This window comes from Bufo gargarizans, chromosome 4 (genome assembly GCF_014858855.1).
Source record: "Bufo gargarizans isolate SCDJY-AF-19 chromosome 4, ASM1485885v1, whole genome shotgun sequence".
NCBI classification, from domain to species: Eukaryota; Metazoa; Chordata; class Amphibia; order Anura; family Bufonidae; genus Bufo; species Bufo gargarizans.
The window spans coordinates 461,853,292-462,141,649 of record NC_058083.1 but is presented as its reverse complement, the minus strand read 5'-3'; the positions used below and the strand labels follow the sequence as shown (position 1 = coordinate 462,141,649).

The 288,358-nt window shown below is 44.3% G+C and overlaps 1 protein-coding gene across 2 annotated transcripts; it reads left to right on the top strand.

The window, feature by feature from the left end:
• The first annotated feature begins 81,969 nt into the window (after window positions 1-81,969).
• PAK5 (p21 (RAC1) activated kinase 5) lies at window positions 81,970-276,441 on the top strand. 2 transcript variants are annotated; one of them, XM_044289884.1, is made up of 10 exons: window positions 81,970-82,082; window positions 155,283-155,506; window positions 163,332-163,367; window positions 219,868-220,650; window positions 264,149-264,640; window positions 266,255-266,388; window positions 269,202-269,328; window positions 269,471-269,596; window positions 272,964-273,098; window positions 274,984-276,441. In XM_044289884.1, exons 1-10 carry the CDS (start codon window positions 82,070-82,072, stop codon window positions 275,137-275,139), a joined length of 2,226 nt encoding a protein of 741 aa, XP_044145819.1. In that variant the 5' UTR covers window positions 81,970-82,069; the 3' UTR covers window positions 275,140-276,441. The 2 variants fall into 2 exon arrangements, with proteins under 2 accessions (XP_044145819.1, XP_044145818.1); XM_044289883.1 differs by lacking the exon at window positions 81,970-82,082 and adding an exon at window positions 141,961-142,141.
• The last annotated feature ends 11,917 nt before the right edge of the window (window positions 276,442-288,358 follow it).

Below are 288,358 nucleotides of genomic sequence, written 5' to 3'. Positions count from 1 at the left end.
TCACAGACCGGTTCTTCGGACCCCCGGCGGTGCCTCGTAGGAGAGCATTAAGTGGCGCTGCTACTCTAGCAAAGTCCTTAATAAACCGTCGATAGTAGCCGGCTACTCCCAGGAACGCCCTCACTTCTCGCAGGGTAGTCGGTGTCGGCCAGTCTTGAACAGCCGCTATCTTGTCCCTTGACGGCCTCACCCCTTCTCCTGATACACAATGACCCAAGTAATCAATTTCAGATTGAAACAACCGACATTTACTGGGTTTCAGTTTGAGCCCATGTTCCCGCAATCGTTGAAATACTTGTCCCAACTGGCGGAGATGGTCCTCAAAGGTTGCAGAGTACACTATAATGTCATCCAAGTAGATGAGAGTGAATTCAAAGTTGAAGTCACCAAGACATTTCTCCATCAATCGTTGAAACGTTCCAGGTGCATTTGTCAATCCAAAGGGCATCCGGTTAAATTCGTATAGTCCCATGGGCAAGATAAAGGCTGTCTTTTCCTTATCTTTCTCGGCCATTGGCACCTGCCAATACCCACTAGCCAGGTCTAGTGAGGAGAAGTAGCGGGCTCTTCCTAGTGCTGAAAGGGACTCCTCAATCCGAGGTAAGGGGTAGGAATCTCGTACGGTGCAGGTATTCAACTTTCGATAGTCTACGCAAAACCGAATGGACCCATCTTTCTTCCTTACTAGTACCACTGGAGCTGCCCAGGGACTTTGGCTTTCTTGAATGATCCCATTCTGCAGCATCTGGGTCAACAGTTCTTTCACCTCCTGATACATCTGTGGAGGAATTTGTCGGTAGCGCTCTCTGATTGGAGGGGTGTCTCCTGTGGGAATCTCATGGTAGATCCCTGTCGTACATCCAAAATCTTCAGCATGACGTGCAAAGGTTGTGCGGTTTTCCCATAACAGTTCATCTACCTTCCGGATCTGTTCCAGAGAACACAAAGAAGTCTCTATCTTCATCTGTTCTCGAATTGCACCGCCATTCCATTTAGGGGTGGGGTTCTCGCCTTCCCCCATAGACACGGTTACGGCCCATTCACCTCGTTCAGCCGGCCTCAACTGCATCGGGGTCGCTTTCCTCACTTCCTCCGGAGTCACATAGAGGTTAGCCAGCAGCCTTCCTGGGGGTAGGTCTACACTCTGATCCTGAGTGTTCACACATCGGAGGGGTACTCTCCCATTGCGGACTACTGCCAAGGAACGGGCTACTAGCGGATCAACACTTCTTCCGGCTGTCAGCAGTGGTTCTATCAACACAGCTATGCCCTCTAGTTTCCTACAGGTGCCTACAGGCATGGACACTATCATCTCCCGTCTGGGTGGCAACGTAACTTTTGTATGCAGAGGGACCGAAATTCGAGCAAGAGGACACTGTGCATCTGAACTTTTCTGTAAGCCACATGTTCGGACCAGCCGCTGGAAGGCCGTTTGAGTAGGCCGATGGCTAGTGGTTTCTCTCCAATAACCGTGACCTTTCTTTTCAAAGAGAATCTGATCCAATTCTTTTAACACATTCATCCCCAAGATGACAGGGACCTTTACTTCATGTGACTCCTGTACTACCACAATGCCTTTCTTGCCTAGATCTTGGCCACATAATCTGACATTCATCCAGGCCACTCCCACCACCGGTACTGGTAACTGATTAGCTGCGACCACTCGTATGAATGTATGGGGATCATATTTCACATGTCGCTGAAAATACCGTTCGTAACAGTCTCTACTCAGGGTCGTTACTTGGGAACCCGTGTCAATCATCCCGGTAACCGGAATACCTTCCAATTCCATCTGTATGATGGGACTTGCAGCGATCAGATCCTCTTCAGGGCATTCTCCTCTCATAATCTCCTTCTCAGTTTCCCCTACTGCCCGCCCTACTGCAGCAGGGGATTTCAGTTTAACGGCGGTCTCTCATAAGCTTGTCGCTGCTCTGGACATCTAGCAGCAATGTGGCCCACGCGTCCACAATCCCAGCAGCGTATTTCCCGTCGCTCTGGCCATCGGTTTGGGCCCCTTCGGTAAGCCCCATCGTTCTCTCCTGAGAGTTGTACTACATTATTGGGACCCCTTCGGTAGGTCCTATCCTCATCCCTCCAGTAGGGTTGTGGGTGATTCTGACCTTCTTGGTGTGAACGGCCCACCCCTTCATCTCTAGTTTTCTGGAGGCCTGCAATTCTCATAGAATTCTCATTACAATTGGTTTGTAGGTGTTCCATTTGCTCTTGCAATTTCTGCATTACTGTAAGTATCTCTTTAACTGTCCCTTTTTCCACTGTTTCTGGGCCAGAGCTAGCCCCCTGCGACAATGTAACTCCAACTGCGGTCTGAGGCTTCTGAACCATACTATTGGCACGTGAGATGGCCTCCACCTGTACGTCATGAAATTTAGCATCAGTCTCCCGTCGTATAAAGTCCTGCATAGCAACAGTCAAACTGCCATCACGGATCCCCAGGACAAACTGGTCACGGAGTGTCCGATCAGGGTTACAGAAGGCTGGTGAGCCCCCTCTTTCCTTCCCTTGAATATCTCGGAGCAGTTCTTGTAGGGCATTTGCATACTGAGGGAGACTTTCATTCTCCTTTTGTACCCTCTGAAAGAACCGTGCCTGCAGGGACCCCAGCAATGCGGTTTCTCCATAAATAGTTTCTAGAATCTGGACAACTTGCTCAAATGTCTGTCTTTGTTCAAATGGCCGCAATATCACTGTAGTCTTAGCATCTCCTTGTAACGTCAATATGGCTAGCTCTACTAGTACTTCTGGTGCGGTCTGGTACATGCGCTGTACCATTCGTATCTGCTCTGCCCACACACTCACAGACATATTATTGCCATCAAACTTTGCTAACTGACTCATTACAGCCCCTGCTGGCATTCTTCCTCCAGCACCATCCCTCCTAACGGGTGCGTCGCCGTCCATTCTGGTAAGCGGATCCTGCCGACTACGCCAATTTGTGAACCGAGAGCAAGGCAGGTGGTTTGATTCCGCAACCAGAAAAGAGTGCGTACGCAGAAGTCAAGATTAAGAAAATTGCATTTACTATCAATTAATAAAAGCAGGTTAATAATAAAACAGTATGAACAATTCAAATCAAATACTACAACAATCTCCACCTTTGCTGTGTCCGTGTTCGCGGTGCGGACACTAAGGAATAGCAGTCCCAGGAACTATCCCTAGCTGACCCTAACTTTCAAGCGGGTGCGCACCCCCCTTATCCCAGTGGTCCAAGTGGACCTCTTACAGTTTGTGGCAGTGCACGGTGGGGCCCGATGTCGTCCTTTTCCTTTATAACCAGCGCAGGATCCGCAACAAAGAAGTCCTCCTCAGCAGGCCGGAAACCAGATGGATATAATCCAGAATTTTACAGTGACTGTCCGGTACCTCGACAGCACTGTGAGTCTCTTTACTGTTTGGGGCAATCCACTCAGTCCAATGTCGGCTCCACAGGTTAGCTGCTGCACACAGTCCTTTTAGCTTGGCTTCACTAAATGCACGGTCTCTTTATACTCCGTCCGTCTCTAGACTGAAGTTCACACAGCTTGGCTGCACAGGAACGTCCTTTAGTATCTCCACACACGTCTTACAAAGCACAGAACTTGCTTTCTATCTAGCCAAGATGGCAGCCGTTATAGTTTTAGTCCCTCTTCCTCATTCTTCCTGCTCACACTGAGGCAGGCTGACATCATAAGGGGCGTGTCACTTCAACACTTAACTGCTGTTTTAAAGAGCCACTACCACATTAATACACTTTCTCTATGGCAAACTTCAATGCAAATTGGTCCTATGCTGCCATCTACTGACCAAACGAATACTGCAGGCATTTACATTTATCTGTATTACTAGAATAGCATTATACATTAAATTTTAACACAGTTTACCAGGATAACGAAACTTAGACACATTACATGACTGTTTCTTACACCGGTGTGGCATATCAAGATACCGATTAGACAGCATGAATATTGCATAGGTGTGCCTTAGACTGCCCACAATAAAAGGCCACTGTGAAATATGCAGTTTGATCACACAGCACAATGCCACAGATGTCGCAACGTTTGAGGGAGCGTGCAATTGGCATGCTGACTGCTGGAATGTCTACCAGAGCTGTTGTCCGTGCAGTGAATGTTCATTTCTCTACCATAAGCCGTCTCCAAAGGAGTTTCAGAGAATTTGGCAATACATCCAACCTGCCTCACAACCGCAGACCACGTGTAACCACACCAGCCCAGGACCTCCACATCCAGCATGTTCACCTCCATGATCGTCTGAGACCAGCCACCCGGACAGCTGCAGCAACAATCGGTTTGCATAACCAAAGAATTTCTGCACAAACTGTCAGAAACCGTCTCAGGAAAGCTCATCTGCATGCTCCTCGTTCTCAATGGGGTCTGGACCTGACTGCCATTCGTCGTCGTAACTGACTTGAGTGGGCAAATGCTCACATTCGATGGCATCTGGCACGTTGGAGAGGCGTTCTGTTCACGGATGACTCCCGGTTTTCACTGTTCGGGGCAGATGGCAGACAGCGTGTGTGGCGTCGTCTGGGTGAGCGGTTTGCTGATGTCAACCTTGTGGATCGAGTAGCCCATGGTGGCGGTGGGGTTATGGTATGGGCAGGCGTATGTTATGGACAACGAACACAGGTGAATTTTATTGATGGCATTTTGAATGCACAGAGATACCGTGACGAGATCCTGAGGCCCATTGTTGTGCAATTCATCCACGACCATCACCTCATGTTGCAGCATGATAATGCACGGCCCCATATTGCAAGGATCTGTACACAATTCCTGGAAGCTGAAAACATCCCATTTCTTGCATGGCCAGCATACTCACCGGACATATCGCCCATTAAGCATGGTTGGGATGCTCTGGATCGGCGTATACGTCAGCGTGTTCGAATTCCTGCCAATATTCTGCAACTTCGCACAGCTATTGAAGAGGAGTGGACCAACATTCCACAGGCCACAATCCACAACCCACAACCTGATCAACTCTATGCGACGGAGATGTGTTGCACTGCATGAGGCAAATGGTGGCCACAGCAGATACTGACTGTTTTTTATTTTTTTTTAGTTACTGGCCAATCAGCTCTATAGTGTAGTGGTTAAGATTCTTGGCTGTAATGTATAAGGTTGTGAGTTTGAATCCCACCTGAAACTTTTCAGAAATAGAGGCTAAATTAGATTTAAATACACTGGCTCAAGCACACACGATATTCGGCCGAGCATAGCGATGCTTGAGCCGAACTGGTGTCCAACACTACTAGTCAGTCATTCCATCAGCAATCGATTGCCAAGAGACAACAGTATGCATGCACTCATCCAGAAGCTGAATGTGCTACTGGCTAAGTTGCTGGTACTGATGTCCCTCCCTTTCCAAGTGGTGGACTCTAGTTTAGCCTCTATTTCTGAAAAGCCAGGATTTGATTTCTTAATGAAGGACGAGGAGCAGCTCCTCCCCTGTGTGACTCTGTTTGCCCAAGCAAACTGGGTGCAGAATAGCATGACACTGCCTTGCCCTGAACTGATGGCTTGTGTCCCAAGCCATCATTTATTTGCCAAAAAGGCAGTACCAGCCCTATACACATATGTGTGTCGGTGTCTGCCATAGTACACAGCAGCGCTGACGTGTGGAGCTGTAACTACAGTCAAGGACAATATATGTCCTTTACAGCCCACTGGCTAAATGTGGTTTCTGCCCAGCCAAACCAGCAACTTGGCCAGGTGACGCCGCTTTTGCCTCCACGTTCTCACGCCGTTGGTCCTGCGACAATGTCCGCCTCTGCCTCCTCATCCTCCACCTTGTCCTCAGCCTCCACTGCAGGGACAATTCACAGTGCCCCACCAGCATACCACATGTGCAGGGCACGGCAGTGTCATGCTATTCTGCACCTAGTTTGCTTGGGCAAACAGAGTCACACAGGGGAGGAGCTGCTCCTCTTCCTTCATTTAGAAATCAAATCCTGGCTTTCTCAGCGACAACTCAAAATCGGAACCATGGTGACTGACAACGGGAAGAACATGGTGTCGGCGCTGAGTCAAGGAGGGCTGAGCCATGCACACTGCATGGTGCACGTGTTCAATCTGGTTGCCAAGTGTTTCCTAAAGTCTTCCACCGATCTGCAAGACATCCTAAAAATGGCCAGGAATCTTTGCATGCACTTCAGCCACTCGTATACCACCAAGCACACCCTCCTTGAGCAACAGCGGCAGAACGGCGTCCCCCTACATAGGCTGATATGCAACGCTTCCACCCGTTGGAATTCCACCCTCCATATGTTGGACCGACTGTCGAAACAGAGAAAGGGTAAAAATGATTTCTTGATGATACAGGCGGACAGAGGTACTCACCTGTGTAACTTCGATGTTAGCCAGTGGCAGCTTATGCGTGACATCTGCCGTTTGAGGAGGCTACTTCATTTGTCAGTAGCCAGGACCAGTGGCGTACCTACCATATAGGCAGACCACGCAGATTCTATGGGGCCCGTGAGGAAGAGGGGTCCGCTGTGGAAGAGAGGCCCCACACCCTAACTGCTCCTGTCTATCTTTCTAAAGCTAAAATACCTTTGATGATGTCATCACAGGTCCTGTAAGGGAACTGCACAGTGTAAAGTGTGATTCCCAGGTTAGAACAGTGCATCTGCCAGGACCTGTGATGACATCATCTTGAACATCACAGGTTCTCCAGGATCTAGCAAAGGAACTGCACCAAAAATGGTGTAGTTCCTAGGTTTGAAAGGTACATCTGCCAGGACCTGTGATGACATCATCTCAGGTCCTTCAAAAACTAACAGCAAGTATTAGAAGTTCACAATCAGTTCTGCATTGATCCATACAGACTGGAATGGAGTGGTAAGAGGAGGTCCTCCACTTCTCATCATTTACCCCTCCTCCATGCCCTGTTTTTACTCATTGCTCACTCATATGCATAATACTTCAGACAGTTACAGTGACCACTACCTCGAGTACCTCACACACAGTGACCATAATGTATAACTGACCACATATTTCTATGAACACTGCATCTACAGTATTATACCTTGTATGTCTCACATTAATACACTGTTCTGCATATATATATATATATATATATATACACACACACCACATATGTTACACAGTATTATAGATGCAATATGTACAGATATATAGTATATCCAGCAGTGTACTTATATGTGAGGAACGAGGTATAATAGATGCAGTGTGTACAGATATATAGTATATACAGCAGTCGCTAATGAGCAGCTTTTTTTCACCCGCATAGTGAAGAAACTACTCACCAGCAGCTAGACATAGAGCTGAACCAGCAGGCGGTGGCATACTTGGAGTGCACCCTGCCAGCCGTAATTGAAGATCCGCTGGACTACTGGGCAGCCAAACTGGATTTGTGGCAGCAACTGCCTGAGTTTGCCCTGCAAAAGCTGTCCTGCCCAGCCAATAGTGTGGCATCAGAGCTGGTGTTTAGTGTGTCGGGGGTCATAGTTACCCCAAGGAGAACTTGCCTGTCCACCCAAAATGTGGAGAGACTGACCTTTGTCAAAATGAATAAGGCGTGGATCAGCCAGGATATTCACCCACCAATGCCTGATGCATCAGATTAGATCACCCATGCTGCCTTACCCAAACCTTGACAAAAGAGACTGGTTTCTTCTGGCTACCTGCCTCAGCTACTATTCTGATGATGCCACCGCCTGATGCCATACATCTGATGCCAAGTGCTCCTTCTTAAACCCACCATCGTCAGCGGGTACTGTTATTGCCACCCACCTCCCCACTCTGTTACCGGGTCACTCTGTAGTCTCCTCATGCTGCTGCTGCCATCTCGACAATATGTCACCTTGCTACTCTGTGGCCTTCTCATGCTGCTGCTGCCACCTGCCCACTCCCTGTCATTGTGCCACTCTGTGGCCTCCTCATGCTGCTCCTACCTCAACACTATGTCACTGTGCCACTCTGTGGCCTCCTCATGCTGCTGCTACCTCAACACTATGTCACTGGGCCACACTGTGGCCTCCTCACGCTGCTGCTGCCACCTCCATACTCTGTCATTGTGCCCACTGTGCCCTCCTGATGCTGCTGCTGCCACCTCATCACTATGTTACTGGTCCACTCTGTGGTCTCCTTATGCTGCTTCCACCACACCTCTATGTTATTGGGACACTCTCTGGACTTCTCAAGCTGTTCTCCAACCCTCCCCACTCCATGACTGGGCCACTTTCTTGCCTTTTTGGCCTGGATGATATCACCATTTATTTGACCCTTCTTCTGATCTGTCAGAAGCCATCATGGGGGAGACCATAAGGTTTTGAAGTTCTGGGGCATTTGCAGAAAAACTTTAGAGGCAAGAAAAGGCGACCTGGATGTTATTCTTCTACAAGAAGAAACCAGGTGGATTTATCGCCTTGACAGTCTAAACCCAAAGGGACTTAATGAAGGGTTCGCCTTCACTGCTTTTTTTATAAATTGGGAGGTATTTTTTGGAATTGATCAGTTATTCAAATATTTCATCCACCCACTATTGCAGTGGTTGGAGTGTCAGTAGTATCCATATTCCATACACAGACACAGTGTCAGAATGGTCTTTGGATCCTCTTTACCGGATTAAATAACTTGTATCAAAACAAGTACATGGAAATCCCAATAATGATGTGGATGACCATGGTATTATATGTATTATCACTCCATACATGTAGAATTTTTCTACTGTCAAAACAAGGAATCACACCTGGTTCATGATTGGTAAGATGCATTTACGGTTCAACCATTAATAACTGCTGCCATGCTATTTGATGAACATAAACACACGCTTGTGAGCGTATGCATAGGTAATACGGTGGTCTTCTTTGCCCCGTTTTATAATGCAGCAGTATTCCAAGAGATAAATCTTTCTTGATTAATAGGGTGTCATCAATGTTAACTATCAGCATGGCTTCATGTGAATATCTAGCAGCCATAATGACATCCATTATTTCCCACAATGACAGTCAACCATCTCCCCTTCCCTGGCGTGAGACTAAACCTGGTTCCTAGGTTTCTTCGGTGGTATCTGTCCTGTTCAGAGTCGGTGCGCAGCCACCCATTGCGCAGCGCATGCGCAATGAGTTGCCCTGCCGGAGGGCCGATGTCGGAGTGTCGGCGCATGTGCACTGAGGGCAGATGACACCGCGATGACGTCAATCGGGAGGTGACAGAGAGGGCTGGCACAGAGTGATGATGTCAGCCTCCCCTGTCACGGCAATTGGTTGGTGGCAGGTTCCGCCCTTGTTACTGATAGGGCGGAGGCACTTATCAATCACTGAAACACTATGTATACTTCCGGTATCGTATTCTATTCATCGCTGCCTGTTAACCCTGAGGAAGCCAGAGATACTGGCGAAACATGTCGGGGGGCAGATTTAGGTTTTAATTAGCAGCCATGTTTCCCACTGTTAGAGAGAAATAGCAGCCCGTATGATATATTGTGACCTGTCTGGCACCACCAGCAGGCTACACATTTAGGAGGACAGCAGTGTCACCAGTCCCGCAATGCACCACCGGTACTTGCCTGGCACTACAAGCAGGCTGTACCTTTAGGAGGTCAGCAGTGTGGCCAGCCCTGAACGTATTGATGTGAACTGTCTGGCGCCACCAGCAGGCTGCACATTCAGGTGGTCAACAGTGTTGCCATCGTCTGTATCTAATTGCCAGTTGCTAAATAGCATTCCCAGTTGTGTAGAGGGTTGATGCCACAAATCACCTTTTACAAATATAGGACAACAACCTGTAAATCTGTTTTCTGCTGATTATCAGCTTGAGTAGGCACTAGTATTCACAGACGTGGCAATTTCCCCTGGTAGTCATAAACAGGGGTTGAGCCGGTTCATTGGTACCTGGCTGGTACCATTAGTAGCCCACACACTCCAGTCTGCCGCACATATGGCAAGTGCATGTTGTGTTGGTAGACTGTAGGCTGTGAAATACAGTCATGTGAAAAAATTAGGACACCCTTTGAAAGCATGTGGTTTTTTGTAACATTTTTAATAAAAGGTTATTTCATCTCCGTTTCAACAATACAGAGAGATTAAAGTAATCCGACTAAACAAAGAAAACTGAAGAAAAGTCTTTTCAAGATCTTCTGTAAATGTCATTCTACAAAAATGCCTATTCTAACTGAGGAAAAAGATAGGACACCCTTGCCCCTAATAGCGAGTGTTACCTCCTTTGGCTGAAATAACTGCAGTGAGACGGTTCTTGTAGCCATCTACCAGTCTTCGACATCGGTCTGAGGAAATTTTACCCCACTCCTCAATGCAGAACTTTTTCAGCTGTGAGATGTTTGAGGGGTTTCTTGCACGTACAGCCCTTTTCAAGTCACCCCACAGCATCTCAATGGGATTCAAATCTGGACTTTGACTTGGCCATTCCAGGACTCTCCATTTCTTCTTTTTCAGCCAATCTTTGGTTGATTTACTAGTATGTTTTGGGTCATTGTCATGTTGCATGGTCCAGTTCCGCTTCAGCTTTAATTTTCTAACTGATGGTCTCACATGTTCTTCAAGCACCTTCTGATACACAGTAGAATTCATCGTGGATTCTATGATGGTGAGCTGACCAGGTCCTGCTGCAGCAAAGCAGCCCCAAACCATGACACTTCCACCTCCATGCTTCACAGTTGGTATGAGGTTCTTTTCTTGGAATGCTGTGTTTGGTTTACGCCAAACATGTCCTCTGCTGTTGTGTCCAAATAATTCAATTTTGGACTCATCTGTCCAAAGAACATTATTCCAGAAGTCCTGGTCTTTGTCAACTTTATCTCTGGCAAATGTCAGTCTGGCCTCGATGTTTCTCTTGGAAAGCAAAGGTTTCCTCCTTGCACACCTCCCATGCAAGTTAAACTTGTACAGTCTCTTTCTGATTGTAGAGGCATGTACTTCTACATCAACAGTAGCCAGAGCCTGCTGTAGTTCTCGAGATGACACTTTAGGGTTTTTGGAGACCTCTTTTAGCATCTTGCGGTCTGCTCTTGGGGTGAACTTGCTGGGGCGACCAGTCCTGGGCATGTTGGCAGTTGTTTTGAAAGCCCTCCACTTGTAGACTATCTTCCGGACAGTGGAATGGCTGATTTCAAAATCTTTTGAGATCTTTTTAAATCCCTTCCCAGACTCATAGGCTGCTACAATCTTTTTTCTGAAGTCCTCTGACAGCTCTTTTGCTCTCACCATGGTGCTCACTCTCACTTCAACAGTCAGGAGCACACCAAACTAAATGTCTGAGGTTTAAATAGGGCAAGCCTCATTCAACATGCAGAGTAACGATCTACTAATTATGTGCACCTGGTGTGATATACCTGTGTGAGATCTGAGCCAATTTAAGAGGGAATACATGTGAGGGTGTCCTATCTTTTTCCTCAGTTAGAATAGGCATTTTTGTAGAATGACATTTACAGAAGATCTTGAAAAGACTTTTCTTCAGTTTTCTTTGTTTAGTTGGATTACTTTAATCTCTCTGTATTGTTGAAACGGAGATGAAATAACCTTTTATTAAAAATGTTACAAAAAACCACATGCTTTCAAAGGGTGTCCTCATTTTTTCACATGACTGTAGCTTCTCAATCCATATAGTGGGATGAAGGTATTAGTCTCCCACTATTGATATTGGATAATAAAATCTATAATTCCAGCTGAAAATTTGTTGGAACAATACTTGCGGGACGTGGTGGCACAACTTGCTGTTCTCACGTTTTTGGAGTGAGCGATCAAGCACATCGCCTCCAACCGGTTATATCCACCATCTCTCACAGTGGGTCGTAGACTGTGTTTTTAATACCATAGAAGGTTATTCTGTTTGTTTGTCTGTGTCCCATCACATGTGAATCACACCCACCAGTGACACTTTTTAATGAATAATATAATAAAAGTGAAGTATTAGTGTGCACTTGGGCCAAGATGGGTTTCTATTGCCCTTATAGGCATTTGTAAATACAAGGAAGGAAAAATGAGACGCATAATGGATCCTGTCTGTGTAGCAGCTGTAAGGCCTGTATGGTCCCATCAGAATTGGCTTATGATTTGGTAGCCAAAAGCAGGAGTGGGTACAAAACACAGAAGACATGCAAATATTCCATTCATCTCTGTTTTGGATCCACTCCTGTTTTTTTGGGCCTTAACAATACTCATGGATTATTGAGCAAATGCTGACCGAGTAAAGGCGGATGCTCAACAGACAGGATCCGTTTTTGGAGGTTATTATTCTGATGGATCAGAGGAAGGACAAAATAATCAGTGACGTCAACACAAACTTACTGCTGACACCCTCTCCACTCTGTCGGGGGGGGCTCTACTTGTATAAACGTTTAATAGAACAGGTTCTGTAAACATCTACCAGCTGACGACGGTGTAAAATGAGTGCGCTTCTTCTTGGTGCTAACATCGACCTGTAAGACTGAGTTCATACTTGAGTTATTTGGTCAGTTTTGGCCCCGTAACTGCCGAAATAAGTGAAGTGTGCAGTGATTCTAAGAGCGACGCCTGTCATCTGCATGTCATACGGACTCACCGTATATTTTCACTACCACAGCAGACTCCCTATGCGTGTTACTGCAAGGCACAGTATTCTACACCATTATACAGGCTCTCGGCAGACAGGAAATAGCTGTTTTTTTACGTGATTCGCCACAAATAAATTTGAATTGTGTCGGAAAAAATTTGACGAACATGCCGAATAGAATTTTTGAAAAAACTCACTCATCTCTAATTATGTTGCATGACACATGTCTCCATGTAGTCCAACTTAAGGCCTCATGCACACGACCGTATGTATTTTGCGCTCCGCAAAAAACAGATCCCAGAAAATACGGATGACATCCGTGTGCATTCCGTAATTTGCAAAAAATAAATAAAAAAATGGACACGGAAAGAAAATACGTTCATGTGCATGAGGCCTAAGGGCTCATACACACAAGCATGCTTGCTCAGTGCCTTTGCTGCGGACTGCAAATTGCGGTCTGCAGTGCACAGTCACCGGCCGTGTGCGCTCTGCTTGCGGATGCAAGATTGACTTGATGCAGATTGACTTGAATGGGTCCACAACATACAGCCAAAGAATTGTAGTGCTTCCGTGGGCTTCCGAGTTCTGATCCATGTTTCTGCACTGCAAAAAGATAGGTGAAGCCCTATCTTCGATCGTATCTGGCGGATGCGGACCCATTCAAGTCAACAGGTCCACATCCATGATACCGAGAGCACACAGCAGGTGCCCGTATATTGCAAACCGGCCATTTACAATCCACTGAGCGCTTATGCTCGTGTGCATGAGCCTTAAATTTGTCACAAAAGGTACTCCACCAAGAAAACAGTGTTTTGTAAGTGTTTTTTTGGTCCACAAATTACGGATACCGGCCGAGTTCATGTCACTTTTTTTTACTCCTGCGTAAATTTTCATTTTTTTTGCGGGGCCACAGAACGGACTTACGGATGCGAACAGTACACGGGTGCAGTTCATCTAAATGAATGGGTCTGCATCTGATCCGCATCCAAAACTACAGCCGGGTGCATAAGCCTCAAAACATCGCATTCAAAACCTTTCATATATTTTGCCTTCTGTCTTTCTAGGATTAGTAAATCTTCCATAATGTGTGCAACCTCAGTCTCTAGCAGCTCAATTACTAAATGGAATGTCCCACAATGTACAATACAATGCGCTTTGTTCAACTTTACTGCCATTGCGGTGTTCTCTGCTGCCATGAAGGTGTACTGTATTATTTTCCTTAATCTCCTTCCAGTCTCAAATATCAAGTTGTAAAACCTGTTTTGCGAGACACAACAATGTGACACAAATTTTCAGTGGTGTGCATGTGTTTGTGTGTATGTACAGGTGAAACTCAAAAAATTAGAATATCGTGCAAAGTTCATTTATTTCAGTAATGCAACTTAAAAGGTGAAACTAAGATATGAGACTCATTACATGTAAAGCGAGATATTTCATGCCTTTATTTGTTATATTTTAGATGATTATGGGTTACAGCTTATGAAACCCCAAAGTCTCAATTTTGAGGTAATTAGCTGACTACAGTGTGACACTTTGAGCCTAGAATATTGAACCTTTTCACTAAATTCTAATTTTAAGCTCCAATAATGCAATTCTTTTTAATTTGCATTACTGAAAGTAAATGGACTTTTGCACGATATTCAAATTTTTCGAGTTTCACCTGTATGCCTTCATACATGCTGCATCCATAACATCACAATAGAGTGCTGGGCAGCTGCCCTCTTTTGCAAAAAAAAATTCACAGCAGTGCATAGGTGTGTGTATTTAAAAACTGCAATATTCTGATGACATCATAATAAAGTGTGTGTTTTGATGGACTGCCCTCCATGATGTCACAATATTATATATGTGTATTTATAGGTTTCTCTCTATTGTAATGATGTCACAATACTTTATATATGTATTTATAGGCTGTTCTGTATTGTGGTGATGTCACAATATTATGTATGTGTATTTATAGTAAGCTGTCTGTTGTGATGATGTCACAACAGTATGTGTGTATTTATAGGCTGTTCTGTATTGTGGTGATGTCACAATATTATGTATGTGTATTTATAGTAAGCTGTCTGTTGTGATGATGTCACAACAGTATGTGTGTATTTATAGGCTGTTCTGTATTGTGGTGATGTCACAATATTATGTATGTGTATTTATAGTAAGCTGTCTGTTGTGATGATGTCACAACAGTATGTGTGTATTTATAGGCTGCTCTCTATTGTGATGATGTCACAACATTATAAGTGTATTTATATGCTGCTCTCTATTGTGGTGATGTCACAACATCATATGTGTATTTATAGACTGCTCTCTATTGTGATGATGTCACAACATCATATGTGTATTTATAGGCTGTTCTCTATTATAATGATGTCACAGTACTATGAGGTCATTTACTTCGAGTTGTGTTTCACATGCTAGTCATAATAAAAATCTTGCTGGATAAAGAGCCGACCAATTTATTAATAGGCATAGACATGTTTGGTATCACTGTGTCTGTAACAAATGGCTCTATAAAAATATCACATGATTTACCCCATCAGGTGAACGCTGTAAAGAAAATGAATGAAAATTATGCCAGTTTTTTTGTCAACTTACCTCCCAAACAAATAATCATCAAAATGTCTTATGTACCCCAAAATGGGAACAATAAAAAGTACAGTCTGTCCTCCAAAAACAAGCCCTCAGACATCTACGTTGGCATAAAAAATATAAATGGTGCAAATGTTAGTAGATGGTGATGCAAAATATAACAGATTTTTAATGAAAAGTGATTTTATTATGCAAAGTATTAAAACATGAAAAAAAACTATAGAAATGTGGTATTTCCATAATTGTATCAACCACCAGAATTAAGTTATCATATCATATATACCACATGGGCAACCTCATATAAAATAAAATCACTGACAGAATTTATGTTTGCCCACGTCATTTCCCCAAAAATGAGATAAAAAGTGATCAGAAAGCCAAATCTAAATGGTGTCGAGAAAAACTACAGCTTATCCCGCAAAAAAAAAAAAGAGCCCGCAGTCAACAAACAAATTGCAAAGTTATGGCTCTTAAAAGCCATTTCAGAAAAATCCAGATGCAGCTCCTTCCCTTCTGAGCCCTGGTGTATCCCCAAACAAACAGTTTACACCCACAAATGGGGTGTTTCTGTATTCAGAAGAAAGTGGGTAAGAAATTGTGGGCTGGTATTCTCCTGTTGCCCATTGTGAAAAAGAAAGTTTGGGCCTAAAGCACCATTTACTTGTAAAAGAATAAAAAATTTCATTTTCACAGCCAAGTGTTATAAATTCTATGAAACGCCTGTTGGGTCAAAGTGCTCTCTACTAGTGTTGAGCAAATCGATCCAAATTTCAGGATAAATTTGATTTAATGCGAAGCCGAAGATCCTCATCCTTTGTGGTAGCAAATCGATTTAACCTAAAATAATATATTTAAAAAAATCATACTTACCTGATACATTTGCTCACGACTGGCCGGCCGCTGCCATCTTGCTGGAAGATCTCACACGAAATCCCGTGTTGGGTGACGTATGACATCATCACAGGTGTGCCTTAGGCTGCCCACAATAAAAGTCCACTCTGAAATGTCCACATCTTTTCCTTACTGGGGAAGGGGGCGGGGGGGCAGAAAACAAGTCCGTATCTGGTGTGGCGACTATTTGCCTCACGCAGTGGAACACATCTCCGTCGTATGGAGTTGATCAGGATGTTAATTGTGGCCTTTAGCTGTGCAAAGTTGCAGAATTTTGGCAGGAATTGGAACACACTGTCGTATACGCCGATCCAGAGCATCCCAAACATGCTCAATGGGGGACATGTCTGGTGAGTATTCTGGGCATGCAAGAACTGGGATGTCTCAGCTCCCAGGAATTGTGTACAGATCCTTGCAATATGGGTTCGTGCATTATCATGCTGCAACATTAGATGATGGTCGTGGATGAATGGCACAACAATGGGCCTCAGGATCTCGTCACGGCATCTCTGTGTATTCAAAATGCCATCAATAAAATTCACCTGTGTTCGTTGTCCATAACATACGCCTGCCCATACCATAACCCTACCGCCACCATGGGCCATTCAATCCACAAGGTTGACGTCAGCAAACCGCTCACCCAGACGACGCCACACACGCTGTCTGCCATCTGCCACGAACAGTGAAAACCGGGAGTCATCCGTGAACAGAACGCCTCTCCAACGTGCCAGATGCCATCGAATGTGAGCATTTGCCCACTCAAGTCAGTTACAACGACGAATGGTAGTCAGGTCCAGACCCCAATGAGAACGACGTGCATGCAGATGAGCTTTCCTGAGACGGTTTCTGACAGTTTGTGCAGAAATTCTTTGGTTATGCAAACCGATTGTTGCTGCAGCTGTCCGGGTGGCTGGTCTCAGACGATCATGGAGGTGAACATGCTGGATGTGGAGGTCCTGAGCTGGTGTGGTTACACGTGGTCTGCGGTTGTGAGGCCGGTTGGATGTACTGCCAAATTCTATGAAACGCTTTTGGAGACGGCTTATGGTAGAGAAATTAACGATTATTGCACCGGCAACAGCTCTGGTAGACATAACTGCAGTCAGCCTGCCAATTGCACGCTCCCTCAAACGTTGCAACATCTGTGGCATTGTGCTGTGTGATCAAACTGCACATTTCAGAGTGGTCTTTTATTGTGGGCAGTCTAAGGCACACCTGTGCAATATTCATGCTGTCTAATCAACACCTTGATATGCCACACCTGTGAAGTGGGCTGGATTATCTCGGCAAAGGAGAAGTGCTCACTAACACAGATTTAGACAGATTTGTAAAAAATATTTTAGAGTAATGGGTCTTTTGTGTATGTAGAAAATGTTTCAGATCTTTGAGTTCAGCTCATGCAAAATGAGAGCAAAACCGAAAGTGTTGCGTTTATATTTTTGATAAGTATAGTAAGCTTCTCAAATTGACTTCAGAACGGAATTGATCCTTAAAAGTTGATTTTGGAAATTTTCTTTAAAATGGCAAAAAAATGCTTCTAATTTGGTAAACCTTCTAACATCCTAATTAATTAACCCTTTTTTGCATTTTCGTTGTTCACTCTCCGCCTTCCCAGAGTCATAACTTTTTTATTTTTCCATTCACATAGCTTTATGAGAGCTTATTTTTTGTGGGACAAGTTGTACTTTCTAATGGCACCATTTACGGTTGCATACAATTTACTGGGTAGCGGTAACATTGACCTGCTATCGTACCTTCATTGTCCAGGTCAGTACGATTACAACGATACTACACTTGTATAGTTTTTGTTGTGTTTTAATACAAAAAAACAATTAAAAACCTTGAAAAAAATATTCTGACCCTTAACTTTTACACGTACAGAACTGTGGGGGGGGCTAATGTTTTGTGGGGAGATCTGTACTTTTCAGTGATACCATTTTAAAGTGTAAGCTAAACTAAGAAAATAAATACCATGACTGAGCCGCACCTCCAAAAATAAGACATAATTTATTGAGACATATTGATTAAAAACATGGAAACATGGTACAAACCCCACTGATGGGTCAAATAATGTGCAATAATGCATCCAAAGTCACCATGAGATAAACAATTCTAAAGCAGGAAAACAAAGAAATATCTGCAATTCCTGAGTAATATACTTATCACACAACCCAGTGGTAACACATGGAAAATCAGCAGCCCTTCAGTGAGGAGAGCAAAGAAGCCCTCACGCATATCGCTAGTGCAAAGACTAGCTTCCTCAGAGGTCCATGTAAATCCAAAATACTATTTCAGAGTTCTTATAGTTGTAATAATTACTCTATAATTATATAGGGCTGTAGTCAAACCTATCAGATAATCGTGAGGAGAGAACCAGGGAAAGGGTGTCACCTGGATTCTCCCCGGTGCATGGTCTGAGCGCTGATGCAGACGCCGGTGCGAGCCGGCGTGTTGATGAAGCAAGTGTGCATGCGCAAAATGGCGCCCAAATGGAAATCGACGCCGCGATGCGTTCCACAAACCGGAAACACATCCCGGCCCGAAGTCACGTCCGGACGTCAGGCCGCGCTAATCCATCCAATGAAACGCAGAAAACAAAGAGCGGAATGGGACGCAATAGAGCACAAAAAGCAAGGGTTAAATCAAACACCAAAAGTATCTATCAGAAAGCAGGCCAGTTACACAAGCCAAATTAGTATCTTAACATAATTTAGTGTTATGAGTAAGTTTCAAAAAGGGTGACTACATGATTATATGTACAATATAATTTAGGGTGAACAACATATAAAAGTAATGGGCCATAATAGACCTACAATCAAAGCAATGATTCATACATATATATATAATAGACAAAACATGATCAATAGTGACTATATGATTATACATAATATAATTTTGAATAAACAACTTATATAGGCCATGGGCCATAATAGACCTACAATCGGACGAGTGATTTATACACATATTTGTAATAGACAAGACATAATCAGGGAAGAAGATATATAAAAGGGAGTGAACATGAAATGCTTTTAGACAAAACAAGTTATAATTAAGTACAAAAATAAATACATGAATAAATAAGTCATACTCCAAGTTACGTTACTTCCTATTGGCTCAATTTATACAATTATACACCCTGACCATGCCCTGCACACCCTGCGCCTGTGTCCTTGAGTTCTGATTGTTAAGTAATTATTATGATTTGATGAATAAATAAATAAATAAATAAATGAATAGATAAACACATATCCTTAAACTCAAAGCTTCAGCGAGCCATGGGACGGAGGACCATGCACCAGGGAGAAGGGGACCAAGCACGCAGGCGCAGAAATTGGAAGGGAGCAAATGCGCACACATGTATACACTGGGTCCACATTTTGTAAACAATTAATTGATTGGGGAGGAGGGACAAAACATAACATATACATTCTCCAACATCATAATACTGTATAAGCAATATTACATATGGTTCCATAAAGTGTACAAAATACAAAAAGTATATAAAAACAATACACTACATACAAAAAAATGTCCCAATGGGGAGGGCGACCAAAGGGTTGTACATACTCCAGTTATCAAGGGTAATTAAAGTGCTAAGTGCCATATTATGTGCCATACTATATATAAACAGTGAACAAAAATAGTATTAAGAAGGAACAGGAGGAGGATATCCGCAGCCTTTTTGAACCTAAAAAGTGAGCAAACAAATAAAAGTGAAGAGAAACAAAATAAATAATACATAGACCTGTTCAAACTAGACAAAGCCTATGGGAACTAGACAAACGCAGGGGAAAGTAAGTTCCTCATTTAAGCCCCCTGGGAACCAAGGTTGAAAATCCACCTTGATTCAGAGCAGAGCAACCTTTTGGAGATATGTGTACCCCTAATGTTGCCCCGGACAATGTCCAGCCCTGCCACCCGTAAATCGTCGTACCTACCATCATGGTAATCCAAGAAATGGGTTGCCACTGATGTTAAGAGTTTCTCCCCCTTACTTCTATCCCGTGCTGCCAATCGGATGTTCGATGTGTGCTGTTGTACTCTCTTCCTGAGTTCCTGCATGGTCTGGCCCACATAAATCCTATTACAGGGGCAAAGAAGGGCATAGACTACATTCCTGGAACGGCAATTAACATAATGTTTCAGATCCACCCTACAGTTCTCACCATAGGAGAGACTGTCAGAATTCAGCATGAATTGGCAAATATTACAATACCACAGGGATAAGTACCTTTCAATGTGCCACCCCTACCTGTAGTAACCCCCGGGCGTTGGAAGTGGCTACGTACTAGGGTGTCTTTGAGATTTGGTGCCCTCCGTGCTACAATCCTAGGTTTATCATCAACGTGCAAGGCTAGTTTACCATCTGACCAAAGTAGGAACCAATGGGTATTCAAAATTCTGTAGAGATCAGACCACTGGTTATTTTACCTGGTGATCACACATATTTTATTGTCCCTTGACTTGGTCCTGGGTACAAATAGATCCTCACGTTTGGATTCTTTAGCCCTTTCAAACGCCCGGGATATAACCTTTTTGGGATAGCCCCTCTCATTCAGTCTTGATGATAAATCTTGTGAAACCTCCCTAAAATCGCTCAATTCGGTGCAATTACGTCGCAGACGTAGGAACTGACCCCTGGGTATGCCCTTCTTTTAGTGTGTCGGGTGGAAACTCGCAAAATGAAGTAGGTTGTTGGTTGCAGTACTTTTACGGAACAAAGATGTCACAATCCTGGAATCCTTCAATCTTATTCGGAGATCCAGAAAGTCAACTTCGGATTCAGAAATTTGGTGTGTTAGGAATATATTCAACGGGTTCTCATTGAGGTGGCCAATGAAGTCCTCACACTCATGTCTTGATCCCTGCCAGAAAAAGACGATGTCGTCAATAAAACGATACCAAACCACCACCTGGTTTCTGAACTGATCCAATGGGTACACATGTGTGGCCTCCCACCAACCTAGGAATAGGTTGGCGTAGGAGGGCGCACACCGTGCACCCATGGCAGTACCAGAGATTTTCCAGTAGAAATTCTGGTCAAAAAAAAAATAGTTATGCATAAGCACAAATTCCAGTAAACTCACCAGGAAAGTGTGGTGGGCTGGGTCGCCAGTGGTGGAACCGGACAGAAAGAACTTGACAGCGGCAATCCCGTCGCTATGGGCAATGTTAGACTACAGTGACTCGACATCACATGTGACCATCAAGGTGCCAGGATGACATCCCCTAGTTCCTGTATTAGGTGCATGGAATCCCGGATATATGATTTGAGGCCCAAAACGAAAGACTGTAAGAAAAAATCCAAATAGGTACATGCTTGTTCGCATATGCCCCCAATACCTGCCACAATTGGGCGGCCAGGTGGATTCTCTAGATGTTTATGCACCTTAGGCAACATATGGAGTTCCCGCTTGGTGATGATCCTCATATCGAAAGCCTGTCACGACCATGGGCATGGTCGTGACTCCTGTAACTGCATGCAGTTGTCTGCGGTCTGGTCTGGTTGTCAATCACAGGTGAGGGCTGAAGTATGTTGCCTCACCTGTGGTTGCCGCTGGCAACATTATTTATGTGACAGCATAGCATCCTGAGCTGATGCTAGGCAGCTTGCTGTAATGTGCATGCGGTTGCACCTGGCAACCTGTCTTTGTTAGGTGTGCCTTTTGTCTGTCTGGTGTGCACAGGGTTTATTGTGTGTGTATTCCCCTTTTAGTTGCTTGTCTTCCCTTGTTTGGTATTGGAAGAGTTAATTCCCTTCCTAGTGTGTGAGCACTGGGTGTGTCTGTCTGGGTGTGGCTACATGGGCTATTTAGCCTCAGTTGAGACCTGATGTCTGAGGGGTACTCCAGGCATGTTGCTGGAGTCATCCTCCTGGTCTTTTACCATCTGCCAGTGAGGGCCACCCTTGTGGTCATTAATGTTATTCATGATGTTTAGTTTATGTGGTTTTCCTTTTCATGTTTAATGCACCTATGGATCTGGGTTCCTGTGTGTTTGTGTGTGTGTGCTGTGTCCATTTATGTTTGGGTGTGGACACTAGCTTGTTGAGCATGGGATCCAGTCAGTGTGTCTGTGGCAGGTAGGTGTGGAAGTGCTTTTCATCCTCCTGCCATATCCATAGGCTGTTCATGTTTATATCCCCTTGCAGCTTGGTCAGTTTAGACTCCTGTTTCTCCGCGTCTAGGAGGAACAGGTTGTCTACCCAGCTCCTAGCTCAGGGATCTGCGGAGGGTCAGTAGAGGTCCAAGGTTCCTGAGTAGGAGCCCTATCAAGGTCGGCTCATACAGCTAGGAGTCAGGGTCAGATTAGGGATGCGATAGGAGGTGACCTGCTCCCTAATTCTGTCGTCCTGGCCGAGCAGCCACTAACATCTTCTGGCATCGCACAGCTGAGGGTTTCCCCCATCCTCAGCCGTGACAAAGCCTTCTTAAAAGTTGGTCCAATTTTTTCTTAAACATTGTGGTGGGATCTGATGGAATAGGGGTGTTATGAGTAAGTTTCAAAAAGGGTGACTACATGATTATATGTACAATATAATTTAGGGTAAACAACATATATAAGTAATGGGCCATAATAGACCTACAATCAAAGCAATTCAAATATACATAATATAATTTTGAATAAACAACTTATATAGGCCATGGGCCATAATAGACCTACAATCGGACGAGTGATTTATACACATATTTGTAATAGACAAGACATAATCAGGGAAGAAGATATATAAAAGGGAGTGAACCTGAAATGCTTTTAGACGACACAAGTTATAATTAAGTACAAAAATAAATACATGAATAAATAAGTCATACTCTAAGTTACGTTACTTCCTATTGGCTCAATTTATACAATTATACACCCTGACCATGCCCTGCACACCCTGCGCCTGTGTCCTTGAGTTCTGATTGTTAAGTAATTATTATGATTTGATAAATAAATAAATAAATGAATAGATAAACACATACCCTTAAACTCAAAGCTTCAGCGAGCCATGGGACGGAGGACCATGCACCAGGGAGAAAGGAACAAGCACGCAGGCGCAGAAATAGGAAGGGGGCAAATGCGCACACATGTATACACTGGGTCCACATTTTGTAACCAATTAATTGATTGGGGAGGAGGGACAAGACATAGCATATAAATTCTCCAACATGTATGTGCTCTATTGCGTCCCATTGCGCTCTTTGTTTTCTGTGTTCCATTGGATGGATTAGCGTGGCCTGACGTCCGGACGTGACGTCGGGGCCGGGATGTGTTTCCGGTTTGTGGAACGCATTGCGGCGTTGATTTCCGTTTGGGCGCCATTTTGCGCATGCGCACTTGCTTCATCAGCACTCCGGCTCACACCGGCGTCTGCATCAGCGCTCAGACCATGCACCGGGGAGAATCCAGGTGACACCCTCTGACACCTTTCCTTGGTTCCCTCCCCACGATTATCTGATAGGTTTGACCACAGCCCTATATAATTATAGAGTAATTATTACAACTATAAGAACTCTGAAATGGTATTTTGGATTTACATGGACCTCTCAGGAAGCTAGTCTTTGCACTAGCGATACGCGTGAGGGCTTCTTTGCTCTCCTCACTGAAGGGCTGCTGATTTTCCATGTGTTACCACTGGGTTGTGTGATAAGTATATTACTCAGGAATTGCAGATATTTCTTTGTTTTCCTGCTTTAGAATTGTTTATCTCATGGTGACTTTGGATGCATTTTTGCACATTATTTGACCCATCAGTGGGGTTTGTACCATGTTTCCATGTTTTTAATCAATATGTCTCAATAAATTATGTCTTATTTTTGGAGTTGTAGCTCAGTCATGGTATTTCTTTTCTTAGTTTAGCTTATGCTTGTTTTTTTATACCAGGCCTGTACTCCCCCCTGAAACGATAGGTGTGCCCCCCGCTGCTTAGTATTGTACCATTTTAAAGTGTGTGACTTTTTTTTATCACTTTTTATTTAAAAAAAATTGGGGGAGAGGAAGTGACAATAAATGGCAAATTGCACATTTATATTTTTGTTTGTTATGCCATTCGCCGTATGGCGGCGATGCCCATGTTTACTTTTTTTATTCGTTAAGTATTTTGATTTTGGGGAAAGCGGGTTATTTGAACTTTTATATTTTTTTAGTTTAAAAAACTTTTATTTATTTATTTTTACTTTTTTTTAAGTCACTCTGGGTGACAGTGATGCAGTGGCTGAGTTTAGGGTGGCCCCAACGATACGCTGGGTCCTCTGGACACTGTCAAGGTTTCACCACGTGTTGCTGCTCTCCGGAAAGGGATGGTAAGGCGTGGTGAACCCCAATTGGAATTAAGTCCAGAGAGTCAGGGTCTGCAGTTAACCAGTGTGCTTCTTTACAGGAGGAATTCAGTTGCAAAACAATACAGGCGAGGCATTGGACTGCCTTCTTCAGTCTCCTCCCTGGCAGAAGAAGGGTTTGATGCTGAAGAAAGGACTGAGCTAGCTGTCCCTCTCTTTCAGAAGGCTGGTACCCTGGTCAAAGGCTGTAGGCCCACTGTCTGTAGCTCAGTAGTCTGGGTGGCTCCTTGGTCACAGGGCTGGTGACCAATGGTCTGTGGCTCAGTGTCCCCATCTCAGTGTCTTCTTCTGGTAACTCATCCAGATTGGCATAAGTATCCCCTTCTAAGCACTGATCTCTTACTGCAGAACATTTGGGCTCTGACTGTTCTTCTTATATACAATTTCTAGCTGAACTAGAACCTTCTAGTGAGAGAGTTGGAGTGGAGAAACTCAGCCCAAACAGATACATTGTTTCAACTCCCATTTGCCATAGACTTACATTAGAGCTTCAATAATACTCAATGGCAATTTTTTCCAGACATAAACAAGTTTTCAGACATAACACATAACTAAAGTCAGTGTGTGTGGTTTTGGTGGTAAACAAGTCTGGCTTTTTCCATCCAAAACATGCTCTTCTTTAAACCCTATAGTATCTGTGGAAAATTGCCAGCTTCTCATTCAAAGTCCCAAAAGTCTCTCAGTATTCATTAACCCTTACCACTGTGCCTCAAAAATACTGTGCAAATGGCCCATTGTCTTCATTGATGGCTATAAACACATCATTAAACATGTAATTTTCAATATAATAATACAGTGCTGCCACCTAGTGGCCTGTATTGGTATATTGCATTAATAGCTGCCGAAGCCTGCTTGAGGCTTTGGGCTATTAGTATAGTGTAACAGGTTCACCAATCTCAGCCTGGAGGATGCTGTGGTCACATTTAACCATGGTATTAGAGGGGTGAAATGTATGCGATCAGCCTTATAGCTGATCGCATACATGTGTCATGGGTCTCTGTTGTTTGAAACAGCAGAAACCCGGCAGCTATGGTTCCGCTGCATGCGCAAGCGGGCGCCATGTTTAAAGACGTGACTTCCTCCGTACATCTACGCCGGAGGTTGCAAAGCGGTTAATAACTATTATATGAGGTATCACTGTGTCTTTAAAGCAGAGAGATTCAAATTTAGAATTTTTCAAAATTTTCAGGAAATTTGGGATTTTTTTAAATAAATAAAGTTAAATACATATTGACTCAAATTCACCATTAACATGACGAACGATGTGTCACGAAAAAACTGTCTCAAAATGGCTTGAATAAGTAAAAGCATTCCAAAGTTAGTACCATATAATGTGATGTCAGATTAGCAAAATTAGGCTTGGTCAGGAAGGGGGGTAAATGGCCTGTTCTCGAAGTGGTCATAAATATCTTGTATACAGTACATATTCCTAATTGTGTACAGAACATATGTATTGTACCAATCTGAAATAAACTTGTGATAAAACATTCCAAAACAGCATTTTGATAATAAATTGATATTTCTGATTTAGACTTGTGATTTTATCTCCTGCTGTGTTTGCGTCTACACTGACAGTATTGTCTAGTTGTAGTATAAAGTGTGTGTTCCACATTACTGCTCGCCTGGGGACATCTGCTGGGTCTGCCGAGTGCTGCAGCATTTCATGAACCACTGGAACAGCAGTAATGTAATGTCACGCCATTTATGTTCTATTCCAATTTTCTCCAGCTCCAGATCTCTAAGGCCTGGGCCACACTGACTTTTTGTAGCGCGACTGATTGATTTTAACTATTGAATGACAGCTGCAGTCCACAAGATTGTATTCAACTGAATGCATTCGTTTGGACTGCAGCTATGTTTCAATAGTTAAAATCAATCAGTCGCGCTACAAAAAGTTGCAGTGTTGCTTTATTCCCCAGTACATCAGGATTTCCTTAGTAATGAACAGGTGATATAACTACGGTATGTTCACATGAGGCAGAATTTGTTTTTTGCGGCACATATGCACATATTTACATAATTCCCATTGCCTTATGTATGACATATTTACATCAGGACCTGGTGAAGAGCTTGTAGCTACTCCTTTAAAGCATATGGCCAATGAAACCATTCTAAAGTAAATGTGTGGAACACTGGGGATAGAACATGAGGATAAGATGTGCCATCTGTAAAGGATGTTCTCCAGAGACGGAACCAGAGAGGAACCTGCCATGTTGTACATGCAGACTGACTTGTGGGCAGCAGGTTATAGCACAGGAGGAGCTTAGCAGACGGATATATACCGGTAGTTTTTCATTGGAATGACTAACCAATCCCAGTGGTCAGACCCCTGCCGATCATATCATATTATATTCTAGTCCTAAACAGTGTTGATCACGAATATTCGAATTTTAATCGCGAATATCGTAATTTCGAGAATTTGCAAATATTTAGAATATCGCAAAATATATTTGTAATCGCGAATATTCATTTTTTTCTTAAATAACAGTGTATGTGAATTTTTATGCGATTTTTATGCAAATTTTTTTATGCGAATTTTCGCAATCAAGAAAATAATGCCTGGAGATCACGAATTCGCGAATATTCGCCGAAATATTCGCGAAATATCGCAAATTCGAATATTGCCCCTGCCGCTCATCACTAGTCCTAAACAAGTTAGTTGGTATATGGCTTGCTTATTCAAAGGGGTTTTCTGGGATCAGTATGGTTTTTAACAGATATGCTCATGTACTGTACCGTAGCTGTTTACCTTGTAGTTGTACTTCCTTCCCCATTTATTTTTATTTTATTTTCATTTTTGGACTCTCCTGACCCGTTTTCACCATGTAAACATATCACTCTGGTTTGTTTCCATCCTGTATATAGCACTTCCTGTTTCTTTTTTTTTTTTTTTTTTTATTCTTTATTTCTGTTTCGCAAAAGAAACAAAATCATGGCATGCTGAATCACATACATCAGAAAATAGTAGTCGGGCCTATGCCGACTGACATCCTTAAGCATAATCCAACAATGCACAAACAATTACAGCACATAAGTCAGTGTTTGATATGCAACCTATGGTGACACTAAAGCACCGTGACACATCTGATACAGTAAGTACCATATAAAATAAAAAAAAAGGAGAAACAAAGGGCCAAAGAAGACATGGCCTCAGCATAAAAATAAAGAAAAATTCAATGAACAACAACATGAGTGGGGGGGGGGGGAGACACAGGACAGGGACACAAGGGAGGCATTAAGGGACAAAGGGTTAAGGTAGCAGGGGGGGATAAAAGAAGTGTCCATACGAGACTCTCAAGCCAGCAAATTCCGATACTCCGAGGAGTCCTGAAAGGTGAACCAAGGGGACCACATAGCAACAAAAGCTCTGTTACCACTGTGCAAAGATGCTGTGAGTTCCTCCATTCTCCGTATCTCTTCAACCCTCTGAATCCACATTCCCATGGAGGGAGGAGAAGCAGACTTCCACCTCGCAAGGATACAAGATCTAGCTGCTATAACCAGGTGACGTAGACAGGATCGCCGAAACAGGATCAACGGCAAATCCGAGAGAAAGAGCAAGAAAAACTCTGGTGTGTTAGGAATTGAAAAGGGAAAAATGGAGGCCAGGGTCTCATGAACCGAGTCCCAGAAAGGTTTGATTTTGTCACATTGCCAGAAGATATGTAGGAGGGAGCCTTGTTGGGAGTCACATCGCCAGCATACAGGAGATGCCGACGGGAACATCCTCTGGAGACGGGTTGGGACATAATACCATCTCGACTGCACTTTGTAACTGGCCTCCTGATATCTACTGGCAATGGAAGATTTATGGGCAAATCGGAAAATCCTAAGCCACTGGTCGGAGGAGATATCCCTCTTCAAGTCCTGGGCCCATTTGGCTGAGTAAGAGGGGAGATAGTCCGAACCCGGCGTTACCAATGCCTTGTATAATTCTGAAAGAGAGTGCCAATAAAGGCCGGAGCCAATACACGTCTTTTCAAAAGGAGTGAGTGCCCTGTCAGACCCCTGAGAGGAAGGGATCGAGGAAAGGAAGTGATGAAGCTGTCTCGATCTCCAGGGACCTAGAGGGCAGGGATCCGTCAGTCCTAATAGTTCCGAGTAAGTAATCCACCTACCAGATGTTCTAAAGAATGGCGCCCGACACTTACCACTCGATCTCCACTGAGCAAACGGACCCCCTGAGCTACCTGCCGGGTAGTCCGGATGTCCCAAGACAGGGAACATTGGGGAGGGCGTGGGGGAGATTGTAGAGATCTGTTGGTACTTACGGAATTGAGCCAGGGTAGGGCCTATGAGAGGATGAGAGGAGAAGCACTTCCTGTTTCTGTGTCCAACCAAACCCATGATGGACTTCTCCTTTCTGTCACAGCCCCAGCCCCGCCCGTATCAACAACTAGCTAGTTTATAGCTCCTCCCACCCAGCTACTATTGGCACTATTTTGGTACAAATGACTTTTTGATCACTTTTTATTTTATTTTATTTTTTTCATTTTCTGGGAAGTGAGGTGTGTAAAAATTCAAATTCTGTCTGTGTTTTTTTTTTTTTTTATGGATTCACCATGTGGTATATTTGATATAACTTTATAACTGCGGTTTATATAGTTCTTTCATGTTTTACCACTTTTGTATCATAAAATACCATTTTTTTTATTAAAATTTTTTTGCATCGCGATATCTAAGACCTATAAGTTTTTTATTTTTCCATCAATGTAGATCTGTGAGGGTACATATAACTTTTGATTGATTTGATTATTGTTTTTTATACCATTATTTTGGGGAGATCAGGTGACAAAAACAGCACATTTTCTAAATCTTTTTTTTATGGTGTTCACTTTGTGGGATAAGTAATTAAATTCTTTTATATATCTGGTATTTAAGAACGCGGAAATACCAATTATATGTAGTATTTTTTATTTTGTTTTCTTAATTTTTTAACTATTTTTTTATAAATTAGTGCAAAAAACTATTTGTTTATTATAATTTTTTTAAACTTTTTATTAGATTTTTTTTATGAAGTCCCACTTGGTATTGGAATATCTAGTGGGCCTGCACAATACACTACAGTAGTCATGTATTGCAGTGTATTGTATTGTCAGTTTTACACTGAAAATTAGCCTGACCAGACCCTGCTCTGCAGGGCCTGGCAGGCTTGGATACATGGCAAACCTGAAGGTCTATGTAAGGCCTCCGCCTACCATGACACCAATCGGGACATTGCCATACATGCAACATTCGATATGGACCAGCACCAATCTCAGCCATTGATGCAGAGTATCAGCAGTTCCTGAGCCATCACTATTCTATGATGTCCAGACTGAGGGAAGGTGGCATGGCACACAGAAAGGGCAGCAGGAAGCACAAAGGGTACAGCAGGAGGCACAGAGAAGGCCACACTTAAAGGCTCTGATCTTCACTGACTGTGAAGATCAGAGCCTGTAACAGGTTTTTTCCACAGAACTACCGTATACTCAGATTGGCTAGTCTGTACAGACTAGCCAATCAGAGCAATCACTGACAAGGGACCACTCTGATTGGTTTCTTGTAGGCATCTCCAGAGTCTTTGCTGTCCTGGTCCACATTGGACCAGAGTAATGCAGTCAATGTTGTATATCTAGACTAGAGATAAGGAATATTAGTCTAAATTAACCGGATTCATTACGAATTTCACATAAATTATTTTGCCAAATCAAGAAAAATAGTGACCAGCTTCATTGAACAGTGAAAATTGGCTGGCAAAATGACAAAAAGGAATGAGATGGTTATTGAATGCATTGTATTAGTGCAAGATAGTGTTCGGTAGTATAACCATGTTAATCAACGTATTGTATTACTGGAAGATACCCTGTAGTTACAGTAAAAGCATTTTACTACCAAAAACGGTATTACTTTACCTACAGTACAGACCAAAAGTTTGGACACACCTTCTCATTCAAAGAGTTTTCTTTGTTTTCATGACTATGAAAATTGTAGATTTACACTGAAGGCATCAAACTATGAATTAACACATGTGGAATTATATACATAACAAAAAAGGGTGAAACAACGGAAAATATGTCATAGTCTAGGTTCCTCAAAGTAGCCACCTTTTGCTTTGATTACTGCTTTGCGGACTCTTGGCATTCTCTTGTTGAGCTTCAAGAGGTAGTCACCTGAAATGGTTTTCACTTCACAGGTGTGCCCTGTCAGGTTTAATAAGTGGGATTTCTTGCCTTATAAATGGGGTTGGGACCATCAGTTGCCTTGTGGAGAAGTCAGGTGGATACACAGCTGATACACAGTCCTACTGAATAGACTGTTAGAATTTGTATTATGGCAAGAAAAAAGCAGCTAAGTAAAGAAAAACGAGTGGCCATCATTACTTTAAGAAATGAAGATCAGTCAGTCTGAAAAATTGGGAAAACTTTGAAAGTGTCCCCAAGTGCAGTAACAAAAACCATCATACGCTACAAAGAAACTGGCTCACATGCGGACCGCTCCAGGAAAGGAAGACCAAGAGTCACCTCTGCTGCGGAGGATAAGTTCATCCGAGTCACCAGCCTCAGAAATCGCAGGTTAACAGCAGCTCAGATTAGAGACCAGGTCAATGCCACACAGAGTTCTAGCAGCAGACACATCTCTAGAACAACTGTTAAGAGGAGACTGTGTGAATCAGGCCTTCATGGTAGAATATCAGGCAACAAGCAGAAGAGAATTGTTTGGGCTAAAGAACACAAGGAATGGACATTAGACGAGATCTTTGGTTCCAACCACCATGTCTTTGAGCGACGCAGAAAAGGTGAACGGATGGACTCCATGCATGGTTCCCACCGTGAAGCATGGAGGAGAAGGTGTGATGGTATGGGGGTGCTTTGCTGGTGACACTGTTGGGGATTTATTCAAAATTGAAGGCATACTGAACCAGCATGGCTACCACAGCATCTTGCAGCGGCATGCTATTCCATCCGGTTTGCGTTTAGTTGGACCATCATTTATTTTTCAACAGGACAATGACCCCAAACACACCTCCAGGCTGTGTAAGGGCTATTTGACCATGAAGGAGAGTGATGGGGTGCTGCGCCAGATGACCTGGCCTCCACAGTCACCGGACCTGAACCCAATCGAGATGGTTTGGGGTGAGCTGGACCGCAGAGTGAAGGCAAAAGGGCCAACAAGTGCTAAGCATCTCTGGGAACTCCTTCAAGACTGTTGGAAGACCATTTCAGGTGACTACCTCTTGAAGCTCATCAAGAGAATGCCAAGAGTGTGCAAAGCAGTAATCAAAGCAAAAGGTGGCTACTTTGAAGAACCTAGAATATGACATATTTTCAGTTGTTTCACACTTTTTTGTTATGTATATAATTCCACATGTGTTAATTCATAGTTTTGATGCCTTCAGTGTGACTCTACAATTTTCATAGTCATGAAAATAAAGAAAACTCTTTGAATGAGAAGGTGTGTCCAAACTTTTGGTCAGTACTGTATGTGTCAGCACAGTAGGCAGAAACACACAGACAATAAGCCCAAACTGGAACCCAGCCCGCTTTACCTCCTTCTTGCAATGCTAGCAAAAAGCAGCAAGTCCGCAACTGGTCGACATTCCCTTTGCTAAATGCCATACAGACACACACACACAGATTCTTAACATAAGAAGGCTGAGAAGTCACTCAGCCTGCATCATAATCCTGCACACATAAACCATATACCACAAAATTTCCCCCAGCGTGCATGCGCAGACATACTGTGGACGCACTCGCCTTACCAGAGGGCGTGGCAAAGCAGCGTGTCATTGGGGCAAGGCCGAGCATCGTGTTTCACACTGCGCAGCCACGCTACAGCCCCAGGCCACAGCACTGGAGCCTGGACAGGTAAGTTGGTGACTAGTGATGGATGAACATCGGCCGGGACAGTGCGCGAACGCGATCAAATGTTTGCGAACCGCAAGTTCGCGGCGGGCCCAGTTCACTTTAAAGGCAGGCGAACCTGGAATACCTTCAGGTCATATTTGCAGCCACCAAATACTTACTAGGAGTGCACAAATAGTCCCACAACATGGACAGTGACATAACTGATGTATTATTCGAATTTTTATTCAATGCGATCTTTATTCATTATTTTTTGAGGAATATCGGCAATGTAATTTTTGCCTATGCGCATGCGCAAAATATGCGCGGCCTACTACAGCAACTGGGTTTCCACCAGGCCGAAGTTGGATGCGATCAGAAAAGATGGTTGACAACAATTTTCGCAACATTGAGGAAGAATTTCTGATCACTGTAAGTAATTTGACATTAAAGCAGTGTATTTGATTACATTTCACAGGCATATTATAACAATCGCTGTATATGCAGATCGAGTGTTTAAAAAAAGCGTCATTGTGAAAATCCCTAATGATGCAATTAATTTTTTCGTGGTCACACAACTTTGCATTTTATAAAGGTCTCATGAGATATTAGTGATTGGTGCACTAAGTATTTTTGTGAGAACTTGCCACTCCAAAACAGGCCCCAAAAATTGGCCAATAGGGATTTACCTGACAGCACACAACTTTGTAGAATTCTGTGGCTGGAGGTACATTAGGCGGTCACAGAATAAAAATGTAACTGTCGGCCAGTACAGACCCCAAAAATTAGCCAATAGGCGTTCACCTGACAGCAAAGAACTTAGGATTCTGTGGCTGGAGGTACATTAGGCTGTCACAGGATAAATATGTAACTGTCGGCCAGTACTGGCCTAAAAAATTAGGCATTTAACGAACATAAAAGGCCTTTTATGCCGCTGTATTTACCTAAGACAGGGACCATGCTTTGTTCTGGGTGGTGGCGGATATTTGTGGGCTGTCATGAGGAATTTCAATCAAACATGGTTGACTCGTCACATGTGTTGAATTCCTCCGAGATCCATGTCTCATTCATTTTTAGAAATGTGCGGTAGTCCACACTGTTGTGAGCTAGGCGAGTGCGCTTATCAGTCATGATCCCCCCCTGCTGCGCTGAATGTTCTTTCGGACAGGACACTTAATGAGGGGCAAGCCAACGGTTCCATCGCAAATTGTGCCAGCTCTGGCCACAGGTCAAGTCTGCACACCCAGTAGTCCAGGGGTTCATCGCTTCTCAGAGAGTCCACATCGGCCATTAACCCGATGTAGTCAGACACCTATTGGTCTAGGCGTTCCCTGAGGTTGGATCCGGAGGACGGCTGTCGATGGGTTGGCTGCAAGAACGATCTCATATCCGAAGTGTGGAAATTCCTCCGCCAGCGCCCGCAAAAGCAGAATGCAGCATTTCTCGAAGCAAGGCTTGGAAGTGCTGCATTCTGACAGCCCTCTGTGATGGTGGTAACATTTCTGCCATTTTGTGTTTGTACCGGGGGTCTAAGTAAGTTGCCACCCAAACACTGGAGCATGAAGGCCCCCATTTTCACTAAACTGGAAGCAGTGGAGTGGCCTGGCTCCTGCTCATCATCCAGGATAATGTTGTCCTCGTTCTCCTCCCCCCATCCACGGACAACACCAGGGAACCGAGAAACGCTTAAAGCATGCTCTTCTTGCTCCTCCTCCGCACCTCCTGGCACCATCCTCCTCTAACTCCTCTTCAGACTCCTGTTGTTGACTTGTCTCAGATGGAGTACCCCCCCCTGGGAATTCATCCAGTATTGCGACTTCATCTTTCTGCTCCTGGACGGCTTGATCAATGACACGACGCAATGCACGCTCCAGAAAGAAGGTGTAAGGATGTCACTGATGGCGCCCTGGCTGCGACTGATGAGTTTGGTGATCTCATCAAATGGCCGCAGAAGTCTGCATGCGTCGCACATGAGCAGCCACTGGCGCGGTGAAAAAAAACAAGCTCCCCAGACCTGTCCTGCTGCAGAGTTCTTACAGGTAGTCATTAACTGCACGTTTCTGCTGGAGCAGCCTATCAAGCATATACAAGGTGGAGTTCCATCGCGTCGGGCAGTCACAAATCAGACGTCTGACGGGCAGGTGGTGTCGCCGCTGAATGTCAGCAAGGCAAGCCATAGCCGTGTAAGATCTTCTAAAATGGCCAGAGATTTTCCTGGCCTGCCGCAAGATGTCCTGGACCCCGGGGTATTTGGCAACGAATCGCTGCACGACTAAGTTCAGGATGTGTGCCATGCACGGCATGTGTGTCATTTTGCCCTGTTTGCTCAGCAGATTGGCACAGTTGTCGCACACCACTTTACTGTCAAATTGAGCGGGGTAAGCCACTGATCTGCCTGTGACCACAAAGCTGAAAGGAGTGCAGGGCTGGTGGGGCTCTTGGCTTCCAGGCACAACAGGCGCAGCACAGCATGGCAACGTCTCACCTGGCACGTCAAATAGGTTCTGGGGATCTTGGGGGGGCGCAGCGGAAGAGACAGTAGCAGCAGAAAAGGAGGAGTCAGCCGAGGAGGAGAGGGAGGATGGAGTAGGAGAAGAAGAGGCAGGCCTGCATGCAATCCGTGGCGGTAACACCAAATCTACACGGGTGCCACGGGTTGCATGCTTGACGGCCGTCAGAAGGTTCACCCAGTGGGCAGTAAAAGTGATGTACCTTCCCTACCTATGTTTGCTAGACCACGTATCTGCGGTCAGATGTATCTTGGCACCGACACTGTGTGCCAGAGATACATTCACTTGCAGCTGAACGTGGCCATATAGCTCTGGGATGCCCTTCTGTGAGAAATATTTCCTTCCATTGCGGTGTTCAAATGGCCACAAATTTTCTAAAGGCCTCCGAGTCCACCAGTTTATATGGCAGTAGTTGGCGGGCTAGCAGTTCTAACAAGCCAGCGGTCAGCCGTTGCACAAGAGTGTTATCCGGCATCATCATCTTTTTTCACTCTAACATTTGGGGTAAGGAAGCCTGCCTTTTGTCCAAATGAACGCGACGACGGCACGGTGGAAGGTGGAGTGGAGGATAAATGGGAGGAGAGAGGAGGAGAAGAGGCAGGACAGTGAGTGTCGGGAGTGTGACTTTGTGGGTTTTGACGGTGTTGCTCCCACTGGGCTCGGTGATGGGAGGCCAGGTGCCTTCTTAAGGCTGTTGTCCCTAGATGAGTGTTGGGCTTACCGCGACTTATGCGTTGACAGCAAAGGCTGCAGATGGCAACACTATTGTCAGCAGTGGATACATTTAAAAAAAGCCCACACTACGGAGCCATGTGCCATCGTCCTGGGAGCGCCAGATGTGACCGTGCATGGTGGATGTTTCGTTCCAGATGCATTATCAGTCTGCTTTTTGCCTCCTGTGCACTGTGAGTTCTTCTGCTGCTCCGTCTCTCCCTTTGAACTCCCCTCCTCTTCCTCTCTTGTGGGCACCCACGTGAAGTCCATCGACACGTCATCATCAGATTCGTCACTTTCACCACCACTGACATTAGAGATCTCTGAGTAGGCAGCAACAGTGGGGACCACCTTCCTTGGGCTGATCTGGGTACTGTCGTCAGACTGCTGGGTGGCGACCGTTGATACCTCCTCTTCCTGATCCAATGCCAAGAATGGCTGCGCATCGGTAAGGTCTTGGAATGTATGGGAAAATAATTCCTTTGACTTGAGCGGAGGGGATATGGTGGTGGTGATGGTGTCTTTGGGGGTGGACACAACAGAGAGTGAAGATGGTGCAGATAGAGAGGATGAGGAGGGTGCAGAAGCGGAAGGCTGAGTGAGCCACTCAACCAAGTCTGCTGCGTCCTTTGACGTAATCGCACGCACCTTCTGCAACTTCCCACTTAGGCTCCGGCCTGGTGCACCTGTCCGACCCCTACCACCCCTGCGGAATGACCTGCCTCTTCCTCTGTCTGTCATTTTCAAAATTACCCTGTGACAAAAGTCCCTATAGAAGAGCAGTATTTGTGGAAGAAGGTATAGCACAGCCCTGCCTCAATCATTATTTTTTTTTGGGGGGGGAGGGGGGCAACTGGTAAATCACACCAGTAGAAATTATTGGTTCCAATAGTGTTTGTCACAACGCAGCAAAACCGCTGAGAAATGCTGCACTACCTAAATGCACTATATAGAACGTTTATTATTGGTATATAAAATCCCTGCTTCAATCAGGTTTTTGGGGGGCAACTGGTAAATCACACCAGTAGAAATTATTTGTTCAAATAGCGTGTGGCTGCAGTATCACAGCAGAACAGCACACAACTGCTGCACAATACAATTGCACTATAATATACATTCGTAACCTCAGACCACAGTATATAATCTTTGTGTATAGTGTGTTATCTAGTGTGCCCTTAAGGCGATTAAATATATAATTTAATCTTGTGCTGTCTTGTATGTTGATCACGAATCCCTACGTCCGTGTTTCGGCCTAATTTTAAGCTACTGCGGTTGGTTTCTCAGTCTATATAATCCTGTTAGCGGACCAGGCTTTTATCAAACGAGAAGCTGGTGGCAGATTTCCCAGGCTGAGGATGCGCTGTTTCACTGGGTGACCAAGCTCCCTCAGCTTGTTGCCTCTCTGTGCCCGTGTGGACAGGAGTCAGTGTAAACTGTACTAAGCTGACCTTACATGCTCCTCTGGGAGGGCGTAACGTCACATCTTGGTAACCAGTGACTATACCGCGGCTCGTGAGCTCGACGTAGTTGACGTCAGGCGGGCACAAGGGGTGGTATCCCTCACAGTCCCCTGTGTCACGGTGCGGTTCACTGTGACAGTTGTGCTGATGTGTAGGCTGGCTACATGCTCTCTCGTGTACTGGCTGCAAGATGACACCTGTGTATACTGGTTGCTTGGGGCTGCGTACTGGCTGAGGTGTTGTGTGTGAACTGTTGCCTGTGTTTGTCTCCCCCCGACCATATCTCTGAGGTTCCTGTCACTGGTGCCGTGCAGGCTGGCTGCATGCACTTTGTGTACTGGCTGTGGGTGTTCCCACGTATGCTGTTTCTGTGATGTGTACTGGCTGCAGCCTTGTGTGTGAACAGTGTCTGAGTTTGGATGCATTTGTGTTTGTATCACAGTGTGGTTCTGTCACTGGTTGTTGTGTAGACAGGCTGCCTGTAACCTCTTACTGGCTACAGTTATCCTGTGTATACTGGTTGTCGTTTGGGGAGTGCTGGCTGTAAGTAAAAACATATTCTTTTCTCCAAATTTTTTCTTTCACGCTCAAGGGTAAATGAAACCCTAATGGAGAAATTTGACACGCCAGAACTTCTTTAACAGATGTCTCTTTTATACCTGAGTTAAATTCAAGCTCAGGAATTACTGCCATTTCAGGGTTAATATTGGACATTTTAGGTACATTAGTGAACGGTTGAATGGTTGAATTAGCAGCAGTCAGACTATTAAGGGTATTAACTTGACTGACATCTGCTAATCCAGACCAAACATTTTTTGGTGATTCATCCTTTTTAGATAGGTAAAGTAAAAATTCATCAAACAACTGAATCTTCAATTTAGAAGAATCAATGTCAAGTGAATTAATCTCTTGATTAATAGTGCCCTGCGGTTTGCAGTCACTTAAAAAGTTATAATTCAGCTCACCAGAAGCAGATGATGTAGGAGGATGATCAACTGTTGAAGCAGGTGATGGCTCCTGAGTGACAGTTGAATGCTGTTGAAAATGACGCCGTTGAATTTTCCTGCTGGCTCGGCTTGAAGATAAGTTGGTTTTCTTGGTCTTAGAAGGAGGCGCATATTGTGAAGGGGAATATGCCCTCTTGTCTCTCCGCTGACGTTTTTTAATCGGCGAGCGGGTCTCAGGTTTTTCGCGCATGCGCAAAAAATTATCGCAGGGAGGATCGATCAGTTCGGCGCTCGCGCCAGGTACTGCGCAGCAGACGGGATTAGAAGATAAAAGAAGCTCTTCTTGCTGGTCCGGTCCTTGCTGTAAGCACTTCCTCAGCCATTCTTCTCCCCCTTGGCTTTCTGCTCTGAAAATAAGTTGTTTCAACAGATCTTCCATGACACAGATGAACGCAGGTCTGTCTCTTGAAAAATACTTACGTGAATGAGCCAAAATCGTTATTTTCTGTTCTTTTATAGGTTCTCAAACTGGCAGTTAAAGTGATCTCCAATCAAATTTGAAGATATCAGCGCAAGCACCCACAGCATCTGGGTTAACCCATTCTTCACATAGGTAAGTAAATAATATAATCAACATATTAACTGTAATGTTAGGTGCCATGTCATCATGGCTCACCACACTGAAATTATCAGTATGGTTCGCTCCATACTGGCTACAGTTATCCTGTGTATACTGGTTGTCGTTTGGGGAGTGCTGGCTGCAGCATTCTGTGACTGGTGTGAACTGACACTTGTGATTGTGTGTTCTGTGCTTCTGGTACTCCTGGTTCTGGTGGGGTTAACATTCCTTGGCCTGGGTATGGCTTATCAGGTGCCCTGTTATGCAGCTATTTCTACCTGTAAGCTGTGGGACTTGTGGTCAGTCTGTCTTTTGCCTTGCTGGGTGTAGCCTCTTGCTGCTGACCCAGGGGGTTTTGCCGTCTGCCCTTCTTTGTGGTGTCGCCTGGTAAAGCATTGGTGTTGTTGATGTTATATCCTTGTCTGATCTTCTGCACCAGTTCTGTGTCTGTATACTGCAATACCTTGCCTGGCAGTGTAACTGCTTCTGATCTTGTCTGTTCCATGTCTAGCCTGGGGGTGTCTAACTGCTTCTGTACCTGTCCTGTGTATGTCCTGCCTGGGATCTCCGGAGGGAGGACACCTAGTCTGTATGCAGCTCTGCCTGTGACCGCCATGCTTCTGTTACGCATGGGATCCAGGCATCTGCTTGTGTGCTGGTTTCCGTTTGTCTTGTCTGTTCCATGTCCTGAGTTTCTTTGGGTTTCAGTACTTCTGTTTTTGTTCTGTTCCGCTGGTGCTTGTGTAACATCCCAGAGTTATGTGACCAAACTCTTTTTCCCTGCTACCATATGTTAAGTGTAATTATATTGTCATGATTGTTATTTTATGTATTTTCAAGGCCTGTTTTATGTATATGCTGTAATTTCCATGTGCACCAGCAGGTGGCAGCAGTATGTAGCAGGACCAGAGACAGTTTAGTATTGCTAGACTGGAATAGTTCATTCCAGTTTTAGCTTCCCCCTCTGTGAGCAGAAGTGGGCCGGTCCCATGTCCTGTCTCATGGGGAGGAGAAGGAAGTTTAGTGAGTGTACCAGCCACCCCTGCCTGGGGTAGGCTGTGTTGGTAGGAGCTCCCAGAGACAGGGATCCCAAGACAGGATCGTACCTCGGCTGAGGCCAAAGATCACTCTTCCCGGTTCCTTCAGCCTCGACTGTGGACAAGCAAGAAGCACCTCCAGAACTATAGATCTCCAGGAAGAACCATTCCCTGCGAGCAGTCCTGTGAGTAACATATCCAGCTAAATTTCTCCTCAGCTAGTCAGGCCCATACCAAGCAGAAGATAGACAGAGCAGAAGACAGATACTTGCCAGATTCTCCAGGCATATGATCAGAAGCAGAAGAGAGATTGATCCCTGCCACATTGCCAATACCTGCTGGGACCCAAGATTATTGCTGTCACTTGCATGGATTTATGCTGCCATCCAGTAAAGACAAGTTGGATTATATCACCAGACTGGATCTCATTCCTTACTACCAAAGTTCCTCAATTACTCCTACTAACAACACTGATTTTATTGCAAGTGAGCCAGGATCCAGGAGTCCAGCCGTACCCAGGTAGGAGACACCATTGACATTACACAGAGACACTATCCCCACTCTGGCATTCCTCACCTGGTACGTGAGTTATAACATCTTAAAGGGCCCTGCGCCAGTGCCCTGCGCACATTGCAATTGGCCTCACGAACAACTCATAGACTTATATAAATCTATCCTGACCCACTGCATATTTGGCCACCGTACCAGTGTCCTGCTCATTGCACTTGCACCATTGGGTTTTGTGCAGATAGGGGCCAAGTTTACCAGGACCACCCTTGAAGTGCCACCAGTGAGCCCTTGGCCCAGTGCATCCCCACCACCAGGGGCTCTCTGAAGAACGGGGCTCACTGGCTCTTTGCCCTCTGTGGTTTCCTCTGGTCTACTAGTGCACTTGGTTTAGTGGTAGTACTACCACTATTGCCTAACCTTACTGTCATGTTCATTTATTACATGTGTAATAAAATACTCTTTTGGTCCCCGGTCTGTATCCACCCATGTCCTGTTTACAAGACGTCCCAGAGGTCTGCCTCGTCCTCCGGAACGTGACACCCTGGCACTCTTGCTTGCTTAGGTACTGACAGTTAGCATGAAGCAATCTGATGATTACTGGATACCCATGCTTTTAGACCCTAACTTTCAAAGCAAAATGCTGGAACGTTTTTCCTGTTGCCAAAAGGGAGGCCAAATTGTTTATTACCAGGATAAACTGTGTAAACAGCTTGCTGCATCTTTTGACAAGCTGACGCCTGCGCCCTGCATGTCTGACCAGGAGACCCATCTCCAACACGTCCTCCCCCCCCCCAGTCACCAACCTCCCATCGTCTCCACTACCACAAGCAGCAGAAGCAGCCAGTTCAGTATCAGACGTGAGCAGTCCGTGGTATCCCGGCCTGGCATCCTGCTGATAGCAGGAGCACACGGCATCATTGGTTGCTATTACGCCGTGTGCTTCATGCCAGCGCTGAACTACAGTAATACACTCGTATAGATCATACAAGTGTATTACTGTAGTGCAGCGGCAGCATGAAGCGCACGGCCTCATAGCAACCAATAACTCCGTGGGCTCCTGCTGTTGGCAGGATGCCAGGCCGGGATACCACGGACCGCTCACGTCCGCTTTCCACGGCCGTGTGCATTCAGCCTCAGAGAGTAGTTATTTTTCATGTGCCATGCCATGCTGACGCAAATCAGCAAATGGAGATGTATTGCCTGAACAACTAGGTTCAGTCCTACCTGGACTGTGGCATTTCCTCAATGTATACCATGTTCCGTGAAACCATGGACTTCTGGGCAGGCAGATTGGAACAATGACCAGAGCTGATCCACTTTGCTTTCTCTGTACTGTCTTGTCCAGCCTTCAGTGTCATCTTAGAAAGGGTTTACCGAGCAGAAGATTACATCACAAGAAAATGGAGAAAGTTGTCTTCTGCTAGCATACAAAACATTACTTTCATTAAAATGAATGGCGTACGGTCCCATTCACTATAAATGGAACCCGGCCACGATCCGGCAAACACCACTGCGTGATTTTTGTCTGGCTGATTCCTTCTATTCTACGCTGGAACAGCCTGCTGGAAGGCTGTAACAGCATTGTGAAACTCGCCTTAGCCAAGTCCTGGATAGAATAGGTCTTCACACAGGTCCTACTACTCACGTGGCTGCAGCTTTTGCAAATGGCCTATTAATCTTAACCACAAACACTACAGATCTTCTGAAGCTTATTTCCATTTTCAAACACTTTTGGAACCTCTCAGACTTGAAGATAAACTATAAGAAAACTGAGTCCTTAAAGGACATCAATCAGCAGATCTGTACCCATGACACTGGCTGACCTGTTACACGTGCGCTTGGCAGCTGAAGGCATCTGTGTTGGTCCCATGTTCATATGTGCCCGCACTGCTGAGAAAAATTATGTTTTAATATATGCAAATAAGCCTCTAGGAGCAACGGGGTGTTGCCATAGAGACATATAAAAAGTTTTGATCAGTGGGGGTCTGAGTACTGAGACCCCCACCATTCACTAGGATGGGGACTATCCTCGCTGCTGACTTCTATTGAGCCCATCTCGTGACGGATCTGTCTTTCTCCACATCCGAGGACGCACTTAAAATCGCTGCTTGCTGCACTGTCATGGGAATGCAATGAAATAGAACGGAATGCATTCTGGAGCGTTCCGTTCTGTTCAGTTCAGTTTTGTCCCCATTGACAATGAATGGGGAAAAAACAGAAGCGTTGTCCTCTGCTATTGAGATCCTATGACGGATCTCAATAGCGGAAAGGGAAAGCGCAGATGTGAAAGTAGCCTAAGTAATATCACTAGGGACGAGCGAATTTGCATAAAACTTTTCAATACTGTACAGAGCAGGAGTTCCGTACAGTATTAGAATGTATTGGTACCACTTGAAACAGAACCCGAGTTTGGGAAATGTTTTTTTACAGTATAAATCAATTTTCGAAGTTATTACCTGAAATCCCGCAAGACTTCCCAAAGTAATAATTTCGGCTCACTGGAGCCAATACATTCTAATACTGTATGGAGCGATCGCTCTGTACAGTATTGAAACAAACCTGTAAAACAAAACATGCAATGCAGCAGCTCTCTGCAAACCGAATAAAGTACAAAAATGCATAATAATTGCTAGTGCTATACTTATAAATTAGAGAAGCTTAGCAAATACATTTCGTACAAAATTATTTGAGCCCGTCTGCCGCACGCCAAGGCGATCTCTGTAAGACGGGTCCTAACACTAAATTCTACCCATTATGTGCCATGACGGCTACCATACAATTCAGGGAGTGTAGGTTCCACATGCATGCTGGGCCTGGTTTAATTTCTGTCATCTTTGGTGCCAAAATCGCCTCCATTATATCCAATGGTACCAACATGCATGCCGGGCCCACTCCACACCACTCCTGGTGCCAAATGGCCACCAAAGAATGCAAGGAGAGTCCACACACTATCTCTCTCCTGGTGCCAGATGGCTTCCAGTTAATGAGGGGGAGCAGGCCAAGCTATACACTCACACTAATTAAAATCAGCCTATGGGGCAGACGAGCTGGTCAGGATTTTTGTACAAAATGATTTGCCAAGCATCTCTAATTTATAAGTATAGCACTAGCAATCATTATGCATTTTTGTACTTTATTTGGTTTGCAGAGAGCTGCTGCATTGCATGTTTTGTTTTACAGTGTTGTTCTCAGCCATAGCAACGTGCTCCTGCGCATCGGGATGTGCTGACTGACCCCCTTTTTCTTTGCAGTTAGTATTGAAGCAAAGTTTTATGCGAATCGACTTCGGATGCTTCATCTGAAGTCGATTCGCTCATCCCTAAATATCACTGCATTACCTGTTATGTTAAGAAATTTGTTCACACTGTGGGTTGCATATCGGATCCGTCCCGTTTCCGTTATGCAGGCCATAGACTTCTATTATGGCGGAATAAATAACGGACTGCCTCTAAAGGCATTCCGTTATGCATTCTGTCATAGAATTGCGTTATGGTCTGTGGTAACGGAATCCATAACGCAATTCTGCTTTTACCACCAAAGCGTGAACAAATTTAAAAATATTTCTAAATATCTCTACCTGCCTGCTTAATTGTATTAGGCTGAGTTCATGTCCTTGGTTTTAGTTTTTTTTGTGTACAGTACATGCTAAATGCATCCCTAGGCCCTAATGCATCCAGGGTATACCCAAATTGTGTCTTTTAGGCCTCTTTCACAATACCGTATGTCTATTTCAGTGTTTTGCGGTCTGTTTTTCACGGATCCGTTTCGTTTTTTGGTTACCGTTTTTACGTATGGCGTATACAGTAATTACATAGAACAAATTGGGATGGGCATAACATTTTAAATAGATGGTTCCGCAAAAAACAGAACGGATACGGAAGACATACGGATGCATTTCCGGATGCATTCAGGTTTTTTTCTGACCCATTGGCTTTAATGGAGCCACGGAACGGGATTTGGGGCCAAATATAGGACATGTTCTATCTTTGCACGGAACGGAGATATGGAATGCATACGGAGTACATTCCATTATTTTTGCGGACCCATTGAAATGAATGGTTCCATATAGGGACCGTATACGGAACGCAAAAAACGGCCCGCAAAACGGAAAAAAAAAACAGTAGTGTAAAAGAGGCCTTAGGCATAATGTGGGCTGTTAGGCTACTTTCACACTAGCGTTCGATCGGATCCGTTCTGAACGGATCCGATCATAATAATGCAGACGGAGGCTCCGTTCAGAACGGATCCGTCTGCATTATATTGGCATATAAAAGCTAAGTGTGAAAATAGCCTCGTACGGATCCGTCCAGACTTTCAATGTAAAGTCAATGGGGGACGGATCCGCTTGAAGATTGAGCCATATTGTGGCATCTTCAAACGGATCCGTCCCCATTGACTTACATTGTAAGTCTGGACGGATCCGCACGCCTCCGCACGGCCAGGCGGACAGCTGAACGCTGCAAGCAGCGTTCAGCTGTCCGCCTGTCCGTGCGGAGGCGAGCGGAGCGGAGGCTGAACGCCGCCAGACTGATGCAGTCTGAGCGGATCCGCATCCATTCAGACTGCATCAGGGCTGGACGGAAGCGTTCGGGTCCGCTCGTGAGCCCCTTCGAACGGAGCTCACGAGCGGACAGCCGAACGCTAGTGTGAAAGTAGCCTTACCCTGGTATAACTTGCTTTTTATGTAAAGGAAAATATAGTCTACCGTCCGTCCTTAGCTTTACTATTAAGAGGAGTACAATAAAAATGTATTTTTCAAACAATGGGATTCAATGGCCTGGATAGTGTCCTGTGTCTCCCAGACCCCACTGACTATGATGGGATCTGTCCGCTCCAGGCCAGACAAAAATAACTGCAAGCAGTGTTTTTTGCCTGGCCGAATCCTGGCATTTATAGTCAATGAGGTCTGGGGGGCACACAGAGCCAGAGAAAAAGCCTGCCGGATAGCTTTGACGCAAGTGTGAAGTTAGCCTTAGGCCTCATGCACACGAGCGTTGAGTGCATCCGTGTCCGTTGTGCAGTTTTCCGTGATTTTCTGCGGACCCATTGACTTTCAATTGGTCCGTTGAAAACTCGGAAAGTGCACCGTTGTTCATCGACTTCCGTGATCCGTGTTTCCTGTCCGTCCAAAAAATATGACCTGTCCGATTTTTTTGATGGACAACGGTTCACGGACCCATTCAAGTCAATGGGTCCGTGAAAAAACATGGATGCACACAAGATTGACATCCGCGTCCGTGATCCGTGGCCGTAGGCTACTACCATCCGAAGATCCGTCTGCATAAAAACTTTTTCAGAGCTGAGTTTTCACTTCGTGAAAACTCAGTTCCGACAGTATATTCTAACACAGAGGTGTTCCCATAGTGATGGGGACGCTTCAAGTTAGAATATACTACGAACTGTGTACATGACTGCCCCCTGCTGCCTGGCAGCACCCGACCTCTTACAGGGGGCTGTGATCCGCAAAATTAACCCCTCAGGTGCCGCACCTGAGGGGTTAATTGTGCGTATCATAGCCCCCTGTAAGAGATCAGGGGCTGCCAGGCAGCAGGGGGCAGACCCCCCTCCCTCCCCAGTTTTAATTTCATTGGTGGCCAGTGCCGCCCTCCCCGACCCCCCTCTATTGTATTATTTCATTGGTGGCCAGTGTGCGGCCCCCCCTCCCTCCCTCTATTGTATTAATTTAATTGGTGGCCAGTGTGTGGCCTCTCCCCCCCCCCCGATCATTGGTGGCAGCAGAAAGTTCTGATCGGAGTCCCAGTTTAATCACTAGGGCTCCGATCGGTAACCATGGCAACCAGGATGCTACTGCAGTCCTGGTTGCCATGGTTACTTGGCAATATTAGAAGCATCATACTTACCTGCTGCGCTGTCTGTGACCGGCCGGGCGCTCCTCCTACTGGTAAGTGACAGATCATTAAGCAATGCGCCGCACAGACCTGTCACTTACCAGTAGGAGGAGGGCCTGGCCGGTCATCAGACGCAATACTATGGCTCCTCCGATCATTCGCATACAGAATATGGATGGATCCGTAGTGGAGGACCCTGGTGGAATTTTGAACAGATTCAGAGAATTTTATAGTGAACTATATTCCTCAAGAACCCAGTATACCCTGTCTGCACTTCGTGCGTATTTAGGTGAAGTGACTCATCCTCAATTATCCCCCTTGGATAGGGGGCTTCTTGATGAAGAGATCATGCTGGAGGAGGTGGTAGATGCGATTAAGGGTTTGAATCTGGGAAAGTCCCCGGGTCCGGACGGCATCCCTCTGGAGGTATACTCAAAATATGAGGATATTTTAGGGCCTCAACTGCGCAAAATGTATGCTGCCTCTCTGGAGAAGGGCTATCTACCAGATTCCCTATATGACGCTTCTATTGCAGTTCTCCTAAAACCGGATAAAAACCCCTTAGACTGTGGATCGTATCGTCCAATATCACTATTGAACCTAGATTACAAAATACTGACTAAAATCCTTGCGAATTGGTTAAATAAAGTGATTGCCTCAATAGTTCACGAGGACCAATCCAACTTCATACCTGGTCATTCTAACTCTAGCAATATCAGGAGAGCCCAGGTGGTGGCGCAGGTGGGATATACGGACGACAAACAGTGGGCCTTAGCATCCTTAGATACGGCCAAGGCATTGGGGGTTCCTGTTGCACACCCTAGAATGTTTTGGCTTTGACCCCGTTTTTATCAAATGGATTAAAGGGCTCTATCACCGTCCTACCGCTAATATTATGATTAATGGATCCTTGTCCCCCACATTTCCTTTACACGAGGTACCCGGCAGGGATGCCCCCTATCCCCATTGCTATTTGCGGTGGCAATTGAACATTTAGCTATTAGAATACGCCAAGATACCATCTTCAAGGGGGTGTCAGTGGGAGGTTGGGAGGACAGACTAGGGTTGTATGCCGACGATCTCATTCTATTCATGGACGATGTAGACTCGTCCTTACCACGGGTGATTCAGTTGATCGATCAATTTGGTGGTTTCTCCGGCCTACGCATTAACTGGTCCAAATCAGCCCTTATGCCCTTATGTAGGGATGAGCGAACTCGAACTGTATAGTTCGGGTTCGTACCGAATTTTGGGGTGTCCGTGACACGGACCCGAACCCGGACATTTTCGTAAAAGTCCGGGTTCGGGTTCGGTGTTCGTCGCTTTCTTCGCGCTTTTGTGACGCTTTCTTGGCGCTTTTTGAAAGGCTGCAAAGCAGCCAATCAACAAGCGTCATACTACTTGCCCCAAGAGGCCATCACAGCCATGCCTACTATTGGCATGGCTGTGATTGGCCAGAGCACCATGTGACCCAGCCTCTATTTAAGCTGGAGTCACATAGCGCCGCCCGTCACTCTGCTCTGATTAGCGTAGGGAGAGGTTGCGGCTGCGACAGTAGGGCGAGATTAGGCAGATTAACTCCTCCAAAGGACTTGATTAACTGATCGATCTGCAGCTGTGGATCATTGAGCTGCTGATCCTCAATTGCTCACTGTTTTTAGGCTGCACAGACCGTTTGTCAGTCTCATTTTTCTGGGGTGATCGGCGGCCATTTTGTGTCTTGTGGTGCGCCAGCACAAGCTGCGACCAAGTGCATTTAACCCTCAATGGTGTGGTTGTTTTTTGGCTAAAGCCTACATCAGGGTGAAGCTGTCACACCAAGTGCATTTAACCAGCAATAGTCTGTTCATTTTTTGGCCATATACAAAATCAGGGGCAAGCTGCGCCTGTCACCAAGTGCATTTAACCCTCAATGGTGTGGTTGTTTTTTGGCTAAAGCCTACATCAGGGTGAAGCTGTCACACCAAGTGCATTTAACCAGCAATAGTCTGTTCATTTTTTGGCCATATACAAAATCAGGGGCAAGCTGCGCCTGTCACCAAGTGCATTTAACCCTCAATGGTGTGGTTGTTTTTTGGCTAAAGCCTACATCAGGGTGAAGCTGTCACACCAAGTGCATTTAACCAGCAATAGTCTGTTCATTTTTTGGCCATATACAAAATCAGGGGCAAGCTGCGCCTGTCACCAAGTGCATTTAACCCTCAATGGTGTGGTTGTTTTTTGGCTAAAGCCTACATCAGGGTGAAGCTGTCACACCAAGTGCATTTAACCAGCAATAGTCTGTTCATTTTTTGGCCATATCCCAGTCTAATTCTGTCACTAAATCCATACCGGTCACCCAGCACCTAAATACTAGGCCTCAAATTTATATCCAGCTAAATCTGTCCCTAGTGCTGTAGCTGGGCGAGTTATTTAGTGTCCGTTCAAGCACATTTCTTGTTCTGGGTTGAAATACAATTCCCAATTTAGCAATTTCATAATTTAGTGGTTCCTGCTATATCAGAGCTATTTGAAATCTATCCCAAAAAGGGTATATAATATTGAAGGTGCACATTGGGTCATTCAGAATAACTTCACACACACCCGCTACTGTGTATTTCCAAGTCTAATTCTGTCACTAAACCCATACCTGTCACCCAGCGCCTAAATACTAGGCCTCAAATTTAAATCCCTCTAAATCTCTCGTTACCCACCGCTGTACTGTTGTTGCTGGGCAAGATATTTAGTGTCCGTCAAAGCACATTTTTTGTTCTGGGTTGAAGTACAATTCCCAATTTAGCAATTTCATAATTTAGTGGTTTCTGCTATATCAGAGCTATTTGAAATCTATCCCTAAAAGGGTATATAATATTGAAGGTGCACATAGGGTCATTCAGAATAACTTCACACACACGCTTCTGTGCATTTCCAAGTCTAATTCTGTCACTAAATCCATACCGGTGACCCAGCGCCTAAATACTAGGCCTCAAATTTAAATCCCTCTAAATCTCTCGTTACCCACCGCTGTACTGTTGTTGCTGGGCAAGATATTTAGTGTCCGTCAAAGCACATTTTTTGTTCTGGGTTGAAGTACAATTCCCAATTTAGCAATTTCATAATTTAGTGGTTCCTGCTATATCAGAGCTATTTGAAATCTATCCCAAAAAGGGTATATAATATTGAAGGTGCACATTGGGTCATTCAGAATAACTTCACACACACCCGCTACTGTGTATTTCCAAGTCTAATTCTGTCACTAAACCCATACCTGTCACCCAGCGCCTAAATACTAGGCCTCAAATTTAAATCCCTCTAAATCTCTCGTTACCGCTGTACTGTTGTAGCTGGGAAAGTTATTTAGTGCCCGTCAAAGCACATTTTTTGTTCTGGGTTGAAGTACAATTCCCAATTTAGCAATTTCATAATTTAGTGGTTCCTGCTATATCAGAGCTATTTGAAATCTATCCCAAAAAGGGTATATAATATTCAAGGTGCACATTGGGTCATTCAGAATAACTTCACACACACGCTTCTGTGCATTTCCAAGTCTAATTCTGTCACTAAATCCATACCGGTCACCCAGCGCCTAAATACTAGGCCTCAAATTTATATCCCGCTGAATTTGAATACAATACATTGGGCCAAATAATATATTTGTTGTTGTGGTGAACCATAACAATGAGAAAAACATCTAGTAAGGGACGCGGACGTGGACATGGTCGTGGTGGTGTTAGTGGACCCTCTGGTGCTGGGAGAGGACGTGGCCGTTCTGCCACATCCACACGTCCTAGTGTACCAACTACCTCAGGTCCCAGTAGCCGCCAGAATTTACAGCGATATATGGTGGGGCCCAATGCCGTTCTAAGGATGGTAAGGCCTGAGCAGGTACAGGCATTAGTCAATTGGGTGGCCGACAGTGGATCCAGCACGTTCACATTATCTCCCACCCAGTCTTCTGCAGAAAGCGCACAGATGGCGCCTGAAAACCAACCCCATCAGTCTGTCACATCACCCCCATGCATACCAGGGAAACTGTCTCAGCCTCAAGTTATGCAGCAGTCTCTTATGCTGTTTGAAGACTCCGCTGGCAGGGTTTCCCAAGGGCATCCACCTAGCCCTTCCCCAGCGGTGAAAGACATAGAATGCACTGACGCACAACCACTTATGTTTCCTGATGATGAGGACATGGGAATACCACCTCAGCATGTCTCTGATGATGACGAAACACAGGTGCCAACTGCTGCGTCTTTCTGCAGTGTGCAGACTGAACAGGAGGTCAGGGATCAAGACTGGGTGGAAGACGATGCAGGGGACGATGAGGTCCTAGACCCCACATGGAATGAAGGTCGTGCCACTGACTTTCACAGTTCGGAGGAAGAGGCAGTGGTGAGACCGAGCCAACAGCGTAGCAAAAGAGGGAGCAGTGGGCAAAAGCAGAACACCCGCCGCCAAGAGACTCCGCCTGCTACTGACCGCCGCCATCTGGGACCGAGCACCCCAAAGGCAGCTTCAAGGAGTTCCCTGGCATGGCACTTCTTCAAACAATGTGCTGACGACAAGACCCGAGTGGTTTGCACGCTGTGCCATCAGAGCCTGAAGCGAGGCATTAACGTTCTGAACCTGAGCACAACCTGCATGACCAGGCACCTGCATGCAAAGCATGAACTGCAGTGGAGTAAACACCTTAAAACCAAGGAAGTCACTCAGGCTCCCCCTGCTACCTCTTCTGCTGCTGCCGCCTCGGCCTATTCTGCTGCTGCCGCCTCGGCCTCTTCCTCCGCCTCTGGAGGAACGTTGGCACCTGCCGCCCAGCAAACAGGGGATGTACCACCAACACCACCACCACCACCTCCGTCACCAAGCGTCTCAACCATGTCACACGCCAGCGTTCAGCTCTCCATCTCACAAACATTTGATAGAAAGCGTAAATTCCCACCTAGCCACCCTCGATCCCTGGCCCTGAATGCCAGCATTTCTAAACTACTGGCCTATGAAATGCTGTCATTTAGGCTGGTGGACACAGACAGCTTCAAACAGCTCATGTCGCTTGCTGTCCCACAGTATGTTGTTCCCAGCCGGCACTACTTCTCCAAGAGAGCCGTGCCTTCCCTGCACAACCAAGTATCCGATAAAATCAAGTGTGCACTGCGCAACGCCATCTGTAGCAAGGTCCACCTAACCACAGATACGTGGACCAGTAAGCACGGCCAGGGACGCTATATCTCCCTAACTGCACACTGGGTAAATGTAGTGGCAGCTGGGCCCCAGGCGGAGAGCTGTTTGGCGCACGTCCTGCCGCCGCCAAGGATCGCAGGGCAACATTCTTTGCCTCCTGTTGCCACCTCCTCCTTCTCGGCTTCCTCCTCCTCTTCTTCCACCTGCTCATCCAGTCAGCCACACACCTTCACCACCAACTTCAGCACAGCCCGGGGTAAACGTCAGCAGGCCATTCTGAAACTCATATGTTTGGGGGACAGGCCCCACACCGCACAGGAGTTGTGGCGGGGTATTGAACAACAGACCGACGAGTGGTTGCTGCCGGTGAGCCTCAAGCCCGGCCTGGTGGTGTGTGATAATGGGCGAAATCTCGTTGCAGCTCTGGGACTAGCCAATTTGACGCACATCCCTTGCTTGGCGCATGTGCTGAATTTGGTGGTGCAGAAGTTCATTCACAACTACCCCGACATGTCAGAGCTGCTGCATAAAGTGCGGGCCGTCTGTTCGCGCTTCCGGCGTTCACATCCTGCCGCTGCTCGCCTGTCTGCGCTACAGCGTAACTTCGGCCTTCCCGCTCACCGCCTCATATGCGACGTGCCCACCAGGTGGAACTCCACCTTGCACATGCTGGACAGACTGTGCGAGCAGCAGCAGGCCATAGTGGAGTTTCAGCTGCAGCACGCACGGGTCAGTCGCACTACAGAACAGCACCACTTCACCACCAATGACTGGGCCTCCATGCGAGACCTGTGTGCCCTGTTGCGCTGTTTCGAGTACTCCACCAACATGGCCAGTGGCGATGACACCGTTATCAGCGTTACAATACCACTTCTATGTCTCCTTGAGAAAACACTTAGGGCGATGATGGAACAGGAGGTGGCCCAGGAGGAGGAGGAGGAGGATGAGGAAGAGGGGTCATTTTTAGCACTTTCAGGCCAGTCTCTTCGAAGTGACTCAGAGGGAGGTTTTTTGCAACAGCAGAGGCCAGGTACAAATGTGGCCAGCCAGGGCCCACTACTGGAGGACGAGGATGAGGAGGAGGTGGAGGAGGATGAGGATGAAGCATGGTCACAGCGGGGTGGCACCCAACGCAGCTCGGGTCCATCACTGGTGCGTGGCTGGGGGGAAAGGCAGGACGATGACGATACGCCTCCCACAGAGGACAGCTTGTCCTTACCCCTGGGCAGCCTGGCACACATGAGCGACTACATGCTGCAGTGCCTGCGCAACGACAGCAGAGTTGCCCACATTTTAACCTGTGCGGACTACTGGGTTGCCACCCTGCTGGATCCACGCTACAAAGACAATGTGCCCACCTTACTTCCTGCACTGGAGCGTGATAGGAAGATGCGCGAGTACAAGCGCACGTTGGTAGACGCGCTACTGAGAGCATTCCCAAATGTCACAGGGGAACAAGTGGAAGCCCAAGGCCAAGGCAGAGGAGGAGCAAGAGGTCGCCAAGGCAGCTGTGTCACGGCCAGCTCCTCTGAGGGCAGGGTTAGCATGGCAGAGATGTGGAAAACTTTTGTCAACACGCCACAGCTAACTGCACCACCACCTGATACGCAACGTGTTAGCAGGAGGCAACATTTCACTAACATGGTGGAACAGTACGTGTGCACACCCCTCCACGTACTGACTGATGGTTCGGCCCCATTCAACTTCTGGGTCTCTAAATTGTCCACGTGGCCAGAGCTAGCCTTTTATGCCTTGGAGGTGCTGGCCTGCCCGGCAGCCAGCGTTTTGTCTGAACGTGTATTCAGCACGGCAGGGGGCGTCATTACAGACAAACGCAGCCGCCTGTCTACAGCCAATGTGGACAAGCTGACGTTCATAAAAATGAACCAGGCATGGATCCCACAGGACCTGTCCGTCCCTTGTCCAGATTAGACATTAACTACCTCCCCATAACCATATATTATTGGACTCCAGGGCACTTCCTCATTCAATCCTATTTTTATTTTCATTTTACCATTATATTGCGATGCTACCCAAAGTTGAATGAACCTCTCCTCTGCCTGTGTGCTAGGCCTAAATATATGCCAATGGACTGTTGCAGTGGTGGCTGACATGAAGCCTGATTCTCTGCTATGACATGCAGACTAATTCTCTGCTGACATGAAGCCAGATTGTCTGTTACGGGACCTCTCTCCTCTGCCTGGGTGCTGGGCCTAAATTTATGACAATGGACTGTTGCAGTGGTGGCTGACGTGAAGCCTGATTCTCTGCTATGACATGCAGACTGATTCTCTGCTGACATGAAGCCAGATCGTCTGTTACGGGACCTCTCTGCTCTGCCTGTGTGCTAGGCCTAAATATATGCCAATGGACTGTTGCAGTGGTGGGTGACGTGAAGCCTCATTCTCTGCTATGACATGCAGACTGATTCTCTGCTGACATGAAGCCAGATTGTCTGTTACGGGACCTCTCTGCTCTGCCTGTGTGCTAGGCCTAAATATATGCCAATGGACTGTTGCAGTGGTGGGTGACGTGAAGCCTCATTCTCTGCTATGACATGCAGACTGATTCTCTGCTGTCATGAAGCCAGATTGTCTGTTACGGGACCTCTCTGCTCTGCCTGTGTGCTAGGCCTAAATATATGCCAATGGACTGTTGCAGTGGTGGGTGACGTGAAGCCTCATTCTCTGCTATGACATGCAGACTAATTCTCTGCTGACATGAAGACAGATTCTCTGTTACGGGACCTCTCTCCTCTGCCTGTGTGTGTGCTGGGCCTAAATATATGCCAATGGACTGTTGCAGTGGTGGCTGACGTGAAGCCTCATTCTCTGCTATGACATGCAGACTGATTCTCTGCTGACATGAAGCCAGATTCTCTGTTACGGGACCTCTCTCCTCTGCCTGTGTGCTAGGCCTAAATATATGCCAATGGACTGTTGCAGTGGTGGCTGACGTGAAGCCTCATTCTCTGCTATGACATGCAGACTAATTCTCTGCTGACATGAAGACAGATTCTCTGTTACGGGACCTCTCTCCTCTGCCTGGGTGCCGGGGCCTAAATATCTGAGAATGGACTGTTCCAGTGGTGGGTGACGGGAAGCCAGATTCTCTGCTATGGAACCTCTCTCCAATTGATTTTGGTTAATTTTTATTTATTTAATTTTTATTTTAATTAATTTCCCTATCCACATTTGTTTGCAGGGGATTTACCTACATGTTGCTGCCTTTTGCAGCCCTCTAGCCCTTTCCTGGGCTGTTTTACAGCCGTTTTAGTGCCGAAAAGTTCGGGTCCCCATTGACTTCAATGGGGTTCGGGTTCGGGACGAAGTTCGGATCGGGTTCGGATCCCGAACCCGAACATTTCCGGGATGTTCGGCCGAACTTCTCGAACCCGAACATCCAGGTGTTCGCTCAACTCTACCCTTATGGTCCCCGGACTGGTCCCCAGTATATCACAATCTTATGGTGGTGGAACATTTCAAATATCTGGGTGTCATTGTTACTAAGGACCCAACGAGGTCACACCAGCTTAATATTGCCCCTATTGAGACTTACGCTTTAGACAAATTCAAGTCATGGATTACACTCCCTTTATCAGTTATGGGCAGGCTGAATCTTGTCAAGATGGTTCTCCTGCCCAAAGCACTGTACCTACTAGGACACGCATGCACCCCAGTTCCGAGGCGCTTCTTTGTACGTCTGCACTCAGCCATAGCGAGATTTGTCTGGGGTAAAGAAAGGAGGAAGTTGGCTCTTGATAATCTGCAGATTATGCGCAGGCCCCCATACCGAATTCTGAATTTTACTTGAGATATCATCTGGGTCTCTCAACTTTGTGGCCGGTTCTAGAAAATTTACAGTCAATAAAGGGCCGACTATTACCCATACACAGGTTAGCTCATCAGGTCTGGAGAGCTGCCAAGCTCCACCAATACCAAGATCTTCCTGATGACATCATATTGTGGAACAACCCTATGTTCCCACACCTGCGGCACTGTGAAGGCAGGGCTGTTTGGGAAAATTACGGCATTTTCACTTTAAGGGATCTGTACGAGAAGGGTGTCCTTTATTCATTCTCTCAGCTTCAGGAGAAATTTGGGGTGCTGCGGTCCCATTTTTACAGGTACCTACAGCTCAGACATGCTCTCCAAGCTCAATTTCAGGGGGACATAAAAACCATTTCCAAATACCCACTGATAGGCATACTCATAACACAGGGGCCAAAGGGGATTATCTCGACCTTGTACACGCATATTCTAGACCTAACAATATGCTCTAAACCCCTGCTGGTGGAGACTAGGTGGAAAAAGAGGGTGCCACAGCTTAGTGATGAGGAATGGGCTGAGGCTTTGTGTGCACCATCGACTGTATTGCCTTCTCTCAATAATAGGCTTACTCAATTATTCATTCTCCACAGGAGTTATCTAACACCTACCAGGTTGCACAAAATGGGAAGGCTAGACCACACGAGATGCCACAGATGCGCTCAAGATAATGTGGATTTCTGGCATCTTATCTGGGACTGCCGGTATGTGAAACTCTTTTGGAAAAAAGTAGTGGATATATTATCTACTCTGATCACAGAGGTGATTCCCTGTTGCCCTAAGATTTGCCTTTTAGGGATAGTGGATAGTGACACCCGATCCCTGTATGTTTGTACCTTCTTAAGAGAGTCCCTATTCCTGGCAAGGAAAGCTATAGCTTTGCAGTGGATGGCGGACAGACCGCCGACAATAGGCCAGTGGAAGGCGCTGGTGAACCAAATTTTGCCCTACGAAAAAGTGATGTACGGTAATAGGAAGTGCCCTCAGAAATTTGAAAAAATATGGGGCTCTTGGTGCTCTTCACCAGTCACTGCAATGCCATCCCACATGCACTCAGTGCAAACTACATAGTAATGCATGCTTCAGTATGTCACGATGTATGCCCGGGTGGGGGGGGGGGGTAGAAAAGAAAATGCACTTTACCAGGAGATGACATGTTTTATTTTTGCTGCTTTTACTGTCCTCAAGATAGAACTGTTATTACATTCCGACTGTATTGTACAAATTCATGGCGGTGTATGTATGATAATATGTATGATTCACGACTTGTAAGTCAGGACGGATCCGTTTGGCTCCGCACGGCCAGGCGGACACCAAAACGACTTTTTCTTTCATGTCCGTGGATCCTCCAAAAATCAAGGAAGACCCACGGAAGAAAAAACGGACCACGGAACTACGGAACCCGTTTTTGCGGACCGCAAAAAAAACCGTCCGTGTGGAAGAGGCCTTAGGGAGAAAAATTGTGATTTTTCTCTCTGAAGTAGCCACCACAATACAATATATACATCAAATAAGTAAACAAACCCATCTGAGCTAAAATAGTGCTATACGGTGATGTGAACAAAGTGTCCCTGATAGACAACAGTAGTAAATGAAAGGGCGCATGATGAATTTCTAATCAGAGTCTTCATTGGGCTGATTCGTCTTCTCAATACTTGTTTATTCCATATGTCATGGTTACAGATGGAAAATACATTTTTTTTTTCCAATTAACTGAAGACCTAAAATAGCATCTTCCTGACCTCGGGATGTTCCCAGAGCACCATGACAGTTGCTTTACGACTTCACTTCTAGCTGTGGTCATATTCATCTGTCTAGTGGAGCAGAAAATGAGACTAGACGGCTCTTGACAAATACTACCCTGAGGTCCATGTATTACTGGCCCAATAACTCAGGGGGGTTGGTGTCATTCTGGATGGCCTATACAAATCACTGACCTATTAGTGGTATCTTGTAGAAAGGTAGCTAGAACCTTGAACCTTGTCCCAAGCAAAATACTTGAAGAATGAATAACTATAAATCCTACATACGTTATATGGACTCCTGACCATCACAGCTACGCTCCTTAGAAATCCTATTCAAAGGTCATGGGTGTTAATGTGAAGTTGGGCCCCCCTCTTGTGGCTGTAACTGCCTCCAGTCTTCTGGAAAGGTTTTTGAGGCAGTTGAGGGGTCAGACATTGATTTCGGGGGATAAGACTGGCTCTGAATCGATGTTCCAATTCATCCCAAAGTTGTCTGATGGAGCACAGATCATGGCCCCGTGTAGCCACTTGATCTTGATCATACCATACTGGAACGGGTAAGGATCTGCCCAAACTATTTCCTCAAAGTTGAATACTCTGGGCACTGTGCTATTTCTAAAACCAATTTTTATCCCTCGCTCTTATAAAAAATACTGTTTGACCTTTAGGCTAAATGCACATGATCGTGATTGCGTGCGGATTCGCGTGCGGAAAATCTGCACTGTAGGTCATGCACATTGTATTCTATGAGAATTTGAACTTCTCATGCACACGATGCAGATTTTTACTGTGCGGATTTTAAAATCTGCATCATGTCTATTTTATTTTTCCTGCCCGGATTTTCTCCATTCACTTTAATAGGGGCAGTAAATTCCGCATACGCAAAATCCTGCACCAATTGATGCGGATCGACCGCACAGATTTTCCCTGTGAACACCTGCGGATTTCAGTGCGGATCGTCCGCACATAAATCCTGAACGTGTGCGTTTACCCTTATGTAGCCACCAGAGGTGCTTTACTTTGTGACTTGCAATGATGCGTTGTGCTTGCTTTGCAGCCTAGAGACATGCGGTACAGTACATATCTTAGATTGATGGATGGATATATACACTATCTCGCAAAAGTGAGTACACCCATCACATTTTTATAAATATTTTATTCTATCTTATACAATGTAAAGTAGTCAGTGTGCAGCTTGTATAACCGTGTAAATTCGGTGTGCCCTCAAAGTGTCAGATCTTCAGTGTTGTCCCATGAAAAGATATAATAAAATATTTTCAAAAATGGGAGGGGTGAACTCACTGTGATACTGTATGTATGTACAATATGAATCAGTATGCACGGTATAAGTACGTGTGTATCACTATTGATTAGAACATATCAATATGGAATAGTACTATATGCATTTATCACTAGTGTTGAGCGTGAATATTCAAATCGTGAATTTTAATCGCGAATATCGTCACTTCGAGAATTTGTGAATATTTAGAATATAGCGCTATATACCGTATTTTTCGCCCTATAAGACGCACAGGTTTTTGAGGAGGAAAATAAGAAAAAAAAATTTTTGAACCAATAGGTGTGCTTTTGGTGGGTTTTGAACTAATTGTGGTCTGTGGATGGCGCACTGTTATGGGGGATCTGTGGGTGGTGAACTGTTATGGGGGATCTGTGGGTGGTGAACTGTTATGGGGGATCTGTGGGTGGTGAACTGTTATGGGGGATCTGTGGGTGGTGAACTGTTATGGGGGATCTGTGGGTGGTGACCTGTTATGGGGGATCTGTGGGTGGTGAACTGTTATGGGGGATCTGTGGGTGGTGACACTTATGGGGGGATCTGTGGGTGACACTTATGGGGGGATCTGTGGGTGACACTTATGGGGGGATCTGTGGGTGACACTTATGGGGGGATCTGTGGGTGACACTTATGGGGGGATCTGTGGGTGACACTTATGGGAGATCTGTGGGTGACACTTATGGGAGATCTGTGGGTGACACTTATGGGGGACCTGTGGGTGACACTTATGGGGGATCTGTGGGTGACACTTATGGGGGATCTGTGGGTGACACTTATGGGGGATCTGTGGGTGACACTTAAGGGGGATCTGTGGGTGGCTCTTATTGGGGGTCTCTGGATGGCACTGTTATGGGGATCTGTGTATGACACTGTTATGGGGGGGATCTGTGGATGACACATATATAGCATCTTATGCTATGTGTCATCCACAGATCCCCTCCATAAGTGTCCCTGTAGTGAATGACCCTCAATACAAGGGCTGGGGGCCGGCATCTGCATTTATAATGACAGCGGGGCCCGTGCAGTGACTGTATTCTACTACACGGGCCCAGCTCACTGTATAATCGTATCTGTATTCTCTAATAGTTAATTGTGTATATACTGGTAATCGCATAATCAGCGCTACTTACAACTACAGGCGCTCGGTAGGTAGCAGAGAGGAGGGAGGAGGCAGGCCGGGAGGACGGGCGGGCGGCGCGTCACTCACTACGTCACGCACCTTTATGAATGAAGCAGGCGGCGTGGGCGCATGACGTATGACTCCCGGCCTGCCTCCTCCCTCCTCTCTGCTACCTACTGAGCGCTTGTAGTTGTAAGTAGCGCTGATTATGCGATTACCGGTATATACACAATTAACTATTACAGAATACAGATACGATTATACAGTGAAGGGGGCCCGCATAGTAGAATACAGTCACTGCACGGGCCCCGCTGTCATTATAAATGCAGATGTCGGCCCCTAGCCCCGCCTCCCTCACAGCTGATACAACCGCCGCGCGGCATCGCGGCGGGTGTATCATTGAAAATACGGCAAAATCAGCAGCATTCGCCCCATAAGACGCACTGCTATTTTTCCCCCACTATTGGGGGGGAAAAAGTGCGTCTTATAGGGCCAAAAATACGGTATTCATAAATTCGAATATTTGTACACATGACCCCTCCCTGCTTCTAGCTTGTGGGCCAATGAGAAGGCTGCAAGAGCTTAGCGACTTCCCTAGCAACCAATAGGAAAGTTGCCTACCCCTTACTATTTAAGAACCTCCCCAGCAGCCATTTTGTGCTGTTTCATGCAGTTGTGAGAGAGAGAGGAGTGTGATCTTTGTGCTGTGCTGAATTCCTGTAACATCTGATACCTCATATATATAATCCAGATAGTGTTAGGCTACTTTCACACTTGCGGCAGTGTGATCCGGCGGGCAGTTCCGTCGTCGGAACTGCCCGCCGGATCCGTCGATTTGGATGTGACTGAATACATTTGAGAGATGGATCACAAATGCATTGCAAGAACTCATCCGTCTCTCTGCTTGTCATGCGGACAGACGGATCCGTCTTGTAATTTTTTTCACATTTTTACCGGTCTGCACATACGCAGGCCGGAAAGGACGGATCCGGCATTCCGGTATTTTGAATGCTATGCCGGAAGGCAGTTTTTTTTCGCCGGAGATAAAACCGTAGCATACTGTGGTTTTATCTTTTGCCTGATCAGTCAAACGACTGAACTGAAGACATCCTGATGCATCCTGAACGGATTACTCTTCATTCAGAATGCATAGGGATAAAACTGATCAGTTCTTTTCCGGAATAGAGCCCCTAGGATGGAACTCTATGCCGGAAAAGAAAAACGCTAGTGTGAAAGTACCCTAAGGGTACTTTCACACTTGCGGCAGGAAGGATCCGACAGGCTGTTCACCCTGTCGGATCCATCCTTCCGCTATTTCGCCGTGCCTGCCGGATCGCCGCTCCGTCCCCATTGACTATAATGGGGACGGGGGCAGCGTTCCGGCGCAGTACGGCAGTGCACGGCGAAAGGCCGCCGGACTAAAAGTCCTGCATGTCCGACTTTTTAGTCCGGCGGCCTCTGACCGCGAACTGCTGTACTGCGCCGGAACGCTGCCCCCGTCCCCATTATAGTCAATGGGGACGGAGCGGCGGTCCGGCGGCACGGCGAAATAGCCGCAGGACAGATCCGACATGGTGAACAGCCTGTTGGATCCGTCCTGCCGCAAGTGTGAAAGTACCCTTAGTGTTTTATGTCTTTCATGTAGGTATTGATTAGTCAGCGTCTTTTGTCTTTGAAAGAAAAAAATGTATTTTTCTGTGTTTTAGGGTTTTGTGTGGGTAGTGATTAGTGCCATCGTCTTTTGTCTATGAAAAAAAAAACATTTTTTGCCGCATTGTCCCTAACCCAATAAAGTTTGCCCAAATTCCCTCATTATTTTCCTTATATATTTTTTTGGTATAAAAAAACTGATCATGAGTGCACGTGGGCGTGCCGGCAGCTGTGGTCGTGGTAGGGGAGTTGGCCGGCACGGGGTCACTCCTCTACCCACAGAGGGGCAGGTGCAGGTGCGTCCGCCTCATCCGTGATTTTTTTTGGGCGTGGCATTTCAACTCAAGACACCGAGGCAGTGGTGTCATTCGTGACACAAGCTAGTGCCACAGAGTCCTCGAAGCAGCAGTAGCTCTCCGCCTCTTGCAGGACCAGCCCCCAAGAATCGACCCTGATGCTGTTTGACATCCACAGTGAGAGGGACATCTTGGGGGTGGTAATGCAGGAGAGTGAGCTAGAGCTTGGTCCGGATGCTCAAGACCTTTTGGAAGGGATGGAGGAGGAGGGAGTACCGCCTGTCAATACCCCAGTGACATCCCTTCCAACTGGTGTGGGTGATTTCAGCCACAGAACCCCCGCACCTAGTCAGACCCAGGCGTCAGCGAGCAGGCCCAACCCAGATGGCGTGTCCCCAGCCGCCATTTCTTTTCTAGGAATGGCGTCCCTGCCCTACACCAGCACATTGTGCAGAATGTATCCCTGTCGCTGGATTATGCTGTCAGCAACAGGGTGCATCTGACAATGGATGCCTGGACCAGCAGACATGGGCAGGGATGATACATCAGTTTTACAGCGCATTGGGTGTCCCTCCGAGGCGCCGAATGGAAATCATCAGATGTGGCGGCATCTCAGTTTGTGGTGCCGCCCCGGGGTGTCCGGGCTACAATTGCTTCTCTCCCTCAAGCCACTGTCTCCACCACTGCTGAGCCCCCCAGCAAGTGTCCCCGTAGCTACGCAAGTGTGGGCGCACGTCCGCTGCCAGGCCATGCTCCAGTTTGTGAGCTTAGGGGAAAGGAGTCACACTGGACCTGATGTTCTGGCCATCCTCCAGGCTCAGGTCCAAAAGTGTCTGACACCCCGAAGGCTCCAGGCAGGTATGGTTGTCTGTGACAACGGCAGCCTCCTTGCCGCCCTTAACGCTGGCAACACATGTGCCCTGCATGGCACATGTCCTCAACCTTGTGGTACAGAAGTTCCTATGCACATACCCAAGGTTGAGAGACATTGTGCAACCTGTACATAGGATTGCCAGCCACTACCGGCACTCCCCAACTGCCACCTGTCCAAACTGCAGCAGGACAACAGCCTGCCACCTCACAGGTTGATTGTGGACAGCGTGACGCGGTGGAACTCAACCCTCCACATGCTGGAGAGGTTGTGGGAGCAGCGACGGGCGGTGAAAAAATACCTGCTGGACCAAGGCACTTACGGGCCATCACATCCACTCCCCTACATCACCAATGTGGAGAGGGGGCAGATACACCAGGTCTGGCACGTGTTGGCCCTATTCGAGCAGGCAACCAAGATGGTCAGCACTGAGCATTTCGGCCTTAATGACTTGCTCCCCATAGTGTTCCTGCTGGAAAGGACACTAGATCGACTGCTCGATGCTGCGGAGATTGCCTTGGTGGAGCAAGAAGAGGCAACAATGCTCCACCAAGACCAAGAGGAGGAGGAAGAATTTGTTGAGGAGTTTGTCGACGTCCAGAAGTCTGGGCCTGGTCAGGAGGGAGAGCCAGTGCTGGGGGCACCGTTAGTCCAGGGGTGGGGTAGCAGCAGCAGCAGCAGCAGCAGGAGGACCAAGATGTCATGGTCCCGGGCAGCCAAGAAGGGTCCCGGGCTGTCCTCTTCCCCATGGCTGCCCACATGCTGCGATGCCTCAGGAGGGACCCCTGGATCAAGAAAATGAAGCAGGTGGCTGGCCCAAGCAGCTCCAGCCGAGTAGGTGATCTTATGGGTGAGATGAGGTTGTTCTACCAGTCTGCGCAATCCAGTAGCAGCAGCAGTCACAACCCGCGGCTGGCCCGCATGGTGGCAGACTACATGGGTTCCATCGGTGCTTCCGACAGAATGAGCACAGATCCCATGGAGTACTGGGTTGCCAGGCTGGACACCTTCACCTAGCACCCCCCCCCCCCCTCCAGCGTACTGTCTAAGCGGACATTCAGCACGGCAGGTGGGGTGGTCACCGACAAGCGGACCCATCTGTATACTGACTACATGGCAGCGACTTCTAGGCCCCCACCGTCGGTTCTGGGCACTGAAGGGTCCCTTGTCAATCCCTTTCCTTGGCTCTCCCTCCCAATTTTCGTTGTTTTTTAACTTCTGTATATATTTCTGGATGAATTTATTTATATATTTATTTATTTATGCATACATTTTTTATATATTTATTTATAACTTTATATATTTATGTATTGATGAATTTATTTATGTATTTATTTATTTATGGATGCATTTTTTATATATTTATTTATTGATGACTTAATTTATATATTTCTCTATTGTTGAATTTCTTTACGTATTTTTTGGGCAAACAATTTTTTTTTTCTGTACATGTAATGGATACAGAATTATTTTGCTGTGTGCACATATTTACCCTCCTGGCGGGGGCTGGTGACAACCTCCTCCTCTTCTTCCTCATCAGGAGCTGAAGGAGAACGGGGGATGCGGCTGCTGAGAGGGACCAGCCTCTTCGGCCTCCACAATTTCGCCCACATCAGATGGTGGTGGGGCATCTGCATGCTGGGAGGGGAAGATCAAGCTCTCCCTCCTCCTCCTCCTCTTCCAATGCCGAGACCACAACCACCATCCTATCCTCTGTAGAAGGCCTGCGCCGTACAGAGGGAACTGGAACCCCCGTAATCACACAATGTTCAGAATTTAGACAAACAACTCAGAACTCATAACAAATCCAAATTTACCCCTTAACGACTGGGCCATTTTTCATCTTTCTGCCCAGGCCATTTTTAGCAAATCTGACATGTCACTTTATGTGGAAGCAACTTTAAAACGCTTTTACTTATCCAGGCCATTATGAGATTGTTTTCTCGTCACATATTGTATTTCATGACAGTGGCAAAATTCAGTCACAAAATTTAATTTATATTAAAAAAATAAAAATGAATTTACCAAAAACCTGATCACTTGGTATTACGCCTTTTGTGAAGTGAAGTGACAAAAAATGACTTTTTATTCTCTTTTTTTCACGGTGTTCATCTAAGGGGTTAGATCAAGTGATATTTTATACAGCTAGTTATTAAGGATGTGGCGATACCTAATATGTATACTATTTTTTTGTTATTTTATTATTATACTATAATAGCATTTTTGAACCAAAATAAATCATGTTTTAGTGCCTCCGTATTCTGAGAGCCATATTTGTTTGATTTTTTTGGGCGATTGTCTTAGGTAGGGGCAAAATTTTTGTGGGGTGAGGTGACGGTTACATTGGTACTATTTTGGGGGTCTTACGCCGTTTTGATCGCTTCGTGTTGCACTTTTAGTGATGTAATGTGAGAAAGAAATTGTTTATTTAGCACAGTTTTTATATATTTTTTTTTAAAGGGTCATTTGATATTTTTATAGAGCCGGTCGATACAGACGCGGCGATACATAATATGTAAAAACCTATATTTTTTTACTTTATTTTTTTTTTCCAGTTTATTTTTTTTTTCCAGTTTATTTTTTGTCCCCCTCTGGGACTTCAACTTTTGGAGGTTTGATCCCCTTTAAAATGCATTACAATACTTCTGGGCTACCTTCCCTGCCATTGGGTCCCCGTCACAGCAGTGCGGGGACCCGATGGACACCCCGCACATGTCTGAAGCTTGCCGTGCAGAGGTTAATGCGCCGGCATCGGTGATTTCACCGATGCCGGCGCATAAAGTAGGGGTCTGGCTATCAGTGACTGCCAGACCCCTGCCCCAAATTGGCCGGGCGCAGCTCCGTCACCCGCCCGATCACCATGCAGTACATTTATGTCACTGGGCTTTAAGTCACGTCCAGATCTGACGTACATGTACATCATTGGGTGTTAAGGAGGGGGATGTATTTAATGTAATGATGGACGGGGCCTTTTACTGGAATACAGAATGATTGCAGTTTATGTACATACACGCACACATATATTTCTGTGTGTGTAAAACGCACAAAATCAGCCGGTTAAATCATACATCTGTACCTTGCTGTGTGTATAAATATATATATATATTTATATATACTCATGGCGAGGTAGAGATGTATGATGTAACCGGCTGATTTGCTACATGTCACACCAGTTAATAAGTAATCATTTGTAAAGGGATGAAATACTTATTTTCATAACTGTATATATACATTACAGTGTAGGCGAGAGATACAAAAGTAATGTAAGCATTGTACCTGGGAATATTCTGTCTCTGATACGCATCGAATTCCTCCTCTTCAAATCCAACCATTTTTTTAATAAGGCCATCCTAGGGTGATTGCCCTTAAACTTCCTCTTGAGCTCAGAACGGATCTCCCTCACAATGGCCTGCTTCTCAGCGTCGACCCGGGTCCGGTCATAGCCCCGCTCCAACATGCGCTGCAAGATAAAGAAGCAAGCATATAATCCCAATTTTAATACAAGTATTGTAAATAATGTCGTCTTCGAATGGAGAATATTAGATTTAATGTTACCGTTATAAGATCGGATTGTCTTGCGATTATATGTGTGTGGGGTCTGAGCAATCGGATATTGGCCAGCTGAACAGAGATGTTCCTGTCTTGTGAAGTGATGGTACGGTATGGGGTGTAAAGCTGGTTCGCCTTCCCGTGGTGCACCCTGGGTAACTCTAAATAAACCAGCAAATACTGGCGGTAAGACAAAAAAAGCTTCTACTGAGTCCTGACCAACAGGACAAAAACTCTAATCTATAGACTGTGTTTGTGGGGGGGGGGGGGTGGTATATAGTGTGCGGCAGGAAAATGGATGTGCAATGTGCATGTGAGAGATATTTCTATGCTGTCCATATGTACATTCTACAGACATAGTGCTGTGATGTTACAACAATACTTAGTGCACCAATCAGTAATATCTACTTAGGCCTGATAAAAAGTGAAGTTATATGTATCGCAAAAAAAACATTCGGATCATAAGTGGCGATTTTCGCAATTGTGGATATTTTATAACACTCTATCTGCATATACAGCGACTGGTCTGACATGCATGTGAAATGTAATCAAATACACTGGTGTAATGTCAAATTACTTACAGTGATCAGGAGTTCTTCCTCACTGTCTCGAAAATTGCTTTCGATCATCTTTTCCAATCGCCTCAAACATTGGGTAGTTCGAAAACAGTTGCTAGGCCATGCCCCTTTTTGCGCATGCGCATTAAGCAACTTTTGCATTGCGATTTTCCAAATTGAAAGAAAAATGGGGAATGAAGATAGCGAATTTGCGAATATATGACGAATATTCACCCATATATTCGCGAAATCGAATATTTATCATATTGTATCAGTATTTAACCCCTTCCTGACATGGCAATTTCCAGTTATTGTATTTGACTCCCTATCTTCTCATAGCCTAATTTATTCGTTTTTTATTTCACACAGCCATAAGAGGGTTTGTTTTTTGCCGGACAAGTTGTGCTTTCTAATGTCATAATTTAAAATTACATACAATGTAGTGGGAAGCTGGAAAAAATTCAAAACATTGAAACTGGGGGGAAAAAATGCTATTCTACCACACTTTTATGTTTTTATAGTGTTTGGATGTTGTAAAACTGACCTTTTACCTTCATTTTCCGGGTCAGTACTATTACAATGATGGCACATTAGTTTTAATGCAAAAAAACTTTTTGGGAAACATTTTTTTCTTTTCATTGCCATATTCTGACCACCATAACTTCCTTTATAGTTAAGTCTACAGAGCTGTGTGGGGACTCATTTTATTGCGGGATGATCTGTAGCTTTTATTGATACCATTTTAGAGTGTATGACTTTTTCATCACCTTTGGGCAGGTGAAGAAATGAAAAAAGGTGAATTAGATTTTTTTTTTCCATTAAGCTGTTCGCCATATGGGATAAATCATTTTATATTTTAATAGTACAGGCATTTTCGGATGCAGAGATGCCTATGAAATTTATTTTAATTATTATTTCATTTTAAGAAAGGGGATCATTAGAATTTTTATATTTCTTTTTATATTTTAAAAAAAGATTTACATTTTTTTTAGGTCCCCAAGGGGACCCTAACATGCAATAATTTCTATTCATTAATGGAACTTTATCCATTACAGAGTAAAAATATCAGTATGTTCAAATGCAGTGCTGCAGGCCTGCATTGGAATATACTTGTAAAAGCCTGGAAGCCTTTTACAGGCTTAGACCTATTACTAAGGAACACCTTCCCTGAATCAGTGAGGGGAAGGCATTCCTTCCAGTATATTGCACGCCGCTGCAGTTTTTTTTTTTTTTTGTAACTCTCAGATGCTGCATCAGACTGCATCTGATGGGTTAAATGTCTGCGATTGGCGATAATGCCAATCACAGACATTAACCCCAGATGTCTACTGTGTGAAAAAGCAGACACCTGGTGACTATAGAGCTCTCTCTGCTCCAGAGCGGGTGCCATCTTTAAAAAAGGTCTGACATCCACCGTACATGTATAACAGATGTTGGGAAATGGTTAAAGGGATTTTCCAGGCTCCCGATACTGATGACCTATCCTCAGGATATCCGATTGGTGTAGGTATGACACCCCACCTCCCCAACGACCAGCTATTACCTGCTGCCTCCGGCACTAGAACTAGCACTCTGAATGGAACAGGAAGGACAGCTATAGTGGCCGTGTCCGGTTACTGCAGCTCAGGTCACATTCACTTCAGTAGTACACTCTGACAAAAAAAATGTAGCACACCTAGATAGAAATGTTGGATTGCTGCAAAATTTGGCATGCAGTTATGTCTCAGGCAGATATGGAAATGATTACAGGTGTGGTAGAGAGGATAATTTGATCCACCAAAAATCATGAGCAGTTCACAAAGTTTCGTTGTCCACCATCCAGACACAGATGGCGTCTTCATTAGGAGCCTTTGTCTTTGCGAGGACCATTTCCAGGAGCTTAGCAGAAGGAATTTAATGTCATGAGGCTCATTTTGTGTCCTCCTATTGACAACAGTCACCGTCAGCTTTGCTTGCAGTTATGTTGTGAAGGAGAACCCTGGACTGCTAAGACCAGGGACAGTAGAAATTATTCCAGGTTCTGTTTGGGATCCAATGACAGTTGGGTTTGAGTATGGAGGCTGCGTTGTAAAAGCTTTAATCTTGCCCTTGCTGTTGAGCGACACACTGCCCCAACTGTTGGTGGAATGATCGGGGAAGTCATCAGATACGACAGTCAGTCTACTAGGGACATTAACAACTCGGCTGTCACGTTCGGGTGTGGGAGGGAAACACCACACCGAACATAGGAGGGAAAGGGGTGAGGGAATAAGGCCTGGAAACTAGGTAAAGAAGATGGACGCCTCCTAGTAAAACCCTAATCCAAGTCCTGACTAACTACCAGTGTGAACAGACCCCAGAGGTAGGTGAGTTCTAACACAGGAATACCTAATGTCCTAACTCACCCTATAGGACCCTGGAACTAATGTCAGGACTTTGATTGTATAGCTGTATGTGAACTATACCCTATACCAAGTACCTCTAATATTGATACGTAAAACAATGTGAAACCTTGATGAGCAAACAAAAAATTTGCTGTGTTACAGAGAATATCGCAGCGTATGAACTGTTACTAATTCTAGTAGGTTGAGTGAGCTCCGCAACCCACACTATATGAGGGACCGTGACTGAATGTAAATTATTGGATTTATTTTTATGGCTATGTTTTAATGAGTGTATTCTATATATATATATATATATATATATATATATATATATATATGTATATATATATATATATATACAGTACAGACCAAAAGTTTGGACACACCTTCTCATTCAAAGAGTTTTCTTTATTTTCATGACTATGAAAATTGTAGATTCACACTGAAGGCATCAAAACTATGAAGTAACACATGTGGAGTTATATACATAACAAAAACGTGTGAAACAACAGAAAATATGTCATATTCTAGGTTCTTCAAAGTAGCCACCTTTTGCTTTGATTACTGCTTTGCACACTCTTGGCATTCTCTTGATAAGCTTCAAGAGGTAGTCACCTGAAATGGTCTTCCAACAGTCTTGAAGGAGTTCCCAGAGATGCTTAGCACTTGTTGGCCCTTTTGCCTTCACTCTGCGGTCCAGCTCAGCCCAAACCATCTCGATTGGGTTCAGGTCCGGTGACTGTGGAGGCCAGGTCATCTGGCGCAGCACCCCATCACTCTCCTTCATGGTCAAATAGCCCTTACACAGCCTGGAGGTGTGTTTGAGGTCATTGTCCTGTTGAAAAATAAATGATGGTCCAACTAAACGCAAACCGGATGGAATAGCATGCCGCTGCAAGATGCTGTGTTAGCCATGCTGGTTCAGTATGTCTTCAATTTTGAATAAATCCCCAACAGTGTCACCAGCAAAGCACCCCCACACCATCACACCTCCTCCTCCATGCTTAACGGTGGGAACCAGGCATGTAGAGTCCATCCGTTCACCTTTTCTGCATCGCACAAAGACACGGTGGTTGGAACCAAAGATCTCAAATTTGGACTCATCAGACCAAAGCACAGATTTCCACTGGTCTAATGTCCATTCCTTGTGTTCTTTAGCCCAAACAAGTCTCTTCTGCTTGTCCTTAGCAGTGGTCTCCTAGCAGATATTCTACCATGAAGGCCTGATTCACACAGTCTCCTCTTAACAGTTGTTCTAGAGATGTGTCTGCTGCTAGAACTCTGTGTGGCATTGACCTGGTCTCTAATCTGAGCTGCTGTTAACCTGCGATTTCTGAGGCTGGTGACTCGGATGAACTTATCCTCCGCAGCAGAGGTGACTCTTGGTCTTCCTTTCCTGGGGTGGTCCGCATGTGAGCCAGTTTCTTTGTAGCACTTGATGGTTTTTGTGACTGCACTTGGGGACACTTTCAAAGTTTTCCCAATTTTTCGGACTGACTGACCTTCATTTCTTAAAGTAATGATGGCCACTCGTTTTTCTTTACTTAGCTGCTTTTTTCTTGCCATAATACAAATTCTAACAGTCTATTCAGTAGGACTATCAGCTGTGTATCCACCTGACTTCTCCACAACGCAACTGATGGTCCCAACCCCATTTATAAGGCAAGAAATCCTACTTATTAAACCTGACAGGGCACACCTGTGAAGTGAAAACCATTTCAGGTGACTACCTGTTGAAGCTCACCTTTATGCTCCTTAGTTTGGGATCAAGCCAGTCAGATGTTTATCTATAACTTCCAGCTATCTGCAAGATCATCCGTGACAGACAACCTGTTTCTCCAAAAGGAAGGACGAACAGGAGTCGCCTTAATACAAATGACAGGGAAATGCACCACACAAAATAACCCAAACAAAATACAAAAGGGAAAGAGAACACTTAACGTGGCTCTGGCAGCACCAGGAACTCAGCCAAGACCCACACACCAGCTATCCACAACTCAAACTGAAGCTATAAACTGCACAGCATAGTAGGATAAACAAAAAAAAATAGAGAAGGTTTAATGACCCAAATAGCCACACCTGGGGAAAGAAGGTGTAGCAAGCACCAGAAACAACACAGACGTCATTTGATCCAAACAGAAAACATGTCAGATCAAACCACGTATAGCCATTCTCACCGATCTCCTGCCACCTCTCGTGGCAACGTCCGTGACATGAGCGATATGTGCAGGACATACTGCAGAAAACCATATTGCCTCTCATGGCAGGGCTTCCAACTGGCATTTTTCGGCAGGATAATGCTCGCCAACAGACAGCACGGGTTTCCAGGGAATGTCTCCGCCAGATTTTTTAGCCTGCCCAGTTGCCAGATTTATTGCCAATCTACCATTTATAGGACCAGCTGGGACACCAGCTTTGGAGTGTGCAGGATCTACAGGCCCTGCTGTAACATCTATGGCAAATGTGCCACAGGATCCCATCCAGAACCTGTATGCCTCCATGCCCAACCGTATCTCATCTTGTATCCAGGCTAGAGGTGGCAGCAGGGTCCTAGGGCCTCCATTCAATTCTACAGTTTTCCCCAATAAACTTCTCCTTTCTCTCTAATATTGTAATGACTTAGATATATCATCCTTACACTCACACCTAGAAAGTTTTATTCAATTCCAACAACCCTTTTTTGGTGCATCTTTTTTTTTGTGAATGAGTGTATACAGCATCTACTGTAGGCGTTACTGACACAACTGTCTTTTTCTTCAGTGTACTATTTGTTCTTAAACACTTGGCTAGGGAAATTAAAAATTTTATTTCTTCTAATAAAATGTTGATTTAGCCCCAAAATCTTCATTTTCACAAAGCACCCCACAATTTGTTCCCCATTTTCTCCTGAATATGGACACACCCCATATGTGGTTGTAAACTGCTGTATAGGTACACTTCAAGGCTCAAAAGGGAAGAAGAGCAAGGACTTTACTGGAATAGTTTTTGGGCACTACATCACATTTGCAGAACCCCTGATGTTCCAGTACAGTCAAAATCCCCAATAAATGACCACATTTTAGAAACTACTCAAGTTCTTTATCAAGGGTTGGAATAAGTATTTTGACACCACAGCTATTTTTCATAAACTAATGAAAAGGGGTCAGAGCTAAACCCAGACATACCCCCATTTTCACCCAGGCAGCCCCCCGATTTCATGCTCCGATGCTCTTCTTTGCGCTGCACGATTCAGAATTTTATGTGCGGGGTTAATTGCCGGGGGTCGGCGGATCGCATGCCCCGCTATTGAGGCCGGGTGCCAGGTTTGTGATACCGCCACCGGCACCCGCTGCCTACACTTGAATTTATGTGTTAATTACATTCATTGGTGGCCCAGTGTCCAATTAGAATTATTGGTGGCAGTTGCCACAGGGTCCCCTCCCCTCCTCTTCATTGGTGGTTCAGTGGCAGCTTCCGATCGGAGCCCCAGCAGTGTAATCGGCTACCATGGCAGCCAGGAGGCTACTAAAGCCCTGGCTGCCATGGTAAGCTGTGTGCTGCTGGGTGCACAGAGCACAAGGCAGCAGGGAGAGTGCAAAGTCCTATTCACCCTAATAGATCTCTATTAGGGTGAATAAGACAAGGGTTCTAGCCTTTAAGGGGGCTAATAGTTAGTAAATAAAAGTAAAAAAAAAGTTTAAAAAAACCCACCAAAATGCGAAAAGTTTCAATAGCCCCCTTTCACAATTTTACATATAAAATTTATAAACAATTTACAATATTATATAACAATATAATATGTAACAATATTAAAATCTAAAGTGCGAACTATTAAAATATTAAAAAATATTTCCTATGTGGTGACCGCCGTAACAGAAAAAAAAATCAATACCGCGCGATTCGCTATTTTTAGTCACCTTGTCCCCCCAAAAAATAGGATAGGTCTGTTCTATTATGGGCCTCACGGTCCATAAAATGCGGAATGCATGCAGGTTTTTTTTTTTTTTTGCCGTGGTATCGAGTATCACAATACTTTTTTATTGTATTGATATTGAATCAAAGTTTTGGTATCGTGACAACCCTAATCAGTACAGCGAAAACCCCCAAAAATTACCTCATTTTAGAAACTACCCTCAAGTTATTTATCAAGGGGTGGAGTAAGTATTTTGACACGACAGATATTTTAAAGAAATTAATCAAAAATCGGACGGTGCAAATGAAAATTGCAAGTTGTTTTCCACAGATATGACTTTTCCGTGCACTCGGCATGTGCCATCTTAGGCTACTTTCACACTGGCGCTTTGGCTTTCCGTTTCCGTTTGTGAGATCCGTTTCAGGGCTCTCAAAAGTTGTCCAAAACGGATCAGTTTTGCCCTAATGCATTCTGAATGGAAAAGAATCCGCTCCCAATGCATCAGTTCAGTCCAGTTCAGTCTCCATTCCGCTTTTGAGCAGCCTCTGTGATACTAGTACAGTTATTTTCTGAGAACCATACATTTTTTTTTTCTTTCGAATGAGCTGTGTGAAGGCTTATATTTAGAGGGATGAGTTGCCAATATCATTGGTTCTATTTTGGGATACATATCACTTTTTAACACCTTAGTGACCGGGCTCATTTTCACCTTAAGGACCAGGCTATTTTTTGCAAATCTGACCAGTGTCACTTTTTGTGGTGATAACTTTAAAACGCTTTGACTTATCCAGGCCATTCTGAGATTGGCTTTTCATCACATATTGTACTTCATGACACTGGTAAAATGGAGTTTAAAAAAAAACATTTTTTACCAAAAATTTTCAATTTCTCTACTTCTATAATACATAGTAATACTTGGTTATTACTTTACATTCCCCATATGTCTACTTCATGGTTGGATCATTTTGGGAATGATATTTTTTTTTTTTGAGGTGTTACAAGGCTTAGCAGTTTAGAAGCAAATCTTAAAATTTTTCAGAAATTTTCCAAAAAACACTTTTTAAGGACCAGTTCAGGTCTGAAGTCACTTTGTGAGGCTTACATAATAGAAACCACCCAAAACTACACCCCTCAATGTATTCAAAACTGATTTTACAAACTTTGTTAACCCTTTAGGTGTTCCACAAAAATTTATGGAAAATAGTGATACAATTTAAAAATTAAAAATTTTAATTAAAATTTTTTGGCAGATTTTCCATTTTGATATTTTTTTTCCAGTTACAAAGCAAGGGTTAACAGCCAAACAAAACTCAATATTTATGGCCCTGATTCTGTAGTTTACAGAAACACCCAATATGTGGTCGTATGGGCACACGGCAGGGCACAGAAGGAAAGGAATGCCATACGGTGTTTGGAAGGCAGATTTTGCTGGACTGTTTTTTTGACACCATGTCCCATTTGAAGCCCCCCTGATGCACCCCTAGAGTAGAAACTCCAAAAAAGTGACCCCATTTTAGAAACTATGGGACAGGGTGGCAGTTTTGTTGGTACTAGTTCAGGGTACATATGATTTTTGCTTGCTCTATATTACACTTTTTGTGAGGCAAGGTAACAAGAAATAGCGGTTTTGGCAGCGTTTTTTTTTGTTATTTACAACATGGTTACATCATGTGGTATATTTTATAGAGCAGGTTGTCACTGACGCGGCGATACCCAATATGTATACTATGTTTTTATTTATGTAAGTTTTACACAATGATTTTATTTTTGAAACAAAAAAAATCATGTTTTAGTGTCTCCATAGTCTGAGAGCCATAGTTTTTTCAGTTTTTGGATGATTATCTTGGGCAGTATGATTTTTGCGGGATGAGATGACTGTTTGATTGGCACTATTTTGGGGTGCGTATGACTTTTTGATTGCTTGCTATTACACTTTTTGTGATGTAAGGTTTCAAAAAATTGCTTTTTTTACACCGTTTTTATTTTTATTTTTTACGGTATTCACCTGATGGATTAGGTCATGTGATATTTTTATAGAGCATGTTATTATGGACGCGGCGATACCTAATATGTATACTTTTTTTATTAATGTAAGTTTTACACAATAATATCATTTTTGAACCAAAAAAAAAATCATGTTTTAGTGTCTCCATAGTCTGAGAGCCATAGTTTTTTCAGCTTTTGGGCGATTATCTTAGGTAGGAGCTAGTTTTTTTCGTGATGAGTTGATGGTTTGATTGGCACTACTTTGAGGTGCATATGACTTTTTGATCGCTTGCTATTACACTTTTTGGGATGTAAGGTGACAAAAGGCTTTTTTTACACAGTTTTTTATTTTTTTACGGTGTTCACCTGAGGGGTTAGGTCATAGGATATTTTTATAGAGCAGGTTATTACGGATGCGGTGATACCTAATATGCATACTTTTTTTTAATCTACTTAAGTTCTACACAAAAACAGCTTTTTTAAAACAAAAAAATTATGTTTTAGCGCCTCCGTATTCAGAGCCATCGTTTTTTTATTTTTGGGGCTATTGTCTTAGGTAGGTGCTAATTTTTTGCGGGTGGAAGTGATGGCTAGATTGGTACTATTTTGGTGGGCGTACGCCTTTTTAATCGCTTGCTGTTGTAATTTTTGTGATGTAAGGTGACAAAAAATGGTTAGGTCATGTGATCTGTTTATAGAGCCGGTCGATACGGACGCGGCGATACCTAATATGTCGACTTTATTTGGGGGCAATGATGTTTTTATTTTATTTATTTTTATTAATTTTTTGAGGGGAAAACTTTTTTTTTTTCAACTTTTTTTTCACTTTATTTTTTGTCCCACTTAGGGACTTCAACTTTTGGGGGTCTAATCCCCTTTACAATGCATTCCAAATCTTCTGTATGCATTGTAAAAACTGAATGCATTGGCTGTATGAGTAATACAGTGTGTATTACTCATACAGCTTCCTGCCTGTGAGATCCAGAGGGCTGGATCTCACAGGCTCGTCACCAGAAGGTAGCGCCGATGCCTAAGGAAGGCATCGCGCTGCCTTCGATGCCATCGGGTCCTCATTACAGCCGCATGGGGACCCGATGGCACCTCCGACTGCCCGCCACAAATCCTGTAAAGGCCGCAAACCGCAGGTCTGAATTGACCTGCGGTTTGCGGCGATCGCCGACACGGGGGGGTCACGGGACCCCCCGCGCATTGACCCAAGGTGTCTGCTCAATGATTTGATCACCTGTACACCCTGTGTCCTTAAGAGGTTAAAGGGTTTCTGTCACCAGAATTAACCCTATTAAACTAGCTGACATTAGCGATATGCTAATGTCAGCTGAACCTGACTATCCTATTCCTAGTTTTATCTATACCACCGTTACTCTAGAAATATAACTTTTATAATATGCTAATTAGCCTGTAGGAGCAGGGGGGGCGTTGCGCAGGTGCAGTGAGTGAAGGGCGCTCGCCGGCTGCCTCACTGCGCCTGCGCTGAATACTGAGCGACACGAGATTTCCCCAGCACACAGGGCCGGCAGTTGGAGGTGAATGCTGCCTGGCCCTGTCAATCTAGTGTAGCAGGGTATGGCCAGAGGTGGGAGAACGGAGCCTCTAGGAGCAGGGGCAACGCCCCCCTGCTCCTAGAGGCTAATTTGCATATTATAAAAGTTATGTGACACAGTTTATTAGGGTTAATTCTAGTGACAGAAACCCTTTAATCACTTTTTATTTTGCCTTTTGGGAAGCAGAATAAAGAAAGAATAAACAATTGCGCCATTGTGTTTTTGTTTTTACTGCGGTGTGAGAAAAATGAAACGTATTCTTTATTTTGCTGGTCAGAATTTAATATAGTTTTTTTTAAGTATTATCACTTTAAAAAAAAAAATCTGGTTTTTATACCATTTTCTCAAAGCCATATATTTATTTTCCATGGTCTTGTGTGAGGGTTCCTTTTTTGCGGATGAGTTGACGTTTTTATTGGTACCATTTTAGGGAGCATATGACTTTTTGATCACTTGATAGTATGTTTTATGTAGGCAAGATGACAAAAAAATGCTGTTCTGGCACAGTTTTTATTATTTTTTTTTAATGGCATTCACCTAATGGGGTAGATAATAAGATATTTTTACAGAGCAGGTCGTTCTGACACAGTGCCTGACGAAGCGCAAGACCTCATCTGGGTTCTACTGCACCATACGCTCCAGTCCGAAGAGTAACTTTTTATATTTTGTATGAATAAAGAATCGTCTTATCTACACTGGTGAGTGCCGCCTATTCTATTACCCTTCATCTCATCATCGTTCTGACACAGTGATACCAAATGTCTATTTTTTTTTATTGTTTTCATTTTTTTTTCATAGTAAATGGTTTGAATGGGGAAAGTTTTTTTTTTACTTTAAACTTTTATAAAACACTTTTTTTTACTTTATATTTTTGACTCACTGGGCGACTTCAGCTTCTGATGGTCTGATCGCTGGTACAAAGAATTACAATACATACTGTGTTGTAATGCACTGTGAGATCCAAACTGTGGCAGGGCAATCGCTTAGAGGCAGCGGTCAGCACTGACCGTTGCATCAAAGGGGTTAAATGGCCGACATTGGACTTATCTCCAATGCCGGAGGTTACCAGCAACCAGCCCCTTCCCTAATCGAGCTAACACAGGGGTTAATGCTGATGACCTATCGTCAGGATATATGGCCTAGCCCTAGAAGCAGCTCAGTCCCTTTCAACGGTCCTGAGCTGCAATACCAAGCACAGCTGCTACTGAAGGGGTGCTTGGTAAACTGCGAGCACTGCAGCCTCTTCAAACAGCTTATCCATGGGAGTCCCGGTTAGCGATCCCCTACCGATCTGATTTTATAGACCTATCCTAAGGATAAGTTGATATTAAACATCTGGAAAACCCCTTTAATGGGAAGTACGCAAGATAAATGCTGAGCATTGGATGCTTAAAGACCCTCTCTTCATGCAGCTGATTGGCGGGAGTGCCGGGTGTCGGACCTCCGTCGATCTGATATTGATGACCTATAGGTCATCAATATTAAAAGCCAGGAAAACCCTGTTAAAGCGAACCTTTCACCTGCATTTCACTTAATAAACTACCAATAGTACCTTATAGATCATCCTCATTGTGTTATCATACAGTCTTGTCCCGCTTTTCTGCCATGTATATGCATGAAAAAATCGCCTTATAAAGTACTCTTCTCTAGCTCCCCAAGTCACGATAGAAGTCAAGGGGGTAGCCCTTCCCTCACTCCAGGCTGTAACTCCCCTGCCCTAACCCTGCCTTTATGCAGTCTAATTGACACCCGGCTCAGTCGCCGGGACCGCGCTTGTACAGGCGGCGCATGCGCCGTCGGCCTCAGTAGCAGCGCGATCCCGTCTATCGCGCGGACTCAAGCGCGATCCTGTAACTGAATTACAGGATCGCGCTTGAGTCCGCGCGATAGACGGGATCGCGCTGCTACTGAGGCCGACGGCGCATGCGCCGCCTGTACAAGCGCGGTCCCGGCAACTGAGCCGGCTGTCAATTAGACTGCATAGAGGCGGGGTTAGGGCAGGGGAGTTACAGCCTGGAGTGAGGGAAGGGCTACCCCCTTGACTTCTATCGTGACTTGTGGAGCTGGAGAAGAGTACTTTATAACGCGATTTTTTCATGCATATACAGTACAGACCAAAAGTTTGGACACACCTTCTCATTCAAAGAGTTTTCTTTATTTTCATGACTATGAAAATTGTAGATTCACACCGAAGGCATCAAAACTATGAATTAACACATGTGGAATTATATACATAACAAAAAAGTGTGAAACAACTGAAAATATATCATATTCTAGGTTCTTCAAAGTAGCCACATTTTGCTTTGATTACTGCTTTGCACACTCTTGGCATTCTCTTGATGAGCTTCAAGAGGTAGTCACCTGAAATGGTTTTCACTTCACAGGTGTGCCCTGTCAGGTTTAATAAGTGGGATTTCTTGCCTTATAAATGGGGTTGGGACCATCAGTTGCGTTGTGGAGAAGTCAGGTGGATACACAGCTGATAGTCCTACTGAATAGACTGTTAGAATTTGTATTATGGCAAGAAAAAAGCAGCTAAGTAAAGAAAAACGAGTGGCCATCATTACTTTAAGAAATGAAGGTCAGTCAGTCCGAAAAATTGGGAAAACTTTGAAAGTGTCCCCAAGTGCAGTCACAAAAACCATCAAGCGCTACAAAGAAACTGGCTCACATGCGGACTACCCCAGGAAAGGAAGACCAAGAGTCACCTCTGCTGCGGAGGATAAGTTCATCCGAGTCACCAGCCTCAGAAATCGCAGGTTAACAGCAGCTCAGATTAGCCACCAGGTCAATGCCACACAGAGTTCTAGCAGCAGACACATCTCTAGAACAACTGTTAAGAGGAGACTGTGTGGATCAGGCCTTCATGGTAGAATATCTGCTAGGAAACCACTGCTAAGGACAGGCAACAAGCAGAAGAGACTTGTTTGGGCTAAAGAACACAAGGAATGGACATTAGACCAGTGGAAATCTGTGCTTTGGTCTGATGAGTCTAAATTTGAGATCTTTGGTTCCAACCACTGTGTCTTTGTGCGACGCAGAAAAGGTGAACGGATGGACTCTACATGCCTGATTCCCACTGTGAAGCATGGAGGAGGAGGTGTGAGGATGCTTTGCTGGCGACACTGTTGGGGATTTATTCAAAATTGAAGGCATACTGAACCAGCATGGCTACCACAGCATCTTGCAGCAGCATGCTATTCCATCCGGTTTGCGTTTAGTTGGACCATCATTTATTTTTCAACAAGACAATGACCCCAAACACACCTGCAGGCTGTGTAAGGGCTATTTGACCATGAAGGAGAGTGATGGGGTGCTGCGCCAGATGACCTGGCCTCCACAGTCACCGGACCTGAACCCAATCGAGATGGTTTGGGGTGAGCTGGACCGCAGAGTGAAGGCAAAAGGGCCAACAAGTGCTAAGCATCATTGGGAACTCCTTCAAGACTGTTGGAAGACCATTTCAGGTGACTACCTCTTGAAGCTCATCAAGAGAATGCCAAGAGTGTGCAAAGCAGTAATCAAAGCAAAAGGTGGCTACTTTGAAGAACCTAGAATATGACATTTTCAGTTGTTTCACACTTTTTTGTTATGTATATAATTCCACATGTGTTAATTCATAGTTTTGATGCCTTCAGTGTGAATCTACAATTTTCATAGTCATGAAAATAAAGAAAACTCTTTGAATGAGAAGGTGTGTCCAAACTTTTGGTCTGTACTGTATATGGCAGAAAAGCTGGTCAAGACTGTATGATAACACAATGAGGATGATCTATAAGGTACTTTTGATAGTTTATTAAGTGAAATGCAGGTGAAAGGTTCGCTTTAACTTATGGTTGCCACAAGAAGCTGAAAACCTACTGAGGTGGACATAGTGCCAAACAATTTTGACGGTATTACCAGAGAATTAGCTACCGTATTTTTTGCCCTATAAGACCCACCGGCCCATAAGACGCACCTAGGTTTTAGAGGAGAACAATAAGAAAAAAGTAATATGTCAAAAAAAGGCTGGGCACTCGCTATATCTGGAGTAAATGGTACTTTATTAATAAGACCATAAAATCTTAAGACAATAAATATATATGTGTGAGGACAAGTCTGGCCAGACTAAAAAGTGATAAATAGTAAAAATAAATATACAATATGATTGTGAAGTTAAATTATGTAGGTCCTCCAGTGGAACCCAATCTCTGAAGATAAATGTTAATACTTTATAATTCTCGATCTAATATTCACATATGCTTATGGTTTTTTGGATCCTCCTGCTTAACATAAAGACCACCGTTATCAGCCCCTATATGTCAGCTTTCCAATCACAGCACAGGTAGAAGGAACGCCCACTAGAGAAGCTGATGTCTCCTCCCCATTGCTCCGATAATAATTAGCATATGGAGCAGGAGACAGTAATGGGGCACTGCGGGCGATCGGAGCGGCGCCCAGGAATAATAGTAAGTGCTGGGACATCGCTGGGCACCGCTCTGTGTAGTCTGCTACTTAAAGTCTGGACCCAGGAAAAGTCCTATCATTGGTGGCGCAGTGCGCCCTCCCCTCTGCGCTCTCATTGGTGGCAGCAGCGGCACAGGGGGAGGGAGAGACTACGTCCTTCTCCCCTGTGCTGCTGATGTTCTGTGATGCTAGACTGCGCAGCACCGCAGTCTAGTATCGAAAAAATGAAAATCCCGGTATCGTATCGATACTGGGACAAAAGTATCGATTGGGTATCGAAATTTTGATACCCGCAACAACCCTAATTCAGCCATCAGCCCCATATATCAGCCCCTATATGTCAGCCATCAGCCCCCAGTGCAAAAAAAAAAAAAAAAAACGTACCTGTCCTGCTCCTGGGTGATCCTCTTCATCCTACTGTCGGCTGTGTATCGCGGCGCACAGTGTGAGGTCACAGAGCGCCCTCACGCCGTGTACAGCCCTGCACAGCCAATAGCTGAGGACCAGAAAGCAGTGAGTACAGAGCCTTTACCGCTTCCTGGTCCTCCGATACCTAATGAAGCGCTTCATTAGTATTCGCCCCATAAGATGCAGGGGCATTTTTCCCCCACTTTGGAAGGGGGGGAGTACGTCTTATGGGGCAAAAAATACAGTAAATCCAGCAGACGGTGGCGGTTCAGCTGCATATGGCAGATGTAGCCTGTAAACCCAGCCTGAATGTTAAAAGGGTTCTCCCATGAAGACCATTTAAAGGGCATCTGTCACCTAGAGGCTCTGCTCTCTCTGCAGCTGCTGCCCCCTGTGCACTTTGATTGACAGGGCCAGACATGATGAGGTTTTCACTGCCTGGCCCTGTCAAGTGCAGGAGAGCGGAGCCTCTAGGTGCAATGACAACGCCCCCGTTGCTCCTTGAGGCTCATTTACATATATTAAAACATCATTTTTCTCACCAATGGGGGCACATATGAACATGGGACCAACACAGATGCTTTCAGCTGCCAAGTGCACATGTAACAGGTCAACTAGTGTCATAGGTACAAATCTGCTGACAGATGCTCTTTAATTGAGAGGTCCCTCCTCTGGAACCCACTCCTATCTAAAGAAGGAGGCCCCATCACCTACTGTAGGAGCAGCTCTCTCAATTTACTGCTATGTCTTCCAAAAATAGTACAGATGTGCGCAGTGATTGATGAGAGCTGCACATACCTGGCCTTCTCTACATTCAGAGGCACCTGACCTGGGACATGGCGATGGTGTTAATAACTTTATAACTTACACTGTCAAGTCCAGAGGGGGGTACACCCAGGCAGGAGGGCAGAGGGTGGTACACCCAGGCAGGAGGGCAGAGGGTGGTACACCCAGGCAGGAGGGCAGAGGGGGGTACACCCAGGCAGGAGGGCAGAGGGTGGTACACCCAGGCAGGAGGGCAGAGGGGGGTACACCCAGGCAGGAGGGTGCACTAGACCAGGTTCAGAGAGAGTGTAAGATCTGAGCGGGCAGGGCACTGGTGACGTCACCACGTCAAGTTCAAGTGGAAGACTGACGGAGGGCGGAGCCTCCACAGCTTCTTTTGAGTGGCCCTGTCCCCTGGCTGGTCCTCCTCCTTGCTCACATAAGAAGCTGCAGCACTTCATGGTCAGGCCTGCTGTCTGCACAGCTTGCCTACAGAGCTGCTGCCAGGCTCTGGGTGTATGCAGGGGCCGCCGGCAGCACTGACTGGACCCGGTGCTGAGGGTATCAGTCGCCCAGCAGCGCCGCCCCCCGGTTCTGCCCAGCCGCGTTCTGGAGGTCGGGGGCGCGCCTCCTCTCCGCCGTGCTCTCTCCCTCTTTCCCCCGTTGTGGGATGGCCGTGGGTCGGGAGCGAGCAGCCTGGGCCGGCACATGCCCGGACCCCGGGGATCAGCGGGAAGATGGCGCTGAGAGCCGAGTGAGCAGGAGGGATGCCACGGATTTCATGACGGCAGCGGGTAGGTGTCAGCATCAGCACCAGGCAGGAGCGGAGCATCCCCCCGCCCGCCGCCGCCGCCGCCGCCGCTTCCCTTTTGTTCTCCTCATCCCTGTGCCCTGGTAATGGCCGGCGGTGCCCCCTCCGGATCTGCCCGGCTTTGTTGCATCCTTGGCACGGAGCTCGTCTGCCCGCAGTGCCATCTTGTCATCACACCGTGCCAGATAGGACTTTCTGCTAGGAGTCCATACTTTCCCCCACTGACTAGTCCTGACCTATGTGACCTCTGCCAGTGCCACCTGCAGTCACCTTGTGCCCCTCACCCATGGCAGTGCCCGGGATCTGGGCTGTTCTCCTGGGCACACTTCCTCCAGGCCTGGGGTGGTGCATGTCTATGTATCATGTGGCCTCTCAGGCGTCTATGGAGGTCAGAAGCTGCTCTTACTGGTCACCTCCTTGCTGATGGTTTCTGTCTATATTGTCATCTGTCACTTTGAGGTTCTCCGTGTCATATAGAAACTTTATATCGTCTCCTCTATGGATATTGTGTCGTGATCCCACAGGCAGATCCTGAGCGTGTGAACACAGCCCTAGGACAGGTACCCTAGCGCCATGGAGCCACTTACACCAATGGGGTGTCCCAGAATGACAACTTGTCTCTTAGCCACAGGGTAGTTAAGTGTCTGTGAGGGGTCACCAATTGCATCCCGTGTCCCCCATTTCATTGGAGCGACAGTCGAGCATGCACACTGCTGCTCCTTTACCAGTCCGTAAGCCTGGCTGCTGGGACCCCCGCTAATCACAAGAACAGGGGCACCATGTCCCCTGTTTGAATGGAGCTATGGTCCAGCATCGACCTCTTGGTGGGGGTCTGAATTCTGGGACTGGGACTGATCATAAGAAAGTGGGTTCTGTGTCTCCAGTATAAATGGAGCGGCTGTAGCGCATGCTCAGTGCTGCTCCATTCAAAGGCTATGAGGCTGCCTGATTAATGGGGGTCTGAGTGCAGGACCCCCCACTGGCCACAAAAATGCAGCCCCTCTTTTCCCAATTTAAATGGATCGCTGTCCAGCATGCGCGCTGCTTCTCCATTCAAAGTCTATGAAACTGCCTGACTGGTGGGGGTCCGACTGCTGGGATCCCCATTGATCACGAGAATGCGGACCTTGTGTCGCCAGTGTGAACAGAGACAAGAGAGCATGCCCGCTGCCGCTATAGGACTGCCGAAACATGGTTGCATACAGTGCTTGACTATCCCCGCAGTCCCATAGAATTTAATGCAGCAGCAATGTGCAGGCTCAATTGCCACTCCATTCGTATGTTGTTGTAATCAGTGGGGGTCCTAGCGGTTAGACCCCCGCGAGAACCCCCCACCTCCTCTGCCATCAGACACTTACACCTATCCGGTGATCATTAAAGGCTTCTGGGAGTTTTACACTGAGCTATCCTCTGGACAGGTCATCAGTATTTGATTGTGGGGCGTCCAACCTCCGGGACCCTCGCCCATCAGCTGTTTGAGAAGGCGGCGGCGCTTGAGGCCTTCTCCGTGCTTACCAACCATTTGGAGTTACTTTGTTAAACTCTCCAAACTGCTTTGTCAACTTTCTTTAAAGGGCATCGGTCAGCGGGGTCAGCCCTATTCCACCAATCATACCGCCTGGTAGGGTTGATCCTGCTAATTAAAGCAATACCTGTCTTGTGAAAATCGGTTGTGGCATTCCTGAGGACAAATTTAGGCCAGTGAGTGCTCTGTTGCACTGAGGGGCGTGGCCATCACTGGGAAGCTGAGGCGCACAGGGGGATCAGGCCCCGCCCCTCACTGCTCCGAGACCTTCACTTGCTACCAGCGTAAAAGGCTTTTTTTCTCGGGAACGCTGCAACTGATTTTCACAAGACGGGTATCATTTTGTTCAGTAGGATCAACCCTACTAGGCAATATGCCTGGTTTAATAAGATTGATCCTGCCCTTTAGGCCTCATGCACACGACCGTTGTGTGCATCCGTGGCCGTTGTGCCATTTTCAGTTTTTTTTTTCGCGGACCCAAGATTGGCGTCCGTGATCCGTGGCCGTAGGTTACTTTCATACAGACGGATCCGAAGATCCGTCTGCATAAAAGCTTTTTCAGAGCTGAGTTTTCACTTCGTGAAAACTCAGATCCGACAGTATATTCTAACATAGAGGCGTTCCCATGGTGATGGGGACGCTTCAAGTTAAAATATACCATTGGATTGGAGAAAACTCCGATCCGATGGTATAAAAGGGACTCCTGACTTTACATTAAAAGTCAATGGGGGACGGATCCGTTTGCAATTGCACCATATTGTGTCAACGTCAAAGGGATCCGTCCCCATTGACTTGCATTGTAATTCAGGACGGATCCGTTTGGCTCTGCACGGCCAGGCGGACACCAAAACGACTTTTTTTTCATGTCCGTGGATCCTCCAAAAATCAAGGAAGACCCACGGACGAAAAAACGATCACGGACCTACGGACCCCGTTTTTGCGGACCGTGAAAAAATACAGTCGTGTGCATGAGGCCTTAAAGGAAGGTTTCAAAGCCGGTTGTGGAGTTTAACAAAGTGACTCCAAATGGAAATACTCTGTCTTCTGGTGGACAGACCATGAAGACTTGTCACTTGTCACCTCTACTATTGTTTAGTCGCTGTATATTTGCAGTTTCTGTATTGACTCAGTACCACCTTATGCTTTACGTCTTTTACGCTCTGTTTTTTTCTTTTTGTTTTTGTGCTTGTATCACGTGACCTGTCTTGATCTATTCCATCACCTGTTGACTTTGCACGGACCGACTTGCGGGTCCCGTGTACTGTAAAGTGCCGCCCTTGCACGCTTGTTTTTCATGAGAAGTGGAAGCAGATGCAGCAATTTAATTTCCCTGCTACTTTGTAACAGTTTCCAGGCTGTCCTGCGGTACAGCAGAGCCGAGCAGGCGCTCCATATGGCCCCCCTACACTGTTTGCAGCGCTCCCACATGCTCATATGGATTGTAGGCATCTCTCTAGGCTGCCTGGAAGCTCCCCAGTTGCTTGTTTTGTTGCCTCCCGTTTTTTTGTTTTTTGACAGCGCGGTTGACTTGTTTCCGTGGTGATGGGAAGCAACTATTAAGTTGAACAGATGGCGTCAGATTATCAGGGTCAGACTCCACAAATCCCGGTTTTTGTGATAGTCATTGTTATCTGACAATAGCCGGCCTTGATAGCAGATAAAAAACCTATCCGTCCGGCGAGATGGGAAGATGAGGGTGATTGTTCTTCGATGACAAGCACTACTGGTATGTACCATATTCCTCCCTTCACTTTGCCTCTTGTAGATCACTGAATGCTTGTACTTTAGGACATGGAAATAGTACGGGTGCCATTGATCGGCCATGTGTGCTGCACCCTGAATGTAGCCGCTATATGGTACCAGGACGATGGAAAGTGCAGAAAGTACAATAGAATTTAGGAAGGAGTTGAGGGCTCGTGCACGCTGTGCGCACTACATATACACACGGCATCGGATAACTTATTTTCTGTTGGATTTGTCTGGAATCTTCTGTATCGTGTTGTATATAATCGGAGACCTATGGGGCGATAGTAGAGGACTCGTGGAAGCCCTCGCACACAATTGGGCTGTGATATGGCTGTGTGCATGAGCCCCTACCCTCCCCAGGAGCCAGGGCTTTTGCGCTTTGTATGGCAGCAATATGAAATATTCATCCGTAAAAAAAAAAAAATTGGGTTAGATCAGGATCACATCAGATGTATCGGAGTTCAGGGATATTGTATGTCTAGTTCTGAAATGGTTAATAGCTTTTAGGATATTGCCGCATACTTGGGGAGTCACAGCCCCTTTTTGGATCCCCCTCTGTGACCTGGCAGGAGATGCCTGTATAAAGCTGCACATCAAAAACCACTGAATTATTGATAAAAAGTGGTAACGATAATTGGAACAATTAGTATTATTGTATTAACCCCTTATCGACCGACCACATCATTGCCGGCTGTAGGGGATTCCTATACACTGCTGTGCAGTCATAGTAGTGAAGTGTAGGGGAAGTATTATAGTACGTACCTGCCATTCATCCCCCCCCCTGTGACACTATTCACCCTAGCAGAGCAATAGGAAGAAGGCGTCCTAAGGCCGTAGTTTCTGTCCGCATTTTCTGCAGATCGGATGCAGACCTATTAATTTCAATGGGGCCACAAGATCAGGACAGCACGCAGTGTGTTATCTGCATCCGCGCGTCTGTTCCACGACCCCGCAAAAAAGAGAGAACATGTCCTATTCTTGTCCATTTTGCGGACAAGGATAGGACATTTTTATAGAATGAATGGTGGCATGCACTCGACAGGGAAGTGTTTTGCGAACATGCAATTTGGAGACCGCAAAAAAACGGAAACGGCCACGTGCAGTAGCCCTTAGGCTAGTTTTACACCGTTTTGAGTTCTCTAGATCAGGCATAGATAGTGCCACATACCCTCCAGCCCCATTGACTATAATGGGAACCGGTGGCGATCCGGCCACTCCCTGGTTAAATACTGGGAATTGCTGCATGCAACGTTTTTAGTCCGGTCGGAACAGCCTGCCGGATTGCTGCCCTCCAAATGTGTGAAAGTAGCCGTACTGAGACACGCATGCAGAATTAAGACCTCTTGCACAGGACTGTATTTTGCATCTATAACCGATCCACATTTTTGGCCGATAGAACGCCATTCATTTCTATGGGTCTGCAATAAAAACGGACAGCAGACAGATGTCATCCACGTGCTGTCCACATCTGTATGTCCGTTCCGCAAATTATAGAACATGTCCTGTTCTTGCTAGTAACAATAAGCATTTCCATGGCAAATCCGCAGCAGGATCTACATCAAGATCTTCATGTGGAGTTTGATGCAAATTTTGCCACGGATCCGTGCGAAACTCCCAGAAATATGCAAAATATTTCTTGTGTGAACATAACCTTGGGTATATGCACACGGCAGCATAGTTTATTTTGATTTTCGTCAGTTACTTGCCGCTTTTGTCACGGATTTGTGACCTGCTACGTATTTCAAAATCCGCACCGCAGGTAAATTTCTATGTGGACAATTTCTGCACCGTGTACATGAGATTTAGCAAATCTCATCTACTTAACTAGAACTATATTAGGCTACATGCACATGACCGTTGTTTGTTTTGCGGTCCACAAATCGCAGATCTGCAAAACGCGGATGGCGTCCATGAAGACGGACATGTTATATTTTTTTTGCAGGGCCACGGAAGTGAAGTGAATGGGTCCGCATCCGAGCTGCCAAAACTGCGGCTGGGATGCGGACCAAAACAACGGCCGTGTGCATGAGGCCTTACACTGAAGGTTTTCCGCATGAGAATCTGTGTGCACGCCCCCAAAAAGTATACTTCCACCTTCCTAGACAACCTTCTTATGTCGCCTTACTTTTGTATGACCGGGTGCTAGCTATGACTTTTGGAAGGTTTTACCCTCATTCAGGGCGAGTTCACATCACTGTTTAGCTTTCCATTCTTCTGATCCGTCAGAAGAACAGGGAAAAAAAAAAAACATCCCTAAGGGTCCATTCATACGTCCGTTGTTTCTTTCCTGATCTGTTCCGTTTTTTGCGGATCAGATCTGGACCAGTTCTGTACTCATTCATTTTCAATAGGTCCTGAAAAAAATCGGACAGCACAATGTCCGATTTAAATTTTTTTTTTTCAGGGCCTATTGAAAATGAATGGGTACAGAACTGGTCCAGATCTGATCCGCAAAAAACGGAACAGATCAGGAAAGAAACAACGGACGTGTGAATGGACCCTTATTTTGAGTATCAGTTTTTGTCAGGAGAAAAAGTTCATCAAGAATAAAAATATTGAGGCTTGGCCACTACTGCAAAATAGATGTCCTTTATATAAAAATTCAAATAACCCCTCCTTCCCCAAAATGAAAATAAAAAAAACATAAAAAATACACCTGGGCATCACCACGTGCGAAAACGTCCGTTCTATTAAAATATAAAAATATTGTTCCCATATGTGAAACGGAAAAAAATGGCGATTCACCTTTTTTTGGTCGCTTCTCCTCATACAAAAGAATAAATAAATAAAAAGTGATCAAAATAGTATCATTAAAAAGTACAGACCGCCCTGCCAAAAAAAAAAAAAGAGCCCTCACAAAGCTCCATACACATGACTACCAAAAAGTTATAGGGGTCACAACATGGCGATGGGGAAAAATAAAATAAAATGGGTTTTATCATTTATTTATTTATTTATTTATTTTTTCTCTAGAAAAACGCAAGAAAAACTATACATATGTGGTACTGCTGTAATAGTTCTGACCTGGAGAATCAAAGTAACTGGGCAGTTTTTACCGTATAGGGAACGCCGTAAAAACAAAACCCATAACACTGTTGTGGAATAGAATTTTTATTTATTTTTTCACCCCATTTGGAATTTTTCTTTCCAGCTCCCCACTATATCGTATGCAATATTAAATGCGAACAGAAAAAAAAAAAGTTATGGATCCGAAAAGGCAGGGAATGAAAAACATAATTCGCTAAACAGGCAGTATCCAAGTAGCCTCTATAGGCCAGTTTCACATGAGTGCATTCAGTCCAGGCTTACGCTGGGTTCAGACCTGAGTGTTCGGGGTGTCGCGCTCTGTATGCGCGATTGTACCGGCGTTTGCAATCGCGCATACAGAGACAAGCGAACGCCCATTGTCGCGCGTTCCCGGAAGTCTATGTACGGGAACGAGCGACAAGACGCCCCCAAAGAAGCTCATGTACTTCTTGGGGCGTCGGGCGTTTTACAGCGCGATCGTACGCGCTGTAAAACTCTCAGGTGAGAACCATTCCCATAGGGAAGCATTGGTTCTTGCCTGTTGAGCGTTTTACAGCGCGTAGGAATGCGCTGTAAAACGCTCAGGTCTGAACCTAGCCTTAGTGTGGGAGCTTTATTTCCCAAACTGAACATTGCTCCTGTGAAGTGTATGGTGCTTCATGATGCTGTATGATTGCATTTTACTCATTTTGGGCTAAGATCATTTTTTTTCAATTGTTTATAAAAAATATTGAGCCCCTCTGTCACAAAGGGTTAACTGTTTTTCTAGCTGTGTGAATGTACTTTCAGTTTGTGACGTCATCTAATAACCCTCATCTCTAAATGACTAAAAGGCCATAAACACTTATTTAAGTCACTTTCTTATCAGTAAGCTAAGGATTGAGCTATAGTGAGTGTTTATAGTGTCAGCTACAAACATCTAGTAAGATAATGAAAGGGTTGTCCACCTTCAGGGGCCTTTCAGCCTGAGCCCACAAGTGGCCAGACCTGTGGAGGGAAACATACTTACTGTCTCCGCAGGGTTCCTAGTCCTTTGGTTCCTCACTACCATGCTCTGGTCCCGCATATCAACATCAATTTTGACCAGAGGCTACATGTGCTGCTGCAGGCAATAACTGGCTGCAGTGGCGACGACTCCCCCATGTGTCATGTGACCCACTGGCCAGTAATCTGCTGCAGCTGTACACGTGACCCTCTTCAAACCAGATGTTGACCATCAAGACCAGAGTGTGGCAGTGGGAACCTAAAGGAGCCGAAATGCTGCGGCGGGGAGCAGATAAGTATGCTTCCCTCCACAGGTCCTGCGACTTAGGTCTCATGCACACGACCGTTTTTTTTTTTTTTTTGCGGTCCGCAAAAACTGGATCCGTGTCCATTTTTTCTTCCGTGGGTCTTCCTTGATTTTTGGAGGAACCACGGACATGAAGGAAAAAGTCGTTTTGGTGTCCGCCTGGCCGTGCGGAGCCAAACGGATCCGTCCTGACTTACAATGCAAGTCAATGGGGATGGATCCGTTTGACATTGAAACAATATGGTGCAATTGCAAACCGATCCGTCCCCTATTGACTTTCAATGTAAAGTCAGGAGTCCCTATTAATATACCATAGGATCGGAGTTTTCTCCAATCCGATTATATATTTTAACTTGAAGCGTCCCCATCACCATGGGAATGCCTCTGTTAGAATATACCATCGGATTTGAGTTAGATCGTCAAAACTCAGATCCGACAGTATATTCTAACACAGAGGCGTTCCCATAGTGATGGGGATGCTTCAAGTTAGAATATACTAAGAACTGTGTACATGACTGCCCCCTGCTGCCTGGCAGCATCCGATCTCTTACAGGGGGCCGTGATGAGCACAATTAACCCCTCAGGTGCCGCACCTGAGGGGTTAATTGTACGTATCATAGCCCCCTGTAAGAGATCATTGTGGCCCCCTGTATTTAACTTATTGGCGGCCAGTGCGGCCCCCCTCCCTCCCTCCCCTGTATTTAACTCATTGGTGGCCAGTGTGGCCCCCCTCCCTCCCTCCCCTGTATTTAACTCATTGGTGGCCAGTGTGGCCCCCCCCCCCTAATTAAAATCCCCCCCCCACCCCCCCATCATTGGTGGCAGCGGAGAGTTCCAATCGGAGTCCCAGTTTAATCGCTGGGGCTCCGATTGGTTACCATGGAAACCAGGACGCTACTGCAGTCCTGGCTTCCATGGTTACTTAGCAATTTTAGAAGCATTATATTTACCTGCGCTGTCTGTGACCGGCCGGGCGCTCCTCCTACTGGTAAGTGACAGGTCTGTGCGGCGCATTGCCTATAGCACAGACCTGTCACTGGGGTGGGGTGGGGGGATTTTAATTGGGGGGAGGGGGGAGGCCGCACTGGCCACCAATGAGTGAAATACAGGGGAGGGAGGGGGGCCGCACTGGCCACCAATGAGTTAAATACAGGGGAGGGGGGGCCGCACTGGCCACCAATGAGTTAAATACAGGGGAGGGGGGGCCGCACTGGCCACCAATGAGTTAAATACAGGGGAGGGGGGCCGCACTGGCCACCAATGAATGTAATACAGGGGAGGGAGGGGGTCTTCCGGCACCTGAGGGGTTAATTGTGCGGATCACAGCCCCCTGTAAGAGATCGGATGCTGCCAGGCAGCAGGGGGCAGTCATGTCCACAGTTCGTAGTATATTCTAACTTTAAGCGTCCCCATCACCATGGGAACGCCTCTGTGTTAGAATATACTGTCGGATCTGAGTTTTTACAAAGTGAAAACTCAGCTCTGAAAAACCTTTTATGCAGATCTTTGGATCCGTCTGTATGAAAGTAGCCTACGGCCACGGATCACAGACACGGATGTCAATCTTGTGTGCATCCGTGTTTTTTTTTTACTTGAATGGGTCCGTGAACCGTTGTCCGTCAAAAAAATAGGACAGGTCATATTTTTTTGACGGACAGGAAACACGGATCACGGACGCGGATGAACAACGGTGCATCTTCCGAGTTTTCAACGGACCCATTGAAAGTCAATGGGTCCGCAGAAAATCACGGAAAACGGCACAATGGACACGGATGCACACAACGGTTGTGTGCATGAGGCCTTAGGGGGAAGTCTGGTCGAAAGGTACCTGAAAGTGGATAACACCTTTAAGGAAGTGGGTTAATAAAATGGCTTTATTTTACCAGTGTGGATGTCACATATTTTTTTTAAATACTTTTGTTATGTATGCATTGACTCAATCCACCCTGTGGGTTGTTGAAGCAAATACTGATGAGAGAAGGAGGTGAGACTTACCACCCACCTACCACAGGAATATCCCAGGAACAAATGTTCTTATGACTCATGTGCAGGACAACTAATCTTAGTGGGAAAACATGTGTGAAATAATTAAAGGGAATATATCTTTGAACGCAGTGAAATGAAGCTTTGGTTATAACTATCATCATCTGCAATGTCACTGAGACAAATCAGAAGATGACATCAGTGGGGTCCATGAGCTTGGATTTCCATGACTGCCACTATGAAGGGGCTCACCGGACTATCACTACAGACTTCAGCAGCTTGGAGATCTCCCTATCTCATAAACTTTTTGGGTAGAAATGTCAGTCATTTTGCTGCACAACTCAGACTTGTCCTAAATCGTCTGGTTTAACACTAGGAAATTCTGGACTTCCATTAATGCAGCAGAGCAGAGAGCAGCTACTGTACATAGTGTCTTCTTGAAGAACATGGCCTATCCATGAATTAATGATAGCTCCAATTGATTTCTATGGGCACCATGTAAGGTGTCATTTCTCTTGTGGTGGTGCTGAAGAACACTTGTTAAAGGGTTTCTGTCACCTGAGAAACGGGTATTAAGCTGGCTGACATGTGCTCACTTTTATAATATGCTAATTAGCCTCTAGGAGCGGGGGGCCCTGTCAGCATTATGCAGTATTTCCTCCGTCCAAAACGCCATTCAGTGACTGAACTGAAGACATCCTGATGCATCCTGAACGGATTTCTCTCCTTTCAGAATGCATGGGGATAAAACTGATCAGTTCTTTTCCGGTATAGAGCCCCTAGGCCGGAACTCTGTGCCGGAAAAGAAAAACTCTAGTGTGAAAGTAGCCTTACATAAGTTTTTTATTAAAACGGATACTTATTACCTTGTTGCCTCCTGGGAATATCTAAAGCCTGTTCTTCCTAGTTGACCCTGAAGCCTGCTAAAATACTCTCCCTGTGCACCGAGGTAGTAAATCCTGTGCAAATGTTATTAACAGACGAAATTAAGAGGCCAAGATTTCTTCAAAATCTCAAATTCATTAATCCAAAACTCTGGACATGTCTATGGATGGGAGTGATGGGGTGTTTCACCACTTCAACCCCGCTAGCTGAAACCCCCTTAATGACCAGAGCACTTTTTACACTTCTGCACTACACTACTTTCACCGTTTATTGCTCGGTCATGCAACTTACCACCCAAATGAATTTTACCTCCTTTTCTTCTCACTAATAGAGCTTTCATTTGGTGGTATTTTATTGCTGCTGACATTTTTACTTTTTTTGTTATTAATCGAAATTTAACAATTTTTTTGCAAAAAAATGACATTTTTCAGTTGTAAAATTTTGCAAAAAACAACAACATCCATATATAAATTTTTCACTAAATTTATTGTTCTACATGTCTTTGATAAAAAAAAAATGTTTGGGCAAAAAGAAAAAAATGGTTTGGGTAAAAGTTATAGCGTTTACAAACTATGGTACAAAAATGTGAATTTCCGCTTTTTGAAGCAGCTCTGACTTTCTGAGCACCTGTCATGATTCCTGAGGTTCTACAATGCCCAAACAGTAGAAAAACCCCACAAATGACCCCATTTCGGAAAGTAGACACCCTAAGGTATTCGCTGATGGGCATAGTGAGTTCATAGAACTTTTTATTTTTTGTCACAAGTTAGCGTAAAATGATTTATTTTTTTTTTTTTTTTTTTTCTTACAAAGTCTCATATTCCACTAACTTGTGACAAAAAATAAAAACTTCCATGAACTCACTATGCCCATCACAAAATACCTTGGGGTGTCTTCTTTCCAAAATGGGGTCACTTGTGGCGTAGTTATACTGCCCTGGCAATTTAGGGGCCCAGATGTGTGAGAAGAAGTTTGCAATCAAAATCTGTAAAAAATGACCGGTGAAATCCGAAAGGTGCACTTTGGAATGTGGGTCCATTTGCCCACCTAGGCTGCAAAAAAGTGTCACACATCTGGTATCGCCGTACTCAGGAGAAGTTGGGGAATGTGTTTTGGGGTGTCATTTTACATATACCCATGCTGGGTGAGAGAAATATCTTGGCAAAAGACAACTTTTCAATTTTTTTATAAATTGGCATTTGACCAAGATATTTCTCACCCAGCATGGGTATATGTAAAATGACACCCCAAAACACATTCCCCAACTTCTCCTGAGTACAGCGATACCAGATGTGTGACACTTTTTTGCCGCCTAGGTGGGCAAAGGGGCACACATTCCAAAGAGCACCTTTAGGATTTCACAGGTCATTTTTTTACACATTTTGATTTCAAACTACTTACCACACATTAGGGCCCCTAAATTGCCAGGGCAGTATAACTACCCCACAAGTGACCCCATTTTGGAAAGAAGACACCCCAAGGTATTCCGTGAGGGGCATGGCAAGTTCCTAGAATTTTTTATTTTTTGTCACAAGTTAGTGGAATATGAGACTTTGTAAGAAAGCGGAAAATGATGATTTTTTTTTTTCTTACAAAGTCTCATATTCCACTAACTTGTGACAAAAAATAAAAAATTCTAGGAACTCGCCATGCCCCTCACGGAATACTTTGGGGTGTCTTCTTTCCAAAATGGGGTCACTTGTGGGGTAGTTATACTGCCCTGGCATTCTAGGGGCCCTAATGTGTGGTAAGTAGTTTGAAATCAAAATGTGTAAAAAAATGACCTGTGAAATCCTAAAGGTGCTCTTTGGAATGTGTGCCCCTTTGCCCACCTAGGCGGCAAAAAAGTGTCACACATCTGGTATCGCTGTACTCAGGAGAAGTTGGGGAATGTGTTTTGGGGTGTCATTTTACATATACCCATGCTGGGTGAGAGAAATATCTTGGCAAAAGACAACTTTTCCAATTTATTTATACAAAGTTGGCATTTGACCAAGATATTATCTCACCCAGCATGGCTATATGTAAAATGACACCCCAAAACACATTCCCCAACTTCTCCTGAGTACGGCGATACCAGATGTGTGACACTTTTTTGCAGCCTAGATGCGCAAAGCAACCCAAATTCCTTTTAGGAGGGCATTTTTAGACATTTGGATCCCAGACTTCTTCTCACGCTTTAGGGCCCCTAAAAAGCCAGGGCAGTATAAATACCCCACATGTGACCCCATTTTGGAAAGAAGACACCCCAAGGTATTCAATGAGGGGCATGGCGAGTTCATAGAAATTATTTTTTTTTTGGCACAAGTTAGCGGAAATTGATTTTATTTTTTTTGTATTTTCTCACAAAGTCTCCCTTTCCGCTAACTTGGGACAAAAATTTCAATCTTTCATGGACTCAATATGCCCCTCACGGAATACCTTGGGGTGTCTTCTTTCCGAAATGGGGTCACATGTGGGGTATTTATACTGCCCTGGCATTTTAGGGGCCCTAAAGCGTCAGAAGAAGTCTGGAATATAAATGTCTAAAAAATTTTACGCATTTGGATTCCGTGAGGGGTATGGGGAGTTCATGTGAGATTTTATTTTTTGACACAAGTTAGTGGAATATGAGACTTAGTAAGAAAAAACAAAAACAAAAAAAAAAACAATTTCCGCTAACTTGGGCCAAAAAAAATGTCTGAATGGAGCCTTACAGGGGGTGATCAATGACAGGGGGGTGATCAGGGAGTCCTATATGGGGTGATCACCCCCCTGTCACTGATCACCCCTCTGTCATTGATCACCCCTCTGAAAGGCTCCATTCAGACGTCCGTATGATTTTTACGGATCCACGGATACATGGATCGGATCTGCAAAACGCATACGGACGTCTGAATGGAGCCTTACAGGGGGGTGATCAATGACAGGGGGGTGATCAATGACAGGGGGGTGATCAATGACAGGGGGGTGATCAGGGAGTTTATATGCGTGATCACCCCCCTGTCATTGATCACCCCCCTGTAAGGCTCCATTCAGACGTCCGTATGTGTTTTGCGGATCCGATCCATGTATCCGTGGAGCCGTAAAAATCATACGGACATCTGAATGGAGCCTTACAGGGGGGAGATCAATGACAGGGGGGTGATCAATGACAGGGGGTGATCAGGGAGTCTATATGGGGTGATCAGGGGTTCATAAGGGGTTAATAAGTGACAGGGGGGGGGTGTAGTGTAGTGTTTTGTGGTACTTTACACAGCTACCTGTGTCCTCTGGTGGTCGATCCAAACAAAAGGGACCACCAGAGGACCAGGTAGCAGGTATATTAGACGCTGTTATCAAAACAGCGTCTAATATACCTGTTAGGGGTTAAAAAAAAATCACATCTCCAGCCTGCCAGCGAGCGATCGCCGCTGGCAGGCTGGAGATCCACTCGCTTACCTTCAGTTCCTGTGAACGCGCGCGCCTGTGTGCGCGCGTTCACAGGAAATCACGGCTCTCGCGAGATGACGCATATATGCGTGACTCTGCGCAGAGCTGCCGCCTCCGGACCGCAGATCTGCGTTAGGCGGTCCGGAGGCGGTTAAATAACCAACTGCGCCTTCACTGACCAGACCACTTCTAGACAGGCTGCGCCCGTGTTGGGATCTAGTTTATAATAACTCAATATCAGACTGGATAGAGGGGTTATCCCATGAAAAATGTGATCTGTGGCTAAATCCAGTGTTAATTATAAGAATTTTTTGTATTTCCCACTTTTTTTTTTATAAAAAAAAAAAAAACCAAAAAAAACACCAGATATTCCCAGAATAGGAAAGTTATGTTAACGTGGTGATGTTTCTATTTCACAGCCTTCCTGTGTCCACCCCAGTAAATGTGCTGCAGTGGACAAGCATGCTCAGTCTTGCTTCTCTCTCTGCCCCTGGGGTACAGTATGTGGAGGGATTCCTGCTTCTAGAGCTGCAGTATCTTCACAGTTTCTTTGAGCAGGTCTGATGACGTGACTCCTATCCCCTGATCTCACAGCAACGTGGAGAATCCTCTTTCTTGCCATATCATGTGGTACTAATTTTATTTTAAACTTCACGTGTGTTAATTACCCTGACTGGCTTATTGTGGGTTTACTAGATGGGAGGTTATCCCCCAGGAAGATGCGACTGCAAAACGGCGTTGGGGCTGTGGGAGTCAATATGGTCTTTATTTATTTAATTATGCTTATTCTATGTACTTTGTATCCTGAGTTATATTATAACCCTTTTGGATTATGTGAGATGTTTCCTTAGTGCTGCATTAAAGATGTATATTGTGACAGCTACTTCCACATGTTCTCCCACATTTCTATAGGTATGGGTTTAGTTTATATTTGTTTGTAATTTTAATCATGTAATAGTATACAGTTGCAAGAAAAAGTATGTGAACCCTTTGGAATGATATGGATTTCTGCACAAATTGGTCATAAAATGTGATCTGATCTTCATCTAAGTCACAACAATAGATCACAGTCTGCTTAAACTAATAACACACAAATAATTAAATGTTACCATGGTTTTTATTGAACACACCATGTAAACATTCACAGTGCAGGTGGAAAAAGTATATGAACCCTTGGATTTAATAACTGGTTGAACCTCCTTTTGCAGCAATAACTTCAACCAAACGTTTCCTGTAGTTGCAGATCAGACGTGCACAATGGTCAGGAGTAATTCTTGACTATTCCTCTTTACAGAACTGTTTCAGTTCAGCAATATTCTTGGGATGTCTGGTGTGAATCACTTTCTTGAGGTCATACCACAGCATCTCAATCGGGTTGAAGTCAGGACTCTGACTGGGCCACTCCAGAAGGCGCATTTTCTTCTGTTTAAGCCATTCTGTTCTTGATTTACTTCTATGCTTTGGGTCGTTGTCCTGTTGCAACACCCATCTTCTGTTGAGCTTTAGCTGGTGGACAGATGGCCTTAAGTTCTCCTGCAAAATGTATTGATAAACTTGGGAATTCATTTTTCCTTCGATGATAGCAATCCGTCCAGGCTCTGAAGCAGCCCCAAACCGTGATGCCCACACCACCATACTTCACAGTTGGGATGAGGTTTTGATGTTGTTGTGCTGTGCCTCTTTTCTCCACACATAGTGTTGTGTGTTTCTTCCAAACAACTCGACTTTGGTTTCATCTGTCCACAGAATATTTTGCCAGTACCGCTGTGGAACATCCAGGTGCTCTTGTGGAAACTGTAAACGTGCAGCAATGTTTTTTTTTGGACAGCAGTGGCTTCCTCTGGTATCCTCCCATGAAATCCATTCCTGTTTAGTGTTTTCGTAGATCCACTAACAGGAATGTTAGCATATGCCAGAGACTTTTGTAAGTCTTTAGCTGATACTCTAGGATTCTTCACCTCATTGAGCAGTCTGCGCTGTGCTCTTGCAGTCATCTTTACAGGACGGCCACTCCTAGGGAGAGTAGCAGCAGTGCTGAACTTTCTCCATTTATAGACAATTTGTCTTACCGTGGACTGATGAACAGCAAGGCTTTTGGAGATACTTTTATAACCCTTTCCAGCTTTATGCAAGTCAACAATTCTTAATCGTAGATCTTCTGAGAGCTCGTTTGTGCGAGGCATCATTCACATCAGGCAATGCTTCTTGTGAAAAGCAAACCCAGAACTGGTGTGTGTTTTTTGCAGGGCAGCTGTAACCAACACCTCCAATCTCATCTCATTGATTGGACTCCAGTTGGCTGACACCTCACTCCAATTAGCTCTTGGAGATGTCATTAGTCTAGGGGTTCACATACTTTATCCACCTGCACTGTGAATGTTTACATGGTGTGTTCAATAAAAACATGTTTAACATTTAATTCTTTGTGTGTTATTAGTTTAAGCAGACTGTGATTGTCTATTGTGACTTAGATGAAGATCAGATCATATTTTATGACCAATTTGTGCAGAAATCCATATCATTCCAAAGGGTTCACATACTTTTTCTTGCAACTGTATATGATTGTATGTTTTAGAACTTTGTGCTGTGTTATTTAAGCATATTGACAACACCCTGTTATGTTGCTGCTGGTTGGAAGCCCTTATTATATAGGTGTAGTAGTAGCCACCATTTATTATGCATAATTCTTTGTGACATACCCCCATTTTCACCCAGCAGGCCCTCTGATATTAGCATCGGAGCAGCTCTCCCTTGCCCTGTGCTGGATCGCGCAGGGCAAGGGCTTCTTTGTTTGTTTTTACACTGCTAGGTGGAGGCTTCCGCCCAGCAGTGTGTTCAGTGACGTCACCGGCTCTGATGGGCGGGCTTTAGCGCTGTCCTAGCCGTTTTACAGGGATCACTGCTGGGAAGAAGCCTCCGCCTAGCAGTCCCTATGGAGAGCCCGGTACATCACCGGATCTCCTAAAAAAGCCTTTGCCCTGCGCGATTCAGTGCAGGGCAAAAGGAGAACATCGGAGAATGCTCATATTAGGAGGCTGCCTGGGCAGCTCTGAACCCAGACAACCTCTTTAATTTGTGAATTCTGTGTAAATGATTATTATTTTATCTTTGTCTGTCTTTGGAACAATATATGCTATAAGAGTGTTTGTGTAATTAGTATATACAGCGTATTACAGAATATAGGCATTGTTGCCTGTCAGATAAATAGCTGATTTGCCTTACAAATGTAAAACTGAATATTGTTTAGCTGCTTACATTGAATACATTTCATATGTCTATATTCCAGCAAAAGACATAAACTGCTTATTTACCTGTTTCATTGACTGTACTGTACATACCCAAAGGTTTCCAGTCAATCCACGTACCATGGGACAGGGTGGGTGTTAATGGCTGTGCATTAGCCTTTGCTTGAGACTTCTTCCCTTATGGTATGTGATACTGGGATGGTCCAGCATGACATCAGAGAGATCTGGGTCCATCCTTAGTATTGGCCAGGATTTATTGATGACATCAGATCACACCAGGAAGTCTATATGAGAAATTCATTTTTGGATGTTTCTTATAGCCTTATACTTCAGTATTTGATTGGAACCGTTAGCCGGTATATTTGTGTGTGAAACACCAATTTTGTTATCAGTGTTTTGTATGTTTGTCTTTTTAATCTGCGGTGTACCCCATTGTTGATTTATATTTCAGTATACTCGCTGTCTGATTGTCAGGTTAGCTATTTATGTTACTTATTCTCACGTGTATGCATATTACAGTGCCTTTTGACAGTTAGCATGTGGGGCACATGCGCTGGCTTTACTGGGTGCATGCGCTTTGTCTTCTTCCCTGACAGCCAATTTGCAGTGTGTACTCGCAGGGTCTTGGTAGCAGTACACCTGCAGCGTCTAGTCTAGCATCATATCCAGGATTGATGCAGCACGTGTCATTGAGCTGGTGTAAGGAAGGCGGTATGTACGGCTCCCCAGTTATAAAAGAAGTTGGAGGAAGGAGTACTCTGCCTGCACCTGAATCTTGGCCCTTGGTCATAGTGAATGGCTCAATCATGAGGTGTGGTTACCATTTTCCATTGTTTTTAAGTCGTGGTAAAGAAGCATATTCTGCAATAAACTTTGGTTGTAAAGTATGGCAACCAATACTTGGTGCAATGTTAGACAAATATGTCTGCACCAGATGTATCATCCAGCCTGAGCCACTGTGATGAATGTGGTGCAGGTCTAGACTGCCTGTCTGCAGGATCAGCAAATCTGGCCAATTGGTTCAAAATTATAGATCACTTGATCTTATCATTATTTTTCGACAATGGGCACAACATTGTGGGGTTAAAGCTAAGGATTAAGAAGGAAATAGATTGTTGCAAAACTTCAGCCTCAGCCTACCTTCATTGTCCATGATGGAGGAATGAAGATGGCCTCATGTTCTTTGTGAAGGCTTTAACATGACTAATATGGCTACTTTGAAGTTCACATGATAACCACAGTACTATAAGTTCCCCAGCTCTACTACATTGAACATATATCACTATAGGACCCTATGGTTGATTTGGCCATGTGTGAGACAATGACAGATATCACACAGGTTAGAGGCAAGGACAGGGTTGGATAGTGCGGTCCAAACCCCTATTTCACCACAGGTGAGACCAGCTGAAGGTACTCTGGTTGGCATAAAGCACCTCCCAGGGTGTCAGTAAAGGGGGAGTGTGTTACCCGTGGACAGAGGCCTGGAGGCTCTGACAGTGTGGTCTCAGCTGGGCAAGGCTGAGGGACCACGAGGCTGGGAGATAGCCTGGAGTTGGGGGACGGAGCAACGATTGGCAGGGTTGCAGGGCCATAGTCAGGCGGACTACTGAGCCCCAATCCCCCACAAGAGACACTGGTTTTCACTTCACCCCTGTGAAGTGAAAACCATTTCAGGTGACTACCTCTTGAAGCTCATCAAGAGAATGCCAAGAGTGTGCAAAGCAGTAATCAAAGCAAAAGGTGGCTACTTTGAAGAACCTAGATTAGAATATGACATTTTCAGTTGTTTCACACTTTTTTGTTATGTATATAATTCCACATGTGTTAATTCATAGTTTTGATGTCTTCAGTGTGAATCTACAATTTTCATAGTCGTGTGTGTGTGTGTATATATATATATATATATATATATATATATATATATATATAATTTATTTTATTTTTTTTGCCTAAAACTTGCTTAGCTCAGTTATATATCAGATTTTCAGTGCTATATTTTTTTTTCATAACTCTGACAACCCCTTTAAGGCATTCCAGTGTTATCACTGGTATATGAATAGGTTCTGAGTTTCTACAGGACAGGTTTATTGTAGACAAAAAATACACAGAACTTACAATGTCTTGGGTTTCCTGTGCCAATCTTCATAAAAAGTGCACTTGAGTAAGATGCGTCAAATATTTTTTAAGAGACAAAAGCCTTTTAATAAATTTGGTGCACCTTCAGCAATGGGGTGATGTAGAATTGAGCTATAACTTACACCAATTTCTGTTGTATGTTGTAGTAAATCTGTCTGGACCTGGAAGTCCACGCTCCCTACCGCTAATCCCCTTCCAATTTTTTTAAAAAGTGGAGAGGGCAAAGTAAAATAGTTTGAAGGGGTTTTCCCATCTCAGGCAATGGGGGCATATTGGTAGGATACCCCCCCCCCCCTTTGTCTAGTAGGTGCGGGTCCCAGAGACAATGGGTCATTGCCTGAGATGGGAATAACCTAGCAGCCCAACATCACTCCTGCTACAGTGCTTGCACCTTGTAATGTAGGGACCCACGTGAAGGAGGTCGCTGTGACATTGGTATGTGGGTTATGTATGCTAAGAAGCTCGTTCATTTTTACAGATTTTGCTTAAAGGGAACCTGTCATCCACTTTATGCTACCCATACTAACTGCAGCATAAAGTAGAGACAGGTGAGTTGATTTCAGCGGTCTGTTATTTAGAAGTTAAAAGTAAGTGGTTGCCGGGGGCGTGGCCAGCTGCCGGCATGTGAGCACGCTTTTGTGAGTAGCGCCGCTTACCCTCGTTAATCCTTCACCATCCTGACAAACTGCCGACTCCTGGCACAGAGTGGACGGTGTGTAGGAGGTGGAGGAGACCCCGCACACCGACTATGGGACCCAGCAAAGCGCAAACGGCTGCGGAAAAGCTTAAAGAGTTCGCCAGGTCAGAGGCCCAAAGTGGAGCCGCGCCCGCAACCCCTACACGAGCGGCTGTTACCCATGGGCAGGCTGCCCAACAGGCAGATGCAGAGGAAGGTGCTGAGCAGGAGTTCACCCTCAAGGCAGCGTATCGGCAGCTACTCGTGGCAATATCATCATGCCAAACCTCACTCACCGGGAAGCTGGAGGAGGTAAGAGTGGATGTGGGCCTGCTCCGCCATGACATGCAGCAACTTAGAGACCGGGTCAAAAATACGGAAGACCGCGTGTCTGCGCTGGAGGACCTGACCAGACCCATGGCAGGGAAGATGCAAGACCTGGAGCGATCCGTAGGTCAGTGGCAACAGAAATGTGGTGACCTGGAGAATAGATCGCGCCGCAACAACGTGATGATCTTGGGCCTACCAGAGAAAGCTGAAGGCAGAGATCCTGCGGCCTTCTTAGAGGCCTGGTTTAAAGAGCAGTTCCCTGAGGCACCCTTTTCTCCTGCCTATACCGTGGAGAGAGCACACCGGGTCCCAGCCAGATACCCCCCACCAGGGGCTCCTCCTAGACCCCTTTTGGCGCGTCTGCTGAATTGGAGAGACCGGGATCTTAGCCTCAGCCAGGCCAGAAGCAAGCAAGACATCAGGCATGAAAATGCAAAGGTCTCCCTTTTTCCGGATTTCTCTGCAGACCTCCAGAAGAGGAGAGCCACATTTGTTGCAGTTAAACGTCGCCTTCGGGATTTAAATCTTCAATACTCGATGGCTTACCCGGCTCGCCTTAGAGTCGTAGACGGCGATAAAACAGTGTTTTTCAGTGATCCCCGTGATGCGGAGGACTGGGCCTCAAGAAAATCTGCGTGTCCCGGACCACGCTGAACTTTTCGCTGTCTGTTCACAGCAAGTATTAAAAGTAAGTGGTTGCCAAGAACAAACATCACAATCATTGCAGACTGGGCCTGGAAAAGAGTCACGGACACCTGAGAAGAGTCCTGGTTATTCATGAATTCCTGCTCTCCTGCCCACCTGCTGATGACTGACAGGCTTCTACCTAGCTTTCTCCCTTTCTCTCTAGGAGAGAACTGCCAATCATCAGCAGATGGTCGGGGAGAGCAGGAGATTATGAATAACCAGGACTCTTCTCAGGTAGATTTGACTCTTTTCAAGCCCTGGGCTGCAATGATTATGATGCTGGTTCTCAGCAACTACTTACATTTAGGTCATGAGTGACACACCGCTGACATCAGTGCCCTCAGTGAGGTCAGCATAAAGTTGATGACAGGTTCCCTTTAAAGAGTCACTGAGCTGTCATTGTGACATATCAAAGGATTTGATTGGTGGGGGTCCAAGTGCTAAGAACAAGGAGAGAGAAGCACTTGCACAGTACGCTCTGTTTTCTTGTGTATTGCAGGGTTTTATACCTGAGTATTAGCCTACATTTACATGACCGTATTTTCGGTCCCCTTTTTTTGCAGATCGCACGCAGACCCATTCATATGGGACCACAAAAAATGCAGACAGCACACAGATGTCATCCCTGTAGTGTCCGCATCCACGTGACCGTAAATTACAGAACATGTCCTATTCTTGTCAGTTTTGTGGACAAAAATAGTCTTTTTTTTTTTTCAGTAGAGCCTGCGGAAAGTGCGGGATGCACACAGGCCACATCATTATTTTGCGGATCCATGCTTTGCGGCCCACAAAACGTATCTGGTTGTGTGAATGTCTCCTTACACTGACACAAAGCCTGCCCATGATTCTGGAGAGCAATGGGACCAGGTCAGCTTTGAGGGATCATTGAGGGCAAGTAAGGATTCTTTTATTTTTAACCCCGTGTGACCTGTATGTAAACCTAAGGCCTCATACACACGACTGTTTTTCGGGTCCGCATCCGAGCCGCAGTTTTTGCGGCTCTGATGCGGACCCATTTACTTCAATGGGGCTGCAAAAGATGTGGACAGCACTCCATGTGGAGGAGCAATTCCTCCGCATGCGGTCCGCAGACAACGGCCATCCCCAGCAAAAAATGCGTACAATGGAGGATGCCGGGGCAGACCGCATGCACGACAAGAACATCTTACACAAAACGATACATTGTGCAGATGAAAAAATATACATACACAATTCACAGCAAAAAATGCATCACAATGATACGCAACTGACAAAACTAGCTAATTCCTCAGGCCGATGTTAAAAGCTGAGAACTTTGCCAATATCTTCCAGTCAGGAACATACCGGAGCCCCTCATGCACCACGTCACGGTGTCTCAGCATTGCATTTCTGTTCCGCAAATTGCACGCGGGCGGCTTCCGTTTTTTGCGGATCTGCGGTTTACGGACTGCAATAAACGGAACGGTCGCGTGCATGTAGCCTAAATCTAATACTGCTGGGCAACCCGTTTAATGTGTTAAAACACATTCTATGTTATATGGTAATTGTAATCTACGATTATTTGTACAGTAAAAAAATACGGTTAAATGCTTGGAAACCTTAGACTGAGCAGTTTTGCAGGACTTTACTGTTATTTTGGATCTTACCCAGCGCTCCTTTGTTCCATTTCCAACCTTTTCCAACAATGGATGGTGACCGCGGTACCAGTCCAATTAGGGGAAACATACCGACCTTTGTGGAGTTGACTTTAAAATCCCAACAAAAGCAACATTTCATTTCACCTTGGTTCCTTTGTCAAGGGGTGCTGTGACTATTGATGTCCGCTATTGGTGAAAATTGTTAAATTGTTGGCAAAAAAGATTTACAGAACTCTTTTGTGTCACATCAGCGTCATAGCTTAAAGGCTTTCATTGTGATAGCGTCCTTATAGCAGACAATATAAATATGTTAAAGCAAAGTTCAAAGCTCATGGTGTGTATAGGTGCTGTGTATTCTATCCGAACGCATGCTGCTGTTTGACGAGAAATCCTACCGTCCCAAACAGACGCTTTTGCTTCTCAACCAAAAAGCAGCAGCTTACTTTCGTTTCCCGCGTCATATCCAATGGGTCCTGCTCAGACTGCTTCTCCATTTTGGCACAGTATATACAGTACAGTCCAAAAGTTTGGACACACCTTCTCATTCAAAGAGTTTTCTTTATTTTCATGACTATGAAAATTGTAGATTCACACTGAAGGCATCAAAACTTTGAATTAACACATGTGGAATTATATACATAACAAAAAAAGTGTGAAAATCTGATTATATAACTGAGCTAAGCAAGTTTTAGGCAAAAAAAATAATAATTATATACACACACAGTACAGACCAAAAGTTTGGACACACCTTCTCATTTTAAGAGTTTTTTCTTTATTTTCATGACTATGAAAATTGTAGATTCACACTGAAGACATCAAAACTATGAATTAACACATGTGGAATTATATACATAACAAAAAAGTGTGAAACAGAAAATATGTCATATTCTAGGTTCTTCAAAGTAGCCACCTTTTTGCTTTGATTACTGCTTTGCACACTCTTGGCATTCTCTTGATTGAGCTTCAAGAGGTAGTCACCTGAAATGGTTTTCACTTCACAGGTGTGCCCTGTCAGGTTTAATAAGTGGGATTTCTTGCCTTATAAATGGGGTTGGGGCCATCAGTTGCGTTCTGGAGAAGTCAGGTGGATACACAGCTGATAGTCCTACTGAATAGACTGTTAGAATTTGTATTATGGCAAGAAAAAAGCAGCTAAGTAAAGAAAAACGAGTGGCCATCATTATAAGAAATGAAGGTCAGTCAGTCCAAAAAATTGGGAAAACTTTGAAAGTGTCCCCAAGTGCAGTCACAAAAACCATCAAGCGCTACAAAGAAACTGGCTCCCATGCGGACCGCCCCAGGAAAGGAAGACCAAGAGTCACCTCTGCTGCGGAGGATAAGTTCATCCGAGTCACCAGCCTCAGAAATCGCAGGTTAACAGCAGCTCCGATTAGAGACCAGGTCAATGCCACACAGAGTTCTAGCAGCAGACACATCTCCATAACAACTGTTAAGAGGAGACTGTGTGAATCAGGCCTTCATGGTAGAATATCTGCTAGGAAACCACTGCTAAGGACAGGCAACAAGCAGAAGAGACTTGTTTGGGCTAAAGAACACAAGGAATGGATATTAGACCAGTGGAAATCTATGCTTTGGTCTGATGAGTCCAAATTTGAGATCTTTGGTTCCAACCACCTTGTCTTTGTGCAATGCAGAAAAGGTGAACGGATGGACTCTACATGCCTGGTTCCCACCGTGAAGCATGGAGGAGGAGGTGTGATGGTGTGGGGGTGCTTTGCTGGTGACACTGTTGGGGATTTATTCAAAATTGAAGGCATACTGAACCAGCATGGCTACCACAGCATCTTGCAGCGGCATGCTATTCCATCCGGTTTGCGTTTAGTTGGACCATAATTTATTTTTCAACAGGACAATGACCCCAAACACACCTCCAGGCTGTGTAAGGGCTATTTGACCATGAAGGAGAGTGATGGGGTGCTGCGCCAGATGACCTGGCCTCCACAGTCACCGGACCTGAACCCAATCGAGATGCTTTGGGGTGAGCTGGACCGCAGAGTGAAGGCAAAAGGGCCAACAAGTGCTAAGCATCTGTGGGAACTCCTTCAAGACTGTTGGAAGACCATTTCAGGTGACTACCTCTTGAAGCTCATCAAGAGAATGCCAAGAGTGTGCAAAGCAGTAATCAAAGCAAAAGGTGGCTACTTTGAAGAACCTAGAATATGACATATTTTCAGTTTCACACTTTTTTGTTATGTATATAATTCCACATGTGTTAATTCATAGTTTTGATGCCTTCAGTGTGAATCTACAATTTTCATAGTCATGAAAATAAAGAAAACTCTTTGAATGAGAAGGTGTGTCCAAACTTTTGGTCTGTACTGTGTGTGTGTGTGTGTGTATGTATGTGTATGTGTGTATATATATATATATATATATATATATATATTCAGAATACTCTAATTGCTTTGTCTGTCCCACAGGGGTTGTCTTATAATACACATTTATCACCTAGCCACAGGATGGCTGGGGATGGGGGGGGGGGGGGGGGGCACACCGACGATCACTAGTCACTAGAATAGCGATTCTGACTTTTAGTAGAGCCGTGGACAATGTGCCCTGCCTCCCCAATTTTAAGTTTTTTTTTTTCTTTTTTTAAATCATTATCAATATATAACATAAGAGAAACAATATTCAAAATGTACATCACTTGTTTTCAATATCAGAAATAAATCTCTACCCTACCCAGCCACCCACTAGTTCCCGGAAGTGAAAAAGAAATGGAAAGAAAGACATTTCTATTGGATGGCGTAACCTCAAATCCAGCCAAGGTTTCCAAGTATTAATAAATATCAGTTCCTTATCTTTTAATCTATATACATATTTTTTTTCTCGGCAAATACAGTACATGGCTCCAACCCTTTCATCTAAACTAAACCATCAAAAAAGGTATTGTACTAGATAACAAAATTTGGCTCTAGGTTTCCTAGCTACGAAAAGATCACAATATACTGATGGCTGATATACTCATATACTGATATACTCATGGCTTCACTCCAGAATTCTGGGTTCAAAAAGTCATAAAATAGGGCTTTCGCGACTTTTTGCATTTTTACACCACTTACTCCAATTTTGAAATATGGTTGGGACAGTGGATGTGGCTGTAAAGGTATGTATATTAGTTTCACTCCAGATTCCCCAAGTCTCGCGCATGCGCTGTGCTCTGTAGTTATGAGCTATCCCATCTCCTGCTGCCGCTGTTAGCCGGGTTTCATCGGCACAATGCGCATGCGCGGGACTTGGGGAATCGCGGCCGCACTGCAGGCTGTCACTCTCAGGCAAAAGGGGACGGTTAGGGGGCGTGGTTACCTTGACTTGAAGCAAAGAGGCCGCTGCCCCCTTGACACAAGCTGGCCGGCACTATAGCGCTGATGGAGAATAAAACAGCGTTTTGTGAACTTGCGCAGCATCGGACAACAGGATGAAACATATGATTATTAACAGCCTGCGGGCTACTATGAGGTAATGCTGGCGGGTGTAGATGTATTTTTAAGGGGACAGGTTCCCTTTAAGTATGTCTCTCCAATATCTACAAAGTTTGGGAAATCGCCATATGAGGAGATATAAGTCTGCATTGGGTCTTCCACATTTAGGATATTGGTCTGTATCCCTTCTCCCTATCTTAAAGGGCATCTGTCAGCAGATTTGTACCTATGACACTGGCTGACCTGTTACATGTGCACTTGGCAGCTGAAGACATCTGTGTTGGTCCCATGTTCATATGTTCCCGTATTACTGAGAAAAATGAAGTAAAATGAGCCTCTAGGGGCGTTGCCTTTACACCTAGAGGCTCTGCTCTCTCTGCAAATGCCACGCCCTCTGCACTTTGACTAACAGGGCCAGGTGTGATGATGTTTTCACTGTCTGGCCCTTTCAATCAAAGTGCAGAGGGTGCAGCAGTTGCAGAGAGAGCAGAGTACATTAGGGTACATTAGGTTATATATTGAAATCAAGTGGTCTTCAGATAGTTCCCCTACATCCTTAATGGATTGCCTTTGTGACTTGAAATGAGGAGGCCCCATTTCATGGTTAAAGTGTACAACAATCATATTTTTTAGTTTGCTGGTTTATTAGAGCTAGGCATGTATACTTGAGTTAGTCTGTCAATGATTGTCAAAAGATCTGTAATTACCTTATAATAACAGTTTTCATTAATGTCCCCTGTCCCTTTCCACTGCTCCCTCAAGACCATTGCAAGGGCTTGTCTGTCTCCCAACTTAATGTAAACAGAAGACAGAGGGGAGGTCCTCCACACTGCATTCCTGCATTAGGAGTGAGGAGGTGTGTCTCTCAGTAATCCAACCTGATTGGCTGGCAGTAAGCTGCTGGCTACAGCAAGTGTGTATGGGAAGTGAGGGAAAGCAGTTTTGGCCTCAGAGAACTGGCAGAGAAGCCATCTTGAGAAGGTCCTTTTATTGTAAACGTTTAAACAGTAGTGATGAGTTGCCATATTCGATTTTGCGATATTTCGCGAATATTCGATAGAATATTCGCCGAAATCGAATATTTGTCATTATTCTATTTATCGCGAATAATATGCGATTTCATTATTCGCGTATTGCAATTTTAACTGTATAAGGCAACTTTCCAATTGGTTGGCTATGGCTATGACTAATGTGTATTTTATGAATATTCGCTATATTACTTAGTTTTTTATAATATTCATAATATAAAAAAAAAAGTTATAGCAAATATTCGTAAAATACACATATAGACTGCAATTTAGCTAATATAGTGCTATAATCTTTTTTTTATAGTCAAATTTTTTTTCTCTTCTGAACTTCAGATTTGGAAAAAATTGACTGTTAAAAAAAATATTATAGCACTATATTAGCTAAATTGCAGTCTATATGTGTATTTTACGAATTATTGCTATAACTTCGTTTTTTAGAATATGACAAATTTTCTAAAAAAACTAAGTTATAGCAATATAGCGAATATATTCGTTATTTAGAATATTCGTTTTTTTTTTTGTTTTTTTTTCTTCAAGGTGTACTGTTATTCCACTTTGGCATACTCCTCCCCGACAAGCGTCCCCGTCACCATGGGAACGACTGTGGGTTAGAATATATCATCGAATCTGAGTTTTCACGATCTCAGGGAGAACTCCGATCCGATGGTATTTTCTAACCCACAGGCGTTCCCATGGTGACGGATACGCTCGTCGGGGAGGAGTATGCGAACAACTGTACAGATTGGGGAAAAAAAGGCGAATATTCTAAATAAGGAATATGTTCCCTTTATTGCTATATATTCGTCATTTTTTTTCCATATGAAAACATGATTCCTTCCTGCTTAAGTTGCTTGTGGGCCAATGACTCATTGACGCACAAGAAAGAAGCAGTGAGGAATCATGTTTTCATATGTTAAAAAATGACAAATATTCGATATAGCCAATATATAGCACTATATTCTAAATATTTGCGATAGTCACGATTAATATTCGCTATTCAAATATTCGCTCTCAACACTATTAAACAGCCATAACTAAGAAAAACTCAAGGAGAACAGTGGTATGTGAAGAAACTAAAGATTGCTTTATGCATAATGCTGCTGCAGCAGTAACATATGCTAAAATTGATATTTTTTGATGAAAACATGACAGTTACACTTTAAGTAAAGCTCTATGTAGTTTTTAAATTATACCCAATTTATATGTAGGATCCATCAAAGGTGTACAGCCCAAAAAGCTAAAACCTGTACTCTGTTGTGTGCGTCACTACCATAGACTTTCAATGCAGCAACACTGAATGCTTGACCACCTAAATTATTATATATATGATTAAATTATAAAGATAGGCTTTAACTTGAGTGTTGATTACTCATTTATGATCACATTAAAATGCAAGTATTGGAAGCCCTATTTTAAAGGGAACCTGTCGCCTCAAAAATGCATATATAAATCGGCCAGCATTACCTCATAGTAGCCCCCAGTCTGTTTAATAATCATATGTTTGATCCTTTAGTCTGTTGCTCCATAGGTTAAAAAAACTGTTTTAAGCTCCATCAGCGCTATCTTGCTATTCAGCTTGAAGTCAAGGGGGCAGCGGCTTCCTTGCTTCAAGTTAAGGTAAGCACGCCCCCTAACCGTCCCCTCTCTTGTTAGATTGACAGCCTGCAGTGTGGCCAGGATCGCATAAGACTCGAGCATGTGCGGTGCGCTCCTTGGTAAGGTGCGTTCCTGTCTCCGGCTGCCGCTGTTAGCCGGGTTCCAGTGGCACACTGCGCATGTGCAAGACTTATGCGATCCCGGCCGCACTGCAGGTTGTCAATCTAACGAGAGGGGACGGTTAGGGGGTGTGCTTACCTTGACTTCAAGCTGAACGGCAAGATAACGCTGATGGCGCTTAAAACCTCTTTTTTTTAACCTATGGAGCATCAGACTAAAGGATCAAACATATGATTATTAACAGACTGGGGGCTACTACGAGGTAATGCTGGCCGTTTTATATGCGTTTTTTGAGGTGATAGGTTCCCTTTAACCTTGGGTAATCTGGAGCATTGATCATAAAATATGAAAAATTCATGGTTTTATAGTCATGTATCAGAATAGTTTGAACCACACTCCTAATTATAGAAAGTTTGTCATAAATAAAAGCCCAAAAAGTCACAAATTCCAATGTGTGCCTTTGTGAAACCAGAATTCTAAAGTGCAGGCCCTGATAAATCACCGTCCCCAAGGGTTCCAGAAAAGGTTCTCAATTTAAGGTAACATTTCCCACATGAGTATCTTCTAGTGTAGGTCTATGATATTGAACTGTTTTCATTGCTTTATTTTTTGCCAAACCCAAGACTGAGTTCATCCTAAATGGAAGGAATGTATAAAGGCTCTGTCACCTCGCTGCGGGAGACGGGATTGAGATGGGTCCATAGACTTTCTATTTCTATTGAGTCCGTCTCCTGCAGCTAGGAGAGTGAAGTATGTGAATGCTTCTCTCCCCTCATTCTAGTCTCCGCACTCAGATCCTCAAGGTTCAAAACTTTTGATATGTTGTTGTTACAAATCAAAAGTTTTTTCAAAGTTCATTGACACTTTGATGGGGTTTTCCAGGGAGATACATTTAAAGAAGGGATTAAAATAAAAAAGCATTTCCTCCACCAATCCAAAAAAATATGTCTGTTTGCATCCCGCACTTGGTGGACAAGAGTAGGACATGTTCTTTATGACATCCGTGTGCTGTCTGCATATTTTTGCAGCACAACAGAAATGGATAGGTCCATGCGGACCAAAAATACAGTTGTGTACATGAGGCATAAGAAGTGGCTGGTGAATTCCTAATCTCTACATAAAAAACCTGGCAGATCCACTGTTAGAAACATTAACTTCTTTTTTCGCTTGGCAAAATCTCTTGATCCAGAGTGGTGTTGGCGTAGCACATTACTGCTCTCCCCATTTCAGTGATCAACAGCTATTTTTCATGAGTGGGTTTTATTTTCATGAGTCTTCATGGTCTCTGCATTGCATCTTGTTTGCACACTCATCTTTTATGCTGGCCTCTTATGTAGGAGTGTTGCATGTTCTTCATGCGAGCCTTCCTTCTGATGCCTTGTAAACAGGACTGACATTCAGCTCAGTGAGAACTCTGATGAGTAATAACCAAACATCTGAATCACGGTTCTTGACTTACCTGGTGTATTCCTTGTATGCATTCAATTGGTGGGTGATTAACTAACCCCCTATCATAAATCATCGCCTGTTGGCTGCCCTACTTGATATACAGGTTCATTCATTGGTAAAGTGCCAGTGTAACAGTGGAGGGTTCCAGTAGGATGGCTATATGATATCACAAATCAATGAACTAAAATCTCTAATTCAGTCCCCTCATTACCTAAATGAACTTGGAGAAGATATCTAAGGAAAAGTCAAAGAGCCTTCCTATCAGCTTCTCATAACCATGCACAAAATTAGGGGAAACATTCAGTAAGGCTTGTGGTTCATACGTAACTTAATTGAAGTGAATTTCACCAAATTTAATACATTTATAAATTTGGCTGAAAGTCCTAAAAATAAATCCACGACTTTTATGAGCAGACATAGATTTGCACTAAAACGTGTGCCATATTCTGGCTTTAGTAATAACAATTCTATCTAAAAGTTTTGGGCATGACCCTCCAGTAAGACAGACACTTTTTCAACTTTTGGTGAGCCTGACCCAAAAAGTAAAATATATATATATATATTTTTCTATATTTACCAACTTTTTGTGCAAACTGCAACACTTTGGGCTACATATAGGGGCACATTTATTAAGTCTGGCGTTTTAGACGGCAGTCTTAATAAAGCCCCATAGCTGGCGGTGGATCCGTCAGAGTAATGAAGAGGCACTGGCCTCTCCATAACTTCGAAGCATCCATCGCCAGTACTAAAGTAAGACTGCTTCCAAGCTGTCTTAGAGTTAGACCTTTTTCTACTCCTAAAACAGGCCTAGAAAATGGTGAATGAGACGGGCCTGCTTGTCCGCCCTTTCCCGCCCACGCCACTCCTACAATTTTAGACCTGGCGTGATCAGAGCGAAGTTGCAGATCAACTGATCAATAAATGTGAACCTTCCTCATTTTAGTGTTGCTGCTTGACACTACCATACTACTAACTACTCGGCACAGGAGGTCTTGGTGCACCATCCCATATTCATGACTCTAGTACTGTGATGGCTAACCTCTGGCACTTTAACTGTGGTAAAACTATGACTCCCAAGATGCACACTTTCTTGGCTGTTCTCAGAACTCCATAGAAATGAATTGAGCATGCTGGGGGTCGTAGTTTCACCACAGCTGGAGTAACGAAGGTTAGCCATCATTTCTCTAGTATGTTCACCATCTCTGAGACCAAATGGGGCCCGCATAAGTTGCCGTTATGTTCTGTACCACCTTGTATCTTTCTAGTTTGTCAGTGCCTAGAAGTGCTCTACAAAACCCCGATTTCATTTAGGTTTCTCTGGGTTAAACAAATGACTGCAAACAGTGGCCACAGTCACAGTATAAGGCTACATGCACACGAGTGTTGTTTGTTTCCATGTCCGTTCCATTTTTTATTTTTGCTGATAGGATGCGGACCATTCATTTCAATGGGTCCGCAAAATATGCGGACAGCAATCAGTGTGCTGTCCGCATCAGTATGTCTGTTCGTACCCCTGCAAAAAAAATAGAACATGTCTTATTCTTGTCCGTTTTAGGTATTGTTACAATGGATCCGCCAAAAAAAACAAAACGGATGGCATAAGGATGTTGTAACGAGCCCCTGCTCGCTCTATTCTGCTCTCACGGCACTCCCTGATGTGACCACAATATCTGCTGGTTCCGCCGTTGATGATCCGGTCTGAAACGACCGCTCGTGTCGTTTTAATTCTCACAGAACTAACACCAGTCAGGCTGTATGTGAGTTCAAACTGACAAATTCTTTATTGAATGCATCACATATATTTATATTGACAGTTGGAACACCTCTTTCAATTGGTAAATTGTAAAAACCCCTCTGATTGGCTATGCAAATGAGGTAAGCAGGGATTAGTGCAAGAGCTTGGCTGGGAGGCAGATGGGTGTGGCCATTGTCACAGAGAGATTCAAACATGACATTTCTTTAAAGCCCAGACTAAAGTCAAACATTCTTTTTCCACGGCAGCATATCCAACTTCACAAGTAACAACTTGCGGCCACCAGGTGCTCCTTCCCGTCATCGCCAACTTGACTTAGTACGGCTCCCAGTCCGAACATGGAGGAGTCTGTATGTACAACAAAGCGTTTGTTAGGATCGGGTGCCGCCAGTATGGGAGCTTGTGTTAGGGTCGTTTTCAACTCTTGAAATGCTGTTTCGCACTCCGGGGACCACAGGACCTGTCTAGGGAGATTCTTTTTGGTCAGGTCCGTCAGTGGTTTGGCTATGTCACTATAGTGGGGTTCAAACTTTCTGTAGTACCCGGCTGTCCCTAAAAATGCAAGTACCTGGGCCTTGGTTCTAGGAACCGGACAGTTTAGGATGGCCTTGATTTTTGCAGGCTCCGGCCTCTGCTTCCCACATCCCACTCTGTCCCAAATATTGTACCTCAGACATCCCGATATTACACTTGTCTGGCTTCAGGGTCAGGCTTGCAACTCTGATTCTGTCTAGCACTATGCCCAGGTGTCTGAGATGCTCCTCCCATGTCTGGCTATAGATTGCGATGTCATCAAGATATGCGCATGCAAAATCCTGCAAACCACCGAGGAGTTGATCTATCATTCGTTGGAAGGTAGCCGGAGCATTTTTCATCCCGAATGGCATTACCCGGAACTGGTAAAGGCCAAACTGGGTGATGAAGGCTGACTTTGGAATAGCGTCCACCTCCAGGGGAATCTGCCAGTAGCTCTTACACAGGTCAATAGTCGTCAGATAATTTCCCTGAGCTATTTTGTCCAACAATTCGTCCACTCGGGGCATGGGGTAGGCGTCTGTCACAGTACAGTCATTCAGTCGCCTATAGTCCACACAAAATCGGGTCGTGCCATCCCGTTTTGGGACTAATACTACAGGGGAAGCCCAGGGGCTTGCTGATGGTTCGATCACCCCTAACTCAAGCATCCCCCTAATGTCTGCTCTCATCCCTTCTTGCACAGCTCCGGGAATCCTATAGGCTGATTGTCTCAGGGGCTTCTGCCCGAGGGTCTCCACCTTATGCACTGCCAAGTGAGTGTATCCAGGGAGTGTTGAGAACATCTCTTTCCGGTCCTGGAGTAATTCCCTCACCTGTTCTTGTTCCTGGGGTCCTAACCCATCTCCTAACTGAACATCTTACACCCCCCCAGAACGGTTACTGATTGCAGGAAGCTCCAGCATCGGCAGGTATTCAGAGTCCCCGGTGGCAGGAGCGCATATGGCGGCTACTGCCTCAGCCCTCTCGTGATAGGCCTTCATCATATTGATGTGGAATGTCCTCTTAATTCTTGTCTGCACAGCTGGTGACCATGTAGGTGGTGTCACACAGCTGTTTTACCACCTGATAGGGGCCCTGCCAGGAGGCCTATAATTTATTTTTGCTTCAAGGGTTTTAGTAGTAGGACCTTCTGTCCGACACAAACTGCGATTCCGAGCAGATCGATCATACCAAACTTTCTGCTAACTCTGGGCTGATTGCATATTCTCATGGGACTAGCTTGGTAAGTTCCCGCAGTCGATCCCTGAGTTCCAAGACGTAACTAAGGATGGGGAGGCCTTCCGGATCCTCTCCCCCTTCCCACTGGGCCCTCACTAAGTCTAAGGGTCCCCTAACCCTTCGCCCATACAACAGCTCAAATGGTTAAAACCCTGTGGACTCTTGAGGTACTTCCCTGTAGGCGAACAGTAGGTGGGGAAGATATTTCTCCCAATCCTTCCTACTCTCTACGAAGGCCCGAAGTAGCTCTTTTAGGGTCCCGTTAAATCTCTCGCACAGCCCATTTGTTTGGGGGTGGTAGGGTGCGCTCTGGAGGGTTTTAATTCCACAGAGGCGCCAGAGCTGCTGGGTCAGCTCGGCGGTGAACTGATTTCCTTGATCAGACAATATCTCCTGGGGAAATCCTACCCTAGTAAACACCCGCAGTAAGGCATCAGCTACCGTGTCAGACTGGAGATTGGATAGGGGAATAGCTTCTGGGTAGCGGGTGGCGTAATCCACCACTGTAAGAATATACTTCTTCCCAGTGGCACTTGGCGGGCCAGTGGGCCAATAATGTCTACTGCTATCCGGCTAAAGGGTTCCCTAATTATCGGCATGGGGTGCAGAGAGGCTTTTGGATGATCCCCCGCCTTTCCTACTCTCTGGCAAGTCTCACAGGTCCGGCAGTATTCTCGCACCTCTGCATGTAACCTAGACCAAAAGAAAGCATGAGACAACCGACTCCGGGTCTTGGCTATCCCTAAATGTCCGGCCAAGGGGATATCATGAGCCAGCCTCAATAGCTCCTGTCTGTACTTTTGGGGTACGACTAGCTGTGGGGGCCCTTGCGCTTCCCGTTGCATACCCCTTCAGTGTAACGATAAAGAAGCCCCCCTCCCACTCTATTCTGTCTTCCCCTAACCCCCCTAGATCCTTGCCTGCCCTGTCCCAATAGCACGCTAAAGTAGGGTCTCTCCGGGTTTCTTGCCTAACGTCGAAAAGAGATTCCCAGGACAAGGGGTTGTCAAGTCAAGGTAACGTGACAGGATTTGGTCTTACCTGGGTCCCCATAGGAGTGGAGTTGCCTTGTAGGTGGTTTTGTTGTCGGGTGGTCACGGACATGGCGGTCTCTGGTGCGAATTAAGAAGTCAAATGCCCCAAGTTGTTCCCCAAAAGTACTTCCGCGGGTAACTCACGGAGTATCCCTACTCGCACTTGTCGCTTCCCTGAGCCCCAATCCAGATGAACTCTGACAGTGGATAAACCCAGCACCTTGCCCCCTGCTACCCTGACTGCTACATTCTGGCCGGTTCGGACTGACTGAGGAACCATGTGAGGCTGAATAAGGGTAATCGTAGCTCCGGAATCACAAAGTCCCTGGGCCGGCTGCCCATTAACCCATACCGCCGATGGTGCTGCCGATTATCTTCAGCTGCAGCCTGGACGGGATCAGTCTCTAACAGCTCACCAAACTCTTCCTGAACATCTAGAGGGTTGGCCTCGTTCTGGAGGCAATAAGTCGCCGACCTGGATAACTGGGCAATCTCTTGGTACCTCGGGAATCGGTTGCAGATGACCCGTCTGATTACATGTATAGCACTTAGGCCCGGTAGAAGGTTTTGATCGGGCTAAGGGTCTGGAGGCAGCCCACTGAGATACTGGTGTTGTGCTCAAGGTCGGTACACTGGGCCGCGGTAGTGGATAGCGCTGGCCTCCAATGGATCTCCGAGAGTCCAGATATTCATCGGCCAAAGTCGCTGCTTGCTGTACCGTCTGTGGACGCTTATCTCGCACCTAATCCTGTACTATCGGAGGGGTGTGGTCAAAGAACTGCTCTAAGAGAACTAGCTGGGTGATGTCCTCTGTGGTATGAGCATGGCTTCCCTGGAACCAGCACTTGAGGTTCCGCCGCAGACGATGTGCCCACTCAACGTAGGTTAGGTTGCCTTGTTTCCGGGATTCTCTAAACCTAATCCGGCTGGCTTCAGGGGTAATGGCAAATCGGGCTAGCAGGGCTTCTTTTACCCGGTTATAATCCATGGCGTCCTCATCCTCCATGGCCTGATACGCATCCGCAGCTTTGCCAGTTAAGTTACTCGCCAGTAAGGCGACCCGATCTTGGGACGGCACTTTATGTATCTGGCACAGTCTCTCAAAGTCCTAGAGGAACTCTTCTATCTCCTCCTCTCCTTCCTTAAATAATTTGAATGCGCGAAAGGGCAACTTACGGACAGGTGCTGTCTCTGATTGCCGTATTTCCGCCATTTTCCACTCATGTTGTCGCTCCATTTCGCTCTCTTGTCGCTCTAGTTCTCTCTCTTGCCGCTCATCCTGCAGCTGGATGTCTCTGATGGCCTTCTGTATGGCGGTCTCAGATGGGTTGGCACCATATAATGCCAACCGCTCTCTAACTCGTTGCTGAAACAAGTCTTCCATGGACCGAGGTCCAGCATCACCATCCCTCTGATCTATCTCGGCTAACTCACTGAACAAGGTTGCCTTGTTCTTTGTCCCAGCGATCCCTCCTCGGCTCTCAAGTAAATCTTTCAGCGTGTCTCTCCTGCAGGCTGCATAGCTGGTCATTCCTAGTTGTGATTTGGAGTGTCCCAGTAACTAGAGAGCCAATCCCACCGCTGCCACCAATGTAACGAGCCCCTGCTCGCTCTATTCTGCTCTCACGGCACTCCCTGATGTGACCACAATATCTGCTGGTTCCGCCGTTGATGATCTGGTCTCAAACGACATCTCGTGTAGTTTTAATTCTCACAGAACTAACACCAGTCAGGCTGTATGTGAGTTCAAACTGAAAAGTTCTTTATTGAATGCATCACATATATTTTTATTGACAGTTGGAACACCTCTTTCAATTGGTAAATTGTAAAACCCCCTCTGATTGGCTATGCAAATGAGGTAAGCAGGGATTAGTCCAAGAGCTTGGCTGGGAGGCAGATGGGTGTGGCCATTGTCACAGAGATTCAAACCATGACAGATGTCATCCGTTTTTTCTTTTTGCGGACCGCTCCCACCACAATGCATGACTGTAGGCAAGACACACTTGTCTTTGTACTCCTCACCTGGTGACCGCCACACACACTTGACACCATCTTAACCAAATAACTTTATCTTGGTCTCATCCATGTCCTTAGTCTGGTTTCCTTCAGGAAACTGCGGGCTTTCTTGTGCATCATCTTTAGAAGAGGCTTCCTTCTGACGGCCATGCAGACTAATATGATGCAGTGTGCGGCGTATGGTGTGAGCACTGACAGGCTGACCCCCCCCCCCCCCCCCCCCCACTTAAACCTCTGCAGCAATGCTGGCAGCACTCATACATCTATTTTGAAAAGACAACCTCTGGATATGACACTGAGCCTGTGCACTCAACTTCTTTAGTTGACCATGGCGAGGCCTGCTCTAAGGGTACTTTCAGACTAGCGTTTTTCTTTTCCGGTATAGAGCCCCTGTGACGGAACTCTATGCCAGAAAAGAACTGATGATGCCGGATGACACCGGAAAGACGGATCCAGCATTTCAATACTTTTTTTTTTTTTTGACTGATCAAGCATTTTTGAGACTAATCATGATCCTGATCAGTCTTACTAATGCCATCAGTTGGCATATGTTTTGCCGGATCTCTCTGCCACAAGTGTGAAAGTAGCCTAGGTGGAACCTGTCTTGTTAAAGCGCTGTATATTCTTGTCCACCATAGTACAGCTCAGTTTCAGTGACCAGTGTGAGAGCGATGACACCAAATTTAACACACTTGCTCCCCATTCACACCTGAGACCTTGTAACACTAACTAGTCACATGACACCGGGAGGGAAAATGGCTAATTGCGCACAATTTGGCCATTTCCACTTGGGTGTACTCACTTTTGTTGCCAGTGGTTTAGACATTAAGGGCTGTGTGTTAAGTTACTTTGAGGGCACACCAAATATACACCATTATACAAGCTGTACACTGACTACTTTACATTGTATCAGATCTTCAGTGTTGTCCCATGAAAAGATAGAATAAAATATTTACAAAATGTGAGGGGTGTACTCACTTTTGTGAGATATTGTATATTCATATACATATAGAAAACAGAATCTGGTAACCCTCTTACCTGCATAAATTTGACTACATTTTGACATCATTGAACTCGGTTCACGTTGTGCATGCTGTTTTTTTGCCACAAGCAAGAGTTAAACCTCAAGAGCTGTATGGTGGAAAGATTTATGCTTTTCACAATCTTTTCCTAGGTTTTACTAAAAGAATACTAAACAAAGATATAGAAGCGAGCACTCAAATCTATGGCACACACTCAGATTTTATTGATTAAAAAAAAAAATTGGCTTTGGATACTCCTATTCTGGATTACGATAACCGGAGTTTATGCAGGACCCGAGGGATGCCTATAAAAGAGGAGGTTATAGTTGCAGGAGCTACCACTGAAGAAGGGATTGGAATATCCCGAAACGCGTCTGGGTAACAGACACTCTGCAACTACTTCCATTACAAGGACTTTTAGCATGGCCATGCTTCAAAAGATCGACGAATAACTGCTTTAAAAGATCAACGAACAACTGCTTCTTTGTGCCAATTTTACTGTCCGGGATATCCGAGCAAACGCAGGTACGAGACGTAAGTCCCGCTCGAACTATCACGAGATCTGAGCGATACCGTCGCAGCTTGGAAGCCGCAGAGATAGAGCGGCGTGCACAGCAGTTTTGTTCAGCGTCTGTAAGAAATTTCGCCTTACCATAGGAGACTAGATCCCGGACGGCTCCTTCTAGGCAGAGGTAAGACTATAACCGAGTCAACCTCCGTACTACGGGACTGCATTTATTAACAATCAAGCTCTTTTTGTTGTGGTGTATAATTACCATAGACTCGGACGTATTCATTCCCTACAGGAATCAACTCAGCAGATTGCGCTATTACGCGCTGGATTTCAATTACTGTTTACTACAGTCACTCCTTTTTTCCTCACTATTTTTTCATCAATTTATAATTCATGATTAATTCAGCACTTGACAATTAATTTATATGAATTTATTGTAATTTATTTATTTGTATATTTATCACCCTGTGTTATCACCTGTGTCATCACACACCATTGGAATCCCCATATCTTGCTGTATTAGTTTTATATGGTCGACCATAACTATTTGAACTATTTTATTTATTTTATGTCATTTAAATTAGTGATTTTTTTTTTTTTTTTTTTTATCAATAAAATCTGAGTGTGTGCCATAGATTTGAGTGCTCGCTTCTATATCTTTGTTTAGTATTCTCTTACTTGAGGTGTGGCGTCCTCAATTTTAGTTTGAAGCACCATACCGTCCATTGCCAGCAGTGAGCCACTTCATTTAATTAATCATTTTACTAAAAGAAGCTGCATGTCAAAACTGCATCAAAATCCTACATGTGAATGAGGCCTTCATGTTTGGAAACCCCGCTCCTTCCATTATCTGATGTCTTGCTTCTTTGCACATCATGACCATGCTTGTCACACATGTAGACCGTTCCTTACAGGTAATCGGACAAATGAACTTCGGCCATTGATTGTCATCACTGGATATGTAGTATACAGTGAGGTGTTGTTCATAGCGATAAAATGTTACCTGACCACAGCGGCCATTGTTGATATTCTTAGGGCGGACTCCACCATAATCATTGTGGTCAGCTAATGTGTTGTCGGTACAGTATATTGACACTGCTTTTCTTTTTTTTTCTCAGCCATACACTTCAATGTTATGAAGTGAAATCTCCATAACATTTTTGTATCACATATTATGAACCTACATGAAAATACACAATGGCTCTGATTTGTCATGCCTTCACTCCAGAACTCTGGCTTTAAAGGGAGTCTGTCAGCAGATTTACCCCTTTTTAACAGTTGCCATACCGCTGTAGCCGCAACACAGATGATTAACACAGTACCTTTATATGCTTTGGTGGACTTTTAAATATGCCAAAAACGAACTTTGATGAGGGCTCGCAAGTGCCCAGGGCGGAGTCCACCGGGTTGGAGCCCAGGCAGCTCTGCCTCTTATCCCCGCCCAGCCTCCTCCTCTGCCCGCCTATCTGTTTTCTCTCCCCCCTCAGCGAGATCCCGCGCCGACGCGATAACTTCCTTGGCCGGGGCATGCGCACTGCGATGCCCATTGCTGACACGGCATCGCAGTAGCTTATGCGCATGCCCCGACCAAGGAAGTCATCGCGTCGGCGCGGGATCTCGCTAAGGGGGAGAAAAAACAGATAGGCGAGCAGAGGAGGAGGCTGGGCGGGGATAAGAGCCGAAGAGGCAGAGCTGCCTGGGCTCCAACCCGGTGGACTCCGCCCTGGGCACTTGCGAGCCCTCATCAAAGTTCGTTTTTGGCATATTTAAAAGTCCACCAAAGCATATAAAGGTACTGTGTTAATCATCTGTGTTGCGGCTACAGCGGTATGGCAACTGTTAAAAAGGGGTAAATCTGCTGACAGACTCCCTTTAAGAAGTTACAAAATAAGGCTTTTGCGACTTTTTACCACTTTTTGGAGTTTTGCTCCACTCACTACAGTTTTGAAATGTGGGTGGAGAAGTAGGTGTGGTGAGCTATGTTAATGAGTTTCACTCATTTATCATTGAGACTTTTTTAAAACGTTGCAAAAAAAAAAGTCCCAGTCACTCCAGTAGGAGGGTGGAGCAGGAGAACAACAAAAGTGTTAGGTTTTAAGGGATCATGAGCGTGTGTGCCCCGTGCCCGTGATGTGACTTGAATGGATACGGAGATGCAAGATACAGAGTGGAGGCACGGATTGGAAGTACTACGAAGCGCTTCCATGGCATTTTGGTGTGTGCCCCCGCACTACAAGAAAATAGAACATGTTCAATATTTTTGCAGTGCGGAATGTATCTTGCGACTTACGGACCCATCCAAAACCAGTAAACCAACAATAGATCCTCTTCCACTTGTGTTGACTGCTGCAGAAGGACAATATTTTGTATGTAATTTTCAATGGCATATTACTGCTGAAATGAGAAAGAAAAACAGCCAAACAATCTATAGACTGAGATTAAAAAATATATACCCCTTTCTGATAGAAGTGCCCCTTTAATGTACAGTATGCCATATATCCATGGAAAACTTCATTAAGAGGGGTTTCACACATAGTGGGGCAGATTTACTAATGAAAAGGGACCAGAATACTGGCTCCAATTAAGGCCCCTTTCACACAAGCGAGTTTTCCGCGAGGGTGCAATGCGTGACGTGAATGCATAGCACCCACACTGCATCCTGACCCATTCATTTCAATAGGTCTGTGTACATAAGCTTTTTTTTCGCATCAGTTCTGCGTTGCGTTAAATGCAGCATGTTCTATAATCTGCGTTCTCAGTCCTCTTTCACACGGCCGTGTGCTGGCCGGGTCCGTGCTGCAGACTGGAAATTGCAGTCTGCAATGCACGGGCACCCGCATGCGAAATGCACACGACTGGTGACCTGTGTATTGCGGAACCGCCGTATGCGGCCCGCAAATCGGCCACGGGAGCACTACGGCTGTGTGAAAGAGGCCTAAGTGTCTTAGTCAGTTTTTACTCTGAGCTTGACAAGTGGGAAAGGGGCATGGCTTAAAGGGGTTGTCTCACTTCAGTAAGTGGCATTTATCATGTAGAGAAAGTTAATACAAGGCACTTACTAATGTATTGTGATTGTCCATATTGCCTCCTTTGCTGGCTGGATTCATTTTTCCATCACATTATACACTTCTCTTTTCCATGGTTACAAATCGCCTTGCAATCCATCGGGGTGGCTGTGCTCCTTCCCAAGTTTTAGGCATTTGAGGGTCATTTCAACTTCATTGACAGATATCCCCCTTCCCGACACATGACATACTATTACGTCATAGAAGCCAGTGCGTTCCCGCATCTTGACGTAATAGTACGTCATGGTTAACTCTGCATCGCGCAGTGACCGCATTAAGAAGGCTGCACTAATCGGCAGCCAGCCATCTTAGCTGAGGGCAACAAGGAGTTTTTCCACCCCCCCTGCAGCCCCGGCCCATCGCAGCGCTTGCAATGTATAGTGCTGCAGGGGGGATTGGTTAGAGGTGGGAGGGGCTGATGACATCAGCCCATGTGACCTCCTAGGTCAGGGACTGGGACACCAGACACAGGTGTCCCTTCCCAACGCTGCGATTGCAATGTCAGTGCTATACTACTATTAGCCAATCTGTGGTGCTGCTGGGACGGAGGTGATTGGGGCTGATTACATCAGCCCATGTCCCCTCCGAGGTCAGGGGGGGACATCAGACACAACGCTCCAGCCAATGGCAGCGCTATGCGCTAAAAGAACAGTTGGTTCCTCTCTGCAGGCAGCCATTCTAGCTTGGTGACTGCTTGCAGAGAGGACTTGTTCCCCACTGTGCTGCTGGATGTCGACTGGGACTTGTGGTACCACCACCAATCAGTGCTTTTCACTTTCAGAAGAACAACATCTGGAACAACTGTAGTGATCTTTGGCTCATCTGCAGCAGTTTCAGATCCCCATATTCCCGGTGGACCCAGTCTGTCAATTTTTGTTAGTACTAAGTTAGATTTTTGAACCCAGGTTTAGTGCTTTTTTTTTTGTAAAAAAAAAGAAATCCGTTGAGATATATAAAATAAAAAGACTACACACCCGTTAAAATGTCAGGTTTCTGTGATGTAAAAAAATGAGACAAAGATAAATCATTTCAGGACTTTTTCCACCTTTTTAATGTGACCTATAAACTGTACAACTCAATTGAAAAACAAACTGAAATATCTTAGGTGGAGGGAAGAACAAAAAAAATAATAATAATGTGGTTGCATAAGTGTGCACACCCTCTTATAACTGGGGATGTAGCTGTGTTCAGAATTAAGCAATCACATTCAAAATCATGTTAAATAGGAGTCAGCATACACCTGCCATTATTTAAAGTGCCTCTGATTAACCCCAAATAAAGTTCAGCTGCTCTAGTTGGTCTTTCCTGAAATTTTCTTAGTCGCATCCCACAGCAAGAGCCATGGTCCACAGAGAGCTTCTAAAGCATCAGAGGGATCTCATTGTTAAAATGTATCAGTCCAGAGAAGGGTACAAAAGAATTTCCAAGGCATTAGATGTTCCATGGAACACAGTGAAGACAGTCATCATAATGTGGAGAAAATATGGCACAACAGTGACATTACCAAGAACTGGATGCCCCTCCAAAATTTATGAAGAGACGAGAAGAAAACTGGTCTGGGAGGCTACCAAGAGGCCTACAGCAACATTAAAGGAGCTGCAGGGATATCTGCCAAGTACTGGCTATGTGGTATATGTGACAACACTCTCGAAAGGTTGAACTTTTTGGCCATAATTCCAAAAGATATGTTTGGCGCAAAAACAACACTGCACATCACCAAAAGAACACCATACCCACAGTGAAGCATGGTGGTGGCAGCATCATGCTTTGGGGCTGTTTTTCTTCAGCTGGAACTGGGGCCTTAGTTAACCCCTTATGGACCGGGCTTATTTTCACCTTAAGGACCAGGCCATTTTTTGCAAATCTGACCAGTGTCACTTTATGTGTGAATAACTTTACAACGCTTTTACTTTATCCATTCTGAGAATGTTTTTTCATCACATATTGTACTTCATGACACTGGTAAAATAGAGTTAAAAAAAAATCATTTTTATTTATAAAAAAAAATACCCAATTTACCAAAAATTTTGAAAAATTAGCCAATTTCCAAACTTCTATAATACATAGTAATACCTCCAAGAATAGTTATTATTTACATTCCCCATATGTCTACTTCATGTTTGGATCGTTTTGGGGATGTTACAAGGATAGAAGTTTAGAAGCAAATCTTGAAATTTTTCTGGAATTTTCCAAAACCCACTTTATAAGGACCAGTTCAGTTCTGAAGTCACTTTGTGAGGCTTACATAATAGAAACCACCCAAAAATGACCCCATTTTGGAAACAACGCCCTTCAAGGTATTCAAAACTGATTTTACAAACTTTGTTAACCCTTTAGGTGTTCCACAAGAGTTATTGGCAAATGGAGATGACATGTCAGAATGTAAATTTTTGGGCAAATTTTCCATTTTAATAATTCTTTTTTTCCCGTAACAAAGCAAGGGTTAACAGCCAAACAAAACTCAATATTTATTGCCCTGATTCTGTAGTTTGCAGAAACACCCCATATGTGGTCGTAAACTACTGTACGGGCACACGGTAGGGCGTAGAGGGAAAGGAGCACCGTGTGGTTTTTTTGAAGGCAGATTTTGCTGGACTGGTTTATTTACACCATGTCCCATTTGAAGCCTCCCTGATGAACCCCTAGAGTAGAAACTCCATAAAAGTGACCCCATTTTGGAAACTACGGGATAAGGTGGCAGTTTTTTGGGGACTATTTTTAGGGTACATATGATTTTTGGTTGCTCTATATTACATTTTTGTGAGGCAAGGTTACCAAAAATAGAAATTCAGAAATTTCATCTGCATTTGCCATAAACTGTTGAGGAACACCTAAAGGGTTAATAAAGTTAGTAAAATCAGTTTTGAATACCTTGAGGGGTGTAGTTTCTTAGATGGGGTCACTTTTTTATAGAGTTTCTATTCTAGGGGTGCATCAGGGGTTCTTCAAATGGGACATGGTGCCAAAAAAAAAGGCCATCAAAATCTGCCTTCCAGAAACCATATGGCGTTCCATTCCTTCTGTGCCGTGCCGTTTGGTCATACAGCAGTTGACGACCACATATGGGGTGTTTCTGTAAACTGCAGAATCCGGTAATAAATACAGGTATTTTCCTCACAGCATGTGCTGCTGAGCTGATTTACAGCCAGGTGAGGTCAAATACCGGACCAAACTTCAAGTGCCGGTCCGGGTTTTGGCAGCACCTGGCTGTCCTTGAATAGGCAGGTCTCTGTGTTGGGATCTGGCAGCCTTGTGTCTGGATGAAGGCTTGCTACCTGGTTGGCGCTCCTATGATCAAGGACTCTTTGAGGCAGAATTGCCGCATGGTGTGAATTACCATTACCACCACAAGGTAACTTTTTGCTTGATTATGACAGCTTTTTTTGTCACTTGCCTAAAGTGTAAATAAAACACTGAACGGTTTGATCCAAAGAACTTGTTGTTGCCTCTATACTGCGTCTGCTAATCCTGTCTACCAGAGCGAAACCCCACAATTTATTTATATATATATATTTGTGATCGGGGCTATGTGTAAAAGAACCTACCTCCTCAATTATTCTTAACAGATGCTAACGGTTTGAGTTGTGCCATAACCGTTTCCGTCGAGATTTCACCTGAAAGAGGGCATACCCTGTGGGAGAGTAATGAGAAAGGGCGGGCAGGGAGGGAACGCTGCTGCCGTCCGTGCCCCTGTATGTGAGGTGAGCAGCTGATATAGGGGCAGGGCGCCCCTCCCACAAATTCAGGCCAATAAATCGGCCTTGATACTGGTGATCGGGGCTATGTGTAAAAGAACCTACCTCCTCAATTATTCATAACCGATGCTAACGGTTTGAGTTGTGCCATAACCGTTTCCGTCGAGAGTACACCTGAAAGATGCCAAAAACCCAGCATGAAGTTCAAAACATATTTATTGACACTTTACAACGCCAAAGACTGGAAGGCACATGAAATTTCCCCTACCGGGTTAGGAACATACCGATTAAAACAAGACGAGCGCCACCGGCCCAACTTACGAATAATGCGGGCCGGCTGCAAACATAGTGCCGGAGGCTGTATCTCTTTGAGCTGCACGCACGCAAACAGAAGCGTGCAGCGTTCTCTCTACCAGTGTACATAGTGCATGTTATCAGAGATTAAATAAAACTGCACTGATGCCACTGCAACTCTGCTCCTGAGGACATGTTACTATTTATATAGTAACATAGAAACGCGTCGAGCAGACGCATTAATAGGCAGAGACGGTCCTTTTGCAAGCTAGTGATGGGATAACAGAGATAAAGAGTAGCAGGGTTGTAAGTAGAGCTCAAATATAAAGCTCTCACCCGCAACGTATCTATCCCATCCACTATTGCTCTATACTCACTACTTGTGATACATTGTTGCAGCCTACTGACTAAGCTGCTACTAATGTTATAGCTGGTGCCTTTGATAAACCATAAATAATTCCAGCACACTTAGTGAGCAATTGTTAGTGCATCTGGATAATTATCAGGAGACGCATACAAAGCAGACGATACTGATAATTCCAGTTTTGCACGTTTTGAAAACGTGGATTGAGTGGCTATACCCATACAATTGTGGAGTGAGCCACCTGTCCAGGTTTAGCCTGACGAATTCATTATGTGGCAGATTCGCCACGATTTTTAAAATATTATTAATAAAATTGCTTTTAAGCGTATATTCAGGCAGTTAAACATACACCTGAAAGATGCCAAAAACCCAGCATGAAGTTCAAAACATATTTATTGACACATTACAACGCCAAAGACTGGAAGGCACATGAAATTTCCCCTACCGGGTTAGGAACATACCGATTAAAACAAGACGAGCGCCACCGGCCCAACTTACGAATAATGCGGGCCGGGACTCGATTCTTGGAAGCAGCTGACGCTGCACCTAGCCTAAAAGAATGTCCGGAAACAGTGAGAGGGTCTAAACCTAAATTGACCGCCAAAATACGCACATGGGAGATGAACTGGGAGGTGGACAACGCTGCCCCGAAGGGTAACAGAGGAGTGTTGGTACCGAGGTCGGACAATGCCCCTGACAATTCCTGTAAAACCTGAACTGGACACCATTTTTGCATCGTGCGGAAGAATTAAATCTGAGTAGGGGGACTTGATTGGGATGTCTTAGTCACGGGTAACGACAGGACAAAGCCCTCTGAGCTGGGGATCAACTGCCGACGGGCTAGGAACGGGCTACTAGGTGATGAAGAGGTGAACTCTCCTGGCCTCATGAAGCCGTAAAATGCCAAATAGATGGCAGCTTTGACTACCAAGCTTTGTCGCACCCCGAAAGGACTCAAATCCAACAAGTCGGACATGTCTCTAAACACCGGGCCGGAAATGGGCTGTCTACGGGAGTTTAAACCTGGAGTACTTTTCTGTAAACCTTTCAACGTGGCCTTGACCACATTACTGGAAAATAAAGATATTCTCTCTGGATGGGAGAGTGACAAATGGTGTTGGACCCCTGACAGGTAGGTTCTGACTGCCCATTTAACAGGTGCATGTGCACATGACAGTACCCGATAAAAGACAGTATGTGGTCAATTCGATTGTATCCGGTGTTGTACGCTCTGGTGGTATTGGTCGAGACAGACCTGGAAAACAGCCCATGGGCAGCGGCTAAGTATTTACTTAGTTGAGAATTAGCGAGGCAAGATGAGGAGACAGAGTTCTTGACGTATCGGCTTCAGGGCAGACCTGGGAAAACAGAGAGTAATTATGCTTAGCTAGGGAGTCAACTGCTACCATCTGCGCATCATGTATAATGGAGCCACAGAACAGGAAGTTATGCACTAGCGACAACTGCACCAGACGCCTCAAAATAGACATGGCCAGTTGAGACCTGGATTTGCCACTGCTCAGGACACTGACGGTGGAGGAACTATCGGAGGTGACTATCACGGTACGGCCTGCCCAATGGCTACCCCAGGCACAAGCTGCTGCCACCATGGGATAAAAGTCCCTCGCCTCCGTGGGTTGAAAAACTCCTGTGGCCTCGAACATCTCCACTGGCCATGTCCCGTTCAGCCAATGGGGGGCCAAAAAATGCAGCGAAACCAGTGTTGAACGTGCCGCTGGAAAATATAATAGGGGAGTTCTCTGAGACTGCTGGAACGAGCATAGACACGCCGTTCCAGTGATTCAAAAAGTGGTCCCACATACCTAGATCTGCTTGCGCCTGACTATCCAGGAACACTGGACTTTCCTGACAGGGGGCTTCTGAAAGGAGTGGTAACAACCTAGCCACAAAGGACCTACCTTGAAGAATGACGCGCATCACAAAATTAAGCATGCCTAATAATGATTGTAGCTCCACCTTCGTGGTGACCCTACCAACTGTTAATGTGTGAATGACTTCCTGGACCCTGACCAATTTGTCTACTGGTAACCTGGCGGACATACTCCCGGTGTCCAAAACAATGCCCAGGAAGGTAATGGTGGTAGCAGGACCATCCACCTTTTTGGGGGAAACAGCGATCCCTAACTGCGCGAAACACGCTAAGAGACTTTGGAGATCACCCCGCGAGCCCTGTGGAGACTCGATCAGCAGAAAGTCGTCCAAGTAATGTATGACGTGTTCGCAAGCGAACTTGTTCTCGAGGATCCAATGCAACGCTTTTGCCAGCTGATTGAAAATCCAAGGGCTGCTACGGGATCCAAAAGTCAATTTCGTTGCAAAATAATAAGACGTATTCCACTTTATCCAATTCCATCACCAAAGCTCTGGCCTCATCGGAATTAATTTAAAGGCGTCCGAAATGTCCGCTTTGGACAGAACCACCCCGGGAGCTGTTGCTAGAATAAGCGCAATTGCCTAATCGATAGAGGCGTATACCATGCTGACCTCCTCAGCTGGTATAAGTGAATTCAGACTAGGTGCATGTGTACCGTGAGGTGCAGACAGATCGAATATCAGTCTCTCTTTTTTACTAAATTTACCCGTGACCACCCCTATAGGACTGACCGTCCACCGTTCGAATGGGGATGTTGAAAAAGGCCTGATAATGTAACCCTTGTCTAACTCCAGCTGTAACAGTCTATCTATGGACCCAGGGTTATGCAATGCGGACTGCAAGTTTCTACACTCATAGGTGTCATCCGGCAAAGCCACGAGGCCTGTGTGGAAACCATCAGTAAAACCAGATGCAAGAAAATCGCAAAAACAAGCATCCTCGTACCCCTGCAAGTAAAATTGCAGGAGATCCACATTCACGACGCTCATGCAATGTTTATCCGTCTTTAATGAGCAAGCAACCGGGTGAGCCCGGAAACAGTTGACACAAATGTGCAACAGACGGCATTGACTATAATTGCAAGCAGAAAAATTATAGTTGTTGCAGATTTGTGACCTGCCCAGGTATTTGATAGGACGGACGAGTTTGTCTACAGTTGAATTCTGCTGGATAACAACCGATGGACCTGGGACGGGAGCAGAAGGATTGGACCTCGGGGTATTTGCAGCATTGTGACACCATTCGCCTGTGTGGTAGATAGACTGGCATGAGGAACATGCGGGGGCTTTCAGCCCTGCGAAGTGTCTACAGAAAATCTCTGTATCAATATTCGCCCAGTTGGTAGTAAACTGAAACTGGCTGAGCGCCGCTGCTGCTTTTGCGGAAAATGAGCAATGATAATCATAAAACCCAAACCCACCGTATTTATACCCCAGCTCCGTGACCCTAAACAAGTACAGGTCCAATTCTTCCCTCCTATCAGGTCGTACTGAACAAATTATATCTCGGTACAGACTGAAAGCAAGTACAAATTCTGGTATTGTCAATTTTCTACTCAGCCTGAGATTTGCGACCTTTCAGTACGACAGAGACATCCCCACAAGCGATGACCCTATTGTCCGATAGGTCACGAGTGGCACTTAACAGGGAGGCTAGGTTCACGTCTCTCCCATCGAGGATGTCTTTTTTTTATATTGGCCGGGATGAAATGGGCTGGAGTGACATTGGGCACTGTAGCAAAGTTACCTGAAGTACTAGCAACTGGTGCAGCTGCGACCGGTAACTGTGTGGCTGGTTGACTCCACTGACTCCAACCTAGACTGTACATTAGACACAGAAGATGTCAGACTATTGAACAGTAGCCATGGAGACCACTTGCTGACCAGGTTCTGCACGGGTGGACACCAGTAACCGATACAACTCAGCCTTCTGGGCAGCGGCCGGGAAGGAATGCCTCTTTGTTAATTCGGACCTAAGTCTGGGCACAGTCCAATTGCGTAGCGAAGGAATACTCCCGAATTCCGTTACCCTGGAACCAAAATCTTCACTAGAAGCATCCACGACATCAGACGTGAGACATGACCAGACTGTTGAGACAAGCAAAATTGACGGAACGTCACCATGACAGACTAACGACCTGCTGACTAACACCCGTGAAACTACGCCACCACTGTCACTGCAGAAACCGTCATGCAAGAAAGGAGCAAGCGACCCTGGTGACAACCTGACAGCTGAGGGATAACAAATGGAGATAAGGTGTTTGCAGGAGGGCAGAGAAACGTGTAAAGTCTTGGAGAAGAGGACCTTACCAGAAGAACGGGACACAATGCCAGTATAAGACGGACTCTGTAACAACCGCGGAATGGACCACACAGAGTAATCCGATTTTTTGAAAATGACAACTGATGCTGCCTGAGTCTGTGTGACTCTTACGCTGAGTAACTAGTACCAAGTGTCTGAGATTTAAAAAAGACCTGCCCACAGTGCAGATAACCTTAGGCGCGGACGCAACAAGCCACCCATAAGTAACCTACATAGCTATCGGACATACCGAGCATCACCGTGGGGTGCATCCGATGTCCACGGAATAGCTAAGAAAAGGGCCCACGCAAAATGGCGGATACCTGTGTCCACAAGATACTGCTAAACTGTAACAAGTGCGTCTAACAACGCCCATGTAATCCATGACAACGGAATAAAATGATGTTAAGCAATGTGATGTATCTGATGTGCACATTTATTCACATATCATGGTGCTGAGAGTGTTCTCCACCACATCTACCTAACTTAAACAACTGTATGGCATTATAACCCTACCTAGCTAATAGCACGGCGGCCCGTGCTAGACTTTGCCCCCCAGATAAAAGTAAGCCAGCTTACCCCCTATATGCCTCCCCCAACAGCAAAGAATTAGAGCCTTATGCGAAAAAGAAACATGCGAACGAAGTCGCGCTGACTCCTGCTACCTGCGTGCAAGTCACGCGGGAGCGGAGTGTGCTGCCAGACTGCCGTTCCGGTGTGGGGATGTCCCTTTCATACCTTAAAGGGACCGACCCCACCGACCGGACTATAGTAGCGATGCTGCGGTGAGAGGCAGCCGTGACTTACCCGCCGCACGAGGAGGACAGGACGCAGACCTGCAGAGGTGAGGAGGAACAGCTAATCGGAAGTGACAAACTGCTCTTCCTTAGACGCTGATACTGCCGGCTGGACACAGGAACGCTGCTGCCGTCCGTGCCCCTGTATGTGAGGTGAGCAGCTGATATAGGGGCAGGGCGCCCCTCCCACAAATTCAGGCCAATAAAACGGCCTTGATACATATATATTATTTTTTTATTTTTTTTTCAGAGAAAAAAAATAATAAAATATATATATACATATAAAGTACAGACCAAAAGTTTGGACACACCTTCTCATTCAAAGAGTTTTCTTTATTTCATGACTATGAAAATTGTAGATTCACACTGAAGGCATCAAAACTATGAATTAACACATGTGGAATTATATACATAACAAAAAAGTGTGAAACAACTGAAAATATGTCATATTCTAGGTTCTTCAAAGTAGCCACCTTTTGCTTTGATTACTGCTTTGCACACTCTTGGCATTCCCTTGATGAGCTTCAAGAGGTAGTCACCTGAAATGGTCTTCCAACAGTCTTGAAGGAGTTCCCAGAGATGCTTAGCACTTGTTGGCCCTTTTGCCTTCACTCTGCGGTCCAGCTCACCCCAAACCATCTCGATTGGGTTCAGGTCCGGTGACTGTGGAGGCCAGGTCATGGTCAAATAGCCCTTACACAGCCTGGAGGTGTGTTTGGGGTCATTGTCCTGTTGAAAAATAAATGATGGTCCAACTAAATGCAAACCGGATGGAATAGCATGTCGCTGCAAGATGCTGTGGTAGCCATGCTGGTTCAGTATGCCTTCAATTTTGAATAAATGTAGTAGTAGTAGTAGGCTGTAGTTTCTAAAATGGGGTGATTTATGGGTGTTTCTTATATGTAAGCCCAAGAAAGTGACTTCATAACTGAACTGGTCCTGAAAAAATTGGGTTTTGGAAATGTTCTTTAAAAATTAAGATTTGCTTCTAAACTTCTAAGCCGTCTAACGTCCCAAAAAAATAAAATGTCATTTTCAAAATGATCCAAACATGAAGTAGACATATGAGGAATGTAAAGTAATAATTATTTTTGGAAGTATTACTATCTATTATAAAAGTAGAGAAATTAAAATTTGCGAATTTTTCAACATTTTTGGTAAATTTGGTATTTTTTTTTTATAAATAAAAATGAAATTTTTTGACTCATTTTTACCACTGTCGTGAAGTACAATATGTGACAAGAAAAAAATCTCAGAATGGCCTGTATAAGTAAAAGCGTTTTAAAGTTACCACATAAAATGACACGTCCGATTTGCAAAAAATGGCCTGGGCAGGAAGGTGAAAACTGGCCCGGGGTAGAAGGGTTTAAGCTGCTGTAAGGCCTTTGGGGTAAGTTTGGTCAGGTTGGCTGTAGAATGGAAAGCATCAGTGAGTGCGCGGAGTTAAGGCTGGCGATGCCTGTATAGAGCTTGGTAGAAGTTAGTGAAGGTATCATATATACGGTTAGGGTTACTCGTGACCTGACCTTCTTGAGTTTGAATCCTAAGGATTTGATTGATGCGTTGCTGAGATTTGAGCCTTCTAGCCAGAAGCTTGTCAGATTTGTTGGCCCACTTATAGTATTTCACATTGGTCCAGCGTAGGGTTTTCTCTGTCCTATGAGATAGGATAGTGTCTAATTGCAATTTAGTGGCTTTAATGGCTTGATGTAGGTACAAGGATAGGTGTTGTTGTTAAGCATTAACTAGCCTGACTAATTTAGATTCTAGGGAAGTCTGAGCCTGGTCCCTGTCTTTCTTCCTCTTTGACACTATTGCTATTAATTTGCCTCTGATGAAAGCTTTATGGGAAACCCATACCCATTGAGGGGAGGTGTCTGTGGTGGTATTTTCACTGAGGAAGTGAGGCAGATCAGTGGCAATCTGGGTCTGGACTGTAGGATGAGTGAGTAAGGCCTCATTTAGGCGCCAGGAGGAAGGAACTGACCTTTTGGGTGTAATGTCAAAAACAGGAAAAACAATATCATGGTTGGACCATGCTGAGACAATGTCTGCTATACAAAAGAAGTGGGAGTGCATTAGCTGAGGATAGAATCATATCAATGCGGGTGTTAGAGTGGTGCGCAGAGGAGTAGAATGTATAACCCCTGGCTGGTCCATTATGCTCTCTCCAGGTATCTGCTAATGAGAGTTGATGCATAGTGTCATTGATCTGTTTTTGTTCACAAGTGTGCTGTGAACCTGACGTGTGGGACCTGTCAAGGGTAGTTTTTAGTACAAAGTTGAAGTCTCAACACCAGATTAGGTAATGGTATTCTAAGGGTTCAATTGCTTCAGCTAAGGTCTTGAAAAAGTGAATGGGGTGTTCATTAAGGGCATAAGAGTTTACAATGCAGATGGATGTATCCTGAAGGGTGCCTACTAGAATCAAATACCTGCCCTCTGGGTTCGTAATGGTCAGCTGTACCTGAAAAGGGAAATTATTCCTGAAGAGAGTAACCACTCCCCTTGTTTTGGATGTGTGGGAAGCATTAAAGAAAGTGCAATATTGGGGACGGACATATGTGGGGGAAGAGTTGGTGGAAAAATGTGACTTCTGCAGACATACAATGTCGGGGGAGTGTTTAAGTCTATAAATGCTTTTTTTGCATTTAGGGGGGTGAGTTAAGACCCCTGACATTATGTGAAATTATACGACACATAGATAAAAGTTGGGTTTGCGCAGGAAGAGATCAGTCACAGGCTGGTCACGGGCCTCTGGGTAATGGAGTTTCAGTACAATGTCCCTAGGAGAATCCGGATTCTTTGGGGTGCCCAGAGCCCTGTGAATCCTATCAATTCGGAACAGGGAGTCGTCTTGTTGAAGCAGCAGGGCCTTGAAGAGATCTATGGCTGTTTGGTGTAATGAGGTATGGTCTTTGGGGATTCCCCGAATGTGGAGGTTCGCTCTCCTGGAGCCATTCTCGAAGTCCTCAATCTTTAGCTCCAAAGCCTCTAATTGTACTACCTAGGTATCAGTGTCTCATCTATCAACTGCTTTGGCGTCCAGCATACTTTTGGCCCTTGCCTCCACATCTGCGACCCGTTGGCCCAGGTCAGCCACCGCCTGGGCTAGCTCGTCTCAGAACAGTTGTCTGATGTTCTGGTAGAGATCCCTCAGTGGAGAACTAGTAGGCGAGGAAGGAGCTGGTGGTGGGGAGCATGGCACTCCATGATTAGAGTCCTTGTTGTTAGCAGGAGTAGGCGGGTCCGCCATTTTGGAGGCCACTTGCGAGGCAAGGGTAGCCGGAATGGATTGAGATAAAGGCTGGGAAGCCAGCGTGGCGCCCGATTTCTTGGACTTAGTCATAGTCCCAGGTGGATACGTGTTCTGGTCAGTGCTTGGGGAGCTGCAAAGCAGCGCTAAATCATCCCTTTAGCAGTGGCGGGCACTGAGCTCACACAGCGCACATCCGCCCCCATGAACTGCGCGCATGCGCCCCCCATGTTTGCGACTTTTTCAATCATTTCAGTTGACAAATTTGAAGTGAAACTATTAACATAGCTAACCGCACACCTACCTTTGCGCTCACTTTTGAAAACTGGAGCGAGAAAATGGCTTTGAACAGTCGAACGTTGTGTGTTTGTGACTTTTTTTAAACTCAACAAAAAAACAAAAAGTTACAAGTGCCTCTTTTTACGCTGCCCTTGTCACTTTTCCAAAAGGAGGCGTGTTAAGGGCAGGGGTGGCCAACAACCAAGACAAAGTCATCTTCATTTACACAATTTTTCTGGTACAAATGAAGCCAGAAATCGTTGGCAGCTCTGGGCTGTTATAGATGTCTGTTTAGGCTCACAGAATCTCACCAGAAATTAGACACATTCTCCAGTGACTTCGGGAATATCAAGATTGGTGCAGAAAGCACCAGTTTTGATAATTCTGCCCCATAGTTTCCATCTTTACCAGAACGTCCAGGATGCTCCCATAAAAAGGGGAGATTTACCAGACTCCTGGAAGAGGTGGCACATCTCTCACAGCTCATAGAAGGCAATTGTCTATGAGCTCTAACTGTGTGTGGTGCTGGGATGCTGCTCTGAAGGGGCGTGACATATCACAAAAAAAGGCTTGATGCATCATGAAAAACGATTGAGAAAGGGTGGGGCATAGGAAAGAAGGTAAATCGAAGTGGTTTCGCACTCTTCGATCTCCTGCTTTCCAACTACTAAAAGTTAGCAAATATAAGAAACTAGATCTATGACAAAACGTATGGAGGGCAAAAAATGGACAGATGGACCTTTCATGGACATCTTCTCTGAGGAACATTGACCATTTTTCTTTCAAGGACCTCCAATGGACACAGATATGGAAATAGGTTTTCTTGGCATAAGCAGTATTGATATCATTCTGTGCAGCCCCCAACCATCTGGTGACAGACATGTATGTCTATGTCTTGTGGCTGTTCTCATACATTTTTCATGTATTTTCCCATTAGATGGGAATCCTGGAGATGTAACCAGACATTTTATATTATATACTGTATGTACAATACGCCATAAATACAGTATTTCAGTTGGTAATGCCCCTTTAATTTTCGGCTCTTGGGATCCCTTCAGTCTGAAAATGTAGCCCCCAAACAGAAAAGGTTGTGCACCCCTGGTCTAAGGTAACATAGAATTGTAAAGCAGGTCTTTCTCCCTAACTGGACCCTACTAGCGATCTAGGGTGTCTGTGTTGTTCCTCATGGCGTGCAACATTTTGGCCCCTCCCTTTGACCACATTTAATAAGAAAAAAAAATAGTCACATCTTAAACTGCGTTGCCGACTGTTGGTACCTTTCTGGACAGTTTGTAAATAGGTGACTTTTTTAAAGTGTCCAGAAAAAAAATATTTGATTTTTTTTATTTTTTATTTTTTTATTTTTTTTCAATTTTTATCTTCAGGAACTTCACAGGTTATTGTGCTTGTAACTTTCATAATTTCTCATTTACAGTAATTGCTGCTCATCAGTATCTGACCTATAGACATTTATTACTGATCATCCTTATGTCTGTGAAGGTTCTAATTTATCCAGGTCATGGTATATCTGTAAAGAATAAATCAAGGCAACTGGACTTACTGTAGATTTCTTGAAAACGTTTCACTCGTTCTTCCAACGAGCTTTCTTAATTCTGAATTCAGAAAGCTCGTTGGAAGAACGAGTGAAACATTTCCAAGAAATCTACAGTAAGTCCAGTTGCCTTGATTTATTCTTTACAGATTGATCATCCTTATGATTTATTTTGGTTTTCCCAAAAAATATTGTCTGTCCATGATTTTTAGCTAATCAGTCTAAAAAAAATTCAGGCTAGCAACTCTAGTCTAAAATGTAAAATAGATGTTTAAGAGGACCTTTCACAGGTTTGTTTGTTTTTAACTGAGTACCTTTACATGGAGAGTACCCTCTGCTGATGCTGCCGAACTTTTTCTCTTTTAGATAGACCCCTCGTCTGCCCTGCTGTGATCCCCCAAAGTATTTGCTCCCAATATGTTAATGCCGAACATTTGGTACAGAGAGGAGGAGACGGCCTCGTTTCTCAGTGGACATTTCCTTCTCCCTGGCTGTGGCGCGGTCCAATTACAGCAGACCACGTCACTGCCATTGAAAAAAAAAACTGCTCACCTTCTCCGATTGGACCACGTCAGGCAGAAGGAGACACCCACTGAGAAATGCGGCCATCATCTTCCCTTTACCAATGCTCGGCATTAACATATTGGGCACCAAAACTTTGGGGGATCACAGACGAGGGGTCTTTCAAAAAAAGAAAAATAATGGCAGCATCAGTGGAGGGTATGTAAAGGTATTCAGTAAAAAAATAAATAAAAAATAACTGTGGAAGGTCCTCTTTAAATGCAGTGTCTATGAATAGTCCTATGGAGCTTTGGGGCCTGATCGTCCCATGAAATTGGGGGAAAATGCTGAGGAGAGAGTTTAGATTGTCACCTGAACTACTTTTAAGGAACATTTGTATTCTGGAAACAATTTAGCTGGAATTAGGCGAAATTATGTTATTTTGTTTGTACTTGTAAACAGCAACCCAGTTTATTCTGTTATTTATGGGATCTGTAAATGTATGCAGTTACTTTATATTTTATGTGAACTGCCTCCAGACCAGAGGAACTCTTTAACTGTGTCATGTGTCAACGATACCCTCCCAGTGCTTGCAGTTCCTAATATTACCCCCTGCCTGATGAATCTAGGCCAAAGCCACTCAAGTATTTTATAAAATCCAACTTGACACAAGCATTAAAACATCATATGATGTCTATGGGACTTTTTTCATAGAAACTATGAAATGAAGAACCTGACACTTTGAAAGTACTTGAGCTGTTTTGTATGAATTGGTATACTCCAGAAATCATAGTCATAGGCTTCTTATATTGTCATGTGCATCGTCTAAACAGCACAACCAAGAGTTAAGGTGATTCAAAAATTTAGAACTAATGCAGTCAGCAAAACATTTGCATAGAAGGAACATAGGGTCCTATTAGATAGGCCAATACCAGGCCAAAAATGAGTGATGATATACAAGTTGATGGGTACTCATTTAGAGGGCCTTTTGCACAAGAAGATGCAAAGTGAAAGAGGGATGAATGATCATTCTTACGATCTTTCACCCCTGTCCCTTTGCATGTTGTTGTTAGGACAACCCCCGTTTACATGGGGCCATGTACTGCCGACAAAAAAAAAAAAAACATTGCGCGGGTTCATACCATGTCTTTATATTGCAGTGTAATAACAAGTTTTACTTGGACACCTGATTGTACAGCTTGATGCCGTGCTGATTTTGGGATGTATGGAACATCCTGCTGTGGCCAGCAATGGGCTTCCATCGGTTCTTCATCAGCCTTCCATGTAGTAAATCTCATAACGTTACAGTGGTAAACAGGACACACCAAGGGACAACATCACCAGAGCACAGGAAGTGCAGAATTTAGAATTTTAAGTTCAGGTACCCTGTTAATGCATTATAACAGCCCCTTTTACAGAAATCTTTGTAGTCTCCCTTGCTGAATGTTTCTAGCTCAGAAATATTTCCTGGTCATCCTCCATGCATAGCTTGGTTAAAACCTAGCAACAGACCTTCAATAGCATTGGGAGTGTGAAGGACTTTCCAAAGTAAATTATTTGTTATATACAACCTTTTTTCAGTTTCTTCAATGACAATGGAATATTGGTTTATTGAATTTGATGGTATTTGGTAGAATACATTCTCCTCTGAATCTGCTGCCACACAACCCCACAACATAACAGTATCACTATGTTTCTTTCAGTCATAACTTTGGTGGCCATAGCCAAAGCCATGGCTGAATCTTTGGTTTCATTGGTCTGCTTCTGATTTAATCTAAGGGTTGTGTAGCATAATCAAGATGTTGACTAAAAAGCAGATGTGCTATTCCCAACTCCTGACTATTCCGACAGTAAAGAAGTAGACTATTTATTTTTGACAACACATACATATGACTGGTAGACAGCTTCATGACCCACTCTGATGTTACATATACAGTGAGAAGATAACCTTACCAGTCTTTACACCTCACTGTGTCAACTGGGGCATGCTAACCCCATACTGCTAGATCGAGCCTGTCTGCCATCCCTCAATCCCCAGGCAAACTCCACTCGCTGCTGACCTTCATGGCTTTGTTTCCCTTCTAGCAAGGTTACCCAACCGTACAGCTTGTGGCTTGCTCACTTTAACCGACCAAACCAATATAACCTTCTTAGAGTGCATAGTTGTTATCTGCCTTACAAGACAAAACATTTTTCCCACTGATTTTTGACACTAACTCTTTCCTTGTTCCACAAGATCTAGAGTCCCAGTATTTCCCCTGAGTTCCCATTATATCTCCCTAAGCTCCAGCTCCTCTACCTAGCCACCAAATCGCTACTTGCTACTTTTTCTAATGGGGGCACACCTGTCTGCAGGTGTGCCCTGCCACGACATACCTTTTCCAGACTTTAGAACTACGTGGCATTCCTAATGGCTCATCACTTGGATCCCCCCAAGTTTGTTTGCTCTTGTTGTGAACAGATTGCAGATATTCTTTTTTTCTGGTGACTTTTTGTATGCACTTCATGTTTATAACAATACTATACAGTCAGGGGTGGTTTGTTAACTTAAAGTGGCCCTAAAAAAACTAAAAGTGGCCCCATGTTGTAGGCAGGTCCAAATTGAAAGAAGGCAGGGCCAATATAAGTAGGCACAAAATACCACCCCAGCAGAGCCAAGTTCCTCAGTGCAACACAATAGACTGTCCCAGCAATCTAAAAAAACACGGGGTAGCACAAAATAACTCCTCAGAAGCTGCCCCTCTGTGGTGGCCAGTGGCAGCTGCCACATTCTCTTCTCCTACTGCAGGATGGCAATACAGTTGAATTTGGGAATCAAGGAGCACCTATGGTACCAGGTACATAACTACCTGAAACACCTAGTAACTCTGAGAGCAACTTACTTATCTGGCTGGCAGCCATGTGGAGGGCTCAGGCTGTCCTCCTGATCATCGGCCCACCAGGAGTTTTCCCTGTAGAGTCACTATAGCCAATCCGTACCTGTATACAGTGGACCCCAAATGTTCCTGAAGTTCTTTGCATACCTGACCAATCTATGCTTGGTGACGTTTTTCGTGGTTTTCCAAGTACTGTCTTCAACTGTTTCTCTAAACCTGGAAAATCCAAGCAGGAAGAGTTTAGGCATCTTTTGTTCTGCTTTGTGTAAGTCAATTATCTTTATTTTTAGATCCTCATCATCTGCTTAGAAGAGCTTACAGTTGAGGAAAGGTTCTGAATTTGTCTATAAATGAAGGTATATGAAGATATAAAAGCAATGTATAGGAGTAATTGTAGCTCAGTAATAATGTTTTGAGATGGCATTGCTTATAGAAGAATGACCATATCATGTATGGTGTGAAAGGAGTCTGTTCATAAAAGCATGTTTCACATACCAGACGTGCCAATGGATATTCAAGAATTTCTAGTTGTTTGATTAGGACTCCTATCATTTCCAGACAGTCCTGGATGTCAGGATTGGGTTGGACACTAACAAAACTTTGTCCTAAAGCAGCTGACGGTGGCTGGAATGTAACAATGATCCCGCTACCACTTCCAGTAATGCAGTGGACAGGGCCGCTTGAATCATTGTGCTGCCGTGTGCAGTTTTACTGGAATCTCTGCAAGCAGTGAGCTGACTGCTCAGTTTAACCCACGGAGTGACCATCAGTAAGCTCATTCCTCTTTGAGTAATCTCATAGTGCTCCAGAAATACTCTCAATCAAAAATTACTTGCTTAGACAACCAGTGAAGGAAGGCACAGGATGATTTACCTGAGTGGTAAGTTTAAGTCCTTTATTTCATTAACTTTCCTTTTCAAAAATTAGGTTCTGACTAACTTAGTTGTAGATTTTGTGTTGCAATGTGTGGTATGGCCGCTGCCGATGATGTCATCAGGTATCATCTTTTACTATAGACCTAGTCATGGAAGCCAGTAGACAGGGGCAATTTATTAAAAGTAGCAAAATAGGGTTTTCGTGACTTGTCTTGACTTGCTCAAATTTTTTTTCAACTTTTTGCATGTTTACACCACTTGCTCCAGTTTTGTAAAGTAGGTGGAAAAGTGGTTGTGGTTTTCTATGTTAATGAGTTTCACACCAGATGTATGACTGAGACTTTTTTTTACCAAAAATCCCAAAGCCACTCTAGTAGGGGGATGGTGCAGAAAACAGGAGTAAGGTTTATAGACAAGAGTGTTGGATTTAAAGATGAGACGAATTTAACAAACAACGTGCCCTGTTTAATAACTTTGGCACAAACTGCACCAATGCAGACTCAAGGAAAACTGACTTAAAATATTCTCCTCATGATGAATTCCCCCCCATTGTGTAGAAAAAAAACAGTACACACATGAATTTAGATGACTTGGTATAACCATCAGGGAATACTGTGCTGTTTTTAACTGCATTTCCAAGATTCTTTCACATCGGGCTACATTACACCAATTTGCTCTTAAATTCTCAGGAACTAAGAATTTTACATTGTTTTTATGTTTGTCTATGTTAGCTATAATTGAAAAAATGTATACCTGTGGTTTAGAAATGATATAAATGTCAGTACCGTAACAGTGCTTAGATTCAGAGGTGTACGCAGGATCTCATAAAACCCCATAACAAACGTTAGTATGGGCCCCCCTGCCCAACTCTGTTTCCCAGTACGCGTGCGACGGTCACTCCTGCCACAGATTTCTGACTAGTTTACTTTTTTTTTATTTTTTATTAAGTGTCTCATCCATGCGTTACAGAGTAACCTATTAATCTGAATGACCGGTGTAAAATGCTACATTTGTAGCTAGACATGAGTCAGTAGATTGAAACCTATAAATTTTATCATGTGGATCCAGAGGAAGGCAAAACTCACTGTGAGTCAGAAGCCAATTCCAACTCCAAATATAGCAATGAGACTAAATATTTCAATATGATCCCAACCACAGTGGGTCTTTAGAACAATTTGAGATGGTTTGCTCTTCAGTAATTGCAGAAATTAGACTTATTGTTTGGAACAAGTGATGCCACAGATTTCTCTTAATTACAGATTAGTCCATTAGAACAAGACATTTTTTAAACATAAATTCCGTACAATAAATTAGACAGTAGAAATAATAGATCAGCAGAGGAAAGAAATTGGCCTCCTCTCTGAGGGGCTCTGAAAATGAACTCTTGGAGAGTCTGAATTCTGTTTTCCCTAAGGTTTTCCTCAACCCCAGGAATTTTAGTCACAACTGTGAAGGAGGCTTGGGTTGCTGCGTCCTTTGTCTTTACACAATTTCAAGTATCTTGTGGTTAGACTGTCACTAAACAGAGCAGAGAGCTGTCAGTCTTACCAGTATTATGTGCATGCAGTGGGACGGCAGAACAGGAAGTCTGTAAGGCACGACTTCAGCCAATAGCTGCAGAGCAGGAAGTGATGTCAGAGAAGACAGCGTCGTTTTGGTAACTTCTGTACAGCCAAACAACATATTGCCATTTGAGACCAACTCCTATCTCAAGAAAAGGGACTTGCAGTGAATGGAGAGCACGCTGCACATCCCACGTTGTCCTCTCCATTCACTGTTATGAGACTTGAATGAGTAAGTGTGGCCACACCCCCATTCCCAAAAAAGCTGAGCCAGCACTCATAAATTTTCGGACGTCCAATAGAGGTGAATGGAGGGTGGCTACACATATGTGGCATGCTCTCCATTCACTTCAGGGCACCATTCTTGAGATAGGAGCAGGTTCAAGAGGTAGGATCTGCACTTACCGGGCATATATGGCATATCTTATCGCTAAGCCATACATGTCCAGATGCGAATACCTCTTTAATGATCCCTAATCTATAGGGCATAATGGAGACATTAGAGGGGTTGTGTGAGATAATGAAAAATCTACGGCTGAAGACAGTAATTGGTTTCGGTGGTCACATGCCATATCCAGCACATCACCGATGCTGTGATGTGCACTGTGACATACAGCTACGTGGAAGGTCACCGCTGCAGGCAATCTCTGTCTTTAGCTGTAGACCACTGCCAACACTGATAGGTTACACCATTTTAGGGTTTGTCTGAGATATATAGCTAATGAACATCTTCAAATGTCAGCTCTTTGGGCCCTCAAGTGAAAATGTTAACCTGTGTCTATGAAAAGGTGTTTAGGAGGTCACTAAATACTGAGACGCAGATTTACAACGGTACATCAGAATATGTGTAAGGAGTGCCCATGTGCGTTTCCTAAAAGTGGGCCTATAAAATATACATGATGGATATACAATATTGGCCAGAAAATAAATATTTTATGGAGCGAGTAAAGAAAAGCTCAAAGTAGAAATTCTGCAGTGGTGGATTTTTTATGACGAGGAACATCACTGCATTGAATGAAATAAATGATTCATTATATTTTACCTCCTTTGGGGAAGGAATATAGTTGCTCACTATGATTGCACTCTGCTGGTTGGACCTTAGTAAATCGTAAGAGTGACTATATTGTCTATTATGTGTTTTGCTTCTTTCTTTCGATGATTTTAGTATTATGAGGCAAATATGCGCCCAGCCTTTGGCCTTCACAGAATATATTCATATTTTACAGACACTGCTTTTTATATACCGTAGTATTAGTTTAATGCTGGTCTTCCACAGTCAGGTTTTTTGATGCACTTTTTGAAGCTAAAGCCAGGAGTGGATTCAAAAAAGGAAAAGACTCAGTTTCTTACCAGCATTAACCACTTGAGGACCCTGCCATTTTTTACCTTAAGGACCAGGCCATTTTTAGCAAATCTGTCATTTGTGTCACTTTATGTGGTAATAACTTTATGTGGTAAAATGCTTATCCAGGCCATTCTGAGATTTTTTTAATCGTCACATATTGTACTTCATGACAGTGGTAAAATTGAGTCAAAATATTTCATTTTTATTTATAAAAAAAAACTAATTTGCAAAAAAAAATGTAAAAATTAGCAAATTTCCAAATTTCAATTTCTCTACTTTTATAATAGATAGTAATAACTCCAAAAATAGTTATTACTTTACATTCCCCATATGTCTACTTTATGTTTGGATCATTTTGAAAATTACATTTTATTTTTTTGGGACGTTAGAAGGCTTAGAAGTTTAGAAGCAAATTTAAAATTTTTAAGAAAAATTCCAAAACCCAATTTTTTAAGGACCAGTTCAGCGATGAAGTCACTTTGTGGGGCTTACATATTAGAAACCACCCATAAATCACCCCATTTTAGAAACCACACCCCTCAGGCTATTCAAAACTGATTTTACAAACTTTGTTAACCCTTTAGGTGCCCCACGAGAATTAAAGGAAAATTGGAATTAAATTTCAAAATTTCTAGTTTTTTTTGCAGCACATAAAGGGTTAACAGCCAAAAAAACTCTAAATCTATTACCCTGAATCTGGAGTTTACAGAAAGACCCCATATGTGCTCAAAAACTGATGTATGGGCGCACAGCAGGCTTCAAAGTGGAAGGAGCACCATATGGCTTTTGAAGAGCGGATTTAGCTGGAATGGTAATTGGGAGCTATGTCGCATATGAAGACACCCTGAGGTGGCCCTACAGTGGAAACCCCCAAAAGTGACCCCATTTTGGAAACTACACCGCTCAAGGAATCTTTCAAGGTGTGTAGTGAGCACTTTGACCTCAAAGGTCTTTCCTAGAATTAGGAAACACTTGGCAGTGAAAATGAAAAATTGCATTTTTTTCACAAAAAGTTGCTTTACACCCACATTTTTCACTTTCCCAAAGGGTAACAGGACAAAATGCACCCCAAATTTTGTTCCCCATTTCCCCCTGAATACGCCAACACCCCATATGTGTTCAAAAATGATGTATGGACGCACAGCGTGTCTCTAGAGTCAAACAGCAAAATATGGACTTTGCTGACCTGAAAAGGCAGACATTGATTTTAGGTGCGATGTTGCATTTAAAACATTCCTGAGGTCCCCAGAAATTAAAACCCCCAAGAAGTGACCCTATTATGGAAAGAGCACCCCCGTACGAACATTTTAAGTGGTAGATAGGGTACTTTTGACCTAACAGGTGTTTCACAGATGTGAATATGTAGTGGTGGGTGAAAAGTAGATCTGTTAGCAATGCGGACTAACGAGATATAAGGTGGTAAAACGGTACATTATGGATGAAATTAAATTAATACTCCATGGATGAGTGGTAGGTTTTAAAACATGTCCGGCATGCACAGGCCAGGTTTTTCAAGGCAGGTTTCGCAGTGGTAAATGGTGTCTTTCCTTATCCCCCTTTTGTAACACACCCTGCATCTTTTTTGAGTCCTTCCCTTCGTTGCTGTCTGGGTGACTTGACCTGGAAAATGTTGCCCTGGTACAAGATGGGCATCATGACTTCCAGAAGTACTTGGACCCTCCCCGGCCTGGCTTCGAAAAAGTAGGGCCTTGATAACCATTTCTTAGAACTGAAGGAAAGTTCCTGTGTGGCCTGCAGATTGACATAGCACGTACGCATTGGTACGCATTGCACATTGCCATCTGTACAATGTGTACGGCTAGCTTTTTGTACCACACTTTCATTTTTAGTGTGGCATTGTATGGCTTCAGAAGTTGATCTGAAATATCCACCCCACACATGTGCCTGTTGTAGTCCAGGATACAAACTGGTTTGGGGGTAGTGGTTGTGTTACCTTGTACAGGAGCAGGGGATCTGGTGTTAGTGTGAATGGTGGTCCGTACAAGGACGTCCCTCTTGTCCTTGTACTTAACCACCAGCATGTTTTCATGGAGGAGAACCCTACTTTCACCCATTCTCAGTGGTTGCCCTACGAGGGATCTAGGGAGGCCTCTCTGATTTTTGCGCACTGTGCCGCAAGCCACAGTACCTCATTGGTCCTTAAGTCACGTCCAGATGTGACGTACATGTACGGCAAGGGTCCTTAAGGAGTTAAAGGGGTTGTGCAGTGGGTAAATATTGATGAGCTGTCCTCAGTAGTTGTAATTACGCTGCGCCACTGCTGCACAGGAGCCGCTGCACAGGTAACTTTAAAGCTGAAGCAGCACAAGCACTGCCACCTCTTCAAATAGCTGAATAGTGGAGGTGCCGGGAGTCAGTCCCCTTCCACACAGATATTGATGACCTATCCTGAGAGTAGGTTATCAGTATTTACCCACTGCACAGTCCCTTTAAAGAGTTAGTAAATACTAGATTGCCATGAGTGCCGTAGACTTTGAATAGAGCATCACTTCATCCTGTCTTCAGTCTTGCATCTACGGGGAATAGTGGACCACGTTCTGCTGCTTGTTGGGGTTCCCAGTGGTTGGACCCCTACCAGTTTAGCAGTTATCACCTGCGCAGTAGATAGATGATAAATGATTTCGACTGTTAGGGCAAAGACCCCAATGCCAGATGAGCAGTGGATTCCCAATTAAAAGTTATGAGTACTCCTAGAGAAAAACCAACACGGGCATAGAGCTGTGTATCAAGTGTTTCTAAACTTTATTGAAGAAAGCAGAGATTAATATAGCGATTTTCTGGATCATTTCCAACTGAAGACGTAGTTAAACATTTACATCATTAACTCATTAAAACTACAATCTGAGATGAGCGTCTCTTGACTATATGCCCCGAGCGTCTCCCTAATTCTAAGTGTGGGTGTTAATCACGTACCAGTCTTTCTAGCAATTATAGAAATTCCTTTAGACCAGGTGGTAGGGGCTCGGAGTGACCTTGAGGTTATAGTATCCTTAGCTAATAAGGTCACAGTTCATAACATAAAATGGCAGTATGAAGTACAACATGGAGGCTGAAGACACAATATGAAGTCTCAACCCTCACAACGACCCCTCTAAAATAAAGGGCACAGCCAACCTGGGTAAAGGCATATGACCTGCTTATGTGGCGCATTTGCCCTATGACAGTAACATAGTATTAAAACGAAATTACACTTTAGCATTTCAGTGACCCAGTTAATGTCAGTAAGTAGTTGAACTTTAAGCAAAGACTTAAGTATCTATGTTCATTATATCCATGTCCATTTTATTATGTGCCCTTTTCCTCCACGCTCATCACCATTACCCCTCCTTTGCATTCTTTCCACATCAGTTCCTCTCTGCTTCCTTTACCCATGTACCGCTCACATGTATTATTCACCTTCCTGAATCAACTTAACCCATCATATCCCAAGGTGCAAGCACTCTTAGGCCCCTTTCAGACAAGCAAGTTTTCCTCGGGGGTGCATTGCTTTATGCGAACGCATTGCGCCCGCACTGAATCCAGACCCATTTATTTTAATAGGTCTGTGTACATGAGCGTTGTTTTTCACGCATCACTTGTGCGTTGCGTGAAAATCGCAGCATGTTCTATATTCTGCATTTTCACGCAACACTGGCCCCATAGAAGTGAATGGGGCTGCATGAAAAACGCATCGCATCCGCAAGCAAGTGTGGATGCGATGCGTTTTTCACTGATAGTTGCTAAGAAATGTTTGTAAACATTCCGTTTTCTATCACTCGCGTGAAAAACACATCAATGCGCATTTTACCCGCACGATAAAAAATGAACAACTGAACGCAATTGCAAACAAAACTGACTGAACTTGCTTGCGAAATGGTGCGAGTTTTCCTGAACGCACCCTGAATGCCTCCGGACCTAATCTGTATTGTTCGTGTGCAAGAGGCCTTACACATCACTGAATCACTTGCTGTTTCTAGCCATTGTTTTGCTTTTATCTTCAGGGGATATTTCTCCTAACGGTGGTCCATCTACTTGTGCTAATTGTAACTCCTTCCCCATCTCACATGAATGGATCCGATAACTGGGAGCATTTCACCCCCCCTAACACATATTCCAAATAAAGACAATCTTTAGAGCCAACTTCCTGTTGATGAGTATTTCCCGGCAGCCCGGTCACGATACCGAATCATCCTGTTGCTGTACCGATTTCATTCACTCCTGCGTTTGGAGTGTGAATCCGGGAACCCGCAGAAACCATATATGGATACCTGAACATGCATAGTATTGTGCCCTATCACGCAACCTTCGAAGGTGAGCAGCCCATCATCTTTCACATTGTCCTATAATGAAAGGTGTTACACTAGGAGCACTGTGTTTCTTTTATCTACTCTCACATAGAAACTCAGCAAACCTCATTATAATTTCGTGTACGTCCTCTCTTCCTTCTGTTAACTGTGCACTCTGGAATCCATGGCCAGTGTGTAATAAACTCCCCTAAATTTTCTGACTTCTTTCTTACTAATTCTCTTAACCTGTTGGCTCTCACAGAAACTTGGATTCAGTAATCTGACACAGCTTTCCCTGCTGCTCTATCTTATGGTGGCTTACATTTTACTCATACCCCCAGACCTGAGAACAGACATGGTGGTAGAGTCGGCATACTTCTTTCCCCACAATGCACTTTCCAGGTCATTCCACCAGTACCATCACTTGCATACCCATGTTTTGAGGTCCACACCCTCAGATTCTTCTATCTACTCTCTCTGAGGGTGGCGGTTGTTTATCGCCCCCTTGGCTCACCCACCTATTTCCTGGATCACTTTACTGCCTGACTTCCACATTTCCTGTCCTCAGAATTACCAGCTCTCATTTTGGGCGACTTTAACATCCCCATAGACAACCCAGTCTCCCCATCTGCCTCCCATGTTCTATCTCTAACCTCCTCTCTTGGCCTTTCACAACTTTCTAAGGCCTCATGCACACGACCGTTGTTTCATTCCATGTCCGTTGTTCAGTTTTTCTTGATTTTCTGCGGACCCATTGACTTTCAATGGGTCCGTTGAAAACTCGGCTAATGCACCGTTTGTCATCCGCGTCCGTGATCCGTGGTTTCAGTCCTTAAAAAAAATATAACCTGTCCTATTTTTTTTCACGGAAAACGGTTTGGGGACCCATTCAAGTAAATGGGTCAGTGAAAAAACGCGGAGGCACACAAGATTGTCATCCGCGTCCGTTTTTTTCCTATCATTTGCATGGCAAACTTGACTTAGATTTTTTTTCACTTTCCTTCATGTCTGGAGATCCTCCAAAAATAAAGGAAGACACACAGAAACAAAAATGGATCACGGAACAACGGAACCCCTTTTTGCGGACCGCAAAAAAATACTGTCGTGTGCATGAGGCCTAACTCTCAAGACAGTAATACAGTTGACCTTGTCTTCTTCCAGCTCTGCTCGGTTTCTGGTTTTACTAACTCTCCAGCTCTCTGACCACAAACTTCCCTCTTTCACTATTGCAAATTCTTACCCATGACATCACATTACTTCCCCTCCTCTACCTTTTGCAGGGTTCAGTTCTAGGCCCTCTCCTCTTCTCTCTCTACACAGCCCCTATTGGACAGACTATCAGTAGATTTGATTTTCAGTACCATCTATATGCTGATGACCAGGGGCGTAGCTATAGGCTCATGGGCCCTGCTGCAAGAGTTCAATTTGGGCCCCCCCTACCCCACAGCAGAAGTATATGCCAATCATCCACCAGCAAGGCAGCTGGCACTGGGATCTCCATGTTATTGGCCAGTTGATACATCAGGGACCCCCTGGCATGGGGCCTGGGCATAGCTAAGTGCAAACTGGGTGATCCATAGGCAGGGCCGGGTGGCTGCCCTCATCCACCAGCCCGTCCCTAGGAAATCTCTCATCAGATGTGAGAGCAGCAGCGATCGATCAGCCAGGATTAATGTGTACAGTGGGAGGCCCCCCCTTAGGCAAGTGACAAACTGCCCCCCCCCCCCTCATTCTTAGGTAAGTGACAAACTCATCTCTGCTACATCTACAATGAGCAACTACAACAAATGTAATGCCAAACTGCAGTTCCTCTATGTGATGCCTTGGATAGCTTCCACTGGACTCACAGGGTGTGTGGGTCCAGTGGAAGCTATCCAAGGCATCACAAGGAACTGCAGTTTGGCATTACATTTGTTGTAGTTGCGCATTGTAGATGTAGCAGAGATGAGTTTGTCACTTGCCTAAGATTGAGGGGGGGGGGGCAGTTTGTCACTTGCCCAAGACTGAGGGGGGGCAGTTTGTCACTTGCCTAAGGGGGGCCTCCCAGGCTGTGCACATTAATCCTGGCTGATCGATCGCTGCTTGCTGCAGTCACATGATGCATGATGAGAATACTGAGATTTCCTAAAGGGTGTATTGACTGGTCTGGTCTGGGCTTATTATCACGATCTCACCGGCGCTCCCACCAGGCGGGTCAGAGCCCGGATTCACTCAGGACAGACACAGAGTCGCAGTCACTCACTCACTGGACCGACCGGACCAGGACCCCGGTCGATCGGACGCTCACCTCAGTAAGTCAGTCAGGTCAGTCAGTGTGTCTCACAGTCGCAGTCACACTCGCAGGATAGCAGAGCAGTGGCGTAGCGTGGGTTGCCTGCACCCGGGGCAAGCCAAAAATGGTGCCCCCGCCTACCCCGGGCATGCCCCTTTTAAAGAGGACCTTTCATTCGTATACAAACTAAAAACTAACTCTATCTGTGGGCAGAGCGGCGCCCAGGGGTCCCCCTGCACTTACTAGTATGCCTGGGCGCCGCTCCGTTCGCCCGGTATAGGCTCCGGTGTCTCAGCTCCGTCTGTTGTACTGGACTGATTTTTGTAGGAGGCGTGTCCCTTGCTGCAGTGCTGGCCAATCGCAGCACACAGCTCATAGACTGGCTATGGGCTGTGCGCTGCGATTGGCCAGTGCTGCAGCAAGGGACACGCCTCCTACAAAAATCAGTCCAGTACAACAGACGGAGCTGAGACACCGGAGCCTATTCCGGGCGAACGGAGCGGCGCCCAGGCATACTAGTAAGTGCAGGGGGACCCCTGGGCGCCGCTCTGCCCACAGATAGAGTTAGTTTTTAGTTTGTATACGAGTAAAAGGTCCTCTTTAACAAATACTGTAGTAGATCACTAGCAGTCCTATGTAACACAGTGATAACTCTCTGAGTACAGATAATGTTGTAGATGGGTGTGAGGCCCCAGAATTCAGAACACACACAGTGTGACCTCAAGTCTGGGGCCGGGCTGAGGCAGTGTGGGTCAAATTCTATATACCCCTTACCCTACCGAGAAACAGATATGTGCATGGATAATATTATTACAGGAGAATGCCGCACCATACCTGTTACATCCAGTGACGTCTCCTGTGATGTAGACTTTTCTCAACGTCTTCATCCAGAGATAAGACCGCCATGACACCTTCTTTCAGCCGCTTCTCGTCTCTGCAGAGTTTCACAGAATTTTTTTTAGGTTCCTCACTTTACTATAAACCTCTCCTTCCTGGTGTCTCAACAACTCATCCTGCTGCCCCCCAATATTGTGCTAGAGCCAGACAGATAGTCCCCCATTCCCCATAATATTATTCCCCCTGTATATTATAATGGCCCCCACTTTATTATTAATATAATGGCCCCCTCTTTATTATTAATATAATGGCCCCCTCTTCGTTATTAATGTAATGGCCCCCTCTTTGTTATTAATGTAATGGCCGCCACTTTATTATTAATATAATGGGCCCCTCTTTATTATTAATATAATGGCCCCCTCTTTGTTATTAATGTAATGGCCCCCTCTTTGTTATTAATGTAATGGCCGCCACTTTATTATTAATATAATGGGCCCCTCTTTATTATTAATATAATGGCCCGCTCTTTATTTCTAATGTAATGACCCCCACTTTATTATTAATGTAATGACCCCCTCTTTATTATTAATGTAATGACCCCCACTTTATTATTAATATAATGGCCCCCTCTTTATTATTAATATAATGGCCCCTCTTTAATAACAAAGAGGGGGCCATTATATTAATAACGAAGAGGGGGCCATTATATTAATAATAAAGAGGGGGCCATTATATTAATAATAAAGAGGGGGCCATTATATTAATAACAAAGAGGGGGCTATTATATTAATAATAATAATGTATTGGCCCCCTCTTTATTATTAATGTAATGGCCCCCTCTTTATTAATACTATAATGTCCCCCTCATTGTTAATATAATGTCCCCCTCATTGTTGATATAATGTCCCCCTCATTGTTAATATAATGTCCCCCTCTTTATTATTAATATAATGGTCGTCTCTCCACTCTTATTAATACTTTGATGTCCTCTGAGTACTGTCAGTGGTCCTCCTCTCGTGCCCCCAGTGCCTCTGCAATAAGGGTAGAACGTAGGGTGGGTACATAAAAAAAAAAAATATTAATACTTACCGCTCTCTCCTTCACAGCTTGTGGCATCCTGGTACAGGCGGTCACCAATGCCTCGCTCACTGTGCCTTCCCGCGCCGCGTCATCGCGTCATCTCGCGAGATCCGACGCAGGAGGTCACAGTGAGGTACGTGAAGCTGCTCCCCCGGCCCCTCCTCACTTCGCCTGCCCAGCTGCCCTGCACAGTGCGCGTCACGCAGGGCCTCTCCTCTCGGCCTCCGCTCCGCCCCCTGTAAATGTTATTTTAGTTTTTCAGCTGCGGCTGCGTTCTCCTGGCTTGAGGGGGCCCTGTGGGCCCCCCTGACTCAGGGGCCCGGTCGCAATTGCGACCGCTGCGACCCCTATAGCTACGCCACTGCTGATGACACCTAACTATACACTTCATCCTGTGATAGAACCCCTGCTGTACTACAGAACCCAGTGTCTGTCCGCTGTCTCTAACATAATGTCCTCTCTCTATCTGAAAATTAATCTTTCAAAAAATTAATTTCTTGTGTTTTCACCATCTAATAACCTACCTAAACCTGATATCACCATCTCAGTGTGTGGCACTAATATATTGCCTAGGCGGCATGACTGCTATTTCAGTATAATGTGTTACACTGGTCTTTCCTTCACCCCCTGGATTCAATCCCTTGCTCGTTCATGCCACCTGCACCTCAAAAACATTTCTAGATTCCACCCCTTTCTTACTGTGGAAACAACAAAAACTATGGTTTGTTTCCTTCATCCATTCTCATCTTGACTATTGAAAATCTTTACTAATCGGTCTTCCCCCCCACTAAACTTTCCCCTCTCCAATGTATCCTTAAAGGCGTTGCTAGGATATGCCTCACATGTCAGATAGGCGCGTGTCCTATCTCTTGGACCTGCCCCTTTCTCTAGAACAGTGCGGCCAAAGCTCGGGAGAGCGCACCATGCATGCACTGTCACTTTCCTTTCATTTCTATGTGTGCGATGCTAATAGCCAAGCAGCGTGCTCGTCTATTTTCGTAAGTCCCATAGAAATGAATGGAGAGCCCTCCATGCAAGAACAGCCACCACTCATTTTACTTCTATGGAACTGCTGGAAATAGCTGAGCCAGTGTTCGGCTATTTTCAGTGCTCCCATAGAAATGAATGGAGGTCAGCCATGCCTGCCTGGTGCACTCTCGTTCTCTTTTGGAGCTTTGTTCCAGAGATAGGTGCAGGTCAAAAAGGTTGGATCTCCACCTACTGTATCTGACATTGGTGGCATATCTTAGTGTCACGCCACCAATATTCCAGGCAACCCCTTTAATTTAACAGTCAGGCTCATCCATCTGTCTAACCACTACTCTGATGCCTCCGCCCTGTGCCAGTCTTTGTACTGGCTGCCAATACAGTATTCGATTTAATTTAAACTGCTCATTCTCGTTCACAAAGCTCTCCACAGTGCTGCACCCCCTACATCTCCTCCCTCCTTTCTGTCTACCACCCTACCCATGCATATAATTTGCAACTAACATCCACCATAAAACAAACCCCTCACTTGTGTCTTCAAGACTTCTCTTGAGCTGCACTAGTTCTCTGGAATTCCCTACATGCCCTGACAGACTACAGCTATCAGCCTATAGCAGGGCATGGTGGGAGTTTTAGTTTTACAACAGCTGGAGGGCCACAAGTTGAACATCATTTATATACTAACTTGCTGTCGCTTGTGTCTCAATGAACAGTTTGATTCACTTGATAAGATTAGGTATGGTACCCTCACTAAGAATATGTCACCTTTCTCTTTAGGTTTAACTGGGTTGCCCAAAATGTTTGGGAAGAAAAAGAAAAAAATTGAGATATCGGGGCCGTCAAACTTTGAACACAGGGTTCACACTGGATTCGATCACAAAGAGCAAAAGTTTATCGGCCTTCCTCAACAATGGCAAAGTTTGCTGGCAGACACAGCCAATCGGCCCAAGCCTATGGTGGATCCGTCTTGTATTACACCTATACAGCTGGCACCCATGAAGGTAAGATATTTTTCTGCTATATTGTATTTGGCTGGTATAAATGTCCAAAAATTTTAAGAAAAAAAAAGCAATCGCTGTGTTAAACGCCAATTTAAAAAAAAGGGGTTATCCCATGAAAACTGTTCTACATTTTTCAAACCAGCACTTGGATCTGAATACTTTTGTAATTGCATGTAAATAGAAATTTAGTATAGTCACTGAGGTATTCAATAAAATGTGTCTATAAAGCGCCACCTGTTGTTTGGTTTTTACCTTATTTCTCTGTCCACCTTGCTGAGGTGGATAAACATACTCAGTTCCATTCTCAAACTGCCACAAGCCATATCTTCTGTTACCATCTGTGACAGTTAAAGGTAGAAAGCTGCAGTAGAAAGTTCATTTCCCTGAGAAAGGGCATGCTCCCTGAGCGGCCATCCTGAAATAAAGCTAGCAGAGCAATTGGACCAATGAATAGAGAAGATGTCTGGATCCATGTGAGGTGCAGGGTGGGCTTCAGCTTTGTTAGAAAGAGATTGTCATGTACTATATTGTGTCATGTTTTACATTACTCATGGGATAACCCCTTTAAAGGAACGCTATTAGATCATATGTAATGTGGTGGTCATTTTCAAATATTTCACTATAGGAATTCATTCTTGGCCATTGGCCATATCTCTGTTGCTAAGTGTTGATGCATGTCCGCTTGTCGTGTCCATCCCTAATAATCTGCTGCCGGTTCATCCGACCAACTGTGGTGCCTTCATTTCAAGCCGTGGTTTGTGCCAGTGTTTGATGAGACATTTTATTCTTCATATTTATGAAATAGGAGAGATTCTCTAAGGATGATCCAGACAGAACTTGTAGCATTTTCAGGGTTTTCTTCTTAATACGGTACATTGATAAAAAAAAGTACGGTAGTCTCGGTAAAGATATCGGCATGTATTCCCAGTATTTGCTGTAAGTGTCTTTTATAACATCTGCTTCACAAGGATCAAAGTGCAATAGTAGTGTAAATGAGTATGTCTTCTACAGATCATTGCCCCAACTAGGGGTATTCTCCAGAACCTACAGTAGCATATGTCTTCTCCTTCCTAGAAAGTGTACTATGGGTGAATGAAGATTGACCACTGTATATAGGCTTAAAGGGTTTTATGATATACTGTTAGCCATGGAGTATTGCCAGAAAATAAGTCTCCCTTCACCGCTGACTCTCTTCAATGTGTAACAATACACCCCTTCCCTCCAAGCTGAGTCTTCTCATTCAGACAACCAGTACCCTGCTCTTTACTGATAAGGGGTAAGAACCCCAAAACAGCTGTCTACAGATGGTTCTCTGCTTTGGCTGATGTGAGTTAAATTTCATGAGATTAGAAAAAGAAACAACACCACTCTTGCTAATAGGTCATGTCTGGTATTGCAGCTCAGTCGGTGTATTTTTTTCTATTCCCTTATAGCTGCTTTAAAATGGGTTTTAGAGAATTTGACATTAAAGAGTTTTTACAGGATTTAAATATTGACAAACTTTTTTAAAAGGCTATGTACACCTTTTGGGGCATTTTTTAATTATTGCATTGCACTTATTTTGAACTAAAAATAATTTTTTCTCTTGGTCTTTATTAAAAATTCTTTCCCTTTCTCTGGACAGTCTTGAGATACTCTAGTAGCAGGCTCTGTATTTTGGTGTCTCCTGTCAGGCAGCTCAGCTGACAGCTCCTTATCTCTGATCTCTGACCCCCTAAACTCTCATTATAGCCCAATTCTTATCTCGCTGATAAGAATGTGGTTTAAATAAGTGTTTAAGATTTTTAGATGACCAGCACAAAGTAAAAGTGAACCTACCAACGGCTGGACAAACAGTTAACACTTTGTGACAGAACGGCTGATTATTTGTAATAAAGACCAATAGAAAAAAAAAGATTTTTAGGCTAAAGTGCGTAAAATGAAATCATAAAAAAATTCCCCCAAAGCTGTCGCATCTGGATATTTATAGCATATTGTCCGATAGGCACCTCTGGGACCTTTTCCTATCTCAAGAACGGGGCTTCACCATGAATGGAAAGCACACTTCACCTCTCCATTCACTCATATGCAGATAGTACAGCAGGCATGCAACTTAGTGCGGAAAGGATGTTGTGCACATGGGACGTACACTGCAATGGGACTTATTGTTTGGCTGTTTTTGGAAGTCCAAAAAGTGAATGGAGAAAGCTGCCAATGTGCAACATGCTTTTCTTTTATAGGAGAGGGTCCTAGAGGTGGAAATTATGACATATATCCTATCGATATGCCATACATTTTCAGTTTTAGACAACCCTTTTGAGTCAGATCAGTGGGTTCTGACTTCTGGCCTTTCTCCTGATCAGCTATGCAGCGTATTGGAACTAGCATAGCTCTAAACACTGTGTAGTTTGCTCAATATAATGTAAGCCGTACCCCTATTGATATTGATAACCTATTCTAAGGATAGGTGGTGAATATTATGTCATAGGTTCCCTAATTCTGCAGAGATTAGACCTCAGTGATCACACATTGATGGTCAGTAGTAAAGGTGGGCTGTCAGAATAAAAAATAAAAAAATATAAGCCCCCTGTGTTTTGGTCAGCACTACTGATAATGAGCGTATGGACTTTTAACTGGTATGTATGAGGTAGCGAAAGAGTCATTTTTTTTATGAGAATGTGTCATCAGGAAATTAACTATTGTTTAGATCATATTTTTATGTTAAACATAGTTAAAACATTTTTGGTGAAGTTATTTTTAATTTTCCATGTCAATATCTATATATAAAAAAAAAAACTAAATCCTTTCACACTGGCCACTAAGCCTAATTATAGTAAAAACTTATTGGCGTGTATAGATCACTTTACTTCAGTTATCTGCTTATCATTACAGGCAGATTGAGAATGACTGACAGATATCACCTCTGTATAGATAACACAGGATCTACTATTTACAATAGGTGATATCACAGCTTATCTGCTCCCTCTTGAACTCTGCACAGGTCACAGAGCATGCCCAGAAAACTCTCCCATAGAAGTCATTGAGGTCCCCTCCTGACCATTGTGTCTATGGCCCATGATGGCTGCTGTAAAGCATATCTCTAACACTGTTAACAAGAGCTTGGGCCAGATGGCCACCCCATAATCACGTTCAGGAAATAGAATTTTAAAAATCTACAATCAGAAAATAAAAGCAAATTAGAAAAAAGGATATATCTGGTTTTAACTGCCAGCAAAAAAATAAAAAATCAGACTTTTTGCTACCAAAAATTAAATTCCTAACATATGTGATGCTGAAGGGAAGATAATTATGAAGCTTTATTTTTATTTAATTTTACCTTTCTGATGTCTGTATTCAGCCCTTGGCAACCCGATTTTCTCTGTGCCTCTATTTCAGCATCTTCCTAAGATAGGCTACTTCCTGCTGCATTTCCTTTGGTGATCTTTGCCCTGTCATTGAGGTCATCCTGACTTCCCCTCACTTCCCATAACCCCTTGCGCTCCTCACATGAACTAGCAGGACCAATCAGAATGCAGATAACCTCCCCCACTACCCCAGAGCAGTGTGTATCCTCTCACATACAGCTAACCAGAGACAAGCCCTGCAATTACATGAAATCAGTAAGCATTTGTTTTAGACTCTTAAGTCACATTAAAAGGTTTTTTAGGAACCATTTTGGGGCATATATAGTGTATTAAATAACTTATTATTTTTAGGGGGAAAGATAAAAAAACTGCATTATTTTGTGGATTTTTTTTCTTACGGCATTCACTGTGTGGTAAAAGTAACGTAATTTTATTATGTGGGTCACTACACTGATGATAATGTCACATTTGTATATATTTTTTTTACTATCTTTCTTTCCTCCTGTCAGCTCTGCAGCTGCTCCCTCATTCTCCTCCACACTAACAGGGAGGGGGGTGGGGTGCTTTAGCTGCTCATATCTCTGGTTTGGTACCAGATAGAAATATGGGCTGAAATCTGACATTCCAATCTTTCAGACAATACCAGAATGACAGCAATATGTTCAGTATAGGGGAAGATATCACTGATAGAAATCGGAATGCAGTGAATGAATCTGAAAGTGAAGGTAAAAGCAGGCTTTACCCGCGATTATTTGCGATTATTCCTGACTCAATTTCTAACAGTGATTTCTCCTCTGTTGGCCTTTAGCTGTCAAACAAGACCAGTTGCATGTTTCTAAATGATACCATTCAGGAGATATCACCATCTAAAGCAGCCCTCCCCCCTCCACTTTCTGTCCGAGCCCAGGCACTCAGGGCTGTGCTACTCCTCCCAGTGCTCTCCCCGTCTCTTGTTTATAATACAGAGGAGACAGCTGCACATGACAATGCTGTTGTCACGACCTCTGTTGTGTTCGCTTTGATACGGTTGCCGTAAATGCTGTTGCCAGCGGCAACTTGTGTTTGGTGCAGCTTTTAGGTGCCTGCCCCTTTTATCCTGCTTCCCTTCCCTGTCTGGTGCCGGAGGGGTTAATTATCTGCATGGTGTGGATTTAGGTGTGTATTGGGTGTGGCCTCTTGGCTCTTTATATTTTGTGTTGTGAGCGTGAGGTCAGTTGCCCTCCAGCCTTTGTGTTAGCTAGAGTGTTGCTCCTTTCCTGGATATACCATATGTCCAGTGGGAGGGCCTCCTAGATAGACATCGATGTCACCTTGATGTCTTCCCTTTGTCCTTTACCCACCCTCACTTGTTGTATTGTTTGATCTGGTTGGTGTTTTGGGTGTGTGTTTATGTCTAGTTCGGTGTTCCATGTCTGGTTTGTTTGGTGTTGAATTCCAGCATGGTTGCTAGACATTTCCACTGTCGTCCCTCCGGAAGGGGGTTTCTGGGTTCCCCGGAGGGGGAATCACAAGTCAGTGAACAGCTCTGCCTGGGGCCGCCATGCTTCCTGTCTGCATGGGCGTCCAGTTGTTGTTGTGGCCGTGGCAGGTAAGTGCATGTTATTTTTGGGCTCTTACCTGCCGATCCAGTGGCTGTTCACTGGCTGTCCCTTTCCTTGTAGCTAGGTCAGTGGAGACTCCTGTTCATCCGCTTCTGGGATGAACAGGTCATCTCCTGCTCCTAACCTCATTGCAGGGATCTTCAGGGCAACTCAGGGTCCGAGGTTCCTGTGTATGAGTCCACCTACCATCTGGGTCTGCTCATACGGTTAGGAGTCAGGGCCAGGCATTAGGAGGTGACCTGCTTACTTTTCCTGGTGTCCCCACCGTATAGCGTAGGAGAACTGGTGTCCAGGCCTAGCTGCTTCCCTGTTCTCTTACGCTATGCAGTGGGGAGTGGGGGAAAACTCCCCACCGTATAGCGTAGGAGAACAGGAAAGCAGCTAGGCCTGGACACCAGGAAAATGGAGCAGGTCACCTCCTAATGCGCCCTAATCCTGGCCCTTACTCCTAACCGTATGAGCAGACCCAGATGGTAGGTGGGTTCATACACAGGAACCTCGGACCCTGAGTCGCCCTGAAGATCCCTGCAATGAGGTTAGGAACAGGGGATGAACAGGAGTCTCCACTGACCTAGCTACAAGGAAAGGGACAGCCAGTGAAAAGCCATTGGATCGGCAGGTAAGAGCCCAGAAACAACATGCACTTACCTGCCGCGGCCACAACAACAACCGGACGCCCATGCAGACAGGAAGCATGGCGGCCCCAGGCAGAGCTGTTCACTGACTTGTGATTCCCCCTCCGTGGAACCCAGAAACCCCCTTCTGGAGGGACGACAGTGAAAATGTCTAGCAACCATGCTGGAATTCAACACCAAACAAACCAGACATGGAACACCGAACTAGACATAAACACACACCCAAAACACCAACGACCAAACAATACAACAAGTGAGGATGGGAAAAGGACAGAGGGAACAGAGGGGAGAAAGCAAGGTGACATCGATGTCTAGCTAGGAGGCCCTCCAACTAGACAGATAGTATATCCAGGAAAGGAGCAACACTCCAGCTAACACAAAGGCTGGAGGGCAACTGACCTCAAGCTCACAACACAAAATATAAAGAGCCAAGAGGCCACACCCAATACACACCTAAATCCACACCATGCAGATAATTAACCCCTCCGTCACCGGACAGGGAAGGGAAGCAGGAAAAAAAGGGGCAGGCATCTAAATGCTGCAACAAACACACGTTGCCACTGGCAACAGCATGCATGTGAACAGTGTCACGAAGAACACAACAGAGGCCATGATATACACGTTGCCGCAGGCAACAGTATGCACGGCCACCGTGTCACGGCGAACAAGACAGAGGCCGTGACAGCTGTGAGAAGAGGCTGCAGAATAGGAAAGTAGCACACATTTCTGGGTCTTATTATAAGGGGAAACTGAGAAAGATTAAATTATAAAGCACAAAAGCACCTATACAGCAGGGTGTACTATAGCATTAGGGTATAAACAATTAAACCGCAGTTACACTTTAAAGGCTATGATCACCTTTGGAGGCATTTTTTATTATTGCATTTTACTTATTTTGGGCTAAAATATTCAGCCTTTCTGTTACAAACAGTTAAGTGTTTGTCTAGCTGTGTGAATTGTACTTTCACTGTGTGCTGTTCATCTAATAACCCTTATCTCTTAATTACTAAAGTCATAACACTTATTTAAGCCACAAACTTATCAATAAGGGCGGGTTCTCAACAGCGCCAGGAATTCTGTTATAGTGTTCCAGTGTTTAGGAGGTCAGCGATCAGAGATAAGGATCTATCAGCTGAGCGGCCTGAAGGACCACAGTGAAAACAGACAGCGTGCTACTAGAGAATCTCAAGGCTGTACAGAGAAAAGGGTTCAACATTTTTATTAAATACCAACTGAAAAAAAGATTTTAGCTCAAAATGAGTATAATGCAATAATAATAATAATAAAAAAAAGATATTGCCCCCAAGGGTGTACACGTCCTTTAAAAGCTTTTCTTACCAGATATTATTAAATTAATTGGCTAGGATTAGAAAATCGACTCTGGTTCCCCATGGGCAGTACGACTTTTGTCCATGGGCTGTCTGGTATTGCAGCTCTGTCCCATTCATGTAAATGACACTGAGTTGCAATACCAGACACAGCCCATGGCCCAAAGTGGCACTGTTTTTGGGGGGAGGGAAGAGAAATGTTTTTATAATCCTAGTCATTCCTTGTACAACCCCAAACACTGCACTAGAATTTAATGATTAAAACCCTAATAGCTCTTCTTCTGTGTTTATCTTCGTGAATGACCAATAATGTGGTAAAAAACAAACGTTAGTAGCTTCTGGTTTACTTTATTCAGCCAGTGAAGTGCTAAGTAAGGTAACTACACTGCCGAGGTGACTGACTGACCACTGCTGACAAGCATGGACCTCCTAAGAGAGAATAGCTAGTCCTCCAGCAGTTCTTCTCCCGAGGTGTCTTCTCATCCTTGTTTGAATGCATGCATGCGTATCCTTCTGTATTTAGTGGCATACAGGTTCTTGCTCGTGATTTTTCAAAAAAAATTTGACATGAACTTTTTAATGGTAATTCCCACCTCATGGGTTTCTGTCCCCCATCCCCAACAGTGCTTAGTGAATCTCTCCAAATTTTCTGTTGTCATGTTTCCAATTAGGCATCTTCCTCTCATGCGCTGACGTCATATTATCAGACGTGGGTTACGCACAACACATTAGATTCCTAAAAAATCCTTATGAACCGCTTCCTCTTTCGATTAGTGTTTCACTTTTTCAGTTTGTGTTTTTGTAAATCCTATAACACGAGGCATCATATGAAATATTATGAAAACATATCTACAGTATATACACATTTTCTGTTTGTAGTCCATGCTGATGTGTGTGTATAATCTTTTCACCTTCAGAGCCCCATAAAACTGGAACGGGAAGCGTCAACCAAGGTAGGCAATATATCCATGTCATATGAAGCCTAATGTGTAATATTAAAGGCAAAGTATCATTTTTCCCAAAGTGTATATGTGTTTTATGATTATCTTATAGGGGTTGTCCGGGATTGTTTTATTGGGCCCACCCTCAGAATAGGCTGTCAATATGAGATTGGCGGGGGTCTGACAACCCGATCAGTTGTTTAGTTGTTGCTCCAGCTCTGTAATGACCTAGCTCTATCCATTGCATTGTTGCGCTGCTCCCATTCCTTGTCCTGAGGCTAGGCCATCTATATGAAAATTCTGGACAACCCCTTTAAGCCTCTGTGAAAAGTCAGAAGTTTAGACTAACTCCACCCTGTGGAATGTCTGTAAATTTGGTGCCATAATTCACTAATATCAATTAACAGGAGCAGAGGTTTAATTACAATTCACAGGTTCTCATGACAAAAGTTATGTAAATTACGGTAGTTCTTATCCAGCAGGAAGAAAGCTGCTTCTTTAGTAGAGGTAGCTACCCTTTAAAAGGTTTTTCTGAGATTTTTTAACTGATGACCCATACCCTGGATTGGTGGTGGATCTTGCAGTAGTGCCACTGCCTTCTCGCTGCTTTCCTTAGGCCATGTGACGTCACATTCATCGGTCGCATGGCCTAGCAGCAGCTGAACCCGATAGTAGTGAATGGGGCTGAGATGAGATACCAAGCACAACTGCTATACAATGTACGGCGCTGTGCATGGCGAGCTGAGAAAAGGCCATGGCGCCACTACTAGCGCTGGTGCCTCCTCAGACAGCTGATATGTGGGGGTCCCGGGTGTTGGACCCCACCGATCAGATTCTGATGTCCTATCCAAAAGATAAGCCATCAGTTAAAAAAAATACTGGAGAGGAGACCCTTTTTAAGTGAATATTTAACCTCTCAACGGGCCTTGCAACATGGCTTTGATTTAACCCAAATCAGGATCTTTCTCAAAATGAAAAGACACAGATGCAACGAGCACCTCCCCTCAGGTCCCTCTGTATCGCATCCCAGGTTTAGTAGGAATGCCGAGTGGTGTACCGCGGCCTAAATGTCTCTTTAAGTGTGTCACGGTGCTCCTACCTGTATATCGCTGGACCCCAGGCTTTGGCTCCGAAGCAATAAAAAGGGGGAATAATTGAGAGATTTGAAAGAATAACTTGAGTCCAGACCTTGAGATGAAGTTCAATGGGAGCTTTACTTGAATAAACGTTTCTCCAAACAGTTTTCATGCTTTGTTCTTGGTTCCAGCAGGCTTTAGCATTAAACTGGCAGGCAAACTCAACTCTGCTTTCTCTCTTTATCTCTGGTGTACTGAGAAGTAACTTTGATTCCTTCTTTATGCTGCACTCCACTCTTTAGTCTGACTTAGTTTCAGCCAAGGAATAGGTTAGTGTCCTGTCAGCTCCAACATGGAATCTAAAACGGAACAAACTAGAACTGCCACCCCTCCTTCTGGTAGCAAGCAGGACTCGCCCACTTCTGCCAAAGGGGGGAGAACGGGATGGCGAGTTCCATTCTGTCTATGTATAGCTCTACCAGAAACTCTGCCATCTGCTGGTAAACAAGGCATACTGCATGTAATAAACAGTTACATAACAAGATTATCAATGCACAATATAGAGACAACCTGGATCCAGATACATAAGATGACATTGTGTTAGCCCATTAAAGACAGTAGCAAGGTGCAGGGTGTTACACTAGGGTGTTACACAGACAGCTGTTTTGGCTTCTTGGCCCACGTCAGTGTGGTGCAGGGTACTGGTTGACTAGGTGAGTGGCCTTTGATGTGGGTCTAGGAGGGTACTGTTTTTTTCTTCTCTTGGAGACCGCACGTTGGTGTAGGGAGTCTTATAGGCCTAGCAAAGCTCCCTGGGAAATGGGGTAAGGGTGGGTTCACATCACGTTCTTGCCTTCCTTTTAACGTATACGTTGGGAAAAAAGATACAAAAGCGTAGCACACCATGCTTTTGTATTCTGCAGAGTCCAGTAAAAAAAAACGTATATGTTAATGTATACGTTTTTTTTTTTTTACAATAGGACTCTTTGGTGACTGATGCCACAGTATGGTATCTGTCTGAGGTAGCCATGAACGTATACATTTTTGTATGCGTTAAATGGATGGCAAAAACATTATGTGAACCCAGCCAAAGTAAACTAGTTCTTGCTCTGTGGGAAGAAGCTGTTCCCACAGAGATTATAGGGTAGACACTTTAGTGTCACCTATTCGCGGTGGCTACCCTATAATCTTGGACCTTTTAATAGGCCTTGCAAAATGACCGGGAATATAATGTAAGCCACACAAGGGTCTTTTTCACTTAAAAGGGGTATCCCATGGTTAATGTGAAAAAATGAAAATCAGCTAAGGGGACGTGTATCAGCTCTCCCTATCACAGCTCAGAAGGCAGCTGAAGGATGAAACTGAGCATGTGCGGCCTTCTCAGTAAGCAGGTCAAAGAAATAAAAAAAAAGACAAACAGCAGATTGTGCGATACGGATACAGTTTATTAAATAACTTAAAGTCTATCCTACATTTTTAATTATATGCAATTACAAACGTATTCAGATCCAGGTGCTCGTTTCAAACCGTAGAGTATTTTTTATTGGACAACCCGTTTAAGGAAAACTCATTCATCTGTAGACAGCTGTTTCAGGGTCTTTTTCCCTCTTCAATGCAGAGCAGGGTATCGGTCAGCTAGTTAAAAGGCCTTTACATTGCACTGATGAGAAGCAAGAAACTTGAAACAGCTCCCTGCGGATGTGTGCCATTTCCTTATAGGAGAGATTCTGGTGTGGCTTATATCCCAAGTGCTGTTGCAACGCCTCTTAAAAAGGTCAAACATTGACCTGTAGGGTAGCTACCTCCAATAGGTGACACATTAATGTTACAAAATTAAAAAGCCAAAGGCTATCTTATTCCTGTTTAATGGCCTGGTTAAAACGTAACCTTTAATATTCGTTTTACTATATTCTTTAAGACAAACTGCACATTTGGGGGACGTAGACTTTGTCAAGGGGTGGGAACACCTATTGATGGAGTGCTCACTTAGATTGTTGAATTACTTGTCGGAATATGAAAAAAAAATTTTTTTTTAAAACCAGATGAGCAACTAGAGAAGGAAATAAAAGAGATAAAGGAATTCAGTCAACATCCAGAGAATCTAGACCAACTACAAAACAAAATAAAGGAATGAAAACATTGTAAATATATAAGGGATTGTTTAGACTTTGAAAGCGATCGTGTCTATATCTGGAAAAATAGAAATAACATCAGAAATAACTTTCAGAAATACACAGATATCTCAGACTCTGAAACCTCAGGGACAGAGTTCAATACAAAGCATATCGGGAACGCAAAGTGAAAGGGTGGGCACAAAAAGAAAAATCAAGAAAAGGAGTTATCAAGCCCCAAAGAGACCAGCACAACACAGGAGGGAAATCTCACAAATATGTCCTCAACCCCAGGGCTCCAAATCGCGACTTAGAATTTACAAATGGCGACAAGACTTATTAGTCTTGTCGCCATTTGCGACTAGACCCGCCACGGCAGCTCTGAGGTTGAATACAGCGGCGGGGCACAGGAGATGATAGTTCTCTGCCCCGTCGCCGATGTTCTTCTCAGCAGCGCAGTGGAGTAGTCTCTCCCTCCCCCTGTGCTGCCGCCGCCAATAAGAAGAGAGACAGTAGGAGGAGGGGAGGGGCTGTGGCCACTGCACCACCAATGAAGATAACTGACCTGTTAGTACAAATACAGGAGGCGGGTGCCGGAATCAAATAGCCGGCACCTGACCTACAGTTGCAAGAAAAAGTATGTGAACCCTTTGGAATGATATGGATTTCTGCACAATTTGGTCATAAAATGTGATCTGATCTTCATTTAAGTCACAACAATAGACAATCACAGTCTGCTTAAACTAATAACACACAAAGAATTAAATGTTACCATATTTTTATTTAACACACCATGTAAACATTCACAGTGCAGGTGGAAAAAGTATGTGAACCCTTGGATTTAATAACTGGTTGAACCTCCTTTGGCAGCAATAACTTCAACCAAATGTTTCCTGTAGTTGCAGATCAGACGTGCACAACGGTCAGGAGTAATTCTTGACTATTCCTCTTTACAGAACGGTTTCAGTTCAGCAATATTCTTGGGATGTCTGGTGTGAATCACTTTCTTGAGGTCATACCACAGCATCTCAATCGGGTTGAAGTCAGGACTCTGACTGGGCCACTCCAGAAGGCGTATTTTCTTCTGTTTAAGCCATTCTGTTGTTGATTTTCTTCTATGCTTTGGGTCGTTGTTCTGTTGCAACACCTTAAGTTCTCCTGCAAAATGTCTTGATAAACTTGGAAATTCATTTTTCCTTCGATTATAGCAATCCGTCCAGGCCCTGACGCAGCAAAGCAGCCCCAAACCATGATGCCCCCACCACCATACTTCACAGTTGGGATGAGGTTTTGATGTTGGTGTGCTGTGCCTCTTTTTCTCCACACATAGTGTTGTGTGTTTCTTCCAAACAACTCAACTTTGGTTTCACCTGTCCACAGAATATTTTGCCAGTACTGCTGTGGAATATCCAGGTGCTCTTGTGCAAACTGTAAACGTGCAGCAATGTTTTTTTTGGACAGCAGTGGCTTACTCTGTGGTATCCTCCCATGAAATCCATTCTTGTTTAGTGTTTTACGTATTGTAGATTCTTTTGTAAGTCTTTAGCTGACACTCTAGGATTCTTCTTCACCTCATTGAGCAGTCTGCGCTGTGCTCTTGCAGTCATCTTTACAGGACGGCCACTCCTAGGGAGAGTAGCAGCAGTGCTGAACTTTCTCCATTTATAGACAATTTGTCTTACCGTGGACTGATGAACAGCAAGGCTTTTGGAGATACTTTTATAATCCTTTCCAGCTTTATGCAAGTCAACAATTCTTAATCGTAGGTCTTCTGAGAGCTGTTTTGTGCGAAGCATCATTCACATCAGGCAATGCTTCTTGTGAAAAGCAAACCCAGAACTGGTGTGTGTTTTTTATAGGGCAGGGCAGCTGTAACCAACACCTCCAATCTCATCTCATTGATTGGACTCCAGTTGGCTGACACCTCACTCCAATTAGCTCTTAGAGATGTCATTAGTCTAGGGGTTCACATACCTTTTCCACCTGCACTGTGAATGTTTACATGGTGTGTTCAATAAAAACATGGTAAGATTTAATTCTTTGTGTGTAATTAGTTTTACGCAGACTGTGGTTGTCTATTGTTGTGACTTAGATGAAGATCAGATCACATTTTATGACCAATTTGTGCAGAAATCCATATCATTCCAAAGGGTTCACATACCTTTTTCTTGCAACTATACCTGCTACATTCTCTATTGGGTCAGGTATATAGACAACATGATCATCCTATGGGAGGGTGATCAATCTTCCTTTCACAATTTTGTTCAGGTTTTAAACAACATCGGAATGAAATATACTTTTGAAATACAAGAAAAGGAGATCTTTTTCCTGGATTTGAAAATAACTAAATCCGAAGATGGATACCTAAGTACAGACATATATAGAAAACCTACCTCCTCTGATCACCTGCAAGACCCGGGGGGTAATCTATATTGGCAAGACGACACAAGAGTTGAGACGACGTATCTCTGGATATCTAAGTGCAATTGAGACGGAAAAGGACACATCCTTCTCAAGACATATGAAGTATGTCCATGATAAAAACTCAAGTTTACTAAGATTCTGGGGGATTGAAAAAATTTAATTGGGACCTAGAGGGGGAAATTTTGGACAAAAAATTATTACAATGTTAAGCCTGGTGGATCTATAGGCTCAATATCATGAGCCCCACGGGCCTGAATGAAGGTTTCTCCTTCTCATTATTTATTTGATTAATGGGAATTGTAAATTGAAAATAAAAATTGCTATAAAAAGAATATGATGACTTTTAGCCCCATAATCCTAATCAACTGTAGCGAGCCTCCTTTTTTCCCCTCTTTTCCGTTAAATATCAATGATACATAATATATATCTTGAAAAGAACACAATTAATAGTCAACCTTTTTCATGATTTTATATATATATAAAAATAGAAAAAAGAGAAGCAGCACACAAAGAGAAAACGTGTGGGTGCAAAAAAATCCTCCTAGGGGACCTGCGACCAAGGTCCCAGGTATGGATAATGTAGCAAAAAGAAGGCAGCACTCCAGATGATTGTGAAAAAGTGGACGGTTTATTCACTCATCAGCGACGTTTCAGCTCTTACATTGGAGCCTTTTCCCAGCTGGAAAAAGGCTCCAATGTGAGAGCTGAAACGTCGCTGATGAGTGAATAAACCGTCCACTTTTTCACAATCATCTGGAGTGCTGCCTTCTTTTTGCTACATTATTTATATATATATATATATATATATATATATATATATTAGGGCTGCACGATATGGGAATTTTGTGCGATTGCGATTAGGGCCCTAAAAATTGCGATAACGATATGCGATGCGATATTTTAAAGGAATTGTGCTAGAGGTCTATTTGCTTGGATTTTCCCATATGAGCCGCTGACGCGGCTGGGTATGACATAGTTATGGGGGATCTGTGGATGACGCTGTGTTGTGGGGGATCTGTGGAGGGAGCTGTGTTGTGGGGGATCAGTGGAGGCCGCTGTTATATGGGGGATCTGTGGAGGACGCTGTTATATGAGGGATCAGTGGAGGACGCTGTTATATGGGGGATCTGTGGAGGACGCTGTTATATGAGGGATCAGTGGAGGACGCTGTTATATGGGGGATCAGTGGAGGACGCTGTTATATGGGGGATCAGTGGAGGACGCTGTTATATGGGGGATCAGTGGAGGACGCTGTTATATGGGGGATCAGTGGAGGACGCTGTTATATGGGGGATCTGTGGAGGGCGCTGTTATGGGGGACCTGTGGAGGGCTCTGTTATGGGGGACCTGTGGAGGGCTCTGTTATGGGGGACCTGTGGAGGGCTCTGTTATGGGGGACCTGTGGAGGGCTCTGTTATGGGGGACCTGTGGAGGGCTCTGTTATGGGGGACCTGTGGAGGGCGCTGTTATGGGGGACCTGTGGAGGGCGCTGTTATGGGGGACCTGTGGAGGGCGCTGTTATGGGGGACCTGTGGAGGGCGCTGTTATGGGGGACCTGTGGAGGGCGCTGTTATGGGGGACCTGTGGAGGGCGCTGTTATGGGGGACCTGTGGAGGGCGCTGTTATGGGGGACCTGTGGAGGGCGCTGTTATGGGGGACCTGTGGAGGGCGCTGTTATGGGGGACCTGTGGAGGGCGCTGTTATGGGGGACCTGTGGAGGACGCTGTTATGGGGGACCTGTGGAGGACGCTGTTATGGGGGACCTGTGGAGGACACTTATGGGGGACCTGTGGAGGACACTTATGGGGGACCTGTGGAGGACACTTATGGGGGACCTGTGGAGGACACTTATGGGGGACCTGTGGAGGACACTTATGGGGGACCTGTGGAGGACACTTATGGGGGACCTGTGGATGGCACTGTTATAGGGGATGTGTGGAGGACACATAGGGCCATGAGGGGGGCCAGCTTAAGACATATAGCATCTTATGCTGGTCCCCCTCATGTGTCCTAAACTGGGCACATAACTGCCCTTTGTGTGTAAAGTGTTTTACTAGTGTGTGTGTGTGTGTGTGTGTGTGTACTTAGTAACGCTCCTGCTTCCTGAAGTGGGAGGAGCGTTACTAAGTGACGTCAGTCACGCGTCGGCCGGCCACCTCGCTTCCGCTTGCTGCTGAGCATTGCATTCAGAGTGAGTACAGAGGCCGGACCTGTTAGGGGAGAGATTGTTTCACCCCCACACACACACACACACTAGTAAAACACTTTACACGAGCTGGCCGGCCGGCGCCTGACGTCACTTAGTAACGCTCCTGCTTCCTGAAGTGGGAGGAGCGTTACTAAGTGACGTCAGTCACGCGCCGGCCGCCACCTCGCTGCCGCTCGCTGCAGAGCATTGCATTCAGAGTGAGTACAGAGGTCGGACCTGTTAGGAGAGAGATTGTTTCACCCACACACACTAGTAAAACACTTTACACGCAAAAGGCAGTTATGTGCCCAGGGCCCCTTAAATAATCGCGGCATTTTCCGGTCGGCCAAATCGCCATATCGCATTTGCCGATTATCGCGATTCGATTACTTTTTCGATTTATCGTGCAGCCCTAATATATATATATATATATATATATATATATATATATATATAAAAACAATAAAGGTACATAGAGTTAAAAAATCTAATAAATACAAATAAATAATAGTTTTTCCAGATATTAATTTCTTGGATAATAATATACTCTAAATATACAGTGTAATAATGCTTCTTATTATACAAAATAAAAAAAAACTAATACATATTTGTCTTTTGATTGACTATATGTCTAGTTTAAGTCTAGGAGATTTGTCATTTTCAGTCCTAGACATGCGCATTTGCTCCCTGGGAAACGATCTAAAATGAGACTAAGTTTCCAGTCATGCACTTTTCTGGGACTAGCATGAGATCGAGGAGAAGCTCCAATGCAGGCGCACAAGAGCTGTGCCCTGACCCGTGTTCCTCCAACCACCGCCTAGGATCAGCTGGAATTGCATATTATGGGTAAGCCGTCCTGTCCGTTACACGAACAGGGGGAGATTATTTGATAGGGACGAGGGAATGAAACGCCCCACTCCCCCCTCCCCCCCCCCCCCCCCCCCATTTTAAATCACTGACCCCAATTACACTTGTGTCGATAGTAGCTCCATATCCCCTGAGTATACTGCAAAACAGCTGGGCTGTACCTTTCAAATAATATAGTTCTTCTAGTTGGAGTGGTTAGCGATTGCACTGCAGGCACTCCGATCTTATGAATAAGGCAGTGAGAGATATGTAGGAATAGGAGCCTCAGCTTTAGTTAGGTACATTTAGAAAGAGCCTTGACAAGGAAGCAGGCAATGTGGCCGCACAGATATGAATATGTAAAGGCTCTTTCTCCTGCACAAGTGGTTTAATGATACTGTGTATATGGGAGATTGGCAATACATTAACAAGCTAATCCCCAATAAATTTTAGGCAACAAGAGATATTCTATTGGGGTGTATGAGGAAAATACCCCTATAGATTGTTCCTACAAAACCTGCAGATATAAACTAAGAAATAATATAGGATTCCAAAAACAAACAAAAAAATGTATCATATGAAACTGGAAGACTATAGATTTTTGGTCAACATATATTAAAAGAGTTGATATGCTACAGATTTAAAATCTGCACCCCATGTTATGTGTGAATTTTCTCTCTCCTTCACTTTGCTGGTACTGTAAATAGTGTGGATTTTCCACTTGCAAATTCACTGCGAGAAGATCCACAGTATTTACACCACATGCGCCAGCTGTACCCTAAACTGGAGCAAACAGATCAGCCCCATATTGGTGGCAACAAGCAGTCATGATTTTTATGTATGTCATGTATGCGATAACGCCGATCATGGACTGTTAACCCCTCAGATGCCGTGGTCGCAATTCACCAGAGCAGTCTCTTCCCGGTAGTGCTGCACTCCCAGGGACCAAATGACTCCTCGTGCCGAGATGGAGGGAGTCGTACAGTTGTTTTGACAGCCTCAGGCCTTCTGAAGACTCTGAGGCTTGATTGTGAAGTTCCTGTCCCGAGTTCGGGAAATGTTTTTTTACAGTATCAATTAATTTATTAAGTTATTACCCGAAGTCTTGCAAGACTTTGCGCAGCAATAACTTCGGCTCATCGTAGCCAATACATTCTAATACTGTACGGAGCTCCTGCTCCGTACAGTATTGGAATTACGTTTTATGCAAATCGACTTCATATGTTTTATCCGAAGTCGATTCACTCATCCCTAATTGTGATGCAAAGAAAAAAAAAATTCTCAAAAGTTTTTTTTGTGTGTTTAAAAAGAGAAACAATAAAAATGTGGTATCGCTGTAATTGTACTGAACCATAGAATTAACATGTCAGTTTTATCACATAGGGAATAGTGTTGATCGAGCATGCTCGGCCGAACACCAGTTCGGCTCGAGCATCGCTATGCTTGGCACATTGCGGTGTTTGGCCCAATACCGCTTGTGCTCGAGTCTCCTCCCCACACGTTTGTTGGCTGCTACGCAGCCAATAAACATGCAGGTAAGTACTGCCCTCACTGTAATGCCATAGCCATGTTGGTTACTGGCATTACAGTGATTGGCTGTCCGGAACACATCATCGGGTGCTATAAAGCACCTGATGAAACGTTCGGCTCAGTCTTACTCAGGAAAAGCTGTGCTGTAGAAGGGACAGATAGTGTAGGGAATTGAATATAATTTTTTTGTTAGGCAGGGTTGGTGTTAGAGACCCAAAAGTCCTTTTAAGTCAAGTAAAAAAAAAAGTCCTTTACCTGCGCTATATCTCCTGTATAACGTTTGCAATCCTAAATATCTGTGACACTCAGTTTAATTTATTTGCTTATACACTTACAAAACCTGTGCTACTGTACGCGTGACATACTTGCAAGCATATATACCATTTAATATGCAGAAGGCGAGCAGTAAGGGACGGGGAAGTGGCACTAATGCTGATGGTGCACGCAGAGGCCGTTGCCCTCGGCGCGGTGAAACTGTACCTGCTGCCAGAGCACAAGAAACACACTAATCCACGATACCTAGCTTCATGTCTAAGTTTGCAGGGCGGCGCAGGACACCACTCTCAAAGTCAGACCAGGTGGTCGTTTGGATTGCAGCAGATAATGCTTCCAGTCGCTTAAGCACCACCCTATCTGCCACAAAGTCCAGTCTCAGTAGCCATGAGTCTGGTCAACAGAATCCTCACCCTGATCCAACTTCCTCCCACCATGGAGAGTCTTGCCAAACAAGTGATCCCACACTCGGATATTCCTCTTTTCATCGCCATTCCTTGATTTGGGCTCCTCGACCAAGCCCGCTTGAAGAGGGACATGTGGAGATTGTGTGCACTGATGCCCAAACTCTTGAGCATCCACAGTTACAAGAAGAAGACGGTGGGGAATGGTAATTAGTGTTTCACGAGGTGGATGATGATGATGATGATGAGACACAGTTGCCAAAAAGGCAATGGCAATTAGTGTCTCAAGAGGTTGATGAATAGGATGAGACACAGTTGTCCATAAGTGAGGTGGTTGTTAGGTCAACAAGTCAGGAGGATGACCAGAGTGAGGAAGTGGAAGAGGAGGCGGTGGACGATAAAATCACTGACCCAACCTGGGAAGGTGGTAAGCCGAGCGAGGACAGCAGTACAGAGGGGTAGGGATCTGCAGCACCGCAACAGGCTGGAAGAGGCAGTGGGGTGGCAAAAGGGAGAAGGCGGGCCACACCAAAAGGACCCGCAACTGTTCCCCTGAGCACCCCCTTGCGGCGATCTCCCTTGCCAAGGGGTAGGTAAAAGAATTGTCATTTGCAACCTGTGCCGTACCAAAATGAGCAGGGGCGTGAACACTAGCAACCTCACCACCACCAGCATGATCCGCCACATGGCATCAAAGCACCCTAATAGGTGGGCCAAACGCCTGGGTCCACAATCAGTGTCTGCGGGTCACACCACTGCCTCCTCTTCCCCTGTGTTACGTGCTGGCCAATCCCCTGTCCAAGACGCAGGCCCTGCACCTAGACCTTCGAAAGCACCATCAGCTAGCACATCCACTTCTGTGTCCCAGCGCAGAGTACAGATGTCCATAGGCCTTTGAACGAAAGGGAAAATACCCAGCCCCCACCCACAGGCCATAGCACTAAATGCGCACCTTTCCATATTGCTGGCCCTGGAAATGTTGCCATTTAGGCTTGTGGACACTGAGGCTTTCCGCAGGCCCATGTCGGTGGCTGTCCCTTGTTACTCAGTCCCCAGCCGCCACTATTTTTCCTGGTGTGCCATCCCCGCCTTACACCAGCATGTGTCCCGTGACATCACCTGTGCCCTGGCAAATGAAGTTATTGGGAAGGTCCACTTAACGACTGACACATGGACAAGTGCTTTTGGCCAGGGACACTACATTTCCCTCACAGCACACTGGGTGAACGTTGTGGAGGCCGGGAGCGAGTCATACCCTGGGATGGCACAGTTGCTACCGACACCAAGGATTGCGGGCCCTAATTCTATCAGGATTTCTGCCACCACCTACATTAGTGGCGGCAACCCCCCCTTCTCCTCCTCCACTTCTACCTCTGAATTCTCATCTCACAGCACCAGTCAGCCATCAGTCAGTAGCTGGTTGTGTCTGATGATGGCCGTAACTTGGTGGCGTCTTCGGAGTTCGGCAAGCTGACACACATACCATGCCTAGCCCATGTGTTCAACTTAGTGGTTCAGCGGTTTCTCAAAACCTACCCCAATTTGCCTAAAATACTGTTGTAGGTGCGCCGTGTATGTGCCCATTTCCGAAAATCATTTACAGCTGCCGCCGGGCCTGGCAACGCTGGCAATTGCCAGCTCACCGACTGTTGTGCGACTTGAGCACGCGCTGGAACTCCACGTTCCACATGTTGGCCAGGCTTTTGTGAGCAGCAGAGGGCAGTAGTGGAATACCAGCTGCAACATGGTCGTCGCCTTTCCAGTTAGCTTCCGCTCTTCACAAGCGACGAGTGGGCATGAGTGTCTGACCTCTGTGAGGTTTTATGCAACTTTGAGGAATCAACACAGATGGTGAGTGGCAATAACGCTATTATCAGCATAACCTTTGCACTTCTGTGTTTCCTAAAATGCTTGCTGCTCACAATGAAGGCAGACGTATTGCATGTAGAAGAGGTGGAAATGGGGGAAAGCAGTACACACGGTGATAGCCAGACCACCCTCCGTTCGTCTTCTCAGCGCAAATTGGATGATGATGAGGAGTAGGAGCAGGAGACGGTTGCCTTCGCTACAGAGGGTAGTAACCACAGCAGGTTTATTCCATCTGTTCAGCGTGGATGGGCCGAAGAGGAGGAAGAGGATGAGGAGATTGAGATTCATCCTCCTGATGAGGACAGCGAAGTCTTGCCTGTTGGTATTCTGGCACACATGGCTGACTTCATGTTAGGCTGCCTTTCCTATCCAAAATGCGTATACGTTATACGCATTTTGGATAATACCGATTTCTGGTTGTTCACCCTTCTCGACCCCCGCTACAAAGAGAACTTCTCATCTCTAATTCCTCTGGTGGAGAGGATGAGTAAAAAACGGTGCAATACCAGAAGATCCTTGTTGAAAAATTGCTCCAAAAATTTCAATCTGACAAAGCTGGCGGCAGAGTCCGTAGTTCCTTGACCAACCAAGGAGAGAGACAAGGGGAACACACAGCGGTTCCAACAGAGGCATGGCAACACTCTCCAAAGCCTGGGACAGTTTAATGACACCCCGCCAGTACCCTCACCCTGATGCGCGGCCTACTGTCAAAAGGAGGAAATTTTTTTAGAAGATGGTGAAGGAGTACATAGCAGACCGTGTCAGCGTCCTCAATGATCCCTCAGTGCCTTACAACTACTGGCAGCAGGCATTCGCCCATAATGTTTTAGATGGTCAGATCAGCAGCAGGCACTCGCCCCTAATGTTTTAGATGGTCAGCTGAGCAGCAGACCCTCACCCCTAATGTTTTAGATGGTAGGATAAGCAGCAGGCCCTCGCCCCTATTGTTGTAGAGGGTCACCAGCAGGCCATCAATTATAATTTTTCAAAGGTGTGTATGATGCCCTTCTTTATGTGTAATAAAGGGTGTATTGGAGTGCCGGTTCCTTGTAATTTTTGGCAGCCTTTCACTTAGTGCATAGGCTTTATGAGTGTAGGAGTCCCACTACATGAACAATTGTACCACAATGTGAATGAGGCCCTCCTTTATGTGATATACAGGTTGTATCGGAGTGCCTCTTGCTTGTAATTTTTGGCAGCACTTACACTTTATATACAAGTAAATATACAGGAAAGAATGTTTCCTAACAATTTTTCCTCTAAAATCGATTTTATCTTCGTTTTGGTGCATATTATTGTCAGTCTGTAAAAGTGGAGTACTACACGGACAATATCGTTCCCAGCAGCGACCTGGGAGTCCAAGATGCATCCAGACATCCTCCCCATGCTGTTCCTGACTTCAGTGGTGTTTCCATCAATTTCTGCCCTTTTCATGTGAACCAGACACTCTCCCCTCTTCAGAGCAGGGGCTGCCTGGTTTAATGCCCAGGTTCTCCCATTGACTTCCATTGTGCTTGGTTGCTCGGTAGAGCACTCGAGCATCCCGAGGTGTTCTACTTGAGCACCCGAGCACTTTGGTGCTCGATCAACACTAATAGGGAATGCCTTAAACAGGAAACCCTTAAAAAAATAAGTTTCAGCTTCCTACTACATTGTATGTAATATTAAATCGTTCTATTAGAAAATTCAACTTGTCCTGCAAAAAACAACCCTTTCTGTGTGAATGGAAAAATTTAAAAAGTATGGCTTCGTTAAGGCGGGGAGTAAAAAATAAAATTAAATAAAATGAAAAATAAAATAATTTGCTCAGTCAAGAAGTGGTTAATAAATGAAAACCTCATTTTAATAGTGATTTACTGTAGTATCTTGTTTTACTGTTTATAATTTGCCATTTGCAGATTAGTCGATTTTATTTTAATAGCGTGTTTCAGGTTTCTGCTTTAGGACTCTCAGCGTTCAGTGCAGGACGTCTACTGGATAAATGTCAGTCCTCTGTCTACAGTCAGCTCATATTCTGGAGTTCACTGTTGGAACCTTTGGGCCCTTCAATAACTGGCTATAGCTGGTGTAGTGATCCTTTTCCCTCTGTAAACATCCATACAGGGTCATGTACGTCTCTGCAGCCAATGGCTGGCTTCAGCAGTGACATGTCCCTAAGCAGTATTTGACTTTGCAGTGATGTGCTGCTTAGGGGCATGTCACTGTTGAGGCCAGTCATTGGCTGCAGCGGTGCACATGACCCTGTCTTAAAGTTTACAGGCCAGGCACCAGAATATCACGGAACAGAGTCAGGGAGGGCGGAATGGAGCAATAGGGAGTAGGTTAGGGTGACCATATTTTGATTTTAAAAAGAATAGGACACAGTGCACCCTGGCCTCCGAATCGCCTTCCCCCAGTTATCAATTTAGAGTCACTTTACTTTCTAATAAAGTAACTTACAGATGACGTCTCCAAGGATTTGAGTTGTTCACTTTCCTCTTCTTCTATATTTTTGCTCCAGACCTTAATGCGCAGACGTCTGGTCACGAGTGTACTATCCTCTGCTATCACTCATCGCTTCTGCAGTCAATCCCCACCCTCTATTGCAAAGAACTCCCTATACAGCTGCCCCTTTAACATGACCATCCTGTAGCGTTCACCAATACTGTGCCCACTACTGTCCCAAAAATACTGTACTGCCAAAATAAAAGTGCCAAAGGGCACAGCTACATAACTAGAAAATGATGGGACCCAATGCAGATTTTAGGCATCAAACCCTAGACCAGACCCCAAAATTAATACAGACCCCAGCCCCACATTAATGTGGCTCCCTATAACCCCATCCCTTAAATCAGATCAGACCCCAAATTCATAGCCCCTATAACATAACCTCCCCTCCTTCAATCAGACCTCAGGGCAGACCCCAAAGTAATGTCCCCTAGAACCCCCCTCCATCAATCAGACCTCAGATCAGACTCCAAAGTAATGGCCTCCTATAACACCCCCCATCAATCAGACCCTAAAATAATGGCCCCCTATAACACCCCCTTCCATCAATCAGACCTCAGATTAAACCCCAAAGTAATAGCCCCTATACCAGGGAGCAGTGAGTAATAACAGCCTTAGCAGCACTACACTCACCGCTCCCCGGCCTCATGTACAAATTCAATAACAGTAAAAAACACACATGCATATTAAAATAAAGTTTAAGTACCCACCCCCGGACTTCAGATCTGACTAAGCCCCCTCCCTCTAAAACCATTTAGATGCTACTGTTGACCACAGATTATTATTTTTTTACAGCTTCTATGCATACTATGTGTGGTATACTATAAGTCTCCATGGTAACAGACAACAATCAGACTCTGATCCTGCAGTCACATTCCCTCTTATCTGTCCTCTATTTCTGACTAACCGAAGAGATGAATGGGAGAAAGTATTAGACTGCATGCAGCACTACTCAAGATCTGTTTGCTGTCTGTTGCCGTGGGAACATTGAGGGGGTAATTTATTAGGACAGGGTTTTAGAGGGCGGTTTTAATTAGCCCCTGCGCTCTACGCCTCTACATAACTTCGGCGTATCCAGCGTCAGTCTAAATGTAAGACAGCTTCCTAGCTGTCTCACATTTAGAACATTTTCTGCACCTAAAACAGGCGTAGAAAATGATGAATGAGACAGGCCTACCGACCCTTCCACGCCCACTTTTTTAGACCTGGCGTGAGCGGGGGGAAAGTCACAGATTGCGACGCAAATAACCTTTGTGCTGCAATCTGTGCCAGAAATACGCCTAATATAGGCGTTTTTATGATCCTAAAATGCGCATGAGTGACCCCCCCCCCCCCCCCTTCTGTTCACTGTCTATGGGACTGCTGCACGCTTTACTTGGCTGTCTCCATCAGTCGCATAGAAAGTGAATAGTGCGGTGGTAACACATTCGTACTACTATTCCATTCACATAGTAGTCGGGGCTCGGGGATCCCCATTCTGCTGATCAGTGTGGGTCTAAGTGGTCAGACCCCCAGCAATCATACAATTATCACCTATCCTGAATAAGTAATCAGTGTATGGTAAAAGCCCTTTAACCCCTTAAGGACCGGGCTCATTTTCACCTTAAGGACCGGGCCATTTTTTGCAAATCTGACCAGTGTCACTTTAAGTGCTCATAACTTTCAAACGCTTTGACTTACCCAGGCCGTTCTGAGATTGTTTTTTCGTCACATATTGTACTTCATGACACTGCTAAAATTGGGTCAAAAAAGTTATTTTTTTTGCATAAAAAAATACATTTTTTACCAAAAATTTTGAAAAATTAGCAAATTTCAAAGTTTCAGTTTCTCTACTTCTGTAATACATAGTAATACCCCCAAAAATTGTGATGACTTTACATTCCCCATATGTCTACTTCATGTTTGTAGCATTTTGGGAATGATATTTTATTTTTTGGGGATGTTACAAGGCTTAGAAGTTTAGAAGCAAATTTTGAAATTTTTGAGAAATCTTCAAAATCCCACTTTTTATGGACCAGTTCAGGTTTGAAGTCATATTGTGAGGCTTAGATAATAGAAACCTCCCAAAAATGACCCCATTCTAGAAACTACACCCCTCAAGGTATTCAAAACTGTTTTTTCAAACTTTATTAACCCTTTAGGTGTTCCACAAGAGTTAATGGCAGATGGAGAAACAATTTTGAAATTTCTATTTTTTGGAAAATTTTCCAATATAATAAATTTTTTCCAGGAGTAAAATAAGGGTTAACTGCCAAACAACACTCAAAATGGGTTGCCCTGATTCTGTAGTTTGCAAAAACACCCCATATGTGGTCGTAAACTACTGTTTGGCCGAACGGTAGCACATAGAAGGAGGGGAACACCATATGGGTTTTGGAAGGCAGATTTTGCAGGACTGGTTTTGTTTATACCATGTCCCATTTGAAGCCCCCTGTTGCACCCCTAGAATAGAAATTTCAAAAAAGTGACTCCATCTAAGAAAGTACACCCCTCAAGGTATTCAAAACTGGGTTTACAAACTTTGTTAACCCTTTAGGTGTTCCACAAGAGTTAATGGCAGATGGAGAAACAATTATGAAATTTCAATTTTTTGGAAAATTTTCCAATATAATCAATTTTTTCTAGGAGTAAAACAAGGGTTAACTGCCAAACAACACTCAAAATGGGTTGCCCTGATTCTGTCGTTTGCAAAAACACCCCATATGTGGTCGTAAACTACTGTTTGGCCGAACGGTAGCACATAGAAGGAGGGGAACACCATATGGGTTTTGGAAGGCAGATTTTGCAGGACTGGTTTTGTTTATACCATGTCCCATTTGAAGCCCCCTGTTGCACCCCTAGAATAGAAATTTCAAAAAAGTGACTCCATCTAAGAAAGTACACCCCTCAAGGTATTCAAAACTGGGTTTACAAACTTTGTTAACCCTTTAGGTGTTCCACAAGAGTTAATGGCAGATGGAGAAACAATTATGAAATTTCAATTTTTTGGAAAATTTTCCAATATAATCAATTTTTTCTAGGAGTAAAACAAGGGTTAACTGCCAAACAACACTCAAAATGGGTTGCCCTGATTCTGTCGTTTGCAAAAACACCCCATATGTGGTCGTAAACTACTGTTTGGCCGAACGGTAGCACATAGAAGGAGGGGAACACCATATGGGTTTTGGAAGGCAGATTTTGCAGGACTGGTTTTGTTTATACCATGTCCCATTTGAAGCCCCCTGTTGCACCCCTAGAATAGAAATTTCAAAAAAGTGACTCCATCTAAGAAAGTACACCCCTCAAGGTATTCAAAACTGGGTTTACAAACTTTGTTAACCCTTTAGGTGTTCCACAAGAGTTAATGGCAGATGGAGAAACAATTATGAAATTTCAATTTTTTGGAAAATTTTCCAATATAATCAATTTTTTCTAGGAGTAAAACAAGGGTTAACTGCCAAACAACACTCAAAATGGGTTGCCCTGATTCTGTAGTTTGCAGAAACACCCCATATGTGGTGGTAAACTACTATTTGGCTAAACGGCAGGACATAGAAGAAGGGGAACGCCATATGGTTTTTGGAAGGCAGATTTTGCTGGACTGGTTTATTTACACCATGTACCCTTTCAAGCCCCCTGATGCACCCCTAGAGTAGAAACTCCATAAAAGTGACCCCATCTAGGAAACTACGGGATAAGGTGGTTGTTGTTTTGGGACTATTTTTGGGGTAAATTTGATATTTGGTTGCTCTATATTACTCTTTTTTGAGGCAATGTAACAAAAAAATTAAAATCTAAAATTGTTTCTACATTCGCTATTTAGTTTTGTGGAACACCTAAAGGGTTAACATAGTTTGTAAAGTAACTTTTGAATACCTTGAGGGGTGTAGTTTCTTAGATGGGGTCACTTTTTTGGAGTTTCTAGTCTGGGCTACATCAGGGGGGGCTTCTAATGGGACATGGTGTCAAAAAAAAAACTGTCCATCAAAATCTGCCTTCCAGAAACCGTATGGCGTTCCCTTCGTTCTATGCCCTGCCGTGCGGCTATATAGCCATTTACGACCACATATGGGGTGTTTCTGCAAACGACAGAATCGGGGCAATAAATATTTAGTTTTGTTTGGCTGTTAACCCTTGCTTTATTACCGGCAAAATGGATTTAAATTTAAATTTTGCCCAAAAATAGGTGTTTTGGCACCGTTTTTATTTTATATTTTTAACACCGTTCATCCGAGGCGTTTGGTCAAAAGTTATTTTTATAGCGACGACTTTTACGCACGCGACGATGCCCAATATGTATGGCTCTCAGACTTTGGAGACACTAAGCAGGCATCCTAAAACTGCGGCCCTCCAGATGTTGTAAAACTACAATTCCCACCATGCCCTGCTGATGGCTGTAGGTTGTCTGGGCATGCTGGGAGTTATAGTTTTACAACATCTGGAGGGCCGCAGTTTGAGGATGCCTGCACTAAAACTAATATTTTTGGGGGAAAGAAAAATAGTTTTCGTGTCTCCAAAGTCTGAGAGCCATAGTGTTTTATGTTCTCTAGTGAACTGTTGGGGATTATAAAAATTTAGTACTCCATGGAAGTGTGATACTCCCTGAAGCAATCGATAACGCAGAGGCCCGGATGATCGGGGCACGTGTCGCACTGAGTGGTGGTGTCCTTCCGTATCCCCCTCCTGCGACACACTCTGCACTTTTTTTGGGTTCGTCCCTTCTTTCCAGTATGGGGGACCACACCTGGAAAGTGTTGGCCAGGGACGATCCGGGCGCCTCCAGTTCCCGAGGTACTCCGGCCTGCTCTTTCCCGGTCCGAAAAGATCAGGTCCTTGAGGACTGCCTCATAGAATTGGAGGAATGTCCCTGTGCTGCCAGCGCTTCGGGATAGTACAAAAGAGTTGTACATGGCAACCTGCACCAAGTAGACCGCAACTTTTTTGTACCATGCCCGGGTTTTGCGCATGGCGTTATATGGCGTGAGGACTTGATCCGAGAGATCAACTCCTCCCATATACCGATTGTAGTCGACGATACAATCGGGCTTGAGGACCGTTGCCGCGGTACCTCGCACAGGGACTGGGGTGGTGCCGTTACCGTGGATTGTGGACAGCATAAGGACATCCCTCTTGTCCTTATACCTGACCAGCAACAGGTTTCCACTGGTAAGTGCACGGGTCTCACCCCTGGGGATAGGTACCTGGAGGGGGTAGGCAGGGAGGCCGCGCTGATTTTTCCGCACGGTCCCACAAGCGAACGTAGATCTGGCGGCAAGGGACCTGAACAAGGGAATGCTGGTATAAAAGTTATCCACGTACAAGTGGTAACCATTATCCAGCAGTGGGTACATAAGGTCCCACACGAGTTTCCCGCTAACACCCAGAGTGGGGGGACATTCTGGGGGTTGAATACGGGAATCTCGCCCCTCGTACACACAAAATTTGTAAGTGTACCCTGAGGTACTCTCACAAATTTTGTATAGCTTCACGCCATACCTCGCTCGCTTTGTGGGAATATATTGGCGGAAACTGAGTCTCCCCTTGAACGCAATGAGCGACTCATCAACCGCGACCTCCCTTCCAGGTACGTAGGCCTGCTGAAATGTGGCCCCAAAGTGATCGATGACAGGCCGTATCTTATACAGCCGGTCATAGGCAGGATCACCTCGGGGTGGACATGCTGCATTATCGGAATAATGCAGACATTTCCGGATGGCCTCAAACCGGGAGCGTGTCATGACCATACTGTACAGTGGGGTCTGGTACAGGACGTCCCCACTCCAGTATTGCCTGACACTGGGTTTTTGGACTAGACCCATATGCAGCACGAGGCCCCAAAATGTCCTCATTTCGGCTGCACTGACCGGCGTCCAGCCACCGGGTCTAGCCAAAACTGAGCCTGGGTTTTGAGCGACGAACTGTTGGGCGTACAGATTCGTCTGCTCCACCATCAAATTCACCAGTGGGTTACTGAAAAAAAAACTAAAATAGTCAATTTCAGTAAACCCCACTGTGGGAATCTGGATTCCAGGATTGCCAGCGAAATCCGGAATCTCAGGCTCAAAGTCCACTGGGGGACACCAGCTAAGTTCATCGGCAGGGGTCTCCGGTGAACTTATTTGGTGGGCCGGGAAACCAGTACGAACCCCAGGGCGGCTCGTACTAGGGTGGGCCACAGGATCCCTAGCATGTGCGGCCCCTGGCTCCGCCTGGCGGCGTCTCCGCCGCCTTGGTGGCTCATCGTCATCCGATGATGATGAGGAGGATGCTGATGATAAGAGGAATGTGGGGTCATCCTCATCCTCACTGGGGCTCTCGGAGTCGGAGGCAATCTGGGCATATGCCTCCTCGGCCGAGAACACCCGGCGGGCCATGGGTGTGTGTGCGTGTAGGTGTGCGTGTGTGTAAAACTTTATTATATGTGCGTGTGTGTGGGGGCAACGGGTGTTCGCGTACTAAAAAAAGGAAAAAAGTGTTAGGAAAAAAAAAAAGTTGCTGATTAGCGGTACAACGCTGATCAGCGGTGGGGCAGGCGATGCGCTAACAGTGGACGGACGCTAAAAAGTGCCGACCAGTCAGCGAACGCAGAAAAAAAAGTGGTGGTGAGGGGGCTAGTGGTGGTGGGGGGGGGGGGGGGTTGGGGATAGTGGTGGGGGGATGGGTGGAGGGGGTGGGGGGGCTGGTGGTGGTGGGGGGCTGGTAGGGGGGGGCAAGTGGCAGGGGGGGGTCTGGGGTCTGATAGATGGATCAAAAAAAGTTTTTTTTTTTTTCCTAACTAACTTTTCCCTTCTTTCCCTGCCTAACGATGCCTCTCCCTCACTGACCCTAACCTACCTGGGTGGCGATGGGTGCAGGAGGGTGATGGATGGCGATTAGGGGGACACAGGAGCTGGTGCTGGACGATGCTGCCGGGTGCTCGTGCAGAACAGGAAGAGGAGTGGAGAGAGGAGCGCAGGAAGTTTGAATCTCGCGCCTCTCTCCCCTGCACCAATCAGCACCCTGGACAGCAGTGTTCAGCACCAGGGCCAGCACCGCCTCCTCAAATCCTCGGACTGCGATTGGTGGTGTATAATTACGCCACCGATCGCAGTCTTTTTCCGGTTCATTGGGTCACCGGACACCCGAATGGACCGGAAACGCAGAAAACCGCAGGTCTGAATTGACCTGCGGTTTTCTGCGATCGCCGATACGGGGGGGTCAAATGACCCCCCCCTGCGTTGTTACGGGATGCCGGCTGAATGATTTCAGCCGAAATCCCGTTCCGATTAAAGAGGAGATTCTGAGGATGTGGGGCGGTGCTGGGCTCCTTCTTGCTGGACTCATCTCACGTACAGGACACATCTCAGGTTAATTGGTATATGGATCAAATCAGTTTTTTTACACAATAAAAGCACACAGAGCTATGGGGATTGGGTATTGAAGATGTGCTAGCGGCCATCTAGGAACCCATGTCCTCAGCTCTATACATCAAATCCCGGTGACGGGTTCACTTTAATACCTTTCCACCCCGCATTGTAATGGCAGTTTGCTTCCAAGCCCGCCATGTAAGGATATCAGATTTACTTTACTTGACTTAATACACTGCAAGACAGAAGTATTGCAGTGTATTACATAGGCAACTTGAAGGTTTAAAGGGGTTGTCTGAGAAAAAAAAAATCTCAGACAAGCCCTACAATTGTTTAAAATAAATAAAAAAAAAGATATATATACTCGCCTCCTTTTTCTAGCTCCATTCTATGCAGCGCTGGTCCAGTCTTGCTGCTTCTGCTTGTTTACAAGCAAAAACAGTGAAGTGCCAGTATACGGCATGTGACCACTGCAGCCAGTCACTGTGCTCATATTACTACCACTGAGGACATTGATTGGCTGCAGTGGTGATGTTCTGTATACCTGCATGTCACAGTGTACATCACAGTGTCGGTGACATGCACAGTGATGTAGAGGTGTACACCACAGGACTTCTGCAGCCAATCACTGTCCTCAACAGCAGCAGTTAAGTGTCATATACTGGCACGTCACTACAACAGGACTGGACGAGCACTGCAGAGAACTGCGCTGTAGAAAGGGGGAGTATACCATGATTGTTTGTTTTAAACAGTTGTTGGGATTTTTCAATAATTTTAATTGCCCTTTAATCTTCCTTCTACAATTTAGCAAAAAATAAAAAGGAGGAAAAAAAGTAAAATCGACCTTTAAAGTAAAAAACAAGCAAATTTATAAAAACTATACATAACTGATATTACCACATCCATAACGACCAATTAAATGAGCACATTATTTGTCCCGTATGGTAAACAGTGTAAAAACTAATGTCAAAATTCCCCCCAAAAAGCACAAAAACGTGATTGAAAAGTCATATCAACCTTAAATGGTACCAATAAAAACTTCAACTCTCAAAATAATCCCTCACACAGCGAGATAAGGTGGAAGTTTACCCTTCCTCTTACGCCACTTGGTCTAGTCACAGTCTGCAAATCTACAAAAAGATGGCGTGGCAAGAGCGAAGTGAGAGGGTTGCAAGGGCAGGGCAATCGGCCCCGTTTAATTCATCATTATTGACGCTAGAAACTGGTGTACATAGTGAACGATATCTAAAGCCGCTCCAAGCTGCTGTGGATTTCAGAGAAGTCACGTAATTTATGTTAAGGTCTGCACTTTGTCATAAATTACATGCCTCCTCTAACAGCACAGGCCCTCTCAGCAGATCTGTACCTAGGACACTTGCTGACCTGTTCCATGTGTGCTTGGCAGCTAAAGGCATCTGTGTTGGTCCCATGTTCATATGTGCCTGCACTGCTGAGAAAAATAAAGTCTTAATATATGCAAATGAGGCGTGATCACTTTACACTGCCTGGCCCTGTCAATCAAACTGGACAGGGCACTGCAGTCGTAGAGAGAGCAGAGCCTCTAGGTGTAATGGCGACGCCTCTGTTGCTCCTAGAGACTCATTTGAATGTATTAAGACTTTATTTTTCTCAGCAGTGCGGGCACATATGAACATGGGACCAACACAGATGCCTTCAGCTGCCAAGCGCACATGTAACAGGTCAACCAGTGTCATAGGTACAAATCTGCTGACAGATGTCCTCTAATACACACCAGCCTTGATAAGTCAGGGCCTAAGGCCTTATGTTATGAGATTCTTCTTAAGAGATTCTGAGTTCATCCAGGACCCTCATTCATTAGTCGGTGGGCATCTGTATTATTCGGGTTAAAGTTTGCAAATGAGCTCTCCTCCAGAAGGAAGAAAACTGTTGCTCTAGTGCCACCTATATTCTAATTTCTCTCTTAGTCAATGTCTAGCTCCTTACAGAGCTTTAAAATATGATTTGTGTCTTCAGCCAGGTGGACCGCCATCTGTAGACAGTACTGTTGCATAGTTTTTGCTTCTCTTCAGGATTCTGCTTGGCGTTTTGGTGGCTTTTTAGGTGAATAAAGCACAATTTCAGTCTTTCAGTAAATTCCTGGACTTTTGGTTAAAAGGGTTGTCTGTGATGAGGACATGTCACCCTCAGGAAAGGCTGTGAATATCAGGCCTCTGGGGGCTCGTATGAGTACCTTCAAACAGTTGGCAGATGGGTTTGACTGATACAGAGTAGCTACCTATAGATACTATGGAGCTATATTGTAATGGAGTACATGATAATTCATTACACAATGGAATCTGTTTAAAATACTATATGTAAGGTCTCATTCAAGTGTCTGTAATGTGACCAGTGGTCCCTGCTCAAACCCAAATTAATATAAAGACTATGTAAGCAGAGGCGCTCAGTCTATAGGTGCATTAACAAGAAGCAACAGTACCATATTACTCACATATTACTCCATATATCACATATAACACCATATTACTCACATTACTCGAGAAGGGGGAACCGGGATAAGCTGAAGACACCGGCTCCCCACACCTCTCACAGCAAGTTAACTTGTCTGATAGAGATGCCCTTGGCCGTCCGATGTGTGATGGCCTTCCCGGGTTCTCATATATTTGTAAGTACCTGTCTATAGTTGTTTTATGCCGTTACTCCTGAAGAAGGGGAGCTATATGTATCCCAAAACACGTTGAGTTTGGAGTCCATCCATCGGACGGCAGATGGTATCTCCATCAGACAAGCTCATTTGGTGTGAGAGGTATGGGGAGCAGTCGTCTTGAGCTCATCATGTTCTCCCCTTTCTAGTACTGTCAGTAATATGGTGGATTATACAGTTGCTTCCTGTTAATGTGCCTATAGACTGAGCGCCTCTGCTTACATGGTCTTTGTATTGGTATTAAAATGGTTCCAGGCTCTCGGTGGGACCGGTATTTTTTTTTTTTTTTAGGGTGCAGCTGTCTTGTCGGTGGTTCTTGATTGGTCATTTCCCACTTGGATCAGTCTTCTTACTGAGGTTCAAAGCTTAAGATACAACAGTGCCTGTGGTCACTTGGCGGCCTCCTGTCATCTTTCTTTCTGCCTCTATCTATATGGTCATTGACCTTTCCACTCCACTGGCGCACCATTGCGGTGTTTACACCCATTAATACCTCTTTATTTGTTTTATTTTTTCTACACACTTCTTAGATCCAAATTAGACACCACCATAGGGATCTCTGAGGCTGGTATGGGCCTTATAGATATGGGGGACTGCCTATTTTGGGTCTAAAAAAATTGTACCTTGATGATCAGCAAGATAGAGTTTCCTTCTCTGCTCCAGGGTTCACTTGTGGTCTTTGGGCAAGTGGGTATGTACTGCCATCTAGAGGACGCTTCATGCCTTAGCTTGGAGAATCTGAACATTTCTCTATACGAGATAAACTTTCTACTGTAATCCAAAAATGATAGAGTATATTCACTCCAACTTTTATCGCGGCCTCCACATTTAGAGGTGAGCATGATACACTTTTAATCTGACATCAAGCAGGCTTAGAGAAGACATGGCAGTTAAAGGAGTTGTCAGGGAAAGGTAGGAGGGGAACTGTAATAACCAAAATGGAACATGAGCCGCTTTAAATTAGCAATATGAGATGCAGGATTTACTAGAGGTGGATTAGATTGGATTTAAAATGGATGAATAAATTATAGTGGACCTACATCAAAACCACACATTGTCTATTCCCCCGGCTCAGTGTGTTGTACCTTACTTCTGAGCATTTCAAGTAAAAGGTATTAGAGGAGCAGGATTATGCTGGGACTGGCAGTGTGCAGAATTTTTTAATTTTGTGACTCCTCTCTCCAGCTTTAACACCTTTATGACTGCGAATATGTCCTTTTACGGTGGTCCTCAAAGGCATCTATCAGCAGATTTGTACCTATGACACTGGCTGACCTGTTACATGTGCGCTGAAGACATCTGTGTTGATCCCATGTTCCTATGTGCCTGCATTGCTGAGAAAAATGATGTTTTATTATATGAAAATTAGCCTTTAGGGGAAACAGGGGCGTTACCATTGCACCTGGAGGCTCTGCTCTTTCTGCAACTGCCGCGCCCTCTCCACTTTGATTGGCAGCGCCAGGCAGTGTGAACATGATCATGCCTGGACGTGACCCCCTCCTAAAGGCAATCAAAGTGCAGAGGATGCGGAAGTTGCAGAGAGAGCAGAGTCTCTCGGGGTGCTGATCAGCTGGTTGAAGAGAAGGTGCATGCCGTGACAGCGTAGCCTTACCTTCAGTGTTTGCCTGCTCACCGACATTGCAGCAGTGAGAAGGTGTAATGGACGGCTCTGTAGCATGCACTTGTATAGGAAGGAGCCATCCCATTGAAGTGAATGGGACGGATTGTAATTGCACCTGCTCACCGCTGTGATGGCGAGCCGGCAAACAATTATGGGAAGGCTGCGCTGGCATGGCGCGTGGCCTTCTCTTCAACCAGCTGATCTGATATTGATGACCTATCCTGAGTATAGGACATCAATAAAAAATATCTCGGAAAACCCCTTTTAAAGGGAATCTGTCACCCCAATTTTGGGCCATTATCTACAGTGATACAAGAGTAGTACTACAGATAATGAGCACAGGTCACTAGTTTTTATTTTCTTACTCTATCCACAGGATAATGGGATAAGTGTTTGATCAGCGGTAGGAATAAGTGTTTGATCAGCGGTGGGAATAAGTGTTTGATCAGCGGTGGTCGGACTGCTGGTGCCCCTGCTGATTCCTAGAACAGGAGCCCCGCTCCCTATTTGAATGTAGAGGAAGATACACACCGATGTCCGCCCCTCCATTCAACCCTATGAGACTGCTAAAGATAGCCACCGCTCCATTCCAACAAGGGGACACAAGCCCCCGTTCTCGTGATCAGCGGATGCCCCGGCAGCCAGAACCTTGCCTGTGGATAGGGGATAAGTTGTCTTTATCGTACAACTCCTTTAAGACATATGAGATCCACATGTGACCGCTCTAGGCAGAAACATGACCAAGCCCTACACAAATTCAATAGTATGAACATCTGAGGATGCCCCCAAGATGGGTGCCACTGTATGCTCAAGTTGTTAGGATTTTTGCAGTTGTCGCAATTTCACAGCACAGTGTGAATATTGCCAAAATATATGAAGACTCCATTCTACCTGAATGGGAGAAATTTATTAAAAGTGGCGCAAAGGAAAACTGACTTTGTATGGAATAGTGCAGACTTCACTATCCAAGCTCTGACACACACCAGCTCTGCAAAGGATAAAAGGACATTCTTTTGGCCTCTGCTGGGAGCCTTCAGTACGTTTTCTCAGCTCAAACGGCAAACCCAGTGTGAATTCAGCCTTAGCGTCAGTCAGGCATCTCCAGTATTCTTACATACAGAGTTTAGGGTTCTCCTGATCCTCTCCATCCTTGTAAGTGCTCACTATACAAGGAATGGCTTGAAATTATACTGTATAGAACTAAAAATATGATTTTAACAGCAGTGTGTAAATGGCAATATTATATGCAATAGGAGGGCTGTAGTTTTCTAAAAACAAACCAAAAAAAAAAACACTTTTTAAAAGATTTTTTTATTTCACCTGCAAATTCATTTTCCAACACAAGATGGCAGCAGAAAGTCTTGAAGAGAATGCATTTGCCATCTGTCTAACCCTCATTTCTGACATTGCTACCTTTAACAGCATGAACATGGCTGTCAGTGGGTTAATCTCTCCTTTACCTGTGGTTTACATAGAGCTGCAGGTAACTGTGCTGGATTATATTTCTATTAGTTGTCAGCGTGATGACATTTTGTTAAATGGCAAACTGATGCGGCGACATCTGTAGCCGGATACAAATACCACGAATGAGCAGTGGCTCATGTCTGACCAAGGACTACATCTGCCTAATGTGTACCTTCTCCCCATGTTTGTGTGGGATTCCTTCTGCCTAGTATTCTGAAACCAAGCTCATGGGATAATTGGCTTCCTCTGAAATTGGCCCTAATGTGTTTTTAACCCCTTCCTGGTTTTGATCACTTATGATTTTATTTTTTTTGGGAGGGAGGGGGGGGTGAAGCTGTACTGGATAAATACTTTTATATTTTAATAGTACAGCCATTTGGTACACAGTGATCCTAATGATATTTTTTATTGTTTATTTTTATTATGGGGAAAGGAGTTTGATTAAAATTTTTATCAAAATTTGTAATATTTTTAAAACTATTATCATGAGATCATCTAATTGCTTCTCCCTTAGGGCTCATGCACACGACGTATGTATTTTGCGGTCCGCAAAAAAAACGGATCTGCAAAAAACACCGATGAGGTCCTAGTGCATTATTTTGCGGAACAGAACAGCTGGCCCCTAATAGAACAGTACTATCCTTGTCCGTAATTCGGACAATAATAGGACATGTTCTATATTTTTGCGGAACGGGAAAGTGAATGCACACGGGGTAATTTCAGTTTTTTTTGCGGACACATTGAAATGAATACGATCATTGGTTCTGCATACGATCTGCAAAAAAACGGAACTGCCACGGAAAGAAAATATACGTTCGTGTGCATGAGGCCTTAGACTGCAGTGATTAAACACTATGGGAGAATCTATTGCAAATGGATCCTTGATCCCAGCGTGGGGGGGGGGGGGGGAGGCATTGTATCGCTGAGAGCTCAGCGATCCTGGGAAAAGACTGCTCAGAGGGGTTAAAAGCCCATCAATAACAGACTGTGCCTCCAGGTGTCTGCTGTGTAAAACAGCTCCTGTGCGGGCGCCATCTTTGAAGACCCACCATCTGCTGTGGATGTGGGGATGGGGTTAAAATAGGGGAAAATGGATTGTGAGCCTCATTGGTGACCATGTCTGTACAGCGCTGCTGAATGAGTTGGACCTATAGAAGCAACATATATTGAATTGCAAGAATTACTAATATCATTTAAAGTTTCAGGACTTTCAGTATTTTAAGGGGTATTGCGGTTGTCACAAGTTATGCCCTATCTGCAATATAGGGCATTATAAAATATATTTATTAGGTCAGGTTCCTACTGCTGGGACTCCCACGATCACAAAATAGGACCCCCTGTCCCTCGGAGCCCCCCTGAAATGAACGTAATAGTGGGTTGGGCATACACAGCAACCTGCTCGCCATCAGCTTTGCAGCAATAAGCAGGTGTAATTACAGCTCCTCCGTCCCCTTCACTTGAATGGGACCAAGTGTAACTACAATTGCTCAGTACCATTCATGTTATGGAGGAGCTGTAAATACGCACAAGCGCTGCGCTCTCTTCAAACGACTGATCAGTTCAGCTAAACTTATAAGCCTTCTTGCATCCTGTAAAAAATAAAAGGACATTTAAAGAAACTATGCCAAAATAAAGTGAACCTCACTTATTAAAGAGGACCTTTCACCGCTCCTGACATGCCTGATTTAATAGCCTCATGCATTCCCCACGTAATAATTCTGGAGCCTCTATTCCTATGGCTCTATGTTGTGACGTTCCTCTATTATTTATACTAGAAGGTGTGGATGAATTGCTATTAGCCTTCAGTAAGGGTACAGCGGGGAGGTAACCAGTCTCCCATTGTAAGCCTGTGCAGGGACGCCGCTCTTCTCCCCCCAACTGCTTAAAGGGAACCGGTCACCGGTTTTTAACCATAAGAATCATCGGCATCCGGATTGTTATGGTGCAGAATCCCAACCAACCAGACAGAGTTTAAACAATGATGGATTTATTAAATGACGGCAGTACAGTCCAGACCAAAAATCATTTGCAGGTAATGAATCCTTTGCGAACCTCCTCTCGAGCATGCACGCGGACGTTTAAGCGGCCCAGCGTGGATACGCGATCACGTCGGCACGAACGCCGGAACCACGTCCGCCCACAAAGGAGTCGGAACCGAAGATTCCGCAGGCACATGCATGACCTGTCCCGCTACTCCAATAGGGTCCCCCCGAAGGCCGAGCCCCACGAGAATTCCTGGGGGCCCCAGTGGACCGCGAAACAGGAGAGTGTCCTACACTGAGATAGTTCTCCCCCACCCTAATCATCCTAGGGTTTGTTTTTTTGTTTGTTTTTTAAACACCTCCAAGTTCCATGTAAACCTCCATGTAAATTAAATGCTTACCTCATCACTTCCCATTCCTAACCCCACCTCCCATTATAAGCGTGACAGAATCTAAGGATCCTACGGTCCTCACGAACTCACGTCCCAAATCCTGCACATGTGCAGAACCAGTCACCTGACTCACTGTTGAAAAAAAATAATCTAGAATATTCGCGATTACGAAGATATAGCACTATATTCTAAATCTTCGCAAATTCTCGAAGTGCCGATATTCGTGATAAAAATTGGCGATTAGATTATTCGCGATTAACACCACTACTGATCATGTAATGTATACTGCGCAGCTGCGAGACTTGGAAGAGAAAGGGTGGAGATGAGCAATGTAGAGGGTGTGTCTTATCCGTTTGTGGGCGTGGCTGCACTCCAAGAGTCGGAGAACGTTGGACTCATCACTGAAGCATGGAGGAGACAGGGCTCATTTAGGCTGAGTTCACACGGGCGAGATTTCCGCGCGGGTGCAATGCGGGAGGTGAACGCATTGCACCCGCACTGAATCCTGACCCATTCATTTCTATGGGGCTGTTCACATGAGCGTTGTTTTTCACGCATCAGTTCTGCGTTGCGTGAAAATCGCAGCATGTTCTATATTCTGCGTTTTTCACGCAGCCCTGGCCACATAGAAGTGATTGGGGCTGCGTGAAAAACGCATTGCATCCGCAAGCAAGTGCGGGTGCGATGCGTTTTCACTGATGGTTGCTAAGAGATGTTGTTTGTAAACCTTCAGTTTTTTATCACGCGAGTGAAAAACGCATCAAAACGCATTGCACTCGCGTGGAAAAAACTGAACAACCGAACGCAACTGCAGACAAAACTGACTGAACTTGCTTGCAAAATAGTGCGAGTTTCACTGAACGCACCCTGAACGCATCCGGAGCCAATCCGTCACGCCCGTATGAACTCAGCCTTAAGGTTTATTTACATATATTGGCGGGAACATTTAGGCCTCTTTCACACGGGCGTCATGTTTTTTGCCCGGATAAGAGGCGGGTGCGTTGCGGGAAAATGCGCGATTTTTCTGCGCGAGTGCAAAACATTGTCATGCGTTTTGCACTCGCGTGAGAAAAATCGCGCATGTTTGGTACCCAGACCCGAACTTCTTCACAGAAGTTCGGGCTTGGGATTGATGTTCTGAAGATTGTATTATTTTCCCTTATAACATGGTTATAAGGGAAAATAATAGCATTCTGACTACAGAATGCTTTGTATAATAGTGCTGGAAGGGTTAAAAATAATAAAAAAGTTAACTCACCTTCTCCTCTTGTTCGCGCAGATGCCACTCTGTTCTTTAGCTGTGGACTGAATGACCTGAGGTGACGTCAGATCACATGCTCCAATCACATGGTCCATCACCATGGTGATGGAGCATGTGATCTGACGTCATCAAAGGTCCTTTAGCCCACAGATAAAGAACAGACCGGCATCTGCGCTAACAAGAGGAGAAGGTGAGTTAACTTTTTTATTATTTTTAACCCCTCCAGCACTATTATACAAAGCATTCTGTATTCAGAATGCTATTATTTTCCCTTATAACCATGTTATAAGGGAAAATAATACAGTGAATAGACTGTCACCTAGAACCCATGCGTGAAAATCGCACCGCATCCGCACTTGCTTGCGGATGCATGCGATTTTTACGCAACCCCATTCATTTCTATAGGGCCTGCGTTACGTGAAAAACGCACAAAGAGGAGCATGCTGCGATTTTCACGCAACGCATAAGTGATGCGTGAAAATCACCGCTCATGTGAACAGCCCCATAGAAATGAATGGGTCAGGATTCAGTGCGGGTGCAATGCGTTCACCGCACGCATCGCACCCGCACGGAAAACTCGCCCGTGTGAAAGGGGCCTTATTTTAGGTTTTTCTCTGAACTTATAGTTCGTTCAGAATTGATTTTAATATCATTGTTAATGTATTAAAAAGTATTTATAGAAAAGTGAGTGGCTTAGAAAGTGATGACGGGTTTCCTTTAACAGCCCTTACTGCAGACTGCTAGCAATTTATTCATAACTTCTAGTAGGAATAATAAAGGAATGACACAACATAGAGCCATAGGAAAAGATTCTCCGGAATTGTTAGTACGTGATGAATGCATGAAGCTATTAAAACAGGCTTGTCAGGAGTGGTCAAAGGTCCTATTTAACTAATTTATGTAGTACGGCTTTTTTTTTTTTTCTTAAAAGCAGAAAAAGTAAATTTTGAAAATGATACATGTTTCCACATTTTCAGTAAATTTCAAATTTTTTAAATAGAAATCCAAAATATGTGATCCAAAATGTAATACTAACATGAAATACAGTGTGTCATGAAAAACCTTCTTAGGCCTCTTTCACACTGGCGTGTGCGGCCCGTTGCCGTATTGAGGACCGTATTTGCGGATCCGCAATACATGGGTGGCGTTTCGTGGGCATCCTGCGTCACGGATCCGGACCCATTCACTTGAATGGGTCAGCAAATCCGGAGATGCGGAATGGTGCGGAACGGAACCCTACGGAAGCACTACGGAGTGCTTCCGTGGGGTTTCGTCCCGTACTTCCATTCCGCAAAAAGATAGAACATGTCCTATCTTTTTGCGCAACGGCCGGATCGTGGACCCATTCAAGTGAATGGGTCCGCGATCCGCTGCAGCTGCCCCACGGACTGTGCTCTTGTGAAAAGAGGCCTTAGAATTGCTTGGATAAGCATTCCAAAGTAATGGTGCTGCGTCCTGAAGGTCCAAACTAAGCTGCTTCCTTTAGATGTTCATGCCTACAGCTTCTATTGAATTCACTAATAAGTCCATAAGCTCCCTCTAGTGGCATCTGCCACAATTTTTATAATGTAAAGGGGTTACATGATTAATGTAAAAAATGCCCTAATTTATTTTCAGACATCATATAGTACACGACAAACTCTTTCTAACAAAGCTAGAACCAGCCCTTTACCTCACATGGATCCAGAGATCTCCCCATTCATTGCTCTGCTAGATTTATTTTAAGCTAGCAGCTCAGGGGACATGTCCTTTAACAGTCACAACTTTTAACAGATATGGCTGGTGGCAGTTGAAGGATGGAACTGAGCATGTGCATCCACCTCAGAGAGGTGGACAGAGAGAAGGACGCACAAACAGCAGGTGGCGCTAATGCAGATAGATTTTGTTCAATATTTCAGTGACTATAAAAAAAATCTAATCACATGCAATTACAAAAATATTCAGATCCAGGTGCTGGTTTAAAAATGTAGAATTGATTTTTTTTCGTGGGACAACCCCTTTTGAAGGGATTGTATATTGGAGAAAAAGGGTATTCTTGTGTCTCAGAAACAGCACCTGAGCTGCAGTATCAGACATAGCCCAAGGCCTCTTTCACATGAACGTGACGGATTAGGTCCTGATGCGTTCAGGGTGCATTCAGTGAACTCTCACCATTTTGCAAGCAAGTTCAGTCAGTCTCTTAGCACCCATCAGTGAAAAATGCATCCGACCACACCTGCTTCCGGATGCAATGCATTTTTCACTGAACCCCTATTCACTTCTATGGGGCCAGGGCTGTGTGAAAAACGCAGAATATAGAACATGCTGCGTTTTTCACGCAACGCAGAACTGATGCATCAAAAAAAACGCTCATGTACACAGACCCATTGAAATGAATGGGTCAGGATTCAGTGCGGGTGCTATGTGATCACGTGACGCATTGCACCCACGAGGAAAACTTGCTCGCGTGAAAGGGGCCTAAGGCCTCTTTCAGACAGGCGTTGCGGGAAAATGTGCGGGTGCGTTGCGGGAACACCCACGATTTTTCCGCGCGAGTGCAAAACATTGTAATGCGTTTTGCACTCGTGTGAGAAAAATCGCGCATGTTTGGTACCCAAACCTGAACTTCTTCACAAAAGTTCGGGCTTGGGATCGGTGTTCTGTAGATTGTATTATTTTCCCTTATAACATGGTTATAAGGGAAAATAATAGCATTCTGAATACAGAATGCATAGTATAATAGTGCTGGAGGGGTTAAAAATAAAATAAAATAACTCCCCTTAGTCCACTTGATCGCGTAGCCCGGCATCTCTTCTTTCTCCTTTGCTGAACAGGACCTGTGGTGAGCATTCATTGCAGGAACAGGACCTGTGGTGACGTCACTCTGGTCATCACATGATCCATCACCATGGTAAGAGATCATGTGATGACCGGAGTGACGTCACCACAGGTCCTGTTCAGTAAAGGAGACAGACGAGATGCCGGGCAGCGCGATCAAGTGGACTAAGGTGAGTTAAAACATTTTTTATTTTTTACCCGTCCAGCGCTATTGTACTATGCATTCTATATTCAGAATGCTATTATTTTCCCTTATAACCATGTTATAAGGGAAAATAATAATGATTCGGGTCTCCATCCCGATCGTCTCCTAGCAACCGTGGGTGAAAATCGCACCGCATCCGCACTTGCTTGCGGATGCTTGCGATTTTCGCATCCGCGCGGAATACTCGCGCATGTGAAAGGGGCCTAAGAGTGACAGTGTTTCCAGAAAAAAAAAGAACCTTTTTCTTAATTCATGCAACCTCCTTAGCTCTTTGGCTGTCTAGATGATTTGTTATGCAATAAATCAGAACACAATTCTGGACCTATAAACTGCATAATGGTCAACAGTGGACTTTACTATAAAAGGATTGTCTACTTTCCTTATCGCTGTATGTCAATTTGCAGGGCAGTGGTGTAGCTATAGGTGGGGGTTGAGGTAGCGTTAACCTTATAATTGGAGGACCCTTTTAAAGAAATTTCAATGGGGCCCAGGATCTTAAAGGGAACCTGTCAGCACCAAAATGGACCATAAACTGCCAGCAGTACATTAAGGGCTCGTTCACATGAACCTTTTTTGCGTTCTGTATATAGGCCGTTTTTTGCATTCTGTATACGGCCTGTATACAGAACTATTCATTTCAATGGTTCTGCCAAAAAATGAATGTTCTTCGTATGCATTCCGTATTTCCGTTTTTCCGTTCCGTTCAGAGATAGAACATGTCCTATTATTGCCCGCAAATCACGTTCCGTGGCTCAATACAAGTCAATGGGTCAGAACACATACGGAATGTACTCCGTATGTCTTCCGTATCCGTTACGTTTTGCGGAACCATCTATTGAAAATGTTATGCCCAGCCCAATTTTTTCTATGTAATTACTGTATACTGTATATGCCATACGGAAAAATGGAACCGGAAACACTACTGGGGAAAAAAAAAATGGAAAAATGGATCCAGGAAAAGCGGCCCGCAAAACACTGAAAAAGACATACGGTCGTGTGAACGAGCCCTAAAGCTGTTGACATCAGGTTTCTAATGATGTTCTTGTGTAGGATGTCCGAGGAGCATGATCACTATAAAACATATTCCCCTGCAGGCCATATGCAAATGAGCTTCTTGAAGCTTACCGTGCCCACTTCCCACTACTTCACATTTGATTGATGGCCTTTTGGAGCCATTTGATCCTGAGATTTTGCGCATGCGCCGTATGCTCTCATTTCAGGTGCTCCTGATCCTGTGACTGACGCTGATGCAGGGTAATGTTCTCTGAAGAACTTGCACACGTAAGTCTGCGCCTGCGCATTGATCCCTGCTGTAGTGTACTTGGCTTCAGCTTCAGGCGTCGGAAACGAGAAAATACAGAGCATGCGTGAAATGGAATTGTGCCTGAAAGAATCCAAAAGGCCACCATTCAAATGTGAAGGACTTCAGGAACCTCATTTGCATACGACCTGCAGGAGAATAACAGTTTTTCCATTTCGTCCACCGACGGCTCTACTATGAGATTGACCCTTGACCTCTGTAGGGGCAGGAACACAGAGTTTAAAAGGCCACCACCCACTCTCACCCTCAGTGTTTCCTGTCCCTACGGGGCAACTCACAAAGAGTCCTCCTGATGGAGGTGAAGAACTGTTTGTTGTTTTAAAAGTACCTGAGGATTTGTGTCCTCTTCCTCTGCCCTCCTGCGGTCGAGTCCAAAGCTGGGCAGAGGATACACGTGGAGCTGATCTTGTTCCTGTCTGCAGGAGCCTGTATCTCTCCCACAGCGTCGGTCCCCCTTCCCTGCATTGAGGAAGCTGACCGCACGTAGCAGAGCACGCTGCACGCCGACTCCTGGATGAAGCCTCAGCGTTACACTCTGCTCTGGGTCGGCAGGAGGCGGACGGGGCGGAGCTTGGACCAGGGCTCATCGCGATGATCTTAGACGCTGCGCTGACTATTAGAAGCAGCAGATTTGAATAGGAGTGGCAGTACAACCGGTCTTCCTTTTGGAGCAGACACACTACAGATGTCTGTCCCTGAAGCCCCTGACGCCTCTGCAGTCCAGATTGAATCTGAAGCCCCCTCGGCTACTCCAACCGTGAGTTCCCCTGTGGGGAGAGAGAAAATGATGTATCATTTTTTTTCTTGTTTAATTAGCATGTCTATTGATACCTGACTGCTCCTCTCTTATAGGGAGTTAAAGAGCCCAGAACAAGAACTAAAGTTCATAGATGTGCGACTTGTAGCAAGAGACTTCCTGAGAATCATAAAAAGAAACTCTGCCAAGTTTGCATAAATGATCTTATAAAAGAGGAGCAACCATCCATTTTGTCAGAGGTCAAATCACTAATTCAGAATGAAATTAAGTCTTCCCTGGCCTCTCTCAGATCAATCCCTCCTACACCTTCGGCGAAAAAAACTAGAATGTCAATCCCATCCTCCTCTGCTTCAGAGCATATGGACGAGGAGGCCTCCAGACAGAATGTTGATATCGACGCTCTGTCAGAGGGTGAAATTATGGAAGATAGTAAAAAATAATTTTTTTCTTCCGAAGACATGGAGGAGCTATTGGGCGCTGTCAGAGCAACCATGGGGATTGAGGAGGTGAAAAAACCAAGATCTGTCCTGGATGAGATGTTTGGGGGACTCAGAGCCAAAAAACTAAAAGTATTTCCAATGAATGAGAACCTAAAAGATATGATACTGGATGAATGGACGGACCCCGAGAGAAGACTGGGGGTATCCAGAGAATTCAGAAATAGGCTATTATTCGATCCGGCGGATGTCAAACTATTTAATGAAACCCCTGAAATTGACATCCAGGTAGCCAAAGTAGTTAAGAAGACCTCCCTCCCATTTGAGGACTCGTCACAACTACAGGACCCAATGGAAAGGAAGGCCGACTCTCTCCTAAAAAAAATCCTGGGAGGCATCTATGTTTGATGTTAAAACCAACATAGCTGCGACGTCGGTTGCTAGGTCTATGTGTTTCTGGCTTAATGAGTTGGAAGAACATATCAAAAACAAAACCCCTAGAGAGGACATATTAAACTCTATCCCACTCCTCAGATCTGCCACGGCCTTTTTGGCGGAGTCGGTGAGGTTCGCCGCTAAGGATGCGGCCCCCACCAATTCAGCTAGAAGGGCATTGTGGATGAAAGCCTGGGGAGGGGATAGAGCATCAAAAGCCAAGCTATGTTCTATAGCTTTTTCTGGGGAATACGTCTTTGAACCAGTATTAGACTCCATCCTGGAAAAGGCTGCCGATAAAAAGAAGGGGTTTCCGGAAGAAATTGAAAAGAAGCCCTTTCGGTCCTTCAATTCCCAGACTAGACCCTATAGGGGCAAAAGGAAGACGGGTAGGTGGAGTTACCAGAAGGGGGGGGGAAAGGCAGAGGGTTCCTTCTTAACCCCCAAAATAAACAGTCAGATAAAAAATGACGCCAGAGTGGGGGGAAGACTGAGGAATTTTCTGTCCCGGTGGGAATCCGTCACCAAATTTCCATGGGCCTTAGACCTCATACGAGATGGCTACCGGATAGAATTCTCCTCAGCCCCTCTAAGAAAGTTTAGAATAACTTCACACAGCCCAAAAACTCTAGAAAAAATCTGGCAGGGGGTCCTGCAGCTTATAGATTCAGGAGTGGTAACAGAAGTCCCCAGTATGGAAAGAGGAAGGGGTTACTATTCCAGTTTATTTCTGGTGCAGAAACCAGACGGTACCTTCCGTACTATTATAAATTTAAAGGGACTAAACAAAGCTGTCACATACAGAAAGTTCAGGATGGAATCCATAACATCCATCATTCCCTTGATCAAGGCCGGAGACTTCATGACGTCCATAGACTTAAAGGACGCTTACTATCACATCTCCATAAACAAGACATCTCAAAAATACCTCAGATTCGCCCTAGTGGACAGTTTGGGAGAAATAAAACACTTCCAGTTCACCGTGTTACCCTTTGGAATCTCATCTGTCCCAAGGGTATTCACAAAGCTCGTAGTGGAAATGATATCCCCCCTGAGAGCAGAGGGAATAAAAATATTCCCATACTTGGATGATTTTCTGGTCCTAGGACCCTCGGAGCTGGAAACAACCAGCCTTACCAAAAATCTGATACGCAGATTTTCAGACCTAGGTTGGGTAATAAACCTAAAAAGATCAGGCATAATCCCTTCAACCAGAATTATGTTTCTAGGAATGATCCTGGACTCAGTTTCCCAGGTTACATCCCTCCCTCAGGAGAAAATAACATCCTTTGTGGACAAAACAAAAAAGTTCCAGAGTCAGTCTGAGTGCTCCATACGCAGCACCATGAGCCTCTTGGGTATGATGACTTCCTGTATAACGGCAGAATCTTGGTTTTAGACTCATACCAGGGTTGTCCAGTCGTGGATCCTGAGAAATTGGCAGTGCTCTCTAGAAAAAAGAATCCCCATTGCAAACCATGTAAAATCAGATTTAAACTGGTGGACGAAAAACAGAAACTTGCTAAGAGGGGTACCCTGGGTAAAAAATCCAGAGATACAAATATATACAGATGCAAGCGGCACAGGATGGGGAGCAAAGATAGGCTTGCTAAGCTACCAGGGCATTTGGTCGGGCATCATGATAAAAAGATCATCAAACCAGAGAACTGAGGGCGATCTGGGAGGTGCTGAAGGCGTCACAAGACAAGGTCTCCAGAAAACACCTGAAAATCTTTTCAGAAAATGTAACAGCGGTTGCATATCTGAGACATCAAGGAGGCACAAGATCAACAAGCTTAAAAGAACTGGCGGAAAAAATATTCTTCTGGGCAGAAAGGAATGTTCTCTCCATTACAGCTATCCATTTAAAGGTTACAGAAAATATACAGGTGGACTTCCTCAGCAGGATGACCATAGATCCGGGAGAATGGGCCCTAAACTCAGATGTATTCCATCAGATCACCAGGAGATGGGGGATCCCCCAGATAGACCTGTTTGCGTCAAGGAAAAATGCAAAAGTCCATCCTTTCTGCTCCCTAAACCCAAGGGACAACCCTTGGACAACGGATGCATTCTGGACTTGGGATCTAGCCTATGCCTTTCCCCCTTAGCCGCTAATACCCAGAGTGCTGCAAAAAATAAGGTCGGACCCAGTAACAGTAATACTGGTTGTCCCATACTGGACAAAAAGAAATTGGTTACCAGTACTAAAAGAACTAGCTCTGGAAGAACCCCGGAGAATCCCCCCACAGGAGAATATTATTTCTCAGGGCCCAATTCTTCACCAGAATCCAGGTCTGTTCAAATTATCAGCTTGGATCCTGAACGCGAGGTCCTAAAAAGCAGGGGGCTATCTGAGAAGGTTATAAATACCCTTAAATCTAGCAGGAAAGAAGTCACCTCTGCGATATATCTTAAAATATGGAAGAAATACTGTAGCTGGCTAGGCCAGAGCCCTCCGGTAAACTCTTCTCCAAATATAGAGAAAGTACTGGATTTTCTCCAACGAGGTTTAGATCTGGGCCTCAGACCAAGTACACTTAAAGTACAGGTCTCGGCCTTGGGGGCTTGCTATGATACGGACCTAGCCAGTCATAGGTGGATAAGGAGGTTTAGAAGAGCCGCCTCCAGGTTAAGGCCATCCCTAACCCCTAGGACGCCTCAATTGGACTTGAACATGGTCCTGAGAAGTCTTACAAGATCACCATTTTCTCCTATTCAGGATATCTCTCTCAAACACATCATTAAAAGCGGCCTTCCTAGTGGCCATAACTTTAGCCAGACGACTGGGCGAAATCCAGGCACTGTCCTGCCGGGAACCATACCTCACTATCTTTCCAGACAGAATAGTTTTACGTCTGGATCCGGGTTTCCTGCCGAAGGTTGTGTCGGACTTCCATAGAGATCAGGAAATTGTCCTTCCATCTTTTCCCAAAGATTGTCCATCAGTTCCAGCTCCTGGATGTTCGGGATACTATCATACAGTACCTAGATTCAACAAAGGAATTTAGGAAGGATGATAATCTTCTTGTTCAATACGCAAGTCCAAACAAGGGAAAAAAGGCATCCAAAGCCACCATTGGAAGATGGATCAGATCTACCATTATTTGTTGCTATCAGAAGTTGGGTCTAAACAGCCCCACAAATATAAAAGCCCACTCTACAAGAGCTATGGCTTCTTCGTGGGCAGAAAAAGGGGGTGTCTCCTTAGACAAAATTTGTAGAGCGGCCACCTGGTCGCGTATAAATGCTTTTATCAAACATTACCGCATTAATGTTTCCGTTTCTGTGGACTTGGCCTTCAGTCAGAAGGTTCTGCAAGCAGTTGCCCACCCTATTTAGTAATCTGGTAGCTCTCATAGTAGAGCCGTCATGGTGGACGAAATGGAAGAACCGTAATTAGACTTAGCGGTAATTCTGTTTCCTTGAGTCCACCATGACGGCCCAGATATTCCCCCCCTGAGATTTAAGGAGGGGTTGAGTATGAAATGAATCAATACAAAAAAAAAAATATATATATATATATATATATATATATATATAAACTCTGTGTTCCTGCCCCTACAGAGGTCAAGGGTCAATCTCATAGTAGAGCCGTCATGGTGGACTCAAGGAAACCGAATTACCGGTGTGTCTAATTACGTTTTTTTTACAACAATTATGCGCCTCGGACATCTTACACAAAATCATCATTAGAATCAGCTTTAGGCCTCTTGCACACGACCGTATGGCTTTTTCAGTGTTTTGTGGTCTGTTTTTCACAGATCAGTTGTTCAGTTTTTTTGTTCCCGTTGTGTTTTTGCGGACCGCACATCGCCGGCACTATAATAGAAAATGCCTAATCTTGTCTGCAATTGCGGACAAGAATAGGACATGTTCTATTTTTTTGCGGAAACTGAAGCACGAATGCGGAAGTGCGTATCCGCAAATGCGGATGCGGACAGCACATTCCGGCCCCATTGAAAATGAATGAGTCTGCACCCGTTCCGCAAAATTGCAGAACGGATGCAGACCCATTTTGCGGACGTGTGAATGGACCCGTGTGACTAATGCCTATCCTTGTCCGCAAACTAGAAAAAAATAGGACATGCACTATTTTTTTTTTTGCGGGGCAACAGAATGGACATACTGATGCGGACAGCTCTGGGATTGTTGCGGACCCATTGAAATTAATGGGTCCGCATCCTACCCGCAAATAAAAATGAACGGACACTGAAACAAACAACATTCGTGTGCATGTAGCCTAACATTATGCATCAGTTTGTATGGTTATGTACCAATATTACACTTTGTATAACTTTACGCCTAATCCTCTAATCATTGTACTTGGCAGGGACTTTACGGGTCATTTATATTTCTTTAGTTGTAGCTTTGTACGGTTGTCAGAGATCCTCGTTCTCAGGAGACATGCAGTTTTTTTTATCTCCCACCATGATATGCAACCCTGTAGCTTTCATACATTTTTTTATGGTGAACTATGGCGCCTGCTTGTCTCTCGGGGACATCAGTCTTCCCATTCTTATCTTCTTCGCTGGATACTTATCTCCGGAGACCAAAGCCTCACAAATGGATTATCTTAATAAAACATTACCTGTTGTGATATTTAAATGAGAAAATTACCAACCCAACATAAAATACTACAATATTAGCTGTAAGACCTGTAAAGAGAAACTTACTTACCTGTTTCCCGACACTGGCTCCCCTCTCCTTCTCTTCCAGGCCTGGGCTGCACCACTGGGTTCCCTCACTGAAAACATTTGGTTTGACATCACCGCAGACAATCACTGGCTGTGGTGGAGACTGGATCCCCTTGCATCATGTGAAAATTCGTCATGACATAAGGCCAGTGATTGGCTGCAGGCGATATCAAACCAGATGTCTACAATCAAGGGAGGCCAGCGGAGCATTGCATTCTGGGAGGAGAAAGAAAGGGGAAAGTGCCAGGAAGCAGGTAAGTAACCTTCCCTTCCCTACAGGTCTGGTCAAGTTAGCTAACCTCCCCCCCCCCCCCTCCCCGATTCTTGCACAATCCCTTTAAGGCTAGTTTCACACTAATGGTAAAGAGGAACAGGCCAGGGAAAGAAGCCTAGTTAAGAATAAGGGGCTCCCTCTTTTGTAGCACCCACAGTGCAGTTGGGGGTGCCAATAGTTTGCCTTTGCAGTGGGCCTAGCAAAGGAACCAAAGCCCATGCCTCCCAAGTGTCCCTTTTTTTGACCCATAGGACTGACAGAATAATTCATTGCATTGCATAAGCAATGCTATGTATTATAGAATTGTTCAAAATATTGCCTATTAAAATCCCCATGTGGGACTACTAAATTGAAATAAAAAGTGACCAAAAACTGTTTATGTATCCCAAAATGATACAAATGAAAAGTAGAAGTTGTCCCACATTAATCAAGCCCAAACACAGCTCCGTAGAAAGAAAATGTAAAAAGTTGTGGGTTTTGGGATGCGGCGATGCAAAACATTTTCTTTTTTCTTTTCTTTTTTTTTTAACATAAAAACTCAATGACAATATTGCAGTTTTTTACTATCCCTCCAGAAAGAGTTAATACAAGTTAATCAGTAAGTTATGTGAACCCCAAAATGGTGCCATTAAAAACTACAACTTGTCCCACAAAAAACATGCCCTCACACAGCTATATCAACGGAAAAATAAAAAAGTCATTGGAATGCGATAATGAAAAAATATATATAATAATAATAGTCACTAAGGCCCAAAACAGACTGGTCATTAAGGGGTTAAATGTACCTCTTTTGTGACCTGGTAAGCATGAATTAGACTTACTAAACTGTTATCTGCGTCCTACCTGTTTATTAGACCTTAACGTGTATTTTTTCATTATTTGGTGCAATTTGGATCTTCAAGTGTCTATATTCAGATGATTTGTGAGCTAATATTTAAAGGGGGTATTCCAACACAAGAAAAATGCTGTCCTAGGGGCTGCATATGTTGTAAAAATATAACAGAACTTATACACATATTACTGATTCCCTGCCATTGCAGTTCTTACTGTGCTAGGTCTCCGCTGCACCCAACTCCCTGCTACTGTCTCAACACAACAGGGAATGGCTGTGAATGCTGCGTAGCCAATCACTGGCTGCAGATATGACCCGCCTCAGCCAGTGATTGGATCTTTCACACAATGAGCTGTATAAAAAGTTGGGTGGTATGTGAGTCTGTTATGTTAACATGTAGAATTTAAAAAAGTTTAATAAAGTTTATAAAAAAATAAATGAAATATCCACATTTTTGATTTCCTAAGTTGGAAACTCTCCCGGGCACAGCATTGTGGGCTGGGATTCTGTATCATTAGATACAGCCCCAGGTCCAGGGGTAGAGGCGATATACAAAAGGGCGCAGAGAGTCACACAGAATGCAGTGGGGTGCTGTAACAAAGGAGGTGGGTTGTTATGTACAGGGTGCGTGCCCATGCCTGGAATGTTTCTCCCGCAAAATGTTGGCAAGTGTGAGGATAGATGATAAGTATCTGACCAGAGGTCGTCCATCTATATATAGCGTATGGCTCACTGTAAAAAAAAAACTGCCTAGGATACCCCAAAATCAATGCAAACTGCAGCAGAATATTAAGGAACCCCATGTGTGAATGTGCCCTTTAAAAGAGTTTTGTAAACCAATCACTTTGGTTTGTTTACATTCTGTATGTAGCACTTCCTGTTGCTGTCTCCAGCCAAATCCATGATGCACTTCTCCTTTCTCTGCCACAGCTCCAGCACTGACCCTAACAACAGCTAGTTTATAGCTCCTCCCACCAAGTTACATAGACACTCCCCTATCACTGCCCCTAACACCCAGCTAGTTTATAGCTCCTCCCACCAAGGTATATAGACACTGCCCTATGACTGCCCCTGTTGCTGCTCTGACACGCCCATGGACATAACATCACAGGAAGTAAGATAGAGCAGCATGGACACGGTCATGTGACCACAGCCCAGAACGGGAGATAGGAGTAATAATAGTAAAAGAAATACATTACAACATTACAGAGACCTTCAGAAATGATTATTTTAAAGGATGGTTATCCAACCCGGAAAACACCTTTCCACTGTAATATGTGTTGTAAATGACTCATATTATTATCATATAGAATAATTGTCATGTCAGGTTAGATGGACAAATTAAGGTTACTCCACCAGAAGAGAGATTTCTGATGTGAAAATGAGGGTGACTAAATCACTGGAGCTTTTTATCTGTGTCCTCCCACTAATGTGAATCACAGCATTAAAAGGCAGGATTAGTGGATATGCACATTAACTGACTGTTGAGATTTCATCTATCCCTCAGTGAGAGCCGAGATCTGTGCTGCACATAGATAAAATACATTATTAATAGAGGGATCTGACTCAGCCCATACTGCTGTGTTACTCAGTGTGTGGGATTGTATGAATAATTTTCCTGCATTAAAATGTTCATGTTTTTCCCCAAAAAAAAAAAAAAAAAAGATTTGTAGTGTTTCATGCTCTGCAGAAACCAGAGCTGAAGCTTATTTGGATGTGTTGCAGGGGTTTTCTGCTTTTAATAAATGCAGTACTTTGGACTAAGTGAAATTTCTACTCCCAGATGATGAGGTATGGTGGCTGGCAATGCCGCAGTTAATGGTACCTCTGATATGCTATTTTGCTGATGACTCTCTCTTGAACTCCTGGCTAACAGCTGTGTGCTGGCACTGGTGGCTATGGGTGTCCACTATGTAGTGCAGGGTTTGAGTTGGTCTGGCCTGGATGTAATCTATTTGGTGGGTGTCTTATCAGTAGTCCCTCATCTGCAGCAGGGACTGTAAAGCTGTGGTTGTTGGTCACTCTGCTGACTATAAACTCTGTAACTTTTCAGGTGTCTGTATCTTTGGTATTCTTACAGTGGACTAGGAAGCTGGAACAGCTCACTTTTAATAAGATTGGAGAAATGGGATGGTTAGTCCCATTCCTAATGCCAACCACATTCCTGTCTAACCATCTGCTGGTGTCCAGTGCATTGGTAAAACGTTACATAAAAAACATTTACATGAAAAATTACATAAAAACAAAACAAGTCTGTAGTACGGTACAAAGTGTGAATCCATATATCGCCTCTACCCCTGGACCTGGGGCTGTATCTAATGATACAGAATCCCAGCCCACAATGCTGTGCCCGGGAGAGTTTCCAACTTAGGAAATCAAAAATGTGGATATTTCATTTATTTTTTTATAAACTTTATTAAACTTTTTTAAATTCTACATGTTAACATAACAGACTCACATACCACCCTAACCTCATCTACTAGACTTTTGTTCCCCAATCTGAAATCTCTATTTGTTTCCAAAGAGGCAGCTGTATGGACATGTTTGTGGAAGCCCAGCCTACCCTCCCCAGGAGTTTATACATCCTTTTGACAAAAAAAAGGGGAATCGGACAATGGCATAGAGGAAATGTTGGTTCACAGAATCTTTTTTTATGGGCAAATATAGAAATAGGCCTCATTTGTGAGCATGTGCAAGCTCAGGCTCCATTAATTCCTACATCCTGAAGTTGTACTTTTTACCTAGTTCAGTAGGGGCCATACAGAATTTAAGGGGGTTGCAACTGCATTTTTGGTTCCTATTTTGGAGTCCGCAAAATGCCTTCTCAATTGTACTCACTTTGCCACATTTGTGCACATCATATATTTTTACAGGAGGTAGTAAAACGCATTCGACCATCCTGTGAACCTCCCCTCCTCTTTATGAGGATTACACTGATAATTATCCATTTATTTTGCGTATATAGCACCAGCATATTCCACAGTGTGGTCCCTATTGGGGCTCACATTCTATAGTACTTTCCCTATCCCAAAACCCTCGGGTCCATTTCATAGGAAGCCAGTTAATCTACTGGTATTTTTCAGGGTTGTGGCAAGAAACCTGCACAAACACAGGGAGAACATACAAACTCGATGTAGATGCCTTCTATTTTGGTCACCTCTTCCATGGCTAGAGCGTTTCTGACAAGGAACTAAGCTCGATGTGGTAGGAGTATCATTGGGGAGGGATTTAAAAAAGGTTTCCAGTCTCATTTTTTTTTAAATTTAAAATATGTAAAAGTCAGTATTTTCCCTCCACAAACCTCCCTTATACCATCTCTGCCTGTTTGCTTACATGCAGAACTTCCTGGCTCTGCAGCTTCCTGTCCAGCTACCCACCAAACCCATGATTCCTAGCTCAGTCCTCTCAGCCAGTGCAAGAGGACATCTCCAACTCCTCCCTGGCAGGGCCATCTTGAAACACCCAAACACCCTAGCATGGCTGCTCAGGCTCTGGATCACTGATAGCTCTTCTCCTTCTGCTCTGTCAGACAGTGAAGGTTGCAGCACATGACTTCATCTCCCAGCTGGTAATAAAGTTTCCCCTTGATAGGGACACAAATCAATGCACTCCATTTACTGTATATTTTGTAATACAGGTGCAGCACATCATAAAAATCACACCCTTGGTTGGTAGAAGAGCTCGGGCATACACAGTACAATGGACTCGATGGGGCTGATATAATAAGACTGGCGTTACAACCGTCAGTCTTAGTACAAAGTCCATTTTATCAAGAGGCACAGGCAAATTTGGCACATTTCCAGGCAGTCCATGCACCAGATTTTCAAATCTACACCTATGAGCTGGCCTAGGTTTTAACTATCATTTAAGCCAGTTTCTGGGGTAGATGATAGTAAATCTGTTGGGCCGCGGGAGGCCACACCTCTCCTTCTAAGTTATTCTCACTTTTCTCACTACTTTTCAAAAGTGGCAAGAGAAGTGAAAAGTTACAAATTGTGCCCGAAATGTGGTGTGTGCCATAAGTTCCAACTTTTTTTATGCCAGAGTAATAGCATAAATGCCCTCACTGAGCTCTTTGAAGATCCCTCACAGAAACGGCAGCAGAAACCTCCCATTCAAACAACAGAGCCGAACAACATAAGAGCGGGACGTCACTGCTGAGATCTCTCGCTCTGAGTTTCTCTTCCCATGCCACCTCCCGCATAGGAATATCCTGTGCTAAACAGTGCATGTGTGACAGCTCACTGAGACCCAAGCCCTACACATGGGCGTCCGCACAAGTTTTTCCAGGGGGGAACATAATTTTATTGACATCCATGCTCTGCTTGTCTCTGAGAATGTAATGAAGGGGAGGGGCATATTCATTATCACAAAGTATAATAACGCATGAGCTGTGCAGCGGCGGATCCAGAGCCTGATCTCGGGAGGGGCACTTCCAGATTATTTTCTGTCCACCGCCACAAAACAATGGTGCTTATAGAACAGACTACACAGTGTAGCGGTATACTGTATATTGTGTGGCACAGTGTATGCTATATGTGTATAACATAAACATATTTCACATGAAAACTTACAATTACTTGGCTTGTCCCTTGGGGATCTCGGACACCACTTCAACACTTGGCTGGGGGGCTCGGCGGAGCTGATGTTGTGTTTTATCCTAATGAGAAAGATTTCATTGAAGGTCAGTTGTAGTGGTGGCTCACTCCCTATTACCTATGGTATGGTGCTAATAACCCAGTGGAGAGGGCACCCTACCTCTCAAAGGAAGAAAATTGGAATAGAAAATGTATTGGACGAGCACTCTAACATAAAACACACATTTATTCTATAAAATAATATCAAACACATAAAATCAATATAAAAATCAAATCACAATATCCACAATGGGACGACTGCTGGATGCCACTGTAAGAGTCTGTGGTACAAATGGAGATCTCTTTTACCATATAAGTGCATATAATGCTTTTGTTCCTTATGGAGCTTGAAGAGTTAGTGTTGTATCGACAATATAATCGACAAAATAATCGCAATTGCTATAAGTGTTATTCCTGCTCTTTGTTTCCTTATGGGGCTAAGGAGGTTGGTCTTATACAGTCCTGATCAAAAGTTTAAGACCACTTAAAAAATGGCAAAAAATCATATTTTACATTGTTGGATCTTAACAAGTGTCCAAGTAGAGCTTCAACATGCAAGAAGAAGAAATTAGAGTGAGACAAAATATTTTTCAATTAATTGAAAATAACGATTAAACTGAAACAGGCTGTTTTTCAGCTGATCCAAATTTTAGGACCACATGCCTTTAAAAAGCCAAATCTGTGCAAAGATGTGGATTCAGTGTCATTTTCTGTCAGGTAGTCACACGTGATGGCAAAGGCAAAAAAACTCTCCCTTTTTTAACGTGGTCGGGTTGTTGAACTGCATAAGCAGGGTCTCTCACAGCGCGCCATCGCTGCTGAGGTGGGACGCAGTAAGACAGTAATTTGGAATTTCTTAAATGATCCTGAGGGTTATGGAACAAAAAAGTCAAGTGGAAGACCCCAAAAAATTTCATCAGCGTAAATTGAGCCGGAGGATCCAATTGGCTGTCCGTCAAGACACTGGACGATCCTCGACCCAAATTAAGGCCCTTACTGGTGCTGACTGCAGCCCCATAACCATCAGACGGCATCTGAGACTGAAGGGTTTAAAAAAAAAAATTTTTTCAAAGACCTCGTCTCCTTGAACGCCACAGAACTGCTTGTTTGGCCTTTGCAAGAGAGCACGAAACATGGGACATTCAAAGGTGGAAGAAAGTTTTATTCTCTGATGAGAAAAAATGTAACCTTGATGGTCCTGATGGTTTCCAACGTTACTGGCATGACAAGTAGATCCCACCTGAGATGTTTTCTACGCGCCACAGTGGAGGGGGCGCCATAATGGTCTGGGGTGCTTTTTCCTTCAGTTGAACAATGGAGCTTCAGGAAGTGCAGGGGCCTCTAACGGCCGCTGGCTATGTCCAGATGTTGCAGAGAGTCTGTGTGGTAACGACTGGGTTTTTCAACAGGACAACGCTACAGTACACAATGCGCGCAGGACAAGGGACTTCTTCCAGGAGAATAACATCACTTTTTTGGCCCATCCTGCGTGTTCCCCTGATCTAAATCCAATTTAGAACCTTTGGGGATGGATGGAAAGGGAAGTTTACAAAAATGGACAACAGTTCCACACAGTAGATGGCCATCGTGCAGTAGATGCCGTCTTCACCACTTGGAGAAATGTTCCCACTCACCTCATGGAAACGCTTGCATCAAGCATGCCGAAACAAATTTTTGAAGTGATAAACAATAACGGGGGAGCTACTCATTACTGAGTTCATGTTTGGAAGTTGGATTTCTTTTTTTTTCTTTTCTTTTTTTGGAGGTGTGGTCCTAAACTTTTGATCAGCTGAAAAACAGCCTGTTTCAGTTTATTCGTTTTTTTCATTAAATTGAATGCTCAAAAAATGTTTTGTCTCACTCCCATTTCTTCTTGTTGCATGTTGGAGCTCTACTTGGACCCTTGTTAAGACCCAGCCATGCTTAATATCATTTTGTTGCCATTTTTCAAGTGGTCTTAAACTTTTGATCAGGGACTGTATCAAGAAAGTCGCAATAGATACACGTGGTGTTGTTACTTTCGAGTATACTTTGACACAGTCCAAAAGTTTGTGGTATCAATATTGACCGTATTTAGTCAGGTTATAGCAGATGGTAATCTCGGCTATTCAGCTGCTTACCTCCTTCCTTCAGGGATTGTTCTGGCGTCTCCGCTGGTATTACTGAGGGGCAGGCAGTGTGGGAAACTCCGGCGTCTTGCGTCGCACTCCTTGATTAGGTGTTCTCGAGTTCTATATTAGCAAACTCTCGCGGGATCACGCTTACTGAACTTTCGTCCAGAGATGGCGTCTCTGATATGTCGAATAAGAGCCCGATCTTTCAAATTCTTTATGATAATGTCTGCATGGCCATGCAGAACTCAGTTCACAGATTTCCAGGGCCCCAGGGGGGGGACTTGCCCCCCCCCCCCCCCCCCTGCGGACGCCCATGGCCCTACACTTCCCCTCCTCCCATGAACTGACGTCAATTGTGACTTGCCGATCAAACCCCTGCCCGAAGAGAAGGCTGCAGGGCTTAAATGGCACGTTGGCAGAAGTGAAGAAAGTTGTCTCCGATCAGTCATGTGACCACCTCCTGGACCAGGAAAATGGCACATGGAAGGTAAATAAAGTCAATTACATATGAAAAGCACTGGGTAGTGTAAATGGTGGGATAATCAGCCTGGAAAACCCCCTTTAAAGGCACTGTCCAGTCTTGAGCTTAAAAATTATGTAAATCAATACTTGTAAACTATGCTCATCAGCTATTTATTTCCCTATGCTTGGCTTGGATGTTAGGACCCAAGTGGGTAGCAGGGAGCCTAGAGAAGGACTGTAATTATACCCTGGCAGGGTGTAATAGGATAACAGTAAAACACTGTTATAGCTGCTTTCCCACTGCCTAGTCCTGTCAATCAAAGCAGCGAGGGAGGGCTTGGACACAGAAATGAGTAAAGCTTAGGTGCAACAAGAGCAATGGTGATGCCCTCATTGCACCAAAGGCCTATTTTGCATATTAAGAAAAAGTATCATAACTCAGGAATAAAGCATCGGATCAACAAAAGAAAACCTGAGTTTTAATCAGGTGAACCACAGCGATGTGTCTATGCAGTTTAATAGGGAGGTCACTGGTGACAGACTCCGTTAAAATAGGTTCAAAAGCAAGTAAACAGTCTCACCAATTCCTAGCTGTTTGATCAAGTCCCCTGTGAACCCGGACATACGCACATTTTCAGCCAGGCAGCCCCCCTAATATGAGCATAGGAGCATTTCATCCTCCGATGCTCTCTTTTGCCCTGCGCTGAATCGAAGCCTGAAATGCTCCAATGCTCATATCACAGGGCCTGCCTGGGTGAAAATGTGGGTATGCTCTGAACCCGGACATCCTCTTTAATTATTTTATCCTGATTAATTTCTCCTGTAGTATTCCACGTAACTGGCCATTTGAAGATGCCCAAACGCATCAGTCATCATGCGCACTACAAGACTAGCAGGACCAGATAGCACAGGGACAATGACTTGCTTGCCTCTGCAGAGTATTCTCACAATGTTCTATTTTTAATAATGTCTAATGTGGTGTAGATAAGCATGATTGTAATTGCATGTTTCTGGTGTTGTTATGGTAACACAAAATTGAAAAACTGCTGTAAAGAGTGGTAAATTACATACCGCACTTAGGCTGGCATCTTTGTTTATCCATTTTTGTATATAAAATTCATTTTGTTCGAGGAAGAGAATGGAAAAGTTTCTTGTGACTACCATTATACCCATATTCATCAGCTTTAAAATAATTATTACAAATGTGACTGTTGCAGTGGAGGTCCGTGCGCGCTGCCATCTGACCTCTTGTGCACGGCTGCCGGAGCACTCACCTGCTTTCCTGCTATGCGTCCCATTGCAGACTGAGGCCACCTTCCCGCCAACTCTGTCTCCCACTGCCCGTAGGACGCTTCTATGCGCTCTCTAGCTTTTAAAAAGCCGGCACATGTGTACCTTAATCTTCCCCAGCCTATGGATGGCCACCCTTAGATATTTTAGGCACGTTTCCCTGTGGGAGGGTGCCTGAGCAATAGGTTCTAGCACTCATGTGTTCTGAAAAGGTATGCTATAATCTTGTTTGCTTCCCTGTGTTTTGACTTCTCCCTGATCTCTAGATTTCACCCTTCGTTGTCTGACCTGACTTCTGCCTGATCTCCATAGTGAACCTAAGCTGCCTGCCCTAACCCTCAGACCGACTTTGGATTACATGAACTCTGCCTGCCCTGAGCTCAGCCGATCCCTGACTGGTTTTGCCAGAACTCTGTGTTTTACACCAGTGTCTTTTCACCCTCGTGGTTTAGCAGTGTACTGAACAGAGACTGCCCCAAGAGTTAGCAGCCTGGTGGTTCCCCTGAAGAGAGTGCATATCCCTGTATTGCGGATCCCGCAAATTGCGGATCCGCAAAAAAAACGGATGATGTTACGCATGACATCCGTTTTTTTTGCGGATCCGTTTTTTTTGCGGATCCATTGTAATAATGCCTATCCTTGTCCGCAAACTAAAAAAAATAGGACATGCACTATTTTTTTAGCGGAGCAACGGAACGGACATACTGATGCGGACAGCACACTGTGTGCTGTCCTTGTTTTTTGCGGACCCATTGAAATGAATGGGTCCGCATCCTATCCGCAAAAAAAACGAATCGGACACTGAAACAAAATACGGTCGTGTGCATGTAGCCTAACTCTGACCTTTTTTGAGAATGTAAATTTGACCGCACATCCAGGCTGGTGATGTTTTAGTTGGGCATGTATTTTTACACATTACAGTTCTGGCACAATTTTGCATCAGTATTTTACAGCATAGGCCACATAACAGTGAGACACTCACTCCTCAAACTCTTGCTCCTCAATGGATGCAGCAATAACTGCGCTCCCTTCATGATGACGTCACATGATCACACTGGGAGCGCAGGTCCCGCAGCATCCAGTGAAGAACAAGAGTCCCCACGTGGATGAGGTCTTTTTTTTGTCTGCACTATTGTGGGGTGGGTGCCTAAAGACATACATTTTATAATACTGGTGACACAAAGGGGGCCAGGATCTATACGGGGGCACTATGGGGCGCTTTATATATACTTATCTGTTAAAAACGGGTGCAGAACAGCTGTTAAAAATGGATTAACGGCCATAAAATGGATTCACAAACTGATGCAAAATGGCCATGAAAAGCAGACAGTGTATCTGTTTTTACTGCATTTTTTTCGTTGTCGTGTGAATGTAGCCCTGAACGGATCTCACAAACGGAAAGCCAAAACGCCAGTGTGAAAGTAGCCTTATATTTACACATGCTACATGAGGATTTTTCGGTCATGCTGATGTCATGTTGTCACGTAACTTGGAAGTCTCATAGATATCACCTCATAGACAAGAAGCCTCAGACATAAAAGGGAGAACCCTCACCACGACAGAAGATAGGGGCGTCTCCCATTTTTGTCCTCCGTTGTAGAGTTTTTATGGTTTCCCTAAAATAGAGCCCTGTCAGGTGACAAGTGCCGTTTAAAAGGATCGTACCATTAGAAATGACCTATTGTTTAATTCAGGATGGATTTGATTTAAATTATAGTTTTTCTACATAAAGACTAATTCTTGCTGGTATAACTTATGATATGCAAGTAGATGAAGATTTTTAGAATAAAAACGTTTCATATTAGTTTGATTAGGTTGATTCTGTATTCATAGGTTTGTAGAAGTTAGGATTAAGGTCTTTTTCTCGACTCTGTTCATGTTATAAATTTTTTGCTGTGAAGAAGAGGCATGTGATCTCTGCTGAGTCAAATTCAGTTTTGAGAACTGCAAAAGTAAACCAAGCATCTGTGATAATATCTTGTAGGCAGAGAAACTGCCCAATAATCTTACAAAAACCTCAGGAAGAGCATGACATTGTGAATGGATTAATGGAATTTATTTACCCAAAAAATTAAACATATACAGCCTTATTCTACATAATTAAAAAACTAATCTTTATTTCATGATGGAATAACCTTTGGATGGTAATATATTTTCCTCAAAAAACATTTTATATAAAAAAAAATCTGATTTAAATCAAAAGAATCTTTTTTTTTTTTTTTTTTTTTTTTTAATCATAGATTTTTATCCACCCTGGTTTAATTCAATTTTTTATGTTAAACATATTTTTTTAAGAATTTTTGTTATGTTATGTTATTTTTAATTTTCCATGTCAACAGCCTAAAATCCTGCAGTTTTCGCACTGGGGCACTAGACCTAATAATTGGCATCATTTCTTGGTCTGTGGAGATCACTTTTCAGTAGTCACAGATTAATATCTCTGAGTAGATAAAACAGGTTCCATAATTTTCACTAGATGATTGTCACAGCTTATCTATTCCCCCTCCCTGCATGATGACCTCTACACAAGTCACAGATCATGTCTAGAAAACTCTCCCTTAGAAGTCAGTGAGTCATCTCCTGGCCATTGTGCCTATGGTCCATTTGGGTGCTTCAAAGTCTATTCTAAAAGCAGTTGACAGTATCTCCAGTGGTGTGTAGGTCCAGACCACAGCAGTGCATGACCTGAAAACCGAAGATCTGAAAAACATGACCATCTGAATCGGGCCTTAGGAATTAATATATTTTTATTTTTTTCTGTATCTAAAGCATGAGGTGGACCTGCAGAGGTAGAGGGTGGGCAGAGCTGGCAAACAGCACCTCAAACCTGGTGCCTCTGCCTCATAGGAACCACACCAATGTTATAAATGGCACCAGTATAAACCGTTCTGTGCTGGGCACTGGACACTTTGTATAACATACTAATCCCTACTGTACTGTGCTGTTTTCCCTGGTAGCCACAAGTCTGGACTTTTCATTTCTCACCAGAATAATGATCGAAGATATTTGCATCTTACCAAATGTAGCCGATAAAATGACAAAAGATAACAGCTGTTTTTCCTTAACCTGTAAAGTGTATGTAGTCGTGATCTGAGAAGACATTACATGTGAGGCCTTCTAAGGGCAGACTGTTAATTGTCTACTTCATTACTGTCAGAGTTAATTCAGTGTGTGGGAAGTGAAGCAGTTTTTCATCTTCTGTCCTGGATCTGGAGCAGACAGCTGTTTTCACAGCTAGATCCATTATAGCTTATCACTAGAGGACAGACCTGCCTTGAAATATGGCTACTGTCATGGCTGGTGGGAACCATTACCGGGTGCATGATACCAGAGGGTAAAATTCTCAGTGCACTGATATTATTTTATGTAGAAGTCAAATCCAATCTAAACTATTGGAGAATCATTTTATGTTATTGTCATTTTATTATTCTACTATACTGAATTTGACTTTATGGCATTGTTGTATTAATGCTCTTCATCTTACCATCGCTGATTATTGTATAATTTCTGATCACTAATGTTTCCGGATATATTTGTAGTCAGGAATAGTAGGATCAGTCAGGTAAATTTATAAAAATGTTGCCTTTCAGCTTTGTATTTGTCAGGGTTAAAAATAAAGCCATACTCACCCTTACTGATTCCCCTCCAATGCCGGTCCAGTCCCCACTGCTGTCCACTTCCTGTTCCCAGCTCGACACACTGGAAATGCCAGGAAAAGTTAGCTCTGCCAACCACTGGCTGGGCCACCCTTTCCTGGTATTTCCGGTGTGTCAAGCTGGACCCAGGAAGTAAAGAGCGCCAGGGACTGGACCAGTATCGGAATAGCAGTGGTGGAGGTTCAGTAAGGGTGAGTATTGCAGATTTTTTTTGAAGTTTTAACCCTTTGTGGCCCTTTAAAAAATACCTTTCCGAAAAACCATTTTAAATGGGTTGTGCCACTATTAAATAAAAAAAAAACTAGGGCAGTTACCTTTGTAATTTGCTGTCTGTTAGAATAGTGCTCCATTCGTGAGATATTCTCTGTACATCATTATAATGGTGACCCCTGATGTCTAATCTGCATAGTAATGATCGTGTCCACCGACTGAGGTGGTCACACATACTCAGTTCCATCCTTCCGCTGTCACCAGTCGTATCTAATGTTAGAAGTTGTGACAGTTACAGGGAGAGAATGGCAGAAGACACACACCCTGAGCTGTCGGCCTCAAGAAACTGCTTTAAGGCAGGCTATAAGTTACCTTGGAAGTATCTTTTTAGACATACATTAAATAACCATATTTTCTTTGTTTTCCCTCTAGACTATTGTTCGAGGCAGTAAGCCTCCACAAGATGCTTCCATCAATGGTTTGCTAGAAGACTTCGACAATATATCCGTAACACGTTCAAATTCCCTTAGAAAAGAAAGTCCACCTACCCCACGCCAGGGATATTCCAACCATTCAAAGAGTTTCCCTGAAGAAAATGGCTTCTTTACCTTCTCCCACTACAGTGAAACAGAAATCCCAAGAAGCAGTATTGCTGAACGATACAAGGAGAGGAGCCTGAGTGCTGAGGAGGCGGAGGGCTACTACAGGGCCAACAAGCCAACCAGACATAATGGGCATCCTGTTAAAATGAGGTCTTATGAAGCGTACTTTCCTGAAGTAAAAAATGTGAAGACTGATATGTTAAGTTATGCCTCAGAATACCACCCGCACTTGGAGGCAAAAAGTAAATCTGTTGATCAGTGTGGAACATCATGGGACTACCACAGGGTCATGGGTACATCTCTTCAGGACTACAGGGACTATTTCCCACCTTCAATTACAGGGACCGTCATGTTAAGCGAGGGCTCAAAAGAAAGACTCGAATATAGTGAATGGGGAGATGGGCTTTCCAAAGACGATTATGATAAGAGGCCGAAGTCATCATACGTAACCCAAACGAGCCCTCAACCAGCCATACGACAAAGATCAAGATCAGGATCAGGCCTTCAAGAACCGGTCATACCATATGGTGCACTAAAAACAAACCAGCAAGGGCACTCGTTTGCTTCGTACACTTACCCCCGTTTGTCTGAGACTGCAGCATGCATTCCAAAGGTAAACCAATCCAATAGAAGAAGTAGATTTCTCGTATTTCCAGTTAGAATAACATTTGCTTACGCAGAGTTCACTCTCATACAATTGTTAGTGTTAATTATTGGGTTATAGAAGACAAGAATATACTATTGAAGTGGTCGCTCACGTTTTTGTTATAATTATATGTGTCTTTGTTTGAACTGAAGGGATGTTGCTGGATCCATCAAGTGGTGAGATATATGTTAAGCAATCAGTGAAGACTATAATCATTCCTTATTTTGTATTCACAACACAGTAGTTGGTAGAGCATTGTTATTAGGCATGCAATATATATGGAATTGTATTTCCTTCAAGGGGATTTCTGGGCTGCAGATATTGATGAGCTATCCTTAGGGTGGATGTTCTTTAGGATAGGTCTTCAAGATCAGTTCTGTGGTGGTCTGGCACCCATACCGATCAGCTATTGGAGGCAGAACTAACACTAAGAACGGAGTGAAGCACAGCTCCATTCTCTTGTGTAGGAGCCATAGTGGGTTTCTGGAGCTTAGCTTCTATTCACTTGAATAGGAGTTGAGCTGCAGTAACCAGCCACGACCACATGCATAGAGAATGAAGCTATGCTTGTGACTCCGTTCCTAGTGTTAGTTCTGGTGGCTGCCACAAATGGCTGATTGATACCAGTGCTAGGCCTACACAAATCTGATATTGATAACTGGATAGGGATACTATAGGTTATCAATATTTGTACCCTGGAAAACCCTTTTAAACCGATGGCAAAGACTATCACTTTTTATAAAAACATGACTGTTTTGGTAGACCAACCTAATCTATCTAGACCTACATTTAGCTTGAAGCCCTTGGGCTCAAAGTCAAAAGGAGCTCACATATAACGGTCACAGTCTATCTGTAAGGGTCCATTCACACATCCGCAAAATGGGTCTGCATCCGTTCCGCAATTTTACGGGACAGGTGCAGACCCATTCATTTTCAATGGGGCTGGAATGTGCTGTCTGCATCCGCACTTTCGTTCCGCAAAAAAATAGAACATGTCCTATTCTTGTCTGCAATTGCGGACAAGAAAAGGCATTTTCTATGAGTGTGCCCCCGATATGCGGTCCGCAAAATGTGGAACGAATATCGCTGGTGTCCGTGTTTTGCGGATCCGCAAAACACATACGGACGTGTGAATGGACCCTTAACATGTAAGTCAGTTTCCAGCTTGTTCAAGTATGCCAGGATGTTCCAAGGAGACTCACACAGAGAAAAATGCAAAGCACCAGTACAACTTAGTAGCAATGCATACTCCTCTACAAGCTGATCTTATAGCAGCCCTAGACAGCAAGGAATGTAGTTTCCCCACAATTGTCCCTTTTGTTTCAGAATTTCAGCAACATAATACCGCCATACAGTTTCAAAACTGTGTACAACCCACATAATGCTACTTGATAGTGCTAATATAAGATAATACTCTTAAATGCTCACATAATACACCACTAAATGATACTGGGTTTTAGAATGCCATGAAGGTTCCCGTACCCTGGGGGCAATTGCCCAATTTGCCACTTATTAAAACCCTGATGGCAGCATCACATTTTGTGGGAACTTTCATAATGTGAGAAGAGATAAAACTTATGACAGAGATGGTACATGTGGTCTGGGAAAACGGCGTAAATTTGGGCAGATTGGAGATAATTAGCAGTGTAGTCTAATTAGTGACTGCAGTGATGTCACTGTGCGTCTGGAGGATGCGAGAACAGCAACAAGGCTCATTTTTTCTTAATGGGGCAATAAGTAAAACACATCTGACCCCACAACTGCATTCTCCCTCAGCTTCTTCATCATGAAAGTGCTGGTGCCTGTTGCATTCTCTTCTGGAATAAGAGGTTTTACTCCCTGGGTATAATATATGCACACAAGAGCTTTTCAGAGTATTCATGGTCTTATTACCACTTCTTCTGTTTCAATTCAACAAAATGACTAATTTGAACTTCAGAAATTAATGTTGTACATGTAGAAATTGTTGTCTCCCAGTCCCTAATGAATGTGTAATAGGAGATACCTTATGAAGAGTTGCATTTCATCTTGTTGACCTTCATCCAGACAAAACAAAATGGGCTTAAAGCCTTTAGAAGTTTTAAAGGGGTATTCTCATCTCAGCCATGCCTAGAGGAGGCTAATACCTGTTTTACACGGCCACTGGTGGATAGGGTAACAGAAACAGCCAAGTGGGCTATGCCATTCTGTTTCCTTAAAGGGGTCATCAACCTTTTGAAACCCTTTTGGGTAGCCTCACCCAGGGCTGGCCTTAGGTGTTCAGGCACCCTGTGCGAGCTAATATTGTGCCCCCCCCCCCGCCCCCCCCCCCATCGGTTTACCTATACATACACAAAGAGGAAAACAATCTTTGTAACAAACAGTTTTTTTGAATTACAGATAATTTAAGTGCAAGTGCAAACAAGTACAATCATACCCAGTGTCACCCATAGCCAGTCTCCTGCCCTCTTAACCACCTCCGGACCGCCTAACGCAGATGTGCGGTCCGGAGGTGGCAGCGCTGCGCACAGTCACGCATATACGCGTCATCTCGCGAGACGCGAGATGACGCGACTATGCGCGCGCGCATGCGCAGTTCGCGCCGGCATTTCGCACAGAAGTATTTCGTCAGCAACCTGCCAGCCAATGATCGTGGCTGGCAGGTTGCTGATTTTTAAAAAATCCAATCAAAGTGCCAGATAGCAGATCATATTTGTAAATATGATCTGTTATATGGCTGCCTGCTCCTCTGCTGGTTCTTTTCGTCAGTTGGATCCAGCAGAGGAGCAGGCTTCACAGTGAGTACACCAAACACTACACTATAGCCCCTGATCACCCCCCTGAACCCCAATTAACCCTTTGATCACCCCTTTGATCACCCCTGTCAATCACAAGTGAAAAGAAAAAAGTGATCAGTGCAAACTGTCCCTTTTTTTTTCACTGTTATTGACCGTTAGGTTTTAGGTATAGTTTAGGTCCCTTGGTTAGGTAGTTAGCGATCAGTTAGCGCCCAGCCCACCGCACCGCAGTCCGTTATTCGCTGATTAGCGTATCGCTAATCAGCATTTGTACTTTTATAGTATCTGGAAGTGATCAAAACTGATCACGGTCAGATCTATAATTGTATTAGTGTCACTTTAGGTTCGCCCTCCACCCAAAACGCAGTGTTTGCCCGATCAGGCCTGATCGGTCGCCCACACGTGCGTTCGCCCACACCCGCCGCACCGCAGTGATCACTGCACATTCACTTTACACGCACTGCGGCGATAAAAAAATCAGTTTTGATATTTTTTATCAACCGCAGCGGCCTCCGGTACTTCGCTAGCCTCCCCTTTGTAAGACAGGCTTGCTTTTTTTTTTTTGGGTAGTCTCAGGGAATACCCCTAAATTTAGTTGCCCACATGTCTAACAGGGGGTATTCTTCTGAAGAGGCCTACAGGCTTCTGACCCAGTCGGATGAGGAGTGGGAACCCTCATCTGATGAATCCAGTGGGTCAGAATACGAACCTGTAGAAAGCAGTGGCTCTCTGACCCAAAGTTCGGACGAGGAGTCTGAGGTCCCTGATACCACCAGGCGTACCCGGCCCCGTGTCGCTAGACTGCAGGTTGCGCAGGATCCGCTTCAAGAGCAGCAGAGTGGGGCTGGTGCTGTCGGATTACGTGGTGAGGCATACACCAGCAGCCCAGCCCTCCCTGGACCTAGTACCAGCACTGCCGTACAACCTGGTGAAGTAGCGAGCACCAGAAGGGCAGTTGAAGCTGGTACGGTGGCACGTGCAGTAGTGACCCCGTCGCAGCCACCGCAAAGACGTGCCCGTAGAGCCCCTAGAATCCCAGAGGTGCTGGCAAACCCTGATTGGCAGTCCCCAACTTCAGCCGCACCTGTAGTTTTCCCTTTCACTGCCCAGTCTGGAGTTCGGGTTGAGACGGCTCAGATCGGTTCGGCCCTGGGATTTTTTGAGCTGTTCTTGACTGCGGAGCTTTTAGACATAGTTGTGGCCGAAACAAACAGGTATGCCACACAATTTATCACCGCTAACCCGGGAAGCTTTTATGCCCAGCCTTTCCGGTGGAAACCAGTCCAAGTTTCCGAACTTAAAACTTTTCTGGGCCTCCTCCTCAACATGGGCCTGACAAAAAAGCATGAATTGCGGTCATATTGGTCCACGAACCCGATTCATCACATGCCCATGTTCTCTGCTGCCATGTCCAGGGCACGTTTTGAGGCCATCCTGCGGTTCCTGCACTTTAGTGACAACACCGCCTCCCGTCCCAGGGGCCACCCTGCTTTTGACCGGCTCCACAAAATTCGGCCCCTCATAGACCATTTCAACCAGAAATTTGCAGATATTTATACCCCAGAGCAAAACATCTGCATAGACGAGTCCCTGATACATTTTACCGGGCGCCTTGGCTTCAAACAATACATCCCAAGCAAGCGCGCCCGGTATGGGGTCAAATTGTATAAGCTCTGTGAAAGGGCCACAGGCTATACCAACAAATTTCGGGTCTATGAGGGAAAAGATCAGACCCTGGAGCCGGTCGGTTGCCCTGACTACCTGGGGAGCAGTGGGAAGACAGTTTGGGACTTGGTGTCACCCTTATTCGGCAAGGGGTACCATCTTTATGTGGACAATTTTTACACAAGTGTGGCCCTCTTTAGGCATTTGTTTCTAGAACGGATTGGCGCCTGTGGTACCGCGCGAACTAGTCGCGCGGGCTTCCCCCAACGGCTCGTTACCACCCGTCTTGCAAGGGGGCAGAGGGCCGCACTGTGTAACGAAGAACTGCTCACGGTGAAATGGAGAGACAAGCGTGACGTTTACATGCTCTCCTCCATTCACGCAGACACGACAATACAAATTGAGCGAGCAACCCGTGTCATTGAAAAGCCCCTCTCAGTCCACGACTATAACCTCCACATGGGAGGGGTCGACTTCAATGACCAGATGTTGTCTCCGTATTTAGTTTCCCGACGCACCAGACGCTGGTATAAGAAGGTGTCTGTATATTTAATTCAATTGGCTCTGTACAATAGTTTTGTTCTCTACAGTAAGGCTGGGAGAACTGGATCCTTCCTCAAATTTCAGGAAGAGATCATCGAGAACCTCCTGTATCCAGGAGGTTCCGTGGCCCCAACCACCAGTGTAGTTAGCCATCTACACGAGCGACATTTCCCCAATGTCGTTCCTGGTACCTCAACCCAACAGTCACCCCGAAAAAGATGTCGTGTCTGTAGCAGGAGTGGAATAAGGCGTGACACCCGCTATTTCTGTCCTGACTGTCCGGACCACCCTGCCCTATGCTTTGGAGAGTGTTTCCGGAAGTACCACTCACAGGTACACTATTAGCATAGGGATCATCTCACCAGGACAGGCACACAGGGCTATTAGGGCCCATTCACTCACTGCTGCTGCAAACGTCTCCTTTCACATGGGACAAAGTGCATAACGCACTTCGCCACATCTTTGGGCGATTTGCGCTTTGCACATTGACCCATGGGGAAGGAGAGGTTTGTTCTATAAAGGTAAAAAAACAAAAAACACACCAGTAAGCAAACACGTTAATGTTCAGTTAAAAAAGTTAAAGTTTATATGTTCTGTTGCAAAGTTAATAAAATTATTGCGTTGCGGCCTGGTTTTTTCTTTTTTTTTTTTTTTTCTTTTTTTACCTTCCAGGTAGACCAACCGATTGACTAGCTGCAGCACCGATGTGCATTCTGACAGAAGCATTGCGCTGCTGTCAGATTACACGCAAGTCGGTGTATGCGGCGCTGCAAGACGGGATTTTCTCCTCTGCAGTGACAGATACGTTTGCCAAGGCATACGAGCTGAGGAGGAGGCGGCGTTCCTATGCTTTGGCAAGCACTTTGTATATATATATATATATAAAAAAAAAATAAAAAAATCCCGGCAATGATTTATTCATCCACATCGATTGATGTGAATGGAGAAATCTGGTTTGCCAGGGCATACGAGCTAAGTGGGTATGGATGTAGGGCGGAGCTCCTATGTCCTGGCAGACGCCTTTCCCCTCCATTTTTTTTTTTTGGGCAGAGATTTTTTCATCCACATTGATCGATGCGAATGAAGAAATCTGTGCCGTTCATTTTTTTCTTTCAGCCCAGAGGCTGAACGGAAAAAAAAATCTCATTACCTGTATGCTCAATATAAGGCCTCATGCACACAACAGTTTTTTCTCACGGCCCGCAAAAACGGGGTCCGTGGGTCCGTGATCCGTGACCGTTTTTTCGTCCGTGGGTCTTCCTTGATTTTTGGAGGATCCACGGACATGAAAAAAAAGTCGTTTTGGCGTCCGCCTGGCCGTGCGGAGCCAAACGGATCCGTCCTGAATTATAATGCAAGTCAATGGGGACGGATCCGTTTGATGTTGACACAATATGGTGCCATTTCAAACGGATCCGTCCCCATTGACTTTCAATGTAAAGTCTGGAGTTCTTTTATACCATCGGATTGGAGTTTTCTCCAATCCGATGGTATATTTTAACTTGAAGCGTCCCCATCACCATGGGAACGCCTCTATGTTAGAATATACTGTCGGATATGAGCTACTTCGTGAACCTCAGATCCGACAGTATATTCTAACACTGAGGCGTTCCCATGGTGATGGGGACGCTTCAGGTTAGAATACACTACAAACTTTGTACAAGACTGCGCCCTGCTGCCTGGCAGCACCCGATCTCTTACTGGGGGATATGATAGCACAATTAACCCCTTTAGGTGCGGCACCTAAAGGGGTTAATTGTACTATCATATTCCCCTGTAAGAGATCAGGGCTGCCAGGCAGCAGGGGGCAGCCCCCCCCCCCTCCCCAGTTTGAATATCGTTGGTGGCACAGTGTGCCAACCACCATCGGCCCCCCTCCCTCCCACTATTGTATTAAATCGTTGGTGGCACAGTGTGCCAACCACCATCGGCCCCCCTCCCTCCCTCTATTGTATTAAATCGTTGGTGGCACAGTGTGCCAACCACCATCGCCCCCCCCCCCCTCCCTCTATAGCAGTAACATTGGTGGCAGTGTGCGGTCTCAACAGTAGAAGATTCATACTTACCTGGTTGCTGCTGTGATGTCTGTGTCCGGCCGGGAGCTCCTCCTACTGGTAAGTGAAAGGTCTGTGCGGCGCATTGCTAAAGAACTGTCACTTACCAGTAGGAGGAGCTCCCGGCCGGACACAGACATCGCAGCTCCACACTGTGCCACCACGATTTAATACAATAGAGGGAGGGAGGGGGGGGGCGATGGTGGGGGCACACTGTGCCACCAACGATATTCAAACTGGGGAGGGGGGGGGGGCGTCTGCCCCCTGCTGCCTGGCAGCCCTGATCTCTTACAGGGGAATATGATAGTACAATTAACCCCTTTAGGTGCCGCACCTGAAGGGGTTAATTGTGCTATCATATCCCCCTGTAAGAGATCGGGTGCTGCCAGGCAGCAGGGGGCAGTCTTGTACAAAGTTTGCAGTGTATTCTAACTAGAAGCGTCCCCATCACCATGGGAACGCTTCTGTGTTAGAATATACTGTCGGAAATGAGTTTTCACGAAGTGAAAACTTAGATCAGAAAAAGCTTTTATGCAGACGGATCTTCGGATCCGTCTGTATGAAAGCAACCTACGGCCACGGATCACGGACACGGATGCCAATCTTGTGTGCATCCGTGTTCTTTCACGGACCCATTGACTTGAATGGGTCCGTGAACCGTTGTCCGTCAAAAAAATAGGACAGGTCATATTTTTTTGACGGACAGGATACACGGATCACGGCCTCGGCTGCAAAACGGGGCATTTTCCGATTTTTCCACGGACCCATTGAAAGTGAATGGGTCCGCGAAAAAAAACGGAAAACGGCACAACGGCCACGGATGCACACAACGGTCGTGTGCATGAGGCCTAATGGAGAATAGCAGAAACTCCTAATACTGGCCATACATGTAATGATTGCGGAGACCCTCAAATGCCAGGGCAGTACAAACACCCCACAACTGACCCCATTTTGGAAAGAAGACACCCCAAGGTATTTGCTGAGGGGCATATTGAGTCCATGAAAGATTTAAATTTTTGTCCTAAGTTAGCGGAAAGTGAGACTTTGTGAGAAAAAAAATAAATAATCAATTTCCGCTAACTTATGCAAAAAAATAAAAAAATTCTATGAACTTGCCAGGCCCCTCATTGGATACCTTGGGGTGTCTTCTTTCCAAAGTGGGGTCACATGTGGGGTATTTATACTGCCCTGGCTTTTTAGGGGCCCTAAAGCGTGAGAAGAAGTCTGGGATCCAAATGTCTAAAAATGCCCTCCTAAAAGGAATTTGGGCCCCTTTGCGCATCTAGGCTGCAAAAAAGTGTCACACATCTGGTATCGCCGTACTCAGGAGAAGTATTCCAAAGTGCACCTTTCGGATTTCACCGGTCATTTTTTACAGATTTTGATTGCAAAGTACTTCTCACACATATGGGGTGTCTTCTTTCCAAAATGGGGTCACTTGTGGCATAGTTATACTGCCCTGGCAATTTAGGGGCCCAAATGTGTGAGAAGTACCTTGCAATCAAAATGTGTAAAAAATGACCGGCGAAACCCGAAAGGTGTACTTTGGAATATGTGCCCCTTTGCCCACCTTGGCAGCAAAAAGGTGTGACACATCTGGTATCGCCGTACTCAGGAGAAGTTGGGGAATGTGTTTTGGGGTGTCATTTTACATATACCCATGCTGGGTGAGAAAAATATCTTGGTCAAATGCCAACTTTGTATAAAAAAATGGGAAAAGTTGTCTTTTGCCAAGATATTTCTCTCACCCAGCATGGGTATATGTAAAATGACACCCCAAAACACATTCCCCAACTTCTCCTGAGTACGGCGATACCAGATGTGTGACACTTTTTTGATGCCAAGGTGGGCAAAGGGGCACATATTCCAAAGTGCACCTTTCGGATTTCACCGGTCATTTTTTACAGATTTTGATTGCAAAGTACTTCTCACACATATGGGGTGTCTTCTTTCCAAAATGGGGTCACTTGTGGCATAGTTATACTGCCCTGGCAATTTAGGGGCCCAAATGTGTGAGAAGTACCTTGCAATCAAAATGTGTAAAAAATGGCCTGCAAAATCTGAAAGGTGCACTTTGGAATATGTGCCCCTTTGCCCACCTTGGCAGCAAAAAAGTGTGACACATCTGGTATCGCCGTACTCAGGAGAAGTTGGGGAATGTGTTTTGGGGTGTCATTTTACATATACCCATGCTGGATGAGAGAAATATCTTGGCAAAAGACAACTTTTCCCATTTTTTTATACAAAGTTGGCATTTGACCAAGATATTTTTCTCACCCAGCATGGGTATATGTAAAATGACACCCCAAAACACATTCCCCAACTTCTCCTGAGTACGGCGATACCAGATGTGTCACACTTTTTTGCTGCCAAGGTGGGCAAAGGGGCACATATTCCAAAGTGCACCTTTTGGATTTCACCGGTCATTTTTTACAGATTTTGATTGCAAAGTTCTTCTCACACATTTGGGCCCCTAAATTGCCAGGGCAGTATAACTACCCCACAAGTGACCCCATTTTGGAAAGAAGACACCGCAAGGTATTCCGTGAGGGGCATGGCGAGTTCATAGAATTTTTTATTTTTGGTCGCAAGTTAGTGGAATATGAGACTTTGTAAGAAAAAATAAAAAAAATAAAATCATCATCATTTTCCGCTAACTTGTGACAAAAAATAAAAAGTTCTATGAACTCACTATGCCCATCAGCGAATACCTTAGGGTGTCTACTTTCCGAAATGGGGTCATTTGTGGGGGTTTTCTACTGTTTGGGCATTGTAGAACCTCAGGAATCATGACAGGTGCTCAGAAAGTCAGAGCTGTTTCAAAAAGCGGAAATTCACATTTTTGTACCATAGTTTGTAAATGCTATAACTTTTACCCAAACCATTTTTTTTTTTTTGCCCAAACATTTTTTTTTTATCAAAGACATGTAGAACAATAAATTTGGCGAAAAATTTATATATGGATGTCGTTTTTTTTGCAAAATTTTACAGCTGAAAGTGAAAAATGTCATTTTTTTGCAAAAAAATCGTTACATTTTGATTAATAACAAAAAAAGTAAAAATGTCAGCAGCAATGAAATACCACCAAATGAAAGCTCTATTAGTGAGAAGAAAAGGAGGTAAAATTCATTTGTATGGTAAGTTGCATGACCGAGCGATAAACGGTGAAAGTAGTGTAGTGCCGAAGTGTAAAAAGTGCTCTGGTCATGAAGGGGGTTTCACCTAGCAGGGCTGAAGTGGTTAATCATACCCTGTCACCTTTACCCAGTCCCCAATAAGAACAGTTCAACAGGTACTCACTGTCTGTCTTCTGCTCCCTCCCCCCTGTCTGCAGAGGCGCACCGCCGGTCCGGCCGCTGCCCTCACACATTGAGCGGCGGATCCTTCCGCGGCTCTCTGGACTGTGAAGGCGCAGGCCACAGCACTTGGACGCTGCGCCTGGGCCCCTAAGCTCCTCCTCCATGGTCCGTAACCAGCGGCTCAGCGCTCGCCACTCGCCAGGCTCGCCGCGGCCTTGCCGCTCACACCTACTCTGCTCTGGTCAGGCCGGCCGGCTGCTGTAGCTGGCTGTTGAGACCGACTGCGAGCTGTGTAGGCCACCCAGCACCTCTGTTGCCATGGCGCCCTGTGCGACCGCACAGCTCGCACACCCCAAAGGCCGGCCCTGGCCTCACCCCCCCCCCCCCCTGGACCTGTGTAGGGAAGCAGATTTTCCCCCTCCCTGCTGCTAGCTTCCATCTTCTTCTGTTCCCTGCTTATCAAGTGTGCTGCTGCAGCCAATGGCTGGCCACAGTGGTGATGTGTTGCTCAAGCGACACATGATCCAGTGATGTGCCACTTAGTGGACAAGTCACCACCATGGCCAGTCTTTGGGTGCAGTGGCACTCATGACTCATGTTCTCTCTTGACAAGCAAGGAAACAAAACTTGACAGACAGAGGGAGCTGGAACCATAAGTATGCTTCCCTGCACAAGTCTGGTGGGGATGGAGGGGAAGCTACTTAAAAGGGTTTCAAAGGTGGGCAACCCTTTAACTACCATGGAAGTGAATGGGAGCTACAGAAAGGGCACAGCATGTTACACTGTTATCATAACTCCCGGGGATTCCAAATGTATTTTTATGGGAGTTACCAAGACGGCTCGCTTAGTTGTCTCCATAGCATCTGCCACCTCTGACTGCATAGAATGGCTATCCTGATCTCAGCCATTTATATTTTTATGACTTATATGTTTGTCATTTCACTTTGTGAAGTGGATTTTCCCTGAATGTCATCTGAGATAATAAAAAATCTGGTGTTATACTCCCCCCTTTCTCCAGTGCTTCTCTCTTCGGTGCCGCTGCTTGTCTACAAACTGTGATGTGCTGATATACGACACATGACTGCTGCAGCCAATCACTGTCTTCACTTTGTTTTACTATGGATTGTGGAATACAGGAATAAATCATCTCACTCACAATATATATGTGCATCCACAGCTACTGAATACCAAATTACCAAATAAACCAGATAGCAAGCATGTCAATAGACACTTGGCTTCGGACTGAATCTTGGCAGTCTATCGTTGGGCACGCCGTGCCCAAGATGGTGGATAACACAGAGAAGGAGGAAGTCAGGTTAGGTATTCCAGGGGCCCCAAATAAACTTATATCAGGGGACCCCTGTCGCACCAATAAGCTCCACCCTTTAGCATAGCTAAGATCTGTCCCATACCACTGCTAAGCGCAGCCCCATCACACCGCTAATATGGTGACCCCTTATGTGCTTCCCACCCATTATAATGCCCTGCTGTGTGCTTCCAGCATACAATAATGCCCCATGATATGCTCCCCATACAGTATGATGTCCTCAGATGTCCCCCCTCACACAGTATATTCCCCTTCTGTCCCCCCCCATACAGTATTATGTGCCCATTCACAAGAAAGGTAGTAGGGAGGAATCGGGCAACTATAGGCCAGTAAACCTGACATCAATAGTGGGCAAATTAATGGAAACCATACTCAGGAGGATTATGGAACATCTAAAATCCCATGGATTGAAAGATGAAAAACAGCATGGGTTTACTTCAGGGAGATCATGTCAAACTAATCTTATAGATTTTTTTGATTGGGTGACTAAAATAATAGATGGTGGAGGTGCAGTAGACATCGCTTATCTAGACTTTAGTAAGGCTTTTGATACTGTCCCACATAGAAGGCTTATCAATAAATTGCAGTCTTTGGGCTTGGACTCCCATATTGTTGAATGGATTAGGCAGTGGCTGAGGGACAGACACTGAGGGTTGTAGTCAATGGAGTATATTCAGACCATGGTCTTGTTACCAGTGGGGTACCTCAGGGATCTGTTCTGGGACCCATATTGTTATCTTTATCAGCGAAATTGCAGAAGGCCTCGATGGTAAGGTGTGTCTTTTTGCTGATGACACAAAGATTTGTAACAGGGTTGATGTTCCTGGAGGGATTTACCAAATGGAAAAGGATTTAGGAAAACTAGAGGAATGGTCAAACATCTGGCAACTAAAATTTAATGTTGATAAGTGCAAGGTAATGCACCTGGGGCATAAAAACCCAAGAGCAGAATATAAAATCAGTGATACAGTCCTAACCTCAGTATCTGAGGAAAGGGATTTAGGGGTCATTATTTCAGAAGACTTAACCTCTTCAGGACACATGACGTACCGGTACGTCATGATGTCCTGGTACTTAAGGACATATGACGTACCGGTACGTCATGTGTTGTTCCGATTACTGCCGCCCGGCCGGCGGTGATCGGAACAAGGTGCCTGCTCAAATCATTGAGCAGGCACCTGGGCTAAATGTGCGGGGGGGTCCCGTGACCCCCCATGTCGGCGATCGCAACAAACCGCAGGTCAATTCAGACCCCTGACCGCGGGGATCATAAACTTTATAATGCCCAAAATATATATGTTTTACTTCCCCCTGCACCCCTGAGTGATATTATGTGGGCGGGTGGTGCAGGGGAAGGGTTGCGGGAGGCGGGCGGTGCGGCAGGCGGGATCGCGATCCCCCGCCCGCCTCCCATTGAATAATCCTTGGTGTACAGTGGGTATACCAGAGTGCCAGCACATTGCTGGCGGTTTAACCCTTTCCATACCGCGGTCCGTACGGACCGCTGTATGGAAAAGGTTAACAGCGCAGGGAGCTCCCTCCCTCTCCGATCGGGGGGCTGGTGTGTCTTTGCAGCCCCCCGATGGAGAGGGAGAGAGCCCCCAGACAGCCCCCCGCCAGCCCCGTCCTCACCCTTCCCCGTCTGCGAAGTTGTGGCTGACGAGGAAGGTTCCCATGGCAACAGGATGCCTTCTCAGGCATCCTGCTGTCCATGGTGCTGAACAGATCTGTGCTGAAGGCATAGATCTGTTCAGACAGTGTAAGTAAAATACAGTGCAGTACCCTATATAGTGTACTGTACTGTATTATACAGACATCAGACCCACTGGATCTTCAAGAACCAAGTGGGTCTGGGTCAAAAAAAAGTAAACAAAGTGAAAAAAAAGTAAAAATCAAAAAACTAATTTATCACTGATTAAAAATGAAAAAAATAAAATTCCCTACACATGTTTGGTATCGCCACGTTCGTAACGACTTGATCTATAAAACGGTCATGTTACTTTACCCGAACGGTGAACGCCATAAAAATAAAAAATAAAAAACTATGATGAAATTGAAAATTTTCCCACCTTACTTCCCAAATTAAGGTAATAAAAGTGATCAAAAAAGTTGCATGTACGCCAAAATTGTAACAATCAAACCGTCATCTCATCCCGCAAAAATCATACCCTACCCAAGATAATCGCCCAAAAACTGAAAAAACTATGGCTCTTAGACTATGGAAACACTAAAACATGATTTTTTTTGTTTCAAAAATGAAATCATTGTGTAAAACTTACATAAATTAAATAAAAGTATGCATATTAGGTATCGCCGCGTCCGAATCGACCGGCTCTATAAAAATATCACATGACCTAACCCCTCAGATGACCACCGTAAAAGAATAAAAATAAAAACGGTGTAAAAAAAGCAATTTTTTTGTCATCTTACGTCACAAAAAGTGTAATAGCAAGTGATCAAAAAGTCATATGCACCCCAAAATAGTGCCAATCAAACTGTGATCTCATCCCGCAAAAAATGAGACCCTACTTAAAATAATCGCCCAAAAACTGAAAAAACTATGGCTTTTAGACTATGGAGACACTAAAACTTTTTTTTGTTTTAAAAATGAAATCATTGTGTAAAACTTACATAAATAAAAAAAATTACATATTAGGTATCGCCGCGTCCGTGACAACCTGCTCTATAAAATTACCACATGATCTAACCTGTCAGATGAATGTTGTAAATACCAAAAAAAAAACTGTGCCAAAAAAGCTATTTCTTGTTACCTTGCCGCACAAAAAGTGTAATATAGAGCAACCAAAAATCATATGTACCCTAAACTAGTACCAACAAAACTGCCACCCTATCCCGTAGTTTCTAAAATGGGGTCACTTTTTTAGAGTTTCTACTCTAGGGGTGCATCAGGGGGGCTTCAAATGGGACATGGTGTCAAAAAAAACAGTCCAGCAAAATCTGCCTTCCAAAAACCGTATGGCATTCCTTTCCTTCTGCGCCCTGCCGTGTGCCCGTACAGCAGTTTACGACCACATATGGGGTGTTTCTGTAAACTACAGAATTAGGGCCATAAATATTGAATTTTGTTTGGCTGCTAACCCTTGCTTTGTAACTGAAAAAAAAATATTCAAATGGAAAATCTGCCCAAAAAGTGAAATTTGGAAATTGTATCTCTATTTTCCATTAAATCTTGTGCAACACCTAAAGGGTTAACAAAGTTTGTAAAATCAGTTTTGAATACCTTGAGGGGGGTAGTTTCTTAGATGGGGTCACTTTTATGGAGTTTCTACTCTAGGGGTGCATCAGGGGGCTTCAAATGGGACATGGTGTAAATAAATCAGTCCAGCAAAATCTGCCGTCCAAAAACAAAACGGCGCACCTTTCACTCTACGCCCCACTGTGTGGCCGTACAGTAGTTTACGGCCACATATGGGGTGTTTCTGTAAACGTCAGAGTCAGGGCAATAAAGTTACAGTCTTGTTTGGCTGTTAACCCTTGCTTTGTTGTGGAAAAAATTGGTTAAAATGGAAAATTAGGCAAAAAAATTAAATTCTCAAATTTCATCCCCATTTGCCAATAACTCTTGTGCAACACCTAAAGAGTTAACGAAGTTTGTAAAATCAGTTTTGAATACCTTGAGAGGTGTAGTTTATAGAATGGGGTCATTTTTGGGTGGTTTCTATTATGTAAGCCTTGCAAAGTAACTTCAGACCTGTAGTGGTCCCTAAAAATTGGATTTCTGAAAAATTTCAAGATTTCCTTCTAAACTTCTAAGCCTTATAACATCCCCAAAAAATAAAATATCATTCCCAAAATAATTTAAACATGAAGTAGACATATGGGGAATGTAAAGTCATCACAATTTTTGGGGGTATTACTATGTATTACAGAAGTAGAGAAACAGAAATGTAGAAATTTGCAAATTTTTCCAAATTTTTGGTAAATTAGGTATTATTTTGTGCAAGAAAAAAAAAAATTTGACTTCATTTTACCAGTGTCATGAAGTACAATATGTGACGAAAAAACAATCTTAGAACGACCTGGATAAGTCAGTGTTTTAAAGTTATCAGCACTTAAAGGGATTCTGTCACCTCCCCTAATCCAAAAAACGATTTTAAAGCAGCCATGAAGCACAGCTTACCTTGATTAGGCTGTGCTCTTTTATCTTGTAATCCGTCCAGCAGTTTCTGCAAAAAACGACTTTTATTGATATGTAAATGTGTCCTGAAGGTGCCCAGAGGGGCGTTTTGTTCCTCTTAGAGAGCCCAGTACCGCCCCTCTTACAGTCCCTCTGAGGGCTGCGCCTGTGCGATCAGCAGGAGACTGAGGGCAGGAGCTTCATCCTCGTCACTGGGCATGCGCTGAGCCCAGTGACGTCCGATGCTCGCTCTTCCCTGCTGACTGAGGGAAGAGCGAGCATCGGACGTCACTGGGCTCGGCGCATGCCCAGTGACGAAGATGAAGCTGCCGCCCTCAGTCTCCTGCTGATCGCACAGGCACAGCCCTCAGTGGGTACTGCGCCTGTGCGAGAGTTCGTTCGGCGTGAGTGAGGGGGAGGAGAGGCTGTGGCAGGCTGGGGGCGGTTAGACAGTGCAAGGAAGGCGGGCTGGGCACTGTAAGAGGGGCGGTACTGGGCTCTCTAAGAGGAACAAAACGCCCCTCTGGGCACCTTCAGGACACATTTGCATATCAATAAAAGTCGTTTTTTGCAGAAACTGCTGGACGGATTACAAGATAAAAGAGCACAGCCTAATCAAGGTAAGCTGTGCTGCATGGCTGCTTTAAAATCGTTTTTTGGGTTAGGGGAGGTGACAGAATCCCTTTAAAGTGACAGTGGTCAGATTTGCAAAAAATTGCCTGGTCCTTAAGGTGAAATAAGGCTGTGTCCCTAAGGGGTTAAAGGTAGGCAGACAGTGTCATAGAGCAGCAGGAAATGCTAGCAGAATGCTTGGGCGTATAGGGAGAGGCATTACCAGTAGAAAGAGGGAGGTGCTCATGCCGCTCTACAGAGCACTAGTGAGACCTCACTTGGAGTATTGTGCTCAGTACTGGAGACCATATCTCCAGAAGGATATTGATACTTTGGAGAGAGTACAGAGAAGAGCTACTAAACTGGTACATGGATTGCAGGATAAAACTTACCAGGAAAGATTAAAGGACCTTAACATGTATAGCTTGGAAGAGAGACGAGACAGAGGGGATATGATAGAAACTTTTAAATACATAAAGGGAATCAACAAGGTAAAAGAGGAGAGAATATTTAAAAGAAGAAAAACTGCTACAAGAGGACATAGGTTTAAATTAGAGGGGCAAAGGTTTAAAAGTACTATCAGGAAGTATTACTTTACTGAGAGAGTAGTGGATGCATGGAATAGCCTTCCTGCAGAAGTGGCAGCTGCAAATACAGTGAAGGGGTTTAAGCATGCATGGGATAGGCATAAGGCCATCCTTCATATAAGATAGGGCCAGGGGCTATCCATAGTATTCAGTATATTGGGCAGACTAGATGGGCCAAATGGTTCTTATCTGCCGACACATTCTATGTTTCTATGAACGGAGAAGATCTGCTCTGCTCTATCTGGCGGGTAGGCGCTGCAGGTGTGATGATGTCACTCCACCGCACATGCCTGTGCAAACCACTGGTCGCAGAGTGAATGGTGGTGCAGGGAGCTGACAGTTCCCTACTTCACCATTGTATTCACCATTGTATTCCTAAGTACTGTACATGGATGCAGTTGAAATCGCTGCTGGAGGGCCCCTGCTGCTGTAACCCTATGGCCGCACAGAGTTGTTTAAACTGCCACTGCACACTGGGTGTTTTTATTCTTGGTGCCCATTTACAGTAATCAAATGGGCACAAAACCTTTCCTGAAATCTAGAATGTTTTAATATTGCTTATCACGCGTATGTGTTGTGCTCATGCGTGCGATTAGCAAGTCCTCTCTGGAATGTCACCTCGAAGCTAAATCTAATCTTAGAAATTTTAGAAGGAAAATTCAACCTTTACATCCAACTGTCACCAAATGTAAATTATGGAAGTTCAAGATCTCGTGTCATCTGTATTAGTAACTAGTTGACAGTGATTCCTCTTCTATGCACAATCGGCCAAACCAGAGAGGTGGAGGAGGTGCCAAAAAACACCGATCAAAACCTGTAGTATTTTATAATATACAGATGAAGGCAGCATCTTATCTCAAGAACGTACAGTAAGGGAGGGATATTTTCCCCATAGTTAGGGTCCATTCACACGTCCGTAGTGCATTGCGGATCCGCAATACAACCAGCCGGCACCCCCATAGAACTGCCTATTGTCCGCAATTGCGGACAAGAATAGGACATGCTCTATTTTTTTTTCAGAGCAGCGGACCGGAAGATCGGGGGCGCGCTCTGGAAATGCAGATACGGAGAGCACATAGTGTGCTCTCGCATCCATTCCATCCCCATAGAGAATGAATGGGTCCGCACCAATCCTGCAATTTGCGGAACGGATGCAGACCCTTTCTACGGATGTGTGAATGGAGCCTTAGGACATTTAAAGAAGCACTCCGGGACTGCAGAGTAAGCCTTTATTAAAGAACTAGACATTAGGCCTGTTACAATAACGGGCGCTAGAACAGTTGTGCATAAACATTAGTAGGAACAGTCTATATTAAATGGCAAGGGGACGGCTGGCACTGACTGGTAGCACTGACTGAGACTGCCGGCAGCGACTGGTGGCTGAGACTGCTGCCACTGTGGCTGGGACTGGTGGCTGAGACTGCTGGCACTGTGACTGGTGGCTGAGACAGTTGGCACTGTGACTGGTGGCTGTGGCTGGTGGCACTGACTGGTGTCTGATACTGCTGACAGCGATTGGTGGCTGAGAGTGCTGGGACTGTGCGGCTCTGTGATGCACGGACAGTAATGGTGGCGCTCCGATGTGGGTAGCACAAACCTGCGAGCGGCGGCGGTTAATTCTTGTCCGCATGTGGTGATTGGTTGGCTTGCCGCGCATGTGCAGTTCAATTATCGGCATACACGCAGCCCTGAGCACGCACACAGGGCTTTTATTATAAGAAATAGCTTGTACCATTAATTCCCTCAAATACAATGTATAATAATAATAGCCCTGTGTGTGTGCTCCGTGTCTGTGCGTGTGTGCCGATAAGTAAACTGCACGGCGCGCCGACCAATCAGCACACGGCACTCCACACGACTCCAGCACCGCTCATTACACAGCTGTACCCCGCACCAGGTGTCCGCACAGAGGGCTGGGGCTCCCGTTACCTGACAGGCCGCAGTGCATGCTTCCGATGCAGCTGCACAGCTCCAGCACCTGCAGCGGCGTCATCACCAGATCCCGCGGTCTCTGTGGCCTGCACGCTGCTCCCTCCTCTTCCAGAGCCCGGCACTTCTGCGTGAGGCAGCCCAACGGAGGACTCGCTTCCCGGGGCTCAGTTCTGAGGGGAGTTCGGAGGAGGATGTTCTGCGTATAGAGGCGGCGGCATCAGGTGCTGAGTGCAGGGGGCTGCCGCATTGTTATTGGTATTTGCCTCTAGTAGTAATACTCCTGCTCTAGTGTCCATCCATTAGTGATCCTGCCCCTGCTCCAGGTAACCCCCATCAGTTGCCCCTGCTCCAGGTAACCCCCATCAGTTGCCCCTGCTCCAGGTAACTCCCATCAGTTGCCCCTGCTCCAGGTAACTCCCATCAGTTGCCCCTGCTCCAGGCAACTCCCATCAGTTGCCCCTGCTCCAGGCAACTCCCATCAGTTGCCCCTGCTCCAGGCAACTCCCATCAGTTGCCCCTGCTCCAGGCAACTCCCATCAGTTGCCCCTGCTCCAGGCAACTCCCATCAGTTGCCCCTGCTCCAGGCAACTCCCATCAGTTGCCCCTGCTCCAGGCAACTCCCATCAGTTGCCCCTGCTCCAGGCAACTCCCATCAGTTGCCCCTGCTCCAGGCAACCCCCATCAGTCGCCCTGCTCCACCTCCTGTCGTGCCCCTGCTGAGGTGGTCTCTGCTCCAGGCAGTGGCGTAGCGTCGGGGGGCGCCCCGGGTGCAAAACTTTAGGGGGCGCCAGCAGGGCAGCACCGCCAATTAGGCAAAGTGAGGCGATCGCCCCAGGCGGCGCGGCCCTGCTCACAAGTGGGGGGAGGCGGCAGGTCACAGGGAGATGACCGCTTCAATTGTGGAAGCGCTCATCCCCATAGTCATCTATATCGCCGTCCTCAGGACAGCGATACAGATGGATGTGCTGCGGGGTAGGGGAGGGAGGCATCTCCCTTCCCTGTTCCTCTGATAGGCTGCAGGCCCTAGGCACAGTGGGGAGTCAGTACACACAGATAGTACAGGCAGGCAGTGAGTGTCTATAGGTTTATATAGCTGCAGCTAATCACTGTATACACTCACCTACTATATATCTCCACTCTGGGCCCTTTACGTAGGGGAGACATTACATCTTCAACATAATACAGGGAGGTGCCTGAGAGCTGTCAGGAGGGATTTGATTGGTGATGATGTCATCCTGTAGTTCATAGGAAGTCAGCCACATGGAGCAAGTTCTGGGCTTAAGGTCATATGACCTGGTTCCATAATGAAAGGTTCAACCCTCTGCGACCTCCGCCGTACATGTACGGCGGAAGTCGGCACGTTAAGGATGATAGCCGCCAGGTTTCTGCCATTTCAAACAGCAGAGACCCGTAGGGGATGTATGCAATCAGCCATAAGGCTGATCACGTACATTTAACCCCTCAGATGCCGTGGGCAAATTTGACCATGGTATCTGAGCGATTCGAGAGCGGCTGAGATCGGGGAACCTGTTACATTAGTGTACTAGCCGGAAGCCTCAAGCAGGTTTCAGTAGCTATTACTATATACCAATACAGGCCAGCAGGTGGCAGCACTGTATTGTTATATTGTAAATGAGGTGTTTTAGCTATATAGCCATCACAGAACAAAATACCCAGGGTGACTTCAAAAATATATAACTTTTTTCAAGGTTTTTATTCCCCCCCCCCCCCCCCAGTATTAAATGCAAGAAAAACGATACAAGTGTATCCTTTGGTATCATTGTAATCGTACTGGCTTGGAGAATGACGGTAACAGGTCATTTTTACTGCATAGTGAACACGGTAAAGAAAACAATACATAAAACTGACACAATTGCGTTTTTTTCCAATTCCAATTGGATTTTTTTTTCCCATTTCCCGCTGCATTGTATGCAACCGTAAATGGTGCCATTACAAGGAACAACTTTTCCTGCAAAAAATAAGCCCTCATAAGGCTATGTGAACGGAAAAATAAAAAAGTTATGACTCTGGGTAGTCGAGGAGTGAAAAGCGAAAATGCAAAAACAGAAAATCGCATGGTCCTGTAAGGGTTAAAATGTGTGGATGCAACAGAGTTCGGGTGTAACAAATGACACTGCTAGAATACTGGTGGTGAGTTAGTAATATATGTAAAATAAAAACCCAGAGTGCTTCTTTATGTCACAATTATAAAAAAAAACTAAAAAAAAACTGTAGAAGAAGCACTGTCTGTATTGATACCATAACTGAAAATGATAAGTGACAAGGTTGTTTGAGACTCTGAAAAAAAATTGGGGATAGCCAGGCATGGTAAGTGAATAAAAAAAACATTCTCCCTGTCTGGTCATCCCAGTTCCCACTGCTTCCGATCCCCACTTGGCTGGTGGGACATGTCCCCTATGCTGGCCAGTCAGTGGTCACAGCATGTAACCTATGAGGCCATTGGCTGGCAGCAATGGCGTGCAGGCAGTCGGCACGTCACACTACTGGCCAGGTGCTCGGATGGAGTCATGCTACAGGACCCAGGACGAACAGACCAGGTGAGTGTTATTTTTTGTTTTTTCACACCTCATGCCTCTCCATACCAAATTTTTTTCAGGGTCTCACACAACCCCTGTAAAATTCACGATCAGCAGGTTGGTGTTACGATGCGTTTGTTTGAGTCAGTTCAGATCCTGAGCCATAATTCCTCGCTGCAATCATCCAAGAGTCTTTCGGAGTTCTCAGGAGCCTCTAGCCTGAAGGCTTAGCACCAAGCAAATCTGCTCAATTTAAATCTTAATGACTGGCTTCTATATACACCGCCTCACTGTCAGAGACTATCTGCATAATATAGGGAACGTTTCATGAATTTTCATATAGAAACCATTTCTTTGACAGAATTCCGCACTACTGTAAAGAGCTTATGTAGAAAGCCAAGAAACTCTTTCTCTATTTTAAAAAAAAAATGGTAAATTCTTCCCCTGATTAAAAACCAAAAATAAAGTGCACATCTTATGTGAAAGCGACCTTAAAGGGTTTCCTTTGTTAAATATGGGGGAAGCTGGACCCACAACTCCCATTGCGCCATTCTTAGGCTACTTTCACACTTGCGTTTTGGCTTTCCATTTGTGAGATCCATTCAGGGCTCTCACAGGTGGTCGGAAACAGATCAGTTTCGCCTGCAGCGTTTTGCTGTCCGCCTGATGTAGCGGAGCCAAACTGATCCGTGCTGACACACAATGTAAGTCAATGGGGACGGATCTGTTTTCTCTGACACAATCTAGCACAAGGATCTGCCCCCCCCCCCCCCCCCCCATTAACTTTCAATGGTGTTCAAGACGGATCCGTCATGGCTATAGAAGACATAGTACAACCGGATCCGTTCATGACAGATGCATGCGGTTGTATTATTGTAACAGAAGCGTTTTTGCAGATCCTTGACGGATCTGCAAAAAACGCTATTGTGAAAGTTGGGGAGGTGGATCAGGTGAGCCACTTGTCCAGTAGAGCAGATCTTGAGGAACACAGCCATAGGTGGCGCTGATGCAGCAGAGGTGGAGAGCCAGTCTAGCAGAACTGGAGATCAAATGCTGCAGAGTTGCAAAACCAATGTAGCAGAATAGGTGACCCATTGTAGCAGAGTTGTAGGCCCAATTCAGCAGACCTAGTAGTCCGATGCAGTAGAGCAGTAATGACGTAGCAGAATTACTGGAAACTAGTATAGCAGATATGATATAGCGGAGTTCTGGAGACCAGTTTGGCAGAGCTGATCTAGCAAAGGTCTGGAGGTCAGAGTAGCAGAACTGGTGTAGCAGAGTACTGGAGACCAGTGTAGGTGAGTGATGTAAAAGAGTTCAAGAGACCAGTATAACAACTGATGTAGCAGAGTTGATGCAGCAGGGTACTGGGCACTAACAGAGCTGAGAGATGTGTTAGAGTTACTGGATATTGATATAGCAGTGCTGACTTCGCATAATTCTGTTGGCTGGTGTAGCTGAGTGACATGGCAGATTTCCAGGGACCAGTGATGTGGCAGCGTTCTAGAAACTGGTATAGAAGGATTGGGCAGCCGTTGTGCTGGGACACTGGTGACCAACTTTAGGTAACCTAGTGGGATGCCATCATTACTGAATGCGGGATTGCAACCTGATGCGTAGGAGAAGAACCTGAGCCCTCTCTTGATATGGGACAGATGAATACACCCATATGAAAGGAGTTGTTTCTCAGGAGACTAGCCCTCTTCCACTGCAGACATTTTCTGTTAATGCATCATAAATCCTTTATTCTGCTGGCCAGCACGATTACAGCGATACCAAATTTACGGTATATTGTTTTTATTAGTTTTTAATACTTTTAATTATAGTTTTTTTAACATTTCAGCATTCACTATGCAGGATAAATACTTTTATATTTAATAGTTTAGGCATTTTTGAAAATGGCAATATCACTAATGTTTTACATATTTTTTTTAGATTCTTTTTACATTATTTTTGTCCCCCTAGGGCAGTGATGGGCAAACTGCGGCTCTCCAGATGTTATAAAACTACAAATCCCATCATGCCCTGCTGTAGGCTGATAGCTGTAGGTAGACTGTGCATACTGGGAGTTGTAGTTTTACAACAGCTGGAGAGCCGCAGTTTGCCCATCCCTGCCCTAGGGGACTTAAACACTATATACTGCAATAAAACTGAATGGGTAATTGCAGATGTCTCCGTTATTCCGTTCAACAAAAAAACGGATCTTTTTTTTTCTTTCTAAAAAAAAATCACATGCAAACGGATGCAAGGGTGCTTTTTTTTGTTTTGTTTTTTGTGGATCCTTCATAAAAATGGAACAAGTTTTTGGAACAGATCCAGTTTCCCTTAAAAACTCCTTAAAGACTTGCCTTAAATAAAAAAGGGGCCTAACTGAGCAATTTCTGTGATCTTGCCACAGGGGGCTCTTTGCTTGTTTGAGGGAGCTCCATCCCTCTAAATGACCCTTCAGTTGCTATGGTTGGAATTGATCTTGGCATCTCAGGTTAAATGTCGGTGATCTAAGTTGCCTTAATACACGGACACTAGTGACAAGTTCCCTGAAAGTTTTAGCGGTTACTGAGCGGAGCAGTTATGTAGCTGGACAATAGATGGTGACAGGTGGTCAATCTGTTAATAAGAGTGCATTCCCATATAGAAACCATGGGGTAAACCACCAATACTGTGTGACCATCATTACAAGGGGTATTCTGATATGTGGATGTACCATAAAAGTCTGACAGACGTGGACTCTATCTCAAGAACATGGCTTCACTTGCCTACTGCATTGTATGGAGAGGTGCTCCACATGTGTAGATCTCTCCATTTATCACTTATACCTATAGGAGAATGTGACCTGTGGTGGGACCTGCATCTATCAGACTCCAGTGGATATGCCATAAAAGTCTTACCTGCAGTCCTATGTAACACCACAGATAAGGCTCCATTCACACGTCCGTGGTGTGTTGCGGACCCGCAAATTGCGGATCCACAACACACCCGCCCGGCACCCCTATAGAAATGCCTATTCTTGTCCGCAGCTGCGGACAAGAATAGGACATGTTCTATCTTTTGCGGAGCTGCGCACCCGAAGATCGGGGCCACACTCCGCAATTGCGGATGCAGACAGCACACTGTGTGCTGTCCGCATCCATTCCATCCCCATAGAGAATGAATGGGTCCGCACCCGTTCCGCAAAATTGCGGAAGGGATGCGGACCCGTTTTGCGGACGTGTGAATGGAGCCTAACACAGTGATAACTCTGAGTACAGATAATCAGTGATGGAGTGTTCGCCAGTGAACACATGCGGGCTGACATCTTTAGTGGGGCTTCTGCACATTGACCTGCATCGGTGTGCTGGTAACCATTAGGCCTCATGCACACGACCGTATGTATTTTGTGCTCCGCAAAAAACGGAGCCGCAAAAAAAAAAAGAATGGCGTCCGGGTGCATTCCGTATTTTGCGGAACGGAACAGCTGCCCCCTGATAGAACAGTTCTATCCTTGTCCGTAATGCGGACAATAATAGGACATGTTCTATTTTTTTGCGTAACGGAGATACGGACATACGGAAACAGAATGCACGCGGGGTAACTTCCGTTTTTTTTGTGGACCCATTGAAATGAATGCTTCCGTGTTTTTTTTTTTTGTTTTTTGTTTTTGTTTTTTTTTTCTGCTCATTTTAACAACCCCATTCAAGTCTATGGGAAAAACCACTGTGAATAAGGCACAGAATCGCACAAACAATTGACAAGCTGCAGATTTTGAAATCCACCTTTAAGGCGTCAGGTCAATTTCTGTGTGTAAAAATACACAATGGGGGAGATTTATTACAACCAGTTTAAAGGTAAACAATAAAAGTAAGCAACCAATCAGAGTCCTCCTTTCATTTTTCAGTGCACCTTTGGAAGATGAAAGGTAGAATCTGATTGGTTGCTATGGGCAACTAAGCCAGTTTTTCTTTACACCAGTTTTGCTAAGTCTCCCCCAGTGTGTACATCATATTTGTCTCATCTCATTCCCTTTGCTGGTGCTGTGTTACGCTGCGTTTTTTCTGTATGAAAATCCACACAGAAAAACGACACATTATCCGCATCGTGTGCTGTTACCCTGAGGCCTCTTTCACACATCAGTGAACACCATAGTGAACACCATAATCTCTAATAATCTAAGTTTATTTCAATCACAGGAGTCCAGGAGCTGCAGACATAGAGCAAGATTGATCAAAACCGGTGCAAAGGAAAAATGGCTTAGTTGCCCATAGCAACCAATCAGATTCCACCTATCATTTTTCAGAGCTTCTTTGGAGAATGAAAGGCTCAATCTAATTGGTTGCTATGGGCAACCAAGCTAGCTTTCCTTAGCACCAGTTTTGACATCTCCACCATAGTGTTGAATTGATTGGTTCATCACTAGTCCAAGTGAACCTGACCTTAGGCCATAAGACTGTGCGGCGGAAGCCCCATAGCTCCCTAGTACGCAGCTGTACAGCCTCCCTGTGCTCATCTACAGGGTTTTCGGATGCTGTATGTAGCTCGCTATTCATACAGGTTGGACTTTCCGCAGTGGACCTTCCAACATGGATTTTTCCCGGCGAATCCGCTGCAAAATCCACATTACATGCAGATTTTTCGCAGAATTTACAGCAGATTTGCCGCCTATTTCAACCTATGCACGAAAAAGGGGAAATCCACATCAATAATTGTCACGCCTCCGTTTTTTCGCAGGGCGTGGATGAGATTTGCTAAAGTCTCATTCACTTTGCCGCAACTGTAATGTGCTGTGGATTTTACACCCTTTATTCTGCTGTGGAAATCTGCAGCATATCCACCATGTGTGAACCTTCCTCGATTTGAACCCCAGCATTTTGCCCTGTTTCATTTATTGTGGTGCGAGAATGGTTTGACGGCACTGGAGGACTCCAGATAAATATTCCGCTTTGTTTTATATTTTGGATGTTTTCCCACGTGGCAGATTTTACAGCAGAAATTTCTTCGGATGAAAATCCGTTCCATTCATCTGAATAGGGGCTTGCAGAAATCCATGTACTTGCCTCCATCACAACCCCTATCAGGTAAATGAAACTGATATTTAGTCGTAGAAATTTCCGCAACATCTGCCGGAACAAATCAGAATATTCCATTTATTGCAGAAAGTATAAAAAAAAAAACAGCAACATTATGCGGGAGAAGATGGAGCATTCTCTTTGAGGCATCAGAGACAACATAAGAACTAAGCATTTGTAATTTTCACCGACCTGGAGAAATAAGCAGCAGAGCGTGAAAGATATTCTGCAACGGAACGTCTCAAGCTGTTCTCATATTTTGCATCACATTACAATTCTATTGTGAATTACCCCATCAGCCAGATTTGCTACTCATTCCTGCATTGCAGAACATGGGACATTACAGAGCTTTCAGTCATGTGGTGCCACAGATTTTAGGGCCCTATAAAAAATAAAAAAGTATGCCCCAGTGCTGAACTGTTGTAAAGAGCAAGACAATAGCACACAGTCTACTTGTTCTATGTGGACCACATGTAAATACCATTGATGTCCACCATGCTGGTGCCTTCCTCATGATCCAGCTTTCCTCTGTTCCACCGTGGTCCTCACCACAAAATGCATGTCACAGTCTAGGTATTGTGTGTAGCAGCAATTTGAGACATCCCCTCTTGCCTTCAGAAGAACCAGCGCCGTTCACCTAAGCACAGTGTGTCTGGCAGCGCTGGACCATCCAGGGTGGGGGGCAGCTTATCTCAGACTATCACTGTACACAGGGACGGACTGGGAACTTGGCCACTTCACAGCTGGGCCATTTCCCCCTTCCTGACAGAGCCTAATTTTGCTAATCTGACATGTGTCACTTTATGTAGTTATAACTTGGGAACGCTTTTACTTATCCAAGCCATTCTGAGACTGTTTTCTCGTGACACATTGTACTTCATGACAGTGGTAAATTTGAGTCGATATATTTCACCTTTATTTATAAAATAATCCTAAATTGACCCCAAATTTTGAAAATCTAGCAATTTTATAAATTTAAATTTCTCTGATTTAAAACAGAAAGTGATACCTCATAAAATATTTATTACTTAACATTCCCCATATGTCTACTTTATGTTGGCATCATTTTGTAAATGTAATTTTATTTTTTTAGGATGTTAGAAGGCTTAGAATTTTAGAAGCAATTCTTAAATTTTTTAAGAACATTTCCAAAACCCACTTTTTAAGGACCAGTTCAGGTCTGAAGTCACATTGTGGGGCTTACATGGTGGAAACCCCACATAAATTACCCCATTGTAGAAACTACACTCCTCAAGTTACTCAAAACTTATTTTACAAACTTTGTTAATCCAAGAATTAAAGGAAAATGGAGATGACATTTCTAAATTTCATTTTTTTTGGCAGATTTTCCATTTTTATCAATTTTTGTCTTTAACACATCGAGGGTTAACAGACAAACAAAACTCAATATTTGATACCCTGATTCTGTGGTTTACAGAAACACCCCACATGTGGTCATAAACTGATGTAAGGACACACGGCAGGGCGCAGAAGAAAAGGAGCGCCATATCGTTTTTGGAAGGCAGATTTTGCTGAACTGATTTTTAGATGTCATGTCCCATTTGAAGCCCCCTTGATGCACCCTTACAGTAGAAACTCCCAAAAAGTGACTCCATTTTGGAAACTAGGGGATAAGGTGCCAGTTTTATTGGTATTTTTTGGGGGTACATATGATTTTTAATTGCTCTATATTACATTTTTTGTGAGGCAAAATAACCAAAAACTGGCACTGTCTTTAGTTTTTTCCCATACCACTGTTTTTCCTGAGTTTTTCCCTTAGTTACGGCTGTTTAATCATTTACAATATGAGGACCTTCTCAATATGGCTCATCTGCAAGTTCCCTGAGGCCAAAACTGCTTTCCATCACTGCCCATTTACACTTCCTGTAGCCAGCAGATCCCTGCCAGCCAATCAGATTCACTTTTTTCCTCTGGATATCCCTGGTGCTGAACACAGAATTTTGAAGTTTAGAATTTTCTGTGTTGATAACTTTTGAACCGCAAGATATATTGCATATCTGACTGCGGCAATCAATTTATGAGAAAATAATGGTCTTTTTTGATATGCTACATGATCCCTTCCCATTGGTAAAAATTTGCTCTTGATCCAATATGGTGTCTTTCAAGATGGCGGCCAAATTGACAGAAGGCAGGGCAACACAAGTAGGTAGTGCAACATAAAATACTGCACTATTACCATACTGATGCATAAGTACCTGATGCTTATGCATCTGATAATTAATGCCAGCCAGCGGCAGTGAGGAGAACTCGGGCAGCCCCCTGTGCATCGGGTACAGACAGTCCGCCCCTGACTGCACACCATGCATAGTCTGACACTATAATGGCCACTTATTGATGAGAGCAATAGATACATTTTGAACAGAGATATGCACCCTCAAATGGCAGTTCCAGGACTGCATACATTTGACAAGATGTGCACTGAATTGCACTGTCAATAATGGAACACGTACTAATGGGGTTTACACAAAAAAAGAGAAAAAATACAATACAGTGCAATGATAATCAACTGACTTAGTCCCCTCCTAAAGTCCCTGAATCTAAAGTCACACACTTATTACAAACCCACTTAAAATTAAGCACCTGAAGGCCCACAAACTCGCGTTGTTTGTCTGCTTTTATAGGTGCTGCTCCCAAACAACTTCAAACCAGACTGCTGTTTTTTTTTTCTCCTCTGGATATCACTAGTGCTGAACACAGAATTTTGAAGTTTAGAATTTTCAGTGTTGATAACTTTTGAACCGCAAGATATATTGCAAATCTGACTGCGGCAATCAATTTCTGAGAAAATGCTGGTCTTTTTTTATATGCTACATGATCCCTTACCATTGGTAAAAATTTGCTCTTAATCCAATATGGTGTCTTTCAAGATGGCGACCATGTTCCGGACATAGCTTCTGAAATAAAAAGTGTGTCCTGAGACTTTTGACTCACCCTGTACATTTTCAGTTTAATTGTCACTATATTTTACAGCTTTCTCCAGGGCTGTAGCATACAAGAACTTTGTATCTTGCTTTTCAAAAGTTGCCAAGCGCGAAAGGCCATAACTAGAAGTCATAGCAAAGTCAAGAAAGAGGCCCCCACTTCTGTAATAAACCCCAATGTAGAGTAAACTGAACAGTAGTTTTTGATAAGCAGCATCCAAGGGAAGGAGATAATAGTGTCATGTATTATATATATATATATATATATATATATATACTACACAAATGAAGACCCATATAGTAGAGAGAGACAGCAGAAAACCCTTGCCATGTTTTTTCACAGAAAATGAGCGGACTCCTTAACCTTTTGGCCCCACAGGACCTATTACAGCTGGTACTGTCTTAGTTTTGGCCATGCTAACCAGATTTTTTACTTGTGTTCCTGCCGATTCATCTACAGTTTACATTTATTACTGGTGTAGGTCAGACTCTTGGGAACCCATGAGGCATTGAGGTCTCCAGTTCTCTATTCCCATTTGAGAGTTGGTCATGTATGTTTGGCCACTGTACAATAAAAACTGACTCTTCTCTTTCAAAATTTTATATAGACTTCAGTGGAAAGTAGCATAGAACAGAAGCTTCGGGAACAGGGGCCCCTTTTCGGGATCCATATGGGCTCCAGACATTAGACCACCAACAATCAGTTCACAACATAACAAGTTTATCAGCTATAAATGCTAGTTATGAGAACACCACTTTATAGGACACATTCATTTGAAGTTCCATATTTTCCATCAATGTTCCTTATTGTAAAAACAGCTCCTTGGTTAAAGGGATTTTCCAGGATTTTCATATTGATGGCCTATCCTCTGAATAGGTCATCAGTATGAGATTGTTGGGGTTCTGAGTCGTGGTGACCTCCAATAAGCACTTTGGCCTTCTCACTGCTTACCAAGCACAGCACCGTCCATTGAATTGCAGCTGTGCTTGGTATCGCAGTTAAGTCTCGTTCACATCTGAGAAGGCCATGTGACCAATGATGGAGGACAGTGGCCCAGCCTCTTCGTATAGCTCACCGACGGAGTGCCAGGAGTAGGACCCCCACCAATCTCCTATTGGTGACCTACCCGAAGGATGGGCTAACAGTATGAAAATCCCAGAGAACCTCTTTACATAATTATGCAAAGGCTGTACATTGGTGGACTCACGTCACTCCTCTATCTCCTCAAATGCAGAACCAAGGATACATTTTTGACATTTTAAACACAGCACCTGATATTGACCAAAAAAAAGGTCAAATACAGCAGATCAACTGTTGCCAGATATCTGCTATTGGTCAGCTTCTATCACGCTCATTCATGTCATGAAAAGGCACAGTGGGGCATCACTGTTCAGAGGTTACCATTGTTGTCTTGCCGTGCTGGGGTCCTGAGTTCAAATCTAACCAAGAACATCATCCTCATGGAGCTTGTATGTTCTGCCTGTCTGATTCCTCCAACACTCCAAAAACGTACCTAGAGGATAATTGGCTTCCTATGAAAATTGACACTAGAGGATATTGAGAGTGCCTAGATGGCAGCCGCTGACTCCTCTTCTCCATAACTCTCCAAAGAAAAGCAGGCATTTTCAAGTTGCCCTTTGAGTCCCTTGGGTTAAAATAGCTTGTTACAAATGGTTGTCAGAAGATGCTGTCCACCATCTCTAGTCTATGGTCCACTATACATTGTTACTGAGAACTATCCCTGACTGATCTTTGACTGTAGATGTTGGATGCATCTTGGTGGAGTATGACATCTGTGCTGTGCTTTGTCCCGTAGAAAGACTTGGGTAATGGAAAGAAGGAAAAAAATTTTTTCTTCGGGCTACCCAATAATGATATTAGCACGCTCGATTATCCATTCGTACTACAAATCATTGACCCGGCTCTTAGACAAGACCCACAATTGCATCTCAGCACAGTACAGTGATGGATTTCATGTCAAAGCACAGTCCGCCTGGCTGATCAGATCTTGAATGGTTTCTGCAGTCTCCACCTACCCTACTGTTCACTTCCCCGGGGAACCTAATTAAATACTGCAGAGGAAAAAATAGTCCCAGTGCGTCCTTCCATTGTAGAATCTATTCCATCACATTCTCCTATTCCGTGTGTGTGTGTGTGTGTATATATATATATATATAGGTATGTATAAAACCTATGCGCAAAGGGTTAAGTGGCAACTGGCTGCACACAATGCCAATTACCTTTCAGCTGTGAAATACAATGTGCCTCATTCATTTTGCTCAGCTGCAGCCATTTGCCTGAAAATAGTTATGATCGCTCTATTTGCCCCATTTTGCAGCCAAAATCGGATGTATTCTGGTATGTTGCCCTGCTTGCTTAGCAATCAAAACCCAGATCAGGAGCCTTTTTATTTTTTTGCAGAATATAATTTGCTGCTATTTCTGCTCTTCGAGAGCTCTATAAAAGGGATGGTTGTGTGTAACGGTATTGAGCAAAGCAGTAATGTGAGCACACTGCTGCAGTTTCCCATCCGTTGGCTATGTGTTTTTCGGAGCTGCTTTGTTTCTTGTCATTGTATTTTTGTCATTCCCCTCCTACTGAGTGCAGCATTGCCGACATGTATTGTGGAGGGAGTTCAGTGACAAATTGATTCTGCAGCATTTTTTTTTATTTTTTTGCAGCCTTAGCATAAAACCCGTTCTATGATGTTCCACTGCAGAATTCAATTTCACAGTTCAGTTAGGTCCTTGATTATGCTGCCAAATTCAGATTAATGTCCGCTTAACGAACATGAATCAGGGGACTTCTGGCTGACAGCCAGTAGTAATACTATGAGTTGATGGCAGTGTTCAGTTTAATGCCCCGGACGCCCCTGTGCGCTGCTACTGATATTGATTGATTAAATGAATTCAATAGTATAATTATTTGTAAGCATTACATTAGTCGTGGGTGTCAGATTCACCTTCCATAAGTCGCAGTCACATGGTATCCATTGTCAGGAGATGGGTAGCGGTTAAGGAATATTACACTATACAGTCTTATTAGATATTGTATGACACAAGAGTGGAGGAACCAATGTCAGTAGCATTGCACATAGGCTAGGTAGTATAAATGGTGATTGAAGGGGTTATCCTGGAAAAGATAATGATGACCTATCCACAGGATAGGTCATTATCACATCAGCGGGGGTCCGAGTCTCGGCACCCCCAGTGATCAACTGTTTCAGGAAGCTGCAGCGATCACCAGGGCTCCGATGTGGAGCTGTGACCTCCCGGGCGCTTACCAAGCACAGTGCAGTACACGTATAGTGGCTGTGCTTGGTATTGCACAGGAGCTGAGCTGCACCGATGTACGGTGACGTCACTGGCCTAGGAAGAGGCTGTGACACTCACGGACTGCCCGGCCTCTTCTAACAGCTGAATGGCGGGGGTCCCGGGTTTCAGACCCCCACCGATCTGATATTGATGACCTACCTTGAGGACAGCCCATCAATATCTTTTCCTGGATAACCCCTTTAGCCACTTTAGGACTGAGCTCGTTTAGACTTTTAAAACTGCATGAATTTTTTCATTTTTGCATCGTCCTATTCAGAGATCCATAACTTTTGAAAACTTTCATCTAGGTAGCTGAAGGAGGACATTTCTTATTTTGCAGGATGATTTGTACTATTGAACGCCACAATTTTTGGGGTACATATAACATTGATTAGCGTTTTTGGGGGTGTAATGGTAGAAACATCAGTTGTTAGTTGTTGTTTTTTTACATTTTATATTTATGCCGCTCACCATGTGGCATGTTACTTTTATTCCACAGGTCGGTACAAATACATAGATACCAAATATGTACGGTATTTTTTTAGTTTTTTACTACTTTTTTGCACAATATATAGGACAAAAAATATAGGAGAAGATTTACCCAAACTGGTGTGAAGGAGTGACTTAATTGCCTTAGCAACCAATAAGTTTCCACCTTTGATTTCCCAAAGGAGCTCTGAAAAATGAAAGGTGGAATCTGATTGGTTGCTATGGACAACTAACCAGTTCTACTTTACACCAGTTTCGATAACTCTCTCCCATAGTTTTTATGTTGCTGCGTTCCAAAACATTTTTTCATTTTGTAATAAAAAAAATTTGCCATAAGATTTTTTTTTTTTGTGGAACAAGTCATTTTTTTTAATAGAACCATTTTGGTGTACATGTAAATCATTGGTAATCGTTCACTGTTGTTTTTTTTAGCAAGGGGACAGAAAATAAACAATTCCTATAAGCAGAGCATGCATGTGTGTTCACGAGGAATGGCCAGCTTAATGCATGGATGTGTTAGGTCCTCCACATATTCTTTGTAGCTGCGCTACTCTTTGGCTAGAAGATAAGGGTCTTGAACATGGGACTCCCCTTTATTGACTATATAATAGAAATTCCCCAAAGCCCCATTCACACAGGGTTTTTTGCTATTGCAATTTGATGCGGATGCCTCCCATAGTTTTTTACAGGATGCCGCACTGCACTTCATGTGGCCACGTTGAATATGTGACATATTCTTTCTTGGCGCTATGTTTGCTCTGGTGCCATTGGAAACCATGGGGGGTGTTTGCTCTCAGTTTAGTGGGGCTAAACCTCCAGTGGGTCCACGGCATTCAAGTTGATACATCAATGGTAGCAACTAGAGATGAGCAAATTTCCGCTTATGAAATTCGGACTCCCCTGCATAACGGAAAGGCCCAAAGACTTCTATTATGACGGAATGAATAATGGAATGCCTCTAAAGGCATTCCGTCATAGAATTGCGTTATGGTCCGTGGTAACAGAATCCATAACGCAATTCACCTTTTACCAACAAACGAAGTGTGAACGAATTTCAAAATACGAAATTCGCTCATCTCTAGTAGCAACAAGAGCAGTTTCTGCCCCCGAATACACAACCGATATTGCCTTTGTGAACCAGCCCTAATTGAGTACTTGAAATGGGATTTTCTAATTCTCTGGGAATGTGCCATTTAAAAATTGCTGTTTAAATCGCTTTTTTTATGTTTAACATATTTTTAAATGATTTTTGATGATATTTTTAATTTTACATGTCACTTTTTATATTTAAACTATAACCAAAAATCCTGCAGTTTTCGCACTGGCCACTATGTCTAATAATTGGTGCCACTTATTGGTTTATACGGATGACTTTACTGCAGTTAACTCATTCTAATCCTGCCTGTAATGATATCACCTCTGTGTATAGAGAAGAGAGGATCCACCATTCACAATAGGTGATATCACAGCTTATCTCTTCCCTCCTGACCTCTGCAAAGGTCACAGAGCATGCCTAGAAAACTCTCCCATAGAAGTCAATAGGGTCCCCTCCTGCCCATTGTGTCTATGGAACATGGGGCTGCCATAAAGCAATTTTCTTAATCGCTTTGTAAATGCTGTTAAGCACAGCTCAGGCAAGATGGCCGCCCCCATAATCATGTTCAGAAAATAAAATGTAAAAAAATCTACAATCAGAAAATAAAAACAGATTTAAAGAACAGGAGATGTGCTACCATCTGATTTTAACTGGCAGATAATATTTTTGGTGACACATTTCCTTTAAGCAGTTGCCCTGTTGGCAAGAAACCGCCTGACTCCACATGCACTGATTGCATTAGCCCCAGAAATAGCCTCTGAAACACATTTGCAGTAGAGACGCTAGAAATATAATTCTCTGTAGAGCATTTGGATCCTTTTCTTTCTGCAATTTATCAATGCCAGTGTACAATGCTGTTAATTTAGATGGGCTCCAGATTATGCTTCCCATAGGAAAGAAAGGAAGAAAGAAAACACTTGCATTGAAAGTTCCTCTATTGTAAACCTCAGTTCAGTTTTAGCGAGTTCCTCTATACCCATTGATTAAGAAAGGGCAATGATAAATAGACTTCTATTCGATGTCGCTAAATTTAACATGATACAAAAAAACGGATTCAGTAGTCACACAGAGTTTATGTAAAAGTTGTAGAATTATAAACACATTTTATACTAAGTTCGGTGGTCAACCCGATCCTTGTCTGTTTCTGTGGGGTTATGCCAGTGGCATAACGTGGGGGGGGTTTGCCCTAGCCACAACATTTTAGGGGCGCCAGCAGGGCCGCACCGCCATTTAGGCAAAGTGAGGCGATCGCCCCAGGCGGCGCGGCCCTGCTCACAAGTGGGGGGGGGGGGGGGCGGCGGCAGGTCACAGGAAGATGAGCGCTTCCATTGTGGAAGCGCTCATCCCCGTAGTCATCTGTATCGCCGTCCTCAGGACAGCGATACAGATGGATGTTCTGCGGGGCAAGGGAGGGAGAGGCGTCTCCCTTTCCCGTTCCTCTGATAGGCTGCAGGCACTAGGCCTGCAGCCTATCAGAGGCCGGTACAGGTGGCGCAACGCCACATGAGCCGTACAGCGCAGGGCACAGGCCAGAAGAGGCCTGCATCGCATAGCTACCATGGAGGTAAGTATAAGTGTTTATTTTTTTATATGGTCCAATACTGGCTACTGGCACATGATTGGGGGGCCATCTATGGGGGGCACTTGTTACTGGCACACGATTGGGGGGCACGTGTTACTGGCACACGATTGGGGGGAACTTCTTACTGGCACATGATTGGGGGGCCATCTATGGGAGGCACTTCTCACTGGCACATGATTGGGGGGCATCTATGGGGAGCACTTCTTACTGGCACATGATTGGGGGGCATCTATGGAGGCACTTGTTACTGGCACATGATTGGGGGGCATCTATGGGGGCACTTGTTACTGGCACATTATTGGGGCATCTATGGGGCCACAAAGGAGTATTTTGTATGGAGAGCTCTGTATAGGGGCATTTTTTGCTGGGGCAGATTATGGTGGGTACTATGAGGAGGGGGTGAGAGGAGTACTATGGGGTCATCTATGGGGGCACTAAGAAGGGGTATTTATTCTTGCAAATTATGGGGGAAACAGAGTATCTACTGGGGCACAATATATGGCGCATTTTATACTGGTACATTATGGGGGGCACTAGGAGGAAGGGGGGAGAGGAGCACTATGGGGGTATTTTATACTGGCACATTATGGGGGCACATTAGCTCAACTGGGGGCATTAAAAGGGGGTATTTTTTGCACTGTCACATAAGGAGAATTATTACTACTGGGGCGCATTATGGTGGGCTTTATTACTACTGGGGGTCTAGGGGAAACATGATTACTAGTATGGGCTCTATGGGAGCATTATTACTTCTGGGGCACAGTGGGGACATGTTTGGGGCACTAGAGGAGCACTATTACTACCATGTGTGCTCTAGCAGAGAATTATTCCTATTGGTGGGACTTTTGGGAGCACTATTACTGTGGGGGCACCTTGGCACAGTATCCGCTTACCACAATTACTTTTGGGGGACGTTATGTTTACACTATTAGTGTCAGCTATTTGCTGGGCGCAGTTATTTTAGGGCACTGTGTGCCAATAACTAAAGGGCACTATCTGCATGGTACTACTATTATCAGGGGGTTTATCTGTTTCTGCAGTATAATATTGGGGAGCACGGCAGGCAGAGTATTGGGGGTGGTAGGATGATTTGTCCAGAAGATGAGAGGATGATTGAAAAGTAGCAAACTAAGATTTTTTTTTTTTCAAACTGCAGAGATGAGAAATGGCTGAACAATGGTGGTCTGGTCTGAAAGGAGAAGATGAGGAAAGAGAACATCTACATCAAAGGAGACGTCACTGGATGTAAGAGGTATGTGCGCTGTATTACCCTGTATGTTCTGTAGTGATGGGAGGGTGGATATAGAATTTGGCCCACACTGTAGCAGCCCGGCCCCAGACTTTAGGTCACACTGTGCGTGTTCTAAATTCTGGGGGCTCACACCCATCTACTACATTATCTGTACACAGAGAGTTATCACCGTGTTATCTGTGGTGTTACATAGGACTGCAAGTGACTACTACATTATCTGTAAAAAAAAGGGGCGTGGCCACAGGTTGGGGGGGTGAATACTTGGCTTGCCCCGAGTGCTGGCAACCCACACTAGGCCACTGGGTCATGTACACGGCCATAAGTGGACCCTCTGTATACCTCAGATTTTAAATAGAGGCATATGGAGTTTCTGTTGAACATTGTAAAACTCAGAGTATGGTATTCTCTCCTAGAAGCATTTTAATTACATAAAACTGATGTAGCGGATTTTAGCTCTTGTAGTAGTTATTGCAAATTAAAGAAGCACTCGTTATTCTTTGACCTGTTAGAAAGGTACATGATGTAAACTATAGTGAATGTAATCTTCTTATCAATGACTTTATTTGTGAGTTATAACCTCCCTTCAGATTCTCAGCTGTGTCATGTGACCAACATCCTGGTCTCCGACTAACCCAGGATATGAAGTCAGTTACTTTTCTATTCATTCCTATGAGACTGACATTGAGGCTCCCATAGGAATACACATAGAAACTGTCTTTCTGTCCACACACAAGATGCTGTGTTATTTGGAAAGTCAGAGTGTTGGTCACATGACACAGCTGAGGATCAGAAGGGAGGGGATAACCACAAATTCAGACACTGGTAAGAAGATTACCTTCACTACAGTTTATATCATTTACCTCTCTAACAGGTCAGAGAATAAAATGTTTTGTGGGAGTGCTTCTTTGAAGGGGTTTTCTGGGTATTTAAAGGGGTTGTCCAGGTTCAGAGCTTAACCCGGATATACCTCAATTTTCACCCAGGCAGCCCCCCTGACTTGAGCATCGGAGCAGTTACATTGCGCAGGGCAAAGGCATTTTCAGGAGTTCCGGTGATGAACCGCGCTCTCCATAGGGCTGCCAGGAAGCCCGGTGACTTTACCGGCACTGATGGGCGGGCTTTAGCGCTGCCCTAGCCAGTAAAACGGCTAGGGCGGTGCTAAAGCACGCCCATCAGAGCCGGTGACATCACCGAACACGCTGCCGGGCGGAAGCGTGTTATTGTAAACAAAAGAGCCCTTGGCCTGCGCAATCTAGCGCAGGGCAAGAGAGTGCATTAGAGCATGAGATGCTCTGATGCTAACATCAGGGGGGCTGCCTGGGTGAAAATATGGGTATGTCCAGGTTCAGCTCTGAACCCGGACAACCCCTTTAATACTGGTGACCTATCCTCAGGATAGATAATCAATATCTGATCATTGGGGTCCGAATCTCAGCAACTCCTCCGATCAGCTGTTTAAAGAGGCCGCACCTCCGCTCTGTTTTCCAAGCTCAGCCACATCCATGACATAGCGGCTGTGCTTGGTATTGCAGCCCAGGCCCATTCCCTTGAAGTTCACTTAAAGGCGTTCGCCACTGTATATTACTAGCTGCACGTGTCCTGGGAATAGAAAATACATGCAGCCAATAATAGGCATTATTAAACTGTTGGCCAATTGTTTAATATGCCCAATTTATGTTTACCTGTAGGTCCCCTTTCTCCCAAAATGGCTCCATCAGCAACCTCCATTCACTTACTCTGGGTATTGACTGCGGAACTAGCACATGCGCAGTCCATTCCTAATGTAAGTGAATGGAGGACACTGATGGATGGGACTGTTCCCTGCACATGTGCAGCTAGTTATATATAGTAGGCAATCCCTTTAAAGGGGTTTTCTGGGAGTACAATATTGATGATCTGTCCTCAAGAAAGGTCATCTGATTGGGTGGGGTTGCACTTCCACATGGAAAGTCCATGTAGAAAAAGATGGAGACAGCACGTCCAATGATTGGAATTTATTCCAATCATTGGACGTGCTGTCTCTATCTTTTTCTACGTGGACTACCCCAATATACATGGGAAAGCTTACAACTTCTCCAGGAGACGTGCATCTATCGCTCATATTCTAGGAGTGCTGTTCACCTTTGTTTTTTTTCTATCTTCAGGATAGGTCACCAATAAGTGATCAGTGAGGGTCCGACTCCGAGCACCCCCGCTGGTGAATGGCCCTGAGCTGTAATACCAGCTCAGTATACGCCATCAGTATCAAAATGTCAGACAACCCCTTTAAAATTCACCATATTAAGGCCTTTGACTCAGTTACATGGGATTACTTACACTCAGTCCTCCAGTCGATGGGTATTAAAGGCCCATTTGTACAGGCTGTTAGGGCTCTTTACTCGACCCCAGTTGCATACCTTAAACTCCCGTTCCTGAATCCTGCCCCTATCCAGATACTTAGAGGTACACTCCAGGGGTGCCCCTTATCTCCGGCACTTTTTGCCTTAGCAATGGAACCCCTAGCTATTTCTATTAGAAGTGACCAAAATGTGACAGGCGTCAAGGTTGGAGATACGGAATACAAATTGAGTTTGTTTGCTGACGACCTCCTCCTTGCCCTTACTAACCCTCTTGTCTCCCTACCAAACCTATTACGAATCTTAAAAAAAAATTCAAAGACCTCTGGACTCTGGGTTAACCATCAAAAATCCTAGCTTATGTTATGTAATACCCCACATTCCCTGAAGTCTCTCTTTTTAAAAAACTTCCAATTTCACTACTTGCCCGGTCATATACCGTATTTAGGCACAATAGTCCCCACCTATCCACACCTGATGTATAAGATGAACTATATCCCTCTGTACCGGGCTATCAGAGAAGACCTTAAGACCTGGAGCACATTACCAATATCTTGGATAGGTAGAATACATGTAACTAGGATGGTAGTCTTGCCTAAGATCCTTTACTTGTTCAGGACTATACCATTACCGGTCCCGAGTGGGGATCTCTGCGACCTACAGAGGGAGGTGCTGAAGTTTATATGGGGCAATAAGCGTGCCCGTATAGCTCGGGCTACCATGTGTCGACATAAAACGCAAGGTGGTCTATCAGTTCCTGATTTCTTAAAATATTATAAAGCGGCTAGATTAGCCCAGCTATTCTTGACACATACTAAACCTGAGACACACCCACTATGGGTTTCGATGGAACAGTCCCTTCTCTCTCCTTGGTCGTGGAGAGCCTTACTCTTGTCTACACTACCCATTCCGAAAAGAATGCACTCTGACTCACCACTGTCGTACCAGGCCCTCCTGTTATGGAGATCAGTCAGATTTACATTTTCTCTACAGTCGAAACTCTCTCCGCTCCTACACATAATAGGCAACCCTGCCTTTCCACCGGGATTGAAGACTTCCAATTTCAAGTGGTGGATTGACAATAAATGTACAACCCTGCACAGATTCCTAGTCAGGGGGAAACTGATTGCCCTGAGTGATTTTAGAGATAAATTTGACCTCCCTGGTGGTGAATCATTCAGGGCTAATCAGGTTTTCTCATTTCTCCATTCTTTGCAGACTGCCAATCAGATCTTGGATTTCACCCCCTTTGAACTATTTGTCAATTTCTCTTTGTACAGACAGGGATTATTGTCCAGACTGTATAGTATGCTGGACCTCTCGCCTGAGGGGGTTCGACTCCCGTACATGGTGGAGTGGGACAGAGATACACAGGTAGAATGTCCACTATCCGAGTGGTTCCTTCGTTCTCAGACTTTGACCAAAACTTCTTGGCAGACCACACTAGCGGAGACCTCTGTGAAGGTTCTTAATAGAACTCATTTAGTACCATATCGGTTACACCGTATATATCCAGATGTGTCACCATTATGCTTTAGAGGTTGTAATGAAAATGGTACAGTATACCATATCTGGTGAACATGTCCTCATGTTCAGCTGTTCTGGTCTAAAATAGGCAGGTTACTCACCACATTACTGGGATGTCCTTACCAAATTACGCCCGCTTTATGCCTTTTGGGGGATAAACCTCCTAAGCTAACTTTCGCCAAATTCAAATTGTCACAACATATTTTAATGGCTGCTAGAATTCATATAGCGTTCAAATGGAAAACAAATACATTAAGCCACCAAGCAGTTTTGGACAGAGTTAATAGGATACTACTTTATGAAAAACTCTCAGCAATTCGGGCGGATGCCTTTGAAGCTTTTGAGAAATTATGGGAGCCTTGGATCTCCTCGACCTACTCCGCCAACGTACGGCGTAGTCTATCTTTATAATGTTCCATTATGCCATACAGGGTTGACCCAAAGCGGAAATGTAAAGTCTGTTCAATTATGTGTGCTATTGTAATATCACCTGCCAATTCCCAGCTGATGATTGCCACTGGATTCTCCATTGACAAACGTTATTGTTCTTATTGTATTATTTCTATACTTAATGTATGACCAAAATGCATTTGTTATTGCATTTGTGTTTGCTATATCAAGATGCTTTTATGATGATGAAAATACTTTTCAATAAAGCATTTGAAACATAAAGTTCACCATATTGCAATGGACTTAAAGAGGTTATCCAACTTTACAAGAACTGTTGAGGGAAGCATACCTACCTGTTCCCCAACACTTGGTTCCGGTTCCATGGGTCCACTGCTGTCTTCATTGTGCATTGGTACCCGCATGAAAACTTCCGGCATGGATAGGGGTCACTTGCGCCTATGCAGCTAATGATTGGCCTGAGTAGCCATCTGGGGACACGTCACCACTGAGGCCAGTCATTTGCTGAACTGACGCACATGACCTTGTCAGCCTGCAAGTATACAGATAGGAACTGGAAGACCAGGGAAGGGAGTGGACTAGAGCAGCAGGGAGCAGGTGAGTATGGTTTTTGTAAAGGTACATTAGGTTGAAGCATAAATAAAAAAGTTGGGCAACCCTTGAAGCTCACACTGGTTGCTTCTTTTTCCAGCAGTGTTTTACATTTTTTTACAGACATAGCTGTCAGTCACTCCTAGTTGTACATGGGGAGGTTCTATCAGTGATTGATAGCATTTACTGTGTAAACGTGTATACAGAGATAGCTGTCAGTCACTGATAGCTGTACACGGGGAGGTGTTATCAGTGATTGATAGAATTACCTGTGTGTGTATACAGAGGTAGCTGTCAGTCACTGATAGTTGTACACGAGGAGGTGTTATCAGTGATTGATAGCATTCTCTGTGTAAGTTTGTGTACATAGTTAGCTGTCAGTTACTGGGAATGATATAAAATGACCACCAACAACTTGTCCTGGAATGTGAGCAGGACTGGTTGCCATCACTTGCAGAGCTGTGAAGGGAGTTGAGCGGACAGGACCTCACTACGCATTACGCTCTGGCACTTGGATATACTAGATATTGCTGAGTTTTCCTGTCAGGCTGCTCTGCCATGGTGACATATTATAGGCAAGATCACATTATTACCATCTACTGCAGAGCAGGGTAGCGTGTAGTAAGGTCGCACCCCTTCACCACCCTCGGCAGCTCTGTAAGTTGTGGCAACCAGTCTTGCTGACATTCTAGGACAAGTTGCTGGCAGCCATTTTATATTATTCTCTGAGAACCCCTTTAAAGGGGTTATCTAAAAACCAAAAAATTCCCCCCCATATGCCCTCACACTGAATCTACTTACCTTGCTCCCCGCTCCCTGCGTCGCTTCTGTTTCCCGCTCAGCCGCTGCTGCTTCTTTCCGTGCACAGATGAAAACATCCGTGTCGGGGGAGCAGCCAATGGCAGGCGGTGACTGAGACGAGCCTCCCTAGCATCGCGGGTGACACAAGGGAGACTCATCCCCGTACCCATTGGCTGCTCCCCTGACACCGGTTGTTTTCATCCGCACACGGGGAGAAGCAGCAGCGGTGGTGCTGGGACCAGGAGCGGCACAAGGAGTGGGGAGCCTTTTAAGTAGATTCAGTGTGAGGGGCCCAGGCATATGGGGGCCATTTTGTAGTCTCTGATAACCCCTTTAAGTATAGAACGATCAAATATATAAATGTATGAATTGCAAGTTTTACTGAATTTTTTCCCACAAAACTATATATCAATCTGCCCAGCTCTTCCTGCTCTGTAACACACTGGATTCGTGGTGACAGGTCCTCATTAAGGGTTTCCTTAATAATAAGTGGTTGGTTTTCCTGATGTTAAGTCCATTCTGATCGTCAGTATTTGTAGTATGTCTATATATTGTATATGACTATATTGACACCTGACATTAAAAGTGTGATTTTCTCTCCATTTCTTTGCAGGCAGACTATGATCGAGCACAGGTATCCTTGAGCCCTCCACTGACTGGATCTGACACGTATCCTCGAGGTCCTACAAAGCTACCTCAGTCACAAAACAAACCCAACTATCCATCAAGTAGTTACCAGTATCCATCAGTATACCATAAGCCATCTCCCTACCATCAGCCTCCGCTTCATGGCAGCCCCCACTACATGTCTTCAAGCTCTTACCCCAGTTCTCCAAGTACGTCATCCAGTATTTACCCTCCTCCCAGCTGGGGCTCATCCTCAGATCAGCAGCCATCAAGAGTGTCCCATGAACAGTTTAGAGCAGCCCTGCAGCTTGTGGTCAGTCCTGGGGACCCTAGAGAATATCTGGATGACTTTATTAAAATTGGAGAGGGCTCAACAGGTATTGTCTGTATTGCTACCGAAAGGCACACAGGAAAGCAAGTCGCTGTGAAAAAAATGGATCTCAGGAAACAGCAGAGAAGAGAGCTGCTCTTTAATGAGGTAGGAGGCATTTACAATACTAACAAAGTACTCCCACGCTCTGCATTAGGTTCCATCAGGTTTATTTTTCACTTTTAAGATAAAGTACCTTGTTAAATCTTATTCCTTGGATTTCACCCCTGTGAATAAGGGTTAGATGAGGAACAGTTTGTGTCCTGTGCAGAGACTGCATTTAATAAAGTGCACCTCCAATTATAAATGACAAATATGACTGTAATAGTTAAAGAAAATGTGTCATCAGAAAAATACATTTTTTAAATTAAGTATTTTTGTTAATAAGTTTTTTTTTATTCTTGATGATTTTTTTTATTTGCCATGTCCTGATCTATATTTAAAAAAATTATCCTAAAACCATGCAATTTTCTCACTGGCCACTAGGCCTAAAATACATCAGTTCCTCCTGTTCTGTGAGAGGAAGGGGGCTTCTACAGCCCGCCAGATTTACTATAACTCATGACCAGCATGCAGTATAGCTCAAGTCTCTGCCACCCTCTAGCTGGTGAAGATTTGAGTTTCTGGCGTAAGGAGGGACAGAGATGCTCCTAATTCTTTAAGAGCCATATACCTTAATAAATTAGGCTCATCTCACTCCGGCACAGAGGAGATCAAGACTGGTATATTGAAACGGCTATCTTGATAAGTTTTCCCCAGGGTCCTAGTGCTGGCATCTCCAGCAATCAAATGTGATCTGTGAGGGAACCTTGCAGCATCACCACAGGTGAAATGAAGAATTACAGATTGCATATTTAAATCAATGATCTATCATTCTAAAATTGCCTTTACACAGGCCGACTTAGCAGCACATTATTGGGAATGAACCATTTGTTCCTGATCCTGAGTGGAGGTGAGAGCTGCAGTTACATGTGGCAATCATCTCCTCTGTATGAGGATGAGCGATCGCTCCTGTGAGCATTGAACATTATTTTCAGGTAGCAGATGCCTGTTTACACAGGACGATCTGCCTCCCATAAGTGATCATTTTGGTGTTTGCATCAACAATGCTTTTACCCAATGAATGGTGATTGGCAGCACCTTCACAAGGGCCAATTATCAGGAACGAGCGTTCCTACAAATGATAATGTAAGGGGGCTTTAATCTTATGGGTGTGCAAGTTCCTCTAGAGTGAGAGATGCTCTCTGTAGCCACCCTGATTATAGATAAAGGTCCTGAACTATCTTCATTATGGTCTCATTCATGGACTCACCTTTCTTTATCCTTTGTAAGGCCTGCTTCACATAATTCAGTTGTGTCTGGAAAGTTGTTTTATGCCGGAGCTGGACACAACCGATAAATGTGCACAGATCGCGCATCTATACACTGATAGCGCCAAACAAAAAAACTGAGTGCGCAGAATTTTTCTACTTGACATCTAGAATCACAACTGATGCGTCAGATGTATGAGAACGATCCCTTTGAAAAATTTTGGATGAGTTTTGGCCTGTTCCCCTCAGCCATTTTCTTCTTCAAGTCTTAGGGTAACTGAACAGGATCACCAGATATATGTGAAGGGGCCACATTTAATAGCCTTATTATGCTGGCTCTGTAGCAATAGTCCATGCTCCATACAACTTTACCTTTCTAAGTGGAGTCCATCTAGTTTTTTTGTCTTCATAGGTAGTGATTATGAGAGATTACCATCATGAAAATGTTGTTGACATGTATAACAGTTACCTGGTTGGTGATGAGTTGTGGGTCGTTATGGAGTTCCTTGAAGGTGGAGCACTGACGGACATTGTTACACATACACGGTAAGTTATAGAATTATGAGCTACAGTAAGACCGATCATCATGTAAGATCCATGGACAGCATTTTAAAGGGAATCTTTTACATTAAGCATATGGTCTGAGCTGCAGGTAACATGTTATATAACAAGGGCGGAGCAGACTGATGTATAGTTTTTGGGAAAAGATTTCATGTAACTTTCATTCATTAGAATTAGGAGTCCAGTTTCCGGTCTTATTCGATTTGACAGCTACAGTATATCTGTATGGACAGGGAAGGCTGTCAGTCAATGAGTAGGACCTCCTACTGGACTCCTAAGCGTAGAATGAGCAGTGATATAAATGAACACATTACAAGTTATGCTGAATCTTTTCCCGCAAAACTGTATACCAGTTTTCTAAGCTTTATAACATACTGCCTGCAGATTAGACATCTTATTTAGTGACAGGGTCCCTTTAAATGACATATTTTACAGTATAACGTTGCAGCATGATGTAACAGTGGGACAAATAGAAGCGCTGTTGTCCATTAGTCACTATAGGCCTTTTGTATATCACAAGCCTTGTACTATAATGGATAGTATAATGTCAGCTCTCGTACTACATAGAAATCACCCCTAAAATATAAAAAGAACAAATCAAAGGGGTTTATATAACTATAGTGTATTCTAAAATTACAGCACAGTTTGTATCAAAATTTGGCCCCCAGCATTAATCCTGGGGAACCACTGCTGAAGAGATGACACTCTGTGCTGTATATCCTTATTATACAGTAGGTATGTTAGGTCCGTTGTACACTGGCTGAGGAACGGTACAATTATTCGGGATGAGCGTTTGTACCTGCTCTCGTTCCCAATAATTGGCCAGTATAAATGTGCCACCAGTTGCAAGCAAAATCGGCAGCACATTGTCCTGTGTAAACGGGGATATGCAGTCGACAAACAAGGAAACTGATGGGAACGAATGATCATGGTAACGATTATTCAGCCTCGATGATTGTCCTTGTAAAATGACCTATAGAAGCGTATGTGAACAATGCAGTTTGTTTTGTACTTGGCAGCCAGTGAAGTTTTATGGTTACTTTTAGATTTCATAGGTATTACTTGCTTGGGGCAAAGTAAGATAAAATCCCGTCCAAGGTCACCAAGGCCAGCAGCAAGATGCAGGTTTAAGAAGATCCATTAGCTTAAGCATTAGGGTACTTTCACACTTGCGTTTTTCTTTTCCGGCATAGAGTTCCGTCACAGGGGCTCTATACCGGAAAATAACTGATCAGGCATATCCCCATGCATTCTGAATGGAGAGTAATCCGTTCAGTTTGCATCAGGATGTCTTCAGTTCAGTTGTTTTGACTGATCAGGCAAAAGAGAAAACCGTAGCATGCTACGGTTTTATCTCCGGCGAAAAAAACTGAAGACTTGCCTGAATGCCTGATCAGGCATTTTTTTCCATAGGAATGCATTAGTGCCGGATCAGGCATTCAAAATACCGGAATGCCGGATCCGTCATTCCGGTCTGCGCATGCGCAGACCTTTAAAAATGAAAAAAAAAAAAAAAAAACGGATCCGTTTTGCCTGATGACACCGGAAAAACGGATCCGGTATTGCAATGCATTTTTCTGACTTATCAGGCATTTTTCTGACTGATCAGGCATTTTTCTGACTGATCAGGATCCTGATCAGTCAGAAAAATGCCTGATCAGTCAGAAAAAATGACATCCGTTTGCATACAGTTTGCCTGATCAGGCAGTCAGTTCAGGCAACGGAACTGCCTGCCGGAATCAAACAACGCAAGTGTGAAAGTACCCTTACTCACAGGAAGAAAAGTCAGGAACAAAATGTAAATTATCTTACCACCACGACGTTGATGAATTGCTGTTCTCACTCCCAAGTTAATAACAGTGGAGATAGTAAAGTCCTGAAGGTGAAATCCTTACAGGAGATAAAGCAGTGTTTTTCTTTGCCTGGATGCGGTGTATGGATGCTTCCTACATGGGGGCAAATGACACACTCTAATACTAACACGGTCACTAAATAAATAATTGACACCAACAACATAGTGGAGGAAATGGCCGCTGTGCTTTATTAAGGGTCACTTAAAAATATTTTACAACCATAAATCAAATAAATAAATACATTTAAAAATACCATCATAACTGATGCCAAAAGACCAATAATAAATTAACCATATAAAGACCAAGATCCACTCAGCATGAGCTGAGCGACACTACCCCTCTAATAAAGCCCAGCGACGGGTGACACAGTGAAAAAATAGGGAAAGGGGGGGGGGGGGGGTGGGACGCTGGTCAGCTCTTCAGGCACTTCTGAGCCAGCTCCGCCGAACCTGGAAATATAAAAGGGAACAGATTCCCGCCCCTAGACCAACAACAAATCAGGGAGCTGGAAATCTCCTGCAGCAACAGGCAGCAACCAATCAGCTGCACTCTTGACTCGTAGAAGCTGGAATCTTCTAGAATGCAGGTAAGACGCTTTCTGAGGTGATTTTACCTGAAATAGAAAAAAGGCGGGAAAAGAGAGACAGGGAAGAGAAACAAGGACCCTAGACAACCCCTAACTTTAAGACTACCTAAGGTGTCATTGCCCCCATGCTTCCCCCCAAGCTAAACGCTCTGGTGGGGTTAATTCATTCTATATACCACCATTTGTGGGAGCCAGTAATTCGTGGTGCAGTTTATGACTTATTCTATAACTTATTAAGTAAAATTGATTTATCAAATGTAATGTGATAAGCCCTTTAGATCCAAAAGTTTTGTGTGCCATATTTTTCAGTTACGGGCTATTGGTTGTTACAATTTACATCTGTAAATCTTATTTTCCAGGATGAATGAGGAACAAATAGCCACAGTGTGTTTGTCTGTTCTGAAAGCATTGTCCTACCTGCATAATCAGGGAGTAATTCACAGGGATATAAAAAGCGACTCTATCCTGCTGACCAGTGACGGCAGGGTAAGTGAGATTTACAGTACAATGCCTGGTAATTATAGCCATTAATGAACCAATTATAATGGTACCATCATGCTGCGGATAGCATACTGCACAGCATATTCATGACTTCAGGAAGAAATATTAATTTGTTTTATGATTGCAGATAAAGCTTTCTGATTTTGGATTCTGTGCACAAGTATCCAAGGAAGTTCCCAAAAGAAAGTCTCTTGTTGGAACTCCATACTGGATGGCCCCAGAAGTTATATCAAGACTCCCTTATGGAACAGAGGTTAGCTGGTAACATGTACTATTAAGAGGCACAAATGAGTCCATAGTCAAACAATTAACCCATTCCGGACACAGCCATTTTTCACCTTCAGGACCCATCCTAATTTTGCAAATCTGACATGTGTCACTTTATGTGGTAATAACTTTAAAACGCTTTTACTTATCCAGGCCATTCAGAGATTGTTTTCTCGTCACATATTGTGCTTCATGACAGTGATAAAATTGAGTCAAAATATTTATTTATTTTTTATAAAAAAAGTTCACCAAAAATTTGGAAAAATTCACAATTTTCAAAATTCCTCTGCTTTTAAAACAGATAGTTATACCTCCTAAAATGGTTATTACTTTACATTTCCCATATGTCTACTGCAATTTTGTATTCAAAACTGATTTTACTAACTTTGTTAACCGTTTTTTTATGGTGTTCACCTGAGGGGTTAGGCCATGTGATATGTTTATAGAGCCGGTCGATATGGACGCGGCCATACTTAATATGTCTACTTTTCTTAGTTTCCCTTTTTTTTTTTTACTCCATTTTCGGAAAATTACCCTTTTTTTTTTAACTTGAAATTTTAATTTTTTCATTATAAAAAAACACTTTCATTTTTTTTTTCTTTTTATATTTGTCCCACTGTGGGACTTCACCTTTTGTGTCTTTATTCTGTGTCCAGGAAAAGTCGTTTTATTCTGCTGAAAAACTGCTCCCAAGTGCCCAGATCAGCTGGCTTTGATGTTTCAAGTGCCCAAAGCAAACCAGTTTGAAAAGGGGAGGGCTGCTTTAGTTGCTCATATCTTGAGATTGGTAGCAGCTAGAGATATAGCTGGCATTCTAAGCTTTCAAATAATACCAGAATCACAGCATTATAGCCACTAGATCGTATGATATCACTGTTAGAATTAAATCGGGAGTGAAAGTCGGGAAACCTGTTATTACTTTCACTTTCAGCTGCATTAACTACCAACCGGATTTCTAACAGCTATATCTTCCTATGTAGTGGTTCTAATTCTGGTATTGTTGGAATGGCAGCTTTCAGGCCCATATGAGCAGCCCCCCCCCCCCCCTCTTCCTTCTGGTTTGCTTTGGGCACTTGATATAGCAAAGCCTGCCCAGCTTGGCACTTGGGAGCCGTTTTCTAGCAGACTAAGGGTCCATTCATACGTCCGTTTTTTCTTTCCTGATCTGTTCCGTTTTTTGCGGAACAGATCAGGACCAGTTCTGGACCCATTCATTTTCAAATTGGAAGAAATTGTTCCGTTCCGCATGTCCGATTAAATATAAAACTTGTCCTATTCTTTTCCGCAAAAATCGGATCCTGGTACAATACAAAGTCAATGGTTCCGCAAAAAACGGATGACATTCGTATGTCATTACGTATGTCATCCGTTTTATGCGGAATCCGTTCCTGGAAATTAAATCCTGCCCACAGAAATCACTTATTCACTTTTTTTTTTCAATTTTTTTTCCAAGAAATCCAAACAACTTTATTTGCTTTGTGAAATTTATACATGTTTCCGTTTTTTGCGGATCCGCAAAAATCGGATGAAATACGGATGACATACGGAAACATTTTCAGGAACAACGGATCCGCAAAAAACGGACCGAAATTCGGGATATAGAAAAATACTGACGTGTGAATGTAGCCTAAAAGTACTTTTCCTGGACATGGAATATAGACACAAAATAGGGATGTTTGGAATATGTTTGCTATCTTCTGTGGAGCAATGCTGTTAGTTATATTGGTGAAAATGACCTGACAGGCTCCCTTTAAGTAATTTTTTTATGTGACAGATCATTTTTGTAATAATATTTTCTGTCACCATTCTGTTTTTGTATATACTGGAATTAGTTTTGAAATAACAGTTCTGGAGCATTGTGCTATTCCTCCTGTTCTTTTTATTTCTTTTAAATATGAATAAATGGGCAACTTTTAGGTTGTGTCCTGACACACTGTCCAGTCAGTGCCAGATTGTGTAGAGCATAGCACTTTCACAAAGGGAATGGTTACTCTTAATTGTCAATTTAGTCATGAATTTCTAGGAGGAATAATAGAAGAGCAGTGACAGGTCCTCCTTAATGACCCTATTGTGTTCCCATTAGCTGCATCTAGACTATTCTTCTCTTTATTATATTTCTCATTTCCAGACCTGGATACCAGCAGCTATCTTCTTATAAGAAATCATTGGACTGGAAGTGCATATACTGTATTTGTGGCACAAACTACAAGGAAACTTAATTACCTAATTCATTTCCTGTTAATGGAGAAAAATGTTTTGTGCCCACCTAGAAGAGGGATATTATTAAGGCTACTTTCACACTTGTGTTTTGGCTTTCCGTTTGTGAGATCAGTCATGGGCTCTCACAAGCGGTCCAAAACAGATCAGTTTTGCCCTAATGCATTCTGAATGGAAAAGGATCCGCTCAGAATGCATCAGTTTGCCTCCGATCAGTCTCCATTCCGCTCTGGAGGCTGACACCAAAACGCTGCCTGCAGCGTTTTGCTGTCCACTTGACGAAACTGAGCCAATGTAAACTGAGCACACAATGTAAGTCAATGGGGACGAATCCGTTTTCTCTGACACAATAGAAAACCGATCCATCTCCCATTGACTTTGGATGGAGTGCATGACGGATCGGTCTTGGCTATGTTACAGATAATACAAACGGATCCGTTCATGATGGATGCATGTGGTTGTATTATTGTAACGGATCCGTTTTTGCAGATCCATGACGAATCCACCCAAAACGCAAGTGTGAAAGTAGCCTAAGGTGTTAAGTAATTATACATTTCGATTAAGTGGGGGTAATTTTTTAACCGGCATATGAAACGACCATATTAAGAAATCCCCTCGCCCCTCCACTTTCAGGAGTAAGTGGTGTATAGTGTAAATGACGTTGAGTCTGGTTATATAATTCTTGTCTTCGCACTCACTTGCATTCTGACGCTGTGCTCCCACAAACCAGACGTAAAATGAATTAAGAGGACTGCTGAGCTCACAAACATAATGGAGAGGACTCCGGGGGAGTCCCCTCAATGCATTTTACTGCAGGTTTGTGGGAGCACATTGTCAGACTGCAATTGAGTATGAAGATAAAAATTACATATTTGGACAGCAATACATAGCTTACTCTAGGTTGGGGGGTGCTTTGGAGCTGACAGATACCCTTTAATCCAACTGAAGCCTTTTTCTAAGCATAAGTCACTAATAAGTAATCTCCAGTGTAATTATGGGCACATAGATTTTTATATTTGAAAAATGTGTAAAGTAGTAGGGAGTTCTGTTTTGCCTATACAGAACAGTGTTACAACTAGGAACCAAGGTTAGCCATGAATAGGAAATACTTTTATTAACTTACTTACATCTTCTAGGTGGATATATGGTCACTTGGGATCATGGTGATAGAAATGATTGATGGAGAACCCCCTTACTTCAATGAACCGCCATTGCAGGCAATGCGCCGGATACGCGATAACTTGCCACCAAGAGTAAAAGACGTGCATCAGGTAAGAACATTCTGGTCTCATTATTTAACTGTTCTTTCCCCTGCTTAACCCCCTAACAGTTATGCCTGAGCGCTGCTTGGGGTTTGAGGAAAGGATCAAACAATTCAGCGCAGGCAGCAGGGTGAGGGATGGCTGCTTCAACCCTTCATATCTCTGGCTGTGTAGCAGCTAGAGGTACGGACCTGTGATAGCAGCTGAAAGTGAAAGCAGGTTTTAGCTGCTTTTATTCCTGACCTGGTTTCTAAAGACTATGTCTCCTGATATATAGCAACTAATCCTGTGATCTTGGTCTTGTTTTAATTGCCAGATTACCAGCTTTCAAACAAGGCTCACATCTCTAGCCAGCTTGGAAGAGGAGAGGGGGGGCAGTGAGGGAGCTGAAAGGTTGAAGGGAGGAGAGAAAAAAACATCCTCTCTTATAACCTCAGGGGGAGGGTGACATTCCTTCTGTACTTCTCTGCCATCTATTCACCCCTCTGCACTAAATTGGGCCATGTATTTTGACACCATGGTGTCAAATAAGTCACACCAAACACTTGTGCCCCACACAAACAAACATCAATAAAGTTTCCATTTTACACTGTTCCTCCTGTCCATATCTTATCTTGACCACACAATATTTGTACCACTTTAGCGATATCTGTTACACAGTACAGTAATAGCTATAATGATTATCACTAGAGAGGAATCTGTTATATTAGCCCTCACATGGTTTTGTGGTCAAAAAAAATATAATGTTCTGGGTTTTGGAATGCAACGACATAAAAATAAATTATTTTGTAAAAACAAGCATTTTGTGCAAGTAGTATAACATAATAAAAACTGCAGACAGTAAATTTGCAATCATCATACTGATCCACAGAATACAGTTATCATGTTCTTTATACCACACAGAGAATGCCGTAAAAAATAAATCACACAAAATAATGTTAAAATTGATGCTTTTTTATCTTCCCCTTAAAAATAAAATATCAAAAATTACTTAAAGGGAACCTATCACCGGGATTTTGTGTATAGAGCTAAGGCCATGGGTTGCTAGATGGCCGCTAGCACATCCGCAATATCCAGTCCCCATAGCTCTGTGTGCTTTTATTGTGTAAGAAAACTGATTTGATACATATGCAAATTAACCTGAGATGAGTCCTGTCCCTGACTCATCTCACGTACAGGACTCCTCTCAGGTTAATTTGCATATGTATCAAATCGTTTTTCTTACACAATAAAAGCACACAGAGCTATGGGGACTGGGTATTGCGGATGTGCTAGCGGCCATCTAGCAATCCATGTCCTCAGCGCCATACACAAAATCCCGGTGACAGGTTCCCTTTAATACACTATATGTGCCCCAAAATGGTTAAAAAAAATATTCAACTCGTCCAAGGTTCTAATGGTATGCAAATGAGGGCTCGCAAGTGTCAAGGCTGTAAGTGCCCGGGCCCCTCAGCTTTTTGCGCTCCTAACGCCTCTCCAGCCTCTTCTGGCCATTTAAAACTTAGCTTTTGCAGGTTTAGAGATTTGGACTAAAACAACAAAGGTACCGTTATGGTCATCTGTGTGTGTGCAAGAAGGCAATACAAGCAGTGTAGAGTGTGAAAAGTTGGTGACACAACAGTGGACTTTTCTAAACCTAGATGCACTCAATTGTGCCCAAAATGCACCAAATTGTGCCAAATTTTTGTTTCATTTTACGACATTAGAAAATGTGGACAAGTCTTTCTCTTCTACAGGCTTTCATATAACTCACAAAGGTAAAATAAAAAAGGTAAATTTTTTTCAAGTAGTTGGCCATTTTTACTATATTCACCCCAGATGTACTTGAGCAGTATTCCCGCTGTCAGACGTCCTAAATTTCTAGTCTCAGCATGTCTCTAATTCCTATTCATAGGTTTCTTCAGTGCTACGTGGATTCCTAGACTTGATGTTGGTACGGGAGCCATCACAGAGAGCAACAGCACAAGACCTATTAAGACATCCATTCTTGAACCTCTCAGGACCTCAGTCGTGTATTATACCATTAATGAGGCAATACAGACATCATTAAGCTCCTGCTTCTTAGGGCTGACTATAGAGGAAGAAGAATTAAACGCCAACTTCAGAAAACACAACAAATGCAAAACCGAAGCAGCTAAAAATCATAACTGCCTATATTTCAGTACAATGACTACAAGATGAAACGCTGGGGGGTGCTGAAACAGAAACCTCACTTTTCACTCTTTTGCTTTGGTTTCTTTGTTTTTTTTATTGATTGACAATGCAGAATTTTTACAAAGTTTCTTTTGACGTGAATTTAGATATTAGTCCCAAACATATTCCCCCGGAGCTTATTTGAAACAAAGGGAATTTAGTGTCATTTATTTAAACAATATAAAATCTTCTTTGAGGTAAAATGCACTTTTTTTCAACAGTAGGAGTGTAACGTATTTTGAAATGAATTTGTAATTTTCTGTATAATACTTTTGATAATTTGCAGTTTTTTGATGTCATGTAGACCTTGTGCCAGTTCCAAAACCAGGTGTAATTTACCGAACATTTTCCAAAATTCCTACTTTTATAATCCTTTTGGAAATGCCCCACCTCTGTTTCAGTGTCGACTGTCTCTTTTGCTTGCACACAGTTTTAAGGCACATCTGAAGACTAGAGTGGTTTGCAAATATTTAAGGCCCTTTCATTATCATTACTTAGTGTTACCAAAATAAAAATATATTAAATTCCATTTATGAAATAATCACTGCAAAATTAGTATTTATTCAATAAAATTCTCCAACAATATTTAAGACATGCTAATGAAATATGTACAATATTCATAAATAGAAGTATATATAATAAATTTGACAAATAATATTGGGGTTGTTATTCCACTTTATATTCACATTTAGATAGAATTATTAAAATGTAATGCAGAGCTAAAATGGGGGAGTTGTAGCCACAGATGTGTCCTTTCTTGCCTTTCCTCCTGGCTCAACATATCTTGAAATGGAGCGAGATGACTAGCCTTTAAAAAAATCATGATTTCACAATACTGTGTCCCGAGATGTCTATGCTATATATGGTTGTGTTGAGAATTGCCCCTTTCAAGAGGCTAGGTACACATCCACGCTACAATTCCAGCATAGGAACAGACTACCAGAATTGCCGCATCTGGCATATGCTGGACACTGTAGGCACCCACCGGATCCCATTCACTATAATGAGGTCCGTTGGGTTCCAATGTGAATACCGACATCTTGCCAGTTGAAAAAAATGCTGCATGCAGCAGTATTTTCTCCTTTATTCTTGCCGAAATCTGCAATGGAGGCTTCTCCCAGAATTGACTCTGCAGTTGTGCACTTAGCCTTAAAGGGGTTATCCGAGACTAAAAAAATGTCCCCCATATGCCCAGGCCCCTCACACTGAATCTACTACTTAGGTAAGTAGATTCAGTGTGAGGGGCCCGGCATATGGGGGACATTTTTTAGTCTTGAATAACCCCTTTAAATGAGTTGTCCTATGACAAACACTTATCTCTTATGTGCTGGATAGGGGATGTGTTTGATTGCAGGGGTACGTCTGTTCTCACGATCAGCGGGGGGGCCCTGTGTGCCCCAATTAAATGGAACAGCGGTCATGTGTGAGTACTGCCACTCCACTCTATGGGACTGCTGGAGATAACCAAGTGCTTGTAATTGACTGTCCCAAAGAGTTGAATAGAGTGTAAGCGCCTTTTAAATGGGAGGGCACAGGGACCCCAGAGGTCTGACACCCAATGGTCAGACACTTATTCCCTATCCTGTGAAAAGGGGATAAGTGTTTGCCATGGGACAGCCCCTTTAACGAAATCAGGAGAAAAGGAAACAGTGGACACATCTGTAGGTCTCCAAAAGACATTTTAAACTGAAATCTAAGATCTCATTGGTTGCTATAGGCAGTTCTTTTACTTTTCCCTTGTACCAGTTTTAATAAATCTCCACTCTTTATATTTTAATCAGGAGGCGTTTTTATATTTATTTTTAAATTATTTATTTATTATTATTTATCTTTTCTATTTGCTAATTTAATTGATCTACTGTTCTTCAATGTACTGATTTAATGCTATTTTATTTGGTATTTATTGTCTTTATGTTCTCATTTTGGAACCCAATTATCTACTGTCCCAGTTGGCAGAAAATGTCAACATTTTAAGCGGGTATTTTCCAAATTTACCTAATTTCTTCATTGTACTAATGTTGTAGGATGTGTTTGACTCAATACACTTGTGCTGCTGTCTATAATTTTTTATGTCAAGAAAATGGATGACAATAAATTTGTGTTGCTTGTTGAATGAACTTGCATGTCAACTCTAGGCCTAGATAGATTTGTGTTTTGCAGCCACTTGATTCATATTTATTTCAATGCAAAATAAAATTTATTTATTAATGAGCACAGTAGTCTTTTTTTCTCTTTTATTTAAACAATACTGTTCCTTTAGGGAGGAGCAATAAACTAATTCCCAGTTTCTAATATTTGGCTTGAAAAAGTAGAAAAAACACTCTTTAATGTTTTCTTTTACATGTATTATACCGTGAAACTCCAGTGAGTGTGGTTAGGTCCAAACTTCTGTGCTGAGTAACTTGAAGCTTTATCTAGGGTGGGGCTCTATATGCTGTTAGAGCTCCAGTTCTCCTGCAAATACATACTACACAGTCGAGTCACATTATTATGACCACCAGCTCGTATCCAGAGTAACCGCAGTGTGCAGCATGGACAGCAGCTAGACAGGCTCAGAGTGGCTTAATAAGGTCCTGTTAAGTTGTCTCAGGTATTTAGAGCCATGCTGACTGCAGTGCATTCCACAGCTGTTGGAGGGTGGCTGGAGGAGGATCCATGGAGCCAACACAACAATCTAGGTGGTCCCACAGATGCTCACTTGTGTTCAAGTCTGGGTAATGAGGAGGCCAAGGTAAAATTTGTTGTGCTTTTCCATCCAATGTCAGACATTTCTAGCTGTGTGATATCACATTGTCTTGCTGGAAGATCCCATCCGCCCCAGGGATGACAATCAGCATGTATGGGTATACGTGGTCTGCAAGGATGGATTCATTCCCAAATCAGTACCTTCCACATGGATGAGTGGTCCCAGAGAATGTCACGAATACATTCCCCAGACCATATCACTACCACCAGCAGCTTGTGTTCTTCCAGCAATTCTTGCAGTGTGTTAGTTCGCTGATGATTCTCGCCTGACATTCCAATGTCCATACATTCGGTGAAGCAGGAAGCTTAACTAATCGAAGAAGGCAACCATTTGGCAATCAGCAGAGGTCCAATTCCGATACTGACGCGAGAATGCAGAGGTGCAGTGAATATCAATCTGCCTCAGAGCCATATACACAATAGTGTTCACTGAACTATTGTTTTAGACACATATCTGCTAGCCCCCTGATTCATTTTGGCAGTGAACTGCTCTACTGTAGCATCATGATCCACCCTCACGCACCTTTATCGCCAACCCTCACCTAACTCATCAATGGCATGTAGTGCTCCGCGGTATCCCCATCATTTATTCAAAGTGGTGCCATTTGCTCACTCACGATACACACTTACCACAGCAACACGAGAACTATTCACACAAACTGCGCAGTTTAGAAATACTGCCACCCTTGCCCCGAAAGCCAATAAGTATCCCTTTTTTTGCAACTCTCATAAATTGCTCCTTTTATCCCTGACAGCAATGAGGGATATCTGTGCAGATAGCCTATCGCACACCTTACACCAAGCCGTGGTTCCTAAATGCTTACACTTTGCCATAATACCACTCACAATTGATTGTAGAATATCTAGGAGGAAAGACATTTAATGAACTTTTAATAGTGGCATCTTATTAAAGTACCAGGCTGGAATTCAGCGAGCTCTTTAGAACAACCCATTATTTTACAAATGTTTGTAAAGACAGGCTGCATGACTAGGAGTTGGATTTTATACACCTGTGGCAATGGGACTGAATAAAACACCTGAATTCAATGGGTAAGAAGTGTGCCCCAATACTTTTGTCCATATGGTGTATAATTAAGCACTACCCTTGGCTATTTCCGGCAAACCAATACAGTTTGAACAAAGTGGCAGTGTGCATGCTTGACTGCCACTTCATTCAAGGGACATGGGACCTCCATTTTTGTGATCAATTGAGGTGTAACCAGACTACCTCACTAAGCTCCCCACATTGGTAGCTACATGCCACAGTACTGTATATCTTTGCAGGGTTTCTGAGATTAGCACAGCTCCAACCTGTATTAACATGTTTTCAGTGGCGGACATTCACATTAACCCCTTCCCGACATATGATGTAATAGTATGTCATGGCGGCAAGTGACTTGCCGTATTTTGACGTAGTATTACGTCATGGTGATCGGGTGGGCACTGGAGCAGTGCGCGCCCGATCACTGAAGGGGCCCAGCAGTCTGATAGCCGGGCCCCTACTGTATCCGCTGGCATCGCTGTAAAAGTTGATGCCGGCGGATTAACCCCTTCTATGCCACGGTCAGTGCTGACCGCGGCATAGAAGGTGCATGCGGGTGAGGGAGCCCAACGGGTCCTCGCGCTGCTGTGGCGGGGACTCGATGGGTGACAAGGCAACCCAATGCCATGCACAGGCTGCTCAATGCCTTGCACGGCATCGGGACCTGCCTTCTACGGGGGCCGAGGAGATAGTGTATTACTCAGTGTAATAGTGTAATACACTAACAGGCAATGTATTACAATACAGATGTATTGTAATGCACTGCAGAGGGAATCATACCCTCAAAAGATGAAGTCCCCAAAAATAATAAAGTTTCAAGTAAAAAAATTAAAAAAAATGCCCCCTTCCCCTGATTTTATAATAAAAAAATTGAAAAAAAAGGATAAAACACACATATTAGGTATCACTGCGTCCGTAACGACTGGCTCTAAAAATATATCACATGATCCACCCCGTCTGATAAACACCACAAAAAAAAAAAAACTGTGTCAACAAAAGGCATTTTTGTCACCTCATCCCACAAAAAATGAGCCCATACATCATTCAAAATCATTCAAAAAATAAAAAAATATATATCTCTCAGAACATGGACATTAAAACATCATTTTCTTTTCTTTCAAATATGCTATTATTGTGTTAAAGTAAAATAAAAAGTATACATATTAGGTATCGCCGCGTCCGTAACAACCAGCTCTATAAAAATATCCCATGACCTAACCCCTCAGCTGAACACAGTAAAAATAAAATAAAAACAGTGCAAAAAAAACGATCAAAAAGGCATATGCCCTTCAAAATAGTACCAATAAAACCAACACCATCATCCTGCAAAAAATTAGACCCTACCTAAGACAATTGGTCAAAACGTAACGATCTGATCTATAAAAACATCACATGACCTGTAAAAATAAATGAACGCTGTAAAAATAAATAAATACAAACTATGCCAAAACAACCAATTTTTTGGTCACCTTGGCCCATAAAGTAACATAGTAACATAGTTTATAATGCCGAAAAAATACATCTGTCTATCCAGTTCGGTCTGTTATCCTGCAAGTTGATCCAGAGGAAGGCAAAAAACAAACAAACTGTGAGGTGTGTTCTTTCCTTCAGACGCAGAGGATGTCCCTTCGTCAGTCACAGTCCTGGGGATAAATAGATGATGGGAGAGATCTCTGTACTGCCCCCTGATATATTTATACATAGTTATTAGATCTCCCCTCAGTCGTCTTTTTTTCTAAAGTGAATAACCCGAATTTTGATAATCTTTAAGGGTACTGGAGTCCCCCCATTCCAGTTATTACTTTAGTTGCCTTCCTCTGAACCCTGTCCAGCTCTACTTTGTCTGCCTTGTTCAGAGGAGCCCAGAACTGTACACAGTACTCCATGTGTGGTCTGACTAGTGATTTGTAAAATGGCAGGACTATGTTCTCATCCGGGCATCTATGCCCCTTTTGAAACAACATATCTTCTTATTGGCAGCAGCTGCCTGACACTGGTTTCTACCTTCCAATTATTCTTTAAACAAGCGCTTCTACAGGGAGGAACAAAAATACCAAACTTCAAAAAAGCTAAATTTAGCCAACTAAGAGAGGCGTAACTAACTGGAACAAAGTCCTCAAAAATAGAAATACGGCCACAAAATGGGATATTTTTAAAAGCATCCTAAAATCTAATTGTGAGAGGTACATACCTTATAGGAATAAGGGGTTAAGGAGCAAGAAGAAACCAATGTGGATAAATAGAACTGTAAAGAAAGCAATAAATGACAAAAAGAAAGCATTTAAATCAATAAAACAGGAGGGGGGCCAGGAAGCACTGTAAAACTATAAGGAAAAAAATAGAATATGTAAAGAACTAATAAAAGTCGCCAAACTAGAGACCGAGAGATTAATTGCTAAAGAGATCAAAACTAACCCTAAAATGTTCTTCAATTATATAAATGGTAAAAAGTATAAATCTGGAGGTGTCGGCTCTCTACAGAGCAATGAGGGGGAAGTTGCAGAGAGCGACGAGGAGAAAGCAAAGCTATAAAATATTTTTTTCTCCACTGTATTCCCTGAGGAAAATAAACTGTCAGATGAAATGCAGAATGTAAAAGTAAATTCCCCATTAAAAGTGCCCTGTCTGACCCAGGAACAAGTACAGCAGCAACTTAAATAGATTAAAATAGACAAATTGCCAGGACCAGATGGCATACACCCCCGTATCCGAAGAGAATTAGGTAATGCCATAGCCAGACCATTATTTCTATTTACAGACTATACTGACCACAGGATTGGCGCATAGCAAATGTGGTGCCAATATTCAAAAAGGGTGCAAAAACAGAACCCGGAAACTATAAGCCGGTAAGTTTAACATCTGTTGTGGGTAAACTGTTTGAAGGTTTTCTAAGAGATGCTATCAATGAAAAGCAAATAACACCATATCAGCATGGCTTCATGGGGGATCAGTCATGTCAAACTAATTTAATCAGTTTCCATGAGGAGGTAAGTTCTAGACTTCACAGTGGCGAATCATTGGATGTCGTATATCTGGACTTCTCCAAAGCATTTGACACTGTACCACATGAAAGTTTGTATGTGGGTAAGTAACTGGCTCAATGATAGAAAACAGAGGGTGGTTATCAATGGTACACACTCAAATTGGGTCACTGTCACTAGTGGAGTACCTCAGGGGTCAGTACTGGGCCCTATCCTCTTCGATATATTTATAAATTATCTTGTGGAAGGCTTGCACAGTAAAATATAAATTTTTGCAGATGACACTAAACTGTGTGAAGTAATTAACACGGAAGAGGACAGTATATTGCTACAGATGGATCTGGATAGTTTGGAGGCTTGGGCAGATACAGTTGCAAGAAAAAGTATGTGAACCCTTCGGAATGATATGTATTTCTGAACAAATTGGACATAAAATGTGATCTGATCTTCATCTAAGTCACAACAATAGACAATCACAGTCTGCTTAAACTAATTACACACAAAGAATTAAATGTTACCATGTTTTTATTGAACACACCATGTAAACATTCACAGTGCAGGTGGAAAAAGTATGTGAACCCCTAGACTAATGACTTCTCCAAGAGCTAATTGTAGTGAGGTGTCAGCCAACTGGAGTCCAATCAATGAGATGAGATTGGAGGTGTTGGTTACAGCTGCCCTATAAAAAACACACACGAGTTCTGGGTTTGCTTTTCACAAGAAGCATTGCCTGATGTGAATGATGCCTCGCACAAAAGAGCTCTCAGAAGACCTACGATTAAGAATTGTTGACTTGCATAAAGCTGGAAAGGGTTATAAAAGTATCTCCAAAATCCTTGCGGTTCATCAGTCCACGGTAAGACAAATTGTCTATAAATGGAGAAATTTCAGCACTGCTGCTACTCTCCCTAGGAGTGACAGTCCTGTAAAGATGACTGCAAGAGCACAGCACAGACTGCTCAATGAGCTGAAGAAGAATCCTAGAGTATCAGCTAAAGACTTACAAAAGTCTCTGGCATATGCTAACATCCCTGTTAGCGAATCCTCGTTACGTAAAACACTAAACAAGAATGGATTTCATGGGAGGATACCACAGAGGAAGCCACTGCTGTCCAAAAAAAAACATTGCTGCACGTTTACAGTTTGCACAAGAGCACCTGGATGTTCCACAGCAGTACTGGCAAAATATTCTGTGGACAGATGAAACCAAAGTTGAGTTGTTTGGAAGAAACACACAACACTATGTGTGGAGAAAAAGAGGCACAGCACAACAACATCAAAACCTCATCCCAACTGTGAAGTATGGTAGTGGGGGCATCATGGTTTGGGGCTGCTTTGCTGCGTCAGGGCCTGGACGGATTGCTATCATCGAAGGAAAAATGAATTCCCAAGTTTATCAAGACATTTTGCAGGAGAACTTAAGGCCATCTGTCCACCAGCTGAAGCTCAACAGAAGATGGGTGTTGCAACAGGACAACGACCCAAAGCATAGAAGTAAATCAACAACAAAATGGCTTAAAACAGAAGAAAATACGCTTCTGGAGTGGCCCAGTCAGAGTCCTGACCTCAACCCGATTGAGATGCTGTGGCATGACCTCAAGAAAGCGATTCACACCAGACATCCCAAGAATATTGCTGAACTGAAACAGTTCTGTAAAGAGGAATAGTCAAGAATTACTCCTGACCGTTGCATGTTTGATCTGGAACTACAAGAAACGTTTGGTTGAAGTTATTGCTGCCAAAGGAGGTTCAACCAGTTATTAAATCCAAGGGTTCACATACTTTTTCCACCTGCACTGTGAATGTTTACATGGTGTGTTAAATAAAAACATGGTAACATTTAATTCTTTGTGTGTTATTAGTTTAAGCAGACTGTGATTGTCTATTGTTGTGACTTAGATGAAGATCAGATCACATTTTATGACCAATTTGTGCAGTAATCCATATCATTCCAAAGGGTTCACATACTTTTTCTTGCAACTGTAAGTGGCAGATGAGGTTTACCACTGACAAATGTAAACCCCCCATCTCTGCAACTGCATGTCAACAAAGGGCCAGAACAGGGAAAATTAGTAAATATAATTGTTTTCTTGTCTAAAACTTGCCTAGCCTATGTACATATTGCGGATCATCAGATTTACAGTGCTTTTTCTTTTAAAAATTTTTTACATAGCTTGGACAACCCCTTTAAACTGCACTTTAAGAAGATTTAATATTTAAAAGAAAAATTGGCACAGACTAGGGCAGTGATGGCTAACCTTGGCACTCCAGCTGTGGTGAAACTACGACTCCCAGCATGCTCCATTTATTTCTACAGAGTTCTGAGAGCAGCCAAGCAAGGGGGGCATCTTGGGAGTTGCAGTTTTACCACAGCTGGAGTGCCAAGGTTAGCCATCACTGGACTAGGGGGTTGTTTGAAATAAAGAAAGATAAAAAACCTTACCTTTTAAATGTGCCACTGCACCACCGCTGCCATTGCAGTTCCAGTTCCTCAGTTTTTTTGCTGGGCCTGCAGCGCTGACATGATGGCCATCATTTACATGACTGCTGCTGCCACTCACTGGCTTCAGTGGTCATGTACCATTCATGCACATTTGACTGCTGAGGCCAGTAATGAGCTGCAGCATGCATGTGAATAATGGATAGCAGAGCACTGCTGCAGGCCTAGTGGGGACCAGAGATAAAGGGAATAGAGCAGCTTACGAGCTGCAGGACATTTAAAAGGCAAGTAAGGATTTTTGTTTATTTAATATTTTTTGGATGTTTCTTAAATTATCTTGGAAAATCACTTTAACTCGTTTAGCTGTCTTTTTTTAACACTTCTGACATGTCAGAAGTCTTGATTATGGATTCTTTGATAGGATACTCTCTACCATAGCATTATTAACTCTGAAGCCATGAGAACACAAGCTTTGTGATTAGAGGATGAATGGATAAAATGACACTATTATGTTTGCATTATTTCCAGCTCATACTCTTTGCTGTGCTGTTTATTTTTAGCCATGTCTATCTTTCACTGCCTACGAGATGCTGGGGATGTTTGCCACTTGTGGAACTGACCCAAACCACAGTAAGGACGTGTAGACTCTTCACAGAAATGAATGTTCTTTTTCCATATGTTTTTCTAATTTAGCCTTCACAGTTTATAATTGCCCTCTGAAGACAACTCCAAAAAATGTTCCTCTGAGGGCTCAGGCACATGGCCATAATTCGACCTGCAAAAAACAGATCCATAAAATATGTGCATTCCTGATTTTTCTCATTGCCTGCAATAGAAAGGGCTATTTACATCCACAAATATGGGCAAGAATTGGGCACATTCTATAATTTGTGGAACCGTAACATGGATCTGCAAAAAATACAGGTGTGTGCGTACTGTAGCTCGATAGATATAAATGGGTGCAGATAGCGCACTTAGGCTAGTTTCACACCTCTGATGTGATGCAGACGGAATGTCCGTTGGCCCTATTAAGTATAATAGGGTCCAGCGGAGATCCAGCAGCATTCCGTGAGACAATGTGGAGAACCGGCCAGACACAAACCGCTCCGGTTTGAGTCTGGCCAATTTCCAGCATTGTCCGCCGGAACAGCCTGCCAGAATTCACACCGGAGGTGTGAAACTAGCCTTGGCAAATTAAATGACGTGACAAGTAGAGAAGGTCTTGAAAGATGTCATTTACACCTTTAAATGGATTGTCTAGGTTTAGAGCTAAACCAGGACATATCCCTATCTTTACCCCTCCAGCCCCCCCTGACACGAGCATCAAAGCATTTTTTTTGTTTACAATAGCACACTGCTAGGCAGAGGCTTCCTCCCAACCATGTTCCCGGTGACTTCACCGGCTCTGATGGGCAGGCTTTAGCACTGCCCTAGTCTTTTTACAGGCTAGGGCAGCGCTAAAGCCCGCCCATTAGTGCCATTGACATCACCGATCTCACTGCTAGGTGGAAGCTCCGCCCAGCAGTCCCTATGGAGAGCCTGGTATGTCACCGGATCTCCTAAAAAATGTCTTTGCCCTGCATAATTCAGCTCAGGGAAAAGGAGAGCATCGGAGCATTTCATGTCAGGGGAGCCGGAGGGGTGAAGATAGTTATATGTCTGTGTTCAGCTCTGAGCCTGAACAACCCCTTTAAATAGACACAAGTAACCAGCCACTGACTGGAAGCAACTAGGGTGCTTGCGCTGTCTATTTAAGAGCAAGGGAGAGAGTGTGCGCCCTAAAGAGAAGGCATTGAGGCCCTCACTACACAGTGCAGGCCACGGGCTGCAGGGAACACAAGAGGTGCCAATGCCTAGGATCGCAGCTGGTAGGTAGCAGGGTGTAAGTGGATCCCAATCTCTAGCTTCCAAGTAGAGGGTTAAATAGCGTGTTGCCTGTTCCTGCCCGGGAGAGTAGAACAGCGGCAGCCATGGGCTGCTATTGTAACAAGAGCTTATACTACTGGTGGAGGCATAAATTCTTCTATGATACACTAATAACCATTTCAATAGGACAATAGTGGTGAAAGACACAGAGGAAAACTAATCTATAAAGAGGTTAATCTTCCAGTTCTTTGAACTGTACAGATGTGTCCACTTTACCTTTCTGCAAATGTCATTAAGCATTACAATTTCTCACGATACAAATTTAACCCGAATTGCAACAAGGTACTGTAGCAAAAATCATTGAGAAGCTGTGACCCACATCACAGCCATTGGGTGGTCACACACAGGCATGGGATCCAGCCGGTTCTCTCCGGTTCTGCCGAACCGTTTGTTAAAATTACAGGCGGTTCGCAGAACCGGTGAGAAGCAGGGATCCCGACCCGGTCCTGCAGCTGCGCCTGCACCAGTGGCGTAGCTATAGGGGTGGGGGCGGAGCGGAAGCCGAGAGGAGAGGCCCTGTGTGACGCGCACTGTGCAGGGCAGCTGGGCAGGCGAAGTGAGGAGGGGCCGGGGGAGCGGCTTCAGTTGAGGTGCGACGCAGGACTTAGTCACGTACCTCACTGTGACCTCCTGCGGCGGATCTCGCGAGATGACGCGATGACGCGGCGCGGGAAGGCACAGTGAGCGAGGCATTGGTGACCGCCTGTACCAGGATGCCACAAGCTGTGAAGGAGAGAGAGGTAAGTATTAATTATTTCTCCTAAGCAGGTGCCTACTCCACCTTCCCCTCATCCTGACCCAATGTTTAGATTCTTTTAGCCAAACAAGAGTTATGGATGGGGTTGATGACAATATTTAAGGTGGCCACACACAGGGAAACACATCTATTTTGCCCACAGAGTAAGAGCAGCTTTTTTAAGCGGTACTCCACTATGTAATGGCCCCCTCTTTATTATTAATATAATGGCCCCCTCTTTATTATTAATGTAATGGCCCCCTCTTTGTTATTAATGTAATGGCCCCCTCTTTATTATTAATATAATGGCCCCCTCTTTATTATTAATGTAATGGCTCCCTCTTTGTTATTAATGTAATGGCCCCCTCTTTGTTATTAATGTAATGGCCCCCACTTTATTATTAATATAATGGCCCCCACTTTATTATTAATATAATGGCCCCCACTTTATTATTAATGTAATGGCCCCCTCTTTATTATTAATGTAATGGCCCCCTCTTTGTTATTAAAGTGGGGGCCATTATATTAATAATAAAGTGGGGGCCATTATATTAATAATAAAGTGGGGGCCATTATATTAATAATAAAGTGGGGGCCATTATATTAATAATAAAGTGGGGGCCATTACATTAAAAATAAAGAGTGGGCCATTATAATAATAATAAAGAGGGGGCCGTTACAGTAATAACAAAGAGGGGGCCGTTACAGTAATAACAAAGAGGGGGCCTTTACAGTAATAACAAAGAGGGGGCCATTATATTAATAATAAAGAGGGGGCCATTATATTAATAAAAAAGAGGGGGTCATTATATTAATAATAAAGAGTGGGCCATTATAATAATAATAAAGAGGGGGCCATTACAGTAATAACAAAGAGGGGGCCTAAGGCTTTTTAAAAGTTGAGTGGTATGTGTGTAGTGTATATATGGTGTATGTAAATATGTCGTGACTGTGTTGCATATATATGGTGTATGTATATATGTGTCATGACTCGTGACGCGCTGCGTATCCACCGCTGAGTAGGGAACCTGTTGTTAAAAATTTGAATCCCACCCCTGGTCACACATGGCTATCACAAAATATTAGCTTTTTTAAAAGCCGATCAACTTGTGCCACTTGCCACGGGATATCTCTAACCAAGAAGAAAGTTATAGCAGGACAAATCTGCATAGACTATATGTAGAATTAATACGCTTCTTATAGTAT

Bases quoted from the DNA above. Each gene is read 5' to 3' on its own strand.
- PAK5 (XM_044289883.1), top strand. The intron at 155,507-163,331 runs GTAAGATATTTT...TTTCACCTTCAG, and splicing joins TACAGCTGGCACCCATGAAG to AGCCCCATAAAACTGGAACG. The intron at 269,329-269,470 runs GTAAGTGAGATT...TTATGATTGCAG, and splicing joins TGCTGACCAGTGACGGCAGG to ATAAAGCTTTCTGATTTTGG.